At 38.3% G+C, this 288,358-nt stretch overlaps 2 protein-coding genes and 1 long non-coding RNA gene across 4 annotated transcripts; 2 read left to right on the forward strand and 1 right to left on the reverse strand.

The window, feature by feature from the left end:
- The first annotated feature begins 55,880 nt into the window (after positions 1–55,880).
- Positions 55,881–213,613, forward strand: LOC139436723 (ral guanine nucleotide dissociation stimulator-like). The gene is made up of 12 exons (XM_071208681.1): positions 55,881–56,105; positions 56,816–57,031; positions 57,316–57,385; positions 57,681–57,715; positions 58,187–58,265; positions 59,442–59,515; positions 59,958–60,044; positions 60,840–60,961; positions 61,627–61,735; positions 63,603–63,732; positions 205,636–206,093; positions 213,449–213,613. Exons 1-12 carry the CDS (start codon positions 55,881–55,883, stop codon positions 213,611–213,613), a joined length of 1,770 nt encoding a protein of 589 aa, XP_071064782.1.
- A 19,479-nt stretch (positions 213,614–233,092) lies between these two features.
- On the forward strand, positions 233,093–234,031 carry LOC139436724 (olfactory receptor 14C36-like). Its single transcript, XM_071208682.1, has one exon. It carries the CDS (start codon positions 233,093–233,095, stop codon positions 234,029–234,031), a length of 939 nt encoding a protein of 312 aa, XP_071064783.1.
- Positions 234,032–257,934: 23,903 nt separating this feature from the next.
- On the reverse strand, positions 257,935–266,849 carry LOC131273891 (uncharacterized). 2 transcript variants are annotated; one of them, XR_009181052.2, is made up of 3 exons: positions 266,739–266,849; positions 265,215–265,323; positions 257,935–258,273 (listed from the first exon to the last, which is right to left on the reverse strand). It is a non-coding gene; the product is annotated as an uncharacterized lncRNA (long non-coding RNA). The 2 variants fall into 2 exon arrangements; XR_009181053.2 differs by having other exon boundaries at positions 257,935–258,285.
- Positions 266,850–288,358: the final 21,509 nt, after the last annotated feature.

A 288,358-nucleotide genomic window follows, 5' to 3' on the forward strand; every position in this document is an offset into this window, starting at 1 on the left:
TGACCCATCTATATGCTGTCTACAAGAGACATATCTTAGACCCAGAGATTCATGAAGGCTGAAATTGAAAGGTTGGAAAACAATCTTACAAGCAAACAATAACCAAAAAAAGGCAGGAGTAGCTATATTAATATCAGACAAACTAGACTTTAAATGCAAAACAATTGTGAGAGACAAAGAAGGATACTACATATTAGTGAAAGGGACAATATATCAAGAAGAATGAACAATCATAAATATTTATGCTCCTAATAAGGGTGCATCTAAATACGTGAGGCAAACACTTGAAAAACTAAGTGAAAGAATAGATGCATCTACAATTATACTGGGGGATTTTAATACACCACTATCAGCTCTGGACAGAACATCTCAAAAGAGAATCACTAAAGAAACAAAATATTTGAACAGTACATTAGAGGAGCTGGATCTAATGGATATATACAGATCATTACACCCAAACACAGCAGGATATACATTTTTCTCAAGGTCAAATACATCATTCTCCAAGATAGACCATATGCTAGGCCACAAAGAAAGCCTCAATGAATTCAGAAAGATTGAAATTGTACAAAATAATATCTCTGACCACAGTGGAGTGAAGCTGGAAATCTGCAAGGGCCAGAGGTCCAGGTTTCACACCAAGATATGGATATTAAACAGCACACTCTTAGAAAAACAATGGGTCAAAGAAGAAATCTCAAAAGAAATCAATGACTACCTTCAAACAAATGATAATGATAACACAAATACCAAAATTTATGGGATGAAGCAAAAGCAGTACTGAGAGGGAAATTTATAGCCATAAATTCATACATCAAAAAAGAAGAAACAGCAAAAATTGAAGAACTAACTGCATATTTGGGGGAATTAGAAAAAAAAAACAAAATCCCACAGGAAGAAGGAAGGAAATAACAAAAATAAAAGCAGAACTAAATGAAATAGAAAATAAGAAAGCACTTGAAAAGATAAACAAGGACAAGAGCTGGTTTTTTGATAAGATCAATAAAATTGACAAGCCTTTAGCAAGACTACAAAGAAAAAAAGAGAGAAGATGCAAAATACACAAAATAAGAAATGAGAAAGGAGATATCACCACTGACCCCACAGAAATAAAGACTATCATAAGAGGATACTTTGAAAAACTATATTCCAACAAAAACGACAATTCAGAGGAAATGGACAAATTCCTAGAAACACATAAGCAGCTTAATTTATGAAAGAAGAAATTGATGATCTCAACAAACCAATCACAAGTAAAGAGATAGAGTCCGTCATTAAAAACCTCCCAACTAAGAAGAGCCCAGGGCCAGACGGCTTCAGAGGTGAATTCTACAAAACATTCCAGAAAGAACTAACACCAATCCTGCTGAAACTCTTCCAAAAAATTGAAACAGAAGGAAAATGGCCTAACTCCTTCTATGATGCCAACATTACCCTAGTATCAAAGGCAAACAAAGACACCACAAGAAAGGAAAATTACAGACCAAATTCTCTAATGAACCTAGACGCGAAAATACTTAACAAAATACTTGCTAATCGTATTCAACAACACATTAAATGAATTATACACCACGACTGAGTGGGATTCATTCCAGGTATGCAAGGATGGTTCAACATAAGAAAATCAATCAATGTAATACACCATATAAACAGACTGAAGGAAAAAATCACATGATTATATCTATATATGCAGAAAATTCATTTGACAAAATACAGCACCGTTTCTTGATAAAAACACTCCAAAAGATTGGAATACAAGGAAATTTTTTGAACATGATAAAGAGTATATATGAAAAACCTTCAGCCAACATTGTTTACAATGGAGAAATCCTAAAATCCTTCCCTCTAAAGTCAGGAACAAGACAAGGATGCCGATGCTCTCCCCTTCTATTTAACATTGTCTTAGAAATACTTGCTCGAGCACTGAGGCAAGAACCAGATATAAAAGGCATTCAAATTGGAAAGGAAGCAGTCAAAATTTCATTATTTGCAGATCACATGATCCTATACATAGAAAACCATGAGAGGTCTACAACAAAGCTTCTAGAACTCATAAAAGAGTTTAGTAAAGTTGCAGGTTATAAGAACAATGCACAAAATTCAGTAGCATTTCTGAACACCAATAATGAGCAAGATCAGGAGGAAATCAAGAAATAAATACCATTCACAATAGTAAATAAAAAAATCAAATATTTAGGAATAAATTTAACTAAATATGTAAAAAACTTATACACCAAGAACTACCCAAGACTGTTCAAGGACATCAAAGAAGACCTAAATAGGGAAACGGACTTTGGCCCAGTGGTTAGGGCGTCCGTCTACCATATGGGAGGTCCGTGGTTCAAACCCCGGGCCTCCTTGACCCGTGTGGAGCTGGCCATGCGCAGTGCTGATGCGCGCAAGGAGTGCCGTGCCACGCAAGGGTGTCCCCGCGTGGGGGAGCCCCACGCGCAAGGAGTGCGCCCGTGAGGAAAGCCGCCCAGCGTGAAAAGAAAGAGCAGCCTGCCCAGAATGGCGCCGCCCACACTTCCCGTGCCGCTGACGACAACAGAAGCAGACAAAGAAACAAGACGCAGCAAATAGACACCAAGAACAGACAACCAGGGGAGGGGGGGAAAATAAATAAATAAATCTTTAAAAAAAAAAACAAAACAAAAAAGAAGACCTAAATAAATGGAAGGATACTCCCTGTTCATGGATAGGAAGACTAAATATTATTAAGATGTCTATCCTACCAAAACTAATCTACACATTCAATGCAATCCCAATAAAAATCAACACAGCCTTCTTTAAGGAACTAGAAAAACTAACTATGAAATTTATTTGGAAAAGAAAGAGGCCCCGATAGTCAAAGACATATTGAAAAAGAAAAATGAAATTGGAGGAATCACACTACCTGACTTCAAATCATACTACAAAGCTACAGTAGTGAAAACAGCATGGTATTGGCATAAGGAGAGACACACCGACCAATGGAATCAAATTGAAAGTTCTGATATAGAACCTCATATAATAGCCATATAATATTTGATAAAGCCACCAAACCCTCTCAACTGGGAGAGAATGGCCTATTCAACAAATGGTGCCTGGAGAACTGTGTATCCATATGTAGAAGAATGAAAGAGGATTACCATCTCACACCTTATACAAAGATCAACTCAAGATGGATCAAAGACCTAAATAAAAGAGCCAAGACCATGAAGACCCTAGAAAGCAGTGTAGAGAAACATCTACAAGACCTTGTAATAGGAAATGGCTTCATGAACATCACACCAAAAGCATGAGCAGCAAAAGAACAAATAGACAAATGGAACTTCCTCAAAATTAAGGCTTTCTGCACCTCAAAGGAGTTTGTCAATAAAGTAAAAAGGGAACCCACACAATGGGAGAAAATATTTAGCAACCATATATCCAATAAGAGACTTATAACTTGCATATATAAAGAACTCCTATATCTTGAAAATAAAAAGACAAACAACCCATTTAAAAAATGGGAAAAAGATTTAAACAGACACTTCTCCAAAGAAGAAATACAAATGGCTAAAAAGCACATGAGAAAATGCTCCAAATCTTTAGCTATCAGGGAAATGCAAATCAAAACTATAATAAGATACCATCTTACACCCATAAGATTGGCAGCTATGAAAAAAGCAAAGAATACAAATGCTGGAGAGGATGTGAAGAAATGGGAACACTCATCCACTGCTGGTGGGAATGCAGAAGGATCCAACCATTCAGGAGGACAGTTTGGCGGTTTCTCAAAAAACTAACCATAAATTTGCCATATGACCCACCAATTCCACTGCTGGGTATATACCCAGCAGAACTGAAGGCAGGGACACAAACTGATATATGCACACGAATGTTCATAGCAGCATTGTTCATGATCGCCAAAAGTTAGAGTCGACCCAAATGGCCATCAACAGATGAGTGGATCAATAAAATGTGGCATATACATACATTGGAATACTACTCAGCTTTAAGAAAAAATACACTACAAACACACCTGATAACATGGATGAATCTTGAGAACCTTATGTTGAGTGAAGCAACCCAGGCATTGAAGGACAAATAGTACATGACCTCAATGATATGAAATAAGCAAGCTGCCTCAGAGAGCTAGAGACTGGAAGATATGCTTACAGGAAATCGGGGGGTAGAGGAAGGATGTAAGCTAACATCTACATGGGTGAAATCTATGATAAGCTGGAGGTAAGTATTTGTACAAGGAAGGGATAAAATGGCATAGGATTACCTTTGGGTGGGGCTTTGGGGATTTGATGGGGGGCTAGGGATGGGCGGATGGGTAATATTGCCCAAGAAATTGGGGGGAGGGTGGGGCAACATACACACTTAGGAGATTGTCAGGTATAATGAGAGTATAATGCTGAGAAAACCTTTTCAAACTATAGTTAGGAAAGTTACCTGTTTAAGATACTCAAAAAGATAATCTGATGCAGTATAGACTCCTAGGGAATATCTGAATGCTCATTTAGCCAGAGTGGGTTATACCATTGGGTAGAGACCCATATAATGAGAGTGAAGGTAGACCCACAACCTGGGGAGGAATAATGCCATCAAATAGAGGAAACTGTATCTCTCAAGAGAAATGGTGGCTCCCAGGGCATTAGGGCAGTTGAGCAAGTCAAGCCTTCAACACTGTTGCAAGTATCTCTGAACATTGGCTCCTCAAGAAATGTAGATTGACTGTCACTGTGGGTCCCAAGGGGAGGGGGAAATAGATATTGAATAGATGGAACCAAAGTAACTGTCAGGGCAAAAGAAGAGTTTCACAAGAGTACAAATTGATGGATATAAAACATGTAATATTACACCAAAAACATATAGGGGATGACAGACTAATAATGTAAACCATAATGTAAAACATGGGATAACTAAAAAATTTAGAAAACGGTATAGCCTAAAGTATAAACCACAATGTGAGCACAAATGTTTTCTTGTTTGAAAGCTATTGTCTCAATATGTGTACATCAGTTTCATTAAATATGATATGAACAAGTTAAAAGATTATCGCTGTGGAAGGGAAAAGGTTTTATAATGGATATGTGGGAGTACTGTATATTGTATATATGAACTATTGTGATCTATGTCTCTTGTGAAGAGAAGCTCAATATTTAGGAAAAAAGAAAAGTAAAAGATAGGATGTATAATTTTTCCAAATCAATATGTATTCTATATTTAACCTTTAAACTCGTCGCTATATTCCATTTTACTATTAAGGGAGCCTGGCATTATATTGGGCTTCACGTTTCAGGAAGTTTTGGATCACAGAGTGGTTCCATAATGGCAGTGGAGGAATACTGGTATGGGATGTTATTGACAGGGGACCTATGATTGACAGGGAGTTATAAAGCGCATGTGTCCAGGGTGGAAATGTTTGGATATACTCATAGTGAAAAAAATTAAAAACAACAGCTGGGGGGGTACTGGTTTCCTGGCCAGAGGTTCTCTGTCGTGGTCCCTAGGGGAGGAGTGGCAGTCCCCTGGGTGCACCGGCAAGGAACAGGAAGGAATGAGGGTCCAACAGTGAGCCCCTGATTCTAATGACTATGCTTGTGAGCCTATACACCAGAAATAAGAACAAGGCCTAGAGCAGCACTGTGCCTAGGGGTTCCCTCCTGACAGCATCCGTGTTGCTCAAATGTGGCCAGTCTTGAAGTCAAACTCAGTATGTAAATGGAATGCCTTCCCCCCAGCATGGGACATGACACCCGGGGATGAGCCTCCCTGGCACTGAGGGTCACTACCAAGTACCAGCTGATGACGTAACTAGAAAATGACCTTGAATTAAAGGTTCAACACAGACCAGCAGAATATCCCTGTCTACATATAAATAACAGGAGTTAAAAATGCTGTTTGACCTAAAGTAAAGGGGAAATGGAAAGGAAAATGAGTTTATATGGCTATGAGTCTCTAAAAAAGAGTCTGGAGGTTGTCAGAAGGATTGCCCTTATGCACACCTGAGCAGAGTCTCAGAGACAGATAAAGTAGATACAACCCCAGGTATTGGTCTTTTTGAGGGCTAAAGAGACCCACAGGTTCTATGGTCATGACAGATAGGGTTCACTGCCATGCAAGTTGGCCCTTCTTTGGTGCCGGTGTTTCTGCATGATGGAGCTGGACTCAGATGGGATCTCTTTTCACAAGCCTTTCATGCTACTTTACTGGAATCGTAGTTGGTGCTGGGGTTTAAGATATATCTAGGGGATTTGAATCTCTGGACTGACAATATGATAGTCAGGCCCTGAGCCTCAACAGACTTCAGCTCCTACACTCTGATTTATTGGACTTACCCCACTCAGCTAACATGGAGTTGAAGAATGTCAACCACCATGCCATGGAGCCTAGAGTGCCTACAACTGAAGCAAAAGGATTGCATCCTGTATCCATGTGAAATCTAAGCCCCCTCTTGACATAGATGTGGAATGGACACAACCAAACCAAGTTCCACAGGAAGGAGAAATACAGTAAGGATTAGAGTGGACTTAATGATATTCTATTCATGAACTATTGTGGTTAATAATCGAGAAAATGTGGCATTGGTGTGGAAAAAGTGGCCATGGTGGCTGCTGGGTTCAGGGAATGGGAGGAAGAGATGAGATGTGGAGGCATTTTCGGGACTTGGAGTTGTCCTGAGTGGTGCTGCAGGGACAATTTCCAGACATTGTATGTCCTCCCATGGCCCACTGGATGGAACGTGGGAGAGTGTGGGCTATGGTGTGGACCACAGGCCATGGGGTGCAGTGATGCCCAGAGATGTACTCACCAGATTCAATGGATGTGTCATGATGATGGGGGAGAGTGTTACTGTGGGGTGGGGGCGGTGGGGGTGAGTGGGGACCTCATATTTTTTTAATGTAATTTTTTTAAAAAAAAGGAATAAAAAACATAATTAACAATATTATATTTTTTTCTAATATTATGCTAGGACATTGTTAAATTTTCAGGACTCTTATACACCTTTTAAGTATTCATATGAAACTTTTATTCACACAACTTTAATTAACAGAGGGTTAAAGAATTCCTTTTAATTTTATAATTTTTTAAAACACTTTTCATTTAGCTTATAACATATTAAATGAATTCAACTATTTCATTACTTCATTTTTTAAGGTGAAAGAACAAATTTTTTGAAATTATTTGGAATATTTTCAGGATTTGATTTTGAGAAATCAGTTTTGAACATTATGAACTTTTAAGGGTGATAAGACTTGTTTTTCTTAAATAGTCAAGGAAACGATAAGGTTAAAGTACAAAAAGTTATTTTGGTTAAAGAGACTTTTTGTACACTGATTAGTCAGGAAAAAACTCTGTAATTTTTGCCAAAACAGACCAATGATTTAAGAAACTTTGTTACTGTAACAGAGAAAGAACAAAATTTAACTTTACATTTGAATATTACTGATACTAATAGCTTTTAAAATTTTATAGATAAACCCATTAATCTTATTCAACTTTAACCACAAAAATCCCTTTTCTGTGCACCTTCTGCACTTTCTGTATTCATTCAGGCTTTGTCATGCATTATATTCTTACTTAATAACCAATCATTTTATCTTAGGACAAAATTACTTTTGTTTTCTTTAATACAAAGAAAATAACACATTCTAGATAATTTCCACACTTAAGTTATCAAAACAACTTTGGAAACTGTCTCAAAGCAAACCTCTGGTAGCATACAATTACTACTAAAATTAAATAAACTTGTCAGACTAATAATTTCAGTAGACCTACCAACAGATACCCAAAGCCCACCAATTTGACTTACAATTCCCACTCCCATAGCATGGCTGTCTCCAAGCTTTCCATTATTTTACACTTCTGATTTTACTGCTCCCAAGATTCCTCTGGAATCAGTGTTGTCTGTAGTATACAAGCTTGTCAGAAATATTTTTATTAGTAATCAGCAACCAGTAAGTAATATCTGAACAGTATAAATGCATATAAGTTAAGCAGTATAAATGAGGAGTATAAATGCATAAAAGTATAAGTTAAGCTTTAACTTAGCAGTTTATATAGACAGATATTTAACATATATATTTTGGATTATTAATTTTAAGGAGTACACTTAGACAGACTTAAATTTCAGGAATAAACAAAAAGCTTAATTGTAAGAAGCACATAATTGTAGGTTTCATATTTTACAGGTATCAAGAGCTAAAGGATATTGGCGTTTGAATGGGATGTAGGTAGGATTTTTGAGTTGAACTGTGACTGATATTTGATGGACAGCAATGATAGGAATTTTAGCATTTCAGATATCAATATTGACAGAATTTGGCAGAGAAAAGGGGAGCAGAGGAGGGAGTGAACAGGTGTCTTCTTAGTGGGTACAGTAAAAGAACAGTGATGAAACAATTCTATTGACCTCCACTATTAGATTGAGGAGTGAGTTAAGTGTTTAAGGACTTTGGGAAAGGCAGAGTAAGTGATTTTCATATTAATAAGAAATGAAATAGACTTACCTGCCACCATCAGAGTTATCTCAGGTTCTGCTTTGGAGATGGGTGTTGGGTCTGTGTAGTTCCTGGGTAGTCATCTGTTGCCAGTTTCAGAAGGTCTGAGAGGTTGAATCCAGGAGTTGGGTCTGGCTGCATAACTGATTCCTTTTTGCCTTGAGAGGCTTGGGTTCAATTGGACTTCCAGTGGATTCCTTTCTTGCATAGCAGCCAGGGCTCCAGAGGACATTGTGGGTTTGAACACTGTTTGGTCCAGTGCCCAATCTTTTTGCATTTGAAGCATGGCCTTGGTGGTTTTATTTTACTTCCCTGGAGTGAGGTGTCTGTTGGGAATTCTGGAGGGTGGAGGATATATAGCTAGGTTTTGTCTTGTGTTTTTCTGGGGGACTTCCATGGCTCTGACAGGGCTGTTGGCAGCATTTTATTTGTTTAGGGTATGTGCAATGATTTGGGCTGCAAGACAAATATGTTCTTCTGGGGATAAACAGGTGGAAAGAATGAAGTAGAGGTTTTCAGAGAAAGATCCAAGTTGGTCCTCTACCTGGCTTGAATTTCAGAGTGAGAAAGGAACTCTAACTATTCCTTCCTTCTAACTATTCCTTCAGCTCCTGCTACTTCCCGGAGGGCAACAGAAGAGTTAGGAGCCTGTGTGCTGATGGAAGTGGAGGAATGTGGCACAGAAGATGGCAGAGATAGTCCCTGCACACATGAGGAGGGGAGAAGGGAAGGGTAGAAGGAAATGGTAAAGGGGGGAGAAAGTAGAGGTGGAGTGGGAGTTTGGAGATAATGCCAGAGTATTATATGGAGGAGTGTATTAGTCAGCCAAAAGGATGCTGATACAAAATACCAGAAATTGGTTGGTTTTTATAAAGGGTATTTATTTGGGATAGGAGGTTGCAGATCCTGGGCCATAAAGCATAAGATATTTCCCTCACCAAAGTCTATTTTTACATGTTGGAGCAAGATGGTTGCTGATGTCTGTAAGGGCTCAGGCTTCCTGGGTTCCTCTGGGCTCAGTTTTCTCCAGAAGGTCAGCTGTAGACTATGAGGCTCTCTAGGCTTTGCCTCTCTCCACAAGGTCAGCTGTAGACTACCAGGCGAAGGTTCTGTTTCTCTCCCTGGGGCTTCAACTTCAACATCAAACTCCAACATTAAAGGCCCCTAACCCACCAAAGGGCAGGGAGTCAATGCCCTACTGGCACAATTACTTAATCAAGTAAACCTCTGAGTCCAGTATAATCTCATATGCCCAGAGGAAAAGATCAGTTTACAAATATAATCCAATATTTCTTCTTGGAATTCATCAATAATATCAAACTGCTACAAGGAGGTACAGGGGGAGCATGATATCAGGGATCAAAGTTAGAGTTTTTAGAAGTTTTAGGAGGTTGAACAGATGAGGGAGAAGGTTGTTGAGGAGATTTTTGGTGTAAGAGAATAATTTGGTAGGAAGAACAAGATTGGCAGAGGGAGGGGATGAAGGAAAAGGAATGCCTAAATGTAAGGAATTTCAGGCCACTTGCCCTAGATGAAATTCTCTAAGTATCTAAGAACTTAGAAATCAAAAGTGCTATTTTCTGGCCATTGACTTTCATTGTTCAATTTGTACTGTGACCACACAAAGATTGAATAGAAAATGAGTTTTTAGGTCTGATGTCTCCTTCTTGGTACAGTTTTAAGGTTATGATAGAGACAGCCCAGAGTTGTGGTTTTGGGGGAGCCAAAATTGAATCCCCCATTTTAGATGGTGTGATTGAGACTAAGGATCTCTAGAGAAGGGAGATTCTGAATGAGACAGGCATCCCTGAATCAGTCAAAAACATTCAAGGAAACATAAAATCATCCTTGGAGCAAGACATCTTTGGTGCCAAGGTGTTTGTTCCCTCAGGGACACAGGCCTTCCACCCACCGTGTTCCTCAGAGACAGTGAGGATCACTGAACTAGTGCTAGGATTTTTTCAGTGGGTTGTCCTGGACAACAGAAAAAGAGAGAGAGAGAGATAGCAGTATCCTTCGACACAGAAATCCTTAACTCAGTCAAGATTCCATGTCCAGTGTTGGAAGGTCAATTCACCATGGCGGGGGGTGGGGGGAAGATTCCTCAACAACCAATCAGTCTCAATGCAAATCCAGTCCTGGGCTTTTGGCAGCAAATGTTAGAGAAAAGGAGGTATTCACAGAGATACAGAGACTGATGATTGCAGGCAGAAAGTTTATTGGGAAACTCTCCCAATGGAGGAGGTCTGAAGAATAGACTTCAATCCACCTCTGGAAGGGAGAATATGAATTTATACTGTACCTTCCTAGGCAGGGAAATGACAGTGTGAGGGGTTCAAGGGTCTGAGTGAGGCACAGGGGCCAACAGGAAGTCCTAGAGATGAATATTTTCCCTTGTATGGCTAGAGGGTAGTGGATTAAGGGGTTATGTTTTCTTGAAATGCTGGAGGAGCAGGTGGCATTTTGATCTGGAGGGAGTGAATGTCTCTCACTTTACTCCTGTTTCTATGTGGTTTATTTGCTCCACCTTTGGGGAAGTGCTGTGCTTTCAGGCATGTAGGTTTAAGGGGTGGCGTGTCTTTCCTCAGTGAATGTCAAGGGGAACTGAGTCAAAGCTTGTTAATACAGCAGAAGGAGTGAGGGGAACCTCTAAAAATACCCAAACAAATATACAGATTCAATGCAATCTCAATAAAAATCCCAACAGTCTTTTTTTTCAGAAATTGAAAAACCAATAATCAAATTTATTTGGAAGGCTTTAGGGCCTCAAAAAGCCAAAAATATCTTAAAAAGAAAAAAATTGGAGAAGTTTCACCTCCTGATGTTAAACCATATTATTAATACTCAGCTACATTAGCAAATAAAACAACAACCTTAAAAAAACAGCATGATACTGGCAAAAGGACAGATTGACCAAAGGAACCAAAGCAGGAACTCAGAAATTCACCCTCACATCTACAGTCAAGTGATTTTTGACAAGGTTGTTAAGCTCACCCAGCTGGGACAGAATAGTCTATTCAACAAGTGGTGCTGGGAGAATTGGATAGTCATATCCAAAAGAAAGAGAAAAGATCCATATCTCATACCTTATACAAAAGTTAACTCAAAATGGATCAAAGACCTAAATATAAGAACAACTATAAAACTCCTAGAAAAATGTAGGAAAATATCTTCAAGATCTTGTGGTGGTGGTAGTTTTTTAAACCTTACAGCCAAAGCAAAAGCAACAAAAGAAATAATAGATAAATGGGACCTCCTCAAAATTCAACACTTTTGCACCTCAAAGGACATGTCAAGAGGGTAAAAAGGCAGCTGATATAATGGAAGAAAATATTTGGCAATCACACATCTGATAAGGGTTTAATATTCATGATATATAAGGAGATCATATAATTCAACTATAAAAATTTAAAAATGGGCAAAAGACTTGAGGAGAAAACTGTCCAAAGAAGAAAGATAAGGAATTCATACTACTCAACAATAAAAAGACAAACTATCTGATTAAAAAATGGGTAAAGAACTTGAGAAGACAACTGCCCAAAGAAATACAAATGGTGAAAAAACACCTGAAAAAATGTTCAACATCACTAGTGATTAGGGAAATTCAAATCAAAACTACAATGAAATATCATTTCACACCAATTAGGGTGGATGCTATTAAAAAAACAACAAACTGTAAATGGTGGAGATTATGTTGAGAGATAAGAATGCTTGTTCACTGTTGGTGAATGTAGAATGGTACAGTCACTGTGGAAGAGCATTTGGCAGTTTCTAAGGAAGTTGAATATAGACTAACCATGAGTTCCAGCAATGCCATTGCTATGTATACACACAGAAGAACCAAGAGTGGTGACACGAACATTGTTCTCCACACCAATGTTCATAGCAGTGTTATTCACAATAGCCAAAAGTTGTAGAAAAACGAGGTGTCTGTCAACTGATGAATGGATAAACAAATTATGGAGTATATATACAATGGAATATTGTACAGCAGTAAGAAGAAATGAATTCTTGAAACATATGACAACATAGATGAACCTGGAGGATATTATGTTGACAAGACACAAAAGGACAAATATTGTGTGATTACCCTATTATGAACTAAATATAATATGTGAAATACAAATATATGATGTGAAAAATGAATATGGGTAAAATTTCATATATGACTGTTTTTCTTTGAAGCTTAACAAATGCAGGTTAATACTTCAAAATATAAATTCAGAAGAAACAAACAAACAAACATTATCCTAAGTGAAGGAGACCAGACCCAGATTACTATATATTCTATAATTCCATTTATATAAAATATAAATATAAATCAATTTCTAAAGATGAAGTTAGATTAGTGGTTATGTAGGACAAAGTAAAGAATGCTAAGGGATGTGGAATCTCTCTTTTTGGAATAATGAAATTGTTCTAAAATTTTTGAGATGAATGTACAACATTGTGATTATACTGAAAGCCATTGATTATATATACCCTTTGGATTGATTGTCTGGTATGTGACTATATCTCAACAAAACTTCTTAATAATTAAATAATTGTGCAAGAATAGTTAGAAATAGCAGCTGTGTATAGCAGGGGAAATGGAGAGATTGAGAGGTGAGGAATTTTCTTGTTTCTCTGTTTTTGTCATCATCATCATCATTATTATTACTATTGAAATAATGAAAATGCTTTAATAATTATTGAAGTGATGAATGTGTAACTATGTGATTATAGCAAATACTATTGATTGTACACTTTGGATAAATTGTATAATTTAGTAATATTTATCAATATAATTGATTTTATTTAAATAAAACAAATGCAATAAGAGGAGTAGACATGGCTCAAGTGTTTGAGCACACATTTCCCACATGAGAGGTCCCAAGTTTGGTTCTTGGTGCCTCCTAAAAACAAATTTTAAAACAACATGCAAAATGAACAGAAAAAATCAACTCAGGGGAGCCAATATGGCTCACCCAGCGTGGTATCTAAAAACAAACAAACAAACAAATGAACAAACAAAAAACACAATAATTTCACAGTATTAAAAAGAAAAGAAAGTGGTGGAGAGGAAATGGAGAAATAGGAACAGTCAAATTTTGCAGATAGAAATGTAAAATGCTGCAGCCACTAAGGAAGAAAAGATAGTTCCTTAACTAGCTAGATATTACATTTCTTTATGATCTGGTAACTGGTAATCCTGCTAATAGGAATATACCCAGAAGAACTGAAATCAAATATTCAAACAGATATATACACACCAATGTTCATAGAGACATCACACACAATAGCCAAAGCATTGTAGCAACCCAAGTGTCCATCAACCAATGAGTGGGTAAAAAAATATGTTGTAATTGTAGAATGGAATATTATTCAGCTGTAAAATGATTGAAGTTCTGATTCACTTGACAACCTGGATGAACCTTGGAGACATGATTTTGGGTGCGCAATAAAGCAGACTGTACAGGGCAAATATTGTATGACTTCACTATTATGAACTAATCATAATTAGCAAACTCATAGAGTTAGGATCTAGAATATGGATTAGCAGGAGATAGACTGGGGTTATAGAATGGGGAGTCTAGGTTTAACCTTTAAATAATTCTTATTTAGGCTGACATTATTGTCTTGGAAATCAATGATGATGGTAGTGCATTAGTGTAATCAGTAGCACTGAACTATATAGTTGAATGTGGTTTAGGATGTATATATCACTAGAATAAAAATTAAAAGATAAAGCATAAGACAGTACAACACAGTGAACCCTATTGTAAATGATGGACTACAGTTAATAGTACAAGACAAGAATATTCTTTCATGAATTATATCAAATATGCCATACTAATACTAGGTGGTAATAATAGGGTGGTTTATGGGGGGAAAAACCTAGTGTAAATAATGGGATAATAGAAATATTTTAAAACTCTTTCAGAGTTTGCAACAAAGGTTACTATTGTTAAAACATAGTAAAATTATTTTCTAAAAGTACTACAATCATTTGTAACAAATGTTCTGCATCAATGCAAGGTGTTGGTGGTGGGGTGGTGCACAGGAATCCTTTATTTTATGAATGATTGATTTGTGAACTCACTATTCTTTTATAAATATATACGTGTACACATTTTATTGTATTTTGACATGTGAACCCACATATTTTCTACCTGTTAAGGAATGTAAGTACATAAAAAGCAATGATAAATCTGAGTGTGGATATACAATATCTAAAGACACAAGTATCATGTGTAATCAAAGGGTGGGTGACAGAGGGGTACAAGAAACATTTGTGAATATGGACAACAGTTAACATTTCAATTATAATATTTTTCAATTGTACAAAGACATGAAATTAATGCAAACATTTAATAATGGGAATAATGTCTTTGTGTGTGGGGGGGTGATATCAGAACACTGTTCTTTTTGTTTGATTCTTCTGTAAATTATACTGCTCTAACTTTTAAAATGTAATAGAGGACAAAAAACACTATATCCTGTGAAAGTGGTTATTTCAAAGACATATACTCTTAACCTCCACAAAGTACATGAAGCTAATATTGTCAGACTTAAAAGGATAAGTAGATAGTTCTAAATAATAGATTTCAATATACCACTTTCAATAATAGATGGAACCTCAAGACCAAAAATCAATAAATAAACAGAAGCTTTAAATAATACACAAATATAAAATGTACATAAGAGGGAACACTTCAAGTGAGGGTACATGGAAATGCTGTACTTTCTGCATCAATTTTCTGTAAGTTGCCAGATGATCTAATTTTTTAAAAATACCATAACTAGTTGCTGATAATAAAATTTGAGTTTCATATGAAAAACAGATTTTAGAAAATCTTGTATCCTACACATAAATTTGAGAACTTTCCAATACTTGAAAACATGTCTGTGAGGGTTGCTGGTGATTTTAATAAATGGATTATCTTGGTATTGTAAACTGAAATAGGTAGTATCTGTAAGATCTGCATCCCTAAGAGGGCAGCGGACTTGGCCCAGTGGTTAGGGCATCCATCTACCTCATGGGAGGTCTGTGGTTCAAACCCCAGGCCTCCTTGACCAGTGTGGAGCTAGCCCATGCACAGTGCTGATGTGCAAGGAGTGCCCTGCTACACAGGGGTGTCCCCCACATAGGGGAGCCCCATGCGCAAAGGAGTGCACCCCATAAGGAGAGCCGCCCAGTGCGGAAGAAAGTGCAGCCTGCCCAGGAATGGCGCCGCCCACACGGAGAACTGACCCAAAAAGATGACACAATGAAAAGAAACACAGATTCCTGTGCCACTGATGACAACAGAAACAGACAAAGAAGATGCAGCAAATAGACACGAGAACAGACAACCAGGGTGGGAGGGAAGGGGAAAGATATAAATAAATCTTAAAAAAAAAAAGATCTGCATCACTGTGAGCCAATATTTTTCAGATGAGCATCACTTGATGTTATAGAATCATGCATGGGTAAAACCCAATGAAATGCCTAAACATATAATGGATTTAACTCTCGTAGAGTATGAAGCTTATTAATTTGGTTTCAGCTTCCAAACTTCTTTTAGAAACAACCATGTGTTGATATTTGTTGTAAAAATTTATTATTAAAAAAGAATATACATGATTACCTTAAAGCATACTCTTCTTTTCTAACCATATTATCTGTGGAAGGCAATATTTTCTTCATATTCTTCAAACAAACTAATATATTAGATTTAAATGAGTGAAAGAGCATATAGGAAAATTCAGCTATCTTCCAGTAAGCTGGGATTAAAGAGCTTTTCAAAATGATTACTCCATTTCTCTCATCTAATTTTATTTTGGTTTTGGGAAATAATATATTTTGAAATATGTTAGGAAAGGTCATTGACAGTGGATTGATATGCTATGAAAAATTAAGATCTTATTAAAACAACAAATTTTTATTTTAATAATTACATAATGATTTAAATGTGTCACTTTTCATTCTTAATGTGTTAATTTTCCAGGGATACAAGTTACCAAGGATTTTCAATAGTTCTTTAGAATATAAAAGGGCCCTGGAATTAAAAAACAAAACAAAACATGAGAACATATCAATGATATAAATTTGATTAAAAGTTTGCACTGCAGTATTTTAAATAGCTTTAGATTGTGTAAGTTTGTATGTATTTTGCCTAATACTATCCTCTTTGGAGTGTTATATTTCTATGAATATAAAGGTATGGCTCTATTAAATGCCTGGACATCATGCCCCCTCAAACTGTTCTCCAGGTATCAAATATGCCCAGTTCCCTATGTACTTTGATTCAACTTATATCATTTTTGTCATATCATGGAATTATGGTAGCCTCTCTAAAATGGAGAAATCCTTCAGAGTTTTACTTTTTTTGTCTAAAATACTCAGACTGATATCATGAAGTTATTATGAAAGTAGGTGAAGATCTGAGGAGGCATAGTTAAACCCTTGCTGAGCATTCCCACTCTTTTGAAGCCAAAAATTTCCTCTCTTAAGTAAAGAGGGATTTCTGCTTTCATTGATTTAACTTTTCTATTCACCAAATATTCCCGACCAACTTTCATTCATAACTGTGTTGATTTCCTGTAGTGGTATGTGGAGACTTTGATTTTTCAGCCTTCGTTTCCAAGACTTTCCTTAGAGCTCCTTAGCCTCTCCCATGTTCTGAAACTCTCCTGATTGGCAGCTATTAATAAGCATTTTCAGAAAAATGATAAATGGGCACTTTCCTCTGACATGCCTGTGGGGTAGTAACTCACAATCTGAGGTTACCTAACATTATTGTCAAATCCCATGTATAAGGATCTCTTCAAAGCACTTCTGGTAGTAGTACCACTCTGTGATTCAATCTCTTTTACTTGCTTTCACTGTAAAATCCATCCTAAAATATATGCCATTTTCTTTAATGTAATAACTACTGGTCAATATTTGCCTGTTTTATGTGATGTTGATAATCTTAAATACTATGTCATTTGCCTTCTCATTGAAATGTTAACTCAAACCCTTATAAAATACAATTTTATTGAGGTTACATGATTTATTGAAAAATTGTAATGTAAATAATTAACTTGTCCTAAGCTCTATTATGAAAATCTCGAGGGAACAGCAAAGAATCCTTAACAATCAGAGGTTAAGAAAACTTGCCTCTCTGCAGGTTGAAGTCACTAGTTCCCCAGGGCTCCTGAGACTTATGATACATAAGTGTCCTTCCTAAAGAATACTCATGTTTATAAAGAATCTAGAAGCACAATTGTTCCATGATTAGAGGTAAACATGAATTTCCCTGAGAAGTCACTCCTTGAATTTTAGTCTGGGGAGAATGAGGTAGATTCACAATTTTTGTAAAGTCTATTTACCTGAACAAAAGTATTATTCACCTTATAGAAGATAGACTTGTTCCCTTATTTCTTTGGAATATTTCTATGCTTTAGCTCATGTATTTCATTAAAATGGCTAATGAAAAACTCATTTAGATGCATCTCAAGGTCATTAGCATACTTAATTATTTTTCCTTCATGTATAAATTGATGTTCATAGAGAGTTTGAATATATTTGATTCTGTTTTTATAGGTGATTAGTTTGAAAAATATTACCTGATATTTTACAAATACTGAAAGTAAATGATACATAAGTTGCCAAGATATTGAACTAGAACAACCACTATGAATTAAATATTATTTGTACTGGAATGTAATATTTAGCCAAGAAATTCAGAGGCAGAAGAGAGTCACTAAAGCTTTTCATGGAAATCAACTCTTGTAGTAAAAAACAGTCCTGCATATAGCAATGGATACTTTGAGATATCCAGTGAGGTTTTTATTTATGAACAACTTCTAATATTTATTTGTAAGAAATTGGGAACAAAATATACTCTATTAGATTTTTATTATATATATTTATTTCATGTGTTTAACAATTGATGAGGGATAAATGTTTAAGGATTTCCACTACTTCAAATTGTGAAGAAAATAATTTCTAAATTTCCTTTATAAAATAAGGAGCAGAGATAACCCTGAAATATCTCTTCCTCTTATGCCCAAAGCTATGCATTTAACTATCATGATGCACTCTGACCTACAAGATATAATAAGTGTAGCCCAGGGATAGTTGAAAATTTGTACAGAACAAGTAGAAAAATGTAATCTAAAGACATGTAGGATAGGAATGAAACCTATAAGTATAAATAACAATTCTTGGTTTTGATAAAGGAAGTTTAAAAATCATATGAAATTTTTGTTACGTTTAATAAATAACTTCAGTTAAATGTTGTCAATGTTAACACTGAGTATTACTTTAATATTTAATAAAATCTCTGCTTAAAAGAATTCTCTTCTTCATCTTCATATATTGAGGAAGATAGAAAAAATATTTATAATAAAAAAATTATTATAGAAAAAAAGTTTGCCAAAATATATTGCAAAAGTGCTAGAAATTAATATGAATATTATTAATGAAAGTAAAACATAATTATTATCCACATAAAATTCTAACCATTGTATATATTATAATTACAAATGGATTATATATATAAAGAATAGTTTCTAACATTTTTATTCATACTACCCCTCTTTTCTTTGTTTTCCACATATAAAATTAATAATTCTTAAATGAGATATCTCAAGGTAATTAGTTTTATAATTGAAAGGACAATTAAGATTGAAATAATATTTATTTATTTATGCTTTGGTATGTTTCAAGACAAGCAGAAATAAAATGGTTGTGGCCACAATTGTTACTGTGAGGGAGATTTCAGTAAAATCTAGAAAACATGTAGACAAGATGCTTGGACAGAAATTTGAGTTTTCAAAAAATATTGGAATTCATGACTGACAAAAGGAATCCTCTGTGGAGGAGTTATTTCAGGAGGAATTATTTTCTTAGGTACTGTGCATGGATTATAAGTTAAATTACAATGAAAGGAAGGGAACTGTGGTAAACACTGCAACAGGAACCAAGAGAATTAAGTATTTAATTGATGTTGCTGTTTAGGAGGAATGTGCTCACACTGTCTTATAGAACAACTGAAATGAAAGAGTGATGATGTCCATCTGGTCACCACCATTAAAACCATTCTGAGAAGACCCTCAGAAGCATTCACTAACTATGTTACAGAAACTGATTTTAAATCAGTTGGCCTAAGATTGGGAGATACAAGCAAATACTCAAGTCACCTGGTGCATGAAGGCAAGGTGCATGAAGGCAATCACAAAACCATGTTCAAACAAATGGGCTTATGTAGAGGATCTGCTACAAAGCATATCTGAGATGGCCATTTGCTAATGAAGGAAATGAGAAAACAATCCTTGCATATGCCCAGGCTGACTTTGAAAAGATATTTTACTGAAATAGCAGAAATGACTCAATAACTTAAAGGTTTTTGAGACTCATTTTAGATCACTCAATGTATAGATTACATGATTCTATGAATGTTTAAATTAACAGAGAAGAGTTAAGAAAAAGTAAAAAAGGTAATATGTGAATTCATTGGTTTCTAAACACTTGTGTCCATTTCTCTATGCTAAATTCTTTGTGAGAAATCACATATTGATACCAAGGGTGACATTTTATTTGGGAGCAATAAGGATTATCTGCACTGATATTTAATATATTCTTATCATCTCATACTTTGACTACAGGGAGATGGAAACATACTAGGGAACATGGACAACCTCACTATTTTCACAGAATTCCTCCTCATGGATATCTCAGCAACCCGAGGGCTCCAAGTTCTGCAAGGTCTGATGTTCCTAATGATATATCTGGGAGCCCTTACTGGGAATCTTCTAACTGTTATTGCCATGGTAGGCGATCCACACTTACATCATCCAATGTACTTTTTTATAGGCAATTTATCCTTCATAGACCTCTGTTGCATTTCAGTTACTGTGCCCAAAATGATTGTGAATTCTCTGGCAGGCACTAAGTCAATTTCTCTTCCAGGATGTGCCACCCAGATTTTCCTAGTACTCTTCCTTGTACATGCAGAGTTAGCCTTCCTGATGGCAATGTCCTATGATCGCTATGTTGCCATTTGCCACCCACTGCACTATGGGCTCACCATGACCCCACATCTGTGCCTACAGGCAGCTGGTGGCTCATGGGCAAGTGCGTTGGTCCATTCTGCTATCCACACAGGTGTCATGTTCAGGCTTCCATTCACAGAGTCTAACATGATCCATCAATATTTCTGTGACATATCTCAAATTTTGAGGATCTCATCTCCAGATGTTCAGTTTTCTGAGTCAGTGGCCTTAGTTCTAAGTGTTTGTATTGCATTAATATGTTCTGTTTTTATGATTAAGACATATATTGATATATTTTCAATGGTGCTCAGGATGCATTCTCTGGAAGCCCGTAACAAAGCCTTATCTACGTGTACCCCACAGTTGGCAATTCTCACTTTGTTTGTAATTTCTGCGGTTAATGCTGCCTTTGGTCCCAATGCAAATAAAGCTTCTCTTAAAAATCTTCTCACAGCCATGTTCTACACGATGGTGCCCCCATTCATAAACCCCATCATCTATAGTCTGCGGAACAAAGAGATTAACACTGCTCTACGCAGAATGTTCAACAGATGTTTAGCATTCCAAGCAGGGATTCTCTTGATTAAACAATTCTAAAAACTGTTTGAATGAAGTTTAATTTATACATTATATATGTTCTAAATTTGAATCTAACCATAATAGCTGTCTGGGGTTTTGTACTCTGCATATATTTTGTTGTCTTATATGTTCAATTTGTTGTCTCATATGCCAGCTATATATCTGCTTCTAAATTTTTCAACTCCATACAATTGTGTAATTTACACATTCTCATGGAAAAAACATTCCACATTGTTAAAAGTGTTTTGAATAATATTTTGGATATCATTGAGTGATGTCAAAGAATAATAACTTTTGGGAAAAACCATGGGTGAGTGCCATAATATGTGCCTGCACATTTGACAGAACTTCAAGTTATAAAATACTGTTACTCTAGAAGGGAATATTGAAAGTTTTGAATAAGAAAATTCAATTAAAATTGCCCTCTTTGCATTCACCTTTCCACAATGTCTTCACAAAATAATAAGGTGGTTAATATTCAGGCACAAATGCAGAATTAAGGATACAACAATGATATAGCACTGATATGTGTGTTAAGTCTGCATCCCTCATTTAAAGTGGACTATAAAAACCAAGACTGCAAACAGAGTATTACTTGTAATCTTTTTCTCTCTCCTTGTGATCTTGCTGAATAGGTGCATACCTAGCTTGATGCAGTCAATATTTCTGTATGATGAACAGTAAGTAGCTACCAAGTGAAATGAAAAGTAGTTATTAGTGGTATAGCACTTGAAGAATGTCTGATATTACTTATGCAATACCTTTAACCACCAAAAAAGATAAAACATCACCTCTCAATATGGGAATAGCTTTATTTTTATGCATTTCAGAGGATGAACAAGCATTCTGATGGTAAAATAACCTTTTAAAATCTCAAAATTGAACCTGTGAAAGCTATTTTTCACTTAGAATTCATATCTAGCAAACTTTCAGCCTTAAAGAATTAGTGGTCATTTAATTTCTGTCTTCTTCCTACAACTGGTAAAATGCAGGGGGTTTATGGTTCAGTATTTTTATTCAAATACAAACAAACAATGAATAAATATCAAAATATATTGTCATAAAATATAATACTGGCTTTGAACCACATGGTGGAGTGAGATGTTTCAGCTCTCTATAACCCCATAGAAATTTGGAACAATAAGCAAAAAATGGGAGAAATATCTTTATCAAACTCCAGAAAACAGTTAAAGCATTGCAACAGGATGATTGAGGAACCAATTAAAAGCCATCTAAAAACTGGTAGGATGTCATGGAACCTTGGCTGGTCCCTTGCCCACTCTTAACTAACTAGACATGGGGCCAGCCTGAACTCCTAGTTTGGTCCCTGTTTCTGATTTTGGAGGGAGCAGAGTAACCAGTGTGCAAATACAGGGAGTGCATATGTCTGGACTAATTTGTCTAAAGGTAGCCTGAGAACTCTACATCTCATAACTGTTTCCTGCATTTGGAGGCAAAACAGAATGCTATTCTCTACAGGATGTTTTGGAAAAGCAGTCCAATTATGCTGCCTGGGGAAAGGGCCTGCTGGTTGTTCTGCCTGAGATTGTGAGGAAACTGTTTCCTATGGAAAAGGGGCAATTATATCCTTGCAAATGGGGAAATGCCTAAGTATCCATGTTCATGCTCAAGGTAAGATGCATGCCCAGGAAGCACCAGGGCAGTCCTATTCTTTGGGCTCGAGTTATTCTTTATAGACATTACATGGATAAGTTCTAAAGAAGAATGCTTGTATAGGTCAATATGCATAGACCAAGAAAGATGTTTATTTTTTTCATTTTTTTGGTTTTGATAATTACTGACATTCAAGGAATGTCACAATACTATGTGTGTGTGTGTATATATATATATATATATATATATATAAAATCTTAGGGAACAGATGTCTCAGAGTCTCAATTCCCACAACAGCACACATATTTCAAAGTGTCTAGGTTTCAGTCAAAATTACCACAGACACAGGGAAATGGAAATTGATGGCTCAAGTAAAGGAAATTAAAACATAAGCAACCATCAAGGAGTAAGAATTTAACATCCCTTGTTTAAGTAGCCAAAAATAGAATAATCTTGTCTTTTGCTCACAAGGCATGCCCATTGTATTTTGGTTATATAAACCTTTAATTTTAATAAAGTATGACTGAGGTAGATTGAATTATACTTCACCTTTTAGTACTCTCCCTTATATTATGATATTGGCCCCAATTTCCCATAGATATAAAGCTAGACCATGTATCAGGCTTTTTCACACTAAGTCACAAAGGAAGGAATAGTGTGGATTGAAGACAGCATTATACTTTGCCATAATGTGTTTTCTGTTTGACATTTGGTTGGATGAATCTCCACTACTCTCATTTCCAGACTAAAGGGCAAGTCCAACAAACAATGGACAGGAATATTAAATAAGTAATTGTGTACCAAATATTGGGGGTTCACCCAAGAAAAACATAGTCTAAGGTATTTGATAAAATACCACACTATAATTTAAACTGGTTGTATCAATTAATGCACTCATCATTAGGGTTTGAGATTTCTCCTTTTTCAACATCTTCATTACATTTTATATTTTCAGATCTTTCAAATGTTTTTATTGCACTTAGTATTTGTATGTGTATTTGTCTATTTTTATGTATATGTGTGTATATACCTATATATGGAATTGTGTTAAGCTTGAAAGTTTTAAAGTATTTTAATATTATTTTAAAATTCTTTTCTCTGAAATTCCTGTCTATATTTTTGTGACAGATACATTTTCCTGATTTGTTCTATAATCCATGATTATCTCTATATCCTTTTAGGAAAATAAATTATCAAAATTCTTCTAATAAATAATAAAAATTCTACATTGCGGTTTGCATTTTGTTTCCTGTATGAATAGTACAATAAATACATGAGAGTCTGAAATCACGGAGACATTATCCATTAATAATCTCTAAACCTTTTGTAGTTTTGATTACAGTGACCTTTAATATACAAAATTTGTGTATAGTGAGAAAGAGAAGTGAAATTTTTTATCCTATATGAATATCCAACTGTCCAAGCACCATTAACTGAAACATTAAAGAAACAACCCCTTCCTTTCTCTGCCATATATCATGGTGTTTCTAATGGTTGACATCTGAAGCTGTGCTCTTTAATCTGTAACATTGTATCCTGGAAATTTACATTGTATGCTGAGTATTTTTTTTTTATTTTATTTATTCATTTTTTTTAAAAAATATTACATTCAAAAAATATGAGGTCCCAATTCACCCCCACCATCCCCACCCCACCACTCCCCCCACAGTAACACTCTCCCCCATCATCATGACACATCCACTGCATCTGGTGAGTACATCTCTCGGCATCGCTGCACCCCATGGCCTGTGGTCCACACCATAGCCCACACTCTCCCACGTTTCATCCAGTGAGCCATGGGAGGACATACAATGTCTGGCAATTGTCCCTGCAGCACCACCCAGGACAACTCCAAGTCCCAATAATGCCTCCACATCTCATTTCTTCCTCACATTCCCCACACCCAGCAGCCACCATGGCCACTTTTTCCACACCAATGCCACATTTTCTCGATTATTAACCACAATAGTTCATGAACAGAATATCATTAAGTCCACTCTAATCCTTACTGTATTCCTCCTTCCTGTGGACCTTGGCTTGGTTGTGTCCATTCCACATCTATGTCAAGAGGGGCCTTAGATTCCACATGGATACTGGATGCAATCCTCTTGCTTTCAGTGGTAGGCACTCTAGGCTCCGTGGTACGGTGGTTGACATTCTTCAACTCCATGTTAGCTGAGTGGGGTAAGTCCAATAAATCAGAGTGTAGGAGCTGAAGTCTGTTGAGGTTCAGGGCCTGGCCATCATATTGTCAGTCCAGAGATTCAAATCCCCTAGATATATCTTAAACCCCAGCACCAACTACAATTCCAGTAAAATAGCATGAAATGTTTGTGAAAAGAGATCACATCTGAGTCCAGCTCCATCACAAAAACACCAACTCCAAAGAAGAGCCAACTGACATGGCATTGAACTCCATCTGCCATGACCATAGAACCTGTGCGTCTCTTTAGCCCTCAAAAGAAGCAATACCTGGGGTTGTATCTACTTTATCTGTCTCTGAGACTCTGCTCAGGTGTGCATAAGGGCAATCCTTCTGACAACCTCCAGACTCTTTTTTAGAGACTCATAGCCATATAAACTCATTTTCCTTTCCATTTCCCCTTTACTTTAGGTCAAACAGCATTTTTAACTCCTGTTATTATATGTAGACAGGGATATTCTGCTGGTCCATGTTGAACCTTTAATTCAAGGTCATTTTCTAGTTACGTCATCAACTGGTACTTGGTAGTGCTCCCTTGGTGCCAGGGAGGCTCATCCCCAGGTGTCATGTCCCACTCTGGGGGAAAGGCATTGCATTTACATGCTGTGTTTGGCTTTGAGACTGGCCACATTTGAGTAACATGGAGGCTGTCAGGAGGGAACTCCTAGGCACAGTGCTGCTCTAGGCTTTGTTCTTATTTCAGGTGTATAGGCTCACAAGCATAGACATTAGTATCAGGGGCTCACTGTTGGACCCTCATTCCTTCCTGGTCCTTGCTGTTGCACCCGGGGGACTGCCACTGCTCCCCTAGGGACCACTACAGAGCCCCCCCAGCCAGGAACCCAGTACCCCCACAGCTGTTGTTTTTAATTGTTTCCACTATGAGTATATCCAAACATTTCCATGCATCCTGGACACATGCCCTGTATAACTCCCTGTCAACCATATGTCCCCTGTCAATAACATCCCATATCAGTATTCCTCCGCTGCCATTGTTGAACCACTCTGTGATCCAAAACTTCGTGAAAGGTGAAGCCCAATATAATGCCAGGTTCCCTTAATAGTAAAATGGAATATAGCAATGAGTTTAAAGATTAGATATAGAATACATATTGATTTGGAAAAATTTTGCATCCTATCTTTTTCTTTTCTTTTTTCCCTAATTATTGAGCTTCTCTTCACAAGAGCCATAGATCACAGTAATTCATATATACAATATACAGTACTCCCACATATCCATTATAAAACCTTTTCCCTTCCACAGCGATAATCTTTTAATTTATTCATATCATATTTACTGAAATTGATGTACAGATATTGAGACAATAGCTTTCAAACAAGATAACATTTGTGTTTACATTGTGGTTTATACTTTAGGCTATACAGTTTTCTAAATTTTTTAGTTATCCTACGTTTTATATTATGGTTTACATTATTAGTCTGTCGTCCCCTATATGTTTTTGGTGTAATATTACATGTTTTATATCCATCCTTGTGTACTCTTGTGAAACACTTCTTTTGCCCTCACAGTTACTTTGGCTCCATCTATTTAGTGTCTATTTCCCCCTCCCCTTGGGGCCCACAGTGACAGTCAATCTTCATTTCTTGAGGAGCCATGTTCAGAGATACTTGCAACAGTGTTGAGGGCTTGACTTGCTCAACTACCCTAATGCCCTGGCAGCCACCATTTTTCTTGAGAGATACAGTTCCCTCTATTTGATGGCCTTAGTCCTCCCCAGGATGTGGGTCTATCTTCACTTTCATTATATGGGTCTCTACCCAATGGTATAACCCATTCTGGCAAAATGAGCATTCAGATATTCCCTAGGAGTCTGTCCTGCATCAGATTATCCCCTTTGAGTATCTTAAACAGGTAACATTCCTAATTATATTTTGAAAGGTTTTTCTCAGGATTATACTCTCAACCAACACCTGAAAATCTCCTATGTTCATATGTTTCCCCACCCTCCCCCCAATTTCTTGGGCAATATTACCCATCTGCCCATCCCTAGACCCCCTTAAACCCACAAAGCCCCACCCAAAGGTAACCCTATGCCCCCATTTTATCCCTTCCTTGTACACATACTTACCTCCAGCTTTTCATAGATTTCACCCATGTAGATGTAAACTTATATCCTTCCTCTACCCCCCGATTTCCTGTAAGCCTATCTTCCAGTCTCTAGCTCTCTGAGGCAGCTTGCTTATGTCATATCATTGAGGTCATGTAGTATTTGTCCTTCAATGCCTGGGTTGCATCACTCAACATAAGGTTCTCAAGATTCATCCATGTTATCACGTGTGTTTGTAGTGTATTTGTTCTTAAAGCCAAGTAGTGTTCCATTGTATGTATATAGCACATTTTATTGATCCACTCATCTGTTGATGGGCATTTGGGTTGATTCCAACTTTTGGCGATCGTGAACAATGCTGTTATGAACATTGGTGTGCATATATCGGTTTGTGTCCTTGTTTTCAGTTCTGCTGGGTATATACCCAGCAGTGGAATTGCTAGGTCATATGGCAAATCTATGGTTAGTTTTTTGAGAAACCGCCAAACTATCCTCCAGAATGGTTGGATCCTTCTGCATTCCCACCAGCAGTGGATGAGTGTTCCCCTTTATTCACATCCTCTCCAGCATTTGTATTCTACTGTTTTTTTCATAACTGCCAATCTTATTGGAGTATGGTAATTTTGATTTGCATTTCCCTGATAGCTAAAGATTTGGAGCATTTTTTCATGTGCTTTTTAGACATTTGTATTTCTTCTTTGGAGAAGTGTCTGTTTAAATCTTTTTCCCATATTTTAAATGGGTTGTTGATCTTTTTATTTTCAAGATATAGGAGTTCTTTATATACGCAAGTTATAAGTCTCTTATCAGATATATGGTTGCCAAATATTTTCTCCCATTGTGTAGGCTCCCTTTTTACTTTCTTGACAAACTCCTTTGAGGTGCAGAAGGCTTTAATTTTGAGGAAGTCCCATTTATCTATTTGTTCTTTTGCTGCTCATGCTTTTGGTATGATGTTCATGAAGCCATTTTCTATTACAAGGTCCTGTAGATGTTTCCCTACACTGCTTTCCAAGGTCTTTATGGTCTTGGCTCTTATATTTAGGTCTTTGATCCTTCTTGAGTTGGTCTTTGTATAAGGTGTGAGATGGTAATCCTCTTTCATTCCTTTACATATGGATATCCAGTTCGCCAGGCACCATTTGTTGAATAGTCCATTCTCTCCCAGTTTAGAGGGCTTGGTGGCTTTATCGAATATTATATGGCTATATATATATGAGATTCTATATCAGAACTTTCAATTCGATTCCATAGGTCTGTGTGTCTCTCCTTATGCCAATCCATGCTGTTATCGCTACTGTAGCTTTGTAGTATGTTTTGAAGTCAGATAGTGTGATTCCTCCAATTTCATTTTTCTTTTTCAATATGTCTTTGTCTATTCCAGGCCTCTTTCCTTTCCAAATAAATTTCATAGTTAGTTTTTCTGGTTCCTTAAAGAAGGCTGTGTTGATTTTTATTGAGATTGCATTGAATGTGTAGATCAATTTTGGTAGAATCAACATCTTAATAATATTTAGTTTTCCTATTCATGAACAGGGAATATTCTTCCATTTAATTAGGTCTTCTTTGATTTCCTTGAACAGTCTTGTATAGTTCTCGGTGTATTAGTTTTTTACATCTTCAGTTAAACTTATTGCTAAATATTTGATTTTTTTATTTACTATTGTGAATTGTATTTGTTACTTGATTTCCTCCTGATCTTGCTCATTATTGGTGTACAGAAATGCTACTGATTTTTGCGCATTGATCTTATAACCTGCGACTTTGCTAAACTCATTTATGAGTTCTAGAAGCTTTGCTGTAGACCTCTCAGGGTTTTCAATGTATAGGATCATGTCATCTGCAAATAATGATATTTTCACTTCTTCCTTTCCAATTTGAATGCCTTTTATATCTGGTGTTTGCCTCAGTGCTGGACCAAGTACTGCTAAGACAATGTTAAATAGAAGGGGAGAGAGTGGGCATCCTTGTCTTGTTCCTGGATTTAGAGGGAAGGATTTTAGGATTTCTCCATTGTAAACGATATTGGCTGTGGGTTTTTCATAATACTCTTTATCATGTTCAAAAAATTTCCTTGTATTCCGATGTTTTGGAGTGTTTTTATCAAGAAAGGGTGTTGTATTTTGTCAAATGATTTTTCTGCATCTATAAATATAATCATGTGATTTTTTTTCTTCAATCTGTTTCTATGGTGTATTACATTGATTGATTTTCTTATGTTGAACCAATCTTGCATACCTAGAATGAATCCCACTTGGTCATGGCGTATAATTCATTTAATGTGTTGTTGATGATTAGCAAGTATTTTGTTAAGTATTTTTGCGTCTAGGTTCATTAGAGAAATTGGTCTGTAATTTTCCTTTCTTGTGGTGTCTTTGTTTGGTTTTGGTACTAGGGTAATGTTGGCATCACAGAAGGAGTTAGGCAATATTCCTTCTGTTTCGATTTGTTGAAAGAGTTTCAGCAGGATTGGTGTTAGTTCTTTCCCAAATGTTTTGTAGAATTCACCTGTGAAGCCGTCTGGCACTTGGCTCTTCTTAGTTGGGATGATTTTAGTGACTGATTCTATCTCTTTACTTGTGATTGGTTTGTTGAGATGATCAATTTCTTCTTTCATCAGTATAGGTTGCTTATGTGTTTCTAGGAATTTGCCCATTTCCTCTGAATTGTCATTTTTGTTGGAATATAATTTTTCAAAGTATCTTCTTATGATAGTCTTTATATCTGTGGTGTCAGTGGTGATATCTCCTTTCTCATTTCTTATTTTGTGTACTTGCATCTTCTCTCTTTTTTTCTTTGTTAGTCTCACGAAGAGTTTGTCAATTTTATTGATCTTCTCAAAAAACCAGCTCTTTGTCTTGGTTATCTTTTCAAGTGCGTTATTATTTTCTATTTCATTTAGTTCTTCTCTTATCTTTGTTCTTTCTTTCTTCTTCCTGTGTGATTACTTCGTTGTTTTCTTACTAATTCCTCCAAATGTGCAGTTAGTTCTTCAATTTTTGCTCTTTCTTCTTTTTTGATGTATCAATTTATGGCTATAAATTTCCCTCTCAGTACTACTTTTGCTGCATCCCATAAATTTTGGTATGTTGTGTTATCATTATCATTTGTTTCAAGGTAGTTATTGATTTCTTTTGAGATTTCCTCTTTGACCCACTGTTTTTCTAAGAGTTTGCTGTTTAATTTCCATATCTTGGTGTGAAATCTGGGCGTCTGGCCCTTGCATATTTCCAGCTTCACTCCACTGTGGTCAGAGATATTATTTTGTATAATTTTGATCTTTCTGAATTAAGCCTTTCTTTGTGGCCTAGCATATGGTTTATCTTGGAGAATGATCCATGTGCACTTGAGAAAAATGTATATCCTGCTGTGTTTGGGTGTAATGATCTGTTTATGTCTATTAGATCCAGCTCCTCTAATATACTGTTCAAATATTTTGTTTCTTCAGTGATTCTCTTTTGAGATGTTCTGTCCAGAGTTGATAGTGGTGTATTAAAATCTATACTATACTATAGATATCTGTACTATAATTGTAGATGCCTCTATTCTTTCACATAGTTTTTCCAGTGTTTGCCTCACTTATTTAAAGACACCCTTGTTAGGAGCATAAATATTTATGATTGTTCATTCCTCTTGAGAGATTTTCCCTTTCACTAATAAGTAGTATCCTTCTTTGTCTCTCACAATTGTTTCACATTTAATGTCTACTTTGTCTAATATTAATATAGCTACTCCTGCCTTTTTTGGTTATTGTTTGCTTGTAAGATTGTTTCCCAACCATTCACTTTCAGCCTCCATTAATCTCTGGGTCTAAGTAGTGTCTCTTGTAGATGGCATATAGATGGGTCATATTTCCTTATCCAGTGTCCCAGTCTGAATCTTTTGATAGGTGAGCTTAATCCATTGACATTCAGTGTTGTTACTTTCAAGGAATTATTTATATTACCCATATTGTGATTGGACTTGTGTTTGCCATGTTTTGTTTGTTTTTTTCTTCTCATTTTGCCTTTTTTGTTGCTCTTACACTCTCCTCCAACTCTGCCTATCCTGTTTTTTCCTTTCTTCCCGCAGAACTCCCTTTAGTATTTCTTGAAGGCCAGAGTTCTTGTTGGCATACTCTTTCAATTTCTGTTTATCTGTGAATATTTTGAACTCTCCATCATTTTTGAATGCTAATTTAGCTGTGTAGAGTATTCTTGGTTGGAAAATTTTTTCTTTTAGTACCTTGACTATATCATACCACTGCCTTCTTGCTTCCATGGTTTCAGTTGAGAAATCAGCACTTAATCTTATGGAGCCTCCCTTGTATGTGATGGTTTTCTTTTCTCTCGCTGCTTTGGGAATTTTCTCTTTGTCTTGAGCATTGGATAATTTGAGAAGTATATGTCTTGAGGTGGACCTGTTGGGGTTTATGGTGTTTGGGGTGTGTTGTTCTTCTTGGATATGTACACCTGTCTCTCTCAGTAGATTTGGGAAGTTTTCAGCCATTATTTCCTGCAACACCCCTTCTGAACCCTTTCTCTTCTCTTCACCTTCTGGGATGCCTATAATAGGTATATTTTTGCGTTTTGCATTCTCATTCAGGTCCCTAAGTCCTAGCTGGATTTTTTCTATCTTTTTATCAATCAATTTTACTATCTGTTTGATTTCCGATGTACTGTCTTCCACATCGTTAATTCTCTCCTCTGCCCCTTCTAATCTGCTGCTATTTGCTCCGAGAGTATTTTTGATTTCTTGAACTGTGGTGTTCATTCCCATCATATCTGTTATCTTTTTGCATATGTCTCCAATTTCCTCTCCAAGTGTTTTCTTCATATTGTTTAACTCTTCCTTTACTTCACTAAGTTTGTCTCTGATATATGTTCTGAGATCTTTAATTACTTGTCCAAAGTTCTGCTCCCCTTCCTGGTTTTTAGTTTGTTTATTGGATTCAGCCATGTTTTCCTGATTACTGGTTTGGTTTGTAGTTTTTTGTTGCTGTCTGGTTATCATTTTATCTTGATGGGTTTAATCAGTTCCTTAGCTTCTTTGTCTAGTTTTGGGGATTAATTAGCTGTTGTTCTTGCATAAGTGTTATATCTTCTCTTTGTCACTTTGTTCTTCTTATTATAATTTCTTGTTGCTGGCTGAGTTCACTTTGAAGGAAAATATTAGGGCCAGGGAAAGGCAATTGTGTAAAAAAGGAAAATGTGTAAAGTAGTATTGGTAATAAATGTTAACAGAGCTACAATATGAGATCTGGGAAGATGGGTATTAGATTCGTGTAAGTTGTGTAGAGTTGTAGCAGTAAGTAGAGTACCTATGATGAGGTAGTCGACTGAATATGGGAGCAATATAGTATGAATTAAAAAGCCAGTGTTTTCATGAAAGAGGGAAAGAGAAAAGAAAGACAATAGTATCAAGAGTGGATAAAAGACAGAAAACAAAACAAAGTTATTAGAAATTAAAAGTTAGACAATTTGGGGACCAAAGAAAGGGAGGTGATATATAGGAGAGACAGCAGATGATGGAGGCTATCAACATGTGGGTGAAAAGGGATAGTGTAGGTGGCCAAAAACAACTCACACAGAAACAAGACAATGGAGGATGAGGAAACCCAGCAAACATGAGGTGTTCACTGCAGCACCTATTGTATGATTAAGATAAAATAAAATAAGAATAAAAAGAGGGAAAAGAAGAAAAAAAAGGGGGTGGGCAAAGAAAAGAGAGGGAAACAAGCAAGAAAAAGAAAAGAAGAAAGAGAAAGAAAGAAAAAAACACCCTAAATAAATGAAAAAAGACCTTGGGGGATACAATGGGAGAAAAGACTAGGAGATAATGCAATATTAGCAACCAGTACAATAAAAAAGAAAAGAAAAAAAAGAAAAAAGAGAAAAAGGAAAGAGAAAACAAAACAACAAAAACAAACAAACCGCAAATGTTGAGGGCTAGGACAATCAAGGACCTCAGATAGACCTCACAGCGTTGTGGATTTAGGGATGGGAAGTCTGTGATATTGCAGACTCAAGAGGTGTGAATTTCTGGGGTGTGGGCCAGCAGAGTTTAGGGGACACAGACCTGGCAACCTCAAATCTGGTTAACAGGGAGCCTGGGAGCACTGCAGTTCAACACAACCTTCAGGGATCCCCACAGCTGGGTGCCAGTCTTATGGGGGGAGGTCACATCCACAAACTCTGACCTCTGTGTCAGAAACCCAAAATTCCCCCTCTCACAAGAGTCTCTTCTGTCGCTGTGTCACCAATTCGACTTCAGGACACCTACCACCCTGCAAGCCCCCGAAACAGCCTGCTGGGGGCGCCTCTTTATTGCGACCGATTTAAGGACCTCTGGAAATTGGCAGCTAGGCCTAGGGGTTGGGGCTCTAGCCAGAAGCTCTGAACTCCATGTCAGAAATCCAAAATTCCATGCCTTGCAAAAGACTCCTCTGTCTGTTTCACCTAATCGACTTCCAGACACCTCCCTCCCTGCAAGCCCCTGAAACAGCCTGCTGGTGATGCCTCTTTGTTGCAACCAATTTAAGGACCACTGCAGATCGGCAGCCAGGCCTAGGGGGTGAGGTTCTAGCCAGAAGTGCTGATATCCATGTCAGAATCCCAGAACTCCACACCTCACAAAAACTCCATCTCTGTCTCACCAAATCGGTTTCCAAAGACCTCCTGCCCTGCAAGCCCCTGAATAGCCCGCTCAGGGCTTATGAATTCCCCAGCACCGCAGAGCCTCCAGGAATCACCACTGTCATGCCACCCACCCCAGGGGGGAGCATCCTGTGCACAGCCCCTATCTCTGTGTAAAAGAGCTTCAATTCTACCTTTTACATGAATCTTCTCTGTCACCGTCCCACCAAATCAATGTCCAGACAACTCCTGCCCTGCAAAATCCTGAAACAGTCTGGTTCAGAATAATTTCCAATGCTGCCCAGCTGCTTCTTTGCAGGAGAGACTATAAGGTGCACTCACTCAGACACCATCTTGCCCTGCCTCTAATGTGTTGTTGAATACAGTTAGGAAGTATGATGTTGAGGATTTTTGCATCTAGGTTCATTAGAGAAATTAGTCTGTAATTTTCCTTTCTTGTGGTGTCTTTGTTTGGCTTTGGTACTAGGGTAATGTTGACATCATAGAATGAGTTAGGTAATGTTCCTTATGTTTAGATTTTTTGGAAGATTTTCACAAAATTGGCATTAGTTCTTTCTGGAATGTTTTGTAGAATTCACCCGTGAAGCCATCTGGTCCTCAGCTCTTCTTAGTTGGGAGGTTTTTAACAACTGATTCTACCTCTTTACTTTTGATTGGTTTGTTGAGATCATCAATTTCTTCTTTCATCAATATAGGCTGCTTATGTATTTCTAGAAATTAGTCCATTTCCTCTGAATTGTCATTTTTGTTGAAATATAGTTTTTCAAAATATCTTCTTATGATAGTCTTTGTATCTGTGGGGTCAGTGGTGATATCTCCTTTCTCATTTCTTATTTTGTGTATTTGCATCTTCTCTCTTTTTTTCTTTGTTAGTCTAGCTAAGGGTTTGTCAAATAATTGATATTCTCAAAGAACCAGCTCTTGGTTTTTTTTTTATCTTTTCAAGTGCTTTCTTATTTTCTATTTCATTTAGTTCTTCTCTTATCTTTGTTCTGTCTTTCTTCTTCCTGTGGGGTTACTTCGTTTTAGTTGTTTTTTTTTTTTTCTAATTCCTCCAAATGTGCAGCTAGTTCTTCAATTTTTGCTCTTTTTTCTTTTTTCATGTATGAATTTATGGCCATAAATTTCCCTCTCAGTACTCCTTTTTCTGCATCCCATAATTTTGGTATGTTGTGTTATCATTTTCATTAGTTTCAAAGTAGTTATTAATTTCTTTTGAGATTTCCTTTGTGACCCACTGGTTTTCTAAGAGTGTGCTGTTTAATATCCGTATCTTAGTGTGAAATCTGGGCCTCTGGCCCTTGCAGATTTCCAGCTTCACTGCACTGTGGTCAGAGATATTAATTTGTATGATTTTGATCTTTCTGAATTCATTGAGGCTTTCTTTGTGGCCTAGCATATGGTCTATCTTGGAGAATGATCCATGTGCACTTGAGAAAAATGTATATCCTTCTATATTAGGGTGTAACCATCTGTATATGTCCAGCTCCTCTAACATACTGTTCAAAGTTTTTGTTTCTTTATTGAATCTCTTTTGAGATGTTCTCTCCAAAGTTGATAGTGGTGTATTAAAGTCTCCCGCTATAATTGTAGAGGCATCTATTCTTTCACTTAATTTTTCCAGTGTTTGCCTCATGTATTTGGAGGCACCCTTGTTAGGAGGGTAAATATTTATGATTGTTCATTCTTTTTGAGAGATTATCCCTTTCACTAATATGTAATATCCATCTTTGTCTCTCACAGTAGTTTCACATTTAAAGTCTATTTTGTCTTATATTAATATAGCTACTCCTGCCTTTTTTTGGTTATTGTTTGCTTGTAAGATTGTTTTCTGGCCATTCATTTTCAACCTCCTTGAATCCCTGGGTCTAAGATGTACTTCTTGTAGACAGCATGTAGATGGGCCATATTTCCTTATCCAATCTTCCCATTTGAATCTTTTGATAGGTGAGTTTAATCCATTGACATTCAGTGTTATTACTTTCAAGGAATTATTTATGCTAGCTATATTTTGTTTGGACTTGTGTTTGTCATATTTTCTTTGTTTTTTTTCCCACTCTCCTCCATCTCTGCCTCTTCTTTTTTTTTTCTTTTTTTCCTTTCTTCCTGCAGAACTCCTTTTAGTATTTCTTGAAGAGCAGGGTTCTTGTTGGCATACTCCTTTAATTTCTGTTTATCTGTGAATATTTTGAACTCTCCAACATTTTTTAATGCTAGTTTAGCTGGATAGAGTATTCTTGGTTGGAAATTTTTTTCTTTTAGTACCTTAACTATATTATACCCCTGCCTTCCTTCCTCCATGGTTTCAGATGAGAAATCAGCACTTAATCTTATGGACCCTCCCTTGTATGTGATGGTTCTCTTTTCTCTTGCTGCTTTTCGAATTTTCTCTTTGTCTTGACCATTGGATAATTTGACAAGTATATATCTTGGGGTGGGCCTTTTGGCATTTATGGTGTTTGGGGTGTGCTGTGCTTCCTGGACATGTACATCCATCTCTCTCAGTAGATTTCAGAAGTTTTCAGCCATTATTTTCTCCAACACCCCTTCTGTCCCCTTTCCCTTCTCTTCTCCTTCTGAGATGCCTATAATATGTATGTTTGTGCATTTTGCCTTGTCATTCTTGTTCCTAAGTCCCAGCTAGATTTTTTCTATCTTTTTATCTATCAGTTCTACTATCTGTTTGATTTCAGATGTACTGTCTTCCACATTGTTAATTCTCTCCTCTGCCTTTTTTAATCTGCTGCTATTTGCTGAGAGTGTATTTTTGATTTCTTGAACTGTGATATTCTTCACCATCATATCTGTTATCTTTTTGTGTATGTCTGCAATTTCCTTTCCAAGTGTTGTCTTCGTATTATTAATCCCTTCCTTTACTTCATTATGTTGGTCTCTAATATATGTTTTGAGAGCTTTAATTACTTCTCCAATGTTCTGCTTCTCTTCCTGGTTTTTAGTTTGTTCATTGGATTCAGCCATGTTTTCCTGATTATTGGTCAGTTTGTAGTTTTTGGTTGCTGTCTGGTCATCATTTATATTGACAGGTTTAATCAGTTCCTTAGCTTCCTTGTCTAGTCTTGGGGATTAATTAGTTGTTCTTCATGTGTAAGTGTTGTCTTCTTTTTGTCACTTTGTTCTTCTTACTCTATTTTTTTGTTGCTTGCTAAGTTCACTCTGAAGGAAAATATTAGTGCCAGGGAAAGTGAAATGAGTAAGAAAAGAAAATGTATAAAGTAGTGTTGGTAATAAATGTTTAACAGAGCAATAATATGAGGTCTAGGAGAATGTATATTAGATTCATGTAAGTTTTGTAGAGTTATAGCAGTAAGTAGAGTACCTATAATGAGACAGTCAAATGAATATGGGGAGGAATATAGTATGAATTAAAAGGCCAGTGTTTTCATGAGAGAGGGAAAGAGAAAAGAAAGACAATAATATCAAGAGTGGATAAAAGACAGAAAACAGAACAAAGATATTATAAATAAAAAGTCAGACAATTTGGGGGTCAAAGGAAGGGAAGTGGAATGTGAGAGAAACAGTAGATGATGGAGGATAGAAAGATGCAGGGGAAAGGGGATAGTATCTGTGGCCAAAATCAATACATACAGAAAAGAGGAGATGGAGGATGAGGAAATTTGAAGCACTCCCTGCAACACCATTATATAAATAAAATAAAATAAAAATAACAGAAAGAGAGGAAAAGCAAAAAATAGAGAAGAGGAAAGGGGGGGCAAATAAAAGGGGGGGGGGAAATAAGCAAGAAAAAGAAAAAGAGAAAAGAAACTAAATAAATGAAAAAGGACCTTGAAGGATAAAATGGGAGAAAAGACCAGGAGACAATGCAATATTAGGAACCACAACCAAAAAAAAAAAAGAACCAATGTTTCAAGCTAGGAATCCTCTTTGCAGTTAAATAATATGCTTAGGGATCTGACCTTCCCCCTTTCTCCCTTCCTCACTTCTCTCTCTCAGGGCAGCAGGAAAGCTGCCTGAGAGGTCTGGTAGCAGATTCAAGTAGGTCCTTGTTGAACCAACTCTACACAGAAGACTATGACTCTTTATTTCCAGTGTGAGAGCACCTAGACCCACCAGAAACCCCAAATATGCTATTGGAAGCTTAAATGTGCTAGGGGAGTTCTAATTGATTTTCTGACTCCACCTTCTCCCAGACCAAGTTTCCTATCCCAGGACATTTAGGTGAATTGGGTTTTCTCAGCAGATTTGCCTCTCCTTTCTTCCCAAGTCAACTGGTACACTCTTCCAAGCTCAAGGAGAGAGAGAAAAACAACAACAACAAAAAAAAATGCAGAGGGCTAGGGTACCCAAGGACCTCAGATGGACCTCAGGGTATGGTGGATTCAGGGATGGGAAGTCCGTGATATTGCAGACTCAAGGTGTGTGAGTCTCCAGAGCATGGGCCACCAGGGTTTAGGGGACACAGACCTGGGGTCCATGCATCCAGTTAACACGGGGCCTGGGAACATTGCAGTATGACAAAGCCTTCAAGGATCACAGAGGCTGGGCCGCCAGTCCTAGGGGGAGGAGTACCACCCATCACTTCTGACCTCTGTGTCAGAAACCCAAAATTCCACCTATCACAAGAATCTCCTCCATCACTGTCTCACCAAATTGACATCCAAGCACCTCCTGCCCTGCAAGCCCCTTAATCAGCCCGCTCAGGGCTTGGGAACATCCCAGCACAACAAAGTCTTCAGGAATCACTGCAGAAGGCTGCCAGCCCCAGTGGAAAGGGTCCCACCCACAACCTACAACTTCCATGCAAGAGACCCAAAATTCTACCTCTTGCAAGAATCTCCTCTGTCACCATCCCACCAAATTGACATCCAGACACCTCTTGCCCTGCAAACACCTGAAACAGCCCAGTCCAGCAGGACTCCGACCCTACTCAGCCACTTCTTTATAGGAGAGATAAGGTGCACTCACTCAGATGCCATCTTGCCCCATCTCCTGGTCTTGTAAGCTTTTAACCCAAATAAAACCCCTAATAAGAACCTGACCATTTCTGATACTTTACATTGGCCGGCCTTTGGCAATGTCAGACACATGGCCTGTGGAGCCTGATCCAGTACACCTATGCACACACTGTCCACCAGTCAGGCTGCTCTTCCCAACACCCTTGTCCCACTACCTGCACAATTCCCAGTGACTCACTGTGCTGTCAACTCCTCCAGAAAGCTTGCCTTGATGGGTCCCCTCTGGAGTGGATCTTTCTGTGTACCCATAACATCTTCTCCTGGTCTCTATGTCAGCATTTACCATATTATTATGCCTAACTCTACCCCTCCCCAGCTATCAGCTCTAACAGAGCATGGATAGTGCTTGACATCCTGTCCCATGGTGCTGGACACCCAGAAGGCATTCAATAATGGTTTGTTAAGTGACTGAAGGACAGACTATGAGACAAGGAAGCAAATTTAGAAGGCATTCCCAGCACCACCTTTGAGCTGTAGAGCATCATGCTGGTCACTGCATGCCTTTGAACCCCTCATGAAGATTAAATAACATTAAGGCCATAAGCCCTCTCTGGGCACTGACCTTCCTGCTGTTTGACATTGAATCTGAATTGGTCAAATCAAGGAGGGCACCATAGGACTCAACAGTGTTCAAAGCAGGATTCTGAGGCAGACCTCCTCATCCATGGCAGGTGCTCAGTGACCTAGGCTTGGGGGTGGGGGGAGGGCTTGTGCCCCCTCAACTCCTGCCAGCTCTCACCATTCTGTGTGCTGTGGCCAAGGAGCCCTCCCCAGTGTGCTCCCCCACCCTGTGTTCCAGCTTCATGAGCCTCATTCAGCCTTAACCATGCCAAGGCCATGCTCACCTCAGAGCCCTATTACCTGTAACCCAACCACCTCCTCAGGCTCTTCTGTAAAGCACAGATTTGGGGGTCAGAGTAACCAAGGCTGAAACCCACAGCTGGAGCACATCACAGTCCTGTGTCAGGATCGCAGCCCCTCAGTTTACTTGAATGCAAAAGGAAGCCAGTGATTCCAACCTAAGGAGCATATGTTGGGGGATAAAAATGTAGATCTGAAGGTTTCTAATGAGCTTCCAGTAGGGAGGTCTACCTTACCCAGAGAGCAGACCAAGGGACAAGTCACTGCTCAGGAAGAAGAATGGACCAGAGCTCCATGTCAGAGGCTGGGCTTGTTCATTTAGAGCCATAGGACTTGATGCTGGTGCTGCCTGATCACCTATAAAGGTGGGGTAATGTCAGGGAGTGCCAGGAGCAGCTCCTTAGCAGCAGTGAGTACCCCCAACTCTCAGCCCTGGCAGTCTGGCCTGCCTCCACCCTGGGCTCCCTCCTGCCCCTCTCACATCCCCTGGCCTCTGCTGGAGATGGGTGGAGTTCAGGTGCCCTGGGTCCTCTCAGGGAGGACAGGAGGAGGCAGAGGGGAGAAGGAGCTACAAGGTTCACCAGCTTTCTTCCCTGCTCAAACTCACAAGGCTATGCCCACCTCCAATTCTGCCCCCTGAGGGGACCTGTCTGAGACACCTCCACATGCAACCAGTCATTGCCAGGTAGAAACTTAGGCCCACAGATGCAGAGGAATGGCCCAGGTCCTCTGAGGTAAGCAGAGCACAAGGGCTAACTCAGGGTGACACTTCTAGGCCAGGGTGCCAACCTGCCCCTGCACTTGTTTTCAGAATGAGGACCCTTTCAAGCCTGGATCTGCTGCTCAGACTTTTCCCATATGAGACAATTTTCCTATTGGCCTCCCTGCATGGGTCCAGCACACACATGACATCCCAGGTGTGGACTATGGGTCGGGGATCAGAGGAGGACAGGACACCAGGAGGGGTGAGCAGGTGGAACTGAGGAAGATGCTGGAGGCAGCTCTGCTGCTGTGCAGTGGTACCCACTCTTACCACCTGTCCATGAACATATACAAGGGCACAAGAAAAGATGATAAGCTCATGGCCAAGGGGATCCCCAAGGTTTCAGGGCCTGCATAGATGGTGAAGGCCCCAGACAACCTTGAAATGTCAAGTCTGGGGTCAGACAGTCTCTGAGCACCTGGAACTGGGATGAACTCCTCCCTAGATTGGAGGGGGCATAAGGAAAGAGGCCTCAGTCTTCTCTGCCTATAGGGGTATTTAGAATGGGTGACCCACAATGGTTCCACAGACTCAGGGAAGTGTCCATTCAGCCTGGTCCTTCTATGATGATCCACTGCTCTTCCAGGGTCCAAGGAGAGCCACTACCTTGAGGAGAATCAAGCAAAGTGTGTGATCACTTTTGTGGATATCCTGCCAGGAGCTGCAGTGCTAACACTGGCCAGCAGAGGGCAGGCAGCCGCATCACCAGCTGTGCCTACTGAGCCTGCTGAGACACTGGAGACTGAGAGAGGCATCCAGAGGTCTTTCTGGACATCCATCTGCCTCAGACACAACATGCACCTCCTATCATTAACATTCATCTCCAAATATTGAGCTGGGCAGAGGCTGGCAAAAAGCCTCAGAAAATATCTCTGGTATTTGCTCAGCAACTGTCCACCAAGCACCCACCCTGCACCAAGCTCCGTGCCTGGTCAGGTTATGGAGTGAAAAGAACCCCTTTGGCCCCTGCCCATCAAGAAGTGGACAAAAGCATTTAAGCAAACCCAAGTGCAAAAAAAGAGCAAGTGCTATAGAGAAGGCTAAGCAGGGTGCTGTGAGAAGGGCTATGGGACCACCAGGTGGGAATGCCCAAAAGGACACACTGAGATGACATGTACACTATGATCAGAATGCCAAGAGGTAGCCAGGCCTGCACATGTGTGGGAAGAGGGTACCTTGGAGAAAGCACAGCAGGGGAGGAGTGGGAGGGAGAGGGAGTTTGGACAGAGAGGAGGCTAGGAAGGTAGCTGCTGGGGGCAGAGCCTCTACTGAGTTTCAGCTGGGGGATGAACTGCTTCCCAGCCCTGTTGTGTTGTTCAGCAGGATTCATGTTAAATGGGAGATGTTGGGGACGCTTAAGACAGCACTTGCCTTCAGCAATATCAAAGAGCACATAATGGCTGCCAGAGCTGATACAGTAACAGTCTACAGTATACTCAGCCTCCTTCACAGTAGAAGGTTCACCCCCTTTCTCGCAGTTACCACCCAGTCAACACCTCAGGCAGTCAGTGCGACCACCAATCAGTAATTGCCTCCTAACCTTACTTCTGCCATTTCCCTCAGTAACAGCCAGAACCAATCACCTTACCTCTGCCACTTCCCCCAGCAACAGCAGCTGCCAATCCCAGACCACCACCTATCCTTACCCACCACTCCCCCTCCTCCCTAGAGTATATATGCCCAGCCTCTTCAATAAAATTTTGCGGCAGTGGCGGCAGCAGCAGCTTGCAGCTTGCAGCTTGCAGCTTGCAGCTTGCAGCTTGCAGCTTGCAGCTTGCAGCTTGATCTGAACTCTGTCTGGCTGTTGTCCTTCGTGTCTCTTGTCCTATAACATTCCTCCCTGACCGGTACTTGAGCCCCCGTCAGTGTTCCGCAGGCCGGGACGACCTTCACAGCTGGCACCCAACATGGGGCTCGACGGCCACGCCAGGACAGGAACGCCGCTTCACCACGGAGGGAGAGCGCTCTCCAGACACTCGGCCGAGGAAAAGGCCAATCTTCAGTGGCAGAAAGAAAGACTACAGTTTGCAGTTCCGTAGCAATGGAAAGAAAGGCAGTTCTGTAGCAGCGGAAAGAAAGACTAGCGGAAACTCCACAGAAGACTTCAAAACAGGTAAACCTCCCCACCCCCCTTCATTATGGGACAAGGATCCTCCACTCACCTGTTGTTTATTAGCCAAGTAAAAGAAGCCCTCAAGACACGAGGAGTTAAAGTTAAGAAAAAAGATCTTATTCGTTTCTTTGATTTCATACTCAGAACCTGCCCTTGGTTTCCCCAGGAGGGTACTATCGATCAAAAGTGTTGGGGAAGGGTAGGAGATTGTTTAAATGACTATTATAGAACATTTGGTCCAGAAAAGATTCCAGTAATAGTCTTTAACTATTGGCAGTTGATTTATGATATGTTGAAAGTCAACCCTCTTGCCCCAGATATTAAAAACATTATCAAAGAAGGAGAAAATACCTTAAAACTACATTCCCGCCCTGCTTCAGTCTGCAGTGCCCCAGATAGAAACATTATCAAAGAAGGAGAAAATATCTTAAAACTACATTCCCGTCCCGCCTCAGTCTGTAGCTCCATTACCATCGACATGCCTGAAGAGCCACCAATTAGCCCTACCGCCCCCCACTCACTCCTTGAGCGCCCCAGAAACTTCCCATAATGCCTTAGAAGGCGCAGATTCTAAAAACGGTGGCGTTCCACCACCCCCCCCCCCCTTATGCGGTCACCCTGCAGCCAACTTTACACCAGCCCTGGAATTTACACCCGCCCCTCCTCTACCCGGCGGCCATTAAATCGCCACCGCCCTTGCACGAAGCCATTGCCACCTTTAAAGAGTCCCTTTCCTGGCAACTTGAGCAAGCCACTGAACTGCTCGCCGGTGTTCAGTTAGCCACCCAAAGCATTTTATCTCTTACATGTCCCAAAACTGCAACACTCGCCTTCCCGGTCACCAGAAGCTAGGCCTGACAACTGCCCGCCTCCTCTAGCAAAGCCCACCAACCTCTGGTGCCCAGGATGGCGACCAAGAACAACCTGATTCAAACGCACAAAATGGCAACGCGCCAGCAGACCATGAAGCTCAAAATGGTGACCATGACAAAAATGGTAGTGAAGCCAACTCCCATTCTGATTCTGGTTCAGAGGATGAAAACGCCTCAAATGCCCCCGGGAGTGCCCCCCCCCAAACCCACCGCTAAATACAAGCCCCTTAGTCTAAAATATCTAGAAAAACTAAAAAAAGCAGTGCATTCCTATGGCACTACCGCCCCTTTCACGCTTGCTCTACTCGAAAGCTTGAGTGATCAAGAGCTCGCGCCCAATGACTGGTTCCAACTAGCCAGAGCAGCCTTAACTGGTGGCGATTTTCTGTTATGGAAATCTGAATATGAAGAGAATAGTAAAAATTTCACCACCCGTAATATCCATAAGGCTGACTCTAAAGATTGGACACTAAAAAAGTTTTTAGGTCTAAAACCCTACCAAACTAATCAGAAGCAGGCTCAATTTAGTTCTGGCCTCCTTGCCCAAGTACAAACGGCTGCGCTTAAAGCCTGGAAAAAACTTCCTCAAAAAGGCGCTACTACTTCCTCACTTGCCAAAGTGCGGCAGGGTGCCAAGGAACCATACATTGAGTTCCTTAGCTGCTTACAAAGCACTGCAGAGCGCCTGTTTGGAGATAGTGAAAGCAAAAGTGACTTTATTAAACATCTGGCTTTCGAAAACGCTAACGCTGCATGTCAGGCTGCCATTCGTCCTTTCCGCAATACTGACCTCAGCAATTACATAAAACTTTGTGCCAATATTGGACCTACCCAAACCCTTGGGCTAGCCATTGACGCAGCCTTTCAAGATCTAAAAAAGAGTCTCGATAGTCCCCCTGTGTGCTTTACCTGTAAGCAACCTGGTCATTTTGCTAAACACTGCTCCAATAAAACCGCTTCCCGCCCCCTCGCCACTCCTTTAAGCAATAACAACGTCAAGCACCTGTCCTCTGCCCACGATGTAGAAAGGGCTTCCACTGGGTGTCTGAGTGTCGATCCCAAACAGACATTAATAATCAACGCCTCAAACCTCGGTGGCAGGGAAACTACCAGCGGGGCCAGCCCCAGGCCCCAGCCAAAACAAAGCCAGGGGCAACGCAGTTTGTTCAACCATCCCCACCCACAATATCTGCACTCCCAACTATCCACCATGCTGCAGCAGTATCTCCGGCTTATGGAAAGCAAGAGCAGGGAGCGCAGGAATGGACCTCTGTGCCACCTCCGAGGCAATACTAACTCCAGATTCCAGTCCCCTCCTCATATCAGCAGGAGTCTATGGTCCATTACCCCCAAATACTTTTGGCCTCATTCTAGGGAAGGCCAGCGCCTCCCTACAAGGAATTCAGGTCTTTCCAGGCATGCTAAACAGTGATTTCAGAGGCAAAGTAAAAATAATTGCAGCCACTTCAAATAACATAATCCCCGTTCCCACCGGCACCTGGATAGCACAGCTTATCATTCTCCCTATTCAACATGTTAACTCAAATTTCAAAAAGCTTCAGCACTCCACTGAAGGCCTTGGCTCCTCTGATATTTACTGGGCACAGGCTATAACCCATAACTGGCCCACCCTAAAATTAAAGTTGAATGGTACATCTTTTGAAGGCATACTGGACACAGGAGCTGATGCCACAATTGTTTCTTCAAATCACTGGCCCAAATCCTGGCCCCTCACTGCCGCTGTCATTCATCTGCAGGGAATAGGCAAGGCCACCAACCCCCTTCAAAGTTCACAAACCCTAACCTGGGAAGATAATGAAGGGAATAAGGGCACGATTGTTCCATATGTCCTTCCCAATCTCCCTGTTAATCTGTGGGGTAGAGATATCCTTACCCAAATGAAAGTCTTTATGTGCAGTCCCAATAATACCATCGCTGCTCAAATGCTTAAAATGGATTTCCTCCCTGGCAAAGGCTTGGGCAAAAATAACCAAGGGATTAAACAACCCATTTCTTTAAAACCTAATACAAACAAAACAGGACTTGGGTTCCCACAGGATTTAACATAAGGGCCGTTGACATCCCTGTACCCCATGCTGAAAAAATCTCTTGGAAAATTACACAGCCAGTATGGGTTGATCAATGGCCTTTAACCCTAGAAAAAACCCTAGCAGCTATAGAGTTAGTACAGGAACAACTTGCTGCCAGACATGTTAAGCCTACCCAGTCCCCTTGGAATACCCCTATTTTTGTTATAAAAAAGAAATCAGGCAAGTGGAGATTATTACAAGACTTGCGGGCCGTAAATAAAGCTATGGTCCCCATGGGAGCCTTACAACCTGGTCTCCCTTCACCAGTGGCTATCCCTTCAAACTTTCACAAAATAGTTATAGATTTAAAAGATTGTTTTTTCTCCATACCCCTCCATCCTGAGGACAGGCAACATTTTGCCTTTAGTGTTCCTCAAATCAATTTTCAAGGCCCAATGCCCCACTTTCAATGGAAAATCTTGCCACAAGGCATGGCCAACAGCCCCACCTTGTGTCAAAAATTTGTTGCTACAGCCATTAACCCAATCAGACAGTCATGGCCACAAATTTACATTCTTCATTACATGGATGACATCTTGTTAGCAAGTCCAGACTTGTCCAAGTTACATTCCTGCTATCGAAGCCTTCTTAAACACCTAACTGCAAAAAGTCTTCTAATAGCCCATGACAAAGTACAAACCTCAAATCCTTTCTCTTATCTCGGATTTGAACTTTGGGACCAGCGAGTTTTAACGCCCCGCATTAAACTGCGAACCTCCCATTTACTAACGTTACACGATTTTCAAAAACTTTTAGGAGATATTCAATGGCTCCGCCCCTACCTCAAGTTGCCCACTGAAACACCAACCCCGCTCAATAACATTTTGAGGGGAGACACTAGCCCTTCCTCTTGCAGAACCCTAACCCCAGAAGCAATGCAAGCGCTTGATGCTGTCAATCAGGCTATACAAAATCAAACTTGCTATCAAATAGACTTCTGCCGCCCTTTAACATTTGTAGTCCTGGCCACCACCCACACGCCTACGGGCATTTTCTGGCAATCCTATCAGAATCAGCAAAATGGGCAAGGCCGCCCATTACTCTGGATTCACCTCCCAGCTGCTCCTCCATGAGTATTGTCACCATACATTTTTCTTATAGCTACCCTTATAACTAATGGCAGGCAAACCAGCCGCCAGCTTTTTGGTAAAGACCCAGATTCCCTCATCGTTCCATACACTCAAGATCAAATTAATTGGCTTTTCCAAACTAATGATGATTGGGCTATCGCATGTTCCTCCTTCGCAGGTGACATCCACAATCATTATCCAGCTAACCCGTTAATCCAGTTTGCCAAAATCCACCCATTTATCTTCCCAAGAGTCACTAAGACAAGGCCCATTAATTCAGCCCCTTTAGTTTTTACTGACGGCTCAGCAAATGGGACTGCCTTCTACGTCATCCAAAACCAAGTGTTTTCCATACCCTCCCCCTATACTTCAGCTCAGCTCGTTGAACTCTATGCAGTCCTACAAGTCTTTTCCCGCCTCCAGGATCAACCCTTTAACTTGTACACTGATAGCGCGTATATAGCTCATTCAGTTCCCCTATTAGAAACAACCCCCTTTATTAAACCATCCCCTAAAGCAGTTCCCCTATTCTCAAAACTCCAAAGAACAATCCTTAAATGACAGCACCCTTTCTTTATAGGACACCTCCGTGCCCACCAAAACTTACCAGGCCCCCCAGCAGAAGGTAACGTGCTAGCAGATGCAGCCACTCAACAAGCAGGCTTCACACTCTCTCCACCCCCCCTAACTTTAGCCTCCCAAGCCCATGCTCAACATCACTTAAATGCAAACACTCTCCGCCAAAAATTTGGCATTACCAGGGAGCAAGAAAGAGAAATTGTCAAAGCTTGTAAGAATTGTGTAACTCAATTACCAGCTCCCCATGTAGGAGTAATCCCAGGGGCATTATTCCAAATGAACTCTGGCAGATGGACGTTACCCACGTTACTAGCTTTGGGCAAAAAAATACGTTCATGTCTGCATCGACACTTATAGTGGCTTCATCACAGCTAGCTTACAGTCGGGAGAAGCCTCTAAACATGTTATATCCCATTTATTGCAGTGCTTCACCATCTTAGGTCAGCCTAAAACCATTAAAACAGATAATGGACCTGGGTATACTGGAAAAATTTTTCAAACATTCTGTCAACAATTGCAAATTAACCACATCACAGGAATACCTTATAACCCCCAAGGCCAGGGAATAATAGAGCGAGCGCATCGCATGTTAAAAAACACCCTAAGCCGTTTAACTGAAAGTACTCTCGGTCTCTCCAAACAACGACGGCGAGACCTTCTACACCATGCCCTTTTCGTTCTTAACTTCCTAACCCTGGATATTAATGGGCAATCTGCAGCCGATAGGCATTGGCATCCTACCACACAGATGCAGCAAGCCACCGTTATGTGGTGCAACCCTTTAACATCACAATGGCATGGGCCCAACCCTGTAATCATTTGGGGATGAGGCTCTGCCTTTATATATGATCTAAAAGAGGATGGCCCTCGTTGGCTTCCTGAACGATTAATAAGGCAGGTTAATCCTCCTCTTCAAAATCAAACTCATACTAACCCTTCCAGGGAGGAAGCCTCCCCCTGAGAAAAAAATTTTTTCCTTTTCCTTCCCAGCCTTCTCAGCAACCCAAGAAGAATGCCTGTTCCCGCGGCAATCCATCCTCAACTGACGACCAGGCAGTTTCCAAAAACCAGAGCGCCTCCACCTTGAGTATACACTTTCCAACCCCATCTTCTGGATGATTCTCTATTTCCTCCTTATATCTTTTGCCTTATTGACAATATTTTCTGCTATCTGTCTAGGCACTGTTGCCCCGAAGGATTGGAACCTCGGCCAGTGACTTTTACTCGTCATTGCTTTCCTATCTGTCGTTTCCATATATACCTCATTCATTGTTTTTCTCTCACAATGATCCCGCCAAGCCTCTCCCTGTTCAGTCATCACCCTCTTTTTCCTTTTCTTCCCCATTACTTTCACCAATCCCAGCCATCAGCCTTTTAATTGGACATTAAGCCTCTGGCAACAGGAAATAATCCTTCATTACAATGTCACCTCAGGTCCCCCATCTTTCACTGTATCCAGGTGTTCTCGCTAATCATCAGGGCTGCTGGGGGTCTAATCAAATTTATGGCCACTTCAACCATCTTATATCAGGCTACTACATCTGCCCTTCCTCGTCAGGTTCCTCCTTGTGTTCCTGCCACGATCCCACACACTATTACTGTCCCTATTACATATGTGCGAATCCATAGCATTTGGATGGTCCGGGACCCCTAACCGAGACCCTCACCTTTCCGTGGTCGATTCCCAATGGCCTAACATCACCCTACTGGTAAAAAATCCCGATGACACTCAATGGCTTAGTGGCTGCACATGGAGAATACGGCTCTATATGTCCAGTTATGACTATGGCTCCTTTTTCATTATAAAGAAAAACCAAGCCTCCTCCTCGCCGTCCTCAGTTCCAGTCGGCCCCAACCGGGTTCTCAATCCCCTCCCAACCACCCTCATGCCCCCGTCACCAAATATCTCTCATTCCAGCGTTTCCTCCATCAACGGCTCCCTCCTCAACACTAATGCACTTCTCCTGCATAACCCACTGTTAGCCCTCCTTAACGCCACGTTCCTCTCTTTAAACTCCTCTAACCCCAACCGTACCCAACACTGCTGGCTGTGCTTCTCCTCTACATCTCCCTACTATGAAGCTGTAGCCACCAATGCCTCTTACAACACCTCTATAGACAACAATCCCGCTTCCTGTAATTGGAACCAAACGAAAATCGGACTCACAGTCCAGCTCGTCTCCCAGAGCGGGCTTTGTGTCACTAAGATCGGAGGCTCTATTGCCCCATACATGCATTCCCTTTGCAATATTACTGCCAATCCTCAGCCAAATGCAACATTTCTAATACCCCCCAATAATACAAAATAGCTGTGTTTCTCCACCGGACTCACCCCCTGTCTTAGCGTCCAAACCCTTAACGCCACCACGAAACCTGTGTGCTTGCTAACATATTCCCCCGTATTCTCTTTCATGAAAATGACCAATTCTTTGACTCCTGGCAGCGTCACCTTCTACCAGTCTATGTACAAAAATGAGAAGTCATCACTGCCATCACAGTTGCTTCACTTCTAGGTCTCGCTGGAGCCGGCACTGGAATTGCAGCCCTCACCGCGCAACAGACATCTCTCTCCTCTATTAGGCAAGCCATGGATGAAGATATAGCCCACATCAAAACCTCCATCTCCCCTCTAGAAAAATCCCTGAATTCATTGTCCGAGGTTGTCCTCCAGAACCACAGAGGTCTAGACCTCCTCTTCCTTAAGGAAGGGGGGATTTGTGCCGCGTTAGAAGAATGCTGTTTTTATGCCAATCATTCCGGCCTTATCAGAGACAATATGGCCCAGCTTAGAGAGGGACTAGCAAGGTGCAAAAGAGAAAGGGAGGCCCAAGGAAACCTCTCCTGGGGATTTAATGGAGTCCTTCCTTACATTCTCCCCATACTAGGCCCCTTAGTAACCATACTCCTGATAATATCTTTTGCACCTTGGGCCATAAAAAGAATTATACAACTAGTAAAAGACCAAATTGACTCTGCTCTGGGCAAGCCTATTCAAGTGCACTACCATTGACTCCATCTTGCTGACCAAGGCATATCCTCAAAATATCTGAACACTGTCCAGCCCCCTCCTATGGGAGCAGCATGACACTGGAAAATATGCTCCTCGCCAGGCAAGAACAACGCCTGAGCTGAGGTTGGTACCGCTGGGTGTGAGGCAAAGCACTGCAAAGGAGGGCCAAAACAAAAGGCTGTTTTCCAGCTCCTTGAGAAGCATGCCTCATTAGCATAGGGGTTCGCTCTGCGCAAATAAGAGATTCGCTCAGCACGAATCCTACTCCAAAATCCCCTCCCCAGAAAAACAGAGCCACAAACGGCATGGGGAATGAGGCCTCTACTTCCTCCAGCAGGTTAAAGCCAAAAGAATGCTCAACGAGCACTCTTCCTCCAAACCCTTTTAAAGAAAAAGGGAGGAGATGTTGGGGACGCTTAAGACAGCACTTGGCTTCAGCAATATCAAAGAGCACATAATGGCTGCCAGAGCTGATACAGTAACGGTCTACAGTATACTCAGCCTCCTTCATGGAAGAAGGTTCGCCCCCTGTCTCGCAGTTACCGCCCAGCCAATGCCTCAGGCAGTCAGTGCGACCACCAATCAGTAATTGCCTCCTAACCTTACTTCTGCCATTTCCCTCAGTAACAGCCAGAACCAATCACCTTACCTCTGCCACTTCCCCCAGCAACAGCAGCTGCCAATCCCAGACTGCCACCTATCCTTACCTGCCAGCCCCCCTCCTCCCTAGAGTATATATGCTCAGCCTCTTCAATAAAATTTTGTGGTAGCGGCAGCAGCAGCAGCAGCTTGATCTGAACTCTGTCTGGCTGTCGTCCTTCGTGTCTCTCGTCCCATAACATTCCTCCCTGACCAGTACTCAAGCCCCCGTCAGTGTCCCATGGGCCGGGACAACCTTCACAGGGAGATAGGCCAAGAGAGGGAGAGTTCACTCACAAGGGAATGTGGTGAAGACAGGAAACATTTTGTATTGGTTTTAGGAGGGGTGTCCTGATATTCAGCCATTTTATTTTCTTTAATAGTGAGTCACTAGGCCAGGACTCAGTTCAAGGGGGATATACAAGGATGCTTGTACCTGGAAGGAGAGATGGGTGGGGACCAAGGGCACAGGAAGCTCACCACAGGGGTTGAGATGAGGCACTTGCATCTGAATCTAATTACAATGGGGAGCCTCTGGAAGGATTCTGGCACAGTAGCAGTGACTGAATTTCATCTCATTTCAACCTCATCATGGTACAGACTGAGACAGCAATCCAGGAGGGAAAGTAAGTTTCCTATGATCACACAGCCCTCCCAGCCCTATTTTGAGTTGTATTCTTGTTATATCCATCCCCTTCCTGTTTGTTCCATGTCTGCCTGTGTATTATCTACATGTGAAGCAAGACTATGCGGTTTGCAGTATTCTCCCCACAGACTTGATGATGTCCCCAGGAATCAGATGCTAGAATGATTCCCACTGTGTCAGCAAGGAGACTGGGGAGGCCTCAGTGATTAGTCCAGGGTCAGAAAACAAAAGGAGTAGTCAGGTCTATACCAGGCTGTGTTTCCTTATAACTGAGGCTGGAGCTGCACACAGGCCTTCCCAGGTAGCTGTGGGAAGGGACATGTTGGCAGAACACATTACAAGGTGATCTAGGTGAGGATAGACAGACAGACATGCAAAGGGACTTTTGTGGAGTTCTTACAGTTGAGGAGGCCCATGTAAGGGCACCTAAGGAGGTGACCTCACTTCCTTGGTGAGAGGCCCCAACAGAACTTGGAACTCTGGTAACCAGGCACCCAGATTCCAAAGGCAACCCCCTCCCAGCTCACTTGGCAGGAGACACTCAAGAGGGACCCATGTTCTCCTGCTGTGTTCCTAGTTCATGAGGCTCCAGCCTCAACCAAACAAGGAATGAGTCCTTTAGCCATCACTTTTAACATTGGCTCAGGCCCCAGCCACAAGGCTCCTGGTCACCAGCCAGGAGGTACCCAAAGGTAACACAGGGTGACCCAGGGCCAGCCAATTCAGCACATGCACCTACTGTGCTCCTGCCTGGGCAACCCCACTTCCCATTCAAATCCCAGTGAGCATCAGTATCACCCTGGGAAGGAGCAGGCCATCAGGGATGGGACCCCAGTAGGTCCTTCCCTATCATCTGCCAGGTCATGGCTGGAAGAGTGGGAAGGCTCATCTTGGGGTGGCACCCATGTTTACCTGTGTTAATCTTGAGCTCTCAGCTATCATCTCCTCTCTAATGGGGTTGGAGGGGAGGCACACACCCATCTGGGCCTGATCACGGTCCCAGCCCAAATAGGGTACAGCTTCGCTTGTGGAGTAGGGCAGGCCACTCACTCACCTCCTTGGCCTGGCTGCTGGGCAATGTCATCCCAGAGCTCCACACAGGTGGTCAGCGAGGAGCTGGGGGATGGCCTCATCTACACCATCTCTCTGCAGAAGGTGCAGGTCCCTCATGGCCCCAGCCAGAGCCAGTGCTGGTTCCAGGTAGGAGCAGGTGCCAATTGGGGTCCTGAAACAGCGGGGGAACATGGCAGGACCTGTATCCTACCCTGGCTATTCCCTTGCTCTCTCTCCCAGGGCTTTCACCCCAGAGTGGCCCAATATCCCACTTCCTGAGGAACCTGGGCCCTCACCAATCACCCACCACACTGCCATTCCATAGACCAGGGGGCAGGTCACTTCAAATGGATAAAGGAATAGTAGAGAGGAGTCTTTTCCATGGGTTTCTCTTCAGGGTAGGCTGAAGGGTGGGCTCACTTCACATACATGAGCTTTATGGTGCTGTATTTCTGTTTCCATTCCCTGGCCCCATGTCCCTGGGCAGCAGTCCATGACTACCTTAAAAACCTGCTCCAAACTATACTACTACTCTCACTTAGGATGGTTCTTTCTGTCTCTCATAACTGTCCCCTTCACTTTCCCAGATCAGGAGCTGAGGTCTGACTCAGATGCCCGATATACCAGAAGGGAGGCAGCTTAGAGCAGCGATTTGGCCTTTGGTACTGCTGGACCTAAATGATCCTTCCCTGTGGCCCTGTCAACACTGCTGCCCTGAACACCTTCCACATGCCCCTGGTATAGGCTTCCAGGAAAGGGATGACTGAACAGAGGACATGCAGACATCACTTTCAAGCAGGAGGACCAGATAATTTCCTTAAGGCTAGAGGAGTTCAGTTACAACCTGCTGTCTGTGTGAGCAGGATCATCCCTGTGCGCACCCCACTGGAAACTGGGTCTTTTCATTTTCCTTCATTTTCCTGATCTGGGGTCAGGGTGGCAAATGGCATAGCCATGTGACTCTGGCCCCATAAGCAGTGGAGTCCTGAAATTCAATTACTGACCAGGTGGGTCTGCTGATCTCTCAGGTGTCTGTTCAGATCCTCAGGACTGCAGGGATCTTTCTCCTTCTAGAGACACTCCAGGCATCTGCCCTTTGCTGTGTCTAGGATCTCATCTTTTAATTATTTCCTCACCTTAAATTCAATTTAAGGCTAAGGATCTTTCTCTGCTAGAGGCACACATGACACCCTCAGCCTCAAGTTGCTGAGGACTTGGGTGCAGCAGGTCTGCCCACAGCCCCAGCCCCACCTAAGGGTCCACAGTTCTCCTTCTGACCCCATTTGCCTCCTCTGACCCACCCTAGAGGGAAAACAACTCGAGGCTCACAAAGGAGGAGAACCATATGGTATGGACTGTCAAGGCATGCAATTAGGAGAAGCTGGTGGAGCACCTGGTGCCCACCTTCCAGGAAGGCAAAGTCATGTATATCAACATCTTCTTTGAAACATACCATGTCTTCACCACGACTGAGCAGATCCTGGACTGGTTGCTCCACAGGTGAGAGCCAGCCCCAAATCTGGCCACATGACTGCTCTGCCACCAACTTGCTTGTGTCTCAGAAATGTCATTTCACCCATTGGCCTCAGTTTCCTCCTTGGAAAGGGGAGCACTTAAAGGAAAAGACTTCAAGGTTGCTTACAAGGTCTAACTGGAAGAATCCATAGAAAGTGCTTCTCCAAGCCTGGCTCAGTGGACAGGGTGGCTGGAGGGGCAGGCTTGTTCCTAGGCAGGACATTCCTCTTCCCAGTGAAGAAACTTTTAGCCTCACCCCTTTACTGAACCCAGTTTCCTTATTTCTAAAGGAGGTTTGAGATCCTTTTCAGTGACTCCAACCTTGGAGGGCTCAGATCAGAAATCTCTGTAGGTCTCCAGAGGGGACCAGACTCATGCTAACTCTGAGAAGGTGCTGCTTAGGACTCATTCTTTTACCAAGTATTCATCAAGTGTCTACTAGGTGCAGACACTTTCTGAAGCATGTAGCTTCATGCAGTGAACAAAGCAGACAAATTTCCTTGCTCTTCCAGGTTCCATTTTATGGGGTTGCAGGCAGTAACAAGAGTCATCTTAAACAGGGGGTACACTCAATAAGTTAGCTGTGACATGCTCATGGCCTTTCCTAGATATGGACATAAATGCCATGGCAATGATGAGCATGACATTTGTCTTGAAATGAAAAAGTGAGTGCACTTTGAGAGATGGGGAGGGGCTCTCCTCACCTGAGACCAGTGTGGGGAGTTGGGTGGTTTGTGGCAGGGAAGGGCTGAGCAGAACACTGTGTCCCACTCATTTTATGACCCCCTTGTAGGGCTGAGTCCAAAGGGCTTTCCTCCCCAGTTGGAAAGGAGTCAAAGGAAGCTATGGGTGGGGGGCTAGGGCACTGCCTGCAGAAGACCCTGGGGGATCATTGTTGGTCCCTGTTAGGGCCCTTTCCCACCACAGCCCCAATACCCTAAAACACCATTTCATGCAGACCCACGACAGGAGGTGGTGAGCAGCCTGCTCCAAATCTGCCATTGACCTCAGTCCTGTCTGCCTCCTGCAGGGATGGCTGGGCCAGCTGTGCTCCTGTCATTTGGAAGGGCAGTGTTTGTGGAAAGAATAGGCACATGACACATGACACATGACAGGAGATGAGGCAGTTCCTCAGACCAGAATTTACTGGGTAAGGGCCAGGAGGACCCACCACAAGACAGATTCTGTCCCCACCTCACTCACATATTGATGAAGATCCTACTGTGTGTCAGTGCCAGATATGAACAGACCAGTCAAAACCCTTCCCTGTCCTTATGGGCCTTATGTTCCAGGGGGAGGGTCCCTGAGGGACAGTGTGAAAGAAAGGCCATTTTCTGACTCTGCTGCCCACCCACCTGCCATGAGCACCCTCTCCTTGCTGGGTACCTGGCTGGACCCGTACCCTGAAGATGTCCTACAACCAGCAGACTCTCCTTACCTCAAGTTGCTAGTGGACTATGCGCAGGTGAATTTACCTGGTTCTGCCCTTGAGTACCATGCCAAGGTTCTACTTTCACAGATGAGTCATCCTGAACCCATTGAGGAAGACCCAAAGGGCGAGGAAGCTTGGGGTAGTAGTATGTGAGCTTGTGGGGTGGGGCCAGGACTGGATCACATAGGCAGGACCTACCAGAGATGGCCCTTGGGCCAGGAGCAAGGAGGAGCCTCAGTCTAGTCACCTGGGAGACTGCAGTCTGGGCACACTCTTTGGGGCTGGATATTCCCCTAGAGGTTGTGGGAACTTCTCTGTATTTGAAAAACACTTGGAGCCATTCTCTAACTCATTTGTGAGCTACAGAGCTCCAAATGCCCCCAGTTCAACCTGTGGCACCAATTCCACCACCTGCGGCAGACACGGGGGTAATTCCAAAGGCTGATTTGGCTCCATCACCACCTCCACTGCTACCTATGGAGGTAGCACAAATAACCACTCTGAAGGGAGAGCCAGCTCCATTCCCAGATGGAGCACATACTGCCAGACTGGAGGAAGTCACATCACCATCTGCTTTACAAGTTCCTGAGCTGGAGGCAATCCCATCACGACCTCCAGTGCCACCTACACGGTCTGCACCAGTGTCCATTCTGGAGCTACACCATGTTTACTCACCTTTACCAGCACCACCTCTCTGAGGGGAAGGCATGTCTAGCAGCACCACCAGAGCCACTGCCAGAGCTAAAGTCAGCAGGAGGGCAGGCTACACCATCAGAGCCTTCCTGCCCCTGGACTGAGACCTCAGAGAACCTGCTGAGGGAGGAGAAGGCTAACTTCCTGGTTTTCCCTCCTGAACTGGTGGCAGAGCAGTTGACACAGGTGGATGCAGTGAGCAGGTGGGATCAGCAGGGTGGATCTAGGTGGATCTTCCTCCCAGGATCTGCTGCCCCAGTCTTAGCATCCACTGATCCAGAATCTTATCATCTGGTTCCACTCCCAACATTGTAACCTGAGCAAGTTTATTAATCCCAAACCCACACTTCCTCCCTCTAGAAAGTAGATATAGGACACTAAACATACATGCCATACACAAAGACTGTGAAGATTACATGAGAGCAAAGAAATAGAAAGTTTGAGGGGGCTTGGCCATTGGGGGTTGAATGGAGCTCACTGAGGTGCAACCAGCTCCATGGGTGGCCTTCTCTGTGCTGGGGGTCTCCACAGCATTGACACTAATGAGACCCTGGTGCTTTTGACAGATACCCAGAATCTATGGCCCCCCAGGGACTGTGAACCTGACTGTTAGCTGACTCAGGAGACATTACCAGGATGGGCCATGGTACCACTTGGGTCTATGGAAGTATGAGGCACCTCCCACGCTGGAGTTTGTGAGAGGGACTTTAAAGTGAAGCTCTCTCTCCCCCTTTAGGCTTGGGCCCTGGGTCACTTGAGTGCTAGGTCCTCTCAGGAACAGAGAACACACCGTGCCCTCAGCCTTCTGAGATCTGGATGAGACCACTGGACCCTGGTCTGGGTCTTGAGGGCCTGCAGGATACAAGGTGTCTGCATTCAGGACTGGCTGATATCTCCTCTCCCAGAAGCTGTTCAAGAAGGTGGTGCCCTATCACTGTCTGGGGGCCATCTGGTCCCAGTGTAACAAAAAAGGCCAGGAACATGTTGTGCTCACTGTCTGTGCCATCATCACCCAGTTCAACTGTGTTACCAACTGTGTCATCATAACCTGCCTTGGGAACCAGAGCATGAAGGCTCAAGTCAGGGCCAGGGTGGTGAAGCACTGGATTGAGGTGGCCAGGGTATGCTCAGGGGGCCCTCTCTGGAATCCTGGAGCCCCTCTGTGCTCTTACTGGCTCTCAGTCCTTCAGGCCCTCCCTGGCCTATAGTACAGTCCTACACTATCCTCACCTCCCACCCAACTACTCCCTCAGGTTGAGTGTGTGTGTCCCTCTCTGGGTCCACAGCATGCTCTAAAGGTCTCTCTGAGTGTTTGTCTCATTCAAGAGGGAAGATGTAAGCTGAGGGGCTGATGCTGGAGCAGCGGGGTGGTCAGACTTACTGTTCATTCTTTCTCCCTTCCAAGGAGTGCCAAATCCTCAAGGACTTCTCATTCTATGCCATCCTCTCTGCTCTTGAAAGCCAATCAGTTCATTATAGGGACAGTTACCGGACATTGTATGTCCTCCCATGGCCCACTGGGTGGAATATGGGACAATGTGGACTATGATGTGGACCATTGACCATGAGGTACAGCAGTGCTCTGAGATGTATTCACCAAATGCAATGAATGTCTCATGATGATGGAGATTGTTGTTATGGGGGGACGAGTGGGGTGAGGAGGGTGGGGGGTATATGGGAACCTCATATTTTTTTTAATGTAATATTTAAAAAATAAAGACAAAAAATAAATAAATACATACATACATACATACATACATACATACATACATAAAAAGAAGACATGGGAGAAAGTTTCCAGGGGGATAGGTCGCTCCTGGGACACCAGGTTGGACCAGGGACCTTGTGGGGGCTGAACATTGCCTTTCAGGGGGCCTGCAAGGCAGTGGCTCCTGGGCAATGGTCATATGTGGTAGGGCTCTAGGTTGATGAGATCAACTTTCTATTTCAGCACTGGTTGCTTCCTCTGTCATTTACTGAGTTGAACCAAATGGGAGCTTGTTAAGTGTTTGCTTCTCAGCACCACTCTCCATCCATTGAAATTTACACATATCAGAACCAGCTGCTAATGAAATGGGAATGGAGGACCCTATTGTGCCCACTTCAGAGCCCAGGTCCCAAGTCCCATGATGTCCTATAGCACTCAGAGTTGCCCTGTTTCAGCACCACCCACCCAAGCAGTCTGAGTTTCAGGTGGCTAAAATAAAATGGATTAGCCTTTATACCCTCCCACCCACTCCCACATTTCTCCTTCCTACTTACTCTCCCCCAGGGACAGCTTACACCTCTTTCAGATGCTATCTGAGATTGTCTCAAATGAGAACAACTACTCACAGAGCTGTGAGTTGATCATCAAGATGAAGAGGAAGCTGGAGGGTCAGGGCTCAGGTAGTGAGTATGTTAGTTTTTCACTGAAAGTTTCTTTGAACAAATCAAGTCTGACCTATTCTGGTTGAAGATGTAAAGGAATATGCTTGGTTCATGGGCAGGTGAGGGGCCACTGTAAGGCAGTAGGCTGTTGTTTTTGGGTTTGGTGGCGGTAGCTGGGATGTCCCAGGAGGAGGTGATGACCTGGCAGGATGAGAAGATGCCATCTGAGTAGGCGGGTTTCATCACTTCCTTGTTACTAATGACATGTGTGCCCAAGAGCTATGAGAAACATTTGGGAGACAGGAAACCATGGCCATCCTTCATGACCCTAACTAGAAGTTTCCACATTAAAGAGGAAGCAAAATTTCAATGCTCACTATTCCCGGCAGCCCCCACCCTACCTGGGTAATCAGATCTGGAAGCATGGAGACCCATTCCTGAGTGAATGCTGGGACTTGTCTGCACACAGAATATCCTGAGTGGACCCCTGGAGAGGGATTTCCTTTGGTATGGCTTCAGACAGATTTTGGGGTCTCCAGTTCTCTTGGCTGGGGGTGGTAGGAGCTTCTCAACTCAGCCTCTAGAGACACCCCATTCTCAAGCTCCATGGCTGGGATGACACCAGGCCCCAACCCATAATCAGAGGCCGGGAGAACCAGACTCCAGTTAGTGATGGTAGTTGGTTGGATAAGGTCAGCTCAGACATGGCCTCTGTCTGAAGGGAACAGATTGTGTCCTGTGATGCCGTGAGTGAATCAGTCCATTCGATACCCTCTTGGGTCTCTGTGTCCTCATGTGGAAAGGAGGCATGACCATTAAGTGTTGCCACCCTCACAGTGAGGTGGCGAGGCTCAAGGGAGGAAAGGAACATAGTTGAGCATTCTCGTGACTCTGAGGGGTAGAGCATGATGGTGAGAGCATCGTTGCTGCTAACATGCAACACTAGGGCCTCTGGCCTCCCGATGAGGGGGTTCAAGTCTTTGTCCTTACAACAGAGATAGAGACTCTGAGAGGCCAGTCTTCTTGCACAAGGTCATGCAGGGGACATCAGGCATATAATGGGAGCTGATTTCCACCTTCCCACTTGATCCAGGCGTCCAAGATCCCAGGGACAATAGTTGAGGGATGGAAAGCCTCACTAACCTAGTCCTCAACCCTAGCAGGAGGAGATCTCCAAGTTTGCAACCCTGGAGATGAAACCCGAAAGATTCCAGAAGGAGCAGCAGCAGGAAATGGTGAGTGTGCATGAGGCTGGGAGGGTCAGGGAGGGGTGACCTCAAAGTCAGCATGGGGCTGTGCTCAAGCCCATCCCTCTGGACCCCTACACCTGGAAAATGTCCCTTCAATATCTCTGGAACCTTTAGGACCATGAGCTGTTGGAATCCTGGGGGACTAGTTGCAGCCAGTCAGAGTAAAAGTCTGGAAGAGCTGACAATGAGTGGATTGGGTGGGGTAGGGATTAAATTTGGTGACTTAAGAAAAGCCAGTGGTGGGAGGTGACTGCAAGGGATTTGGGGTCCTTGGAGTCTAGAAGAGGAACTTAGAGGGTGAGAGTTAAGTGTCCAACACTGCCCAGAGAAGGCTGTGTGGTCCTAGGAGTGTGAGACTGAGGAGTTTTCAGGGCATGGTCTGGGGGGCACCTCAGAGCCTGTGCTAATCCCCACCCCAATGCCACAGGGTGTCATCGAGGGCATTGTCCCTTGCCTGGGGACATTTCTCACTCAATTTTTAATGGTGGACAATGCAATGCAGGAGCATCTAGAAGTAAGTGAGCCTTGGGGCAGAGGCAGGAGCAGGGGCAGAGTAGGAAAGGGACCCTGATGTTTGTGAGGAGAGGCCACTCCCTGAGCCCTGAGCTCTCACCAGTGGGCAAACAGGGTCTCCTGAAACCTCACAGCCTCCCTGGAAGCTGGGGCACCAGCTCCTGCAGATGAGTAAAGGAGGCTGGCTCATCCTTCCGTTGTCTTCAGAGGCTGGGACTAGAAGTTCTCTGTCTCCACTCCTGGTCCCCATTGATGGAGACCAGAATTGGCCTGGTTCCATTCCTGGCCTCGACTTCCCTGTTCATGTTGAACCCTACATTAATGCAGTGTGACAAGGGCTCAAGGGTAAAGGACATGGCAATGGATGGGGGCCCCTTCATGATGGATGCAAACTCTGTCTTCCAGGGGACGAGGGTCAATTTAGACAAAAGGAAAAATGTGAGCAGCAGTGGCCATCACTGCTGGGGTGGGGCTGGGGTAGGGCATGGGATGGAAAACAGGGACCCTCCTGGGCAGGACACCCTCAGGCTGCATGCAGCTTCCTCTTAATTTGATGGGGAGATTTTGAGGAGAAAAGACAGGGCCAAAGTCTCCTTCTGGAGGTTGAGGATATACTTGGATGAAGGACAACTTCATGGGGGATCAGTTGTGTGAACTCAGCTCGGAGGGAAGGTAGAAACTGGAAGGGAGTGGAGGTGTTGGAGGACCCACAGGAGCAAAACAGCCACTGGCTCCCATCCCACCCAGCAAGCCCATCCAGGTCTCAGCAGTGACTATTCCTTCACTTTGGCCGTAGGAATACCAGATGATTGCTGAGTTCCAGCAGCTCCAGGTGGGTTGCAGCTATGACTCCCTTATGCCCAGTGAGCATTTTGGGACCTGGTTTGGAGACGTGGAGCAGCTCAGCAAGAATGACAGGTAAGTTCAGGAGAGCATCAGGCAACGGAAGTTGTGGGATCACCATTGAGGATCCTGGGTCAGCATAGAAACTGTTGCCTAAAGACAGATGGGGAACCCAAAGTCAACTGCTGTGCAGGCACTGGGAAGGAGATCTGAGGTGTGGCTCCTGGGACCCTATACTTGCCACTCTGCCCTGCAGCTACCACCTGTCTTGCGAGCTGGAGCCCCCATCCCAGCCAGCCAGTAAGAACTTTAGGGACACAGACCACCTGGAAGACTTCAAGCCTTGGAGTAAAGAGTACCCAGGGTGGGCAAGTGTGGGCTGACTCAGGGCTCCTGGAAACTAGGCTCTATGGAATTGGGGAGACTGACAGTTTAGCCCAGGGGTCCCAGATCCACTCCCAATCAAGCCCGTGAGTTGGGCGAGTTGCCCTATCCCTGGGCCTGTTTCCACTTCTGTGAAATGGTGTGACACAGCATGATCGCTAAGTGAGTCAGAGTCCCTGTCTACTATTAATGGAATGACCACTTAGCAGGGTACAGTGGTAGCAGGGGAGAAGTTTGATTGCATTCCAGGGGAGGCCCCCAAGGTAAACCAACCTATCCATCCAGCTGCCTGGCCCCTGACACTAAGTCCAGTGGTAGCAGCAACCCCTACTCCAGTGTGGCCCTGACTTCTGCAGTGGGGATGCAGCTGAATCACCTCACACACATGAGGCTGACTCCTCAAGCTCTAAGGTGAAAATCCACCTGGACCATGTCCAAGAGTCTCATGATGGCAATGAAATGAAGGTGAGTGCCCACCTCTTCCCATGTCAGTCCTTGCCCTCACCCTTTCCTGTGCCTGCTTGGCCCTCTCCAGGTCCACAAAGAAGTCAAAAATTGTTGATTCCCACAGAATTTCTTGGCCCTTCTAGAGATTCTAGAGCAGCCCTAGGGTACCCCAAGGCTCCAGGTCTTCTGCTGATCTTGCTATCATCCACCATTGGGGTAGTCGACATCTGCATCTACTCAGAACTCCTCTATTGTCATATCAGCATCCAGAAGAACATCCTCTTCCTCCTCCTCTATCAAACCCTGGGACAGCTTGTTCATTCCCAGGCACCACAACTCACGGCCATGCTATAAGTGGCATGTGATTGACTACAGCATTCTCTGTTTCAGCCTGGAGTAGGACATTGCCAGCCAAACAAGAGCATTATGGTGAGCTGCATGTGTAGCTGCCCCATGGAACCCATCACTGGTTCAGGCAGTAGACACATAAGGAATGACATGTTACCTCCTTGCCATCCTGGAGTTGGTGGGGATGGACAGACAGCCACCTCCAGAGGCAATAAGAGCATGAGTTTGATGGCAGGACAGTGGACATAGGGGCTGAGGCTGGCATGCTGAGTCAGGATGTCTCTATGAGGCAGCCTCAAAGAGGAGGAGGGAAAGGACAGCCTGCCAGGCCTAAGGGGGTCATGTGCTTGGCCAGTCTGAGGAACAACCTGGGGGCCAGGTTGATGGAACAGGGGTCAAGGGGAAGAGTTCAGGTCAGATTGGTGCTGGGAGCTGGGTCACATCAGGCCCTGTAAGCTGCTGGATGGAGCTTGACTTTCTCATAGGAGGAGATGGGAGTCACTGGAGGGTCAGAGCAGAACAGGGACAGCAGGTTACCTTTGGCTTCAAAACAGAGGTTGGGAAGGTGTGTGGAGACACAGGCTGGTGAGAGTCTGCTGTCATGACCCAGAAGGGAGCATGGGGTCTGCCCCAGGATGGTGGTCATCAAGGTGTGAGCAGGAGCCAGATCCAGGATGGGATGTGCAGATGGAGCCACCCCAGCCCCACTGCACAGAGGCTGCCCGAGCTGCCATGTTACACATCCACCCTGGGCTGCACTTCTCTTTTTTCTTGTCTTTTTTTTTTTTTAAGATAAATAGATCACAAAAAATGTTACACTCCTCCCACATCAACAATCTCTTTCATCACTGTGGCACATTCAGTGCATTTGGTGACTACGTTTGGAGCACTGCTACACTGCATGGATTATAGTTTACATTGTAGTTTACACTCTCTTCCAGTTTATTCAGTAGGTTATGGCAGGATATATAATGTCCAGCATCTGGTGTGCCATAGATTGTCATCCAGACCCTCCTCCTCTCTGACTTGGATGAAAGGACTAGTCTGGGCTTGAACTAGATGTTGTGGGCTCTGTCCTGGTGGTGTCCAAGAGGGTCAGGGTCAGGGCATGGGCACTCCTTGAGGGCAAGCCATCTCCTGTGATTGTTAGGCAGGAGTCAATAGAGTGAGGCCCAGATTTCACTCCTCAGTCCCCACCCTCTGTTGCATGGTCACCCTTTGGCCCTGGGAGTTCATAGCAGTTGTGAAGGCCAAGAAACAGGAGACAGATTTCAGCCTATAGGGCAGTTGTTTGAAACAACACTGGGAAACATCCTTAAGACAAAGATGAAAGTTCTTATGGAAGTTGGGGTTAGGAATGACTGGAAAGAATGCCTTCATTCCATGGAGGTCTTCCCAGAAGAGCAAGAGAAGACAGTGAGGCTCCTATAGACCCAGCCCTGAAAAGAATTGGCTCCATAGGGTCTTTGGCAGCTGCATTTGGGGGAGCTGGTCCCAGGACCCATACCCTGAGAGCCTGTCCCTTGACTCACCATAGGTGACCAACCAGGAAATGGCTCCAGCTGTGATCCTCAAGGCCATGGAAGAACACAACCTGGATGAGGACAAGCCAGAGGACTATAAGCTGGTGCAAATCATTTCAAAGGTCAAAGTTAGTCAGGGGATGAGTTGGAGAGGACAATGGTGGAAGAGGTGGACCTGCACACCATGTCCCCAGTCTGAAATCTGAGGCCCTTTGGCCCCAGTGTACCTGACTGCAGGGTGGGTAGGCACCTTGTCCACAAACTAGGCTTCCAAGAGCAGCCCTCAGTGCCCACAGCCTCTTCTCCCTACCTTCTCTTTCTCACTTGTGTACACTTCCCTGGACATGACCCAGGCATTTGGACACCAAGTTCAAAGCTAACCACATTGAGGTACTCAGAGAAAGGACTTTTCACCTTGGATCATGAGAAAGTTGGCCAAGCAGAGGAACTCAACTTGAAAGGCATCATCTGGACAGAAGGTGTGACTGCATCATGACTGATGGACACAAGCACCAAACATGCTACAGGCCATGTCTTTATGATAGGGAAAACTGGACCAAATCTCTTTGATCCCCTTTGGAGGCTCTAGGGAGCTGACTCATTATTCTATAGAGTGGAAAAAAGAAAGATCCAGAACAGAACAGACCCAGAGCCAGGCATCCTGGGCACTGAACCCTTAGATAGGATTCTTAAGCACCTGGGCTGGCTTCTCGTTCCTGAAAGGAAGAGAAAATTTACCAATCTATGCACACATGGTATGTCTGTGAACAATAAAGTTAACTGGATTCTTGTCAGTGAGCTGATCCCCTCTCCCAGCCAATAGACCAGTCAAATTAAAATAACTCCCACCATTCCTAGAATTTGGTTTTAAATCCTCTCTTGTCTTTTGAATGGGAAATGGGAGCTGTGAGGTGTGAAATAGGGGATAAGGATCCGTCCTACAGAACAGGAAGACAGAGACGTCTGGAGAGCTGTAAAAAGGAGATGAGTCGCCACACCACTGAGGCTGGAGCAGAAATTTAGCCCAGTGTTTCTTTCAAGCTGGCCCTAGGCCTGGAAGACAGAAGGAAGATGGGATCAGTGTAAATACTTGCTAGGTGTCAGGCACTGCATGGTCATGGAGACCTTCAGGAACCCTGCTTAGGAAGCCTGGACTAGGGTTGACCCTTTGCTGGGCCCCAGTGGTCTTGTGTTGGGTAGTACCTTATTTAGGGGCCTTGCATTGAGTTCTAGAATTCCAATTTCAACTCTGAGATCCTGAGTAGTGTAGGCATCAGGGAGTGGGATGGGGAATAGATGACTTGTTATCAGCTCCATTCTGAGGTTGGCAGGGAAGAGTCAGAGTCACTTTATAAACAAGTATTCCTCATTTTCATGCAGAGTCTTTTCTGCAGGCAGGTGTCATTCAGAGGTTCCTTTTTGGTCCTGGAGTTGGGTTGGGGGATTCAGGTCCCTGGCAGAGGCCTGCTTTCATGGGGGCATAAAGGGATGGGTTGTCCTGTGATCCCTTGGAGTACAATAGACCACCTTTCTGCAGCACTATCCAGTGCTGCAGATCCCAGACACTGCAAAAGTGTATTACATGATGTGTCCCTCACCCAAGAATCATTTAATGCTTATGAAGCAGACCTCACCCATGGATGCCAAGCTCAAGAAGACATCTCAGCCTTTCTGGAGAAGAAGCTGAAGGGACCCAAGTTCCAAAAGGGGAAAATCTAACTGACCCCTGGTGACTGCCAGCCTCAGGGCCCCCCTGCCCAGGTTTGCCTGGCCAAGCAGTTTTGCTGACCCCCACCACAGTGGGACAGGCCAGACAGGCACCTCCCTCCCCACCAGTCCAGGCTATTTACTATTGTAAATATTAAATTTAGATGTGAATATTTTATTATTAAAATCTTGTTTCAACTACAGCCTTGGAGTTGATGACTGGTTTTTTCCTTTACAATGTTAATTGAAATGAGGTGCAGCCTCTTACATTGCTCATTCAAATAAGAAATCATGCAGAGACATCAGTTTATTTTAGAAAGGAGAAGTGGAGAGCCAGCCCCCCTTCCTTGGCTTCCTGAAGCAAACACAGCAATCCTCTTTCACAGAGCAAATGTGCATTTCAATATCAATACACCTAGAAGGAGCATGGGGACTATTGGATTTAGAAGTTGAAGGTACTTCCCTTTGCCAGGACCATTTCCTGACCCTGTACAAGGCAGTGGCTGCCTTTCTACCACTTTGGAGGAAGGACATTTTCTGCTTCTTAGCTGCGGCTTTGTTTGAGCACCAAATAGGAACCTGTAGTTTTCAAGGGCACACTCTAGATTTACATGCACATGAGGCACAGAAAAAAATTAGAACAATTCTAACAATATGGAAAGAAAAAGGACATAGGGAGATTACTAACACATGGTCCAGGGCAGGCAGAGCTTTGCATCCTAAATTCCCCTCTATGCCCAATGGTCAAATATTTACCTTACATTTCATGCTTTGGGATCCTTATCCCTGATATCAGAATTCTTTCCTTTTGAGGGGGATGGGGGGATTGAGATGCAGCTTGTCAGGCTCCAGCTGGGCCTAGTTTTATAAACACTACCACTCCCTATGAACTGGTGGTTCCCACTGCCTGCCATTCCTTGTGTAATTTCTTAACCCAGAAAAGCCCTGGCAGGCTCTGGCCTCTGTGATGGGTACCTGGTGGCCTCTCTCACCTGGCTGGGGCCTGAGACATTACCCATAGGCTCTGAATCCCAAGAGAAGGACACTTATTCCTTGTAAGCTAGAGAAGCCACATAGGCTTTTCCATGGCTCAAGGTGAAATCTTGGATGGTGTGGTTTGAGAGCCACCATCTCAGGGATCTCTAGTTTACACTCTCAATTTTGTTGCTACTGACTGTCCTCAAGGGGAGTTTGGCTCTGAGCCCTTAGAGCTTAAAGCCCCCTGGGATGACTGCACCATTGTCTGGAATTTGTGCTTTGCTTTAGTCATTGGGGTGTGGACAGTTCATAGAGGGAGTGGTTGCAGGGGCCTGAGGGGAAAAGGAATGCTACCAGGACTGAGGACCACAGTCCTGCACAAACATACCTGCCCACAATTAAATTACTGAGTGACTTCCTGTCTGAGTGGTGACAGGCCCTGCCCTGAGCTACCTCTGTGCCCTCCCCTGGCTTTCCCAGTGTTCATGAACTAAAGATTTAGCCCCTGGCACAACACACAGCCCCAGGACCCTGCACCATCCTCCTGCCTGCCCTAGCTGTGAGCTGTGGGGCCACTTCCAAAGGCTTGTCAGGGAAGTGAAAACACTATGATATTACATTTTAATTAGCAAATGTATGTCTGAACTTGTCCATTTTCTCTGTAAATATTTATTTACAGAGAATAGGTCCAGCTCTTTTTATTGAGAAGACCTATAAGTAAGGAAAATCTGGTAACAACATCCACCACTGATGCCCAGATTGTGGTCTCAAAATACTATTTTCCATGAAAAGAGAAGAGGGCACCTAGGAGGTATGTGTGAGTCCAGGTCTTAGCCAGGAAGTGTGTGAGAGGAACCTGACAATCATGGCATACTGGAGAGCATGGAAGGCATCAAAGCCCTCAGGGGTGGTTGGGGGAAGTGATAGCTACTGGGTCCAGGATTTCATTTGGAATTGATGAAAATATTCTGTGATTAGATAGTGGTTATTGTTTTACAGCCTTATGAATATACTGAGAAGCACTGGGTATGGTGCTTTCACAAGCTGAAGTTATACAATGTTAATTATAGCTCAATAAAAAATATGTTAAGTTTGATACTGGAAGCCCATAGTATTGTTTGCCTTGATAGGGTCCTAGACAGCTTGTGACATAGAGAAACACCTGCACAATCACTGATGATCTTAAGAAAGCCTCAGGGGCTTTCAGAAACAAGAGGAATTGGGGGCAGGTCAAGTGAGTTGCTTGTGTCCCTGGTTCTGGCCTTTCCTCTTGACCAAATCCCCCACCCCATCCTGGCTGCCTCCTGGGAATGGCATCTCTCCTCATGTATTTTGGGGGGAACTCAGAGAGAGTCTTCCCATTACCCTGAGATTCTACACATGTCACATGTAAGTAAAAGTATTTGTGGGAACTTGTAAACCAGGGTAGTAACACTGCTCAAGCACTGCTGTACTGACTTGTAAACTGCCATGGCCTTGAGTACCCCAAGCACTACCCTAGACTCCCTGGCCCTTTCTTTAGGGCCCCAGGACCTCCCCATGATCTGGCACCTAAAGTGTTCATGCTTTATGCAGGGGGCTTCAGGATCCCAGGAAGGCTAGTTTTCTCTCTTGACCAAACTGCCAGCCTAGCTCCTTGGATGCCCCTTCCCCTCCCCCATCCTGACTCAAAACTAATCTTGTAGCTGTGGACTGCAGAGAAAACTACTCAGAATGCAGGAAAACAAAGAGTAAAAAACTCTCAGACTGTAAGAACTCTAAATCTCACATTCATCCCCAATCTCCCCCTCTCATCTTCCACTTACTCAACACTTTAGGCTGCCCTGGGGTGGGGAGGCCCCTCACCAGGCAGTTCCCTCTGCCTCTTACTCTCCTCCAGCCTTCCAGAACTCCAGGTGACCTCATCACAGGCCCTTGGTTGTCAGGGAAAAAGCACAACCACATGCCCTAGAGCTCCCTCTGCTGGCCAAAGCAGATCAGCTTTTTCCTGCTCATTGTCTAGGAGCCACCAAGTCCTGCTGGGATTGATGGGTGGCTTTTTGCTGAATGGTCCCCAGAAAGGAGCCCTGTGTGGCCAAGAAAGAAGGGAAAACAACCTAGGAGAGGAGCTTTCCATGAGCAGGTGGAAGAAAAAACAGCTGCTATGTGTTGGAGGTGGATTCAGTGGTCTGTGGAGTGGGGTCAGTGACAGATGTCCTGAGACTTTTCAAGGGGTGTGGGAAGAAACAATATCCACTTCCACGGTAAAAATGTTTAAATGTAACATGTACAAGTTCATAAAGGAAGAGCATGTTGAATGCACACGGCCTGTAAGCTGAAGTGATGAAGGAGCAGATCCTAGGAGTAAATTGAAAAAGTCAAACACAGAGCAGAGCTGAGACACAGAGAGAAAAGGCACAGAGAGAGGGAGGGAGGAGAAGGCTGGGTCTGGGAGTGGGAAGAGAGGAGGTGAACTGGGGTCCATGGCAGACAGAGAAAGAGAGCAGCCAAGCACCAGTCCCCTTGTCCTGCTGTCATCTGCTCTAATCTTACCCCTTGGCTAAGGGAACTAGTCTACCTGTGCCCCTGCTTCTTGCCACCCAATTACTGAACAACACAGACTTGGCCAAGAGCAGGTGCCCAGGGACTGTTAGAACCCAGGCTCTTAGGTATATGGGCTTTCCAGGTGATCTTATCTGTGAGTGTCCAGAAAGCCATTGTTGACAATAAGACCACAGTGGCTTCTGAGATTCAGGAGTAGTGATCCGAGGGATGCCTGCATCCTGGAGGTACCCAGGGTCCCTACAATAGCCCTAGTGCTGTGTCTGAACCTGGATGCAAAAGGCATGAATTTGGGGCAGCTAAAATCCAAGAGTTAACACAAATGTTAGCAATTAAATGGAAGCTTCACACAGCATATAGGCCCTGGAGCTCAGGGAAAGTGGAACACATGAATCAAACCCTCAAAATCATCCTAGCCAAGTTTTGTCAGAAAACTGGCCTCCCATGGGTAGATCTGCTCCCATTAGCCCTTCTTAGAGTCAGATGCACCCCCAGGCCCTCAGGCTATTCACATTTTGAAATTCTGTTTGGACAACCACCCCCAGTTATTCAAACCTTCAAGGGAAATCTCAAGCTCCTAGGAAAAACTGGCCAGGATTCTACCCCCTAGCAGTTAGGAAAAACCCTAGCCCAAATACACAAAGCTGTCCTGTCTCAGGATCCCATCCCATTGGGCCACTGAGTCCACCCACACTTACCTGGAGACCTAGTTTGGGTAAAAAACTGGGGGAAAACAAAACCCTCCAGCCCACCTGGATGGGCCAACATACTGTTATCTTTGTAACCCCTAATGCTCTCAAACTTTCAGGTTATTTCCCCTTGGATTCATAGTACCAGTGTTAAAAGAGCATATTCCAAATGAAAAACAAGATAACTGTACAACTCACCCTGTACCTGACTGTCCCTTGAAAATCTAAATTACCCAGAGCCACCAAAAATCACCATCACCTGATTAAATGTACTCCTGTTACTTGTGGTTCCTGCCCCTCTTCAAACTGCTTGGATTACTGTTTGAGACTGAACTAACAACTACAGCTCCCAGAGACTGGATTGTAATTAAAAAAATACTAATCTTAAAAACATACTTGTGTTTTGTAAAATGCTTTATTACCTTAAGTTGTTTTTCCACTTAGCTCCAGTAATGCCCTATAAAAATTACAAGGGCATTAAAGGGGGAACTGTTGAGAAACAAAAAGCATAACCTTGCAGAAAAAAAAATTTAATGAGCCACTCCTGCCCCTGCTTCTGTAAATCAGCCTGTGAGAACATAGCCTTTGCAGGAGAATATTAAATGAATGACTCCTACCCCCGTTCTGTAAACTAACAAAACACTCCTGTCCCCTGCTTCTGTAAATTAGCCACAAAAGCATGACAGTACACTTGCCTTCTGCTTCTGTAACCCCACTTACGAAATTTTGCCTAGCAATGCATTAGTGAATGAGCAAAAGTCATACTGATCCCACATAAAATCCTATATAACATTCAATGCAATCCCAATAAAAATCAGCACAGCATTCTTTAATGAACTAGAAAACTAGCTGTGAAATTTATTTGGAAAGGAAAGAGGCCCCGAATAGACAAAGACGTATTGAAAAAGAAAAATGAATTTGGAGGAATCACATTACCTGACTTCAAAACATACTACAAAGCTACAGTAGTGATAACAGCATGGAATTGGCACAAAGAGAGACAAACAGACCAATAGAACTGAATTGAGAGTTCCAATATAGATCCTCATATATATAGTCATATAATATTTGATAAAGCCACCAAACCCTCTTAACTGAGAGAGAATGGCCTCTTCAATAAATGGTGCCTAGAGAACTGGATATCCATATGTAAAGGAATGAAAGAGGATTACCAACTCACACCTTATACAAAAATCAACTCAAGATGGATCAAAGACCTAAATGTAAGAGCCAAGACCACGAAGACTTTGGAAAGCAGTGTAGGGAAACAGCTACAGGATCTTCCAATAGGTAAGAGCTTCATGAACTTCACACCAAAAGCACGAGCAGCAAAAGAACAAATAGATAAATGAGACTTCCTCAAAATTAAAGTCTTCTGCACCTCAAAGGATTTTGTCAATAAAGTGAAAAGAGAGCCTACACAATGGGAGAAAATATTTGGTAACCATATATCTGATAGGAGACTTATAACTTGCATATATAAAGAACTCCTATATCTTGAAAATAAAAAGAAAAACAACCCACTTAAAAATGGGAAAAATAATTAAACAGACACTTCTCCAAAGAAGAAATACAAATGCCTAAAAAGCACATGAGAAAATGCTCCAAATCTCTAGCTATAAGGGAAATGCAAATCAAAACTACAATGAGATACCACCTTACTCCCATAAGATTGGCAGCTATGAGAAAAACAGAAGACTACAAATACTGGAGAGGATGTGGAGGAATGGGAACACTCATCCACTGCTGGTGGGAATGTAGAAGGATCCAACCATTCTGGAGGACAGTTTGGCACTTTCTCAAAAAACTAGCTATAGATTTGCCGTATGACCCAGCAATTCCACTGCTGGGTATATACCCAGTAGAACTGAAAACAAGGACACAAACTGATATATGCACACCAATGTTCATAGCAGCATTGTTCACGATTGCCAAAAGTTGGAATCAACCCAAATGCCCATCAACAGATGAATGGATAATAAAATGTGGTATATACATACAATGGAATACTACTCAGCTTAAAGAACGAATACACTACAAACACATGTGATAACATGGATGAATCTTGAGAACTTTATGTTGAGTGAAGCAACCCAGGCATTGAAGGACAAATACTACATGACCTCAATGATATGAAATAAGTAAACCAAGCTCCTTAAAGAGCTAGAGACTGGATGATAGGCTTAAAGGAAATTGGGTGATAGAGGAAGGATGTAAGCTGACACCTACATGGGTGAAATCTATGATAAGCTGGAGGTAAGTATTTGTACAAGGAAGGGATAAAATGGGGGAATAGGGTTACCTTTGGGTGGGGCTTTGTAGGCTTCAGGGGTTAGGGATGGGAGGATGGGTAATATTGCCCAGGAAATTGGGGGAGTGTGGGGGAACATATGAACATAGGAGATTGTAAGGTATTTGGTTGAAAGTATAATGCTGAGAAAACTTTTTCAAAAATATAATAATGAGAAAGATTACCTGTTTAAGATGCTTAAAGAGGATAACCTAATGCAGGACAGGCTTCTAGGGAGTGTGTGAGTGCTCATTTTACCACAGTGGGTTATATCATTGGATAGAGACCCATATAATGAGAGTGAAGGTATACCCACTTCCTGGGGAGGACTGATGTTCTCAAATAGAAGGAATTATATCTCTCAAGAGAAATGGTGGCTCCCAATGCATTAGAGCAGTTGAGCATGTCAAGCCCTCAACACTGTTGCAAGTATCTCTGAACATGGCCCTTCAAACAATGAAGACTGACTGTCACTGTGCACCCTAAGGGGAGGGGGAGAGAGGTATTGAATACATGGAATTAATGTAACTGTGTGGGCAATAGAAGGTTCCACAAGATTATGCAAGGATGGATATAAGACATGTTAAATTACACCAAAAATGTAAAGGGGCTGATAGGATAAAATGTAAATCATAATGTAAAACATAAGATAACACAATTTAGAAAATTGTATAGTCTAAAATATAAACCACAATGAAAACCCAAATGTTACCTTGTTTGAAAGCTATTGTCTCAATATTGGTACGTCAGTTTCAGTAAATATAGTATGAATATGTAAAAAGATTATTGCTGTGGTAGGGAAAAGGATTTTGTGTTGGATATGTGGGAGTACTGTATATTGTATATATGAATTACTGTCATCTAAAACTTTTGTGAAGATAAGCTTAATAATTAGGAAAGAAAAGAAAAGAAAAGGAAAGGACGAAGACACTGAGGAAAAGACAGAAGAAGTTGCCTTGCCAATTTGCATACAGGGCAACACATTGCAGTGATGGAAGGCAAAACATTAAAAACAAAGCTTTTGCATTTTTCAATTTTTTGATGCCCAATTTATTTTTAATTTTTCTAAATTTATATATATTCTGTATCTAACCTTTAAACTCATCACCATATTCCATCTTACTATTAATGGGTCCTGGCAATATATTGAGCTTCAGTTTTGAAGAATTTTTGTATCACAGAGAGGTTCAACAATGGCAGGGGAGGAATACTGGTGTGGGATGTTATTGACAGGGGGCAAATTGTTGACAGGGAGTTCTCCAGGGCATATATCCAGGGTACATAAAAATGGTTGGATATTTTCATAGTGGTTATAATTAAAAACAACAACTGAGGGAGTGCTGTGTTCCTAGCCAGGGGAGCTCCACCACATTCCCTAAAAAAAAGCAACAATCCCCCAAGCGCAATGACAAAGATGAAAAAAGAAGGAAAGTCCAACAATGAGCCCTTGATACTAATGACTATGCTTGTAAGCCTGTGCACCTGAAATAAGAAAAAGGCCTAGAGCTGCAGGGTGCCTAAGAGTTACTTCCTGAGAGCCTCTGTGTTGTTCAAATGTAGCCAGTCTTGAAGCCAAACTCAGTATGTAAATGCGTTGCCTTCCCCCCAGCATGGGACATGACTCCCAGGGATGAGCCTCCCTGATGCCAAGGGATTACTACCAAGTACCAGCTGATGATGTACTAGAAAATGACCTTGAATAAAAGGGTCTACTCGGACTAGCAGAATATTTCAGTCTACATATAATACCAGGAGTTAAAAATGCTTTTTGACCTGAATAAAAGGGAGAAATGGAAAGGACAAATGAGTTTATATGGCTATGAGTCTCCAAAAATGAGCCAGGAGACTATCAGAGGGGTCACCCTTATGCACACCTGAGCAGAATCCCAGAGACAGCTAAAGTAGATACAACCCCAGGTATTGGTTCTTCTGAGGGCTACAGAGACCCACAGGTTCTATGGTCATGGCAGATGGAGTTCAGTGCCATGTCTGTTGGCCCTACTCTGGAGTTTGTGTTTCTGTGTGATGGAGCTGGACTCAGATGTTATCTTTGTCCACAAACCTCTCCTGTTACTTTTCCTGGAACTGTAATTGGTGCTGGGGTTTAATGTACACCTGGGGGATCTGAATCTCTGGACTGACCATGACCATGTGATAGCCAGGCCCTGAGCCTCAACAGACTTGCAACTCCTACACTCTGGTTTATTGGACTTACCCCACTCAGCTATCATGGAGGTGAAGAATGTCAACCACCACACCAGGAGCCAAGAGTGCCTCCAACTGAAAGCAGGAGGATTGCATCCAGCATCCATGTGGAATCTAAGCCCCCTCTTGATATAGATGTGGAGTGGACACAACCATTCTAGGGTCCACAGGATGGAGGAATAGAGTATGGATTAGAGTAGACTTATTGATATTGTATTCATGGACTATTGTGATTGGGAATTGAAGAAAATGGGGCAGTGGACTTGGCCCAGTGGTTAGGGTGTCCATCTACCACATGGGAGGTCCGCGGTTCAAACCCTGGGCCTCCTTGACCCATGTGGAGCTGGCCCATGTGCAGTGCTGATGCACACATGGAGTGCCATGCCATGCAGGAGTGTTCCCCGCATAGGGGAGCCCCACACGCAAGGAGTGCACCCCATAAGGAGAGCAATCCAGCATGAAAGTGCAGCCTGCCTAAGAATGGCGTCACCCACACAGAGAGCTGACACAACAAGAAAAGAGACACAGATTCCCGTGCCACTGACAGCAACAGAAGAGGACAAAGAAACAAGATGCAGCAAATAGACACAGAGAACAGACAACCGGGGTGGGGGGAGAGGAGAGAAATAAATAAATAAATCTTAAAAAAAAAAAAGGAATCGAAGAAAATGTGACATTGGTGTGGAGAAAGTGGCCATGGCGGCTGCTGGGGGTAGGGAGTGGGAGGAAGAGATGAGATGTGGGGGTGTTTTCGGGACTTGCAGTTGTTCTGGGTGGTGCCACAGGGACAGTTATTGGACATTGTATGTCCTCCCATAGCCCTCTGTGTGGACTGTGGGAGAGTGTGGGCTATGGTGTTTACCACTGACCATGAGGTGCAGTGGTGCTCAGAGATGTATTCACCAAATGCAATAAATGTCCCATGGTGATGGAGGAGGTTGTTGTTATGGGGGGAGGAGGGGGATGAGGGGGTAGGGGGTATATTGAGACCTCGTATTTTTTTAATGTAACATTAAAAAACTTTTTAAAAATCCTATATGAACTTATGAAAACTGAATAGTGGGGCTCAGAATTTGGAGACTGACTCTTCTCTGGGCCTGCAAGTAATAAATCTGTTTCTCTGCTTTTCTGAGTGCCACTCAGAACTCCCAGACTAGGATGGATTCTGAAATTCCATGGACAATCTTCTTTCAGATCTGTGAGGTGATCAGCCATACAAAACCTCGATCTGAACTATTCAGTTTCAAAATATAGCTGAGAAACAAAACCTTTTTGTGGTTAGGATATTCCTTTTCAAGAAGGAATGCAGAACATTCACATGGGTAACAAAAACTTATTAGAAGAAGAGATGATTTTTATCCAGATGTCTCACCCTGTAGTGGGGGGAGCTTATTTTATATGCCTGTCCAAATCTTGCCAGTGGCCAGAAAATATGGCCAAGCCTGCAAATCAGTGAACTTCACAGTTATTTGTATGCCCTACCAGAAGGGCCCTAACTATGGCAATTCCCTTCAGTTTGGGGGTGAAGGCTTTCAAGGATACATGAAGAATATATCAATACCAATAATGCAGTCTTTAATTGGGGTCATACAATGGAGGTTTGTATGGGCCATAAAAGACCCACCATAATTGGATTTGGCAAGTGTCTCAGTGGTTGTGTCCTCAGATAAAAATCAGAGACCACTATCAGATTTCCTCTTGGTGTCAGGAGTTATAGGGTTCACTGTATACCTGTATCTAAAAGGCCAAGGAATGGAATTTATTTCCCTCACTCTCCCATTGACCTGTAACCTTACAGTAGGGTCTTTGTATCCCTGGAGATATAGGGATCTCTGTGGAAAGGTGAGCCCTCTAACCTGTCCCAGAGCTCCTAGGAGGGGTTGGAAGGAACAGCCCCTTGTCTATCACAGGGTCCACCATAGTAGGACCACAGAGGTTTCTTTGGTCAGGAGGACAGAGGGAGTTGAAAGCCCTGCAAATCAGCTGTTGTCAGGCTAAGACTCCCAATATGGCACAAGGTGGATTATCCAAGTTTGCACAACTTTCATGCTTACCTTGAAACAGAGGCAGCTCCTGCAAAGCCATTCAGGGAAGAGCTTCCTAGTTGGAGATTTTTATTAGGTAGTTCATCTCTCCTGCCCTTTAACCTTGAAGCCAGGTCATGCTGGTTACCCCAGGGTGCACACATGTAACAGGCTTCACTACCCCATTACTCAGGTCATGAACCTGTATGGACCCTGCCCTGACAAAACCCAGAAAGGGCCACTTCTGCTGTAGCAGCTGCTCAAATGTGTCCACTGAATACTCCTTCCTTGCCAAACAAATCTGGGATGGACAGCCCCTCCAACCCTACTGCTGCCTTTATTGCTCTGTTCATGGTGGCTGCTGTCAGGGAACTCTGAGGGGACAGAGGATAGAACCAGCTCTCTTCAGACTGCATTCCCCCTTACCAGCATTAACAACATGACCTCTATATCTGTATAGGGGAACTTGTTGTCTAAGTTCTCTTTAGGGCTGCTGGCCAAAGTGATACTGAAGTGTTCTGCATTTTTTTCTTTTTTTTTTAAATGGCCCATAGCTTATATTTGATGTATTTTTCTATATACCCCCTATTATTAACACCATGTATTAGTATTGGACATTTGTTATAGTTCATAGGGAATAATCTCATATTTGTACTGTGAACCACAGTGCATCTGCCAACACAAAAAGGCAAATTTGAGATGAAATATTTAAAGTATTGACAGAAAATGATTCACTTCTAATAATATTATCTCTGGTGAGTCAGACTTTCAAAAGTGAGGGGAAAATTAATGTGACATCCCCATATCAAAATAAACAAAAATTCCTGAAGAAGTTCATCACCACCTATGCTGATTTACAAACAATGTTAAGCAAGTTCTTCAGACAGAAATGAAAGGACACTCAACAGTGGGTCAAATTACTTAAAAATTTAAGATCTCTGATAATGGTAACCTTTTTTGTAATTATAAAAGGCAGCAATAATATATTGGGTTTTTGGAGTATAACTCTGCATTTTACAAGTCCTAAAATTCAAGGGCATAGAAGTTAAAGATACATCTATGATATGGGATATGCAGTGTGTGAAGATATATTATATAATAATTACAACAAAAAGATGGGTGACAGAAGGAAATAGGAACAATATATGTATTTATGGACTACAGCTAACCCTATAATAATAATAATAATAATAATAATATTCGTTTATCAATTATAACAAAGCTACCACACTAATGTAAAATATTAATGATAAGGAACACACTGTGTGTGTGTGGAGGGGGGTGTGATTTGAGAACTCTCTTCTTCCTGCATGATTTTTCTGTAAACCCTAAGAGCTATAATTAAAAATAAAACTGCTGCCTAGGGCAAAGAAAAACACTATATTGTGAGAAAGCGGTCAATTAAAGACAAAGAAAACAATTATATATATATATATATATATATATATACACACATACACACTGCAAAATACAAAATATATGAAGCAAATATTGACAAATTTGAAGGGAGAAATATGTAGTAGTATATTATTAAAGGAGAACTTAATATAATTTAATACAGCACATTCCATAATGGCTTGACCATCTAGACAGGAGATCAACAAGGAAATATTAAATATAAATGATATATAAAATATTAATGATGGAAAATGACCTTATACGGAAGGTTCAATGCGGATCAGCAGAATATCCATGTCTACATAAAATACCATGACTTTAAAATGCTGTTTGACCTAAAGTAAGGGGGAAATGGAAAGGAGAAATGAGTTTATATGGCTACGAGTTTCTAAAAAAGAGTCTGGAGGCTGGCAGAAGGTTTGCCCTCATGCACAACTGAGCAGAGTCAGAGAGACAGATAAAGCAGATACAACCCCCAGATATTGGTTCCTTTGAGGGCTAAAGAGACCCATGGGAGTTATGGTCATGGCCGATGGGGTTAACTACCAGGGCAGATGGCCCCTCTTTGGAAATGGTGTTTATGTGTGATGAATCTGGACTCAGATGGGATCTCCCTTCATAAGACTTTCATGCTAATGTACTGGAGGTGCAGTTAATGTTGGGGTTTAAGATATATTTAGGGGATTTGAATCTCTGGACTGACAATGTGATAGCCAGATCCTGAGCCTCAACAGACTCCAGCACCTACAATCTGATTTATTGGACTTACCACACTCAGCTAAGATGGAGTTGAAGAAGGACAACCACCACACCATGGAGCCTAGAGTGATTACAACTGAAAATGGGAGGATTGCATCCAGCATCCAGGTGGAATCTGAGCCTCCTCTTGACATAAAGGTGCAATGGACACAACCAATCCAGTGTCCACATAGAAGAGGTGGCATTGGATTGGGAAAAGTGGACATAATGGACAAAGGGTATGGGGAAAGGCAGGAAGAGATGAGAGGTGGAGGCGTCTTCGGGACATGGAGCTGCCCTGGATGGTGCTTCAGAGGTAATCACCGGACATTGTAAATCCTCACAGGGCCTACTTGATGGAATAGAGGAGAGTATGGGCCATGATGTGAACCAATGTATATGAGGTGCAGAGGTGCCCAAAGATGTACTTACCAAATCCAATGGATGTGTCATGATGATGGGAACGAGTGTTGTTGGGGGGGGGGGGAGAGGGGGGATGGGGGGGTGGGGTTGAATGGGACCTCACATATATATTTTTAATGTAATATTATTACAAAGTCAATAAAAAATAAAAAAATTAAAAAAAAATATTAATGATAAGGAAAACAAGAAAGGGATATACAGAAATTGTCTATTTTCTGCAAGAATTTTTCAGTAAACCAACCATTCTAATAGTAGCATGAATATAACTAATAAAATCATGGTGAAATTTGTTTCAAGAGAAAAATAAATTTTAGAAAAATTGCCTCCTACACTTGAGCTTGACAAATTCCAAAACCTAAAGAACTAAGAGGATTGGTGATAATAATAAATGGGGTTTATCTTAAATTATACATTACTCTGTGAACAAATATTTTCCAGGTGAACACTCTTGATGTTATAAATTTAATGAAATAAAAATTATTTCCAAATTGGAACTATTCATTAAGAAATTGCCACTTGTTGGTTTTTGGTATGGAGTATTATTATTATAATGGAAGAATATTAAAAATCATCTTAAAGCTCTATACAAATATTTCTTACCTTTTCTAACCACATGTTTGTGTAACAATCTTTTCTTTAGACTCTTCAACCAAACCAATATAATACAAAAAATTGAATGAAGAAGCAGATATGATAATTCAGCTATTTCCAATAAGCCAGAAATAAACCAAATTTCAACAGGAAAAAACCTTTTCTCTTTCCTCAAAACATATTTTAGTTTTGGAAAATACCATTTAAAAAAATACAAGTATTAAAATATACTGATTTATTATTTCCAATAAATTAAATGTTATACATATATCAATTTTAATTTCTAATATAATAATTTCCCCAGAGAAATTAGCAATAGAAATATGTTATTTAGGATTTTCAATCATTTCTATAGTGCAAAGAGTCCCTGAAAAAAAAAAACATGAGAACCGGTGATTTATGTAAATTATATTAAATCATGTTCTGCTATATTTCTAGGAACCTCAGGTAATACATTTTTGCATGTATTTTTCCTACCATTACCCTCTTCTGAATACTAAATTTCATGAAAATATTGGTATGGCTTAATTAGATATCTGGGCATCATTTTCACTCATAGTCATCTTCAGGTGCCAAACCTGTCCAATTCTTCAATGTATTTTGTTTCTTCCTGAATAACCTTGCCACATAAAGGAATTTTTCCCCCTCTAAGAGGTTAAGCAATCTTTCATATATTTTCATATTTCTGCTCTGAATAGAAATATAAAGACTACCTGTCTCTGGTTAAGCAAAAAATGTCCTACACTAAGTGAAGGAGACTTCTGTTTTCATGGATTGACTTCTTATCTCTACTCACCACACACTACCTGCCAACTTTTATAACTGTGTTGAGAACCTGTAAGGGTATTTGGAGGGTTTTATTTTTGAACCTTCATTTCCAAGACTCCTTAGAGCTTCTAGCCCTTCCCATGTTCTGATACTCTCCTGAATGGCAACAACCAAGAAGCAATTTTTAGAATGATGACAAATGGGCTGCTTTCCTACAACCTGCTTTTGGGAACACTAACTCTTGATCTCATTTTTTTCTAACATTATTGTCATTGATTATATTCCTTGCAGCTTTCCAATTGCAAGAAGGCACTTTTGGTAAGAGTCTTACTGTATGTCAGATTTTTTTATTTGATTTTTTTGATAATTCATTCTAATGTGAATCCCAATTTTCTTTAATTTAGTAGCTTCTGTGCAATTTTTGTTTCTTTTTCTTGTTGATCATTTTTTAAAATTTTATTGAAGTATATCATGCATACATGAACATACATGAATAAATGTATAGTAAGAGTTGTGAACTTACAAGGCAGATATGCATAATAGTAAACAACTTTCCTTCATGCAATAGTATTTTTCTAAACCCTTAAAATATAATTTTATCATAGTTGCTTGATTTTATGTTTATAAATTATATTTATGATTTTATATACAATTGAAAATATACTGAACCACAAATGACTATGAAACATTTTGGAATATTTCTTGTGTGTTAAGTTTAACAAAAAACAAAAACTTTGCTAATTCTTGCTAGTAAGCATGATTACAAGTTTAAGTAATCACAAGAGTATAGCAAAAAATTTCTTATCAATAAGGAATTGAAAGAAAATTGGCTCTTTTAGATGGGGGAAATAACCAGTTCTCTAGGGCTCCTGAGAGATATGACCTGCATGTGCTCATCCTAAGGAATACCCATGTTTATAAAGTATCTAGAATCACAATTGTTCCTATGATTATGGCAAATGTGAATTTCTTGAAGAAGTGACTAGCTGGATTTTAATGAGGGAAGAATGAAGCATGATCACAATTTTAAAGTCTCCACAACTGTGCAAAAGAAATATTCCTATTACAGAAGATAAAAATGTTTCCTCATTACTCAGGTATATTTGTATGTTTTAATTCATATGATTTTTAAAATGGCTAATAAAAATGCCATTTTCTTGAAGATAAGCTAAAAAGATGAGGAAACCTTGAGAAACACTGAAACAGGAATAGGAAACAATTAGAATATCAAGAGAATCTAATTTTTATTTGACATTATTGCAAAGGATAACAAAAAGGACTCAAAGGAGGAAATAAAGAGTAATGAGGCATAATTCATCTGTTGTTCTTTGGATTAAAATCATTCTGAGAAATACCTGAGACCAATTCCTTAATTGTGTTGCTGAAACCAATTGCTATTCGTCTGGGCAAATGTGGGCAATATTAGTAATCATCCTAGTCACCTGGTACGTGAGAACAGTTGTTCAATGTCATTCTATTTCTTAGTTGTTCTATTTCTTAGAAGAAATCAAAGACCTCAACAAACCATTCACAAGTAAAGAGATTGAGACAGTAATCAAAAACCTCCCAAAGATGAAAAGTCTGGGGCCAGATGACTTCACAGGTGAATTCTGCCAGTCATTCAAAGATGAACTCATACCAATCTTGCTCAAGCTTTTCCATAAAAATTGAAAGAAAAGAACACTATGAACCTCATTTCATGGAGCCAATATCCCCCTAATAACAACAACAACAACAAAACAGATAAGGATACTATCAAAAAAGAAAATTACAGATCTATATTTCTAATGAATATAAATGCAAAAATCCTAAACAAAATACTTGCAAACAGAATCCAAAGCACATTTTAAAAATTACACAACAATAAAGTGGGTTTATCCCAAATGTGTAAGGGTGGTTCAACACACACAAAAAATTAGTATAATAAACCACACTGATAAATTGAAGAAGAGAAATCATGTGATCCTCTTGATTGATACAGAAAAAGTATTTGACAAAATACAGCACCTTTTCTTGATAAAAACTCACCAAAATGTAGGAATAGAAGGATGCTTTCTCAATATGGTAAAGTCATATATGAAAAACCTACAGCTAGCATTGTACTCAAAGGTGAAAGATTAAAATTTTCCCCTCTATGTTCAGAGACAGGACAAGGATGCCCACTGTCAACATTGTTCAATATTTGTTACAGGTCTAGCTAGAACAATTAGGCTAAATAAAGAAATAAAAGGCACCCAAATAGTAAAGGAAAAAATAAAACTTTCACTATTCACTGATGAGTTGATCCTATACCTATAATCTCCTGAAAAAAAATCCACAACAAAGATGCAAGAACTAAAAGAGTTCAGCAAAGTGGCAGGACACAAGATTAATGTGCATACATCAATGGCATGTCTATACACTACTGATGTGCAATCTGAGGAGGAAATCAGGGGAAAAAATCCATTTGTAATACAAACTAAAACAATAAAATACTTAGGAATAAACTTAAACAAGGGTATAAAAGACCTGTATTTAGAAAACTACAAAACATTGTTAAAAGAAACAGGAGGAGACTTGAATAAATGGATGGAAATTTTTTGTTCATGAATTGGAAGACTAAATACCATTAAAATTTCAATTCTACCCAAACTGATTAAGAGATTCATTGCATTCCCTATAATAATCACAATAGCTTTTTTTTTTACAGAAATGGAAACGACAATTATTAAATTTATTTGGAAGCTGAGGGACTTCAAATAGCCAAAAAATATTAAAATAGAAGAATGAAGTTAGTGGACTCTCACTTCTTCACATTAAAGCATATTACTTAACTTCATGGTATAAACAACATGGTACTGGCATAAATACAGACAAAATGACAAATGAAACCAACTTGAGAACTCAGAATAGTCCATCACATCTATGGTCAAGTGATTTTTGACAAGGCAGTCAAGCCCTCCCATTTGGGCCAAAAAGGTCTACTCAACAAATGGTGCTCAGAGAACTGGATATCCATACCCAAAAGATAGAAAGAGGACCCCCTATCTCACACCTTATGCAAGAATTAACTCAAAGTAGATCAAGACCAAAATATAAAAGCAAGAACCAGAAAATATTTGGAAATTTCATTTCTGATAATGGTTTAATATCCATGACAAATAAGAAGATCATACAATTCAACAATAAAAAAGCAACTATCAGATTTTTAAAATGGACTAAAGACTTGAAAAGACAATTGCCCAAAGAAGAAATACAAATGGCAAAGAAACATATAAAAAAATGTTCAACATCTCTAGTGATTAGGGAAATGCAAATCAAAACTACAATGAGATATCATTTCATACCTGTTAGACTGAGTGTTATTAAAAAGTAGGAAAACTGTAAATGTTGGAGAGGAAGTGGAGAGATAGGAATGCTTATTCACTGTTGGTGGGAATGTAGAATGTTACAGCAACTGTGGAGGGCTGTTTGGCAGTTCCTAAGAAAGTTGAATATTTATTTTCCATGGGACCTGGCAATACCATTACTAGGTACATACCCAGAAGACTGAGAACAGAGCCAAGAACAGATGTCTACTCACTAATGTTCATAGTGGCATTATTCATGATTGCCAAAAGTTGGGAAAAAAACAGATATCCATCAACTGAGGAAAGGATTTAAAAAAATTGTCATGTATACATATGATGGAACATTATGCAGCAGTAAGAAGAGATGAAGTTGTGAAGCATATGACAACATGGATGAATCCAGAAGATATTATGCTGAGTGAAGCAAGATAGACACAAAAGGACAAATACTTTATGATTGTACTGTTATGAACTAAATATATTATCATCTCATGGAGTTAATAATTAGAATTTACCAGAAAATAGCATGAGTATAGAGAATGGAAAGCTGAGCATTAATCTGTGCAGGATTGGAAAATAAGTTTGCAAATCTTGGGAAGTGAATAAGAATGTTGAAAGCATATCATGGTGTTTGTAACTAGCAGAGCTATTATAATATATGGGCATGAACATAGTTGAAAGGGAAATTGTAAGGTTATATATATATCACTAAGAGGAAAGCTAAAATCTGTACATGGGACTGTTTGAAATAGTAAAAGCTTGTGTAAAACATGAATATAGGTGTTATTGGTTCACAGAATAATCAAGGTTTTATAAATATGACATTTTATAGAAAACACCAAAATAAACTAAACTCATTACTGTCACCAACATTCCTACCAAACATGCCTTAAATATTTGAAAGAACTTAAGTTTATGTGGAGTACAGGGTTTTTCTAAAATTCTGATTTTCACTTGAAACAGAAATTTTATCACTATCAATGAGTTTTGATTGTCTATTTTTTGCATTAATGTATTGTTCATGTCTTCTATTTCTTTATTAACTATTCATCTTTTTAAAAAAGATTTTTAAAGTTTGTTTCTCTCCCCTTCTCGGCCCCCCAAATTATCTGCTCTCTCTGTGAATTTGCTGTGTGTTCTTCTGTGTCTGCTTGCATTCTTGCCAGACAGCACCAGAAATCTGTCTCTTTTTGTTGTATCATCTTGCTGTGTCAGCTCTCCATGTGTGCAGAGCCACTCCTGGGCAGGCTGCACTTTTTCTACATGGGGCAGCTCTCCTTGAGGGGTGTACTCCTTGCATGTGAGGCTCCCCTACACAGGGGACATCCCTGCATTGCATGGCACTCCTTGTGCATGGCAGTGCTGTGTGTAGGCCAGCTCACCACAGGTGCCAAGAGGCCCTGGGTACTGAACCATGGACCTCCTATATGGTAGATGAATGGTCTATCAGTTGAGCTACATCTGCTTCCCTGTTAACTATTCTTCTTGGTGACCTGTCCCTGACTTACCTGTTCCTTCAGTTTATATCCAGGTAGAGACATTAAAAAGCACCTCCCACAGTATAGGCTAGAGCTCTCTTTCAGGGTTTAGCTCTCCCACCATGAATGTTGAAAAATGTTAGGCTTCTTCCAGGCTTTTCTGACCCTGTGTCTTGCCCTTGGCATGGGATGCTGGCTTTAGGAATTGCTTCATTCACAGGATTCTGAATGCTCCCTCTACTTCTGATTGAATAAAGTTCTTCCCACTACTTCATATTCTAATTTGAGTTTTTGAAATGGTTGTTTTTTGTCTCAGGCCATGTCATACATTGATTTCTCTGGGTGTGAGCTACTTCTGCCTTCAAGGTAAGTTCAGAGATGGTAGTTAAGAGATAAGTGTCCTGGTCCAGACCTTTAAGATGCCAGAAAATAGACTGGCAGCACCATACAAGCAACTCATTATGCACATAAGGGTTACTTTGTTCAGTATTGGACAGGACCACGACCCAAATGAGAGCACAGGCCAGCTCCACACCACAAAAGGATGGGGAAAATTGAGGCCAGAAATTGTGATAGAACCTCCTCCTATGCTTTTCCTTTTTTCTTAAATGGAGAATTTTTAAGTATACAGAAAAATCATGCATAAAATGCAGATATCTAATATACCACCTATTATCACCAACATGCATTAATGAGGTACATTTCTTACAATTGATGAATAAACAATTTTAAGATAGTACTATTAACAATAGTCCATTGTCCACAATAGGAGACACTGTGCTGTACCATCATATATTTTACTTTTTAAAAATTTTTTTCTAGTAGCAACTCAGTGCTGTTAATTGCATTCACAATGTTGTGCTGCTGTCACCACCATGTATTAACAAAACATAATCAACCAAAATAGAAACTAATTACATTTTAAGCATTTATCCCCCATTACATAACTCCATCTGAGGCCCTGATAAATTAAATTCTAGTTTCTGAGTCAATGTATTTTCTTCTTGTAAATTATCTCATATCAGTGAGATCATACAATACCATTCTTTTATGTTGGTCTTGTTTCACACAATATAATTTCTTCAAGGTTCATTCATGTTGTTGCATATATCAGAACTCCATTCCATTATATAGAAGAAAATATTCCATTTTGTGTTTATATAACATTGTATTTGTCCATTCATTTGTTGATGTGTTGCCTCCATCTTTTGGCATTTGTGAATAATGTTGCCATGAACATTGGTGTGAAATTAACAGTTTGAGACTTTGCATTTTAGTTTACCAAGGGCTACCATTCCAAAATTACCAGAAATATCTTGGCTCTTATAGAGAGAATTTATTAGGGGAAAACCTTACAGTTCCCAGGCCATGAAATGTTCAAATCAAGGCATCAGAGATGCTTTCTCACCAAAGTTGGCTATTGATGACCCAGGCATCCTGTCATTTGGCAAGAGAGGATGGTGGCCAATCTCTGTCAGAATCCCTGCCTTCCCTTCCAGCCTCATCATCTCCCAGAGCTCAGCTGTGGGCAATTAGACATAGGCTTATCACTTCCAGGACCTGACTTTTTCAGCTTCTCTGCTGATTCCAGTCTCTGTCCTCTCTCTCTCTCTCAGTCTCTCCAGACTTCTCCATTTCTTTTACAGGGTCAAAATGATGACTTTCTTTCTCTGTGTCTCTTCTTTTTCTCTGCATTCTCTGTTTATATAAGGCCCAGTAAGAGGGTGTATACCCAACTTTGGTCATGCCTCAGTCCAATAAAAACCCTAAAACAATCTGTTAAATTGATCTAATCAAGAACTTTAATGGAATTTACTGCAATCAAAAGGCCCCATACCCACAAGTATGGATTAGTGCAACATAATCTGTCATGGAATTCACAAAATTGAAGCCTTTACACTGTGCTTTCAACTCTTTTGGGTATATACCTAGGAGTGGCACTGCCAGGTCATATGGTCAATCTATCCTTAAACTTCTGAGGAAGTGCCAAAGGTCTTCTACAACAATTGAACCATTTTACATTCCCAGCAGGAAAGGAATGAGTGTCCCAATTTGTGTACATCTTATACAACCCTTGTAATTTCCAGTTGCTTATTTTTTTAATAGTTACCATTCTAGTGGGTGCTAAATGGTACCTCATGGTGTTTTTTTCTATGCATTTTCCAAATAGCTAATAATGTTGATCACCATTTCACATGCATTTTGGCCATTTTTAATTCTTCTTTGGAGACATGTCTATCAAGTTTTTGTCCACTTTTTAAATTGGTTGTCTTTTTATTATTGAGATGAAGGATTTCTTTGTATATTGTGGATATTAAACTCATATTGGATGTGTGACTTCCAAATGTTTCTTCCATTGAGTAGATTGTCTTTTCACTGTCATGATAAAGTCCTTTGATGCACAAAAGTTTTTAATTTTGATTAAGTCTGACAACTAATTTTTCTTTTGTTGCTTTTGCTTTGAGCACAAAGTTTAAGAAACCATTGCCTAACACAAGGTCTTAAAAATGTTTCCCTATGTTTTCTTCAAGGAGTCTGATAATTCCAGCCCTTCTCTTTAGGTCTTTGATCCATTTTAAGTTGATTTTTGTATATGGTATGAGATAGGGGTCCCCATTCATGTTATGCATGTGGAGATCCAGTTTTCACAGATCTGTTTGTTGAAGAGGCTATTATTTTCCAAATGAGTCACTCAGCACCATTTTCAAACATCTGCTGGCCCATAAACATGAGGGTTGATCTTTAAATTTTTAATTTTATTTCAGTGGTATATGTGGTAGTTTAAGAATATATGTATGCCAGAGAATCATATTCTCAAAGCTAGACCATTCCTGAAGGTGTGAACTTGTTGTGGGTGGCACATTTTGATTAGGTTACTTCAATGAAAGCATAGCCCAGGGAGGGTCTCAATCCTATTACTGAGTTCTTTATTAATGGGATGAATACAAAGACAGCGACAGAGAGAAATATACTTAAGCCAAAAACTGAAAGCAAGAAAACCCAGAAGAGAAGAGAAAGACCAGTAGACACTACCATGTACTTTGTCATGTACCTTGACATAACAAAAGAGCCCAGGATCACTGTCAGCCAGTATTCAGGGACAATTCCTCACCTGATGATGCCATAATTTGGTTATTTTCATGGCCTCAGAACTGTAAGCTTGTGAGTTAATAAATCATCATTGTTAAGGCCTGCCCATTTCTGAAATATTGCTTTTGGCAGCCCAGCAGACTAAAACAGCCTATATGCCTGTCCTTATATCACTACCATGCTTTTTTGGTTATTATGAATTTGTAATAAAGTTTTAGATTGGAAAGTATGTTTCCTCTAACTTCATTCTTCCTTTTCAAGATGCTTTGACTAGTAGGAGTGCCTTATCATTGCATATAATTTGATGATTGGTTTTCCATTTCTGCAAATAAGGTTGTTGGAACTTTGATTGGGATTGTGTTTCATTGGTAAGTCTCCCTGGGTAACATTGCCATATTAAGAATATTTAGCTTCCCAATCCATGAACATGTAAGGTCTTCCATTCTTTTAGGTCTTCTTTGATTACTTTTATCAATATATTGTATTTTTCTGTATACTAATCCGTCACATCATTTGTTAGACTTATTTCTAGGCATTTGATTATTTGAGTTATTGTAAATTGAATTTTTTCTTGATTTCTTCTTCAGATTGTTAATTACTAGTGCACAGCAAACTACTATTCATGTTCCTTTTGTACCATGCCACTTTGCTGAATTCATGTATAAACTCTAAGAGCTATGTTGTGGAATTTTCATGATTTTCTATGTTTAGGATTGTATGATCTGCAAAAACCAAAATTTTATTTTTTTATTTTCCAATTTGGATGCCTTTTATTTCTTTCACTTGCCTAATTGCTGTGGCTAGAATTTCCAGTACAATGGTAAATGAGTTTGGACAGTGAACAACCTTAAGTTTGGTATGTTCTGGTATGGGATGTTATTGACAGGTGATATATGGTTGACAGGGAGTTATACAGGGCATGTGTCCAGGGCGCATGGAAATGTTTGGATATACTCATAGTGGAAATAATTAAAAACAACAGCTGGGGGGGGTACTGGGTTCCTGGCCAGGGGTGGCTCTGTCATGGTCCCTAGGAGAGCAGTGGCAGTTCCCCAGGTGCAACGGTAAGGACCAGGAAGGAATGAGGGTCCAACAGTGAGCCCCTGATAATAATGACTATGCTTGTGAGCCTATATGCTTGAAATAAGAACGAGGCCTAGAGCAGCACTGTGCTTAAGAGTTCCCTCCTGACAGCCTCTGTGTTACTCAAATGTGGCCAGTCTCGAAGCCAAACTCAGCATGTAAATGCAATGCCTTCCCCCCAGCGTGGGACATGACACCCGGGGATGAGCCTCCCTGGCAACGAGGGACCACTATCAACTACCAACTGATGATGCAACTGGAAAATGACCTTATACGGAAGGTTCAATGCGGATCAGCAGAATATCCATGTCTACATAAAATACCATGACTTTAAAATGCTGTTTGACCTAAAGTAAGGGGGAAATGGAAAGGAGAAATGAGTTTATATGGCTACGAGTTTCTAAAAAAGAGTCTGGAGGCTGGCAGAAGGTTTGCCCTCATGCACAACTGAGCAGAGTCAGAGAGACAGATAAAGCAGATACAACCCCCAGATATTGGTTCCTTTGAGGGCTAAAGAGACCCATGGGAGTTATGGTCATGGCCGATGGGGTTAACTACCAGAGCAGATGGCCCCTCTTTGGAAATGGTGTTTATGTGTGATGAATCTGGACTCAGATGGGATCTCCCTTCATAAGACTTTCATGCTAATGTGCTGGAGGTGCAGTTAATGTTGGGGTTTAAGATATATTTAGGGGATTTGAATCTCTGGACTGACAATGTGATAGCCAGATCCTGAGCCTCAACAGACTCCAGCACCTACAATCTGATTTATTGGACTTACCACACTCAGCTAAGATGGAGGTGAAGAAGGACAACCACCACACCATGGAGCCTAGAGTGATTACAACTGAAAATGGGAGGATTGCATCCAGCATCCAGGTGGAATCTGAGCCTCCTCTTGACATAAAGGTGCAATGGACACAACCAATCCAGTGTCCACATAGAAGAGGTGGCATTGGATTGGGAAAAGTGGACATAATGGACAAAGGGTATGGGGAAAGGCAGGAAGAGATGAGAGGTGGAGGCGTCTTCGGGACATGGAGCTGCCCTGGATGGTGCTTCAGAGGTAATCACCGGACATTGTAAATCCTCACAGGGCCTACTTGATGGAATAGAGGAGAGTATGGGCCATGATGTGAACCAATGTATATGAGGTGCAGAGGTGCCCAAAGATGTACTTACCAAATCCAATGGATGTGTCATGATGATGGGAACGAGTGTTGTTGGGGGGGGGGGGGAGAGGGGGGGTGGGGGGGTGGGGTTGAATGGGACCTCACATATATATTTTTAATGTAATATTATTACAAAGTCAATAAAAAATAAAAAAATAAAAAAAAAAAGTTAAACTACAGGAAAATAAAGGGAAAAAGTCCTGTCAGATTTAGATAATATCCCTAAATTAAAGATGTATATCTGTTTTAAAAAAAAAAAAAAAAAGAAAAGGCATTTGACAAAATCGAGCACACTTTTTTTTTAAGTTAGGCCAGCAAAAAGAACTTATTTGGGAACTGTGGAAAAGAGCAGAGCTTGCTAAGAAATGGGAGTTAAAGACATAAATAAATACACACCAAGATTTGTTGCTGGCCCCTCTAGGCAGAGAAAATGAGCTCTGCCTCATGTGGTTACCTTATATGTTTTATTTTTTTCATTTTGAAAAATTTTACTGAAGTATATCATGCATAGATAAATATACATACACAATTATGAATATAGTAATAGTTGTCAATTTACAAAACAAGCATATATAACATACAGGAACATAATATCTTACCCTAAAAACAATACCTTGCATTGTTGTGAAACATTTTTAACTAATGATTAAAGAGCACCCTCTAAATATCACTACAGAGAGGCGGGGCAAGATGGTGTCTGAGTGAGTGCACCTTATAATCTCTCCTGCAAAGAAGCGGCTGAGCAGGGTTGGAATTTTTCTGGACCAGGCTGTTTCAGGGTTTTGCAGGGCAGGGGTTTTGTCTGGACATTGATTTAGTGGGACAGTGACAGAGAAGATTTGTGTAAAAGGTAGAATTTTGGGTCCCTTTCAGGGAGATCAGGGCTGCACGTGGGACACTTCCCCCTGGGGTGGGGAGCATGGCAGTGGCAATTTCTGGAGCCTCTGTTGTGCTGGGGAATTCCTAAGCCCTGAGTGGGCTATTTGGGGGCTTGCAGGGTTGGAGGTGTCTGGAAGTCAATTTGGTGAGATAGAGATGGAGGCATTCTTGTGAGACATGGAATTTTGAGTTTCTGACATGGAGGTCAGAGCTTCTGGCTAGAGCCCCACTCCCTAGGGCAGATGGCCCATCTGCAGAGTCCCTGAATTGCTTGTAGTACACTGGTGCCCTCAGAAGGCTGTTTCAGGGGCTTGCAGGGTAGGAGGTGTCTGGAAGCTGATTTGGTGAGACAGAGACGGAGGAGATTTTTGAGAGATGTGGAATTTTGGGTTTCTGACATGGAGATCAGAGTGTCAGGCTAGAGCCCCTCCTCCTAGGGCTGGTGGCTGATCTGCCATGGTCCTTGAATTGTGTGTAATACAGAGGCACCCCTAGCAGACTGTTTCAGGGGCTTGCAGGGCTGGGGGTGTCTGGAAGCTGATTTGGTGAGACAGAGATGGAGGAGATTTTTGCCAGACATGGAATTTTGGGATTCTGACACAGAAATCAGAGCTTCCAGCTAGAGCCCACTCCCCATAGGGCTGGCGATCCATATGCTGCAGTCCTCGAATTTTCTGTAGTACAGCAGCACCCCCAGCAGGCGGCTTCAGGGGCTTGCAGGGTGGGAGGTGTCCTGAAGTCAACTTGGTGAGACAGTGACAGGAGACTCTTGTGAGAGGGGGAATTTAGGGTTTCTGACACAGAGGTCAGAGTTTGTGGGTGTGACCCTCCCTATAGGGCTGGTGCCCTGCTGCAGGGATCCCTGAAGGCTGTGTTGCACTGCGGTGCTCCCAGGCTCCGAGTTAACTGGATTCATGGTTCCCAGGTCTGTGTCCCCTAAACCCTGGTGGCCCACACCTCAGAGACTCACACCTCTTGAGTCTGCAATATCACAGACTTCCCATCCCTGAATCCACCACACCCTGAGGGCCATCTGAGGTCCTTGATTGTCCTAGCCCTTGGTGTCTGTGTTGTTGGTTTTTTCCCCTTCCCCCCCCCCTTTTTTTTTTGTCTTGGTTGCTAATATTGCATTATCTCCTGGTCTTTTCCCCCATTGTATCCCCCCAGGTCCTTTTTCATTTATTTAGGTTTTTTTCCCTTTCTTTCCTCTTTTCTTTATCTTGCTTGTTTCCCTACCTTTTCTTTCCCCAACCCGCCCCCCTTTTTTCTTCTCATTATTTTTAACTCTTTTTCTTCTTATTTTATCTTATTTATACAATAGGTGCTACATGGAATGCCTCACATTTGCTGGGTTTCCTCATCCTCCATTTCCTCGTTTCTGTGTGAATTAATTTTGGCCACCTACACTATCCCCTTTCCCCCACATCTTGCTATCCTCCCTCATTTACTCTCTCCTACATTCCACCCCCCTTTCTTTGGTCCCCAAATTGTCTAACTTTTAATTTCTAATACCTTTGTTTTGTTTTCTGTCTTTTATCCACTCTTAATACTGTTGTCTTTCTTTTCTCTTTAGTTCTCTCATTAAAACACTGGCTTTTTAATTCATACTATAATCCTCCCCATATTCAGTTGACTACCACATTATAGGTACTCTACTTACTGCTATAGCTCTACACAGCTTACATGAATCTAATATCCATTCTCCCAGATCTCATATTATTGCTCTGTTAACATTTATTACCAATACTACTTTACACATTTTTCTTTTTTACACAATTTCCTTTCCCTGGCACTAATATTTTCCTTCAAAGTGAACTCAGCCAGCAACAAGAAATTAGAATAAGAAGAACAAAGTGACAAAGAGAAGATATAATATTTATGCAAGAACAACAGCTAATTCATTCCCAAGACTAGACAAAGAAACTAAGGAACTGATTAAACATGTCAAGATAAAATGATGACAAGACAGCAACAAAAAACTACAAATCAAACCAATAATCAGAAAAACATGGCTGAATCCAATGAACAGAATAAAAACCAGGAAGGGAAGCAGAACATCGGACAAGTAACAATCTCAGAACATATATTAGAGACCAACTTAATGAAGTAAAGGAAGACTTTAACAATATGAAGAAAACACTTGGAGAGGAAATTGTAGACATATGCAAAAAGATAACAGATATGATAGTAATGAACACCACAGTTAAAGAAATAAAAAATACACTTGCAACAAATAGCAGCAGATTAGAAGAGGCAGAGGAGAAAATTAGTGATGTGGAAGACAGTATATCAGAAATCAAACAGATAGTAGAACTGATTGATAAAAACACAGAAAAAATCCAGCTAGGACTTCAGGACCTGAATGACAATGCAAAACACACAAACATATGTATTATAGGCATCACAGAAGGAGAAGAGAAGGGAAAGGGGACAGAAGGGATGTTGCAGGAAATAATGGCTGAAAATTTCCCAAATCTAATGAGAGATGGATGTACATATTCAGGAAGCACAATGCACCCCAAATATCATAAACCCCTAAAGGCCCACCCCAAGACATATACTTGTCAAATTATCCAATGCTCAAGACAAAGAGAAAATTCTAAAAGCAGCAAGAGAAAAGAAAATCATCACATACAGGGGAGGCTCCATAAGATAAAGTGCTGATTTCACATCTGAAACCATGGAGGCAAGAAGGCAGTGGTATGATATAGTCAAGGTACTAAAAGAAAAAAATCTACAACCAAGAATACTCTACCCAGGTAAAAGAGCATTCAAAAATGATGGAGAGTTCAAAATATTCACAGATAAACAGAAATTGAAAGACTATGCCAACAAGAACCCTCCCCTTCAAGAAATACTAAAGGGAGTTCTGCAGGAAGAAAGGGAAAAACAGGAGAGGCAGAGTTGGAGGAGAGTGTAAGAGCAACAAAAAAGACAAAAAGAGAAGAAAAAACAAACATTTTATGACAAACACAAGTCCAATCAAAATATGGCTAACATAAATAATTCCTTGAAAGTAATAACACTGAATGTCAATGGATTAAATTCACCTATCAAAAGATTCAGACTGGCACATTGGATAAGGAAATATGACCCATCTATATGCTGTCTACAAGAAACACATCTTAGATCCAGGGATTCATGGAGGCTGAAAGTGAATGGTTGGAAAACAATCTTATAAGCAAACAATAACCAAGAAAAGGCAGGAGTAGCTATATTAATATCATACAAAATGGACTGTAAATGCGAAACAATTGTGAGAGACAAAGAAGGATACTACATATTAGTGAAAGGGTCAATTTGTCAAGAAGAACGAACAATCATAAATATTTATGCTCCTAACAAGGGTGCCTCCAAATATGTGAGGCAAACAGTGGAAAAACTAAGTGAAAGAATAGATGCCTCTACAATTATAGTGGGAGATTTTAATACACAACTATCAACTTTGGACAGAACATCTCAAAAGAGAATCACTAAAGAAACAAAACATTTGTACAGTATATTAGAGGAGCTAGATCTAATACACATAGACAGATCAATACACCCAAATACAGCAGGATATACATTTTTCTCAAGTGCACATGGATCATTCTCCAAAATAGACCATAGGCTAGGCCACAAAGAAAGGCTTAATGAATTCAGAAAGATTGAAATCATACAAAATAATGTCTCTGACCACAGTGCAGTGAAGCTGGAAATCTGCAAAGGCCAGAGGCCCAGATTTCACACCAAGATATGGAAATTAAACAGCACACTCTTAGAAAAATGTGGGTCAAAGAGGAAATGAAGGAATCAATAATAACTACCTTCAAATTAATGATAATAATAACACGACATACCAAAACTTATGGGATGAAGCTAAAGCAGTACTGGAGGGAAATTTATAGCCATAAATTCATACATCAAAAAAGAAGAAAGAGAAAAAATTGAAGAACTACTACACACTTGGATGAATTAGTAAAAAACAAAAACAAAAACAAAGTAACCCCACAGGAAGAAAGAAAGAAAGAAATAATAAAGATAAGAGCAGAACTAAATGAAATAGAAAATAAGAAAGCACTTGAAAAGATAAGACCAAGAGCTGGTTCTTTGAGAAGATCAAAAATTTGACAAACCCTTAGTGAGACAAACAAGGAAAAAAAAGAGAGAAGATGCAAATATACAATATAAGAAATGAGAAAGGAGATATCACCATTGACCCCACAGAAATAAAGACAATCATAAGAGGATACTTTAAAAAACTATATTCCAACAAAAATGACCATTCAGAGGAAATGGACCAATTCCTAGAAACACATAAGCAGCCTATATTGATGAAAGAAGAAATTGATGATCTCAACAAACCAATCACAAGTAAAGAGATAGAATCAGTCATTAAAAACCTCCCAACTAAGAAGAGCCCAGGGCCAGATGGCTTCACAGGTGAATTCTACAAAACATTCCAGAAAGAACTAACACCAATCCTGCTGAAACTCTTCCAACAAATCAAAACAGAAGGAACATTACCGAACTCACTCTATGATGCCAACATTACCCTAGTACCAAAGCCAAACAAAGACACCACAAGAAAGGAAAATTACAGACCAATTTCTCTAATGAACCTAGACACAAAAATACTCAAGAAAATACTTGCTAACCGTATTCAACAACACATTAAACAAATTATACACCATGATCAAGTGGGATTCATTCCAGGTATGCAAGGATGGTTCAACATAAGAAAATCAATAAATGTAATACACCATATAAACAGATTGAAGGAAAAAAACATGATTATATCTATAGATGCAGAAAACATTTGACAAACTATAGCACACTTTCTTGATAAAAACACTCAAAAAGATTGGAATACAAGGAAATTTTTTGAACATGATAAAGAGTATATATGAAAAACCCACAGCCAACATCATTTACAATGTAGAAATCCCAAAATCCTTCCCTCTAAGATCAGGAACAAGACAAGGAAGCCCACTCTCTCCCCTATTTAACATTGTCTTAGAAGTACTTGCTCGAGCACTGAGGCAAGAACCAGATATAAAGGCATTCAAATTGGAAAGGAAAAAGTCAAAATTTCATTATTTGCAGATGACATGATCCTATACATAGAAAACCCTGAGAGATCTACAACAAAGCTTCTAGAACACATAAATGATTTTAGTAAAGTTGCATGTTATAAGATCAATATGCAAAAATCAGTAGCATTTCTGTACATCAATAATAAGCAAGCTCAGGAGGAAATCAAGAAACAAATACCATTTAAAATAGTCAATAAAAAAACCAAATACCTAGGAATAAATTTAACTAAAGAGGTAAAAAAAACTTATACACAGAGAACTACACAAGACTGTTCAAGGAAATCAAAGAAGACCTAAACAAATGGAAGATTATTCCCTATTCATGGATAGGAAGACTAAATATTATTAAGGTGCCTATTCTTTCAAAACTGATCTACACATTCAATGCAATCCCAATAAAAATCAACACAGCCTTCTTTAAGGAACTAGAAAAACTAACTATGAAATTTATTTGGAAAGGAAAGAGGCCCCGAATAGACAAAGACATATTGAAAAGGAAAAACAAAATTGGAGGAATCACACTACCTGACTTCAAAACATACTACAAAGCTACAGTAGTGAAAACAGCATGGTATTGGCATAAGGAGAGAGACATACAGACCAATCGAATTGAATTGAAAGTTTTGATATACATCCTCATATATATAGTGATATAATATTCAATAAAGCCACCAAACCCTCTCAACTGGGAGAGAATGCCCTATTCAACAAATGGTGCTGGGAGAACTGGATATCCATATGTAAAAGAATAAAAGAGTATTATCATCTCACACCTTATACAAAAATCAACTCAAGATGGATCAAAGACCTAAATATAAGAACCAAGGCCACAAAGACTTTGGAAAGCAGTGTAGGGAAGCATCTACAAGAACTTTTAATAGGAAATGGCTTCATGAACTTCACACCAAACCACAAGCAGCAAAAGAACAAATAGATGAATGGGACTTCCTCAAAATTAAAGCCTTCTGCACTTCAAAGGAGTTTGTCAAGAAAGTAAAAAGGGAGCCTACACAATGGTAGAAAATATTTGGTAACCATATATCAGATAGGAGACTTATAACTTGCATATATAAAGAACTCCTATATATTGAAAAAAAAAACCCAAAACATAACCCATTTAAAAAATGGGAAAAAGATTTAAACAGACACTTCTCTAAAGAAGAAATACAAATGGCTAAAAATCACATGATAAAATGCTCCAAATCTTTAGCTATCAGGGAAATGCAAATAAAAGCTACAATGAGATACCATCTTACTCCCATAAGATTGGCAGCTAAGAAAGAAATGGAAGACTACAAATGCTGGTGATGATGTGGAGGAATGGGAACACTCATCCACTGCTGGTGGGAATGCAGAAGGATCCAACCATTCTGGAGGATGGTTTGGTGGTTTGTCAAAAAACTAACCATAGACTTGCCATATACCCAGCAATTCTATGGCTGGGTATATACCCAGCAGAACTGAAAACAAGGACACAAACCGATATATGCACACCAATGTTCATAGCAGCATTGTTCACTATCGCCAACACTTGGAATCAACCCAAATGCCCATCAACAGATGAATGGATAAATAAAATGTGGTATATACATACAATGGAATACTACTCTGCTTTAAGAACATAAACACTACAAACACACATGATAACATGAATGAATTTTCAGAACCTTATGTTGAGTGAAGCAACCCAGGCAATGAAGGACAAATATTACATGACCTCAATGACATGAAACAAGTAAACCAAGCTGCCTCAGAGAGCTAGAGACTGGATGATAGGCTTACAGGAAATCGGGGGGTAGAGGATGGATGTAAGCTGACATCTACATGGGTGAAATCTATGATAACCTGGAGGTAAGTATGTGTACAAGGAAGGGATAAAATAGGGACATAGGGTTACCTTTGTTTGGGGCTTTGCGTGCTTGAGGGGGCTAGGGATGGGCCGATGGGTAATATTGCCCAAGAAATTGGGGGGAGGGTGGGGCAACATACAAACATAGGAGATTGTCAGGCGTTCATTGAGAGTATACTGCTGAGAAAAACTTTTCAAAAATATAATAAGGAAAGTTAGCTGTTAAAGATACTTAAAGGGGATTATCTGATGCAGGACAGACTCCTAGGTAATATGTGAATGCTCATTTTGCCAGAGTGGGTTATATCATTGGGTAGAGACCCATATAATGAGAGTGAAGGTACACCCACATCCTGGGGAAAACTGATGCCATCAAATAGAGGGAACTGTATCTCTGAAGAGAAATGGCGGCTCCCAGGGCATTAGGGCAGTTGAGCATGTCAAGCCCTCAACACTGTTGCAAGTATCTCTGAACATGGCTCTTCAAGAAATGTAGATTGACTGTCACTCTGGGCCCTAAGGGGAGGGGGAAATAGGTATTGAACAGATGGAACCAACGTAACTGTGAGAGCAATAGAAGTGTTTCACAAGAGTACTCAAGGATGGATATAAAACATGTAAAATTACACCAAAAACATATAGGCGCTGATAGGCTAAAATGTAAATCATAATGTAAAACATAGGAAAACTAAAAATTTAAAAAATTGTATAGCCTAAATTATAAACCACAATGTGAACACAAATGTTACCTTGTTTGAAAGCTATTGTCTCAATATCTGTACATCAGTTTCAGTAAATATGATATGACTATGTTAAAAGATTATTGCTGTGAAGGGAAAAGGTTTTATGTTGGATATGTGGGAGTACTGTATATTGTATATATGAATTACTGTGATCTAAAACTCTTGTGAAGATAAGCTTAATAATTAGAAAAAAGAAAAGAAAAAGATAGGATGTAGAATTTTTACAAATTAATATGTATTCCATATCTAACCTTTAAACTCATCACTATATTCCATTTTACTATTAAGGGGACTTGGCATTATATTGGGCTTCACTTTTCAGGAAGTTTTGGATCACAGAGTGGTTCAACAATGGCAGTGGAGGAATACTGGTGTGGGATGTTATTGACAGGGGACATATGGTTGACAGGGAGTTCTACAGCAGGGTATATATCCAGGGTACATAAAAATGTTTGGATATTTTCATAGTGGAAACAATTAAAAACAACAACTGAGGGAGTGCTGAGTTCCTAGCCAGGGGAGCTCTATCACAGTCCCTAAAGGAACAACAACAATCTCCCAAGAGCAACAGCAAAGACCAAAAAGGAATGAAGGTCCAACAATGAGCCCCTGATACTGACTATGCTTGTGAGACTGTGAAAGGCCTAGAGCAGCAGTGTGCCTATGAGTTCCCTCCTGAGAGCCTCCGTGTTGCTCAAATGTGGCCAGTCTCAAAGCCAAACTCAGCATGTAAATTCATTGCATTCCTCCCAGCATGGGACATGACTCCCAGGGATGAGCCTCCCTGGCACCGAGGAATCACTACCAAGTACCAGCTGATGATGTAACTAGAAAATGACCTTGAATAAAAGGTTCAACTCGGACCAGCAGAATATCCCTGTCTACATATAATAACAGGAGTTAAAAATGCTTTTTGACCTAAATCAAGGGGGAAATGGAAAGGACAAATGAGTTAATATGGCTATGAGTCTCTAAAAAAGAGCCTGGAAGTTATCAGAGGGGTTGCCCTTATGCACACTTGAGCAGAGTCTCAGAGACAGATAAAGTAGATAGAACCCCAGGTATTGGTTCTTCTGAGGGCTACAGAGACCCACAGGTTTTATGGTCATGGCAGATGGAGTTCAGTGCCATGTCAGTTGACCCTTCTTTGGAGTTGGTGTTTCTGTGTGATGGAGCTGGACTCAGATGTGATCTCTTTTCACAAGCCTTTCCTGTTACTTTACCGGAATTGTAGTTGGTGCTGGGGTTTAAGATATATCTAGGGGATCTGAATCTCTGGAATGTGATAGCCAGGTCCTGAGCCTCAACAGACTTCAGCTCCTACAGTCTGGTTTATTGGACTCACCCCACTCAGCTAAAATGGAGTTGAAAAATGTCAACCACCACACCATGGAGCTAAGAGTGCCTACAACTGAAAGCAGGAGGATTGCATCCAGCATCCATGTGGAATCTAAGCCCCCTCTTGACATAGATGTGGAATGAACACAACCAATCCAAGTCTACAGGATGGAGGAATAGAGTAAGGATTAGAGTGGACTTACTGGTACTCTATTCATGAACTATTGTGGTTAGTAATCAAAGAAAATGTGGCATTGGTGTGGAAAAAGTGGCCATGGTGGCTGCTGGGTGTGAGGAATGGGAGGAAGAGATGAGATGTGGAGGCTTTTTCAGGACTTGGTGTTGGCCTCGGCGGTGCTGCAGGGACAATTACTGGACATTGTAGATCCTCCCATGGCCCACTGGATGGAACGTGGGAGAGTGTGTCCTATGATGTGGACCATTGACCATGAGGTGCAGTGATGCTCAGAGATGTATTCACCAAATGCAATGAATATGTCATGATGATGGAGGAGAATGTTGCTATGGGGGGAGTAGTGGGGTGAGGGGGGTGGGGGTACATGAGGACCTCATATTTCTTGAATGTAATATTTTTAAATATGAATTAAAAACAAACAAACCAAAAAATAAAAATAAAATAAATAAATATCACTACAAACCAAATATTACTACTGGCTTTTGGATTCTGTTAGGCAGTATTTTGTTTAGGATTTTGCACATATATTCATTAAGGATGTCATTCTCTAATTTTCATTTTTTTCACAGTAACTTTATCTGGTTTTAGTATTAGGGTGATTTTTGCCTCATCGAAAGAGTTTGATAGGATTATTTCCTGTTCAATTTTTTGGAAGAGATTGATACCAAAGTATCTTACATTTGGTGTATTTACCCCTCAACCTATCCTATTATTATTTTTATGTCATTTATATATGAGGGTACACAAAAAATAAGTGCATACTAAAAGTTGTGAACTTACAAAGCAAACATGCATAACATCATACAGCAGTCCCATACATCAAACCACTACCAATGCCATGCATTGTTGTGATGCATTTGTTACAAATGATGGAAGAATATCATCAAACTCTTACTACTAACTATAGTCCTTATCTTACATTTGGTGTATTTTCCCCCAAAACACCCTATTTTTATTTTTTAAATATATTTTTATGACAGGCGTTGTAAACTTAAAAAACAATCATACAAATGCAGGATTTCCATACAATACCCCTCAATCAACACACCACACTGTGGGGGAACATTTGCTACATATTGTGAGATAACATTATCAGACTATTACCAGGTACATAGCATACATTTGGCAAACTTTTTCCATGCGCTGCCATTATCAAGATCGTACACCTTTGATTTGGATGCTTGAATATTACATTACTACTGTTAATCACAGTCCATATGTCACTCCAGGACTATTTTTACATTGCTTCTCCACATTTACACCACACTGTAATACTGATGTACATCTGCTCTAGCCTGTAAAGGACATTCTCACATCTGTACCATCAACAACAATTCTCATCCACCTCTGAATTTACTGTGTTATTCAGAACCTATATTCTTCTTTCTTTCAATTGGCATTTATATCCCTAGACTTCATTTTCAGTCACCTTCCAACTTATAAACCAGATTTTACTTGCTGTAATGTTTTACCATCAACTCTATATATTTCCACACTTTTACAATGAAGTTAATTAAAACTTCTACAAACACTAAATATCAGTATTTCATCTCAGTCCTCATCTTACCTCCTTTAAGAATCCATCACCTACTACCAGATTTTGAAGTTATTTTCCTACATTTTCTTCTATAACCTTTATGGCTCTTGTTTTTATATTTAGTTTTTTATCCATTTTGAGTTAATTTTTGTATAAGGTCTGAGATAGACATCCTCTTTCCTTCTTTTGGCTATGGATATCAAGTTATCCCAACACCATGTGTTGAATTGACTGTTCTGTTCAAGCTGAGTGTGTTTGACAGGCTTGTCAAATATCACTTGACAATAGATATGAGGGTCTGTTTCTTAACTGTGAATTCAGTTCCATTGGTCTATGTTTCTGTCTTTATGCCATACCATGCTGTTTTCACAGATGTACTAAGGTAATATGATTTAAAATCCAGAACTGAGAGTCCCCCAACTTCATAATTCCTTTTTAAGATTTTTTCTGACTATTCAAGACACCTTGGCTTTCTAAATAAATTTGATAATCATGTTTTCCCTTTATTTAAAAAATGATGGTAGAATTTTTATTGGGATTGCATTGTATATCAATTTGGGTAGAATTGATATCTTAATGATATTTAGTCTTCCAATTGTGAGTATGGAATGTTCTTTCAATTATTTGGGTCTTCTTTATTTCTTTTAACAATGAGTTGTAGCTTTCTGAATTAAAGTGCTTTACATCATTGGTTAAGTTTATTCTTAAACATTTGATTATTTTAGTGGCTATTGTACATGGAGTGTTTTTTTTCACCTCAGATTGCACGTTATTAGTGTCTTAAATTCTATTTCATGTAATATAAGTATAGGTACTCTGTTTTGTTTTGTTTTTTTCTTAATTTTTCAGTTACTGAATACATGGAATATCTTTTTCCAACCTTTCACTTTTGATATATTGGTATGCTTAGGTCTAACATAAGTATCTTGCAGACAGCATATAAGTGGCTCATATTTTCTTATCAATTCTGCCAGCCTGTGTCTTCTCATTGGGGAGTTTATTCCATTAACATTTAAGGTTATTAATGTAAAGGCAGTTTTTTTTGTTTGTTTGTTTTTTGCTTTTTTTAAAATTGATTTTGTAAAAATATTACATTAAAAAAAATATGGTCCCATTCAACCCCACCACCCCCACCCCACCATGCCCCCCCCCCCAGCAACACTCACTCCCATCATCATGACACATCCATTGCACCTGGTAAGTACATCTCTGGGTATCTCTGCACCCCATGGTCAACGGTCCACATCAAGTCCCACACTCTCCCCCACTCCATCCAGTGGGCCCTGGGAGGACTCACAACGTCCGGTGATTGCCCCTGAAGCACCATCCAGGGCAACCCCAAGTCCCAAAGGCGCCCCCACATCTCATCTCCTCCTGCCACTCCCCACACCCCTCAGCCACCATGTCCACTTTTACCACTCCAAAGCCACCTTTTCTCTGTGGACCTTGGATTGGCTGTGTCCATTGCACCTCTCTGTCAAGAGGAGGCTCAGATTCTACATGGATACTGGACGCAATCCCCCTGCTCTCAGTTGTAGGCACTCTAGACTCCATGGTGTGGCAGCCGACCTTCTTCAACTCCATCTTAGCTGAGTGAGGTGAGTCCAATAAATCAGATTGTAGGAGCTGGAGTCTGCTGAGGCTCAGGGCCCAGCCATCACACTGTCAGTCCAGAGATTCAAATTCCCTAAATATATCTTAAACCCCAACACCAACTGCAATTCCAGTAAAGTAGCATGAAAGTCTTATGAAAAGAGATCCCATCTGACAACAGTTCTATCACGCAGAAACACCAGCTCCAAAGAAGGGCCATCTGACATGGCAGTGAATCCTGTCTGCCATGACCATAGAACCCGTGGGTCTCTTTAGCCCTCCAAGGAAGCAATACCTGGAGATTGTATCTACTTTATCTGTCTCTTAGACTCTGCTCAGTTGTACATAAGGGCAATCCTTCTGACAGCTTCCAGACTCTTTTTTAGAGACTCGTAGCCATATAAACTCATTTCTCCTTTCCATTTCCCCCTTACATTAGGTCAAACAGCATTTTAAAGTCATGTTATTATATGTAGACAGGGATATTCTGCTGCTCCGCATCGAACCTTCAATTCAAGGTCATTTTCCAGTTGCATCATCAGTTGGTAGTTGATAGTGATCCCTCAGTGCCAGGGAGGCTCATCCCCGGGTGTCATGTCCCACGCTGGGGGGAAGGCATTGCATTTACATGCTGAATTTGGCTTCAAGACTAGTCACATTTGAGTAACATGAAGGCTGTCAGGAGGAAATTCCCAGGCACAGTGCTGCTCTAGGCCTTGTTCTTATTTCAGGCATATAGGCTCACAAGCATAGTCATTAGTATCAGGGGCTCACTGTTGGACCCTCATTCCTTCCCGGTCCTTGCCGCTGCACCTGGGGAACTGCTGCTGCTCCCCTAGGGACCATGACAGAGTACCCCCAGCCAGGCACCCAGTACCCCCCCAGCTGTAGTTTTTAATTGTTGCCACTATGAGTATATCCAAAGATTACCATGCGCCCTGGACATATGCCCTGATTAGCTCCCTGTCAGCCATATATCACCTGTCAATAGTATCCTATGCCAGTATTCCTCCGCTGCCATTGTTGAACCACTCTGTGATCCAGAACTTCCTGAAAATTGAAGCCCAATATAATGTCAGGATCCCTTACTAGCAAAATGGCATATAGCAATGGGTTTAAAGGTTAGATATAGAATACATGTTGACTTGGAAAAATTTCTACATCCTATCCTTTTCTTTTTTTTTTTTCCCTTAATTATTGAACTTCTCTTCACAAGAGCCCTAGACCACAGCAATTCTTATATACAATATACAGCACTCCCACACATCCACCACAAATCCTTTTCCCTTCCACAGCGATACTCTTACAAACTATTCACATAATATTTACTTAAAGTGATGTACAGAGTCTGAGACAATAGCTTTCAAACAAGGTGACATCTGTGCTTATATTGTGGTGCATACTTTAGGACACACAGTTTTCTAAATTTTTAGTTATCCTATGTTTTACATTATGGTTTACATTATCAGTCTGTCGTCCTCTATCTGTTTATGGTGTAATATTACATGTTTTATATTCATCCTCGTGTACTCTCGCGAAACTCCTCTCTTACCCCACATTTACCTTGGTTCCACACATTTAACATCCATTTTCCCCTCGCCTTGGTGCCCACAGTGACAGCCAACCTCCGTTTACCAAGGAGCCACGTCCAGAGATACTTGCAACAGTGTTCAGGGCCTAACTTACTCAACTGCCCCAATGCCCTGGGAGCCACCCTTTCTCTCGAGAGATACAGTTCCCTCTATTTGATGGCATTAGTCCTCCCCAGGATTTAGGTCCACCCCCACTCTCACTACTTGGGTCTCTACCCAATGGTACCACCCACTCTGGCAAAATGAGCATTCAGACATTCCCCAGGAGCCCGTCCTGCATCAGACCATCCCCTCCGAGCATCCTAAACTGATAACCCTCTTAATTATATTTTGATACGATTTTCTCAGCATTTTACTCTCAACCAACACCTGACACTCTCCTATGTTCATATGCTACCCTTCCCTCCCCCCACTATTTGGGCAATATTACCCATCCGCCCATCCCCATCCCCCCTCAAACCCGCAAAGCCTAACCCAAAGACAACTCCTTGCCCCCATTTTATCTCTTCTTCGTGTTCATACCTACCGCCAGCTCATCATAAACTCCACCCCTGCAGACATCGGCTCACATCCTTCCTCCACCCCCCGATTTCCTGTAAGCCTATTGGTCAGTCTCTAGCTCTCTGAGGCAGCTTGCTTATTTCATATCATTGAGGTCATGTAGTATTTGTCCTTCAATGCCTGGGTTGCTTCACTCAACATAAGGTTCTCAAGATTCATCCATGTTATCACGTGTGTTTATAGTGTATTTGTTCTTACAGCCGAGTAGTATTCCATTGTGTGTATATACCACATCTTATTGATCCACTCATCTGTTGATGGGCATTTGGGTTGATTCCAACTTTTGGCGATAGTGAACAATGCTGCTATGAACATTGGTGTACATATATCGGTTTGTGTCCTTGTTTTCAGTTCTGCTGGGTATATACCCAGCAGTGGTATTGCTGGGTCATATGGCAAATCTATGGTTAGTTTTTTGAGAAACTGCCAAACTGTCCTCCAGAATGGTTGGATCCTTCTGCATTCCCACCAGCAGTGGATGAGTGTTCCCCTTTCCTCACATCCTCTCCAGCATTTGTATTCTTCTGTTTTTTTCATAGCTGCCAATCTTATGGGAGTAAGATGGTATCTCATTGTAGTTTTGATTTGCATTTCCCTGATAGCTAGAGATTTGGAGCATTTTTTCATGTGCTTTTTAGCCATTTGTATTTCTTCTTTGGAGAAGTGTCTGTTTAAATCTTTTTCCCATATTTTAAATGGGTTGTTGATCTTTTTATTTTCAAGATTTATGAGTTCTTTATATATGCAAGTTATAAGTTTCTTATCAGATATATGGTTGCCAAATATTTTTCCCACTGTGTGGGGTCCCTTTTTATTTTCTTGACAAACTCCTTTGAGGTGCAGAAGGCTTTAATTTTGAGGAAGTCCCATTTATCTATTAGTTCTTTTGCTGCTTGTGCTTTTGGTGTGATATTCATGAATCGATTTCCTATTACGAGGTCCTGTAGATGTTTCCCTACACTGCTTTCCAAGGTTTTATGGTCTTGGCTCTTATATTTAGGTCTTTGATCCATCTTGAGTTGATCTTTGTATAAGGTGTGAGATGGTAATCCTCTTTCATTCTTCTACATATGGATATCCAGTTCTCCAGGCACCATTTGTTGAATAGGCCACTCTCTCCCTGTTGAGAGGGTTTGGTAGCTTTATCGAATATTATATAGCTATATATGGGAGGTTCTATATCAGAGCTTTCAATTCGATTCCATTGGTCTGTGTGTCTCTCCTTATGCCAATACCATGCTGTTTTCACTACTGTAGCTTTGTAGTATGTTTTGAAGTCAGGTAGTGTGATTCCTCCAATTTCATTTTTCTTTTTCAATATGTCTTTGTCTATTCGGGGCCTCTTTCCTTTCCAAAAAATTTCATAGTTAGTTTTTCTAGTTCCTTAAAGAAGGCTGTGTTAATTTTTATTGGGATTGCATTGAATGTGTAGATCAGTTTTGGTAGGATAGACATCTTAATAATATTCAGTCTTCCTATCCATGAACAAGGAATATTCTTCCATTTATTTAGGTCTTCTTTGATTTCCTTGAACAGTCTTGTATAGTTTTCAGTGTATAAGTTTTTTACCTCTTTAGCTAAATTTATTCCTAAATATTTGATTTTTTTATTTACTATTGTGAATGGTATTTGTTTCTTGATTTCCTCCTGGTCTTGCTCATTATTGGTGTACAGAAATGCTACTGATTTTTGCGCATTGATCTTATAACCTGCATCTTTACTAAACTCATTTATGAGTTCTAGAAGCTTTGTTGTAGATCTCTCAGTGTTTTCTATGTATAGGATCATGTCATCTGCAAATAATGAAATTTTGACTTCTTCCTTTCCAATTTGAATGCCTTTTATATCTAGTTCTTGCCTCAGTGCTCGAGCAAGTACTTCTAAGACAATGTTAAATAGGAGCGGAGACAATGGGCATCCTTGTCTTGTTCCTGAGTTTAGAGGGAAGGATTTTAGGATTTCTCCATTGTAAACAATGTTGGCTGTGGGTTTTTCATATATACTCTTTATCATGTTCAAAAAATTTCCTTGTATTCCTATCTTTTGGAGTGTTTTTATCAAGAGAGTGTGCTGTATTTTGTCAAATGCTTTTTCTGCATCTATAGATATAATCATGTGATTTTTTTCCTTCAATCTGTTTATATGGTGTATTACGTTGATTGATTTTCTTATGTTGAACCATCCTTGCATACCTGGAATAAATCCCACTTGGTAGTGGTGTATAATATGTTTAATGTGTTGTTGAATACGGTTAGCAAGTATTTTCTTGAGTATTTTTGTGTCTAGGTTCATTAGAGAAATTGGTCTGTAATTTTCCTTTCTTGTGGCGTCTTTGTTTGGCTTTGGTACTAGGGTAATGTTGGCATCATAGAAGGAGTTTGGCAATGTTCCTTCTAATTCGATTTTTTGGAATAGTTTCAGCAGGACTGGTGTTATTTCTTTCCGGAATGTTTTGTAGAATTCACCTGTGAAACCGTCTGGCCCTGGACTCTTCTTAGTTGGGAGATTTTTAATGACTGATTCTATCTCTCTGCTCGTGATTGGTTTGTTAAGATCATCAATTTCTTCTTTGGTCAATATGGGTTGCTTATGTCTTTCTAGGAATTTTTCCATTTCCTCTAAATTGTTATTTTTGTTGGAATATAGTTTTTCATAGTATCCTCTTATGATAGTCTTTATTTCTGTGGGGTCACTGGTGATATTGCCTTTCTCATTTCTTATTTTGTGTATTTGCATCTTCTCTCTTTTTTTCTTTGTTAGTCTCGCTAAAGGTTTGTCAATTTTGTTGATCTTCTAAAAAAACCAGCTCTTGGTCTTGTTTATCTTTTCAAGTGCTTTCTTATTTTCTATTTCATTTAGTTCTGCTCTTATCTTTGTTATTTCCTTCCTCTTCTTTCTGTTGGGTTACTTTGTTGTTGTTTTTCTAATTCCTTCAAATGTGCAGTTAGTTCTTCAATTTTTGCTCTTTCTTCTTTTTTGATATATGAATTTATGGCTATAAATTTCCCTCTCAGTACTGCTTTTGCTGCATCCCATAAATTTTGGTATGCTGTGTTATCATTATCATTTGTTTCAAGGTAGTCATTGATTTCTTTTGAGATTTCCTCTTTGACCCACTGTTTTTCTAAGAGTGTGCTGTTTAATTTCCAAATTGTGGTGTGAAACCTGGGCCTCTGTCCCTTCCAAATTTCCAGCTTGACTCCACTGTGGTCAGAGATATTGTTTTGTATGATTTCAATCTTTCTGAATTCATTCAGCCTTTCTTTGAGCCTAGCACATGGTCTATCTTGGAGAATGATCCATGTGCGCTTGAGAAAAATGTATATCCTGCTGTGTTTGGGTGTAATGATCTATATATGTCTATTAGATCCAGCTCCTCTAATATACAGTTCAAATGTTTTGTTTCTTTAGTGATTCTCTTTTGAGATGTTCTGTCCAAGGTAGATAGTGGTGTATTAAAATCCCCCACTATAATTGTAGATGCATCTATTGTTTCACTTAGTTTTTCCAGCATTTGCCTCACGTATTTAGAGGCACCCTTGTTAGGAGCATAAATATTTATGATTGTTCGATCTTCTTGACAGATTTTCCCTTTCACTAAAATGTAGTATCCTTCTTTGTCTCTCACAATTGTTTCACATTTAAAGTCTATTTTGTCTGATATTAATATAGTTACTCCTCCCTTTTTTTTGTCATTGTTTGCTTGTATGATTGTTTTCCAGCCATTCACTTTCAATCTCCATGCTTCTCTGGGTCTAAGATGTGTCTCTTGTAGACAGCATACAGATGGATCATATTTCCTTATCCAATGTCCCAGTCTGAATCTTTTGATAGGTGAGTTTAATCCATTGACATTCAGTGTTATTACTTTCAAGGAATTATTTGTGTTAGCCATATTTTGATTGGATTTGTGTTTGTCATATTTTGTTTGTATTTTTCCCTTCTATTTTTGTCTTTTGTTGTTGTTGTTCTTATACTCTCCTCCAATTCTGCCTGTCCTGTTTTTTCCTTTCTTTCTGCAGAACTCCCTTTAGAATTTCTTGAAGGGGAGGTTTCTTGTTGGTATTCTCTTTCAGTTTCTGTTTGTCTGCAAATATTTTGTCCTCTCCATCATGCTTGAATGCTAGTTTAGCTGGATAGAGTATTCTTGGTTGGAAATTTTTTTCCTTTAGTACCTTGACTATATCATACACTGCCTTCTTGCCTCCATGGTTTCAGATGAGAAATCAGCACTTAATCTTATGGAGCTTCCGTTGTATGTGATGGTTTTCTTTTCTCTTGCTTTTAGAATTTTCTCTTTGTCTTGAGCATTGGATAATTTGACAAGTATATGTCTTGGGGTGGGCCTGTTGGGGTTTATGATTAGTGGAGTGTGCTGTGCTTCTTGGATATGTACATCTGTCTCTTTCAGTAGATTTGGGAAGTTTTCAGCCATTATTTCCTGCAACACTCCTTCTGACCCCTTTCCCTTCTCTTCGCCTTCTGGAATGCCTATAATATATATGTTTGAGCATTTTGCATTGTCATTCAGGTCCCTAAGTCCTAGCTGGATTTTTTCTATCTTTTTATTGACCCCTTCTACTATCTGTTTGATTTCTGATGTACTGTCTTCCACATCACTAATTCTCTGCTCTGCCTCTTCTAGTCTGCTGATATTTGCTGCAAGTGTATTTTTTATTTCTTGAACTGTGGTGTTCATTCCCATCATATCTGTTATCTTTTTGTGCATGTCTGCAATTTCCCCTCCAAGTGTTGTCTTCATGTTGTTAACCTCTTTCATTACTTCATCAAATTTATCGGTGATAAATGTTCTGAGATCTTTCATTGCTTGTGCAAAGTTCTGCTCCTCTTCCTGATTTTTGGTTTGTTGATTGGATTCAGCCATGTTTTCCTGATTACTGGTTTGGCTCATAGATTTCTGTTGCTGTCTGGTCATCATATTTTCTTGATGGGTTTAATCAGTTCCTTAGCTTCTTTGTCTACTCTTGGAGATTAATTAGCTGTTGTTTTTGCGTAAGTGTTATATCTTCTCTTTGTCACTTTGTTCTTTTTATTCTAATTTCTTGTTGCTGATTAAGTTCACTTTAAAGGAAAGTATTAGTGGTGGGGAAGGGCAATTGTGTAAGCAAGGAAAAAGTGTAAAGTAGTATTGGAGATATATGTTAACAAAGCAACAATATGAGTTCTGGGAGGATGGAGGTTAGATTCATGTAAATTGTGTAGAGTTATAGCAGTAGGTAGAGTACCTATAATGAGGTAGATGACTGAATATGGGAGGAATATGGTATGATCTAAAAAGCTATTGTTTTCATGAGAGAGGGAAAGAGAAAAGAAAGGTAATAGTTTCAAGAGTGGATACCAGACAGAAAACAAAACAAAGGTATTAGAAATTATGAGTTAGACACTTTGTGGATCAAAGAAAGGGAGGTGGAATATAGGAGAGATAGTAGATGATGGAGGATATCAAGATGTAGGGGAAAGGGGATAGTGTAGATAGCCAAACTCTATTCACACAGAAATGAGGCAGTGGAGGATGAGGAAACCCAGCAAATGTGAGGTGTTTTCTGCAGCACCTATTGTATTGTGAAGATAAAATAGAATAAGAAGAAGATGGGGAACAAGAGAGAGAGAGGAAAAAAAAAAAGACTTTGGGGGATATGCTGGGAGAAAAGACTAGGGGATAATGCAATGCCAGGAATCAGAACATTAAAAAAGTAGAATAAAAATAAAAATAGAATAAAAATAAAAACAAAACAAAACAAAGAAGAAAAACCGCAAACATTAAGGGTTAGGACATTCAAGGACCTCAGATGGGCCTCAGGGTGTGATGGATTTAGGGATGGAAAGTCTGAGATATTGAGGACTCAAGAGGTGTGAGTCTCTGGGGTGTGGACCACCAGAGTCCAGGGGACTCAGACCTGGCAACCTCAAGTCCGGTTAACAGGAAGCCTGGGAGCACCACAGTGCATCACAGCCCTCAGGGATCCCCGCAGCTGCATGCTAGCCTTATGGGTGAGGTCACATCCACAAGCTCTATCCTGTGTTCTGTACCCTACAATTCACTCACTCACTAGGGTCTATTGTGTGGATATATCACCAATTGACTTCAGGAACCCTCCCACCCTGTGGTCCCCAGAAACGGCCACCTGGGGGCACCTCTAGGCTGCAGCCAATTTAATGACTCAGATCAATAGCCAGGTCCGGGGGAGGGGCCCCAGCCCAAAATGCTAATTACATAGTCCAAACCCGAAATTCTCACGCTTCGCAAAATATTCCCCTAATCAGCTTCCAAATGTCTCCCACCCAGGAGACCCTGGTAGCGTCTCTTTGTTGCTATCACTTTAAGACCACTATAGATCAGCAGCTGGGCTTGGGGGGGGCGTGGCTCTAGGCAGAAATGCTATTGTTATGTCTGCAATAAAAAATTCCCCCACTTTGCCTTAAAACTCCCATCTGTCTGCCCAAATCGGTCTGCAAGCGCCTCCTGTCCCACCAACCCCCCAATAGGCCACCCAGGACCCCCGAACTCCCCAGCACTGCAGAGTCTCCAAAAAAAGAAAAAAAAAAAACCCTGTGCTGTGCCAGTGGCTCCCCACGCTGTGCTGCGCCAGCATCCGATGCCGCGGCTCTGCCCACCCAAGGAGGGAATCTTCCCCGTGCAGTTGGGAGCTCCGTGTATATTTCACAGATGCATCCTCTCTGTCACCTTCCCTCCAAATTGATGTCCAGACACCTCCCCACCAGCAAAAATCCTGGAACAGCCCGGTCCCAAAGAGCCTCCAACACCACCCAGCCGACTCCCTGCAGGAGACACTATCAGGGAAGTTCACTCAACCGCCATCTTGCCCCCTCCCTCAGTTTTTTTTTTTTCACCCATTTTAACCTTTGGGTTTTAACTCTCATTTTATATTCCCACTCTTTTCAGAGTTTTAGTTCCTTTTACTGATATAATCTTCATTTTTAGACTGTCTTCCAAGCTTCTCTCTCCTGTCTTTTCTTTTCATACTGTAGCACACCCTGTAGTGTTTCCTGCAAAGCTTGTCTCTTGGTTGCATACTCTCTCAGTGCCTGTTTATTGGTGAATATTCTAAACTCAACCTCATTTTTGAAAGACAATCTTGTTTGATATAAGCTTCTTGGCTGGAAGTTTTTCTCTTTCAGTATCTTAAATATATCATACCACTGTCTTCTTGCCTCTGTGGTTTATGATGAGAAATTGGCACTTAATCTTATTGGGTATCCCTTATAACTAATGCATTGCTTTTCTCTTACTGCATTCAGAATTCTCTCTTTGTCTTTAGGTTTGAACTGTGATTACTATGTGTCTCAGAGTTGTTCAGATTTATTTGGATGAGATTATATTGTGCTTCATGGCCATGGACATCCATGTCCTTCAATAGGGTTGGGAAATTTTCTACCAGTATTTCTTCAAATATTCCTTCTGCCCTTTTTCCCTTCTCTTCTCCTTCTGGGGCACCCATGACAGGTATATTTGCTCAACTCTTGCTGTCATTTAGTTCCATTTGACCTTGTTCAATTCTTCCAATTCTTTTCGTTAGTTTTGTATGTTCACTTTGGGAGGCAATTTCTTCAAGCTTATCAATCTTTTCTTCTGCTTCCTCAATTCTGCCATTATATGATTCCAGTGTATTTTTAATGTCATTTATTGCACCTTTCATTCCCATAAGATCTGCTATTTTTCAATGTATGCTTTCGTATTCTTCTTCGTGCTTGTCCAAAATCTTAATATCCTTAATCTTTATAGCCATTTAATTGAATGTATTAAGGAGATTTGTTTGAACATCTATGATTAATTGTCTCAATTCCTTCATGTCATCTGGAGGCTTATCTTGTTCTTTTAACTGGGCAGTATCTTCCTGTTTCTTGGCGTGGAATGCAATTCCTCTTTCTCCCTTCCTGGCTGTGTGGTAGGAACCAATGATGTAGTTGGTGCTGCAAGCTGTGGAGCCTCAAGCTGCATGCATGCCCAAGGGGCAGATGAATCTTCTCCAAACTTTCTCCTTTGCCAGGATAGGGACAGATCCACAGCCATGTATAATAACCCAAATCATGACGACATAAACTCTAGTTGCTCAGAGAAACTGATAAAAGTTCATGTCCCTTCCTCCCCTGCCTGGGGCAGGAATACAGCTGCAGGTATGTGCAGCAATCTATGCTGCATAGGTCCAAAATTACCACAGTTACCCAAGTGGATTTCCAACTATTCAGTCTGCCTGCTGAATATACTTGCAGTTACCAGGAGGGGTTGATGCAAGGTCTGCTAGCTTTCTCCCTCCTAGAGGTGGGACTGAAACCTAGGCTAGGTCTACAGTCCAATCTGGGTGAAAGAAGCTGGTCCTTACTGTCACAGGGATATTTTGTCAGCCAGGCTTCCCCTCATGCCAGGGGTGGAGTCAAAATGGTGGTTACCAGCCTTTTTCTGACCCAGACAGATTGAAACTTTTGCTGCTCTTAGGGTTATACTTCGCTCAGCTGGATTTATTAATCAGTAGCTGAAGTTGATGGCCAACCATCTCTCCCTCCTCTGTTTTAGGGAAATGGAGCGCCTAATTCCAGTTACAGAATAACTCCTGAGTCCCTTTGTGCTGACAGAATAGGAAGATCACCAGCCTCAGTAGTGTGGCCTGTATTTTCCTGGAGAGGCCGGTGCAAGTCCCCCCAGCTTCCTCCCTCTCAGGGGTGGAGCTGGGGCTTAGACTAAAGCTGCAATCTGATCTGCATGGAAAGAATCCAGCCCCTACCAGCACTGTGACTTTCAGTCTGTCCTGCTTCTTCTGATGCCAGGGTCAGAGTTAAAATGATGGCTACTGACCTCTTTCTGACTTGGACAGATTCAAACTTTAGCTGTTCCTACATTATACTTTAGCCAGCTGAGTTTACTAATTAGTAGCTGGAGTTGGTGCCCAACCATCTTTTCCTCCCCCATTTTTGGGAAGTGGAGCTTCCAATTTCAATAGCAGAGCAGCTCCTGAGGTGGCTTGTCCTGTCAGTGGAGGATGGGCACTGGCCTCTGGTGCGTGGACTGCTCTACTTATGAATCTTCTCTGCAGACGTGCAGCCTCCTACTTCCATTCTTTCAAGGATGTTTCAAGATGCTCTTCTGGTCTCCTGGAGCACCCAAACAGGTGTTTATTAATTAATGATTAATAATGGCCCTGTAGCACAAGTTGACTCTAGGAGCTCATTACTCTGGGGCCATCTTGCTGGTTGTCCTCTGTGGTTACCTTTTAAGCTGTTAATTACTTCTTCCCATTCCTAATGCTAAAGTGATGGGCCCCAGGTTCTGTTGGATACCCTACCAATGGTGACAAATGGTTAGGACTGTTTGAAATCTCTGGGGCCAAGGGGAGATCCCAGAAAGAGAAACCAGGACTTCAAGTTTGCACTCAAGTTTCCAACAAGGTCCTGCAGACATGTTGTCTGCTAGCCAAGTGGTCTGCCAGCCATGTTTCAGCTGGTCATGTGCAGCACCCTTTCTAGATTAAAAAAAAAACTCCAATAATAAGAATAGAAGTAAGATTTCTCAATATGGTAAAGTGCACATATGAAAAACATGCAGCTAGCATTGTACACAATAGTAAAAGTCTGAAATCTTTCTCACTGTGATCTGGAACAAGAAAAGAATTACCACTGTCACAATTATTACTCAGTATTACACTAGAAGTTTTAGCTAAAGCAACTAGGCTAGACAAAGAAATAAAATAGGAAATGAAGAAGGAAAATTTTCACTATTCACAGACGATAAATTTCTATATCTGAAAAATCCTGAAAAACCCACAACAAAGTTGTTAGAATTAATAGATGAGTTCAGCAAAGTGGTGGGAAACAAGATTAATACACAAAAATCAATAGTGTTTTGATGCACTACAGATGTACACTCGAAGCAGGCAAACAGAAAAAAAATTCCATTTATAATAGTGACTAAAACAAACAAATATTTAGGAATAAACTTAACTTAGGACATAAAGGACCTGTATTCAGAAAACTACAAAACATTACTAAAAGAAACCAAAGATGATTAAACAAATAGAAGAACATTCTGCATTCATGGATTGAAAGACTAAATATTGTTAAGATGTCAATTCTACCCAAACTGATTTACAGATTAAACATAACCCAAAAAAATATCCTGTCGGCATTTTTTGAAGAAATTGAAATGCCAATAATCACATTTATTTGGAAAGTAAGGGGTCCAAAAGCCAAAAATACCTTAAGAAAGAACAAAGCTGGAAAGTTTCATTTCATGACTTTAAAGCATATTACTTAGCTACAGCGGTAAAAACAGAATGGCATTAGGACAGACAATTTCACCAATGAAACTGAATGGAGAACTCAGAAATCAACCCCCACATCTACAGTCAAGTGATTTCTAACAAAAGTCTGTTAAGCCCACCCAGCTGTGCCAGAAAATTATTTTCAACAAATGGTGCTGGGAGTTGTATAGCCATACCAAAAATAAAGAAAGAGAACACCTATCTCACACTTCATACAAAAGTTAACTCAAAATGGACAGAGGACCTAAATATAAAGAAAATTTATGAAAAAAAGTCAAGATATTTTGGTAGGCAGTAATTATTAAAACTTATACCCAAAGCATGAGCAAATAAAGAAAAAAATAAATGGGACCTCCTCAAAATTAAATACCTTTGCACCTCACAGGACTTTGATAAAAGGGTGAGAACAATTAAAAGATAAACTATCTGTTTACAAAATTGACAAAATCCTTGAAAATACAACTGTCCAAAGAAGAAATACAAATGATGAAGGAACACATGAAAAATGTTCAAAATCATTACCAATTAGGGAAATGCAAATCAAAACTACAATGAGGTATCTTTTCACACCTATTCAACTGGCCACTATTAAAAAATTAGAAAACTGTAAATGTTGGAGAGGATGTGAAGAAATAGGAATGCTTATGCACTTTCTTTGGGAATGTAGGATGGTGCACCTACAGTGGAGGACTTTTAGGAGTTCGTAAGGCAGATGAATATTGACTTGCCATGGATCAGGCAATAACACTGTTAGATATACGCCTAGAATAGCTGAGAGTATTGAAACAAATAGATAGCTGCACACCAATGTTCAGAACAGTATTATTCACTATTGTCAAATGTTGGAAACAACACAGGTGCCTATCAACTTATGAATGGATGAAAAAATTGTGGAGTATACACAGATGAAATATTCTGTAGTGGTAAGATGAAACAAAGTCATGAGACATATGACAACATGCAGGAACCTGAAGGACATCATGTTGAGTGAATCAAGCCAGACACAAAGGATAAATACTGCATGATTGTGCTTTCATGAATTAAATATATTATGTGAAGTAGAAATATATTATGTGAAATATATTATGGGTAAATTTGCATATATGATTGCTTTTCTTTGAAGTTGAACAAATGTAGGTTAATACTACAAAATGTTAATATCAGACAAAACAAAAACATTATACTAAGTGAAGGAGACAGACACAAAGTATTATACATTGTATGATTTCATTTATATAAAATATGAATATAAATAAATTTATAAAGATGAAATTAGACTAGTGGTTATGTAGGACTGGAGAAGGGATGCTAAGTTGTGTTGAGTCTTTCTTTTAGGAATAATGAAAATTTTCTACATGTTTTGAGATGATGAATATACAATGTTGTGATTATACAAAAAGCCATTGATTACACACTTTGGAAAGATCATATGGTATGTGAACATATCTCAATAAAACTGCTTATTAAGCAACTAAATAATTGTGTAAGAATAGTCAGAAACAGCATCTATGTACAACAGGGAAAACAGAGAGAGACTTAGACGTGAGGAATTTTTTTTTATCATTTTTTTTGTTTACTGTTATTATTGAAGTAATGAAAATGCTCTAATAATGATTGGAGTGATGAATGCATAACTATGTGATTATGTAAAAAACCATTGATTAGGGGAAACGGACTTTGGCCCAGTGGTTAGGGCGTCCGTCTACCATATGGGAGGTCCACGGTTCAAACCCTGGGCCTCCTTGACCCGTGTGGAGCTGGCCATGCGCAGCGCTGATGCGCGCAAGGAGTGCCGTGCCACGCAAGGGTGTCCCCCGCGTGGGGGAGCCCCACGCACAAGGAGTGCACCCGTAAGGAGAGCCGCCCAGCGTGAAAAGAGAGAGCAGCCTGCCCAGGAATGGCGCCGCCCACACTTCCCGTGCCGCTGACGACAACAGAAGCGGACAAAGAAACAAGACGCAGCAAACAGACACCAAGAACAGACAACCAGGGGAGGGGGGGGGGAAGTTAAATAAATAAATCTTTAAAAAAAAAAAAAAAAACCATTGATTATACACTTTGAGTAAATTGTATGCTTTATTAATATGTATAAATAAAATTGATTTGTTAAAAAATGATATGGGTTATAGTCAGTAGTAATATTGGGTGATATGCTTTCATAGTTTGTAACATATGTTTCACAACAATGCAAGTTGTTGGTGCAGAGATGAAGAGACACTTTTATGAAGATATGCATGTTTATTTTGTAAATACACAACTTCTACTATACAATTATTGTTTATATATATTTTGTATAAATGATATTCTTCAATAAAATTTTATTTAAGAAAATCTGTCAGAAAGTTAGAAATACAAGGGACCATGATAAATCTGATTAATTGCATGTACAAAGATACTATAATTATGCTTTAATCTTGAGAACGTAAATGATTTCCTCCTACAATATGTAACAAGGCATGGATAGCTACTCCAAGACAACATCTAAAAATTTAGGCATTGCAACAAAGCAAGATAAAGAAAAAGAAAGGTATAATAATTGGAAAGTAAAAATAAAACTACATTTTCAGATGACATGACTGAAAGTCCCATAAAATCTGTTTTAAATGTTACTGGACATAATAAGTCAGTTAAACAAATGTCACAAGAATCAGAATCAATATACAAAAATCAATCATGTGTCTTCATACAGACAATGAACAACTGGAAACTGAAATTTGAAAGCCATTATTATTTACAGTCACACTAAAATACAAAATACATCCCTAGCACATAGCTCAGGGAGTAGTGTAGTGTATGTCCAAAAAATGTTTGCTGACTGAATGAGACCAAAAGACAGAAAAGAGGACCAGATCAAAGTCATTCTTGTATATGGTGATGAGATTAGGCTTCACCCTGAAAGTAAGGGGAAGTGAGTGAATGTTTTTAAACTTAGTAAAATGGTCTTCCTTGCCACAATATTAAACATTTTTCTAAGTATTACAAGCACTGGCATATGGGATAAATAAGAGCAAGATTTTTCAGTATTATTTTATTTAACATACATACATACAGAATTTATTATGAGCCACACTTCACTATAAAATATTGACAAATATTGTTTTCAGAGCACCTCTAGAGATTCTCTCTATTCTTATCTTCGCTTTATAAATAGGAAGCAGAGGCTAAGAGAGGTTATGTTGAGCAGGTCTGTCAGTAAGAAGGTATTGAGGGAAAGGAGGAAGTGGCTTGATTCAGAGATTCAAAGACTTTTACTGAACTTCAAGAGAGAAACCCTGAGATGTCTCATCATCAACTATAAATGGTTTAGGAGCTGATGAATTTTGAAACGGATTTCATGGCAAGGCAGACAGAAGGGTGCCTTACACACAATAGGTATACAAATGAATACTCTTGAAGAAAATCGAATGTGTAGTAACCTCTGTATCAACAAAGGAGGTCTTTTCAACAGAAAAATAGATCATAAGTTACATATATAAAATTCATCTATTTTAAGTGTTCTGATTTAACTTATATGCAGTTATACAACAGTCACACAGTCAGGTGTTACCCAATATCTTTCAAAGCTCTTTTTTATGAATATATTATTTATTTATTTTTAGAAGATATTTAGATTACATAAAATGTACATAGAAAAGTATAAGGAAGTCCCATATGCCCCACTCCCCACACCTCCCACCCTCCTCCGCATTAACAAATTCTTTCATTAGTGTGGTACATTCATTGCAATTAATGAACACATTATGGAGCCTAAAGCCTTTTCCAGAATTTGTTTTTTCTAGAATTTCATATAAATGGGAAATCATGATAGAATGTAATGTTTTCTGTCTGACTAATCTTAGTTTGTACTATATTTTTAAGATTCATCCATATTGTTACTGGTGTTGTGGTTAACTCCATTTTACTGAAAAGTAGTAGTCCTTTTTATGTTTATATCACTTTTTTATCATCATGGGACATTCATTGCATTTGGTGAATACATTTTTTAGCACTGCTGCATCACATGGATAATGGTTTACATTATAGTTAACGCTTTCCCCCAGTCCATCCAGTGGGCCATGGCAGGACATACACAATGTACAGCAACTGTCCCAGCAGTACCACCCAGGACAACTCCACGTTCTGAAAATGCTCCCACATCATATCTCTTCTTCCCTCTCCCTACCCTCAGCTACTACCGTGACCACTTTCTCCACATCAATGCTACACTTTCTTCCATTACTAATCACAATTGTTCCAGAATAGAATATCAGTAAATCCACTCTAAGCCATACTCTATTCCTCCATCCTGTGGACCCTGGGATGGTTATGTCCACTCCATCTCTATATTGAGAGGGGGCTTAGATTCCACATGGATGATGGATGCGATTCTCCTGCTTGCAGTTGTAGGCACTCTTGTGATAAAAGGCAAAACATCAAAAACAAAGCTTTTTCATTTTTTAGTTCTTTGATACCCAAATTTATTTTTACTTTAATTTTTCTAAATTAGTATGTATTCTATATCTAACCTTTAAACCCATCACTATATTCCATTTTACTATTAATGGAACCTGGCAATATATTAGGCTTCATTTTCAAAGAAGTTTTGGAAGACAGAGAGATTCAACTGTGGAAGGAGAGGAACACTGGTGTGGGGTGTTATTGATAGGGGGCACATGGTTGGAAGGGAGTTCCCCAGGGCATGTTTACAGGGTACATAAAAATGTTTGGATATTACCATAGTGGTTATAGTTAAAAAACAACAAGTGAGGGAGTGCTGAGTTCCTAGGCAGGGGAGCTCTATCACATTCCCCAATGGAACAGCAACAATCCCCCAAGTGCAATGGCTAAAAGCAGTAAAGAAGGATGGTCCAACAATGAGCCCTTGATACTAATGACTATGTTTATATCACTTTTTATTTTCTATGTACAAATTGATGGACGTTTAGGTTTTCTTTTCACTTTGGGGTTATTTTGAGAAGTATGGCTATGAAATTAATGGACAAATCTTCATATGTAAATATGCTTTTATATCTTCTGGGTAAAAAAAAGTGAGAATGGAATTGCTGGTTTACAGAGCAAATGTATATTTAAAGTTTGAAGTAACTAAATCTCTTTTCAAAACTCTCTGAAGAGTACCTGTAGTCTTTCAGGCTGAAATAAAGGGACATTAGACAAGAATTCAAAGTCATATGAAGAAATTAAAATCTCAGGTAATAATGCCCACATTGGTATATAATGATGTCAAATATTTTTATTAAATTGCTTTTGCTCTAACTTGAAATGTTATCAACAGAAATAGCAGCTTTCACTTAGAATAATATGGTAATATTTTATCCATATTAAGAAAAAAATTCTCAAGATAAAATATTCTCCTTTGCCTAATCTCTCTAATTCATGAATAAAACACTCATTTGTATAAAATTAAATCAAAATCTGATTGAATTAAATAGGAGGGGGAATATAAATGAGGTAGGGGGAGGAGCTCTCTATATTAAAGTCCCTGGTCAGGACATCTCACTCCAGAACTGAGCTGTGAGTGGATGCAGCTGGACACTAGAGAAGACACTAGTGGAGGAGACATGAGTCCAAATTTGTCTTAATTTTTTTTAGTTATCAGATATGTACAAATTGAAGAAATGATAGAGCAAGTTCCAAATATTAAAGAAATATATAATTCAGCAAGTACTGTCTGAGGCCACCTCAATGATATTATACACACAGTGTGTGCACTTACGATCGCTTGAGTCCTCTGCTTCAGGAGCAGTTGGTGGATCCTAGACTTTCCATATCCAGGCTGAAGAAATGACATGATCCTTAACAATACTCAAAACATAGTTTGGCCAACTCTACAAGATATGAACTGAAGTTTTCCCATTCACTTATTCAACTTCTAAGTTCTGCCAAGGGATTTTGTTATACTTAAGTTGAACTATCTAGGAAAATTGAGAGGTTTCTTAGATTAGACAAGCAAAGCCCAAGAGAAATATAAGACTCACATATAATTCTATATATTTTTTATAATAGCCACATTAAGGAAAGTAAAAAGAAACAGTCAAATAATTTAAAAAAAAATAGGAGATGCCAGGTATTGAACTCAAGACCTTATACACGGGAAGCAGGTATTCAATCGCTGCATTACATACACTCCCCAATGAGTTTATTTTTTCATTTACTTGTTTTTTGTTTTTAGAAGGTATCAGGAATGTAATCTGGGCCTTGTACATGGGAAGCATGCACTCAACCACTTGAGCTACATCCACTCCACAAAATTAATTTCAGTAAGCAAAATATTACTAAAACATGTAATCAAAATCATGAAGTCCTTAATGAAACAGCTTATATTCTCTTTCTCATTATATCTTAAAATCAGTGTCCATTTTTCACTCTGAACATATCTCAATTCATATATGCCCTTTTCATTTGCTCAATAGCCATGTGATTCTGGTAACTATCATAATAGACAAGCCAGGTATAGACTTTTCACTACTAAGATTTTTTTAAAATTATTTTAGTTTTTTCATGTTTTTTTCTTCACTAACTAAGTGTAAAACTGAATAATGATGCATGTGTTCATTCAAACTACAATTTAAAATCTCAGAAGTCAGGACCATGAGTCTTTGTACAAGTATTTATCGATATATATTATCTTCATAACCAAACCAGGGACTGTACCTAAAATTTACACAGCTTCTGTAAGGGTATAAGATGATAGATACCCAAAAGATATTGTCATTTAATTCTTTGAAGCTCCAGTATCATGCACATTCCTCCCCAGATATTGGACAGGACTGAAAACTTTAAAGAAACGTGTAGAAGTCTTACATGTCTGGCTTATCTTGAAAATCTCATGCACCTAAAATATGCATATGTCTGCTGCCTTCATGTATGAATTCACTTAAGAAGGAGAGCAAATGGGAGGATTTATTATACTTCTTTTATTTTGTGGTCTTTTAGAAGAACAACATCAGGCCTTCCTTAGTTGCCACTGAGGGAGCTGGTTTCCTAGGTAAAGAATGAGAGCTCCATCTGAGAAATATTCTACAGATGAACCTGAGGATTCTGAAGTTCCAAGGTAAGGAATCTGTACAGCCTGCCCCAACCCATAAAGGGCTCTTTAAAAGAAAAATCTTCAAAGATTTCTCTATTAAATATGGTAGGAGCTGAATTCTGGCATCTCAAAATTTTATGAGGGAGCCAATGAAGTAAGGGGTCATGGTGTAAAGGGTTCCATACTGAGTCTCAAAAGGCTCTATCCACACTGTTGCATTAGGACTAGCAGTTCTGCATCCAGATCTTATTAATTTGGGCTTATTGATGATACTAGAAATCCGCAAAGCCACACCTTTCCAAGTTTACCTGCCCCTTTGCAAGTTCTGGGTGTAAGTTGTTGCCTAGAAACAAAGACATCCCTGGCCATACCCAAGGAATCCCATTCTTTGTCTTGACTACTACACTAATAATGTATCATTTCTCTTTTTTTTATTATTATTCATTTTTTAAAAATATTACATTCAAAAAATATGAGTTCCCATTCAACCCCACCGCTCCCACCCCCCCACTCCCCCCACAGCAACACTCTCTCTCATCATCATGACACATCCATTGCATTTGGTAAGTACAACTCTGGGCATCGCTGCACCTCATGGTCAATGGTCCACATCATAGCCCATGTATCATTTCTCTTAACTCTTAGCTTTGACTCTTCATTTTGCTTATAATTCTAGGAAAATAAAACCTGGAAAGGAATTGCCTGATCAATGAAACAAAATATGGAAGGTGATTTCAAAGAAAACCATTTTTAATGTTTAAACAGCACTCTAAAATTTTTCAAATAATTTTTCCATTATTCAATTACCTATGATATTAGATATATATATTTTCTCAGAATAAACGAAAATTCCTATAAATATTTTTGGAGCAGACAACCACATTCTCTGCTTTCTTATATCTCTTGCATTACAGAAAGAAAAATGTTGACATAAGTAATCAAATAATGTAAAAGGAATCCCTGTTATGACTAAGAGGACTGGTTTCAAGTATATCCATCCTTTCTAATATGTAAATTTTGACTTAAGGAGGCCAGGAAGATTTGTAGAAAATTCTGATTTAGTAATATGAAGTACAGTTAAGTGGAAGTGAAGTAGCTATTTGGGTTTTGGCCCTAGGAATGAAAAGAGAGGATGTCTGTGTATTTGTTGAGCTACCTACACTTTTAGTTTCGTGGATATGACATTGGACATTGACACAGCCACCAAGCACCTCATAATTTCATGACCTGAGGGGTGTACGATATGGGACTATCAAACAGAAATGGAAAAGACAAGTTGAGAGATTAAAGTTTGTGAAATTTTATTTTGTTTTCATATCACTTCACCTCAGCAATTACTGTGAGGTGGACGTTTTAAAAAGCAAAAATGGGAGCTGGGTCTTTGCAAACATTCTGTTATTGAATAGGGAACATCCGGTTGTCTTTAGAACTTGGATCCTGGACTGTAGGTTTGAGAAATGCAGCATTCTACCCAGCCAGCTCTACTTCTTTGACAATCCTGAAGGTGAACCCTTGGTTACAGTGTGTAGGGATTTTCCTAAATATGAATATGGGCAGCAATTCTTTGTGATGCTCATGATGGAGTCTGTATCTTTATATTCACAAAAATGTCTGCTCTGTAGCCAGTACACCAATTTTTGCTCCTTCAGATCCAATTCTTGGTTATCTGTTTGTGACAAGTCTGAGCACTGCCAATCTCTAATTTATCCTGAGAAAGGCAAATACACTTTTCCCCTCTTAAAAAAATACTTGTAGAAAATTATTTCATGTTAAGAGCTGAAATCTTCTTGATTTACACATGATATAAAATTACAGAAGAAAAAGGTAGACTATTTCATGAACTATGAACATAAATTAAGTAAATGACTTTAAAATTATCTTGTAAAAATTGTCTCAGGTTTTATACTTATAATTGGTATAAACATGTCCTGAATTTCAGATCAACTTCCAAATGTGTTTCTTTTTATTTTCTGTTAGACCTACTTTGTTATGGAGGTTTTAATCTATATAAATATTTGAGTATGACCAAACAGATTATATGATTTCTAAATTATAATGAAACAATAACTAATATCAGCAATAAAAATTAACATATGTGTGTTTCTAGTTGAGAAATGGATCAATGATTGTATAGTATCCAGAATTGAAAAGACAGGTTTTCACCATCACAGCAAAGCACATCTAAGACTTAGGATTTTTTATCTACTTAATAGGTGTCCACAGAATTTACAGTAGGCGATGCTATTGAACCATTGTGTAAGTGGAACTCTAACAGCTTTGAAAATCCATGACATAATGAACACCACCAATTGTATACTTGGAAGTGGTCAAAATGAGAAATTTTATGTTGTATATATGAAATCATAATAAATTTTTAAAAATTCCTGTCCAGAATTTTTCTAAAGGTAGGACAGGACTTAGGTGTGGGGGGATTTGTGGAATAGGGCACACCAGTGGCATGCTTCTATGTTATTTGAAAGTGTTTGTCTTGTGATATTGTGTTCTCAGTGGATGGAGACACACAATGAAATAGACAATGTTAAATTCCCATCATGGGGGGTCCTACTATATTCTCAATTATAGGGAATAAGAATCTCTCAAAAACATAGGTAGTGCTTAATAAAGGAAGACCAATATGAAAAGCCCTTAATATTTTTGCATGTAACTATGAATCTTACTCTTCAAAAATTGAAACTTAATGGTTAATTCGATGTCTGATTCTTCTACATCTGAATCTTGCCTTGGTTATGTAGCACAATTTATGAGACTGCTCTCTTTGTGTAATTGATTCATCCCCAGGAGAAAACTTCCATTCTGTTTATTTTTGTTTTACATCTTTGGTATTTTTTTTAATCTTCTTGAATTGCCTAGGCCAGCTTTTACCTCATTATGTTCCAGAATGAGTATGTAAATATAAATTTGTATACATATTATTTATTGTAAAGTTATATATTTGTATTATAGGTGCATTCACTTACTGTGCAGAGTTTTACATATAAAGCTATGCTTATGCACTTGATGGGCAATTTTAAGTTTTTTTCAGGAATCTTAGGTAAATCTTCTGTTTTCTTCTATTTTTATAATATTTAACATTTCTCCTCAGACAATGCAATGCATTGCTTGTGCAACAAGCCTGTGTGAGGAAGGCATCATTCCTTCTATGTGGCCAACTAGTGAAGTGTTTGTAATTGCCTATGGTCGGGACTGAAAACCAGACCTAAGTTATTGATCAGGTGCCAGACCTATTCACCTTGATTTTTCAGGACCCAGGTGAGAAATATAGGCAAACCATTAAAGCCCTCAAATAAGCCATAGTTTGAGAGCTGTTTAAAATATCACATAATTAGTGTGAGACAATAGTGGACAAAGTTTATGACCAAAATTGCTCCAAGCAGGTCGATTGTGATTGGAGAATTGAACATGTCCGTGAGCTACAACCACTGCCAAACCTGGAAAAGATGTTATAACATAATAGGTCTGTTTTAGAGAGCCAGGAGGCTTCTTCCTTGAGACTTTGTATGAATCTTCTCACTTGTAACAAGGCATTAATTTAGGTACAGTACAACTCTGACCATTAAGATGAAGCTGACTTGAATGCCTTCCAGAGCAGAGACAGTATCAGGATAGAGTACACACAGAAGCACAGTCGCAAAGGCACTTGTAGTCCCCTTTGATCTGTAATGTTAGGACTCCACAATCATGATATACAGTAATTTAACAAGGTTCACATTCCCAATATGACCCATTGTTGGGCCTTCTGCCCAAGTATTTCTAGTACATTCCCAATCATTTATTAAAGTTCATGGAGGGTAATATGGAACCTAGAGAGTCTATCGGTTATCCTATGACTTGGCCAATGACGCGTAGCTTAGGTCACAAATGTGGAGTTATAATAAGATGCAATATTTCCATGAAAGCTAAACAGAAAACAAATATGTTTTGTAGGGCACGGATAGTGTGGCACAAGACTCCAGCACCTACAATCTGACTTATTGGGCTCACCACACTCAGCTAAGATGGAGTTGAAGAAGGACAACCACCACACCATGGAGCCTAGAGTGCTTACAACTGAAAGTGGGAGGATTGCATCCAGCATCCATGTGGAATCTGAGCCTCCTCTTGACATAGAGGTGCAATGGACACAACCAATCCAATATCCACATAGAAGAGGTGGCATTGGATTGGGAAAAGTGGCTGATGGGTATGGGGAAAGGCAGGAAGAGATGAGAGGTGAAGGCGTCTTTGGGACATGGAGCTGCCCTGGATGGTGCTTCAGGGGCAATCATCGGACATTGTAAATCCTCACAGGGCCCACTGGATGGAATGGAGGAGAGTATGGGCCATGATGTGGACCATTGACCATGAGGTGCAGAGGTGCCCAAAGATGTACTTACCAAATGCAATGGATGTGTCATGATGATGGGAACGAGTGTTGCTGGGGGGGGTGGGGTTGAATGAGACCTCATATATATATATATATATATATATTTTTTTTTTAAAGATTTATTTATTTATTTAATTCCCCCCCTCCCCTGGTTGTCTGTTCTTGGTGTCTATTTGCTGCGTCTTGTTTCTTTGTCCGCTTCTGTTGTCGTCAGCGGCACCCGCTTCTGTTGTCGTCAGCGGCACGGGAAGTGTGGGCGGCGCCATTCCTGGGCAGGCTGCTCTTTCTTTTCACGCTGGGCGGCTTTCCTCACGGGCGCACTCCTTGCGCGTGGGGCTCCCCCACGCGGGGGACACCCTTGCGTGGCACGGCACTCCTTGCGCGCATCAGCACTGCGCATGGCCAGCTCCACACGAGTCAAGGAGGCCCGGGGTTTGAACCGCGGACCTCCCATATGGTAGACGGACGCCCTAACCACTGGGCCAAAGTCCGTTTCCCCATATATATATTTTTAATGTAATATTATTACAAAGTCAATAAAAAAAAATATCTGTACATCAAAAAAAAAAAAAATGGCTAGACCAAACATGGAGAAAGTATAATCTGTGGCCAGGATTCAGGCAGAATTGGATGGGATGAGAATCACAATGATTTACCTGCTCAGAACTTCTTGGCACATTGGTTTTGAAAAGTCCTAGGCAGTATTTTCATCCTTGACAAAGATCTGGCAGGTGTGACTTGTTTTGCATTCTGTTCCATGTTCTTCTGGTGGTCTATGCATGCAGGCTTAATCTAGGATGGTGCCTGAATTTCCATGGACCATGTTCTTGTGGATCCAGCAGGTGATCAGCTGTACATCTTCTTTCTCTAAACTACTCAGTTTCCACATATATATGAGAAGCAGTGTCTGCTTGAGGTTATGATATCCCTGCATAAAGAAAGTCTTGCAGCCTCTGTTAACATCTTCCAAAAGTGTCCAATGGGATCTGCAGACCTTCTGCTTTTTAAGAATATCATTGTGCTTAATTGGCTACCTTAATCTGTAAGCCAGTTTGGTTAAGTAAGAGTTAAGCTGCTAGGTGTTAATGGTAGTCAATTAAAATGTCAAAGCCAAACACCATAACATGTGTGTTCTAATTTAAAAAATAAAGTCCAGATGAACTAATATTCAAAATATCTGATGCACCCTCTGAGATAGTTAAATCTGTGATGCCCCTCTTAATTGGTGGTGGACTTGGCCCAGTGGTTAGTGCATCTGTCTACCAAATGGGAGGTCTGTGGTTCAAATCCCGGGTCTCCTTGACCCGTGTGGAGCTGGCCCATGTGCAGTGCTAATGCACACAAGGAGTGCCCTGCCATGAAGGGATGTCCCCGCATGGGGGAGCCCCCTGCCACACAGGGTGGTCCCCGCATGGGGGAGCCTCACGTGCAGGGAGTGCACCCCGTGGGGAGAGCCGCCCAGCATGAAAGAAAGTGCAGCCTGTCCAGGAATGGTGCCGCACACACGGAGAGCTGACACAACAAGATGACGCAACAAAAAGAAACACAGATTCCTGTGCCACTGACAACAACAGAAGCAGACAAAGAAGATGCAGCAAATAGACACAGAGAACAGACAACTGGGGTGGGGGGGAAGGGGAGAGAAATAAATAAATAAATAAATAAATAAATCTTTTAAAAAAAGAGAGAGAGGATTATAATATCCCAATTATAATTGTGAAAGACTTGGTCTCTTGACTTCTTTATTAAGGAGTTCCAAACAAAAATAGGAATTTTGCCAATAAGACCCAACATATTGGTACATTTTTAAATCTATTTTCTTTTTCCACAAGTACCTAAGCATCTCATATTGAAGCTAATCCAATAGCCTGTGCATAGAATATGGATGCTGTTTAGCAAATTCATGGTCAACACAAAAGGACCTGTGTCACAAGGTGAAAATAATCTTTGCTGCTCTCAGCACCAACACTTAAGATTTATTGGTTATTGCAACATAATTTGTTTCAGTTTTCTGATACCATATCAAAAGGGATTACAAAGCAGTCATACCAATCTGTACACATAAACTGGTTTTATATGAGGATTTCCTTTGCTCCAAATCCTGACCACCAGTTAGAGCTTCCAGATCATTTTTTTCAAGTCTTTTGAAATTTTCACAGTACTTTCCTCTGTAAGCTACTACTCTATTCATTTATTCATTTACTTTTCCATAGGTTTACTATTCTTATTCTTTCAATTTTTTTTGTTGAAACTTTTTCAAACTGGGGATGTTTTTGAGATTCGTGTGAATTTTTGGGGATACTAGTAGTTTCTTCATTTTAAATAGTTTATCATATTATATTTTATAAACATCTCACAATCTGCTTATCAATTTTCCTTTGATGAACCCTTGTGACACATCCATGTTTTAGACTTCAGTAAAGGGATGTTATCTTGGGCACTGGCCCCACCTGTGGATTGGTATTGTCACTTCCCTGATGATCAAGCACAGCACCACTGCCATTCTCTCCTAGGCCCCTAAGGAAAGAGAGGTGATATTTTTAGTGTACCCTAGGGTTCTGGAGAGGAAAACATGATATCAGGATTCTATTGATTTATTAGCCCTACTAACAAGTTCTACAGCTGGGGAAGGGATGAGGGCAGAATGAGAGATAGGATTTTAGGGTGCAGCTACACTAACCAGGTACCAGAACAAAAATAAGAACAAAGACCATCAGCTAAGTAAAAGAAGATAATGAAGAACAAAGCAACAATGACACAGAAAACAGGGAAAAAAAATAAAAACATCATAGAACTTTTCTTAGAGAAAATAAAATTAACTCCTACCTAGTTTTATAAGTAACAAAAGAGAATTCAAATTACAAATATAAATAAGGTTTTTTTTACTGTCACATAGAATACAGCTACTCAAAATTTGGTGCCTGTTAGACATCAGATGGTCAGTCAAATATTAAGATTTTGAGGGTTTCTAGTCATTGATGGAGGTGATGTAAGATTCTACATCTTAGAATGTTAGCTCACAGAATCTTTGAACACCAAACAAATCTGGAAGAACCATCTTCTTCATAGTCCTAGAAAACAGTTAAAGGTATACAGTAACTGCATAAGCATGGAATCAAGAAAATATGCCTAAAAAAAGTAGGGGGGAGCAGCTGTAACTCAGTGGTTTGAGCATCAAATTGCCATGTACAAGGTCCCATGTTCATTCTCTGGTACCTCTAAAAAATAAAATGGTAGGCTATCTCCTGGTAGTTTTTACTGACCCCTTCACTACTCCTCCTTACTGTGGTTTGAAGTCAACCTTCACTCTTATTCTGGATCACTGGTGCTAGACAGGAGGCAACAGAAAGATCCTTACAAACATTCTGATTTACTTGTGTGATGGTGACAATCTACAGGTGGCAGCCTGAAGGGCTGTACCAGGATACTCTTCTCTGCTCACCCTCCCAGAAATTGCCCTGCAGGAAGAAGCAGCTTGTACACAAGTAAAGCATGTTAAGAAATGGCCTGGAGCAAAGGCTTACCTAGTTCAAGATGTGAAACAGAGCACCCAGAAGGGTGATGTCTTTTTCATCAGGGGCAGAGGAGGCGTTCCGATTCCTGTAAACAGGGAAATTCCTGAGGCCATCAGTTTATGCTAAGGACAAGACACAGGCTCAGAAAAGACAGAGAAGAACCCATGCTTTTGTACAAGGCTTATCTCTTTAGGAAGGTTGGATGCTGAAAGAGAACACACCAGAGATAACAAAATAAAATATGAAAATGTACAGTGTGCAACAATAGAGTAAGGACAAATGTATGAAATGGTGTCCCCTGCCAAAGAAGAATATGAAACATCAGAAACAATCGAGAAAGAAGATAATACTTTGGACATACCAAAAAAAGATTTTTAAAAATGATCCTCAAGGGAAGACGCTATGGCTCAATCAATTGGGCTCTTGTCTACCATATGGGAGGCCGAGTTAGTGTCCAGGGGCCTCCTTGTGAAGGCAGGCTGGCCTGCACCTTCAGAGAGCTGATGGCCCACACCCATGGAGAGCTGGCACAGCAAGATGATGCAACAAAGGGAGACAAGCAGATACAGAGGAATACACAATAAAGAGACGGAGAGAGCGGAGAGTAAGCAAGTCGCAAGGGGGGAGGGGGATAAATAAAATAAAAATAAATCTTAAAAATATCATTGAAAAGAAAGAGGTCCTCAGAATGCACAACTGGCAGAAAAAACTGCAGGGTATCAGGAAATCAATTAATAAAAGGAGAAGGAACCAAACAGAAATACTGGATCTGAACACCACAATAGTAAAATAATAGTAATAATAATAATAATAATGCAAGAGGATGAAACAAAATGACTTCTAATAATACAGTATCTTGTGAAACAGTCTTTCAAAAATCAGAGAGAGATTGACATTCTCATATTAAAACAAACAAACTCAAAAATAAAAATCTGAGGGAGTTTGACACCACTAGTTTGTAGCTGCCTTACAATGTTAAGTGAGTTCTTCAGATAGTAGTGAAAGGACTCTTAACATTGGGTCAAATTACATTAAAAAATTAAAATCTCTGTTAAACTAACCTTTTTATAATTATAAACACCAGGAATAATGTATTATATTTTTGGTATGTATCACCACTTTTTACTTCATACAAGTTCTAAAGTTCAAGTGCATAAAAGAAATGATGGATCTGTGGTTTGGTACATGTAATGTATGAAGATAAATATAACAATTACAGGCAAAATAGGGGTTATAGAAAGGTAAAGTGACATTATTTGTGTAGCAGGACTAAATGGTTAACATATGATGATAATATTCATTTATCAATTGTAACAAAGCTACCACACACATGTAAAATATTAATGATAGGGAAAATTTCATTTGATTTTGTAGGTAGGTATTTAGGAACTCTGTTCTTTCTGCATGAGTTTTCTGTAAACCATAACTGCTCTAATTAAAAATAAAGCTGCTTCCTGGGACACAGAATAATATTATATATATAAAAGGATCAATTAAAGAAAAACACAGCATTTATAATTAAATGTTCGCTTTACAGTACAGCCACCAAATATATGAAACAAATATGGACAGATAGGAAAAGAGAAATAGATGGTTGTACAGTGATAGTAGAATTCAATACACCATATTCAATAATGCAGTGACCATCTAGACAGCAAATCAATAAGGAAATAGGGAAATGTATGATATTAATAATAGTAAACACTGCAGGTGGGTCATAGATAAGAATTCTCTCTTTCCTTCATAATTTTTCTGTAAATCTACAACTGCTCGATGAATACCACAAATATGATGAAAACAACTATTAAATTTGGTGATAATGATAAAATTTGAATTTCAAGTCAAAAATAAATTTTAGAAAACTGTCCTACACATGAGCTTCAGAACTTCCCCATACTTAAAGTTCTAACTGTGAAGATTGTTGGTGATTTAATAAAGGTGGTTTATTTTGGAATTGTAAAATGAAATGACATATTTGTAATATCTGAATCTTTCTGTGAACAAATATTTTCCAGATGAACACTACTTGATGTTAAAAAATTATGGCATAAAAATACAAGAAAAATTGTTCAACATCACAAACAATTACGGAAATATAAATTTTAAACTACAATGAGTTATCATTTCACATCTATTATAACTACTATTAAAAAGTCAGAAAACTGTAAATGTGGCAGAGGATGTGGAGAGATAAGAATGTAGAATGGTATAGTCACAGTGGACGACCATTTGGCATTTCCTAAGGAAGTTGAATAAAGACTCGCCACGGAACCTGGTAATACCATTGTTAACACATATACCGAGAAGAACTGAGAGCAGTGACATGAATAGACATCTGCACACCAATATTTATAGCAGCATTACTTATCACAGCCAAAAGCTGGAAACAACCCATGTGTGCATCAACTGATAAATGCATAAACAAATTGAGGAGTATGCACACAATAGAATATTATGTACCATAAGAAGAAATGAAGTCATGAAACATATGACAACATGGATGATCTGGAGGACATTATGAGTGAAACTCTAGATACAAAAAGACCAATACTGTATGATTGTACTTTTATAAACTAAATATATTATGTAAAATATATATATTACATGAAATATGAATATGGGTAGAATTGTATAGATAAAATCATTTTTTTGAAGCTGAACAAATGTAAGTTAATACTGAAAAGTGTTACTATCAGACAAAAAAGACAAAAACATTATACTAAGGGAAGGAGATGAGAAAAAGAATACTAAATATTGTAAGATTCAATTTATGCAAATTGTAAATGTAAATCAATTTATAATAATGAAATGAGATTAGTGGTTAGGTAGGTCTGAGGAAGGAATGCTAAGGTATGTGGTCTTTAGTTTTGGAGTAATGAAATTATAACATTTTTGTGATCATGAATGTTCACAATTGTGATTATACTAAGATCCATTGATTGTCCACTTTTGATTGAAAAACCAGAAGCAGCAGCTATATAGAGTGGGGGAGGGATAGAGAGATTGAAGGGTAAGGAATTTTCTTATTTGCTTGTATGGTTTTGTTTGTTATTATTATTATTATTGAAATAATGAAGATGCTCTAATAATGATTGAAGTGATGAAAACACAACTATGTAATTCTACCATATACATTGATTATATGGTATGGAAAAATTGTGTGTTTTATTAATATGTATCAATAAAATGGATTTGTCTAAAATATATATAATGATTTATTATTTTGAAAATTTAAATAATTTTATACATATATCAGTTTTAATTTCTAATATGGTAGTTTTCTACAGACACAAACAACAGAATTATACATTATTTAGGAATTTCAATCATTTCTAGAGCACAAAGCATCCCTGAAACAAGGAAACATGAGAGCAGATGATTTATGAAAATTAAATTATGTTCTACCATATTTCAAGGAACTTCATGTAAAATATTTATTGCCTGTATTTTTCCTACCATTATCTTCTTCTGAGAGGTAAACTTCATTGAAATATTAGTATGGGTGTTTTAGATGTCTGCCCATCATTTTCCTTCATATTCATTTCCAGATGCAAACCTGCAAAGTCCTATGTATTTTGCTTCACTCTGAATATCTTTGCCATATCAGAGATTTTTTGCAACCTCTAAGAAACTGAGCAATTTTTCAAATATTTGCTTTTTTTCCAAAAATACACATATAAAGACTGAGAGCATGGAATAATTATGAAAATTGCTAAAGAACTGCTTGGGCTTTGTGAAACTTTCTGAGGCTTCCTGGCTCTGATTAAACCAAAAGTGTCTTGTACTAATCAAAACTAACTTCTCCTTTTATAGATTTGACTTAGCTTTACTCACCACAAACTTCTTCCAGAAATTCATACCTGTGGTGATAATTTGTGAGGTATATGGAGACTTCTATTTTTGAGCCTTCTTTTCTAAGACTTTCCATTGTGCTTCTAGCCTTGCCCATACCCTGATACTCTCCTGATTGACAGCAATAAACAAGCATTTTCAGAATAAGGACACATGGGCTACTTTACTGCAATCTACTTGTGAGGGTAGGAACTCAAACTCTGAAAGTACCTAACATTATCATTATATACGATGTCCAAAAACCTCTACCAAGAGCATTTGATATAACTCTCACTATATGCCACAAAATGTTTCTTTTGATTTCTTTTAATAATTCATATTAAAATGAAATCTAATTTTCTTTACTTAATATCTACTTGTCAATTTTTTTCTGGTTATTGATTATTTAAACGGTATATGACTTCTTCATTGCTATAATGCTATTCTAAACACTTAAAATGTAATTTTATTGGAGGTTCATGATTTTATGCATGTATTGAAATATTAATAAAATTTATTTATGATCTGAAAAAAAATGGAAATGTATTTAATTGCCAAGCACTATGAAATTTTTGGAATACTTTTGTTAATATTAACAACAACAAAGTAACTTTGCTAATAAGCACTATTATAACTTCAACTAAACTCAAGAGTACAGTGAAAAATTCCTCCTCAGAAAGAAAATTGGCTCCTTTAGATGATGAAATCACCAGTTCCCCTGGAATCCTAAGAGATCTGACCCATAAGTGTTCATCCTACATAATAAGCATGTCTATAAAGAATCTAGAAGCACAATTATTCCAATGATTATGGGTAAAAGTGAATTTCTCAGAGAAATAACACCATGAGATTTATTCAGTGAAAAATGAAGCAAGATCACAGATTTTCAAGTCTCTGTAATTGTGCAAAAGAAATATTCATATTACAGAAGACAAAAATGTTTCCTCATTTCTCAGGTATATCTATATGTTTAATTGATGAGTTTCTTTAAAATGGCTAATGAAAAAGCAATGACATAGCTGTAATATGAACAGGATTGTTAGCATATTTAATTATTTCTGTCCCATATTATAAATTGATACTCCTTGAGAATATGAAAGTTCCTATTTCTGGTTTAAAATGGTACCTGATAACATGTTTGTGAGATGTAGGTTGCATTCCAAATACTGAAGCGTAATGATACAGAAATTGCCAAGAAATTGAACTACTGCAAACACTATGTATTAAATATTACTTGAACTAAGTTGTGAAGGCTAGCTAAGAAATTCCGAGGCAACTATTTTATAGCATTTCACAGAAATCAGTCCTCATAAGCAAAATAGTCTTTCAAACATGAATGAATTTGGATAGATAGCCAGTGAAATTTTTACTAAGAAAAATTTCTTATATTTATTTAAAACATATTAATAACTAGATATGCATTAAATAGATTTTTCTTATTCTCATAGTTCATGTGTTTAATAATTGATGAGGAATATATATCCCACTCATTTCCCCCACATTTATAAATTGTGAAGTAAATATTTTCTAAATATCCTTGAGGTCATAAGAAGAAGGGATAAACCATGCATTTTCTCTCTCCCTCTTATACCTAAGGCTATCATAATACATTCTGAAATATAAAATATATGGTAAATTTAGCATAGGGAAACTTGGAGAATTTTATAGAGCAAATGGAAAGATGCCATCTGAAGAAAGGGAATGAATGAGACTTCTTAGGATCAATAAGCATGTGCGGTTTGAGAAAGAAAATTAAAAGATAATCCGGTTTTGGGTTATAGCCAATAACCATCCATTAAGTAAATAATGTCAAATTAATTATGGAGAATTGTTTTGCTTTTTAATAAAATCTCTGCTGAAGACATTTATCTTCCATATAAAATTTAGGAAGGAAGAAACATGCATAATGAAATTATTATAGTAAATAATTTATATATTTTTCAAAAATCCAGGAATTTTATAAGAATATAATCAATAACAGTAAATCAACACCATTAATATTATTATCCATATAATATTCTTATTAAATTGCAAGCTATTCAGTAATTACAAATGAATGAATTATAATAATAAAAATAAAATATATGAATATACATAATATAAATATATAAAATTATGTATTATATATTAAAATATATTTCTAAAATTTTATGTTTATTTGCCTCCATTTAATTTTTCCCAATGTAAAATTGAATAGTTCTCAATTGGCATCCCTTAAGATAATTAATTTTAGAATTCAAAGTATAATTAAGACAGAAATAGTATTTATTTATGGTTAGATATTCTACAAGAAAATTCAAGTAAAATAGTTGAGAGTACAATAGTTACTTAGAATAAGCATATTTCTGTAAAATCTAGAAAATCATATAGGCAATCTATCTGGACAGAAAGATAGTACTTCCTTAAATATTGGAATTCATGCCTCATGGAAGAAAGGATGTTTTGAGGAAGACTAATATCAAGTGGGATGTTTTTGTGAGGTACTGAGTGAAGGTAAGAAGATAAACCAGGGAGACAGCAAGGGAACACTGGTACACACTGCAAAGTAAAATTGGAATCAATTAGATCTCAAAAGAATCTATTTTCTGGGGTCACTGCTGCAAAGGATGACAGAAAGTACTCAGGCTCAAAGGAAGAAAAAAAGAGTGATAAGGCATATTCCTCTGGTATCCTTTGAATTTTTCCTTTCTGAGAAGAACATTGGAACCATCCATTAACTGTATTACAGAAACCATTGCTTGTTCAGCTGAAAAAAGACTGAGAGATATCACCAATTAACATAGTCACCTGGTACATGGAGAGAATAGCTGTGCAGTGTTCAAAAAAAAAAAAAAAACAGGGTTGATGCAGAGACTCGTTTACAGTGAGTATCTGAAATTAGAACTTGTTAATGAATAAGATGGGAAACTAATTATTGGATGTCTCCTGGCAGAGACTGAAAAGATAGTTTACTAAAATACTGTAAGTAGAGCTCATAACTGAAAGGTCTTTGTGTCTTGTTTCCATTTTTAATAATATGAAATCTTAAATTATGTGATCCTATAAATGTTGAAATTAACATATAAGAATAGAGTTGGAAAAGTGAAAAGGAAATTATGTGAATAAATTGATTTCAAAATACTGAATTTTTTCTATTTCTAAGCTGAATTTCTCAGGAGAAGCCATGTATATGGATACAAATGGTTTTTATTTGTTATTGATGTGGATTATCTCCATTTTCTTTTAGTATATTCTTATTTTATATTTTGAATACAGGAGAATGGCAACAAATTATGAGAAATGGACAATCTCACTATTTTCACTGAATTCCTCCTCATGGATATCTCAACCTCACGAGAGCTCCAAATCCTGCAAGGTCTGCTGTTCTTAGTCCTTTATATGGGAACTTTGACTGGGAATCTACTAAGCATTACTGTCATTGTGACAGAACCAAAACTACACTCTCCAATGTACTTCTTTCTAGGCAATTTGTCTTTCATTGATCTTTGCTACATTTCAGTTACTGTTCCCAAAATAATTGTGAATTCTCTGACAGGTAGCAAACTGATTTCTCTCCCAGCATGTGCTGTTCAGATTTTCATGTCTATCTTGCTTTTATTCACAGAGCTGACCTTGCTTGTGGTGATGTCCTATGATCGCTATGTGGCCATTTGCCACCCTTTGCACTATGGACTCACCATCACCCCACGTCTGTGCACACAGGCAGCCGGTGGCTCATGGGCAAGTGGATTGGTCTATTCTGCCATCCACACAGGTGTCATGTTCAGGCTTCCATTCACAGAGTCCAATGTGATCCATCAATATTTCTGTGACATACCTCAAATTTTGAGGATCTCTTCTAAAGACATTCAGTTTTCTGAGTTTATGGTCTTAGCACTAAGTACTTGTATTCTTGTAGTATTTTCTGCTTTTTTGATTAAGTCCTATTTTGAAATATTTTCAATGGTGCTTAGGATGCATTCTGTGGAAGCCAGAAACAAAGCCCTATCCACTTGTACCCCACATTTGGTAATTCTCATTTTCTTATTTATTTCTGCATTAATTGCTGTTTTTGGCACTGTTGAAAATAAAGCATCTTTCAGTAGTCTTCTCACAGCCATGTTCTATTGCATGGTGCCCCCATTCATAAATCCCATCATCTACAGCCTGAGGAACAGGGAAATGAAAACTGCTCTATGCAGAATGTTCCACAGGTATTTTAACCTTCTAAGCAAGTTTTTCTTTATTAAAAAATTCTGAAAAATAGTGAAATGAAGTCTAATTCATACTTGATATATGTTCTTAAATTTCATCATATCACAATTAAATATCCAGACTGGTTTTTGTATAACCTTTTGTTTTTACATAGTAATGAGCTATGCACCTGTGTCCTAATTTTCAAATCTATGCATTTGTGTAATTCACACATCTTCCAGGGAAATATTTTCCACATTTTAAAATTATTTTGAATGATTTTAGGATGATTTTTTGCTAAAAACAAATAATGATATCATACGGAGAAGATGACCATGGAGGAGTACCTTAACAGGTGCATTGGTATATGAGAGAACTTCAAGGCTCAAGATCCTGATGTCCTGGAAGAGTATACATAGATTAATTTGAATTTGATAATACAATTGCTTTCATTATATTCAACTGCTTACAAATGTCTGCACTAAGTAATAAAGTGTTTAGCATTTAGACTCAATTGCAGAATTACAGACACAAAATAGAGCCAACACTGAGGTCCCCAATAAACTAACTTCCCTCATTGAAATGTGGAAATAAAAACCTATGCCTCAATAGAGCATACAATGTGTGAGCTTTTTTCTCTGCCTGTCAGTTGGCTGAATAGACACATACCATGCTTAGTTCACTTAGTCTTTATGCATGATGGTACACATGTAGTTACACAGTGGCGTGAGAAGTAGTCACAAGTAGAACTGGATTTTGCTTGCAGGAAATTAGATATTGCTTATACTATATGGTACCCATTTTGCACCAAAGAAAGATATGAAGTCATATTCTGTCTACATGGAAAGTTTTATTCATTTGCACTTATTGCAACCACTTTATCATTAAAACCCTATTTTGTTCTTGATATTTTTAAACTATTTTATTCTCTTTATTCCTGATAAATCTAGGTAGAAATATTTGAATTTGGATTTCTTTTCAAGTAAATATTTTTGCTTTAGTTACAATTCCCTTTTGTTACTCTATTTTCAATTTCCTTGATTTCTACTTTTTATTATTTTCATCCTTCTACCTAATTTTGGGTCAGTTTGCTCTTCTGTTCTTGTGTTCTTGAATAAAAACTGTAGGGCATTTTTAGATGATTTTAGATGTTTCTTTTTCTAGTATAAGAAAAAAAACTGAGTTTAAAACTTACCATTTTATCTTCTTTTTATGCCCTGTTTCATACATATGCCAACTTTTTTGTTTTTTATTTATCATTAAATTTAAAGTATTTCTTAAAATTCTGCTTGTGTTTTCTTTTACTCACAGATTCTTTAAATATGTGCTGTTTAATTTCCAAAATTTTAGTTGCTGCTGATATTTAACTTAATCCATTATAGAAGAGAATATAGTTTGTATAATTAAGGTCTCTAAGTTCATGGAGTCTTGTTTAATGGCTCAGTATCATTCATTTTGTTATATTCTTAAGAGAAATGATAATTAAAACCATTGTAATATTATACTACACAATTTCACAATTTCAGATGCTGTCTCCACATTTCAATTCTGCAAGTTCAGGGTTATATAACATTGCTTCTGACTTGGATATTTTTATAATAATGCAAACAACAACAACAAAACACAATTACACGTTAGTCAAATAAAGGGAATATTTAGCATAGTTATATTTATGAATAGGCACACACAAAATAAAACCATTTACACAACTGCATACACAAATGAAAAATGCTTCTTTTTCAGAGAAGTAAGAGGGTATTATAGAATACTCCATTTCAATAAATTCAGAAGGATATTTGAAGGTCATATATATATGACCATATAAATCTATATGTACCTTTCACACACATAAACACAAATATATATATATATGAAGGGATATGGATGCAATTAACAAAGAATAATGAGAACAATAAATCCTTCATACTTTACATATATTATGGCTGAAATAAATCAAAGAGAGAAGAGGAAATTATTTTCTATAAAAGATAAACTAAAACATACAAACACACAATTTAGAAAGGAGAAGAAAATAGATAAATGCCAAAGAGGACAGCTTTCATAGTACCAAGACATAGAAAAACTGAGAAAACAGGGAAAGGGAGGGAAACATTACAAAATAACTATTACTAAGGAAATATGGGAATCATTCTTCTCAACTGAGATACAAAGTATTAAAAATGTACATACTTAATCATGATATTTAAAAGCAGAAAAATAAAGTGAATTCCTAAAGAGAAGATCTTAATCTGGCGAAAGGAATGAGATTAGGAAGACCCAAAAAAAGGCATAAATGTCTATTTGATGCTCACTTGAATTTTTTTAGAATACTAAATAAATTAGGCAACTACTTTAGATCCACATCAAAAGAACACTGAAGGGTGGAATTAGCATGAGTGTTGTATGTGGGGCATATAATGTCCACCTTACAAATTACCAAAGGAGGAGAGGAAGCTGTTAAAAAGATTGTTGGATAAAGAATTTTGATAGATGATGACATGTTCAATAAATTAGGTATTTCAAATAAGTTAGCATGTAAATAAAAATTCTAGAAAAGATTGTTGCTATAAAAGAGATATAATATATTGACCAAGTTATATTTATTTTAGAAATATATGTGGTTTAAAATTAGAAAATTAAATATAGTATTACATGACAGAACTTAAAGGAGAGATATTATAGGGTCACTGACAGGGAAGCCCAAAATCTTTGTTGCAATAAAAAATTCATTCATATTGAAAAATTGTAGCAAATTCCTATTTAATAATGACTTCCTGTAATTAACCTATTTACAAACTTCAGTTTAGACAATGCTTTAACAAACTTCCTATAACCAACTATAACCATATAAACTAGGTAAAACACCTTTAAATAAGCTTATTAAATTACCATTAGAAAACAAAGAAATTTACTTTATCCTTTTAAGTTTTGTCTTACATTTCTTATTTTGTTCTGTGAAAATGAGTCATTTCACTTTAGGATAGATATACATTTCCTTTTTAACTTAAGATCATTAAGCACAAACAATTTTTTCTTAGTGATTTAATATGTATAATGTTAATTTATTTTATTAATGTCTTGTATTAGGGAGATTACACCCAAGCAAAATAAAAATGAAAGCATTATTTTTTGTACAAAATATGTTCCTTTTGCATCCTTCACAGGAGCGTAAAACATCTTTTCTTTAATAAAATTCTAAAACTGTGGATAACACCAAAAGCATACTGGCTGTGGGGTTCTGGAACAACTATAATTGATTGTTTTAATAATATAGAAAAGATCCTTTCATATCTTTCAAGGACTTCTACTTTACTTACTGAAATGGTAATTGGATTATTTATTGCATAATTTTAAGGCTTTTAAAAAGTTTAAATTGGGGAATTATAGGGCAAACTACAATTCTTAATTCCCTGGCCTAGAAGAGAGAGATTTAAATTAAGCTTCCGTTTTACTACCTTGTTACACCTATACCTTGCTTACAAAAAAAACTTTACTCTGAAAAAAGCAATACTAAAAATAAAATATCTTATTTCAAACTCCAGAGAATCTAATATAAGCCTGATATAAACATATTTTGTAAGGAATCAAACAAAAAACTCAGCTGTTACTGACTCTCAAAATCAACAGTGTGAGGAAAGGAAAAGAAAGTGAAATATAGAGAGTTAAAAAAATAAGTAAGAAATAAGAAAATATATTGGAATAAAGTTTGAGGAGGCAATTCATTGGATCAAATCAATAGGAAAAAACAAACACATATAAGCTAGGAACAAGAGATAGAAAGTGAAAATTTAAAGAAAACAATTGTTAAAAGCATGAAATTATATGCATACTGTATCTATATCTACATACAGATATGTAACATAAATATTCCAGACTTTGTGGGAAAAAATAAAAATTTCATTAAGAGATTTAAAAACTCTAAAATCATGGACAGCATTCCAATCCATAAATACGATATTATAAAGATGTCAGCTATAATTATTTATTAAAATCACAGCAGCTTTTCTCTGGAGAAATAAAAAAATTGGCACTAAAATTTATGTGATTCCCAACTAGCATTCCACAACTTAGGAGGACAAGGAAGGATTTCTTTAAGAGACAATTCTTGCTGTAAAAAATTGGTAAGTAATCATTATAGTATGAGATAAAAACAGAAGTAAACAATGCAACAGAATAAAGAATGCATGGGAATAATCAAAACTGGCATATACAGGAAGGATTGGAGAATAGCATATAATATCAATAAAATTATCAGAACTATTTGATTATATAATTACAGAAATTAGGAAATATGAAATGTAATCCCTCTCTAACAGCCAACACAAAATATAATATGGGGAAAATAAAATATAATATGGGGGAAATACAATAGTAATTTGTAGGTCATCTTCAACACTAAATTGGGTAAGAATTATTTGGAATGAAGTGGAGAAGAAGGAGGACAAGGAAAAGGAGGAACAGGAAAAAGAGGAAAAGATATAAAATCATATGTACAATGTTTGTCATTGAAAACCCATATTTCATTCCTGATATTGGAAATGTGTTTACATTCTCTTCTATTTCTGAAAAATATAGGTCGAAGGTAATTAATACATTTGATTTTTCAAAGGAATCTTTTTTCTTTTGTCACTTCCCTGCGTCTTTTCATTTCCCTATCCTAATTTTCTCCTCTTTTCTTTTACCATTTTCTTCTTTCTGAGTGGAGTATCACTGCTCTTCTTTATGTGGTTACTGGAAATGTTGGTCATTGTCTTTAAATCTTTCTCCATTTCTGTATTTAACATTTGCAATTTCAAACCTTTCTCCAAGCCCTGCTTTAATTTTATTCCACCAAATTTTATATATTATAATTTCATTACATTTCAATTGAAAATAAATTTAAAATTGCCTCCTTATATTTTTGAATTACATACTGTACAAATGTGTCTTTTAAAATATCCAAATTTAGTGTTGATATATGATTTAATTCCACTGTGGTAAGAGAACATACTCTGGGTAATCAAGTCCTAAATTCATGGAGACTTGCTTAATGATTCAGTATGTCATTCATCTAGGTATATTCTCAAGGGAAGTGATAAGTAGAGCGCAATGCTATTTCATTAAACACCTCTAGAATTTCTAAATTATCATCTGGCAATAAAAATGGATGATTATAAGTCCACTCAACCTAATCCATCATGAATTTTATGGTAACATGAGTTATTAACTTTTTGCAATGCCAACCAGTTTCCTATGGTACTAATTATAGTCAAACTTATTAACCTGAAAGCTTACAGTTCAGTATTTACCTAATACGAAGGAAAACATATCCAAAGAAACTTCTGCAAGAATGTCACACACCTTTATTCACAATAACTAAAAATTAGATATGACACAAGACTTGACCAAAGGAAAATTGATAAACAATATGTGACTTTATCAAATTTAACATTACTCCAATTTTAAAGGAACAGAATGCTGGTACACCAAGTACATGCATGAATCTCAAAAACATTTGTGTTTTCAAAAAGATCCTTGAATAACTTATTTACAATTGCATGATATATATCAAGGTTTGGAATAGTAAATATGAAGATATGATTAAATAAATGTTTAAATATATAGAATAGGAGTTGCTTTTTGAAAGTAGGTAACAAAATACAAATATACTGAGACAAGGAAAATCTCTGGGTTGATGATGGTGATGGTATGCCCTAATTTTTTTGCTTTTTCGTTTTTAAATGTTATATCGTTCATACATGAAAATACATAAACAATAAATGTATAGTAAAAGTTACGAACTTACAAAACAAACACGCATCACATCCTACAGGGGTCCCATATATCACCCCACCACAAACACCTTGCATCTTGTGAAACACCTCTTAAAAATTATGAAATCATATTGTCAAATATTACTGCTAACTATAGTCTATATCATACATTTTGTGTATTTTTCCCAACTAACCCTAATGTTATTTTTAACATACTTTTATTACAGAAGAAGTAAACTTACAAAGCAGTTATGCATATGTGCCAAATTCCCAGACAACACCCCTTCATGAACACACCAAACCATGGTGGAATATTTATTATGTTTATGAGATAATATCATCAGACTATTGCCAGTAAACATGGCCCATCGCATACATTTACATACTTTTTCCATACTCCCCCAGTATGAACACGGTACATATTTCACATAGATACAAGAATATTACAGTATTACTGTTTACCACAGTCCATAAGTTACATCACTGTATTTTTCCCATGCTTCCCTACATTCCCACTGCCCTGCCGTAGTGATGAACATCTCTTTTAACTCACCACCGGACACTCTTGCATCAGTTCCGTCACCAACAATTCTCATCCGCTTCTGGGTTCATTGTGTTATTTAGTCTCTAGGTTATTCTCTAGCTTTCCCTCAACGGAAATTTACATTGTAATTCAAAGGACTTTGTCAAGAAGGTGAAAGGGCAACCCACTTAATGGGAGGAAATATTTGGAAACTGCAAATCCAATAAGGGTTTGATTTCCATTCTATATAAAGAGAACATACTACTCAACAATTAAACAGCAAGCAATCCAATTAAAAAATGAGAAAAAGATTTAAGTAGACAATTCTCCAAAGAGGAAATACAAATGACCAAAAAGCAAAAAAAATGTTCCATATCACTAGCTATTAGGGAAATACAAATGAGATATCATCTCACACTGCATAGGATGGACATAATTTTAAAAATAAAAATACAGAATACAATAAGTGCTGGAGAAAATATGGACAAATAGGAATACTCCAATTTTGGTGGGATTGTAAAATAGTGTAGCTTCTGTGGAAGGCAGTTTGGTGATTCTTCAGGAAGCTAAATATAGAACTGGCATATGAACCAGCAAATCCTCTTCTAGGATTATATTCAGAAGAACTGAAATCCATGACACAAACAGACATTTGTACACTGATGTTCCTAGTGGCATGGGTCACAATTTCCAAAAGATGGAAACAACCTAAGTGTCCATTTCCAATGAATGAATAGACAAAATGTGGTATATACATACAATAGAATATTATGTTGCAATAAGAAAAAATGAAATTAAATACATGTGATAAAAAGGCTGAATCTTGAAGACACTATGCCATAATGTTTTACTTCCTTTGTGTTACAGTGGTTTTATATGTTTTTTAATTCCACTGAATTATATGAGTTTAATTATCATGCTTTCAACAGTTTGTAAATTATGTCAAATGCAGGGTACCCTACTTTAAAAAAATTAGCTTCATTTTATTATATATGTCCTGAAGTGATTCTAGGTAAAGATTACTCATGTGTGCAGCTAACTTTGATATGCAAAGAACTTAAAAAGTAAAAGTATTGTCTTGAAGGAAAGCATAATGGATAGATGAAATGATATGATATATAATAAAATAATTATAGCAAAATGCTCATGTACAATATTTATCTTTACTGTATGTGCAATTGTTTATTAAAATGAGATTTACAATTCATAGAAATAACATTATAAAGAAATATGTGATGTCCAAGGCATATGTACAAAATAATTTCTATGGTTTTCAAATGGATAAACAGCAAATTCCTTTTGATACCATTTTAAAGTCAAAATGTGAGAATTCATTGCATTTTTAAAATATATTTGGAGCACTGCTCTACTGCATGGATTATAGTTTACATTATAGTTTGCACTCTCCCCCAGTCCATTCAGTGGGTTATGGCAGGATATATAATATCCAGCATCTGTCCCTGCAATATCATTTAGGACAGCTTCAAGTCTTGAAAATGAAAGACGTTGATGATGTGGGAGGAGTGGGGAGTTGGGATGTGGGGTATATGGGAAACTCATATTTTTTAATGTAACATTTTTGTGATCTACGTGTCTTTAAAAAAAAGACAATTCAAAAAAATGTAAGATTTCTATTTAAGAAAACATGCAGAATGAATCCAAATTTCTCCTCAGAAAAATGTAACAATTAAATTTTCCTCAGTTATCTTAACCCAAGGGAATAATAAAGTTTTGAAAGAAAAATGTATTTTAAAGAAAAATAAACATAAATTTAAATGAATGCATTGTACAATGTCTCAATCATAAAAGACATTAAATTAATTTTCTTTGAAAATGATATACTTATCAAAATAGTCACTTGAAAAGTTCATTTGAAAATGCATTTACCCAATAAATATATGATATAGGTATATAAGAAAATTAGAAAACAATTCTTTTTTCAGAATTTTGACATGAAAATAGAACATTTAAAAATCTTTTTGACAGGAGAGATGGCCATCAGTTCAAATTAATCTTATCCACAACTATTTATGCACTTATTGCTTAGTAAAATTCATGACAATATTTCTGAAGTAAAGGAGACTATGAAATGAGTGAATAAACAATAAACAACAGATCTAAGTATGAATATTTTAATTTAAATATGTTTAATTATCACAAATGTTATTTACATAATTAACTGAACCTATTTATTATATGTCTTTCTAATTTTATTTAAACTTGTAATTAGATTGGAAAAGACAAGTAAAGTGAGGGACTAGCATGATATACAAACAGAAGCCATGTCATGCAACAGTCTGTGGCAATTTGAGATTATTTTATGAATCCCAAAAAAGAGAAAGATTGCATTTGTAAACAGGCCTATTCTTATGGGTATGATACCATTAGATTGCATAAAATTTGATTGAGGGACTTTAATTAGATTACTTGATAAGATCACTTTAGAGGGGTTATTAAATATTTATTTATTTATTTATTTTTAATGTTACTTTCAAAAAATATGAGGTCCCCATATACTCTCCCACCCCCCTCACCCCACTCCTCCCATAACCACAACCTCCTCCATCATCATGGGACACTAATTGTATTTGGTGAATACATCTCTGAGCACCAGCAACTGTCCCTGCAGTACAACCCAGGACAACTCCAAGTCCTGAAAATGCCCATATAGCATATCTCTTCTTCCCTCTGCCTACCTTCAGCAGCTACGATGGTCACTTTCTTCACATCAATGCTACATTTTCTTCCATTACCAATCACAATAGTTCCAGAATAGAAAATCAGTAAGTCCACTCTGATCCATACTCTATTCCTCCATCCTGTGGACCCTGGGATGGTTATGACCACTCCACCTCTGTATCGAAAGGGGGCTTAGATTCCATTTGAATGATGGATGCAATTCTCCTGTTTGCAGTTGTAGGCACTCTTGGGTCCCTCACTTTAGAGGTTTTGATTGTGCTGTCAGTGGTCAGTGGGGCATGCCTCAGGTTGAGTTACTTCCCTCTTGCTGGGTCTGATACAAAAGGATACACAGAGTGGGGAATGGATGTAGCCAGTGCTTGAGAGCCTGCTTCGCATGTAAGTGGTCATGGGTTCAATCCCCAGTGCCTCATAAAAAAAGATACAGAGAGAGAGACAGACAGAAGGAAAGGAAGCTGCCATATTTGATCTTTCCCTGTGAGAGGGAACTAGAGAATCACTGAAGCATGAAACCCAAGAGGCTGGGCCCATGGAGGAGCTTAAGAGGAGAAGAGCCCCGCTATCTGCCTGATAGCTTACAGCTGTACTAGGAAAGGAATTGAAACAACCAATACTGATACAGGAGGCCCAAAAAGAGACATGTCCTATGCCTTTGTTGCCCTCAGCTGAACTCAAACTTTGGCAGAGATCAGTGGTCATCTTGCTTCAATACATGGCAGGTGACTTTGGTGAGAAAGTTTCTCTAATGGTGTCTCAGTGTGAACTTTTCAAGGCCTTGGAAGAGCAAGATTTTTATACCAAAGAAATCCCCTTTCTAAATGCCATCTATTTCTGGTACTTTTCATTGGCAACATTTTGGCAAACTAACACACAGTCCAAATTAGAAAAACTGTATATGAAGCTCTATGTAGAGGATTTCTGGAAAAGTATATATCATCTATACCTATATTTATATCTATATCATTACCAAGTTATATTTATCTACAAAAACATGTGGTTTAGAAAATTTAAAATAGTAATTAATGATAATATCAGAGTTTATGGGAGAATCATCATAGGAGCATGCCTTTTTTTTTTCCAGAAATCATTTCTGTTCCTAAAATACTAATTCATGATAAAAAAAAAAAACCTGCTTTAGAATACTTTGAAAGGAATATCCTGACACTGAGGGAAAGTAACTATTAAAAAGATACCTGCTTATGTCAAACATATAACTTAAAATATGTTTGATAGAAACCTCCCTTCATAGGGAACCAGACAAAAGACCACTCTCACCAAATTCATTAGATAGCATAGTGTAGTAAGAAAAAGAAAATAAAACATATATGAATGGAAATTAAGAAACAACACCTTCATTAACAAGACATGTAATTTTGATTGGGAAAATTAATAAAAAGCAAGCTATACAAATATAGCAATAAATCTTATTTGAATCATGTTTGAAAAGGGAATTGGATTCAACACACCAAAAAGAAATATGAAACTCTTTCAAAATAGAAATAATTTATAGAAAAATGAATATTTAAAAGAAAAAAATCCCATTTTCCACAAACCCATGCTTCCTGAGTCTGCATTCCCTGAGGTCAGGGTTCCCTGAGCCCTGAGCCTCTGCATTCCCTGAGCCCTGCCCAATATCAGATGGACTCTGGGGATGGGAGGGTTCTGGAGAGGGGTGCAGAGGGGTCTAGTAAGTGTGGGTTCAAATGTTTGTATCCCCCTTTTTGAGCTTTAAGGAGCATGCCGGCTGGCTTGAGGAGAGACTAGGAAGAGGTGAGAGGTGAATCTGCTGAGGCAGCCTGATTTACCCAAACTACCTGGGATAAGGGAGAGTTGGTCTGGGAGCAGGTGGAGTCCAGCAATTGACTAGTCCTGTGCAACACATACAAGGGAGGGGGACATTGGGAAGTGCTTGGTAGGCTTCTGGGAACATATTTGGGGTTCCTGGTAGGGTGTGGGTGCTCTCTCTCAAAGAGACTGAGAATCATTGATTTCCATGGTGAGTTGGTTCACCAGGGTCCCATCTGAGCCTCAGAGGGAACTCTCACATGGGCTTCCTGCTGCCCTGGGAGGGAGGGAAGTGAGGAAGGGAGAAAAGGTGAAGGACAGAATCCTAGTCAGTTTTTTCAGTTGCAGAGTTGATTCTGCCCCGGGAAGGGGACTCTTTTTGAGAAGCAGGTTGACCCAGAAGGAGGGTTTGGCTCAGTGGAGGAGTTTCAGCCTTGAATGTGCAAGGTCTCTGGTTCAGTTCCCAGCTCCTCTTGGAGTAGTGACCCGCTGGGAAATTAAACACCTAGCTGATATTCTGAGACAGGGAAAACAAAGACATTATCTCTGCATTAGCTTGCCTTGGGTCCCTTATTTTTCTTACAAAAAAAAGAGATTACTTTTGTTACACAATTTAGTTTACTCACTAAAATCCACCTCAAAATCTGCAGGGAGAAAGCTGAAGGGTAATTGATTGATAAACACTAGCAACCTGACAAGTTCCACAGGGGCATAACAGGGAAGTCTAGTTTTTTGTAAGGTTTGGTTGACTCCTTGCTTGAGGGCTTGTCTGGGTTTTTTCTTTTCTTTTCTTTTCTTTTCTTTTCTTCCTCTTTATATCCCACCATTTTTTTAATTAAAAAAAATTTTTTTTTCTATTAGATGCTGCTGGCTTGTTTCTTGTTTGCTGTGCTTCTTTGTCCTCAATTTCCTCTTTTCTGTGTGTACTGATTTGGCTACCAATGCTATCTCTTTTCCTTCCTACATCTTTCTATCTTCCACCTTCTGGTGGAAGCTCATATAGAGCTTCCCATTTCATTGTAGGTACTCCACTTTTTTTAGACCTATAACTCTACACTGCTTACATGAGTTTAATATTCATTCTCCTAGGACTTACATGGTTCTTCTACTAACATTTACTATCATACTACTATTATCCTTTTTTTCTTTTCTTACCTTTTTTTGCTTTCCTGAGCACTAATCTTTTTCCTTAAAGTGAATTTAGACAATAAGAAGGAAATAGAACAAGAAAAACAGTTTCCAAGGAAAACAACACAAACACACAAAAACAGCATGTAAATAAAACCCAAGACTAGACAGAGAAGCTAATCAACTGAACAAACCCATCAAGATAAAATGACCAGACAGCAACAAAAAATTACAATACATACCAATAATCAGGAAAACATAGCCCAATCCAATGAACAAACTAAAAACCAGAAAGAGAAGCAGAACATTGAACAACTAACCAAAGGTCTCCAAAAAGTATCATTGACCAACTTAATGAAGTGAAGGAAGAGATTAAGGATATAAAGAAAAAAAATTGGAGAGCATACAGAAGAAATTGTAAACATACACAAAAAGATAATGGATATTATGGTCATGAATGGCAAAAATGAAGAAATCAGAAATACACTCTCAGCAAATAACAGCAGATTTGAAGAGGCAGAGGAAAAAAAATAGCAATGTGGAAGACAATACATCTGAAATCAAACACATAGTAGGATTGAAAGATAAAAAGTTAGAAAAAATCCAGCAGGGATGCTGGGATTTGAATGACAACTCAAAATGTAGAGAATAGACATCCCAGAAGGAGAAGAGAAGGGAAAGGGAACAGAAGGGGTGTTGGAAGAAAGAATGGCTGAAAACTTCCTAAACCTATTGAGAGAGATGGACACATATGTTCAGGAAATGCAATGCACACCAAACATTATAGATCCCAACAGGCCTACTGTATGACATGTACTTGTCAAATTAACCAATGCTCAAGACAAAGAAAAAATACAGAAAGCAGCAAGAGCAAAGAGAGCCATCACATACAAGGGAAGCTCAATAAGATTAAGTGCTGATTTCTCATCTAAAACCATGAAGGCAAGAAGGCAGTGGTATGACAAAGTACTAAAAGAAAGAAAATTTCCAGCCAAGAATACTCTATCCAGCAAAGATGGAACTCAAAAATGATGGTGAGTGTGAAATAGTCACAGATAAACAGAAACTAAGAGAGTATGCCAATAAGAAACCTGCCCTGCAGGAAATAACTACAGGGAGTTCTGCAGGAGGAAGGAAGAATACAGGAGAGACAAAGTTGGAGGAGAGTGTAAGAACAACTAGAAAGATAAAAAGAGAAATAAAACGATATATGACATACACAAATCCAAAGAAAATAAGGCTAATGTAAGTAATTCCTTGAGAATAATAATAGTGAATGTTAGTGAATTAAACTCATCTGTCAAGAGGCACGGATTGGCAAAATGGATAAGGAAATATGGCCCATCTGTATGCTGTCTACAAGAAATCCACCTTAGACTCAGGGATTCAAGGACGTTGAAAGTGAACAACTGGAAAATAATCTTACAAGCAAACAATGACCAAAAAAGGGCAGGAGGAGGGATACTAATATTACACAAAACAGAGTTTAAATGCAAAATTATTGTTACAGACAAAGATGGACACTACATATTTGTAAAATAGGTAATCTTTAAAGAAGAAAGAGCAATCATAAACATTTATACACCTAACCAGTGTGCCTCCAACTGTTTGAGGCAAACACTGGAAAAACTAAATAGAAGATTAGAAGCCTCTACAATTAGAGTGGGGGACTTTAATACACTCTTATCATCATTAGAAAGAACATCTCAACAGAGAATCAATAAAGAAAATAAGATGTGAATAATATACTAGAGGATCTGGACCTCAAAGACATACAGAACACTAAACCCAAATATGGCAGGATATACATTCTTCTCAAGTGCACATGGATCATTATCCAAGATAGATCACATGCTAGGCCACATAGAAAGTCTCAGTGAATTCAGAAAGATTGAAATCATGCAAAATAATTTCTCTGACCACAGTGAAATGAAGCTGGAAATCCTCAAGGGCCAGAGAACCAGATTAGGCACCAATATATGAAAGTTAAGCAACACAATCTTAGACAAACAATGGTTCAAGAAGGAAATATCAAAGGAAATCAGCAACTATCTTGAAACTAATGAAAATGACAACACAACATATCAAAACAAACAGGTGGGAAGCAGACTTGAACCAGTGGATAGGGTATCTGTCTACCACATGGGAGTCCGTGGTCCAAACCTTGGGCTTCTTTGATCCATGTAGAGCTGGCCCATGCGCAGTGCTGATGTGCTCAAAGAGGGCCATGCTATGCAGGGTTGCCCCCGCATAGGGGAGCCCCATGCATAAGGAGTATACCCTGTAAGGAGAGCCACCCTGCATGAAAAAAAGTTCAGCGTGCCCAGGAATGGTGCCACACACACGGAGAGCTGACACAGCAAGATGATGCAACAAAAAGAGACACAGATTCCCATGCCACTGACAACAACAGAAGTGGACAAAAGAAGAACACATAGCAAATGAACACAGAGAACAGACAACTGGGGTGGGGGAGGAAGTGGACATAAATAAATAAAAAGTAAAAAAAAAATAAACAAATGGGATACAGCAATAGCTGTCCTGAGAGAGAAATTCATAGCCATAAATTCAAACATCAAAAAAGAAGAAAGAGCTAAAATTGAAGACATAACTGTACACTTGGAGGAATTAGAAAACAACAACAACAAACTAACCCCAAAGGAAGAAGAAAGAACAAAGAATAGAGCAGAACTAAATGAAAGAGAAAATAAGAAAGCTCTAGAAAAAATAAACAATGTTGGAGATTTAGAAGACTCACTAACTTCTTCAGGCCCCATGTTGGGGTGCCAGATGTTGGAGATTTGGACCTGAAGGGTATCAGGAATGAAAGAAAGAGTAAAGGGGGAAGGAACGCACAAGAGAGCTGGGATCAGGGGGTCTGCAAGTAATAACTCCTCAGACAAACTTATTGTTTACAAGGGGCTCTTTATATACACCAGTGTATGTGCCAAGAAGCAGGCATACGTAGCCTACATGCCAATAAACATAAACACACAGCCTACGTGTCATCAAACAGCAACACATATTAACTATCAGCATTACCCATAGTCTAAGGAATTTCAAAAAATCTTATCTAAATGTACAAAGTCTAAGTGTTCTATTCACTACAAAATGTATGTGCTCATCTTTTCTTTCAGCCTTCAACAACTTCATCCCATTTGCTGGGAACTCTTAATTACTGCATTCCTTAGGGTGCAAGCATAGCCATGGAGACAGCACTAGCATGGAGACAGCACATCTCTCCTTGAGAGGCCACTGTGCCTAGTTTCCAACAAAACAAAACAAAGGGCTGGCTCTTTGAGAAGAACAATAAAATTGACAAACCTTTAGCTAGGAAAAAAGTGAGAAGAGACAAATACACAAAATAAGAAATGAGAATGGGGATACCACCACTGACCCCACAGAAATAAAGACTATCATAAGAGGATACTTTGAAAAATTATATGCCAACAAGAAGGACAATTTAGAGGAAATGGACAAATTCCTAGAAACACATAAGCAGTCTACATTGATAAAAGAAGAAATTAATGATCTCAACAAATCAATCACAAGTAGAGACAGATTCAGTCATTAAAAACTTCCCAACTAAGAAGAGCTCTGGACCAGATGGATTCAAAGGTGAATTTTACCATACATTCCAGAAATAACACCAATCTTGCTTAAACTCTCCCAAAAAATCAAGATAAAGAAATATTGCCTAACTCATCCTATGTTGCCAACTTTACCCCAATACCAAGTTCCAACAAAAACAACACAAGAATGGAAAATTATAGACTAGTCTCTCTAATGAACCTAATGCTAAAATCCTCAAAAAGATATTTGCTAAACATATTCAACAATACATTAAATGAATTATACACCATGACCAAGTGGGTTACATTCCTTGTATACAAGGATGGTTTAACATAAGAAAATCAATCAAAGTAATACACCACATGAACAGATCAAAAGGAAAAATCACATGATCATATCTATATATGCAGAAAAAGGATTCAATGAAATACAGCACCCATTCCTGATAAAAACACTGCAAATGATAGAAATAGAAGGAAACTCTCTGAACATGATAAAGGGTATACATGAAAAACACACAACTGACATCATTTACAATGGTGAAATCCTAAAATATTTCTCTCTAAGATCAGGAAAGACAAGGGTACCCATTATCACTCCTCCTATTTAACATTGTGTTAGAAGTACATGCTCAAACAATGAGGCAAGAAAGAGATATAAAAGGCATTCAAATTGGAAAGAAAAGTGTCAAAATTTCACTATTTGTAGATGACATGATCCTATACATAGTAAGTCCTGAAAAAAATCTACAAGGCTTCTAGAGCTTTTACATGAGTTCAGAAAAACCACAGGTTATAAGAAACAATATGCAAAAATCAGTAGCATTTCTGTACACCAGTAATGAGCAATCTGATGAAATCAAGAAAAAAAAATACCATTTAAAATAGTAAATAAAAAATCAAATACCTAGGAATAAATTTAACTAAAGATGAAAAATAGTTATATGCAGAAAACTACACAATATCTTTAAAGGAAATCAAAGACGACTTAAATAAATGGAAGAATGTTCCCTGTCCATGGATAGGAAGAATAAATATCATTAAAATGTCTATGCTACCCAAACTGATTTACAGTTTTAATGCAATCTCAATAAAAATCAAGACAGATTTTTTTAATGATTTGGAAAAACTAAGTATGAAATTTATTTAAAATGGAAAGAGGCCCCAAATAGCCAAAGACATATTTAAAATTAAAAACTAAATTGGAGAAATCACACTACCTGACTTTAAAATATATTGCAAATCTACAGTGGTCAAAACAGCAAGATATTGGCACAAGGATAGACATACTAGCCAATGGAACCAAATTCAGATTTTGGATCTAGATCCTCACATATAGAGTCACCTGGTATTCAACAAGGCCACCAAACCCGCTCAACTGAGAGAAAATGGTATCTTCAACAAATAGTACTTGGAGAACTGGATATCCATATGCAAAAGAATGAAAGAGGAATTACCATCTCACACATCATACAAAAATCAATTCAAGATGGCTCAAATACCTAAATATAAGAGCCAAGATCATAAAGACCTTGGGAGACAATGTAGGGAAGCATCTACAGGACATTGTAATAGGACATGGCTTCATGAACTTCACACCCATAGCATGAAAAATGAAAGAAAAATAAATAAATGAGACCTCCTTGAAATTAAAGCTTTTTGCACCTCAAAAGAGTTTATCAAGAAAGTGAAAGATAGCTACACAATGGGAAAAAAAAAAAACTTGGTAACTATACATCTGATAGGGGCCTGATACCCAGCATATATAAAGAAATCATATATCTCAAAAGTAAAAGGGCAAATAGCCTATTGAGAAAATGGGCAAGAGATTTGAAAAGATACTTCTTCAAAGAAGAAATACAGATTGCTAAAAAGCATATGAACAGATGATGAACATCACTAGCTATTAGGGAAATGCAAATCAAAACTACTATGTGATACCATCTTACACCCATTAGATTGGTGACTATTGAACAGAGAACTATAAGTGTTGGAGAAGATGTGGAGGAATGGGGACCCTATCCACTGCTGGTGGGAATGTAGAAGGATCCAGCCATTCTGGAGGACAGTTCAGCAGTTCCTCAAAAAACTAGTTATAGATTTGCCATATGACCCAGCAATTCCACTGCTGGGTATATACCCAGAAGGATTGAAAACAAGAACATGAACTGATATATTCACACCAATGTCCATAGAAGCATTAACCACTATTGCCAAGAGTTGGAATCAACCCAAATGCCCATCAACAGATGAATGAATAAACAAAATATGGTATTTACATACAATGAAATACTACTCAGTTGTTAGAAGGCATACAGTACTAACACGTAGGATAAAATGGATAAATTTTGAGGACCTAAGGTTGAGTGAAACAAGGCAGGCTACTGGAGATTTGAACCTGAAGGGTATTGGAATAAAAGAAAGAGAGAAAGAGAGAGTGAAACAAAGAGAGAACGAAAGAGAGAGAAAGAAAGAGAGAGCTGAGATCAGGGGGTCTGTGAGTAATGACTCCTCAGACAACTTTATTTTCTACATGTGGCATTATATATACTCAAACTATCGAGATAACAAGCAGTGTAACTACACATTAACAAGACTCATAAATTAAAGAACTTATCTCAAAGTACAAAGATTCAGTATTCCTTTCAAACTACAAAGTGTGTTTGCTCGTATTTCTCCCTGCCCCAGACAGCTCTATCCTGTGGACTTGAAAGGCTTAATTGCTGCATTCCTATGTTAAAAGCACAGCCATGGAAACAGCATGTCTCCCTTTGCAAGACCACCATGCCCCAGTTTCCAACAGCAGGCATTGGAGGACAAATACTACATGATTTCTCTCATATGAATTAAGCAAATCAAGCTGTCTCAGAGAGCTAGAGACTGGAAGATAGGCTTACAGGAAATAGAGGAGCAAGGAAGGTTGTGAGCCAACCCCGACATGGGTGAAATCTTTGATAAAGTGGAGGTAAGAAGTTGTGCAGTAAAGGATAAGATGGGGGCTTAGGGATACTATTGGGTTGGGCTTTGCAGGCTGGAGGGGGGATAGGGTTGGTAGGATGGGTCAGATGGACCAAGGAATTGGGGGGAGGATTGGCAGGGAACAAGTGAATACAGAAGATTGTCAGGTATGTGGGTGAAGCTATAATGTTGACAAAACTCTTTAGAAAATATAATAAGGAAGGAAGTTTGATGCGGGACATCTGGTTCAGGGTGTACCTGGGTTGGGTTTCTAGGGAGGGTGTGAGTGCTGATCATGTCATAATGTGTTATGTCAGTTGGTGCAGACTTATACTATGAGCAGGAAGATTTTATTTCCGAATCCTGGTGAGGCCTGACATTCTCAAACAGAGGGGAGAGTATCTATCCCTTGAGAGCATAGGAGGCTCCCAAAGGGGAGTTCAGACTAGTTTGTCAATCCCTCAGTATTGTTGCAAGTATCTTTGAACCTTGTCACTTCAAACAAGAAAGCTTGGTTGTCACTGTGGTCCCTGAAGGGAGGGGGAGAGGGTAATAGAATAGTTGGAAGAGGGGTTAACTGGGAGACAATGGAAGTGCTCTGCATGATCCTCCAAAGATGGATACAGGCCATGTTAAATATCACCCAAAATTTATAAAGGTGTATAGTCTAAAATGTAAGCCATAATGTAAACCACAATGGAACCACGATTAGTACCTATGTTTCAATATCTGTACATCAGTTGCAGCAAATATAACATCCACATGTGAAAAGATTATTGCTGGGGAAGGAGGAAAAGAGTTTGATGTTGAGTATATGGGAATTCCCTACATTCTTTATGTGATTTTACTGTGACCTAAAACTTTTTTGAAGATATAACCAAAAAAGGATGTACACACTGAGGAAGAAATGGAAGCAAGCGCCTTGCCACTGTACACACAGGGTAACACCTACTACAGTGATGAAAGGCAAATGTCAAAAAAAATTAATGATATTTTTCATTTTCAAATATCCCAATTTATTTTTACTGTATTTTAGCTTTTCAAAATTATTATGTATTCTTTTTCTAATCTTTAAACCTATCATTAACTCTTCATTTTCCTATTAATTAAATTTGGCAATATATTAGACTTCATTTCTTAAGAAGTTTTGGTTCAGAGAGGGGTTCAACTATGGCAGAGGAGAAGCACTGATGTGGGGTGTCATTGTTGGGGGGTGCATGGGTGGAAAGGAATTCTCCTAGGCAAGCAAATAGGCTATATAGATATGTTTGGATGTTCATTGGGTATTGACATAGGGGATTGTGTTTCACATGACAACTGAGGAATTGCTAAGTTCCCATTCTGGGAAATTCTGTTGCACTCCCCAATAGATAGCAAAAATTCCCCAAGTACAAGGCAAAGACCAGTGAAGTAGGAAGGCCCAAAATGGGCCCTTGATACTGATGACTGTGCTTTTGAGTCTGTGTTCTTGAAATTTCAAGTAGCCCCAGAGTTGCAGGGTTCCTAAGATTTACCCTCTGAAAGCCTCCATGTTGCTCAAATGTGGCTACTCTCTAAGCCAAACTCAGCATGTAAATGCATTTACTTCCCTCCAGTGCAGGACGTGACTCCTGGCACTGAAGGATTGCTGTCAAGCACCAGCTGGTGATGCAACTAGAAAAAGACCTTGAATAAAAGGGGGAAATGGTAAAGACAAATGAGTTTATATGGCTTACAGACTTCAAAATGAGTCAGGAGGTCGTCAGATGGGTTGTTCTTATGTGTATCTCACCAGGGTCTCAGAGATAGTCAAAATAGATACAACCTCAGGTAGTGGTACTCCTGAGGGCTACAGAGACACCCAGGCCAAATGGTCATGAAAGAAAGCTCTGGAGTTCAGTGTCTTGCTAGAGTACCCTACTTTGGAATTTGTGCTCCTGAGTGTGATGGAGTGGGATGCAGTTGTGACCTCTCTATGAATGCCTCTTCTGTCATTTTTACTGAACCTGTGGTTGGTGCTGGAATTGGTGTATGCTCAGGAGACTTGATTCTTTGGAATGTCTGTGTGCCAACTGGGCCCTGAGCCTCAGCACAGTTGCAACACCTACACTTTAGTTCATTGGACTTACCCAGGTCATCTAACAGGGAGGTGAGGATGGTCAACCACCACACCTGGGAACCGAGAGAGTCTATAGCTGCAAGCAGGAGAATTGCATGGATCAGCCATATGGGATTTAAGCCTCCTCTCAGTTTAGAGGAGGACTGGACATCACCATCCCCATGTCTCCAGTATGGAAGAATATAATATGGATTAGAGTGGATTTACCATTATTCTACTATAGAAATATTGTGACTCTAGCAATGGAAGAATTTATATTATTGATGTGGAGACAGTGGCCACAGGAGTTGCTGAAGGCAGGGAGAGGGAAAAGGAGGTGTGATATTAGGGCATTTTTGGAACTTGGAGTTGTACTCAATAATATTGCAGGCACCAAAGCAGGACAATATATGTCATGCCATAACACACTGATTGGACTGGGAGAGAGTATAAATTACAACATAAGCTATAAACCATGCTGTGTAGCAGTGCTCCAAAATGTACTTATCAAATGCAATGAATGTACCACACTAATGAAAGAAGTTGTTGATGTGGGAAGTGTGGAAGGGTAGGAAGTGGGGTATATGGGAATCTCTTATATTTTTTAATGTAACATTTTGAGTGATCCATGTATCTTTTTTAAAAAGATATTAATAAGGATTTCAAAATTTAAAAAAAAATAAAAGAAACAATTTATAATAGAGGGAAATAAAAAGTCAAAGAGATTTTCCAGATCTTGTGTAAAAAATAAAGCTTTCATTGAGAGCTCTGGAATAACTGAATTAATGGTGAAATAGACCATATTTGTGATTTGGAAGACTCAATATTATAACAATGTTAATCATATTCTTTGGTTGCATGACACCTGTAGAAATATCCCTGCAGCTTTTCTAATGTTGAAATTGATAAGTTGATGCTAGAACTCATGTTAAATCAAAGAACATAAACACTCTTAGGGACTTAAAACTTAAAAGAATTTCCTTTAAAAAATCAAGTCTTTTTATAAAATAACAGTAAGTAAACATAGTGGGAATGTTTACCTACTAATGCTTCATCAGTTCCAGGTGAAGCAAGGAATTGCAGTGGGAATATCATTCATCTCACTCAGCTGTAGCAGTTTGATATTATTTATGAATTCCAAAGATATTGGATTATGTTTATAAAGTGATCTGTTCCTCTGGATTTATTAGATTGTATTAATTTCAGAGGTTTCACTTTTATTTGGTCAAATTATAATTAGGGTTTAATTAGATCAGGTCAGTAGGGACTCAAAGAGCAAACTAAAGAACAGAGGAGAGAGTTGGAATTTTGATGCTGGAGACCCAGGAAGTAAATACACAGAGAAGCAGATATGTGAGGAAAGAAAACTCCATTAGAAATGGCATATGACCCAGGAAGAGAGAAGAGCTTTTCAACTGATAGTTTATAGCTGGCCTTGTGGAGAGAGCAGAGCAGCTGAGCCCAGACAGAAACAAACCCTGGGAGAGAGACAAGATTTCTCTCAGGCTACAGTTGAGATTGGAAGAAACTGGGGGCACAGAACCTTAAGAGGAAGAAGGCTGAACCCTTGCAGACATCACCTGCCATTTGATCAACATGTGGAAAATAATTTTCAGTAAGAAAATACCTCTTACGGTACCTTGAGTTGGACCATTTAGGGCCTGGTAGCTGTAAGATTCTACCACAAATAAATATCCTTTATAAAATCCAAAAGATTTCTGGTACTTTGCATCAGCACCTCTTTGCCTGACTAATACAGAATTTGGTAACAATTACCAAAATGCTGGAATGGTTTTATAAATGGGTAAGGGGTGTTGTTTGGAAGAATTGTGAGACACTTGATAGAAAAGGCCTAGATTGCTTTGAAGAGACTGTTGGTAGGAATGTGGATGCACAAGAGACTTTTTATTCATCCTCAGAAGTAAATGATGAAATTATTACTGGAAACTAGAGGAAAGGTGATCCATTTTTAAAGTTGCAGAGAGCTTAGCAAAATAAACTACTGATGTATTCTGGAAGACTAAAATTGAAAATGTGAGCCTTGGCATTTAGCTGAAGAACTTTACAAAGCAAACTTGGAGAATGCAGCTTGGCTTCTCCTTGCAGCCTATAGTAAAATACTAGATGATAGAGGTAAGCTGAGAACTGAATTGTTGGGCACGATGAAAACAGAAACTGATTCTGGAAATACCACGTCTCTGGAAATCAAAACCCCAGCTGATAGTGCCCCATTAGAGGACCTAACTAAATTTGGAACTAGTAAATCAGGATTGAAAGTGCAGCTATTCAGGAAGTAACTGTGGAAAGTCATACTGTCTGATATTTTGGACCCCTGCTTCTCACATGTTAAATCAACAAGCTTTTTGAGAACTGTATGAACAAACCACTGTCAGCTTGGACTAAAAGGGACATGGAGGGGAAGGATGGTAGGGGAAACAGATTTAAGAGGAAAACGATGGAAGCTAAGACCTGGAATTAAGACATTGCCTTGGGTCAAGAGAGGAACCCCACCTATGTTAACAGAGAGTGAGTTTGTCCCTGGCAGTTGAAGAGGATGGATATTCCTGCACATTTTTCAGGGAGAGTTTTGTCACCCCAGTTTACAGAGAGGGTGGAGCACATTCCCCAAGGATTAGGGAGGGTGAGATAAACACTCCAAGGTCTGATAGGGGTGGGCCTGTCCCACATAGATCAGGGAAGGCCAGTTTGCCAACTCATTTCTTCTTTGAGAGGGTTGGATCTGTATGCCAAAGTTGAGGGAGGAGGTTGTCTTCACTTCACGCTAGTAGGTGGGATTACGACTATCAGCCAAATATTTGGTAGAGTATGGTCATCACTCCAGTGCTCTTGGAGAGTGAAGTCTGGAGCTCAATTACCACCCAGACACTTGATAAGGGTGGAACCAAGAAAATGGGCATTGGGCAAGTCTGTCAAAAGGGTGGATCCCCATGAGGCTCCAGAGAGAAGAAACCATCATCTTGAGAATTATCGGACTTTGAAATCTAATGAAGTATTCCCTGCAGGATTAGAGAACTGTGGAGGACCTGTGACTCATGTTTTCCTCCCAATATTGGTTATAAAAATTGTCTTTATGTATATACTTTATGTATACACTTGAGGATGCTTGAGTTTACCCTGTTTATCTCTTGGGTTGTGGGTTTAATAGGCAACATATGAGAACTTCTTTATAACATCTTTTCATTCTGCCATGAGAATGAATAACACCCCATGTGCAGGCTCCTCCAATATTTGTTTCTTCTTCTTAAAAATTATTTTCCAGACCTGAAAGATGACACATGTTTTTCAGTGGCTTATTATGTCTGATTCTGTGGTGTTTTGGTCATACTAGAGAAAGCATGTCTTTTTTTACACATGACAGTATATTCTTCATCAATAGTAATAAGGAAAATAAAAGTATGTGCTCATGATACTACCACATATACAGCAGATTGCACAAATACATCTGGATTTACCAATTTGGGGTGATGATATGGAACAAAAAACACGTGAAAATATTGTGTGTATTCATAACTTTCTACAGATTCTCTGGAAAATCATTTGAAATTGTATTAGCAAACTAAAACTATATTACAGTAAAAAAATAAATTTGTCTTAAGAGCAACAAAGATTTACTACTTATGCTACATGTCCATTTTGTGTTGGCTATGTTTTTTATCCACAGTCTATGCCCATATTCTTTGCCCAAATATTATCCACATTCTCTGCCTGGGATATTGGAGCAGCCTGCCCACGGGGTGTTATACATTCTCATGACAGAATGAAAAGATGTTATGTTATAGATTAGCGATATTGACCAGACTCAGACTTTGAATATAGTTCCAATTGAGAGCTTTATTAGCCAAGCAGCAACTGTCTTATCCTACACAGGAGAGAGAGCAGCCCCAAGTCTCAGGGAAGAGGTGTTTTTATAGCCTTTTAGGAGGGGGAGGGGGTTTACGAGCAAGCAAGCAGGCACAGAACCGGAACACTATGGTTAGCTGAAGATAGCGTATCTATTTTTTTCTAAAAGCCCCATGTTATTTATTGGCACTTTTCTTGTGGGCAGTCCTGAGTTATTTATTGGCACTCTCCTTGGAGGCTGCCTTAAATTATTTACTGGCACTCTCCTTGGAGGCTGCCTTAAGTCATTTATCTATCTGAAGGCACTTACAATTCCCACCTCCCAATGTAGTTCTATTCCTATTTTCCCAATGTGGCCTTACCCTCACAGTTATAAAGAAGTTCTCATATGTTGGTTATTAAACCCACATTCCAAGAGATAAACAGGGTAAACTCAAGTATCCTCAAGTGTATACATAAAGACAATTTTTATAATCACTCAATGAATTCTCAGTGTGATTTGGACTATAGTAGTTTCTATGATATCCAATTAAAAATATACAGTTAAAGTATCCTTGGTGACTATGATTAAATTTAGAATGTTAAAGCTTTCTTCAGCAAAGTAGCCTAATATCCATTAATATTTATTCATTTCCTTGAGGTTACTGTTAAAAAGTAGAATTGCAATTGGCCATGACTGCTGAAATTTGTTGATTCTAGTTAAATCAGTATTGGTTGCCTGAAAGGTGCACATATCCATCAGATCAAATAATTATACAAAACACTTATAACTTGTTTTCACTCCTTTATTTGAAAATCAACATTTAAGAGAAATAAAGCACTTGATAATTATTCCTCCCAAAATCATAATTTTATAAATTAATGTAATGCTATCCAACATTTAATGAATATATCATATCCTTCCAAGAATCATTTTTCTACAGCATTGTCCATTCATTTTTATTTTTATAAAACATATTGTCCAATTTCAAAAAATCCATAATAAAAATTCAACTACTTCCTTGTGCTTTCCTTGGAGCATATGAAGCCAAGAACAACATATATTTTTTCCAATATTATTTCCCCAAATATAATTGATATTAAATTCACTTGCATATATGTGGTATGGGTACAGAAAATAAGTACACAGCTTCAGAAAAGTTCATTTAGAAAAACAATATATGATAAAGGTACTATATGCTAGTATATATACTTTCAGTTAATGGTGATTGGGCAATTGGATATTCATTGACAATAAAAAAGAAATTTCACACCTGTCTTTAATCTTGCTCAAGTGATGTAGTATAAGGATAACACACAGAAGTCAAAACTATGGTGGCTAAGTAACAAACATTGAATAATATCTTCAGGATAGCAGCCTAGGAAAATATCTCTCATGTAAGAAGTAAAACACAAACTACAATGAAAAAATTGCTAATATTTGAATTGAGAATGTTCTTCAAAGAATTTAAAAATGCTCAAAATTTATGTAACAAGCTGAGGAAACGTACATTTCACAACAAATGTAGACAGGAATATCATAGTAGATAAATCCAGATTTACTTTCAAGTATGCTAAAACTTAAAAACAAACATATATATTCAAACTAAGCTCATTAGAAGCATTTGAAATATCTGATAATATAAATTATTAATGAGGATTTTGAGCAACTAACTCTTAACACTAATGATGTGTGCAATGTTTGGTACAAGCAGTTTAGAATATAGTGTGGCATATCAGTTGTGTTAAACTGTACTATATTTGAACTTATAGGGACACCCTTTGCCCAGTAGCAGTGGTAGAGTTCTTCCACAGGAATTCACTGCATTTTACTCTGTTTATATCCTGTTGTATTAGCCAAACCTGAATAAGCCCTGCCCCTCCTTTGCCTTTCCCTTCTTGCTCATTGTGTTCCCTTATCACCCTTCAACTGGTGAGCTTCCCAGTGCTCAGCTCCTGGGTCCTCTCTCCCTGACCTGCCTCAGTGAAGACAGCTGGCGCCTCCCTGTTATATCCACCCTAAAGCTCGATGTTATATGGTGAAGCTTTCTTACCCCTAACCCAACCATCATTACTGGGGACAGCAAATGGGAAGGGGGGTCTTCAATTGGCAAAGGCCTTCTTTCATGAACACTTTCAACGCTGTCCTAGCCAGGATAAGCTAATCCATATCCTGGCCCTGTGCCATGCCTTATAGCCAAGTGTCTACTGCCTTTATGTTTAGGGCGACTATAGACTTATGCATAGTTTTACATAAGATTTTACTGCTTGGGAAATCTGCAGTTGGAAAAATAACTATGAAGCTTTCTGCAGCCCAAACTAAAAGCAGCATGGACTTGTCTATATCTCTATCCTGTCAGTTTTCCTGTTCAAAGTGGGCAAAAATATATTGTACCAGAGGGTCTGTAGTTAATTTTTCCAAACTGCATCTCTCCACCTTAGACATTGACTTTTCAATGCCCTCTCTTAAAACAGATGTTCCAAACAAGCTTCATGACCTTTTCCTGACTTTTGCCACTATCTGTCTTTTATTATCAGTTTGTTTCTCTCAGAAAAAGATCTTCTTATCTCATTATCACAGTATGGTTTGTAACAATGCCATCAGTAATTATGAATTGAATGAGAACAGGCTTAACCTGGGGCATGCCTCTAAGGCATATGAACATGTTCAAGTGTTTATGGGGCATTTTCTCAAAGATCCACACAATGACCAAAAGAATATCAAATCCCCACCATAGGGAGTCCTGCTATATTCTCTAATGGAGCATCAAAAATCCCCCAGGTACAGGGGCAGTGCCTAGTGAAGGTGCACAGGCTAAGGCTCTTAATATTGATGACTGTACTTAAGAATCTCTTCTTGTGAAATTGAAACTTAACCTAGTACTATCTAATGCCTGAGATTTATCTCCTGAAAGCCTCTTTGTTGCTGAAATGTGGCCTTACTCCAAGCCAAAGTCAGCATATAAACATACTACGTTTTCCAAGCACTGACTAGAGATGCATCTGGGAAAAAACACCTTGGCCCAAAGGGGAAATACCAAAGACAAATCAGTTTTTATGGTTAAGGGATTTCAAAGTGAGTTGAGAGGTCATTTGAAATAGAAAGTCTAAGGACATTTTTATTACTAGTAGGAAAGCTAAAAAATGTAATGTGGGACTGTATAACAATGAATTATTTTTCTAAAGGAGGCCAGATTATGCCTCACTATTCTTTCATTTTAGTTGTACTGTAAGACATCCATGTGAGTACTTTCTTTCCTCATTTGCAAAAGATTTGATTCAATTCAGATATAATTGCTTCCATCTTTTTGTTGCTCTGTGTATCAGAATTCCCTTGCTCACTCTCTAGTTTACCGCGTTACCTGAATATAGTATCCAAGAAAAGCATTCCCCATATTACTCTTCCTCACCTAACCCTTCCTACAATCATGCATGAATTCCAATAATAGATGAAAGAGAAGGACTAATTTATATCCAGATGTCCTGGCCACTAGTGTTTCTAGATTTTACTAAAACCTCCTTATTCAAAATAATTATGTAACCACAAATATTTTACTTGTGCTTTCTTTGAAACATTCTGAATCACAAATCCTGTTTCAGTCTAAACTATACTTTCAATTCTAAACCTAATTAACTTGAGTATTATCACTTCATAACCTTTTAATTTTATATTAGAAAAACTATGAAGAGAGGATAATAACTATAAAATGTTAGAATTCATATTCTTATTAATATTTTATTTGTATTTAATCTTTTTATAATTACAAAATGGAGTATGCAATTTGTCTAGGTCCAAAAAATAGTAATATTGTCATTTATTTACTTAATTATACCTATGTGAATTTCAAGTATACTTGCATGCAAATTACTTGTTCTGAAATAAACCTTCACAAGCATGCTTCTTTTATCAATCTCATTTTTATCAAGACAAATATTCCTTTTAGCATAGAATTTTATTAAATATCAAATGTAATATTCAGTGATTAAATTGATACTATCGACCTAACAGCAGGTTGTTGGACATTTATATAATTTAGATTTTTTTAAAATTTCCTTTATCAAAATCATACGTTATGTTTTTTAATTTTTATTGTTTTTTTTGAAGATAAATAGATCACAAAAAAATGTTACATTAAAAATATGAGGCGGCGGACTTGGCCCAGTGGTTAGGGCATCTGTCTTCCACATGGGAGGTCTGCAGTTCAAACCCCGGGGCTCCTTGACCCGTGTGGAGCTGACCCATGTGCAGTGCTGATGCACACAAGGAGTGCCCTGCCACGCAGGGGTGTCCCCGCACAGAAGAGCCGCAAGTGTAAGGAGTGCACCCCATAAGGAGAGCCACCCAGTGTGAAAGAAAGTGCAGCCTGCCCAGGAATGGTGCCGCACACACAGAGAACTGACACACAAGATGACACAACAAAAAGAAACACAGATTCCCGTGCTGCTGACAACAACAGAAGCGGACTAAGAAGACACAGCAAATAGAGACAGAGAACAGACAATGGGGGAGGGGGGAGGAAGGGGAGAGAAATAAATAAATCTTTAAAAAAATATATGAGGTTCTCATATACCCCAAACCCTACCCCCACACAAACTCCTCTCACATCAACAACTTCTTTCATCATTGTGGTACATTCATTGCATTTTCTGAATACATTTTGGAGCACTGCTACACTGCATGCATTATAGTTTACATTGTAGTTTATACTCTCCCCTGCTACTTTCAGTGGGTTATGGCAGGATATATAATATCCGGCATCTGACCCTATAATATCATTTAAGACAACTCCAAGTCCCAAAAATGCCCCCACATCACACCCCTTCTTCCCTCTACCTGCCCTCAGCAACTACCGTGGCCATTTTCTCCACATCAATGCTACCGTTCCTTTCATTACTTGTCACAATAGTTCTATAGTAGAATAAGTCCACTCTAATCCATATTTTATTCCTCCATCCTGTGGACCCTGGGTTGGTGATGCCACTTCACATCTATATTGAGAGGGGGTTAGATCCCACATGGTTGTGGATGCGATTCTCCTGCTTGCAGTTGTAGGTACTCTTAGTTCCCTGGTGTGTTGATTGACCACCTTCACCTCCTTGTTAGCTGACCTGGGCAAGCCCAACAAACCAGAGAGTAGGAGTTGCAACTCTGCTGAGGCTCAGGGCCCAGCTGACACATGGCCAGTCCAGAGATTGAAGTCTCCTGGGTATACACTAACCCCAGCACCAACCACAGATTCAGTAAAAATGACAGAAGAGGCATGTGTGGAAAGGTCACATCTGGGTCCAACCCCATCACACTCAGGAACACAAATTCCAAAGTAGAGCCCACTGACAAGGAGCTGAACTCCAGAGCCATCTGCCATGACCATAGAACCTGTGTGTCTCCACTGCATTATTATTGACCCTAGAAATAGTCCTCCATTTCTTCAGATTGCATCTTTCTCTTTGGTCTGTGCAAATTCTCATGTTTCCTTATGCTAAAGTTACCATTTATCTTCTACTTCAGAGTGCATTGCAATAGTTAACTGCAAAGCCTAGGGTGTAAGAGAGAGACAGATTGCTCCTTATTACCTTGCTCCTTATTACCTCAGGGATATTTAGAAATTGTTTACTACACAATTTTAAAATATAGGAAAAAGTAATAAAAGTGAGTGGGAAATTTTAACATGTAAAATATACTATATTTAAAATCTAACTAGCACATATCTAGTTCCTAATATCCAAGAAATTATATTTATATGAAATTGTTCATAGTAAATACCTCACTTGGTATCTTAACAAATGTATATATATTTGAAAAATTATATTTGCTTACATGGTGATACTATGGTAACTCACTATTGTTCTGAATGCATAGCTATCATTCCTTTCCAAACTAGGTAAAGAAATATTTCATTATTAGTGTTTTTGCTAGCTTAATTTCTTATTAATATCTATAACATTATATTTTCCATATTGAGATATATCACAGTTATTTCAGTGAATATTGCATTATCCCATTTTAAACACTATCGACTATACAATACAATGGTTTTAATGAAATTCACAATGTTGTGATACCACTATCATCATACACTACAGAAATTTCCCATCTCCCCACATTGAAACTTTGTACCAGTTATTCATTAACTCCTCTTGGTGCTGAGAGCAAAACAAATTTTTTTTTTCCACAAAGGACACATATCCTTTGTGTGTTGACTGTGGCTTTGCTGCCCACCATCTACATTCTATGCCCAGGCTATTGGAACAGCTTCTATGTGGGATGTTGCAGGTTGAATTGAAGAAGAAATAGATGCTCTAAAGTCATACAGATATCTTAGTTCTTCTCTCTTTATTTCTGCTGTATTAGTCAAAGACCTCTAGGAAAATAGGAGCAACAGGAGATATCTGTAAACATTATGATATTTTATAAAACTTGTCTCACACAACTATGGAGATGTACAAGTCCAAATTCCATAGGGTAAGCTACAAGCTGGGAACTCTGATGAAGGTTTTCTATGAATTCCCAAGAAGTAACTGGCTGACTTAGACATGAAAATTCCATCATCTGATTGCTGAATTCATTACTTCTCTTTTTGTAAGCTTTTAACTGATTGAACGTGAAGTTTATAATTGTTCAAAGATATCTCCTAAGTTGATTCTAGATATAGTCAGCCATAGATGAAATCAACTTACTAATGATTTAAGTCCATGAATTGCCCTCATGGTAACAATCAGGACCAGTGCTTGCTTAACAAAACAACTGGACACAATCACTTGGCCAAGATGATCTGTGAAACTAACCATCAAATCATGCAAAGGGGGATTTTAAGTGATCAGGTTTTCTATGACTATTTTATTAATTGAAGGAATTTTGCAATTTTTTGAACCAATATTGGTAAAAATAGATTCAATTCACTTCATACCTAAAGTCCAACTATAATTCAAGATTTTGACAATAATCTCAGAAAATGAATATAAATTAATAGATATTTGATTGTTTTGTTAAACCAAGTTTAAACCTCTAAATTTATACCATATACAGCTGGGTGGCAAGACCAAATATACTGTTAATAGGTGTATTAACACCACCAAAGTGGTTCTGATGGAAAATATCAGAATCTGTTGACTTTCATTTGGGGTGGAAACTTACAGTTACCAGGACATAAAGCATAAGTTAGTTCCCTCATCGAGTCTATTGTAACATGTTGGGGCAAGATGACTGCCAATATCTTCCAAGAATTCAGGTTTCTTGGGTTCCTGTCATTCCAGGGCTGCATTTCTCTCCAGGCTCAGCTGCTGTGCTCATTCCACAGGGCCAGCTGTAGACTATCAGGCAAATGGCTCTGTCTCTCTCTCCAGGGCTTCTGCCATGTGTTTTTCTCCTGTGTGTTCACTTCCTGGGCTCTAGCTCAAAACTCCCACTCTGTCCATTTCCATGCCTTTTATCTGTGAGTCCACACCCACCATGGTGCAAGACTCAACACCCTACTAATGTGGCCCAATCAAAGCCCTAATCATAATTTAATCATGTCTAGGTACAGACAAGTTTACAAACATAATCCAAAATCTTTTTTTGGAATTCATAACTATATCAAACTGCTACAAATAGGAAAGAAATAATTTATTATATTTCAAATCTAAGTTTAGAAACTAATCCATAATTATAAAAATAGTCCTTATATAAAATAATAATTACAAAGAACAGAGTCCTAAAGATTCGTTTTCCTTTCTCACTCCATAAATCTTTTTTTCCAGCTTACAAGTAATTGCCATCTAGAAGTTTAATACATGAAGCCTAAATTTCACTATGATTCAAAATATTGCAGTGCCTTCTGAAATGGCTTTCTCTGCAGTGTCCCTTTTAAGAGAGAATTAATAACACCTGAATTTCTTTGGCCAATGAAATGAGAGCAGAAATTTTCTGCTCCTATTTTCTAGAGACCTTTGACTAATACAGCTTTGGTACTATAGTGATTCTTGAGAAACAGAATTTTAAGGATGAGATTTCCAAATTGTTTCTGGGGTTTATGGAATTGGTTCTGTACATTGATTAGATTCAAAGATACTAATGACTAATTCTTCTAATCAAGATGGCACTGATAGTCCATTGTGAGTGTTGGCAATTAAGATATTCAAATATCACCACTGGACACAGTTTCTCAAATGCTTATAAGAGGTGAAGCTCTGGATGAGAGTGTTTTTGACACATCAACAGTTTTATGGATTTAAAAGTCAATGTGTATTAATAAAATGAAAAATATTATAAAGCTTTGTTTCTAACATTTTGCCTTTCATCACTGTAATTGGTGTTGCCCTGTATGTACAGTGACAAGGCACTTTCATGTCTACATCCTTTTTTTTTTTTCTAATTTTTAATTTTGTCTTCAAAAAAGTTTTAGATCACATTAATTCACATACACAATATAGGGGACTCCCAGATATCCAACACCAAACCCTTTCCCCCTTCCCCAGCAATGATCACTTTACATGTTCATGTTATATTCGTTGCAGCTGATGCACAAATTTTGAAACATAACTATCAAACATGGTTCCATTTGGGTTTGCATTATTGTTTAGATTTTAGACTGTACAAGTTTCTAAATTTTTAGTTTCCTTATGTTTTACATTATAGCTTACATTTTAGTTTATAGACTTTTATACACTTTAGATGTAAGTTGACATGTCCATCATTGCATGATCTTGTGGAGCACTTCCATTGCCCCCCAGTTGTCCTGCTTCTCTCCATGCTTTACCTCTCTCCTCCTCCCCTCAGGGCACACCATGACACTCAATCTTCACTACTTGAGGAACCAGATTTACAGATACTGCAACAATGCTGAGAGCTTGACATACTTTATTTTAGTATTTATAAATTAATATGTATTATATTTCTAAACTTTAAACCCATCACTGTATTTCAATTTCCTATTAATTGAATTTGGCAATATATTAGGATTCATTGTTGAAGAAGTTTTGCACCATAGAGAGGTTCAACTATGGCAGGGGAGGAACTCTGCTGTGGGGTGTTATTGATGGGAGGCTCATGGGTGGGAGGAAGTTCTCCAGGGTGTGTATATAGGGAACATAAATATGTTAGGATATATCTTGGATAATTTTATAGTAGTTACAGTTATGAACATCAAGTGAGGGAGTGCTGAGTTCCCACCCAGGGGAGCTCTGTCACATTCCCCAATGGAACAACAATAATACCCCAAGTGCAATGGCAAAGATCAACAAGGAAGGATGGCCCAATAATGAGCCTTTGATACTGATGACTATGCTTAGGAGCCTGTGTGAGTGAAATATGAACTAGGTCCAGAGCTGTAGGGTGCCTAAGAGTTACCACCTGAGAGAGTCCATGTTGCTCAAATGTGGCCACTCTCTAAACCAAACTCAGTATGTAAATGCACTACCTTCCCCCCAAAGATGGACGTGACTCCTGGGGATGAGCTTCCTGGCCCTGAGGGATTACTACCAATCACTAATTGGAGAAGCAACTGGAAAGAGACCTCGAATAAAAGGGTCAACTCAGACCAGTAGAATATCTCAGCCTCCTTGTTGGATCAAGTGTTAAAAAAGAAATCCTACAACTCAACAACAAAGACATCAACGTTTCTTCAGAGAAGATATATAAATAGCCAATAAGCACAAGAAAAGACAGTCAACATCTTTAGCCATTTGGAAAATACAACTCAAAACCAACATGAGATGTGACTTCATACCAACTAGAATGGCTACTATTTAGAAAATGAAAAATTTATGTTGGCAAGCATGTAGAAAAATTGGTGTCCTGCGTTATTGTTGTTGGTATTGTAAAATGGTGCAGCCATTGTGAAAAAGAGTTTGACATTTCCTCAGAGAGGTAGGTATAGAATTACCATATGACCCAGCAACACCGCTCCTAGGTATATATCCAAATGATTTGAAAACAAGGAATTGAACTGATACTTGCACAGCAGTATTTATAGCAGCTTTATTCACAATTGCCAAATTGTGGAAATAACTCAAATATCCATCAATGTAAGATTGGATAAACAAATTCTGGCATATACATACAGTGGAATATTATTCAGCTGCAAAAATAAATGTAGTTCTTCTATATTCTACAACACTGATGAATCTTCAAGATATTATGTTGAATGAAATAAGTCAAACACAACTCACAAATATTTTGATCTCACATATGCAAATTCAAAGAGGAATTAGCAATTAGAACACAGTTTACCAGGGGTATGTTTGGGGTGGGGAAATGAGAGCTGATATGATGGATATGTTTTGGTAATGCTGTGTTTGGAACACAACATTCTGAATGTATTCATCACCACCAAACTGTGCACTTGAAAGTTATTGAAAGGGTTAATTTGGGTATAAAAATATTTGTGTACATATATATATAAACCTAAATTTAAAGGAAATTAGACTGTTCAATACAAACAGTAAATCATAATTTAATTTTTGGACTACAGTTTATTATATAATTGTAATAATGTCAGTTTATGAATTGTTAAAAACATATCACACTAATGTAAATTATTAGTTACAGGAAAAGCTGTTTATGTATATTTATGGCGGTATGGGAGTGCTATTTTTCTCTATGATTTTTCTGTAAATATAGAACTGTTCTAATAAAAAAAAATGTAAACACCCAAGTAGTGAGCTCATAGTAATGTATGAAGATTCCATATAAGGAGTCCAAGGAGACTGAATTAAGAATGTTAATACCTGGAAATGTAAAAAAGAATCTGTGCAAATATTGTGAGACTATTAATTAGTTTCAAAAAACAAATTGGATGCCGAAAGCCATCAAAAAATATCAAATACCTAGAAACAATTAACAAAAAATATATAATTTAAGTGAAACAATTGAAAATAGTATGAAATATATACATAGGAAAATAATATGAAATATATACAAGTCCTCATGTATGAAATTATAAATTTCATTTGAATGATTAAAGAAGAATTAAATTAACAAAGAGATTGACCATATTTATGGATTGGAAAACTCAGTATTATAAAGATATAAATGATATTACTTTAAAAATGATAAAAGAATAATAATCTCAGTATATCATTTAATATTTGACAATTAGATCCTAAAAATTCATACAAAAGCAAATAATCTAAACAATTATAAGGAAGAGTTACATGATTTTAATTAACACGTATGAAATCTTGTTATCAAATAAGAGTAATTAAACATTGTGCCATAGAGACAAAAGTAGACTAGTAAACAATGCAACAGAATAGAGGGTACATATAAGAAAACTCAAGTAATTAAAGATGCAGTGCTGTTAAGTGTAGGAATAATATGTGTATTTTAGTAAATGGTGCCAGGACAATTGGCTAAAAAATATTGAAAATTCAAATTATATTCATATTTCCCACCTGTCCAAATCAACTCTAAGTAGATTGAAAAATAAAGTGTAAAAAACAATATTATAATATTTTGGAAGAAATCTTCAGAACCTTAAAGTGGGAAAGAATTATATAGATGGAGGAAGAGTAGGAATAGGAAATTGAGGAAAAAGATATAAAAACACAACTGGAAACCTTTTGTGAATTTGAATGCATTAAGATGAAGAATATTTTTTTCTAGATACAAAACAAGAGCACAGAAACTTATACCATTAATTAAGTGAAAATAAATTTCACTTACAAGGCCTTGAAAAGGATTTCAAAGAAACACAAATATCTCATTTACACCTAACGACATTCATACCAAAGGAAAATAAAAAGTATAACTACATTGAGGTAATACAGCAAACTCAATAGATTGAAAGAAAAATCTAGAAACACCAGTTGTTGCTGAGGACGTGGAGCAAAGGAACTGCTTATAGATTATTGATGTGTGTGTATAAGTTAGAACAGAAGCTTTGGAAAACTATTTATTTCTCTTTCAGTCAGCTATGTCCTTGTTAGGTTGCAGACTCCAATTAGTCTTAATTCATGATGCTGAAAGCAACAAAGATTACTTTTGATTTATGACACACACCCCATGTGTGTTGGCTCTACTTTGCTACACACCATTCACATTCTTTGTCCAGGCTGTCGGAGCAGCTTGTATATGGGGTGTTACTGGTTCTTGTGGCAGAACGAGAAGTTATTGTTAAGATGCACACATGCAGCCTAAACTAGCAGTAATGAATTGGGACATTATAATTCACACTTAAAAGGGCACTGCAGAGAGGGGCATCTCAAAATACATTGATATTTTGAATAATGATCCAAACTAGCCTTTATATATTACATTTCAGAAACACATGCTATGACATTGCATTTCCAGTAAGGAGAGTGAGTGGTTACCTTTATGGTGGAATAAATGTGAGAAAAAGGAGCTAAACGCAGAAATTCTCTAGGATTCTAAGGTGACTACATTAGGATTATTTTCAAAATTATGGGCTCAACTCTGAGTGTGATTTGAAATATAATGCATTCTTACTTTCTGATTAACAATGTAGAGCCCAAATCACCTGCAAAATATGGATTAAATTTAGTGTTAATTTTTAGTGACTTTGTCAAGTCACCACATATTCATTAATATTTATTCATTTATTTGAGGTTACTGTGGATAGCTTGAATTACACTTGTTGCTGATTTCTGAATCAATCAGAATTGATTTCATCAGTATTTGTTCCCTCTAAGGAGTCCAACTCCTGATTAAAATATATGAGTGTGTTTTTCATTCCTGACCATGGACAATTACAAAAGCTTTACCTGGTGGTCCACAGATGCGAAGGTGCCTTCTCCACAACAGACTTCACCCAGCCAGCACGTCCCAGTCCCTGAAGGAAGTTGTGGTCAAGGACTCAGGACCCCTCACCAGGCTTGCTCTTGAGCACAGCTGCCTTCCCATCCCAGGTGCCTCCACTAGGAGCCTCTGACCAGGGGCCCCAAACCCAGGCCTTCCTCAGGTGCCTCAGCTGAGAGCTCCTTATTGGAGGCAGGTGGGGGAGACCTTGAGGCCACTCTCTCTCTCCTTCTCAGTCCTCAGAATATTAAACTCCTAGTTCCTGGGCCCCTACAACTGCAGGAGCCTTTTGTCAGGTGCTCCCTCAGCAGTGAGTTGATCCCCATGTCTGTGCTGACCCATCTGTCCCTCCCCTAGTAGCAGCTTTTCAGAGCATAATGAGACAGGGTTAAATCTGCCTTTCCTCTTTACCCTTCTGCTTAAATTAAGTGACTAAAGCGACTAAAGTCCCCACTTGTTACTACTATCTTGGCTTTGAGTATTTAAATCAGCTACTTTTGACACCTGGCAGCTGAACTCAACTCTTAATAAAATTTGCACAGGAGGCATCATAACCAATTAAGCATGATGTTGTTCTGGAAAACCAGAAGCTGCTGTGGGACACCTATGGCAGGATGTGGCAGAATCTGTGGATCCCTCTGAAGAGATGTTAGTGGATCCTGGAGCATTTCTCCAGCCATGCCAATGGTCTGTGGAAATGCTACCAGGGACAAGTGACGTTCTTGGAGAACGCTTAGGGAGTGGGAATATCAGTTTTGGATTCCAAGGGGGGAACTAGTCATGACTCCCTGGCAGTATGTGAGGATGGGTCAGTTTATTTACTTAAAAGAGGGATTTGAGAAAGGCTGTTGAAGGAGTTCCCCCTCACTACTTAAGGGCCCCTAACAGTGGAACCACAGAAAGTTGGGTGAATCCCTGAGCTGAGCAACTGTAAGCAGATCCCTGGCCCTGGTAGATTTATTGCACAAAAAGTTTTTAAAATATCAATTGTTAAAATCTTGCTAAAATTAGTAAGGGAGTGTTTTACTTTGTGGGCTAAGTTACAGCCTCTCCCCCCATGAGAGTGCTCTGAGGGTGACAACCACCAAGACAGCAATGGTGGCTGCTACAGAGGAGGAAGGAGTGGTCCAATCCCACATGGCCCCACTGGGAAGAGGCCTCATTCTGCACACACTTGAGTCACAGCCATATCAGAGCTGACTGCAGTGGCAGAAGCGTCCCTGTCATGGTGTTGCCAGGTGGCCAGAAGCACATTTGCCCCATGTCATAAGCACACAGCTCCCTGGTGGGGCAATGGTGTGGTCTGTGTGTGTGACCAGGGCTTTCCAAGATAAAACTGCAGAGAGAGAGCAAACTAAAGTGACAACATCCCCTCACAGTCACCACCTTTGCTAAGCTGCTTCCAGCTCAGGAGCAATGTCATTGCCAGCAGGACAGATGTCCCAGCTGCCTGGCTGCAGATTTCCAGTTACTGTCTCTCCTTCCAGGGAAGTCTGAGCTCTGGGGCCCCTGGCCCAGTGCCACCTCTGGGGTTATGCTGGGAAAAAGCTGCTCAGTTGGTCTCCATCCTCCCTCTGTCCCCGTCCCCTAAAACTCATTGTCCACTGGGTTCTGCACATGGTGTCCTCTGTGACTGACACAGGGACTATTCCCTTCACTTCTACTAGGAGCCTTGGGATGGGAAGGGGCTCCCACAGGCTTTCTATAGGAACCTCTCCACTGAGGACCATATTGAGCCTAAGAAAAACCATATGAAGCACAGTCTATTAAAATGAAAGATATGTACAGGCAACACATAATGGATGTTCATTATGAACAAGAAACAAGTTTTATATTTAATGGCCACTGAAACTAGGGATCCCAGGATAAAGCAGCTTTTAAAGCCAGAAAGAGAGTTACAGATGCAAATCTTTACTACTAAATTTCCTAGTTAATTCTTTTAAAATTGGCTCACTCCATTAATTCACATTTCCAGGAACTATGGAATTATTTTCGCTGATGTAATAGATAAATGTGCATGGACCTAATCTTGTGAAACAAGTTTGCACCTTGTTAACTGCTCAATGTTTGAGAATCTTCCCGTGAGCTGATGGCCTTACTGAATATTTAGCATACAACCATGTGACAGGTGAATATAGGACCAGAAGTAGCATCATGACCTGGGTTTTACTAATTCATTACTTCACCAGTGGATTATGTGTTTCTTGTTTGGACATATTTCAACTTTGAATTTCCTAATCTCTAGAATGATGGGAGAGGGACACACAGATCAACTAGACCTGAAAGCCAGGATTCTAACATGTTATAGCAAGAATTAAAAAATATGGACTTAAGGAGACATAAATAAATGCTCTAGAGAGGAAACAGTAGTTCCCAAGTTCCTGTGACAAACAATTAAAATATAATCAGTTTCTAAACATCAGATTATCTATTTGAGATTCAGAAATCATTTCTTCATTTTTTAATGAAATGCACACTTCTACATGTTATATGTCCCCTTAAAATCTTCCATAGATATTTAGTCTAAGCTGAATGTAATATTTCTTATTGTGATGTATACACCATCAAAATAATAGTAAGGAAAAATGAATTTATGCATATCACTGGTAAACATAATAGTAAGATACTCATGAGTGGACTTGATAAATTTGAAATCAGCAAAAGAAAACTGGTGTCCAATGAATGGACAAGGAAGCCTTAGGTGTTAGGTATGGAAGCAGGCTGAGGGACAGATGGTTTTGGACACCTTAAAAATCAGAAACGTATAGCCTATGAGAAAGGGTAAGAACATTGTGACTTTGCACGGAGAAAATCAAATCCTCTAATTTACAATTGTGAACCAAGTTCTCAATAAAGCACACCATTGGCAGAAATTACGATTTTGGATGAGAATAAACATAAAGAAATCATTTTTAAGGGACCAAAAGTATGCTGAGACACTACTTGGGAAAGTATGAGATTTTAAGATTTCTAATTAATATATTCAAAGAGATAAAGGATAAATTTGCATCTATATTGTGCCATGAGAAATATATATTACAGACTAAAGAGAGAAAAAGTATTGGAGGATATTATATATGTGTACTGAATTTCTTTAATCAGATGTTCATTTCATATGTTTGAAGAAACAGTTAAAAATGTTTTTCATGATATATATTTATAATAAAATTATGTTGAAAGTTGAAAAGATGGCCAAATTAAATGATCATACTATTCCTGAAATAAAAAGTGAAATTGGTGATTAAATATTACATAAATAAAATCCATAGAAAAAATATTCAGGAATAGAAAACCTAAGTTTCCTGATTAAGATAGCATACTACATGCCAGACACTTGATTAAAACACATGCTTAGAAATACTGAATATTAAGGATGCATAAAATAAAATAATACATAATATCAAGAAAATAAAAGAACTAGAATCTGAGGACAATTAGATTTTTATCAGGAACCACTGAGAAAATAGACTTCAATAGATCTAGATAGTCAAATATCTGGAGAGAATTACTTTGACAGAAAATATACATGTGAACATAAACATAAATATAAATAATACATGATGAGATATAAAGACATAGTCACACATGCACTGATTCAGAAAGGGTGTAGCTAATCTTTGTAAGGTTGTTACTTGACTATGAAATCAGTCAGGGATGCCTTAACCCATGAAATAGCTAGGAAAAACCTCAGGCAGTTTTTACAAAGAAATATGATGCTTCCCTCAGTTGTCAAGACATTGACAATATAAGTACATATTTCAGACATTAGATGAATATGAAGAAAGTTCAGATTTTTCATAGGATTATTACTTTTCACGAAAGGAGAGCTGAGTTCATCATCAACATCTTGCTTCTATGTCAAATAATCCATATTGAGCCAAAATGAGACTTGGTAAATTGTACAACTTGTAGCTGAATATAACTGAGCTTAAGTTTCTACAAAGTACACATTTTCTATCTAGGATCCTGGAGTTAAAAAGGAAGTCATCAAAGAATTAAATTCTTAGACATAAAGGGTCTAGTGTATTCTTAGGCTATCAGAATGCTGGCTAAGCATTTTGGAATCAGAAAAATAAAACTCATTCAAGCTTGAGAGTATAACTTTTATTTCTTACTTATGGGAAAAGTGAATCACATAGTATTAGCAAGACTGGTATTCTGCAGGCAAATCCAATAGCATTCATTGTTCTATCTACTCTTTTTATAACTAATGAATCCTGTTTTTCTTCATGCAAAAGCTTGGATGAAATAAGTGTAGCATCGATCTTTCACACAGAGATAAATAAAACCTAAAATTTGCAAATTATATTGTTAAAGGGCAGGGCTTTCATATGCCCCCATTTGAAAGAGGGAAACAAATCTCCAGTATTCCAACAATAATACACGTCTCTGTGCTATACCCATGTCGAGTCTTCAATCCCATAGTTGTCTCTTAGTTCTAATCACTTTATTACTTTGAGCAGACACATGCATAGGAGTGAATCAAGGAGAGCAATTTGCACAGAATGTTTCTCTAAATTGAAACACGCAACGTTTTCTTCCAAGGTGGCAATATCCAGTGCCATGGAAATACATAAAAAGCACAGTCTTTTCCCTATGGTGCCATACATTGTTTTTTATTGTAAACTATCATAAAAATTTTCCAAAACATTTTTAGAATTTGAAAACCTATTCAAGAAGAATCCATGAATTATGTACAAATATAGAATTGAGAATGAAAAATTATGACAGAGTTTTCTACATTACAACTACATGTTAATAACAAGATATGCACAGACCAGAAAGGCTTAGAATTTTATAGGGAGAGAAACAAATTTAAAAACATACAAAATATGAATTAAAATTCTTTGAAATTGTAGTTTTATTTTTATTTTTTACCCAAAGAGAGCCCTATTTTGGAACTCAAAATACCTGTGGAACATTCTTCTTATAGCCATGTTAATCTGTTCTGGAGACTGTAGATGAGGGGATTTATAACTGGGGGCATCATGGAGAAGGACATGCCTGTGAGCAGACTGCTAAGAGATGCTTTGTCTGCAATGGGACCTAAGGTAGCAATAATTCCAAAAATCATAAATGTAACTAGAACAGCCAACTGTGGAGTACAGGTGGATAAGGCTTTATTATGGGCTTCCATGGAATCCATGCTAAGCATCATTGAAAATATGTTACTACATGGCATGAACAATAAGGCAGAACATAAGAACATATGAAGCCCAGACCTACACTTATAGCTAGGATAATGAACTCAGAAAAGTGAACATCTGAAGATGAGATCCTCAAAATTTGAAGTACATCAGAGGAATATTGATGGATCACATTGGACCTTGTGAAGGGAAGCCTGAACATTGTGCCTGTGTGGATAGAAGAATACAGCAACCCACTTACCCATGAGCCACCAGCTGCCTGTGTGCACAGACATGGGGTGATGGTGAGCCCATAGTGCAGAGGGTGGCAAATGGCAACATAGCGATCATAGGACATCACCACCAGGAAGGCAAAGTCTGTCCCAGCAAAGAAGATATACAGGAAAATCTGAACAACACATGCTGGGAGAGAAATTAATGTACTGTCTGTCAGAGAATTGACAATGAATTTGGGAATAGTAATTAAAATGCAACAAAGATCTATGAGGGATAAATTTCCTATAAAGAAATACATTTAAGAGTGTAGATAAGGGTCAGTCACAATAACAGTAACAGTTACAAGATCCCCAGTCAATGTTCTCAGATAAATTACTAAAAATAGCAGACCTTGCTGCTGTAGCTGCAGGGAGCTTGAAATATCCATGAGGACAAATTCTGTGAAGATGGTAAGATTGCCCAATGGACTTATATGCTGAAATCAACCTGGGAGACAAAGTATAAAATTATAAGATAATACTAAAGAGCTATTTCCTATGAGATTTAAAGTTGAACAACCTTTCAATCATGGATTCTTATTTACAGTATTTCTTAAAATATACCTAAAACCAAGCCTGAACACATTCAGTGGTTTTATTCTTATTTTCTACAATATCAAATATTAAAGCAGACATGCCCTGTGAGAAAGTTTATATATAGACCAGAGAATTCTGCCACTACATATCTCTTACTGAATCTCTTCATGTACCAGAGAACAAGGAATTCTTTACCTCCCATCTACGGCAAAATAACATAGAAATTGTTTGTCTAGCAAAGTTAATGAATAGTTTTGAGGATCAGCAGAGATTTTATTCCAAATGAGACAAATGATTATTCCTCAACATTCTTTAATTTTAGATGCTTTATAGGAAACATAGATGAATTATTTCATTCCTTCTTTGTGACGCTGTTCATAAAATTATATTTGATTTAAATGTGAGTGTATATCTTGAGTTCCCTTGTTTTCACTCCAACTTTCTCACCTGCACACAGCATCTAAGAAAAGCATTCCAGTTGACAATCCTCCTATACACACCATCCTTTCACCATTTTGCATGAATTCCAATATTTAAGAAGGTTCACTTCTGGCCAAGTCTCTTTCCAATATGCTTTTCTAGTCTGTAGAAATCTCCTCATTCATAAATAATTATGCTAACTATAATGTACTAAATTGGGCTTGTCTTGAAGCAGTTCAATGCATAAAGAAATATTATTTCAAAGTTATATTTTTTTCTAAAACTAGTTCTATTGAAGTAGAATTTTAATACTATTTAATTTTCATTTGTCAGAAACCTAGAATTAAGGAATTATAATTATACATGTTTAGAATTTGTATTTTACTGATATTTTCTTTATAGAAAATGCCTTGTCTTTACAAATACATTTTTTCAATTTTTGTACCCTTTTTTACATACAGTAATAAAAATATTGTTTTGCTTGCATTGGTTTCATCCAGATGAATTTCTAGTTTATTGCAAAATATTTTGTGCAAATTCTTTCCTATATCATCCTTTCAATTATATGTAGTTTTTTCTAATATTCTCAATTTCTAAACTAAAGAAATTGTGTTAAACAGATACCTTATTAGCTATGAAAACATTACTCAGTGGTTAAGGTGAATACAAATGAATGTTACTGAATTAACCCAGATGTACATTTTGGTCTGCGTTTTTCCTCTATGCCTTAATACCTCAGGGGCCTTCAGGAAGCATATACTTCACAATTTTAAATTGTGGACAATAGAATAATGAGTTGGATTGCTAATGCCTTGTCTATTTTTTAAAAGCTGATATATAATAATGTACTGAAATGATCAGCATAAAGCATGCCTGCTTCATAATATCCAACAAACAAATATCAGAAATTGCTCAACTCCACTGGAAATCTACATTTCCATTGATTTTTTAATATTGATTTTTATTTACTTTGATAAATTTCCATGACATGCCACCATCACTCTTTTTTGCCTGTAAATTTCTTAGCTCTACTTTTAAATCTGGGTCAATAAATATCTCATACTTGTTGCATCCACTCTTTCAATATCAAGGAAATTTTGGTATCACTATATTTCACTATTTTGAGTCAAACTGTATTCACAGACAAATCTTCAGTTACCATATTAAAAAATAACATGAAGTTAACAATTGAATCAGAAAAATCCAGCCTATCTTATGAGCAAAAATATGTCAGAGGGGGAATAAACAATTAAGTGTGCAAACGATCTTGAGGCATAACAGTGTTGTGTCAGAGAATTATTCATTAGCAATATTAAAGAAATAAATCAAATACAATATACAAATATACTTGAAAAGTAAGAGATTATCTTCCATTACATGAATGTATCTTTGAAATATATAAAATATGGATAATATCCATGATCCTGCCTCTTACTTCATTGAATAAAATTCATGAAATCCCTTATCATTTACTTACACTTTTAACAACCATTCTGATTCTGGATTCTTTATATACTTGTTTTTTCCTTTTGTAAGGACATTTACGGGTCATACCTCTCATGAGACCTGGTTTACTGTCAATCTCAATCTCAGGAGAACCACCTTCCTTCAACTCCTGCTTGGTAAGAATTCCTTCTCTATACCCTTGAGGTAAATTAAATTTGTAGTGGTGTTCCTTTGAAATAAAATTAGTAAATTTTTTTTGTTGAATTTAACAAACTATTCCTTCTAGTTTCCAAATTCACAGACAAATCAGTATATTTTTAATATTATATCGGAATATAAATGTCATTTTTATATAGAAAATACATAAACTCTTGTTAACTATAAAAAATTCATTTTCTAACAATTGAGTACTAACATTATGGCATTAAGAAAAATCATATGCATATCAAAAATTACTGAAAAAATAAAAATCAATTTGGACAAGCTACTAAATTTAAGAAAATGAAATACTCTAGAATTGATTTTAAAAGGAAAATATGTTAAAAAAAAAAAAGTGGTTGAGGTGCAGAGTGGGACTCGCTCACCAAAAGTTTTTTGAACAGGTCTTCACACATAGGTTGTGATCACTAAATTTAAGCTTCCTTCAAAATGTAAATCATTACCCCCAAGAAGACTTTCTTAAGGAAGGAGTCAATAGTCATTGTTCCAAATTTTTTTATTAATGTCTGGGGATCTGGAGAGAAGTATAATGTGTGAGAGGTTAAGAAACTGTGGAAAATCTTGGAAATGAAGGCTCAAAACTAGATGTCTTTCTATACCTTTACAGTTTATCACAAGAATTATAAAAGTCAGGCTGAAGTTTTGTGAATAGTGATTAGAAATCAAATCTATAGAAGCAGAAATCCCCCTTTACATTTTTACACCTTCTTTAATTTCTGGATTAGTAGAATTGAACTGGATTCTCATATTGGCTTTTTCATTTAAGCTATTGCAACATTTCTTGGTTGAAAAATATGAAGAAAATATGGTCTCACACAAAAAATGGTTACAAAATTAAAGGAGTATAGTCATAGCACTTTCAGAAAATTGTCATATTCTTCTAATGCTACTCCAAAAGTCAGCAAACAGCAGTTTCTTAAAGAAGGCTTGAAATTTTTAATCTGACATCATATTAACACCGTTTCATGCTCTGTAAGATTTAAATTCATTGCTCTATTAAGGCATTTTGAGTATATCTTTTACTCATGCATTATTTCATAATATCATGAAGTTTTAACTGTAAAATATTGGTTCACAGAGTGTTGCAGGTATTCCAAATACCATATATTTCACTATATATTACAAAAATAAGTCACATTTATTAAAATTGAAAAGAACAAAAACATTCATATGATATAGGTTACACTGGAGCTTTAATTTTTTTAGATTGAGCTAACAACTGATATTTTAATTTTAACTATATAATCTCACTCCTGTAAATTCTTGCATGGAGCTGTGCATCATTACTTATTCATGAAAAGTGTCTTTAAACACAAAGTAGGTTCCTGTTTTCCACTCCCTCGCAATTTCCTGTTTCTTGCTCCCTAACAAGCTCCTGTTTTTCTTCTGCCCCTAATTAAACATACACTGGATGGAGAAGCCTGAGACCGAGGGCACTTTAGTGAGCAGAGCCAAGGTGGGCAGAAACAGTCCCTATGAGCTCACCTCCTCCCCTCCTCTGATGCCCACGTTGCAGACCCCAGTTTGCAGGTGGACTCAGCCAGTAGCCCCTGTCCCCACCTCTCTTAGTCTACTTCAAACAAACACCATTGCCTCTTTTGTTCAGGTAGGCAGATTTGAGACTTGCTCTGATTTCCGCCGGCTTCTTGATAAACTTCTTCCCTTGTGTGATCATGTGTTGGAAGGACTGCAATTCTTTACACTGGCCAAGGACCCAGAGCAGCCACATGGATCGCCTTCAATATCAACATCAGTCTTATCATTTAATTCCTTAAGTTTGGGGAAACTTGCATGCCCATGTGGAGGACACAAGTTCTCTAAAATTCTAAATTCCTTTCCACTCAAATTTTATCATTAGCAATTATTTTTGTCAATTGTTTCTATAACATTCCTTTTCTAGAAAAGGCCTGCCAACCAACAAAATACATTTTCCTATAGATTGTCTTTTACTAATAACCCACATTTAATTAGTGACATAATTTGTTCCATTCTCTTTTATTCTTGATAGATCAAGGAAGGAGGTAATCTACCTGATTGATCATTTCAAAGAAAATCTTTTGCTTTTGTCACTTTTTCTTTGCTTTTTTTCTCCTTTATATAACATAGATTTGGATTCTTTCCTTTATTATTATTATTTATTATTTTCTTCTTTTTTATACTCTATTGAGTTTCACTTTGTTCTTCTCTTCCTGGATTTATGAGAGGTAATTGTAGGCCATTATTTTTAGTCATTCTCCTTTTTAAGAATAAGCGCTAACAGATGTAAACTTCTCTCTAGGGATTGCCTTATTTTTATTTCACATCTTTTGATATATTTTATTTTACTATCATTCCATGAAAATATATATACAAAAATTTCAATTTTCCTTCTGATTTATTTTTGACCCACAAATTTGGTAAAAATGTTATTAAAATTCCAATTATTTTGTTGTTTTTGTTCTCTAATTTAATTCCATTGTGGTTAGAGAACATATTATGTAAAATTAAGTCTCTTTAAATCATGGATACTTGTTTAATGGCTCAGTATGTGTTCCATCTTTGGTATATTTTCAAGGGAAATGCTGATGAAAGCCATAATGGTATGCTAATACATAACTCCAGAATTTATAAAATTAATAATCATGCCAACACCGAGTGATTGTGATGATATTGCTCAACATAACATCTCATGCATTTTGTTGGTAGTCAAGATCTTACAATAATTCACTAAAATTGGAAAGTTTCTCATAAAATTATATACTCAAGATTACTGGATGAATACATCCAAAGGAAAATTGTACAATAATTTTTATAGTTATTTGGTTCATATTAACTAAAATGTGCAAGTGATGTAGGTGTGCATCTGAGAAAAACTGAAAAATAATGCTGGTTTATTTGTGAACAAAATAATACAAAAATTTAAAAAGTAATCGGCAACTAACACAACCAAAACTATGAATGCACTTCAAAAATATTTTGAGTTTTCAAAAAAGCACCTTGCACCAAAGTGACTATACCATGATTTAATTTATGTAAAGTTTTATGGTGGGAAAAATTAAGCAGAGCCCACAGGTCGAGACCCAAAAAGACTGTGTTTGCAGATGAGCTCTCCTGGGTGCCAAGAAGCCTATTGGAGCCATCCCTGGGGGCATATAATATACCCAGCCCACACTGGTGCCTGGCTATGAGCTTAAGCACAAACCAGTGAGCAGGGAGAGGGAGCAGAGCCGCTCTGCGGTGTGTTCCAGGACCAGTGCTCGGAGTCCTTGGGGCCCCAGCAGGAGGTGGGCACCGCCCAGGCAAAGCTCTGGCAGCTGGAGGCCCTGCTGAGCTCACTGCCCCCACCCCGGAGCCAGAAGCCGCCCAGGTCACCGCCCGTGTCTGGAGGGAGTTTGAGAAGAAGTGGATGGACCCCGGCTTCTTGGACAAGCAGACTCTCTGCCACTACCTGAAGGGTAAACTGAGGCACCTCAAGAGGCAAATCCAGAAATCTGATGACTGTGGGGACAGCGAGTCTCTATGTACTTCTGAGCTCCCTGGCAGCCAGGTGGAGGAACATGTTAGGGTGGGGGGAACCGCCTGGTCCTGCTTCCCCCAGCGCCTACAGTTTCCTAGCTCTGGCCTTGGCTCTTCCGGTTCCTTCTGCCTGGATTGGCTTCCCCAAATTGCAGATGCCTCATCCTTACCGCCTCAGCGCTGATGGCCCTTCCTCCAGGAAGCCTTCTAGAACCTCCTCTAGGATCCCCAGTCTTGACACTGTGGGCACCCGGGACCTCAGCCCATCTCCTAGAAACAGGTTCTGTTGTTGTTGCACTGGAATAAACATCTGGTAGGCAAATAAATAAATAATGAATAAAATATAAAATAAATAAATTAAAATAAAATAAATAAATCACGGACTAGTAGTTGTCCCTGAGTAATAGGGAATTTTTTTGAGGATTAACTAAGGAGAGAGGGAACACACTGGAATGTTGATTAAAAATGCTCTATTTGATAGGGTCTTAGGTTATAGTGGTGATGTTTTATCAAGTTTAAATGAAACATAAGAATTTACAATGCATGCATTTGGTTGTAGAATTTGCCTAAAAAGAACCATGCTCAAATAATTAAATTAAATTACTGATATACACTCCAATGTGTTTAGGAGTGAAAATGATGTTTGCAGCTTAATACTAAATGCAAAGAAAAATTTAAAAAATACACAAAGAAACAATGATGGTTTAATAGATGGAAAGAAGAGGGATAAAAAACGTTTAAAAGTTGCATAGCAAATCTTCATTTTACAATTTAAACAAAAATGAAGAATTACAGATATTCAGGATAAATTTTTAAAATCTTTATCTCATTTCCATTTGACAATAAACTTGCACCATTCATAGTGAAGGAAAATAAAAAGCATAACCCCAATGAGGTACTGCCACAAACTGAGTAGGCTGCCAAAAAAAAAAAGACATTAAAGTAAAAGCACATTTTCTGGGTTTTATTGTATAGTTGGAGATAAATAAAAGCCACAACTGGAAGGTGCAGAAAATAGGATTTGGTTCATTTGTAGACTCAGCTTTATTTTTGTCTTTGTTCAGCTTTTTATAAAGCAAGATTCCTGAAGCAGATTGGGGTATTCTGTTAACCACTGATAGTGTTCCATTCTGCTCACTCTGTTGTATCACAAGGGATTCACCCAGGGACCATAGCCTGCTGGTAGGTGTGTATATTTACAAAAACAAAACAAACCACCCACCCATTGGGACATAAGGTAGCAATCTCAAACTCAAGGTAGTGGCTTCTTGTTTAGATGCAGTATCCTGATTCCCAAAGTTAGTTACAGTGGGTCTTACTGTTTTTATGGCAGAAGGATTTATTCAGACTGCTGTACTCTTCATCTGATGTAGTAAAATGTTATCACTCTAGGGGGACTGGATGTGGCTCAAGCAGTTGGGTGCCTATCTCCCACATGGAAGGTCTTGAATTTAGTTCCCAGTGCCTCCTAAAGGAATTTGAGCAGACACAAAGAGCACAAAATGAACAGGCACAGTGAGTGCAAACAACAATGAGGGGGTAGAAATAAATAAATGAATCATTTAAAATGCTATTAATCTGAATACTTGTAAACAAAGTACCTATATATAGATTGAATTTTTAAAAATCAATAGGTTGCAAAAAAATCTGGAAACACCAATTGTTAGTGGGTAGGTAAAGCAAAGGAACTATGTATATATTATTGGTGTGTGTATAAGTTAGTACAGGAGGTGTGGAGTACCATTTGATACTATTTCCATCAGTTATGACCATGTTAGGTTGCAGTTGCCAGTAACTCTTAATTCTTGATGCTGAGAGCAAGAAAGATTATTTCCTACTTATTACACATGTTCCATTGTGTGTTGGCTGTGAATTTACTACACATCATCCACATTCTTTGTCCAGGCAATTGGAACAGCTTGTATATGGAACATCACTGATTCTTGTGGCCAAATGAAAAGACATTGTGAAGACATACACATAAGTTAGCTTTGAAATCCATGTTCCTTGCTTTTGCTCATTTTTCACTGGCAAAGTACATCAAGTGGCTCATTCTTTGAGTAATGAATTGGGACACAGCAATTCTCTCCTACAAGTGAGGCAGGATAGTTTAGGGAAAAGGAAGTTGGGCCACAGCTGAGACCTGGCAGAGAACGTGGCTGTGAAACCCAGCACGGACCCCTGCGATGAAGTCCCATTTGGGTCGAGGGGAAGCCCTGGATGCCTCCAAAAGGCCTCAGCATTGGCCCCCTGAGAACTGACAGGTGGAGTAACCAATCAGAACAGCAAACAGCTGGGACCCTTCCCCCAACATTAGGAAGGGGAGGCTTGAATAACAGCTTAATAAGGGCAGCCCCACAAGCCCAAACACTCGCTCTCTGCCTAGAGGAGCCCATACCTCCATCTGGGGGTGCGTAATTCTGTACTTTTCTCCCATTTCTCAATAAACTCCTTTTACTCGCCTACCCTATGACATGTTCTTAAATTCTTTTATGTAACATAGCCAAGATTCTGGGGGAATCCATCATCTCCCAACGTCCCCCAACTTCACAAGGGCTCTATAGAAAGGGGTGTTATAGAAGGGGCATCTGATTATTAAATTTCAGGTACACATGCCATGACCCTGCGTTCCCAGTCAAGAGAGCAGTTACCTGCATAATGGGAGAAACAGTCATGAAAAAGGAGATAAACAGGGTAAATCTCTAGGATTCTGAATTGATTGTATTTGGACTATTTTGAAATTATAGATTTAACTTTAAATGTGACTTGGAATAAAATATATTCTTCCTTTCCAAATCTCCTCCTAAATATGGATTAAATTTAATGTTAAATTTTATTCAACAGTCATCACATATCCATTAATATTTATTCATTTCTTCGAGGTTAATGTAAAATCAAATGAATAATATTTGTCTGATTCCTGAAATATATTCATTCCAGTTTCATCAGTATTTGATACCTCGAGGAGTCCAGCTCCTGGTTAAACCTGTGAGCGTTCTGTTCTGGACTGACCATGGGTAACTACAAAGGCTTTACCTGACAGTCCACCTCAGCGAAGCTGCCCCACCTCACCAGACGTGGTGCCCAGCCAGTGCGTGGCAGTGTCTGAAGGGGGTTGCAGTCAAGGACTCAGGCCCGCCTGGCCCCTTGCTCTTGAGCACAGCTGCGTTCCAGTTCCTGGTGCCTGCATTAGGAGCCTCTGATCCCGGGCCCAAAACCCAGGTCTTCCTCAGGTGCCTCAACTGAGAACTCCTTATATGAGGGAGCAAGAGACACTGAGGGCACTTTTTCTCTCCTCACTACCCAGTATTTTAAATCCCTAGCCCAGGGGACCAAAAAAATTCAGGAGTAGTTAAGTAAAATATCCTGTCTAGAGATACTAATTGCCCTGTAAGTAATGAAATGACTGGAAGTAAATGCACACTTAAAGTATAAAGACACATTATAGGGAAGTGGACTTGGCCCAATGGATAGGGCATCAGCCTACCACATGGGAGGTCCACGATTCAAACCCCAGCCCTCCTTGACCCGTGTGGAGCTGGCCCATGCACAGTGCTGATGCGCATAAGGAGTGCCCTGCAGCACAGGGGTGTCCCCTGTGTAGGGGAGCCCCACGCGCAAGGAGTGCACCCCGTAAGGAGAGCTGCCCAGCATGAAAGAAAGTGCAACCTGCCCAGGAATGGCACCACAGGCATGGAGAGCTGACACAACAAGATAATGCAACAGAAAGAAACACAGATTCCCAGTGCTGCTGACAGCAACAGAAGCGGACAAAAGAACAAGCAGCAAATGAACACAGAGAACAGACAACTTGGGCGGGGGTCGGGGAAGGGAAGAGAAATAAATAAAAATAAATCTTAAAAAAAAAAAAGACACATTATAAATGCTCTTTTCCAGATATTTCTGTAATGGCTAGAAACATGAGGTAGTCTGATATTCACTATTTTGCTTTTATTATCATTAAGTAATTAATTTCACTTATTCTCTGTCAAAATATTTCCTCCCAATGATATCTATGAGTTCCTAGCAATTGCATTGTAAATGAAGTTAAGGATTTTCATAATTATAACTAAGTATTGTTGGCTTTTCTCTGCAATAAATGTGTTTATATTTAAAAATAAAAAACTGCAGGTGCTTGCTCAGCGAAGAGCTGATCCCCATGACTGTGCTGATCCATCTGCCCCTCGCCCAGGGGCACCCTTCCATAGCATATTGTAACAGCATCAAATCTGAGTCCGTCCTTGGATTGCCCTCTAGTTTGTACTATTACAGGAAGAGACTAAAGGTACTACTGCTTACTTTCATTTTGGCTTTGTTTAAATTGTATACCTTTGAAACCTGATATCTCCACTCAGCTCTTGATAAAATTGGCTCATTGAGCAAGGTAGCCAATTGAGCACAATGCGGAAAAGCAGAAAGATTGGAGACCTTATAGGTACCTATGGGAGGAGCTGGTGGAGCTCTCTGGAGGGATACTTGTGGATCCCAGGACATTTCTCCAGCCATGTGAGTGTGTCTGAGGAAATGCTAGCAGAAGCTGAGGGACATCCTTGGGAATCCTGGTGGAGTGTGGATATAAGTTTGAGGTTATCCGGGGAAATATTGACCCAGATCTTTAGCCCTGACATCCTGGCAGAACATGGCGATTGGTCTGAATATCCACCCAAAATAAGGGTTTGAGAAAACTGTTGAAGGAGTTCTCTCCTCACTCCTGAAAGCCCCCAAACAGTGAAATCAGCTGAGCAGTCAGTGATTTTGGTAGACACCATGATGCCAGGAAGTTGTTGAAACATCATAAGAAAGAATGTAGGGCCCTTCTGGATCACTTCCACATGGCCCAAAGAGAACTTATAGACTTAGTTTTCCTCCACAATAAAAAATGTAATCCTGTTAAAATTAGTAAAGAAGAGTTTCACTTTGGGGGAGTAAGTTATATCCTCTACCCCCATGAGAGTGTCCTGAGAGTGGCTAGTTCCAACAACAATGGTGGTTGCTACAGGGGTACCAGGGGTTGTCCACCCACACATTGCCCCACATCCAGGCAGCCCCTTTCTGCACACACTTGAGTAGCAGCTACATCAGAGGTGGCTGCAGTGGTGACATTGTCAGGCTGTTGTCTGGTAGCCACAGTGCCATGTGGCCCATGCCTTAAATGCTTGGCTTCATGGTGGGCAATGGTGTGACCTCTTTTGTGTGTGTGTGTTCAAGTGCCATATTGAAGCCTTCCAAGATAAAACAGCAGAGATAGAGCAGCCAAAAACGGCAACAAGCTCCCATGACCAGGTCTATCATCACTACCATGTGAAAGCTGCTTCCACCTCAAAAGCAATGTCATCACCAACAGGAGAGATGTCCATGCTGCCTGCCATAGATTTCCAGGTGTTTTCTCTCATATGAAAGTATCAAGTCTGGTGTGCCTGGCCCTGTGCCACCTTGGGAGCTCTGGCTGGAAAATAATAGCTCAGCCATACTCTCTGCTCCCTCAGATTCCATCCCCTCGAAAAAAAAAGATTATGTCACTGAGGTCTCCACTATGGTGTCTTCTGTGACTGGCTATTCCCTCCACCTCTCCCTTTGAAACTTGGGCTAGACAGAGGGTCCTACAGGTATTTTTTAAGATTTCTCCACTGCAGACCTATTGTCTCCAGACTGTGTGCAAAGGTTAGAGTTCAACTGGGAAGTGGGGGAGAGGTGATTGCCTTTCTTAGGCCTTTTAGATACAAGTTCACAGTTGATGGTGATACCTACCACTCCTAAGCAGCAGGATGGAGAAAGAACAAATGGTACTCTCTTGTTTTGGGCCTAAGGCCACCATCAATGGGACTCATGCTCAAGTTCAACTATGGGAGCATTCCTTCAGGACCCCACAAACCTAAGTTGTATGGCCTCCACTACTAAATATACTGTTGATATTGATGTATTGTCTATGGGCACCCTGCCAGCCTTCACCTCTAAGCACTAATGGGAATTACTGTGATCAGGGCAATTGTAAAGGGGTATATGAAAGAGTGTAAACTTATTCAGCTATGTTTTTACTGACTTGTGGGCTGTATCTTTCCCTGGCCATTTATTCAGGCCAATGGCAAGCCTCTGAATGGCAGTCCCCACCACATGATGACGTGATAAGTGGATAAAAATAAGTTTTACTCCTAAACAAGCATTTTGTTACCCAGGTGGATGCTCACCATAAAGGCCCCTCTGCTGATGATTGGGAACAAAACTTCCATCAGACCATACTTCTCGGCTAAATGGAGAGACTGAACAGCCCTCTGCCACAGATTAAAGAAATGTATGACCTATTGCCATGTGGTACAGTGATATGATGATCCATTGGATTCAGACACCATCCTGACTGGGCTGGCATGCATGGAACACCACAGTCATCAGAAGATGCTGGTACAACAGGAAAAAGCTGTCCCACCTCTCAGAATCTGGCCAAGGCTAAAAATACTTCCCATAGACATATTTCCAACCCATTACGCTGGGAAGTTTGAACCAGGTACGTCATATTGGTCTTCTCCTGACTTCAAGCAGGACTTGCTGGATCCTTATTGCAGTTGACACTTTCTCCAGGTTTGGTCTGGCCATTCAGATGTGTTCCACTGATAAAGGCCATACTATCCAGGTCCTACAAGACCATACTTGTTTCCTGTTTGGGTTGATTGAATATATAGTGTATGATAATTGCCTGAAATCTGAGACCCAAAGATGTATCATTGACCCAAAATGGGACATATGTTGAACTCCCCATGCTCCATATCACTTTGAAGCCACAGGGATGATAAAGCATTTTAATGAACCACTGAAGGACAAGGCTAAGTGGCTGATGGATGGAGACAAGAGGATGAAAATCTAGATTACAACACTCAGGTGGTCAGTGTGGGGTCTCAATGCAGCATCTACCTGGTAGGATATTATCTGACTGGTCTTTATTATTTGACAAGGTTCTCTGTCTTCTTCCTTCAATTTTATAACCTTCTTGATAGTTATAGACAACTTGGTTTCTGTGGAGACTTGAAACACCATCTCTATATCCTCCAATACCTCAAAGACTCAGAGAGTTGGGAGATTAAGATAATCAAGTGAGGGAAGTCAGGGAAAACTATTATAAAGTATTTTATAAAACTCAAGATTTTGTGCTGAACTATTCTTAAACATGATTTGATTTTCTGGTAAACTTATTTTTAATTTAATTTTTATTTTTAAAGATTTAGATTACACAAGTGTTACATCAAAAATATAAGAGATTCCCTTACACCTCACCCCCTCCACCTCCCAAACTTTCCCACATTGACAACATCTTTCATTAGTGTGGTACATTTGTTAAAATTGATGAACACATATTGAAGCATTGTACTAGTTAAGGACTGTAGTTTACATTATAGTTTACACTTTGCCCCTCACAATTTTATAGTTTTTGACAAAATATGTAATGTCCTGTATCCATGACTGCAATGTCATTTTTCTATTAATTGAATTTGGCAATATATTAGACTTCTTTTGGGAAGAAGTTTTGGATCACAGAGGGGTTCAACTATGGCAGAGGATGAGCACTGATGTGGGGTGTCATTGATGAGAGATGCATGGGTGGGAGGGAGTCTTCCAGCACATGCATATAGAGTATATAGATATGTTTGGATGTTTACTAGGTATTGACATAGGGAGTAGAATTTCACACAACTGAGGAAGTGCTGAGGTCCCATTCTTGGGGACTCTGTTGCACTCCCCAATGGAGCAGCAACAATTTTCCAAGTATGAGGACAAAGACCAGTGAAGAAGAAAGGTCCAATGATGGGCCATTGATACTGATGACTATGCTTATGCGCCTGTGTGCTTGAATTTTCAACTAGGCCTAGAGCTGCAGGGTGCCTAAGAGTTAGCTCCTGAGAGCCTCCATGTTGCTCAAATGTGGCCACTCTCTAAGCCAAACTCAGCATGTAAATGCATTTCCTTCCCCCCAGCATGGGACTTGACTCCCTGGTGCCAAGGAATTACTACCAAACACCAGCTGGTGATGCAACTAGGAAAAGACCTTGAGTAAAAGGGGGAAATGGTAAAGACAAATAAGTTTATATGGCTAAGAGATTTAAAAATGAGTCAGGAGGTCATCCAAGGGGTTGTGCTTCCACACTACTCAGCAGGGTCTCAGAGACAGTCAAAGTAGATACAATCCCAGGTAGTGGTGCCGCAGAGGGCTATGGAGACACCCAGGCCCTATTGTCATGACAGATGGCTCTGGCCTTCAGTGCCTCATCAGTAGACCTTACTTTGGAATTTGTACTTCTAGGTGTGATGAAGTGGGATGCAGTTGTGACCTCTCTATGAATGCCTCTTCTGTCACTTTTACTGAACTTATGGTTGATGCTGGGGTTGGTGTAAGCTCAGGAGACTTGAATCTTTGGACTGTCTATGTGCCAGCTGGGTCCTGAGCCTCAGCAGAGTCGCAAAGTCTACTTTCCAGTTCATTGGACTTACCCAGATCAGCTAATAAGAAAGTTACGATGGTCAACCACCACACCAGGGAACCAAAAGAGTCTACAGCTGTAAGCAGGAGAATTTCATCCATCAGCCACATGGGATCTAAGCCCCCTCTCATCTTGGAGGTGGAGTGGACATCACCAGACCAGTGACTTCAAGATGGAGGAATAAATTATGGATTAGAGTGGACTTACTGTTATTCTACTATAGAAATATTGTGACTCTAGCAATGGAAAAAATTATATCATTGTTGTGGAGACACTGGCCACAGAAGTTGCTGAAAGCAGGGAGAGGGGAAAAGAGGTGTGATATTGGGGCATTTTTGGGACTTGGAGTTGTCATCAATGATATTGCAGGGACAGATGCAGGACACTATATAACCTGCCATAACCAACTGAATGGACTGGGAGAGAGTGTAAACTAATATATAAACTATAATACATGCTGTGTAGCAATGCCCCAAAATGTACTCATTAAAAGCATTGAATGTACCACACTAATGAAATAAGTTATTGATGTGGGAGGAGTGGGGCATGTGGGAAGTGCAGTATCAGTATATGGGAACCTCTTATATTTTTTTTTTTTTTTTTTTTTTATTATTGACTTTGTAATAATATTACATTAAAAATATATATGTGAGGTCCCATTCATCCCCACCCCCCCTCCCTCTCCCCCCCCAACAACACTCGTTCCCATCATCATGACATATCCATCGGATTTGGTAAGTACATCTTTGGGCACCTCTGCACCTCATAGACAATGGTCCACATCATGGTCCATACTCGCCTCCATTCCATCCAGTGGACCCTGTGAGGATTTACAATGTCCGGTGATTACCTCTGAGGCACCATCCAGGGCAGCTCCATGACCCAAAGACGCCTCCACCTCTCATCTCTTCCTGCCTTTCCCCACACCCATCTTCCACTATGTCCACTTTTCCCAATCCAATGCCACCTCTTCTTTGTGGACATTGGATTGGTAGTGTCCATTGCACCTCTATGTCAAGAGGAGGCTCAGATTCCACATGGATGCTGGATGCAATCCTCCCATTTTCGGTTGTAATCACTTTAGGCTCCATGGTGTGGTGATTGTCCTTCTTCAACTCCATCTTAGCTGAGTGTGATAAGTCCAATAAATCAGATTGTAGGTGCTGGAGTCTGTTGAGGCTCAGGACCTGGTTGTCACATTGTCGGTCCAGAGATTCAAATCCCCTAAATCTATCTTAAACCCCAACGTTAACTGCACCTCTATCACATTAGCATGAAAGCCTTATGAAGGGAGATCCCATCTGAGTCCAGATTCATCACACATAAACACCGTTTCCAAAGAGGGGCCATCTGCCCTGTTAGTCAACCCCATCGGCCATGACCATAACTCTCATGGGTCTCTTTAGCCTTCATAGGAGCCAATATCTGGGGGTTGTATCTGCTTTATCTGTCTCTCTGACTCTGCTCAGTTGTGCATGAGGGCAATCCTTCTGCCAGCCTCCAGACTCTTTTTTAGAAACTCGTAGCCATATAAACTCATTTCTCCTTTCCATTTCCCCCTTACTTTAGGTCAAACAGCATTTTAAAGACATGTTATTTTATGTAGACATGGATATTCTGCTGATCCGCATTGAATCTTCCATATAAGGTCCTTTTCCAGTTGCATCATCAGTTGGTATTTGATAGTGGTCCCTCGTTGCCAGGGAGGCTCATCCCCGGGTGTCATGTCCCACGCTGGAGGGAAGGCATTGCATTTACATGCTGAGTTTGGCTTCGAGACTGGCCACATTTGAGTAACATGAAGGCTGACAGGAGGAAATTCCCAGGCACAATGTTGCTCTATGCCTTGTTCTTATTTTAGGTTTATCAGCTCACAAACATAGTCATTAGCATCAGGGGCTCACTGTTGAACCCTCATTTCCTCCCGGTCCCCTCCGCTGTACCTGGGAGACTGTCGCTGTTCCCCTGGGGACCACGACAGAGCACCACTGGCCAGAAACCCAGTACTCCCCCTGCTGTGGTTTTTAATTGTTGCCGCTATGAGTATATCCAATCATTGCCATGCACCCTGGACATATGTTCTGTACAGCTCCCTGTCAGCCATATATCACTTGTCATTGGTATCCCATACCAGTATCTCTCCATTGCCATTGTTGAAACACTCTGTGATCCAGAACTCCCCGAAATTTGAGGCCCAATATAATGTCGTGGTCCCTTACTAGGGAATGGCATATAGCGATGGGTTTAACGGATAAAGAACTTGGATAAAGTTAGATATAGAACTTAAGGAATGTTGACTTGAAAAAATTCCACATCTTATCCTTTCCCCCCCCCCCAATTATTCAGCATTTCTTCATAGGAGTCCTAGACCACAGCAATGCATATATATAATATACAGCATTCCCATACATCCACCATATAACCTTTTTCCTTCCACATCGATACTCTTACACCCTATTCATATCATATTTACTTAAGGTGATGTACAGAGTCTGAGATATTAGATTTCTAACAAGGTAATATCTGTGCTTACATTATGGTGGATACTTTAGGATACACAATTCTTTACATTTTTAGTTATCCTATGTTTTACAATATGGTTTACATTATCAGTCTGTCATCTCCTATATGTTATGGTGTAATATTACATGTTTTATATCCGTCCTTGTGTACTCTCAAGAAACTCCTCTCTTTCCCCCCATTTACTTTGGTTCCACACATTTAACGTCCATTTTCCCTTCCACCTTGGTGCCCACAGTGACAGCCAAGCTCCGTTTCCTGAGGAGCCACTTCCAGAGATAGATGGAATAGTGTTCAGGGCCTAATTTGCTCAACTGCCCCAACGCCCCGGGAGCCACCCTTTCTCTCTAGGGATAGAGTTCCCTCTATTTGGTGGCATTATTCCTCCCCAGGATGTGGGTCCACCCCCACTCTCACTACTTGGGATTCTACCCCTTGGTGTCACCCACTCTGGCAGAGTGAGCATTTAGACATTCTCCAGGAGCTCGTCTTGCATCAGACCCTCCTCTCCGCGCATTCTAAACAGGTAACCCTCTTTATTACATTTTGTTATGATTTCTCGGCATTTTACTCTCCACCACCTCCAGTCCCTCTCCTATGTTGGTATGCTACCCCTCCCTCCCCCCATTTTGGGCAACGTTACCCAACCGTCCCACCCCAGCCACCCTCAAACCCGTAAAGCCCCAACCATAGGCAACCCCTTGCCCCCATTTTATCTCTTCTTTGTGTTCATACTTACCACCATCTCATCTTAAATTCTACCCCTGCAGACAACGTTTCATATCCTTCCTCCATTCTCTGATTTCCTGTAAGCCTATCGTTCAGTCTCTTGCTATCTAGGGCAGCTTGTTTATTTCATATCATTGAGGTCATGTAGTATTTGTCCTTCAATGTCTGGGTTGCTTCACTCAACATAAGGTTCTCAAGATTCATCCATGTTATCACATGTGATTGTAGTGTGTTTGTTCTTACAGACGAGTAGTATTCCATTGTGTGTATATACCACATTTTATTGATCCACTCATCTGTTGATGGGCATTTGGGTTGATTCCAACTTTTGGCGATAGTGAACAATGCTGCTATGAACATTGGTGTACATATATTGGTTTGTGTCCTTGTTTTCATTTCTGCTGGGTATATACCCAACAGTGGTATTGCTGGGTCATATGGCAAATCTATGGCTAGATTTTTGAGAAACCTCCATACTGTCCTCCAGAATGGTTGGATCCTTCTGCATTCCCACCAGCAGTGGATGAGTGTTCCCCTTCCTTCACATCCTCTCCAGCATTTGTATTCTTCTGTTTTTTTCATAGCTGCCAATCTTATGGGTGTAAGATGGTATCTCATTGTAGTTTTGATTTGCATTTCCCTGATAGCTAGAGATTTAGAACATTTTTTCATGTGCTTTCTTGCCATTTGTATTTCTTCTTCGGAGAAGTGTCTGTTTAAGTCTTTTTCCCATTTTTTAAATGGGTTGTTTATCTTTTTATTTTCGAGATACAGAAGTTCTTTATATATGCAAGTTATAAGTTTCTTATCAGATATATGATTGCCAAATATTTTCTCCCACTGTGTGGGTTCCCTTTTTACTTTCTTGACAAACTCCTTTGAGGTGCAGAAGGCTTTAATTTTGAGGAAGTCCCATTTATCTATTAGTTCTTTTGCTGCTTGTGCTTTTGGTGAGATGTTCATAAATCCATTTCCTATTACAAGGTCCTGTAGATGTTTCCCTACACTGCTTTCTAAGGTTTTTATGGTCTTGGCTCTTATATTTAGGTCTTTGATCCATCTTGAGTTGATCTTTGTATAAGGTGTGAGATGGCAATCCTCTTTCATTCTTCTACATATGGCTATCCAGTTCTCCAGACACCATTTGTTGAATAGGCCACTCTCTCCCAGTTGAGAGGGTTTAGTGGCTTTATCAAATATTATGTGACTGTATATGTGAGGTTCTATATCAGAGCTTTCAATTCGATTCCATTGGTCTATGTGTCTCTCCTTATGCCAATACCATGCTGTTTTCACCACCGTAGCTTTGTAGTATGTTTTGAAGTCAGGTAGTGTGATTCCTCCTATTTCGTTTTTCTTTTTCAGTATGTCTTTGGCTATTCGGGGTCTCTTTCCTTTCCAAATAAATTTCATAGTTAGTTTTTCTAGTTCCTTAAAGAAGGCTGTGTTGATTTTTATTGGGATTGCATTGAATGTGTAGATCAGTTTTGGTAGGATAGACATCTTAATAATGTTCAGTCTTCCTATCCATGAACAAGGAATAGTCTTCCATTTATTTAGGTCTTCTTTGATTTCCTTGAACAATCTTGTATAGTTCTCGTTGTATAAGTTCTTTACCTCTTTAGTTAAATTTATTCCTAAGTATTTGATTTTTTTATTTACTATTGTGAATGGTATTTGTTTCTTGATTTCCTCCTGATCTTGCTCATTATTGGTGTACAGAAATGCTACTGATTTTTGCGCATTGATCTTATAACCTGCGACTTTACTAAACTCATTTATGAGTTCTAGAATCTTCGTTGTAGATCTCTCAGGGTTTTCTATGTATAGGATCATGTCATCTGCAAATAATGAAATTTTGACTTCTTCCTTTCCAATTTGAATGCCTTTTATTTCTGGTTCTTGCCTCAGTGCTTGAGCAAGTACTTCTAAGACAATGTTAAATAGGAGCGGAGACAGTGGGCATCCTTGTCTTGTTCCTGAGTTTAGAGGGAAGGAGTCTAGGATTTCTCCATTGTAGACAATATTGGCTTTAGGTTTTTCATATATACTCTTTATCATGTTCAAAAAATTCCCTTGTATTCCAATCTTTTGGAGTGTTTTTATTAAGAAAGGGTGCTGTATTTTGTCAAATGCTTTTTCTGCATCAATAGATATAATCATGTGATTTTTTTCCTTCAATCTGTTTATATGGTGTATTACGTTGATTGATTTTCTTATGTTGAACCATCCTTGCATACCTGGGATGAATCCCACTTGGTCGTGGTGTATAATACGTTTAATGTGTTGTTGAATACGATTAGCAAGTATTTTGTTAAGTATTTTTGCGTCTAGGTTCATTAGAGAAATTGGTCTGTAATTTTCCTTTCTTGTGATGTCTTTGTTTGGCTTTGGTACTAGGGTAATGTTGGCATCATAGAAGGAGTTGGGTAATGTTCTTTCCGTTTCGATGTTTTGGAATAGTTTCAGCAGGATTGGTGTCAGTTCTTTCCGGAATGTTTTGTAGAATTCACCTGTGAAGCCATCTGGCCCTGGGCTCTTCTTAGTTGGGAGATTTTTGATAACTGATTCTATCTCTGTGCTTGTGATTGGTTTGTTAAGATCATCAATTTCTTCTTTCGTCAATATGGGCTGCTTATGTGTTTCTAGGAATTTGTCCATTTCCTCTAGATTGTCATTTTTGTTGGAATATAGTTTTTCAAAATATCCTCTTATGATAGTCTTTATTTCTGTGGGGTCAGTGGTGATATTGCCTTCCTCATTTCTTATTTTGTGTATTTGCATCTTCTCTCTTTTTTTCTTTGTTAGTGTTGCTAAAGGTTTGTCAATTTTGTTAATCTTCTCAAAAAACCAGCTCTTGGTCTTGTTTATCTGTTCAAGTGCTTTCTTATTTTCTATTTCATTTAGTTCTGCTCTTATCTTTGTTATTTCCTTCCTTCTTCTTCCTGTTGGGTTACTTTGTTGTTGTTTTTCTAATTCCTTCAAATGTGTAGTTAGTTCTTCAATTTTTGCTCTTTCTTCTTTTTTGATATATGAATTTATGGCTATAAACTTCCCTCTCAGTACTGCTTTTGCTGCATCCCATAAATTTTGGTATGTTGTGTTATCATTATCATTTGTTTCAAGGTAGTCATTGATTTCTTTTGAGATTTCCTCTTTGACCCACTGTTTTTCTAGGAGTGTGCTGTTTAATTTCCAAATCGTGGTGTGAAATCTGGGCTTCTGTCCCTTGCAAATCTCCAGCTTGACTCCACTGTGGTCAGAGATAATGTTTTGTATGATTTCAATCTTTCTGAATTCGTTCAGCCTTTCTTTGTGGCCTAGCATATGATCTATCTTGGAGAATGATCCATGTGCGCTTGAGAAAAATGTATAACCTGCTGTGTTTGGGTGTAGCGATCTATATATGTCTATTAGATCCAGCTCCTCTAATATACTATTCAGATGTTTTGTCTCTTTGGTGATTCTCTTTTGAGATGTTCTGTCCAGAGTTGATAGTGGTGTATTAAAATCCCCCACTATAATTGTAGATGTATCTATTCTTTCACTTAGTTTTTCCAGCGTTTGCCTGACGTATTTAGAGGCACCCTTGTTAGGGGCATAGATATTTATGATTGTTCTATCTTCTTGACAGATTTTCCCTTTCACTAAAATGTAGTATCCTTCTTTGTCTCTCACAATTGTTTCACATTTAAAGTCTATTTTGTCTGATATTAATATAGCTACTCCTGCCTTTTTTTGGTTATTGTTAGCTTGTATGATTGTTTTCCAGCCATTCACTTTCAGTCTCCATGCGTCTCTGGGTCTAAGATGTGTCTCTTGTAGACAGCATATGGATGGGTCATATTTCCTTATCCAATGTCCCAGTCTGAATCTTTTGATAGGTGAGTTTAATCCATTGACATTCAGTGTTATTACTATCAAGGAATTATTTGTGTTAGCCATATTTTGATTAGATTTGTGTTTGTCATATTTTGTTTGTATATATTTTTTTGTCTTTTTTGTTGTTGTTGTTGGTCTTATACTCTCCTCCAACTTTGCCTTTCCTGTTTTTTTCTTTCTTCCTGCAAAACTCCCTTTAGAATTTCTTGAAGGGGAGGTTTCTTGTTGGTATACTCTTTCAGTTTCTGTTTGTCTGTGAATATTTTGAACTCTCCCTCATGTTTGAATGCTAGTTTAGCTGGATAAAGTATTCTTGGTTGGAAGTTCTTTTCCTTTAGTACCTTGACTATATCATACCACTGTCTTCTTGCCTCCATGGTTTCAGAAGAGAAATCAGCACTTAATCTAATTGAGCTTCCCTTGTATGTGATGGTTTTCTTTTCTCTTGCTGCTTTTAGGATTTTCTCTTTGTCTTGAGCATTGGATAATTTGATAAGTATATGTCTTGGGGTGGGCCTGTTGGGGTTTATGACTTGTGGAGTGCGCTGTGCTTCTTGGATATGTACATCTGTCTCTTTCAGTAGATTTGGGAAGTTTTCAGCCATTATTTCCTGCAACACTCCTTCTGACCCCTTTCCCTTCTCTTCACCTTCTGGAATGCCTATAATACGTATGTTTGAACGTTTTGCATTGTCATTCAAGTCCCTAAATCCTGATTGGATTTTTTCTATCTTCTTATTGACCCCTTCTACTATCTGTTTGATTTCTGAGGTACTGTCTTCTACATCACTAATTCTCTGCTCTGTCTCTTCTAGTCTGCTGATATTTGCTGCAAGTGTATTTTTGATTTCTTGAACTGTGGTGTTCATTCCCATCATATCTGTTATGTTTTTGCGTATGTCTGCAATTTCCCCTCCAAGTGATGTCTTCATGTTGTTAACCTCTTTCATTACTGCATCAAATTTGTCGGTGATAAATGTTCTGAGTTCTTTCATTGCTTGTGCCAAGTTTTGCTCCCCTTCGTGATTATTGGTTTGTTGATTGGATTCAGCCATGTTTTCCTGATTATTGGTTTGGTTTGTAGATTTTTGTTGCTTTCTGGTCATCTCTTTATTTTGACGGATTTAATCAGTTCCTTAGCTTCTTTGTCTGCTTTTGGAGGTTAATTAGTTGTTATTTTTGCATAGTAGTTATATCTTCTCTTTGTCACTTTTTTCTTCTTATTCAAGTTACTTGTTGTTGGTTAGGTTCACTTTAGAAGAAAGTATTAGTGTTGGGGAAAGGCAATTGTGTCAGCAAGGGAAAAGTGTAGAGTAGTATTAGTAATGTATGTTAACAAAGCAAGAATATGAGATCTGGGAGGATGGAGGTTAGATTCATGTAGATTGTATAGAGTTATAGCTGTAGGTAGAGTACCTTTTATGGATTAGATGGCTGAATATAGGCAGAATATGGTATGAACTACAAAGCTATTGTTTTCATGAGAGAGGGAAAAAGAAAAGAAAGGTAATAGTTTCAAGAGTGGATAACAGACAGAAAACAGAACAAAGGTATTAGAAATTAAGAGTTAGACAGTTTGTGGATCAAAGAATGGGAAGTGGGGGGGTGGAATATAGGAGATACAGTAGATGATAGTGGATATCAAGATGCAGGGGACGGGGGATAGTGTAGGTAGCCTAAATCAGTTCACACAGAAATGAGGCAGTTTAGGAAGGGATAACCCAGCAAATATGAGGAGTTCCCTGTAGCACCTATTGCGTACTTGAATTAAAATAAAATAAGTGGAAAATGAGGGACAAGAGGGAAAGAGAAAACCGAGGAGAAAAAAAAAACTAATTATAATAAAGGAAAAAAGAAAGACAAGAAGAAAGGAAGAAAGAAAAAGAGGATAGGCAAATGGTGGGGTACAGATAGGGGGAAGAGAGATATAGGTATACACGTGTCACAATTGCAACACTATCTAAAACAACCAGCAAAAAAAAAAAACAAAAAAAAAAACAAAAAAACAAAAAAACAAAAAAAAAACCCCTAAATAACTGTATTTAAAAAAAAAAAAAAAGGGACTTTGGGGGACACGCTAGGAGAAAAGACTAGGGGATAATGCAATATTAGCAATCAGGACGTCAAAAAGAGTAAAAAGTAAGATAAAGTGAAAATCAAACCAAAACAATATGAACCAATAAAGATAAAATGCAAACGTTAAGGTCCAGGGCACTCAAGGACCCCAGGTAGACCCCAGGGCGTGATGGATTCAGGGGTGGAAAGTCTGAGACACTGAAGACTCAAGAGGTGTGAGTCTGGGGTGTGGACCCCCAGAGTCCAGGGGACCCAGACCTGGCAACCTCAAATCTGGTCCACAGAAAGCTGAGGAGCCCCGCAGTGCAACACAACCCTCCGGGATCCCCGTAGCTGGGTGCCAGCCCAGTGGGGGAAGCCCGATTCGTGAATTCTATTTTGAATATCTAATCCCTGAAATTCACCTAACTCCTCAGGGTATCAGCCTTGGGACAACTCCCTCCCTGTGCTCCCACGCAACTGCCACTTGAGGGCGCCTCTACACCCCGGCCAGTTCAATGACCCAGATCCCAAGCCCCGCCGGGTGGGGTGGGCTTCAGCTGGAAACGCCGAAAACAGACTCTAAGATCCGAAATCCCAAACTTCGCAAAATATTCCCCAATCAGCTTTCAGATGTGTCCTCCTCCCTCACTGCACCCTACAACAGTCTCTCAATTGTGTCCCCTTATTGTCCAAAATCCAATTCCGTTGCAGATCGGCAGCCGGACCTGTGGGGATGGAGCTCCAGGCGGAAGCTCTATCCCCCCTGTCCGACGGCTAACCCTTCCCCCGCTTCAGCACAATACACCGTCTGTCTCCCCAAATCAATCTGCAAAGGAGTCTTGTCCCAACAATCCCTCACCAGCCAGCCCAGTATCCGCGAATTTCTCAGCACTGCAAAACCTCCAGAGAAAGGAAAAAAAAAACAAAAACCCTGGCCGCCGTGGCTCCGGAGCCGCAGGAGCGCCTGCTACCGCGTCTCCGCCCACCCCCGGAGGGAACTTCCCACGCCCAGCTGGGACCTCCGTTTATATGTTATAGACGTATCCTCTCTGTTACCTTCCCACCGAATTGACGTCCAGACACCTTCCAACCAGCAAAAATCCCCGAAACAGCGCGGTCCCAAAGAGCCTTCAACGCTGCCCAACCGTCCCCTGCTGAGACACTACCAGGTAAGCTCACGCAGCCACCATCTTCCCAGCATCCCCTCTTATATTTTTTAATGTAACATTTTGTGTGATCCATGTATCTTTTAAAAAAAGATAATTTAAAAAATTAAAAATTAAAAAATATACTTTAGATTCCCTTCATTAAGTATGTATTTTTATCTGATATTAACATTTTGTAATATTAACCTATTTTGTTCAGCTTCAAAGAAAAATGTTCTTATATGTGCAATTTTACCTATATTCATATTTTACATAATATATTTATATTTCAAATAATATATTTAGTTCATAATAGCACAGTCATACAGTGTGTGTCCTTTTGTGTTGTCTTGCTTCTCTCAACATAATGCCCTCCAGGTTCCTCCATGTTGCCAAAAAGTACTGAATATTGTACTTTGTAAACTGATTTATGGATATAAATGGATTTATATAACCTATAAACATAAATCAGTTTATAAAGATGAAATTAAATTAGTGGGTATGTAGTGCTAGGGAAGGAATGCTAAGGGGTGTGGAGTCTATTTTTGGGGAAATGAAATTGGTCAACAATTTTTTAGATAATGAATGTGCAACAGTGTTATTATACTAAAATCCATTGGTTATACACTTTGGATAGATCATATTGTATGTGAATATATCTCAATAAAACTGATTAATAAACAAATAAATAATTGAGTAAGAATAGCCAGAAATAGGTGTGTACAGCAAGGGAAACAGAGAGAGATTGAGAGATGAGGAATTTTCTTGGTTGTTTCTTTGTTTTGCTTGAACTCCCCATCAAAAGACATAGATTAATAGAATGGATTAAAAAAAGTAGTCATCTCTGTGTTGTCTATGAGGGGACCCACTTCAGTTGTAAATACACGACCAGACAAAAAAGGAAAGGTTGGAAAAAGTTATCCCTTATAGATAGTTACCAAAAAAGAGCTAAAGAAGTGAAATCTATATTGGACAAAATAGATTTCAAATGCATAAATGTTATAAGGAATGAAGGTCATTATATATTAATAAAAGTCATAATTAACCAACAAGAAATAACTATATTAAATATTTAGACACCTAACCTTAGTGGCCAAGATACATGAGGTAATCACCAGAAAAGTTGAAGGGAGAAATAATATCTCTACAATAATAGTTAGAGACTTCAATATACCACTTTCACTATTGAATAGAAAATCTGGACAGAAGATATATAAAGAAACAGAGAGCTTGAATAATGTGGTAGATGCACTAGGCCTAAGAGATATCTATAGATAATTGCACACCAAAGCAGCAGAATATATAAGATTTTCAAGTGCTTATGGATCCTTCTTCAAGATAGACCATATGTTGAGTCACAAGACAAGTCTCAACACATTTTTTTAAATGAAATTTTACAAAACACCTTCTCTGATCATAACAAAGTGAAGCTGGAAGTAAAAAAATGGATGGAAAAATGTAAATGCATACATATATAGAGATTAAACAATACACTTTTAAACAATCAGTGGGTTAAAGAAGAAATTACAAGAGAATTAAGCAAATCTCTTGAGAATGGAAATGAGAACACAACATATCAAAACCTATGGGACAGTTCAAAAGCAGTGCTGAGAGTGAAATTTATAGCCCTCCATTCTTACATAAAAAAGAAAAAAGTGCTAAAATTGAAGATCTAACTGGAGTATCTAGAAAAATAACAGCAAACTAAGCAAAAACCAAGCTGAAGGGGAAAAAAAAGGTAAGGTAAGAACAGAAATAAATGAAATTGAGAACAAAAATCAATAGAATCAACAAAACCACAAGTTGATTCTTTGAGAAGATCAAGAAAGTTGACAAACCCTTAGCTAGACTGACAAAGAAAAAAGAGAAAAGATGCAAATAAATAAAATCAGAAATGAGAGAGAGAACATCACCCCGACTGCAGAAATAAGATAGATTATAAGAGGATACAATGAAAAATGGCATGCCAAAAAACTACACAATGTAGATGAGATGGACAAATTCCTAGAAACACATGAATCACCTACATGACCTTAAAGAAATAGAAGAAATTAACAAGCAATCACAAGGAAGAGATAGAAACACTCATAGAAAACCTCCCAAAGATGAAAGGAACAGGACAGATGGCTTTACAGGTGAATTCTACCAATCAGTCAAAGATGATCTAATACCAATCTTGGTCAAGCTCTCCCAAAAAAATTGAACAGAAATGAATGCTACCAAACTCATTCTATGAAGCCCAAATCACCCTAATACCACAACCAGATTAAGATACTACAAAAAAAAAAGAAAATTACAGACCAATATCTCTAATGAATATTGGCGCAAAATTCCTCAAAAATATTTGCAAACAGAATTAAAAAGAAGATTAAATAATTATACACCATGGTTAAGTGGCTTTTATCCCAGATATAAAAGGGCTTTTTAACACAAAACAAAATCATTTAGTGTAATAAACCATATTGATAAATTGAAAAAGAAAAATCACAGGATCCTCTCAATTGATGCAGAATAGGCATCAATTGATGTATCACTATTTCTTGATAAAAAATACCCCAAAAGATGGGAATAGAAGGAAGATTTCTTAATCTGCTGAAGTGTATATGTGAAAATCCTACTGCTAGCATTATATTTAACTGTGAAAGACTGAAAGCTCTCCTGTTGAGATCAGAAATAAGACATGAGTGCCCACTGTCATCACTGTTATTCAATATGTGCTAGAGGTTCTAGCTAGAGCAATTAGACTAGTTGAAGAAAGTAAAGATGCCCATGTAAGAAAGCAAGAAGTAAAACTTTCCCTATTTGCTAATGATATGCTCCTATATCTAGAATCTCCTGGAAAATCCACAACAAAACTACTAGAACAAATAGATGAGTTCAGCCAAGTAGCAGGCTATAAGATTAAAACACAAAAATCAATACAGTTTCTATACACTAGTGATGTGCAATATGAGGAGAAATCAGAAAATTTCCATTTTAATAGTGGCTAAAATGATGAAATATTTAGGAACAAACTTAATCAAGGATATAAAGGATCTGTATTCAGTAAACTATAAGACATTGCTAAAAGAAACCAAAGAAGACTTAAATAAATGGATGGATATTCCATATTCATGGATTGGAAGACTAAATATTGTCAAGACATCAATTCTACCCAAACTGATTTACAGATTCAACACAATCCCAATAAACACAGTAACCTTTTTTTGCAGAAATGGAAAAACCAGTTATCAAATTTATTTGTAAGGGTTAGGGTACCTGAATAGCTAAAAATGTCTTTAAAAATAAGAATGAAGTTGGAGGATTCTCACTTTTGGACTTTAAAGCATTTTACTTAGCTACTGTGGTAAAAACAGCATGGTACTGGTAAAGAAAGAGAGATTGACCAATGGAGCTGAATCAAGAACTCAGAAATAGACCCTCACATCTACAGTCAAGTGATTTTTGACAAAGTTGTTAAGCCCATCCAGCTGGGCCAGAACAGTGTATTCAACAAATGGTGCTGGGAGAACTGGATATCCATATCCAAAAGAAAGAAAAGGGACCTCTATCTAACACCTTATGTAAAAATTAACTTAAAGTGGATCAAGAACCTAAGTATAAAAGCAACTATAAAAACCCTAGAAGAAAATATAGGAAAACATTTTGAAGATCTTGTGTTAGGTGGTAGTTTCTTAAACCTTACACTCAAAGCATGAGCAACAACAACAACAAAAAAAAAGATAAATGGGACCTCCTCAAATTTAGACACTTTTGCACCTCAAAGGACTTTGTGAAAAGGATGAAAAGACAGCAGAAAGAATGGGAGAAAATATTTGGCAATCACATATCTGATAAGGGGTTAATATCTATGATGTATAAAGAGATCATACAACTCAGCAATAAAAAGACAAACTACCCAATTAAAAAATGGGCAGAAGACTTGGAAGGTCAATTGGCAAAAGAAGAAATACAATTGGCAAAAACCACATTAAAAATGTTCAACATCACTAAGAATTAGGGAAAAGAAGAACACAAACAGACATCTGCACACTGATGTTTAGCAGTGTTATTCATGATTCCCAAAACTTGGGACCAACCCAGATGTTCATCAACTGATGAATGGATAAACAAATTATGGTGTGTACATATGATGAAATATTATGCAGAGGTAAGAAATGAGGTCATGAAACATATGACAACATGAGTGAAACTGGAGGACATTATGTTGAGTGAAGCAAGCCAGACACAAAAGTAGAAATACTGTATGATTGTGCTATTATGAACAAAATATATTGAGTAAACTCATGGAGTTAATAATTAGAATATAGGTGACCAGAAAATAGAAAGTGGGTAGATGTGTGGAGCTGGCCCATGCACAGTGCTGATGTGTGAAAAGAGTGCTCTGCTATGCAGGGGTGTCCCCCGCATAGGGGAGCCCCATGTGCAAGGAGTGCACCCCATAAGGAGAGCCACCCAGTGCGAAAGAAAGTTCAGACTGCCTAAGAATGGCATCACCCACACGGAGAGCTGACACATCAAGATGGTGCAATGAAAAGAAACACAGATTCCCATGCCGCTGACAACAGAAGCAGATAAAGAAGATGCAGCATAATAGACACAGAGAACAGACAACTGGGGTGGGGGGGGGAAGGGGAGAGAAATAAATAAATCTTAAAAAAAAAGAAAGTAGGTAGAGAATGGAAAGCTGAGCATTAATCTGTACAGAATTTCTAAAAGAATATAAATCTTTGGAAATGAGTAGAAATAGTGAAAGCATATCATGGTGTTGGTAACCAGCAGAGCTATTATATAGGCATGACAGTGTTTGAAAGGGAAAGTCTAAGGTCATGTATGTTACTAGGAGGAAAGCTAAAAACTGTAACATGGGACTGTATAAGATAGTAAAACCTCATACACAACAAGAATATCAATATCGCATATATAAGACTGTGTTTTACAAAATATAAATACAAATATCCTAGAGAGAGAAGGAAACAGAATAACAACTATACATAGCAGGAGAAGCATAGAGAGATTGAGAGTGATGAGTTTTGTTTGTTGCTTATTATTATTATTGGAATAATAAAAATTCTCTAAGAGTGATTGAAGTGATAAATGCACAAATATGTTGATTACAGCAAATACCATTGATTGTATACTTTGGATGAATATGCTTTATTAATATATATCAATGAAAATTGATTTGTAAAAGTCTTCCTGTTTTAATGTTTTTGTTCCATTTGTGCATACTGGACAGAAGATGTAGATAAGAGCAGGGTATGAGATGTGTATGTATATGTGTGTGTGTATATATATATATATATAATTAATAAATGGACACATTAATAAGAGGAACAACAAACCAGCACCTGGGGAGGTGCATAGGAGGAAGGGTACATTAATGACCTTTATTTGTCACAACTTCCCCTGAAACTTTTCACTCCTCCTGAGGAAATACTCCCAGGCTGTCTTGCCAAAATGCTGTGTGTTGTTTGCATTCAATTAACTGCTGCTAAGAACAAACCTGAAAGTGCTCATTATGAAACAAAGGATTCATAAAGGATTCATAATGAGCAACGTGCAAGCAGAACACCTCCAGATGTCCACACTCATGGACATCATGGACAAACAAAACTTCTTGAATTTGAATGCCATACACTATCATTTTAAACCAAGAGCTAAACTAAATTATTAACCCTAGACTAGGAACTCCAATACAGAAGAACCCATAATGAGAGGTCATATTGGGAGCCTTGTGAACTTAAATACCTAATTAACATCTGTACGTTCTGAATGAGGTACCTTAATACTGTAAGCTCTGTTTCAAGGGAACCCAGTGTGTCCTCTAAAGTTTACCTCTATATGTGTACTCTATCATGAGATTGCTTCAGCACAGGAAGGCATTCAAGTAAGCTTCTACTTACAGGTCAGAGCTGTGCAATAAATAAATTAGTTCCTCAGCTCAGGTAAAGATTTATATGAAAACTTAAGAAAGAAATTTTCTTGCTCTCTAAAACAGATCCAATATATTATAAGACATATTTTCCTAGTCTGGCAATGTTTGAAGTTCATGACTACATTTAATCCTCCTAGCAGGCATGGTCAATGTGCTTGAAAGGATTTTGCTCATTCAATTGATCTTCTATCACCTCAGAATAAAAACCTGTTTACTTAGCACCTCAAAATACAACCCCTTGGGATCAGTGTTGGGGGGAAGCCTCTATTTCTCACTGGTATCCTAAAAAATCAAGAGGTGAGCATGAAAAAATGTGTACCTGATAAAAACAAAACAAAACAAAAAACACTTACCTGTGATTTTTCAGCCCTGACTAGAGGCAATTACAAAGGCTTCACAGGCAGCCACAGAGAAGGAAAGCTGCCCTCCACACAGACTTGGTGCCCAGCCAATGCCTTGCTGCCTCTGAAGGGAGTTGCAGTCAAGGGCTCACGCCCCCTTATCTAATCATGCTTTGTTGATTTTATGCATTTTCAGGGGAAGCCTCCCTCCCAGGGTTTCAAAACCAAGGCCTTTCTCAGGTACCCCAGCTAAAATTCCTTCCCTCCTCCCATCCTCAGAATCTGGGTCCACAAAACTGTAAGAGCCTTTTGTGTGGGGTACCCTCAAAAGTGAGAGGTACCCATGTCAGTGCTGATCCGTCTGACCCTCTCCTGCTGGCATATCCCATGGGGAAATGAACAGGTGGGAGCTGCCATCTTTCCTTCCTTTATGCTCTTGTTTATACTATCACAGTAAGGGATTGAAGGCTTCACTGCTTACTTCCATATTGGCTTTTACTTTTTTTATTTGCTACCTCTGACAACTGGCATTTCAGGTCAGTTCTGGTGTGGCTCATTTCAAGGATCTCTCAGTTCAGCTCTTGAAACCTCAAAAGTGCAAATTTCTTGCAGTTAAAAAAAAACATACAAAACACCTATCAATAATTTATCTCAACCATGGAAACCTACAGTCTAAAGTAAATATTTCTCTTGTTATCTTGTCCTCCTTAAATTATAATTTTATTAAATACAGTTATACTATCATATGTCTAATGAGTAAATACCACTCTGCTCAGAAATATTTCCTCAAAGCATTTTCTACTCATTTTTGAAGAAAAATATACATTATAAAACTCCATATCTGAAATTCAAGTATTTCCATGGGTTTTTCTGGAAGCATTTCAAGGTATAATTTAAAAATATATTTTTTTCAATTTTAACTCTCATTTTTCAAATATAATTTATGTTAACACATTTGAATTTATGTGGTGCGGGTGAAAAGGAGACTGTCTTCAGGATACAGGGTAGATAAGGAATTCTTAAACAAGAATTAAAACACACATCGCAATAAAATAGTCATACATTTAATTATATTATAGTTGATAATTTCTCCTTCTCAGAGGAAAAAGACAAGCACAAAATTCTTTGTAATGGTCTCAATGAACTTAGTAGCTGAAACCCAGCTAGTAGCAAAGTGGCTTGGTATTTTGATCCCAGTGGCAACTGTGGAAGATAGAGGCAGCGTCAAGAAAGGGCAGGAGGTTGAGACCTCCATCAACTATTAATATTACAGGTTGGAAGAGATGGTGAAGCACAACTCTTCCAAGAAATTATGGCTGGTGATGCGTGGTCGACTCTACGATGTCTCCAGGCTCCTCAACAAGCATGCCGGTGGAGAGGATGTTCTGCTGGAGTAAGCTGGTATAGATGCAAGTGAAAGCTCTGAAGATGTAGGGCACTCCTCTGATGCCAGAGAAGTGCTGAAACAGTACTAGATTGGTGATATACTGCACGGTCAGAAAGCAGATCCTCCTGAGGAGACCCAATTAAAGACTGGAAAGCACATCCAATTCAGAAAGAAATCTAGAGACTTGTTTTGGGGGTCACATTTTTGCCCTCTCCTTGCATCCTGCCAATTTGATGTTCCCCCTTCTAGTCAAGATGTCTGCCAGCCATCCACTTCATACCTGGGTCCAGTGTCCTTCTTCTCTCAGAGTCTCACTCCCACAGTACCTGTTCACTGTTCTGAGTCTGTTCCAATGTTTCCTCACTTCACTGGGTTTCACAAGTACCTTTACATTTCAAAATGCTCTGTTAATAATTACAGTTCATATATTCTAGTTACATTGCCCTTTGTCAAAATGCCTCCTCTCCCTTTGTCAAAATGTCTCCTCTCCAATAATTTGAATTTGAATTCACATTAAACACTTTTAACAGGGTAGCATATTCTGGTTTTGAAGGTTTTCTGTTCCATTTTTCCCTAAAGTAATTTTTAAAATTATGAATTCAGTTATTTGACTTACTTATCTAAGGGGTTTAAATGATGACATTAAGGTGTACACCTACCACTTAAAACACACATGCCAACCAATATTGTTCTTTCTGTATATTTGTTAAAACCAGAAAGAAAAGACTATGTGTTCATCTCCTATTTTGTGCTTCCTCCCTAGCTAGTCTAGTGAGCATCTCTTCCACCCCCTAAGCCCAGCTCCTTTTTTTCCCAAGTGGTGCTGGATAAAATTATGCTTAGCTTTTATTTGTTAAGGGTAGGGAGAGATAGGGAAAAGGAGGGAATGAGTTAGGGTGATAGGGTCCAGGAAAATGTTGAAAAGCACTTCTTAGGATGGAAGTTAAGAAAAAGTACCAAAGACGTCAGCCTTATTTTGGTTTGGCACAAATTTCTAGCCATCTTTTCTTAATTCCTAGTTATCTTTTATTAAGGAAATATAAATGCATACTTATGTCCATAGAGCTTTATGGGGGATTTTTGCTGTTTTTTTGTTTGCTTATTGATTATGAAATTTTAGGTTACCCATATTACAAAAGTAAGGTGTTCCAAATTGATCAAAGTTACAGTATTTGATTTGTTCCCCCAGTGCAATATTTTTCACAGTAAAATGGCATTGGAAAGGAGGAGATCATATAAGAAAATGTTTCCTATTTTGTCTGTATTTTACCTCTATGACTCCAACTTTTGGTTTTGTTCTGTTTTCCATTGAGAATAAAGGTCTGATCATTTTTCAAAAATTCTATGTAACAACCTGTATGAATTTATCTGCCACAAATCATGTAGATAGGAATTAATGTATATTTACATATAATATACATTTATATAAAAGTATATTAAAATTTAGAATTGCCACTGGGTTTTTATGTGCATGTATACCTATATATACAAACATGCAACACACTAAGAAAATTTTGAATAAATGACAACATAAAGGATTTTTAATTAGTAGAGCAAAGAGAACTTTCAAGTTTTGCTAATGTATTTGGTGCAACCAGTTTAGAAATTAGTGTGTTGTTGTATCAATATACTTAGGCTATGTTATACTTGAGTAAACCCTCAATTTTCAATGTAGAATTAGTGCTAATTCTAGTTAATATCATTTTTGTGTTAGCTCCTCATTCTAGAAAAAAGCCAACTGTACCAAGTGTCAAGACAAAACAGTTTATGGTAAAGATAACCAAGCTCTTATAAACTTCCTTTGTCTTTTATTGGACCTAAGCTTGTTACACACTCAAGCTTTATGTCAGTGGGGTACTGGTGCACAATCCTCTTATTGGGACAAATTGCTAAAATATTAAGACTAAAAATAATGACTTCAAGCATACTTTATTAAAATGAAAGATTTGTACAGGCAACACACATGGATGTACATTATGAAAAACAACCAAATTTTGTATTGCTACTGAGACTAGGGTCCTGAGATAATGCAGGATATAAGGCCATAAATGTGGTTAAGTATGAAAGAGTGCAATATTACTACCAAAATTTCTAATTAATTCTTTTAAAATTGACTTGCTCAACCTATTCACATTTTGAAGAATTATAGATTTATTTTCTCCTGTGTAATAGATACATTTTAATGGCCCTATGCTTCTGGAACAAGTTTGTACCTCGTTAACTGCTCTGTATTTGAGAATCATCATCTGGGAGCTATTGGCCCTACTGAAAACTTAGCACACAATCATGTGACAAGTGAATAAAAAACTGGAATTGACCTCATGAGCGAGGTTTTACCAATATACTAGTTCACAAGTGGAATTTCAGCTTCTTTCTCAGACATATTTAAATTCTAAATTTCTTAACCTCTGGAATGGTGGAAGGAGGCAGGCATTTCTAACCAAGGACATACAGACCTGAATCCAGAATTGTAGCATGTTAATATAGCAAGGAATTGAAAAATTAGAGTTTAGGTGGGAGTATAAATGCTCTGGAGATGAAACTGTAGTACCTGCATTCCTGTGAGAATCAAATAATTGAAATCTAATTAGTTTACAGCCATCTGTTTATCTCCTTAAAATTTAGAAATCATTTAGTTTTGAATTGCACACATATTCTTGTCATAACTTGCCTTAAAATCTTCCATAGACAAATTTCTCTCAGCCTGATGAAGTGATCATCAAAATAAAAGTACAGAAGAATTATGATTATCAGTGATGAAGACAATAGGAAGGTAGATATGAATTGATCTTAATAAATTTTGAAATTAACATAAAACAGTAGTTTCCAGGAGACTTCTGAGAAGTTGGCATTGAAGTAGCTAGATACTGCTCAACTCTCTCACAGAAACAACAGAAAAAGGGCAAAAAGCTATCTGAGGGAGCTGTTTAGAGATCTGCTGATCAGGAGAGGGCTGTGCATCATCCAGTAGGGAGAGGGACAGAGAGAAAAAGCAGCAAAGAAAAACAGTGATTTACTTGCCCTTGCAGCTGGGAAATACACATATCCTTCGTCCAAAAGGCAAATTGTTAAAATCCCTGGCTCACTTCAGCCAAATGAGAGAAGGAAAATGGCCCTCCTCCCTGGGAGGATAGAGGTCTGGAGGAGGGAAGAATGTGGTTTCTCTTCTGTGTGTTTGGCCAGATGAGTTCACTTTGAATCAAGGATGTAACCACCCCAGCAAATGGAGGTGTGGCAACTGACCCATCTGTGTGAGAGCTGATGGGCAAATAATTATAGACAGACACCAAGAGGTGTAAGGGAGAAGGAAAATAAGGCTGGGCAGAATATAGGGGAAAAGAGACCCCAGCCATCACTGAAATGGCCCTGGGAGAGAGGTGGGGGATCAGATAGGCAGGCTGTCACAGTCACTGACCTGGGAGAGAGAGGAACTACTTCAGTGAGGGGGCAATATAACAGGGGACTAACAGCCCTGGACAGAAGGAAGCAAGGAGAGATAGCCAACAAACTGTTAGAAGCCCAACTCACCAGAGGAAATGCAGGGAAGGGAGAGATAGATAAACTTTCAGAAGCCTGCCAGTCTTGTGGAGTGGGTATGGCTCAGTGGACTGACACTTGCCTCACATCAACTAGGTTCCTGTTTCAATACCAAGTACTGCTTAAGAGAAGTGTTCCAGAGAGTGATCCAGCAGATTGTTAAGCATCCAGCTGGCACCTTGTGACAGGAAACTTATTGATCAAGATTTTTAAAGATTTTAAAATCTATTTTATATTCTTATTTTTTAATTTTTAAAATTTTAAAATTTTTATTCTTTATTTTATTCTCTAAAACCAAGTATAATACCTTACCTGTGAAGGGTAGACTACAAGGTGATTGATTGATGAGCTCTGGCATTCTGAGATGTTTCCTAGTGGCCTAAGAGAGAAGCCTGTTATTCCTGGGTTTTTTTATTTCTTTGTATTTTCTTTGTTTCCTTTTTTTTCTTTTCCTTGTTTTTGCTCTTACTTTCTTTATTCCTTTTCTTTCTTTATTCCCTCTTTTATTGTTTTCTCTCATTCTGCATTTTCTTGGGTGGTCTGCATATTTTTCTCTTCTTATTTTATCTATCTTTTATATTATTCTATCATTTATCCAGTTTCATTTTTCTTCTTGTTTCATTTCATTATTCCATGATATTTTAGTTTTAAGTGTTCATACTTTTTATGAATTTTCACTTATTACTTTTTTCCCTGACTCCATTATAGTTCCTTTTCTATCTAATTTTTTATTATTACTATTTTTCTTTTTCTCTTCTACCTTTCCTTTCTATGCTCTTAAAATTTCTTCAAGGAAACACAGATAACTAAAGGATATAGAATAAGTGGAAACTAGTGTCAAAGAGGAAACTTAACACAGAACAAAACAAAGTAAACTTCTAGAGTAGAAAGAAAAGCTAACCATCTGAATAAAACCCCCATCAAGATAAATGGATGCCTGGACACTAGCAAAAAATTACAAGCCATATTAAGATACAGAAAGAAATGCCCCATTCTAATAAAAAAAAAAACTTAAAAAACCGGAGGATGTGCAGAATGTTGAACAACTAATCAAGGATATCCAAAAATATCATGAATCAACTTAATGAAGTGAAGGAAGAGCTAAAGGATGCTAAAAAGACACTTGGGGAACATACTGAAGAAATTGTAAACAAACATAAAGAGATTACAGATATGATGGTGATGAATGACAGTGCAAAAAATAGAAATATGCTACAAGAACATAACAGCAGATTTGAACAGGCAGAGGAAAGAATTAGTGTTTTCAAAGATAATACATCTGAAATCACACAGAACATGTAGATAAAAAAACATAGAAAACAATTCACAGGAATTCAGGGAACTGAATGACAACACAAAACACATGCACATATGCATTATAGGCATAACAGAGGGAGAAGAGAAATGATGGGGGCAGAAGGAGTGTTGGAGGAAATAATGGCTGCTGGAAACTTTCCAACATTTTGTAAGACATGGATGTACATGTCCAGGAAGCACACCACACCCCAAACAGTATAAATTCCAACAGGTCTACTGGAAGACATATACTTCTCAAATTATCCAATGCTCAAGACAAAGAGAAAATACTAAAAGCAGCAAGAGAAAAGAGAACCATCACATACAAAGGAGCTCCATAAGCTTAAGTACTGATTTCTCATCTGAAACCATGGAGGCAAGAAGGCAGTGTTATGATATAGTCAAGGTACTAAAAGAAAAAAATGTCCAACCCAGAATACTCTACCCAGCTAAACTAGCATTCAAAAATGATGGAGAGTTCAAAATATTCACAAATAAACAGAAACTAAGAGAGTATGCCAACAAGAATCATGCCCATCAAGAAATACTAAAGGGAGCTCTGCTGGAAGAAAGAAAAAAACAGGAGAGACAGTTGGAGAAGAGTTAAGAGCAACTAAAATAAGAAAAAGAGAAAAAATCAAACAAACTGTGACAAACACAAAACTTAAAGAAAATATGGTTAATGTAAGGAATTCCTTGAAAGTAATAACACTGAATGTCAATGGATTAAACTCATCTGTCAAGAGAGTCAGACTGGAAGATTGGATAAGGAAATAAGACCCATCTATATGCTGTCTACAAGAAATGCATCTTAGTTGCAGGGATTCAAGGAGGTTGAAAGTGAATGGCTGGAGAACAATCTTACAAGCAAACAATAAACAAAAAAGGGCAGGAGTAACTATATTAATATCAGACAAAATAGACTTTAAATGCAAAACAATTGTGAAAGACAAAGATAGACACTATGTATTAATGAAAGGGATAATCTTTCAAGAAGAAAGAACAGTCATAAACACTTATGCTCCTAACAAGGGTGCATCCAAATTTGTGAGGCAAACACTGAAAAACTAAGTGAAGGAATAGATGCCTCTACAATTGTAGTGGTGGACTTTAATAAACCACTATCATCTTTGGACAGAACATCTCAAAAGAGAGTCAAGAAAGAAACAAAAATTTTGAACAATATATTAGAGAAACTGGGCCTAATAGATATATACAGAACATTACACCTAAATACAGCAGGATATACATTCCTCTCAAGTGCACATGAATCATTCTCCAAGATAGACCACATGCTAGGCTGCAGAAAATGTCTGAATTAATTCAGAAAAATTAAAATCATACAAAATAGTTTCTCTGATCACAATGAAATGAAGCTCGAAATCTGCAAGGGTCAGAGACACAGATTTGGCACCAAGATATGGAAGTTAAACAACACAAACTTAGAAATTAACAGTGGGTCAAGAAGGAAATATTAAAAGAAATCAATAAGTAACTTGAAACTAATGAAAATGATAACACAAAATATCAAAACTTATGGGATGCAGCAGAAGCAGTACTGAGAGGGAAATTTATAGCCATAAACTCAAACATCAAAAAAGAAAAAAGAGCTAAAATTGAAGAACTACCTGCACACTTGGAGGAATTAGTAAAACAAACAAACAAACAAAAAAAAAAAAACCAACAAACTAAACCCAAAGGAAGAATTAAGAAAGCAATAACAAAGATCAGAATGGAACTAAATGAAACAGAAACTAAGAAAGCACTTGAAAAAATAAAACTAAGAGCTGTTTCTTTGAGATCAATAAAACTGACAAACCCTTAGCTAGACTAACAAAGAAAAAAAGACAGAAGATGCAAATACACAAAATAAGAAATGAGAAAGGAGATATCATCACTGATCCCACTGAAATAAAGACTATCATTAAAGAATACTTTAAAAAACTATATGTCAACAAGAAGAACAATTTAGAGTAAATGGACAAATTCCTAGAAACACATAAGCAGCCTACACTGATGAAAGAAGAAATTGATGATCTCAACAAACCAATCACAAGAAAAGAGATGGAATTGGTCATTAAAAACCTCCCAAAAAGAAGAGCCCTGGGCCAGACAGCTTCACAGGTGAATTCTACCAAACATTCCAGAAAGAACAAACACTAATCTTGCTTAAACTCTTCCAAAAAATCAAAACAGGAGGAACATTGCCTAACTTATTCTATGATGCCAACATTTCCCTAGTACCAAAGCCAAAGATACCACAAGAGAGGGAAATTACAGACCAACCTCGCTAATGAACCTAGATGCAAAAATCCTCAACAAGGGGGAAATGGACTTGGCCCAGTGGTTAGGGCATCTGTCTACCACATGGGAGGTCCGCGGTTCAAACCCCGGGCCTCCTTGACCCATGGGGAACTGGCCCATGTGCAGTGCTGATGTGTGCAAGGAGTGCCGTGCCATGCAGGGGTGTCCCCCGCATAGGGGAGCCCCACACACAAGGACTGCGCCCATAAGGAGAGCCACCCAGCATGAAAGAAAGTGCAGCCTGCCCAGGAATGGTGCCGCCACACTTCCCGTGCTGCTGATGACAACAGAAGCAGACAAAGAAACAAGATGCAGCAAATAGACACAGAGAATACACAACTGGGGGGGGGGGGGCGGAATTAAATAAATAAATAAATCTTTAAAAAAATTATCCTCAAGCGAATACTTGCTATTTGTATTCAACAACACATTAAATGAATTATACACCATGACCAAGTGGGATTGATTTTGGGTATGCAACATAAGAAAATCAATTAATGTAATACACCATGTAAACAGATTGAAGGAAAAAATCACACAATCAGGGAAACAGACTTTGGCCCAGTGGTTAGGGCGTCCGTCTACCATATGGGAGGTCCGCGGTTCAAACCCCGGGCCTCCTTGACCCGTGTGGAGCTGGCCATGTGCAGCGCTGATGTGCGCAAGGAGTGCCTTGCCATGCAAGGGTATCCCCCGCGTGGGGTAGCCCCACGCGCAAGGAGTGCGCCAGTAAGGAAAGCCGCCCAGCGTGAAAAGAAAGAGCAGCCTGCCCAGGAATGGCGCCACCCACACTTCCCGTGCCTCTGACGACAACAGAAGCGGACAAAGAAACAAGACGCAGCAAATAGACACCAAGAACAGACAACCAGGGGAGGGGGGGAAATTAAATAAATAAATAAGTCTTTAAAAAAAAAAATCACACAATCATATCTAGATGCAGAAAAAGCATTTGACAAAATACAGCATCCTTTCTTGATAAAAACACTGCAAAAGATCAAAATAAAAGGAAATTTTCTGAACATGATAAAGGATATATATGAAAAACCCACAGGTAACATTATTTAAAATGGTGAAATCCTAAAATATTTCCCTCTAAGATCAGGAAGTAGACTAGGATGCCCACTATCACCCCTTTTATTTAATATTTTCTTAGAAGTACTTACTTGAGCATTGATACAAGAACCCAATATAAAAGGCATCCAAATTGGAAAAGATGTCAAAATTTCACTATTTGCAGATGACATGATCCTATACATAGAAAAACCTGAGAAGTCTACAACAAAGCTTCTAGAACTTACAGATGAGTTAAGTAAAGTCACAGGTTATAAGATCAATGCACAAAAATCAGTAGCATTTCTGTACACCAATAGTGAGCAATCTCAGTAGGAAATCAAGAAACAAATACTATTTACAATAGTGAAAAAAAGTCAAATACCTAGAAATAAATTTAACTAAAGATGTAAAAGACTTATACACAGAAAACTACTTAACACTGTTCAAGGAAATCAAGGAAGACCTAAATAAATGGAAGAATATTCCCTGTTCAATGATAGGAACACTAAATATTATTAAGATGTCTATCCTACCAAATCTGATCTACAGACTCAATACAATCCCAATAAAAATCAACACAGCATTCTTTACTGAACTAGAAAAACTAACTATGAAATTTATTTGAAAGGAATATGGTCCCGAACAGCCAAAGACATATAGAAAAAAAAAAATGAAATTGGAGTATTCACACTACCTGACTTCAAAACATGTTGCGCAGCTATAGTAGTGAAAACAGCATGGTATTGGCACAAGGATAGACACACTGACCAATGGAACTGAATTGAGAGTTCTAATAAAGACCCTCACATATACAGTCATATGATATTCAACAAGGCCACCAAATTCACTGTTCAACAAATGGTGCCTAGAGAACTGGATATCCATATGTAAAAGGATGAAAGAGGATTACCAACTCACACCTTATACAAAAATCAACTCAAAATTGGTCAAAGACCTAAATATAAGAGCCAAGACCATAAAGACCTTGGAAAGCAATGTAGGGAAGTATCTACAGGACTTTGTAATGGGAAATGGTTCCATGTACTTCACACGAAAAGCACTAGCAGGAAAAGAACAAATAGATAAATGGGACTTCCTCAAAATTAAAGCCTTGTGCACTTCAAAGGAGTTTATCAAGAAAGTGAAAAGAGAGTCTGCACAATGGGAGAAAATATTTGGTAAACATATATCTGATAGGAGACTTATATCCTGCATATATAAAGAACTCCTGTATCTTGAAAATAAAAAGACAAACAGCCCATTTAAAAAATGGGAAAAAGATTTGAAGAGACACTTCTCTAAAGAAGAAATAGGAATGGCTAAAAAGTACATGAAAAAAATGCTCAAAATCACTAGCTTTAGGGAAATGCAAATCAAAACTACAATGAAATACCATCTTACTCCTGTAAGACTGGTAGCTATCAAAAAGCCAGAAGACTTCAAGTGCTGGAGAGGTTGTGGAGGAATGGGAACACTCATCCACTGCTGGTGGGCATGCAGAAGGATCCAGCCATTCTGGAGGACAGTTTGGTGGTTTCTCAAAAAACTAGCTATAGATTTGCCATATGACCCAGGAATTACACTGCTGAGTATATACCCAGAAGAACTGAAAACACAAACCAATATATGCACACCAATGTTCATAGCAGCACCATTCACTATTGCCAAAAGTTGGAATCAACCCAAATGCCTATCAACAGATGAATGGATAAATAAAATGTGATATATACATACAATGGAATACTACTCAGGTATAAGAACAAATGCAGTACAAATACATGGGATAACATGGATGAATTTTGAGGACCTTATGTTAAGTAACCCAGGCATTGAAGGACAAATACTACATGATCTCTCTAATATGAAATAAGTAAACCAAGCTGTCTCAGAGAGCTAGAGATTGGATGATAGGCTTAAAGGAAGGTGGGGGGGGGGGGTTGAGGAATGTTGTGAGCTGACACGTACATGGATGAAATCTATGATAAGTTGGAGGTAAGTATTTGTACGGGAAAGGGATGAAATTTGTACAGGGAAGGGATAGGCTTAAAGGAAGTTGGGGGGTAGAGGAAGTTGTGAGCTGACACCTACATGGGTGAAATCTTTGATAAGCTGGAGGTAAGTATTTGTACAGGGAATGGATAATATCAGGGCATAGGTTTATCTTAGGTTAGGGATTTGGGGGCTTGAGAGTGACTAGGGATGGGAGGAAGGGTCAGATGGCCCAAGAAATTGGGAAGGGGGAGGAGGGAACATTTGAACATAGGAGATTTTCAGGTATATGGTTGAAATTATTATGTAGAGAGAACTCTTTAGAAAATATAATAAGGAAGGTTACCTGTTTAAGATGATTACAGGGGGCATCTGACACAGGGCAGACTTCTAGAGAGTGTGTGAGTGCTCATTTTGTCATAGTGGGTTATATCACTGGGTTGAGACCCATACAATGAGAGTGAAGGTACACCCACACCTGGGGAGGACCGATGTTCTCAAATAGAGGGAATTGTGTCTCTCAAGAGAATTGGTGGCTCCCAATGGGTTAGGCCAGTCGAATATGTCAAGCCTTCAACATTGTTGCAAGTATCTCTGAATATGGTCCTTCAAGTATTGAAGATTGATTGTCATTGTGGGCCCTGAGGGGAGGGGGAAAGAGGTATTGAATAGATGCAATCAGTGTAAGTGTGGGGCAATGGAAGTGTTTCACAAGATCATGCAATGATGGATATAGGACATGTTAAATAACACCAAAAATGTATAAAAGTCTATAGGCTAAAATGTAAACCATAATGTAAAACATAAGGTAAATAAAAATTTAGAAAATTGTATAGTCTAAAATATAAACCATAAAGTACACCCAAATGGAACCATGTTTGAAAGCTATTGTTTCAAAATCTGTACATCAGCTGCAGCAAATATAATATAAACATGTAAAATGATCATCACTGGGGAAGGGACAAAGTGTTTGATATTGGATATGTGGGAGTACTGTATATTGTATTTGTGAATTACTGTGATCTAAAACTTTTGTGAAGACAAACTTAATAATTAGAAAAAAAAGAAAAGAAAAAGAAAGGATGTAGACACTGAAGAAGAAATGGAAGAAATTGCCCTGCGACTGTACATACAGGTCAAAACATACTACAGTGATGAGAGGCAAGACATCAAAAGCAAAGCTTTTTCATTTTTTTCATATTTTGATACCCCAATTTATTTTTACTTTATTAATTTTTCTAAATTAGTATGTATTCTATATCTAACCTTTAAACCCATCACTATATTCCATTGCACTATTATTGGAACCTGGCAATATATTAGGCTCCATTTTTAAAGAAGTTTTGGACCACAGACAGATTCATATATGGCAGGGGAGGACCACTGTATGGGGTATTACTGATAGGGGGCACATGGTTGGGAGAGAGTTCTCCAGGGCATGTATACAGGGTACATAAAAATGTTCGGATATCTGCATAGTGGTAACAGTTAAAAAGGACAACTGAGGGAGTGCTGAGTTCCTAGACGTGGAGGGTTCTATCACATTCCCCAATGGAACAGCAACAATCCCCCAAGTGCAATGGCTAAGACCAATAAAGAAATGGTCCAACAATGAGCCCTTGGTACTGATGACTATGCTTATGAGTCTGTGTGGCTGAAATATGAACTAGGCCTAGAGCTGCAGGGTGCATGAGTTACCTCCTGAGAGCCTTCGTGTTGCTCAAATGAGGCCACTCTCTAAGCAAAACTCAGCATGTAAATGCATTACCTCCTCCCCAGCATGGGACATGAATCCTGGAGATGAGCCTCCCTGGCACTGAGGGATAACTACCAAGCACCAGCTGATGAGGTAACTAGAAAAAGACTTTGAATAAAAGGATCAACTCAGGCCAGTAGAATATCTCAGCCTACATGTAATATCAGATGTTATAAAGTGCTTCTTGACCTTGAATAAAAGGGGGAAATGGAAATGACAAATGAGTTTATATGGCTATGAGTCTCCAAAAAAATAGTCTGGAGGTCATTGGAGTGGTCACTCTTACACAAGCCTCAGCAGGGCCCAGGGACAGCCAAAGTAGATACAACCCGAGGTACTGGTTCTCCTGAGGGCTACAGAGACCCACAGTTTCTGTGGTCATGGCAGATGGCTCTGGAGTTCAGTGCCATGTCAGTTAGTCCTTGTTGGAGCTTGTGTTCCTGAGTGTGATGGAGTTGGATTCAGATGTGACCTTTCTACACATGCCTCTCCTGTTACTTTTACCAGACCCCTGGTTGGTGCTGGGGCTGGTGTATTCTCAGGAGACCTGAATCTCTGTACGGTCCATGTGACAGCCAGTCCCTGAGCCTCAGCAGACTTGTAACTCCTACCCTCTGGTTTATTGGGCTTACCCCAGCCAGCTAACAGAGAGGTGAAGAAGGTCAACCACCACAGCAGGGAGCCAAGAGTGCCTACAAATGCAAGCAGGAGAATTGCATCCATCATCCATGTGTAATTTAAGCCCCCTCTAAATATAGAGTTGGAGTGGACATACGCATTCCAAGGTCCACAGGATGGAGGAATAGAGGATGGATTAGAGTGGACTTACTGATATTCTACTATCGGACTATTGTGAATAGTAGTGGAAGAAATTGTAGCATTGATGTGGAGAAAGTGGCCATGGTAGCTGCTGAGGGTAGGGAGAGGGAAGAAGACATATAATGTGGGGACATTTTCAGGACTTTGAGTTATCCTGGGTGATACTGCAGGGACAGATGCTGGACATTGTATGTCCTGCCATGGCCCACTGGGTAGACTGGGGGAGAGTATAAACTACCAGGTAAACTATTATTCATGTGGTGCAGCGGTGCTGCAAAATATATTCACCAAATGCAATGAATGCCCCACAGTGATGAAAGAGGTTGTTGATGTGGGAGGAGGGGGCTGAGGGAGTGGGGGTTATATGGGGACCTCATATTTTTTTAATGTAACATTTAAAAAAATACAGAGAAAAAAATTAATGTGCATTCCTAAACATTTTATAACACATATCAGCAATGTGCAGCAAGTAATAGTGAATATTATAAAAACACTTGGCTACCCAATATCTTCTTGTATAAATGCTAACAATTTAAATACTTTCTAAGATTTTTAATGGTCTTAGTAAGTGGGAGGTCTTATTGGGTATGTAATACCAAAGACTGTTTCTCTTACTGATTATCAAAGATAATTTAAAAAGTAGAATTCAATTCACAATACACAAACATATTTCAATATTATTTTTGACATCCAATACATACAATATTGAGAATATTAAAACAAATATGAAATATCTCAAATCTGTAGAAATTTTGGTAATATAATTAAATTCTTTTATAACTATTGTTACATTTTATCACTTATTTTCACACACTCTGTTAGTTGCCTGGTACACATGATAATAAATAAATATTTTTTTCTCTGTGCAAAAAACAAATTGTCTATTTTATGAAATTTACTTTCTGATCCCATATTTGATTTGGTTGCAGGTTTCTGAAAGAATCCAGGAGGTAATAAAACACAAATTTTCAGAGTAGTTTATGGACTGCTCTACCTTTACCAACTTATGTTTTAAGTGAACTCCCAGGAAGCACACTGTCTTTCTATCTACCCCTCTCACTTTGCCGGGTCCTCTTCTTCCTAGTGCTACAAAGTCTTCACATAACTTCAAGTGTTTGGATAAGCAACTTCACATTTATCGTGCTATGCCGGAGATTTATTCATACAGATTTCCTTGGTTTTTTGTTTTTGTTTAATTAAACTAGGCCACGTGGGACAGAGCTGCTGAGCAGCCCCGGCACCTTGTCCCTGGCTTAAGCGCAGTGCGGGCCGCGGCCAGGGGCGGCGATAGTGAGCGCCGCGCTGCGCACCAGCCCTTTTCCCGCCAAGGTTTCTCTCCGCTCCAGGGTAACCTGGATCTCCGGCTCTACCCGCCCACCCGCCGCCACCCGGGCTCCCCAGGCCGGCGCCCCAGCTGATTTTGGCAAACTAAGACAGTGACCCTCCCAGCAATGTCCAAAGTATCGGGCCATTTTATTTTACTTATTATGATTCCAATTTGGGCTTTGTTCCGATGATCCGTTGACCAAAACGCTCCCATCACTGCCACTGAGTTCTCTTTTTAACAGTTGATTAGGCCTTGTCGGTTATTTTGATCTTTTTTTTCCCTTTTCTTTTTCCTTTTTTTCTTTTTCTTGGAGGGGTGGGGCGGGACGGGGTTCCTTTCTTGATTTAAGTGAGATTCTGCAGGTGGCTGTTATATCTCATTTAAGACCCTTGGAGTGAGGTTACAATAGAATAAATAAAGGAGAAAACTTATTTAATATTCACAGTGATTGTAAGGAAACAATAAATATGAAACCTTATTTAGGCTAAAAACTGTCATACCCTGGCCAGCTAACAGGAAGGTGCAGAAGGTCAACCACCACACCAGGGAGCCAAGAGTGCCTACAACTGCAAGCAGGAGAATTGCATCCAGCATCCATGTGGAATCTCAGGCCCCTCTAGATATAGAGGTGGAGTGGACATAACCATCCCAGGGTCCACAGGATGGAGGAAGAGAGGATGGATTAGAGTGGACTTACTGATATTCTACTATGGAACTACTGTGACTAGTAATGGAAGAAACTGTAGCATTGATGTGGAGAAAGTGGCTACGGTAGCTGCTGAGGGTAGAGAGTGGGAAGAAGAGATATATGATGTGGAGGCATTTTCAGGACTAGGAGTTGTCCTGGGTGGTACTGAAGGGACAGATGCTGGACATTGTATATCCTGCAGGGGTCCACTGGGTGGACTGGAGGAGAGTGTAAACTATAGTGTAAACCACTATCCATGTGGTGCAGCAGTGCTCTAAAAGGTATTCACCAAATACAAGAAATGTCCCATGATGATAAAAGAGATTGTTGATATGGGAGGAGTGGGGTGAGGGAGGTGGGGGTTATATGGGGACCACACTTTTTTTTAATATAACATTTTTTTAAAAAAGAGAAAAAAACAAAATGAATTAAATCTAAGGAAAAAAAGTGAATGGATGGAGCAGATGTGGCTCAAGCAGTTGGGCCCTGGCCTCCCACATGAGAGGTCCCATTTCCATTCCTCCTGCTTCCAAAAAATGAAGACAAGTGGACACAATGAACAGACAGACAAGGGAGATATCTCAGGGGTCAAAAATAAGTGAGTGGAATATCTTAACTCTGATAGGAAATATGTACGAAAACAAAACAAAAACAACCATTCTATTTCTGGAAGCCGAGTATGCTACTATAGGACCAACTCTCATACATATGATCGTTATAAACTCCAGAAAATATGACTGCCTAATTGAAGACACTGTAGAGCTATGATCAAATAAATAGATTATTGAGGGAATTGATGCTTGGAGGGATGGGATGCCAATGACTGATTTTCCCAATTTTAAATCTTGCATGAAAGAGGTTGTTGATGTGGGGGGAGTGGGGGGAGGGGGCTGGGGACAGAGTTGAACCTACGCCATGTGAAGAAACTGCACTTAGGGTATTAATATCATCTTCACATTATTATTTACCTATATAAGACCTAAAATATGTATGAGACCTTTCTGTGGATAAGAAACACTATTTGAAATATATTCAAATTTTATACATTGATAATAAATTTAAAACAACAGGGATATATATACTATAGATTAGAGAGAGAGATAACACAAAGCAAAAGCTGCTATGGCTATTTGCTAAATTTCAGTTTGATAAGCTGCTCAGGCAGACACCATAAAATGGGTGGCCATTAATAATGGAAATTTATTAGTTCACAAGCTTGCAGTTTTGAGGCTGAGAAAAATGTTCAAATCAAGGCATCATCAAAAGATACTTTCTCCAGGAAGCCAGGCTGCCACCATCCTGGACACCGTCATGTGAAAAGGCACGTGTCAGTGTCTGCCTGTCTCCCCCTTCTTTTCCAGGTTTAATTCCTTCCAGTTTCTTGATTCTGTGGGTTTCTTTCCTTTTGCTCCATATTCATCCTGTTTGTAAGGAACTCCAGTAAAGGGATTAAGACTCAAATCAGACCATGCAAGAAATGAAGCAACATAATCAAAATATCCAGTTTATAATAGGTTTACATACAGAATAATGGATTCGTTTTAAGAACATGATTTTCTGGGGTGCATACAATTTGAAAGCATCAAAGGCTACATATTTATCAAACAGTGTACACCTGAAGGCAAGATGTATAGTTAAATATTAAGGTTATTTTGCATCATGATAGACAAAACAATGTTAAATTTATATTCACCTATTACAACAGCTTCCAAATATATAATGCCTAACATCTGTATCACAAAGGACAGCTTAAAATATCCAAAATTATACATGGATATGTAAAAACAATTCAGCCAGTGTAATCATCATGAGACAGCCATCAGGAAAGGTATAAAAGTTTTGAACGGTATTGCTGACTAACTCCTAGCGGTGTAGAAAGTACATTCAAATGTATGTTGAGTAGTTTAAAATTAAAAAGTGAGTGTCATCTAATTACAGTTAAACTGGAATTCTAATTAAATGGGAAATCAATGACAGAAGGGTCCATAGCACCTCTTAGAAGCATATTGAGACTTTCTACTTCCCTAACATGATAAAAATGACTCTCCAATACCGTGACTGTGAAGACTGAACAGTTATTCTAGTGCTTCCTAAAGTGTATGCACTTTGTGCTGGGGACTAGTCTAAATGGTTACACGTTCCATTTAGTCCTACCCTCAGATGGCACATGAGGGTGGACACTGTTGTTAATGAGCTAACATGTGAGCTCCTGAGGTATCAGAGATGAGGCAACATGATGAGGATCATCCAGCTCACAGGCCACTGTGCTGGGCTTTTGCCCCAGGCTCATAGCTTTGGACATTTCAGAAAGACTGTTTTGTCATCCCTAACAATACCATGTATTGTTTGACTAGTGAAAATCACTCCATTCCTGAGAGGAAATCCCTCAGGATGAGCAGGAAACCTCGGTGTCCTGGGACTGGGCTGCACCAGGCTCTGGGTCTCCTCTGCTCCTTGGTCCTAAGACCCACAGGCATTTCCCCTAAGAGCACTGAGAGTATTAGGGGAACTGTGATTTTCTTTCTGATTATCCATTTAATCTACACTGTTTTCTATGTTCAAATACACCAATATATCTTATAGACAAGTGCTGTTCATGGGCAGATTTTACTTGGGCCCTGTTCCCTAACCATCTAGAAGCAATTACCTCTTGGAAATTACCTGTGGGCACTGGCTACTATTGGTGCCAAAGCCTGTGCTCCCAGGGGTTTCTGTGATGCCACTGGAGACCCATGTTTGTATATAAAACCTAACATGGAAGCTCTTGTTACAACAGAAAGCTTCCAGACAGGATGTCAGTCATCTCTCCCAAATATGCACACTCATCCTCACCTCCATATAAAACATCAGTGGAACCTTATCATAAATCTTGATGTGTCTATCCAGAGTAAGTAATAAATAAAATTAACTTTTGAGACTTTGTTGTTATTAACTTTCTTCTCCCTTCCCTTCCCTCCAAGAAGAATCACCTGCATTTCTTTCCTACAATGCCTAGCTGACTTTTTGAGGAATATATATATATATATAGTATTCACCCAATGAGACAAACCTCTTCTTTTGCATTCGATGAAATAAACTCAGTTCAAGCAGTGTTAGCAGAATTCATAGCTGTTCATGGAAGCAAAGAGTGAGCTGGTTGCAGCACCAGGTGGAGCAAGGGCAGGAGCCGCTCTGCACATTGACCAGAGCTTTAGTAGCCAGAACGCCTACTTAAACAGATCTAACTCTGATGGGATGTGTTTTACCTAAAAAGAATATAAACAATGATTTATGTATACTAATGCAAATCAATTAATTTCAAAAATTATTTCATATTATTTTTTCTTTACCCAGCACACTACTATATGCAGTCAGTAGTACGTAGTGAATAAGGGTCATAAAAATAAATTGTGCAAATGACCCCTTAAACTTTAGGTGTAATTCTAGGACTTTGTTATAACATACCACGAAAACCATGTAAGCATTGCTCATACTTGAGTTCCACAGCTTCCAGACAACTGCCTGTACATAATTTACCCTTAAATATCTTTAAAAGTATATATTATAAATAAATATTACAAGGATGTCTCAATCAATAGATAAGCAAATTAATATATTAATTATCAAAATATGGCTTCTAAATCTTTAAGTCTTTGCAGAAAAGGCAAAATATCATTTGTTTTTACAATTTGATGTATATGAACACCTGTGCAATCAGTTATCCTAGAAGAACATTACTGTGAGAGCTATCCTCCTGCAACCTGTGTCCTATTTAAGAATAGTCATAATTAATAAACTGTATTTACATATGCATAACATTTTATGATGTCATACTTCTTTTAAAAGAAAATTGCATTCTCGAATTCAGAGTGCTGCCTTTCCTATACTTCTTTGTTTGCTTCTGAAAAAAATAAGAGTAAGATGAATTTGAGATGGAAGATATGTAGTACCTAAGTACCTATGTACATGCAAGAAGTGCTTGGAGAAGCAAATGGGAACCTCCTATGTTTTTTATTGTAATATTTTGTGTGATCTATTAACTTTAAAAAAAGATAATTAAAAAATAAAATAAATGATAATATAAAAAAAAGAAATGATGGCATTTAATGGGAACAATTTAGTCACCGTAGACTGTATTATAATTGATTTTAATATTTTGATAAGCTCTAAATAAACAGTATCCTTTGATATAAACTCAGATTCTATAAGGTCATCATTTTATAAATATTAACATTCATGGAACATGACTAATGGCATAGTGATGCATAGAAATTACCTATATTAAATCTTTTAATCTTCCAGGCAAACCTTTAACTTCAAATAGATCAATTTTGTGACTAGAAAGTGATAGAAATATATGTAAACATAGGCACAAATTCATAAATATTATATTTTGCTCATACCCCTATTCTGGAAACAAGGACTAAAGCAGGGGGACCAAAAGGTGCAAGAGGAAACATTATGTTACATCCTATTAACCAAAATTAGAGAAATGTTTTAATGTGAGGCAATATATTGAGTTTAGTCTAATTTCTTCTGCATGTGGATCCTTCATGTATCTTAAGGATTATTTGTCTGACTCTTCATGGGTAAGAGAAACTTTCCTAACATGCACAACCTCACCACAGTAACTGAATTCCTGCTTACAAGATTTTCTGATGTGTGGGAGTTCAGAGTCTTACATGCCATGCTGTTTCTACTGATGTACTTGGCAACCTTGATGGGGAATCTTCTCATTGTCACAGTAATCACCTTCAATTGGAAACTTCATACCCCCATGTATTTCTTCATTAGGAATCTGTCTGTCTTAGACATGTGCTACATTTCTGTCACAGTCCCTAAGGCATGTGTCATCTTCCTGCTCGACAACAGGGCAATCTCCATGGCTGGATGTGCAGCTCAGATCTTCCTCGTTGTTGCATTTGCTACAGTGGAGCTGCTGTTCCTCACCATCATGGCTCATGACTGCTATGTGGCCATCTGCCAGCCCCTCCACTACTCTGTGATCATGAACCCTCAAGTCTGTGTCCAGATGACTCTGGCCTCTGTACTTAGTGGTCTGGCCTTCTCAGGATTCCACACTGGCAGCACATTCTGGCTGCCCTTCTGTCAGTCCAACATGGTCCATCAGTTCTTCTGTGATATCCCCTCTCTTCTGAAGCTCTCCTGCTCTGACACCTTAAACAATGAAATTTTAATTTTCATCTCTTCAGTGGTGATTGATGGTGGCTGCCTTGCCTTCATCATCATGTCTTATACTCACATATTTTCTACTGTGCTCAAGTTTCCAACCAGGGGTGAGCAAGGAAAGGCCTTTTCCACCTGTGTCCCTCACATCCTTGTGATGACCATCTTTCTCAGCTCGGCTGCTGCTGTGTATATGAAGCCAACCTCCAGCTCACCCACAATCCAGGACATGATCAATGCTGTGTTCTATTCTATAGTCCCTCCTTTCTTGAATCCTATAATCTATAGTCTTAGAAACAAGCAGATAAAGGAATCTGTAAAGAGAATTATAAGGAGAAATCTTTATTCTGGGAAAAGATAGCATAATTGTTTGAAGCTGAATTATGCAATCACAAAAAAAAATCGATTTTCAGACTAGTGTTTCAGGGAATTCCTGTTAACCTGTGATTCACTAGTGCTTCCCTTGATACCAAAACAGAATTTACTTACAATTGTTTTGGGCTTAATTAGCATTTATACTTACTATGTTTTAACTTTGCAAAAGATCTAGGCACTAACCAGCACAGCAAGTTGCAGTTTCCAAGTACACTCCCAGCTGCCTCCAGAGTGGTGTCCCTTGACCTTTTCAGCAAGTTTCCTACCTGTGGTACGTGTTTCCAAATTGGCAGTGCTGTTTGGGCAAGGTAATGTTTAGTGGCTGTGTACAAAAACAAGATGATTTTAAGAAACTTATGTTTCAGGGAAGAGGGGAAATCTGTTTTGGCAACCTCTTCTGGTGGATTTACATGAATGTATTGCGTATTGGAGAGTGTCATGATACAAAGAACAATGTGTGTCCTTTAATGCCACCCTGTTTTAATTTCATTTTAAAATCTCCAGAGCATCGGGTCTTGGACTGATTTTTTGTTGTTGTTCCAGCCAAATTAAGCATATATAGAAAAAGAGCAAAATTTCTTGTGGCCTAATACTTTGTGAATCTTGAAGCTGTATGATTTGTAGTAGAAAGACAAGAGGAAGCCAGATGTTTGCTTTTTAAAATAATATTTATATAATTTTATCAAGGAGTTGTGAGCTTACAAAACAATCATGCACAATGCCAAGATTACCTGCGTTTTGTGGGCAGTAATTCCTGCAGCAGTGACAGTGGTTTGTACCTCAGGTACATGTGGCAGTAGGAGACAGATGTGGAAACACTGAAGCAGAGGGGAATAGTCCTAATGACAACAGCAGACTTAATGTTTGGATTCTGTTTATGTTTGTTTCTCTACCCAAGTTCCCAGTGATAAAATTGTCAGAGTGTAAAATTATGCCAGAAAGCAAGCAGCTTTCTGTTTGTGGACATGCCTTAAACTTTTCTAGTTTGTACAATTTTCACCAGTTGTATGAAGAAGCAATCTATAACAAATTCTAAAGGTCTTTCTCTGTGTTCACCTCCTATGCTAAGAAGAGTAGGTCTTTCTCTCCCAGTCTTTATGCTTTCCTGTTTATCTTTGACCTTTTTCAGAACACTTAAAAATTAATCTGAATTTTAACCTAATCATGGCTTATACCACTGTTGACAGAATATCACAAAGGGACCTAATAGATAATGTCAGTAGTCAAGTGAAGAAAACTGTGTGATGTCTTGAAATGGAATCAGTCACTGAAGAACTGTGAGAGCTGTGTGACAACCAGAGGAACAGACATGAAGATGGTGAGCTCAGAAACACTTATCTCCAGACATCACCTTGCATATACATTTGCACATCTGTTGTCTGGGTCAGATGTGCTTCGGGCTTCAGTGTGAGATTTTTAATATGTATCATTAGTCAAAAATATTATCAATGAAATTGAATCATGTGAGAATTGGCAAGTATGTGCAAGTCAAGTTTGCTTGAAATTCAACCTCTTATTTCAATGTAACATTTATATGAATTAGAATAACCAGTAGACAGTTCTCAAGAATTTTCTTCTTAAGTTTCAAGAATATTTTGAATACTCTTATTGTACCAGGATTTTTGTACACATATGAAAATATATTTCAAAAATAAATTATTTCATAGAAATTGATAAGGTAAATTGTGCATGTTTGTAAATACCAATAATTAGCTTTACCTTTATGATGGCAAATGTGTACTTCTGCCAATAGCATTCTATTCATGTACCTACTTGCCTGTATATAATGTGGTTATTTATAATTCTTATTAAACTTATGGGCAAAACATCTCATTGTTGATGCAATTTGTAGCTTTATTAATCCTAGTGATGTGAAGAATTAGTTCATAATACATAGAATTGAAATATATTTGACAATATCAGGAGGTAAGAAAAAAGCTTTATTATAACTAAAAAATGATAATGAATGGAAACACAAATTCACAGGAACCAATGAAGCTAATGTTAACAGAAATGTTAAATAAATGTTAAATTAATAAAATGTTAAATATTTCTTAACTAAAAAGAAACACCACAAACATATATTTCCATCTTTTGAAGTAATGAAAACATTGAAAGGATGATAGCACACATCTTTGATGAAAATGAGAGCCACTGAATATGCATTTTTGATGGATTGTACAAGGCTTGGAACTGTTTAACACAGTGAACCCTGTGGTCAGTGATAGACCATGGTTAACAGTAAAAATATGAGAGAATGCTCTCCTGAACTATAGCAAATGTACAATACTAATACGTGGTGCTGATAATAGGGAAGCTTATGGGAAAAAATACACCAAATGTAAACTGTGGACCATAGTTAGAAGTAATATTTAGATGATGTTCTTTCATAATCTGTAACAAAATTTCCACAACAATGCAAGGTGGAGGTGGAGGAGTGATGTATGGGAGTTCTGCATATTATGCATGCTTGTTTTGTAAGCTCACTTCTTTAATTAAAAAAAAATTCCTACAATTCAACAATAAGACAAAGTATGAAATTAACATATGGGCAAAGGACTTTACCGGACATTTCTCTAAAGAACATACAATGGTCAATAAACACATGAGAATATGTTCAATATGATTAGCCATTTAAGAACTGAAAATCAATTCACAGTGAGATTTCCCTTATCACTGACTCAGATGACTATTATTTAAAAATGACAAGTTTTGATGACGATGTTGAGAAATTGGAATACTTGCACATGGTTGGTCAGGATGCAAAATTAAGTACTGAGGAAAACACCTCAGCATTTTCTCAACAAGCTAAACAAAGAATTACCATATGACATGGCACTTCCACTTCTAGATACAAACCCAAAAAATTGAAAACAGGTATAATGTAATTGTATTTAATATATCAAATTTTATATAAACATTATTTGCAAAAACCAAAAGTTAAAAATAACTCTTTTCCATCAATAGAAAATAGAAATAGATAAAATATGCTGTAGACATAAAGTAAAATGAAATTTAATAAATGGTCAACAGGAAGGGATCCTGAAAACATTGTACTAAGCAAAGTATTTGAAACAAAAAGCACAATTTATTGAATGATTCCATTTATATGACATATATAGAATAAGATGATTTATAGAGACAGAAAGTAGATTTGAGGTTACCAGGTGGGCAGGAGGGGAGGCAATGGGAATTACTGCTTAATGAGGACAGAGGTCTATTTAGAATGACGGAAAAATATTGGTAATATGTACCGGTTATGGTAGCACACATTGTATGCACAGTTAATGTCCTTAACTTTAATACTTAAAAATGAATAAATGGTAAATTAAAAAATAAGTTAAAATAATGAAATTGAGGATAAAGTTCCACTTATATTAGCATTAAAATGAATTGATGGATGCAATTCTCCTGCTTGCAGTTGTAGGCACTCAATCTAAGCCCCCTCTTGATGTAGAGGGGGGCTGCACATAACCATCCCAGGGTCCACAGGATGGAGGAATAGAGTATGGATTAGAGTGGATTTACTTATATTCTATTCTGGAACTATTGTAATTAGTAATGGAAGAAATTGTAATATTGATGTGGAGAAAGTGGCCACGGTAGTTGCTGATGGTAGGGAGAGTGAAGAAGAGATATGATGTGGGGGCATTTTCAGGATTTGGAGTTGTCCTGGGTGGTGCTGCAGGGACAGATGCTGGACATTATGTGTCCTGCCATGGCCCACTGGGTGGAATGGGGGAGAGTGTAAACTACAATATAGACCACTGTCCATGTGGTGCAGCAGTGCTCCAAAATGTATTCACCAGGTGCACTGAATGTGCCATGATGATGGAAGAGGTTGTTGATGTAGGAGGAGTGGGGTAGAGGGGATGGGGGGGTATATGGGGACCTCATGTTTTTTTAATGTAACATTTAAAAGAAAATAAAGAAGAAAAAAATGAATTGATAGTTCAGAATTAATCATTTATATTTATGAACAATTATTATCAACAAGGGACCCAAGATAAATCAATTAGTAAAATAACAGTCTTTCAACAAATGGTGCTGGAACAATTAAAGGCAAGCAAAACAGTTTTGTCTCTGCTATCACATCACACCAAAAAATTAACTAAAAATGGATTATAACCATATATATATATATGGGATACAACTATAAAAATCCTAGAAAAATTTGTAAGGGCAATACCTCATGACCATATATTAAGCAAGATATTCTTAATTGTAATACCATAAGCAGAAGAAACAAAACAAAATTAGAAATTTTAGAGTGCAATGAAAATAAAACTTTCATGTTCAAATGACATTGCCAGGAATATGACAAAGCACCTTATCAAATGGTAGAACATATTGCAAGTCATATCTCGAATACAGTTCAATCTAAATACATGGAATTTACAGATATAATATAAAAATCTCTTGCAGCTCAAAGATAATTTTTTTAACTTGGCTGCTTGTAGATGTTTGATATTATTTATGAATTCCAAAAATAGATATTGATTATGTGTGTGAACTGGTCTTGTCCTCTGGGCATTTTAGATTTCATTAGATTCAGAGGTTTCACTTTTATTTGATTAGATAATGATTAAGGCTTTGATTAGGCCACATCAGTAGGACATTGAGTTTCCACCTCCTTGGTAGGCAGGGACTCACAGAAAAACTACACCACAGAGAAGGGAGGTTGGAGTTCTGGGCTGGACTCCATGAAGTAAACACACAGAGTATCAGATATAAAAGAGACTCTGGGAAGAGAGACAAACCATTCACCTGATAATCTATAGCTGGCCTTGTGGAGAGAGCAGAGCAGCTGAGCCCAGAGAGAAATGAGCCCCAGGAAGAGAGGAACCTTAGGAAGCCTGAACCCTTGCAGATATTGGCAGCCATCTTGTTCCAACACATGGCAACAGACCTTGATAAGGGAAGTAACTTATGCTTTATGGCTTGGTAACTGTAAGTTTCTACCCCAAGTAAATACCCTTTATAAAACTCATCAAAATTTCTGGTATTTTGCATCAGCACCCCTTTGGCTGACAAATACACTGCTATTCTATTACATATCCCTAGTTTACTTGTTTTTGTATTTTGTAAAAACAGCTTTATATATGGAATATCACCAGCATTCACATTTTCCATGAGATTTCACTATGTTATGCAGTCCCAAGTTACATTTTTTAGCCTGTCTTCTAGAAATATACCTGTACTTAGATTTTGCCTTTCGAACACTATCATACCCATAGAATGGTTCTGCTAGCCAAAAACAATATGATGTGCTCTCAACATTTCCATTAATTTCCAAAGATTTACAATCTTTGAACCAATTCTGCACAGAATAACCCTGAGTTTTCCATCCTCTAACCACCCTCTATTTTCTGTTGACCTACATTCTAATTATTAATTCCATGAGTTTACATAATACATTTAGTTCATAATAGTGCAGTCATACAGTATTTGTCCTTTTGTGTCTGGCTTGCTTCATTCAACATAATGTCCTCCAGGCTCATCCATGTTTTCATATGCTTCACAATTTCATTTCTGCTTATTGCTGCATAATATTCCATCATATGTATATATCACAATTTGCTTATCCACTCATCAGTTGTTGGACACCTGGGTTGTTTCCAACTTTTGGCTATAGTAAATAACACTGCTGTGATCAGTGTGCAGATGTGTATTTGTGTCACTGTTCTCAGTTCTCGTGGTTATATTCCTAGTAATGGTATTTCTGAGTCACATGGCAAGTCTATATTCAACTTGCTTAGCAATACCAAACAGTCCTCTGTCCTCCACACTGGTGGTAAGGTTCTACCTTCCCATCACAGAGAATAAGCATTTCTATTTCTCCACATCGTCTCCAACATTTACAGCTTCCTACTTTTTAATAGTGGCCAGTGTAATAGATGGAAATGATATCTCTTTGTAATTTTGATTTGCATTTTCCTAATCACTAGTGATGTTGGGCCTTTTCTCATGTTTCTTCACCATTTATTTTTCCTCCTTGGACAACCATCTTTTCAAGTCTTTTGCCCATTTTTTTAATCAGGTGGTTTGTCTTTTCATTATTGAGCTGTTTAATCTGCTTATATATCATGGACTTTAAACAGTTATAGTATATAAGTTTCCAAAATATTTTCTCCCATTGAGTCAGCTACCTTTTCCCCCTTTTGGCAGAGTCCTTGGAGGTAAAAAAAAAAAAAAAAAAAAAAAAAAACTTTAATTTTGAAGAGGTCCCATTTATCTCTTTTTTTCTTTTTTTGTTTGTGATTTGTGTGTAAGTTTTAAGAAACTGCTGCCTACCACAAAATTTAAAGATGTTTTCCTATATTTTCTTCTAGGAGCTTTATTGTTGTTGCTTTTATATTTAGGTCCATGATCAACTTTGAGTTAATTTTTGTATAAGGCATAAGATAGGATTCCTCTTTTTGTGGATTCAGCTATCCATTTCTCTCAGCACCATTTGTTGAATAGACTGTTCCAGTCCACCTCGGAGGACTTGAGAGCCTTGTCAAAAATCACTTGTAGATGTGAGGGTCTATTTCTGAGTTCTCAATTATGTTGCTTTGGTGAATATGTCTGTCTTTATTCCAGTACTATGATGTTTTTACCACTCTAACTAAGTAATATGGTTTTTTTCAATCTTTTTTAAAGATACATACATCACACAAAATGTTACATTAAAAAATATAAGAGGTTCCCATATACCCCATTCCCACAATCCCCTCCCACATAAAAAACTTCTTTCATTAGTGTGGTACACTCATTGCATTCGGTGAATACATTTTGGACCACTGCTAAACCACATGGATTATAGTTTACATTGTAGTTTACACATTCTCTCAGTCCATTCAATGGGTTATGGCAGGATATATAATGTCCAGCATCTGTCCCTGCAATATCATTCAGGACAACACCAAGTCCCAAAAAATGCCCCCATATTACACCTCTTCTTCCCTCTCCCTTCCTGAGCAACTCCAGTGCTCACTGTCTCCACAATAATTCCAGGATATACTTTCTTCTATTGCTAGAGTCACAATAATTCTATAGTAGAATACCAGTAAGTACATTCTGACCCATATTTTATTCCTCCATCCTGAGGATCCTGAGATAGTGACGGTCACTCTACCTCTAAATCAAGTAGGGGCTTAGATCCCATATGGCTGATGGATGGGATTCTCCTGCTTGCAGTTGTGGATTCTCTCCATCCTCATCTCCCCGTTAGCTGACCTGGGAAGTCCAATGAAGTGGAGAGTAAATGTTGCAACTTTGGTGAGGCTCAGGTCCCAGCTGGCACATGGACAGTCCAGACATTCAAGTCTCCTGAGCATACACCAACCCTAGCACCAGCCACAGGTTCAGTAAAAGTGACAGAAGAGACATGTGTAGAAAAGTCACATCTGAGTCCAACTCCATCACACTCAGGAGCACAAATTCCAAAGTAGGGCTCACTGGGAAAGCGTGAACTCCAGAACTATCTGCCATGACTATAGGAACTAGGTGTCTCCGTGGCCCTCAGGAGCACCACTATCTGGGGTTTTATCTGCTTTGACTGTCTGAGTTCCTGCTGATATGTGCATAAGTGTGACCCCTCTAATGACTTCCCAACTCATTTTGAAGTCTCTTAGCCATATAAACTCGTTTGTCTTTACCATTGCCCCCTTTTATTCAAGAACTTTTTCTAGTTGCATCACCAGCCTGTGCTTGGTTGTAATCGTAATCCCTTGGCACCAGAGAGGCTCATCCCTGGGAATCATAAGTCAGAAATTGGGAATCTTCCAACTTTTCTTTTCTAAGGACTTTTTGGCTATTCAGGACCCCTTGCCTGATCTTTCAAATGAATTTGGTAATTTGTTTTTACATTTTTGCAAAAAACGGCTGTTGGGATTTTTACTGGGATTGTGTTAATCTATAAATCAGTTTGGGTAGAATTGACATCTTAAAGATATTTAGTCTTCCAAACCATGAACACAGAATGTCCTTCCATTTATTTAAATCTTCTTTGGTTTCTTTTAGCAATGGTTTGTAGTTTTCTAATACAGTTCCTTTATGTCCTTGGTTATTTTTATTCAAAAATAATTGATTTTTTAAGTAGTTATTATAAATAAATTTTTTTCTGATTTCCTCCTCAGATTGCACAACAGTATTATATGATATGCTATTGAATATTGGGTATTAATCTTGTATCCCACCACTTTGCTGAACTTCTCTACTAGTTCTAGTAGCTTTGTTTTGTATTTCTCAGGATTTTCTAGATAGAGGATGGCATCATCAGTGAATAGCGCAAGGGTTTCTTCTTCATTTCCTATTTGGGTGGCTTTCATTTCTTAATCTAGACTAATTGCCCTAGCTAGAACTTCTTGCACAATATTGAAGAACAGTGGTGAAAGTGGGCATCATTTTCTTGTTCCTGATCTTAGTGAGAATGCTTTCAGTCTTTGATGATTGAGTACAATTCTAGCTGTAGTTTTCTCATGTAGACCCTTTACCTTATTGAGAAAATTTCCTTTTACTCCTATCTTTTGGAAAGTTTTTAATATTAAAGGATGCTTTATTTTGTCGAATGTCTTTACTGCATCAGTCGAAAGCATCATTTTATTTTTATCCTTCAATTTATCAATGTGGTTAATTATACTTTTTGATTTTTTGTTTTGACCCACCCTTGCAAACCTGGGATAAAAAAACACTCAAACCTGGTGTACAATTTTTTAAAAAGATTTATTTATTTATTTTCCCCCTTCTTCTTCCCCTCCCCCACCCTGCTGTTTTTTTGCTGTGTACATTCGCTGTGTGATCCTCTGTATATATTTTTCTTTTTGTCTTTTCTTCTCATTTTTTCTCCTCAAGGATTCACTGGGATTCGATCCTGGGGACCTTTAATGTGGAAAGGGATTCCCTGTCAGCTGCACAGTTCCTTGTTTCTGCTGCACCTTGACTCTCCCCTAGCTTGCTCTCTCTCTTTTTTTAAAGAGATTCACTTTATTATTTTTTTTTACAGGATCTTTTATTTTTTTTTATTTTTCTTTCTATTTTTTTTAAATACTACATTAAAAAAATATGAGGTCCCCATATACCCATTCCCCTCACCCCACTTCTCCCACATCAGCAACCTCTTTCATCATCATGGGACATTCATTGCGTTTTGTGAATACATTTTAAAGCACTGCTGTACCACATAGATAATGGTTTCCATTGTAGTTTACACTCTCCCCCAGTCCACCCAGTGGGCCATGGCAGGACATACAATGTCCAGTGTCTGTCCCTGCAATACCACCCAGGATAACTCCAAGTCCTGAAAATGCCCCCATATCATATTTCTTGTTCCCTCTTTTGTTGTGTCATCATCTTGTTGCGTGATTCACTTGCACAGGCACTGGCTCACCACACAGGCACTTGGCTCATCATGTGGTCACTCGACTCACTGCATGGGCACTCAGCAGGACCTTGGTTCACCATGTGGGTACTCAGCTCACCACACAGGCAGAAGCTTTCCATGTGGTCACTCACATGGGCACTTGGCTCACTGTGTGGGCACTCAGCTCACCAAGCAGACACTCATGTGGGCATTTGGCTTACCACATAGGCACTCAGCTCACCACATGGGCACTTGGCCCACCATGCAGGCACTGTCTCAACATACAGGCATGCTTTCTCTTCTTCTTTTTCACCAGAAAACCCAGAAGGTGACAGGGATTAACCCTGGTCCTCCCATATGGAAGGCAGAAGCCCTATCACCTAAGCCACATCTGCTTCCATGTATAGTTCTTTTTTTTTTTTTAGTTTTTTTGTCTTTGTTTTTTTAATGATACATTCAAAAATATGAGGTCCCCATATACCCCCACCCCCCTCACCCCACTCCTCCCCCCATAACAACAATCTCCTCCATCATCATGAGACATTCATTGCATTTGGTGAATACATCTCTGAGCACTGCTGCACCCCATGGTCAATGGCCCACACCTTAGCCCACATTTTCCCACAGTCCACCTAGTGGGTCATGGGAGGACATACAATGTCTGGTAACTGTCCCTGCAGCACAACCCAGGACAACTCCAAGTCCCGAAAATGCCCCCACATCACATCCCTTCCTCCCACTCCCTACCCCCAGCAGCCACCATGGCCACTTTCTCCACACCAATGCCATATTTTCTTCGATTACTAATCACAATAGTTCATGAATAGAATATCAGTAAGTCCACTCTAATCCATACTCTATTCCTCCATCCTATGGACCTTAGAATGGTTGTGTCTACTCCACATGTATATCAAGAGGGGACTTAGATTCCACATGGTTCTTTTACTGTACTTTTGGATTTGGTTTGCTAGTGTTTTGTTGAGGACTCTTGCTTTTATATTCATTAAGGATATTTCTCTGCAATTTTCTTTCTTCATAGTATTTTTATCTGGTTTTGGTATTAGGGTGATATCGGCTTCATAGAATGAGTTTGTTAGCCTTTATTTCTGTTCAGTTTTTCTAAAGAGCTTGAGCATGACTGGTATGAGATCATCTTTGAATGTTTGATAGAATTGAAATATGATGCCATCTGGTCTGGGACTTTTCCTCTTTGGGAAGATTTGATGACTGTTTCATTTTCTTCACTTCTGATATGTTTGTTGAATTCTTCAGTTTCTTCCAGGGTCAGTGTAGGTGGTTCATACATTTCCAAAAATTTGTTCATCTCTTCTACATTTCTAGTTTTTGGCATACAGGAGTTCATAGTACCCTTTTATGATTTTTTTTTTTTAATTTCTGCAGGATCAGTGGTAATGTCCCCTTTCTTTTTTTCTGATTTTATTTATTAGCATCTTCTCTCTTTTTTTTCCTTGTCTCGCTAAGTGCTTATCAGTTTTGTTGATTTCAAAGAATCAACTTTTGGTTATGTTGATCTTTCTGTTGTTTGTTCTCAATTTCATTTATTCAACTCTGATCTTTACTATTTCTTTCATTCAGCTGGTTTTTGATTACTTTGATGTCCTTTTTCTAGTGTTTCTAGGTGTACAGTTAGATATTCAACTTTTGTTCTTTCTTCTTTTTAAATGTATGCAATGAGAGCTATAAATTACCCTTTCAGCACTGACTTTGCGGTGCTCCATAGGATTTGATATGTTCTGTATTCATCTTCATTCATCTCAAGATGTTGGCTGAATTCACTTGAAATTTCTCTTTGACCCCCTGATTATTTTGAAGTGGGTTGTTTAATCTCCAAATATTTAGAAATTTTCCCATTTTCCATTCATTATTACCATCCAGATACATTACACTATGATCAGAGAAAGTGTTTTGTATGAGTTCACTCTTTATAAATTTATTTAGACCATGCAGCATAAGGTCTATCTTGGAAAAATATCCATGAACACTTAAAAGAATGTACATACTGCTGCTTTGGAGTGCAATGCTCTATAAACATCTGTTAGGTCTAGTTCTTTTACCATATTATCAAGCTCTCTGTTTCTTTATGCTCTGACTATATATTCTATTCCAATACTGAGAGTGTGCATTGAAGTCTTCACTATTATTGCAGACATATCTATTTATCCCTTCAGCTTTGCCAGTGTGTGTCTCGCGTATCTTGTGCACTCAGGTTAAGTGCATAAATATTTAGTATAGTTATTTCTTGGTGAATTGTCCCTTCAGTTAATATATAATGACCTTCTTCATCCCTTACTATAGTTTCACATTTAAAATCTTTTTTGTCTGATACTAGTATCACTATCCCCAACTCTACTTTGGTTACTATTTGCATGAAATGTCTTTTTCCATCCTTTGACTTTTAAACTGTTTGTGTCATTAACTCTGAGGTGAATCTCTGGTAGACAATATATACATGGTTCATATTTTTTATCCATCCTTTTCATCTATGTCTTCTCACTGGGGAACTCAAGCCATAATAGTCAATGTTACTACTGTCAAGACATTACATACTTCATCCATTTTGTCCTTTGGCCTCTGTTGTTTTATCATACTATTGTCTGGTTTTTTACCCTTAATTTACCCTTCCTAATAATCTTCATTTCTACACTCTTCTCCAAGTCTCTTGTCCTTTTTCTTTTCAGGCAGCTGCACTCCCTTTAGTATTTCTTGTAATTCTGGTCTTTTAGTGATATATTCTATCAGTTTTTGCTCATATGAGAAGAATTTGAACTCTCCCCCTTTTTTGAAGTACAGCTTTGTTAGATATAGGGTTCTTGGCTGACATTTTTTCTTTTTCAGGGCCTTAATACATCATACCACTTACTCTCTCCTCCATGATTTCTTTTGAGAGGTCAACAGTTAATCTTATTGAGATTCCCTTGTGTGTGATTATATCATTGAAGAGACATGTGTAGAGAGATCACATCTGAGTCCAACTCCCTCACACTCAGGAGCACAAATCCAAAGTAAGGCCCAATGGCAAGGCACTGAACTTCAGAGCTATTTGCCATGACTATAGGACCTGGGTGTCTCTGGGGCCCTCAAGAGCACCACTACCTATGGTTGTACCTACCTTGGCTGTCTTTGGGATCCTGCTGAGATGTGTGTAAGCACAACCCCTATGATGAACTCCCAACTCATTTTAAAGTCTCTTAGCCTTATAAATCATTTGTCTTTAACATTTTATCCTTTTTTTTAAGGTCTTTTTCTGGTTGCATCACCAGCTGATGCTTGGTAGTAATCCCTCAGCTTCAGGGTGTCTCATCCTTGGGAATCAAGTCCCACACTGGGGTGAAAGTAATTCATTTATATGTTGAGTTTGGCTTAGAAAATGGCCACATTTGAGCAACATGGAGGCTCTCAGGAGGTAACTCCTAGGCACCCTGCTGCTCTAGGCCTAGTTGAAATTTCAAGCACACAGGCTCATAAGCATAGTCATCAGTATCAAGGGTCCGTCATTGGACCATTCTTCTTCACAGGTCTTTGCCCTTGCACTTGGGAGGTTTTTGTTGTTCCACTGGGAAATGCAACATAGCTTTCTAGAATGGGAACTCAGCACTCCCTCAGTAGTCCTGTGAAACTCTACCCACTATGACAATACCCAATGAACATCCAAACATATCTACATACCTTACATGCATGCCCTGGGAAACTCCCTCCCACCTATACATTCTGCCATCAATAATACCCCACACCAGTGTTCTTTCTCTGCCACAGTTGAACCCCTCTGTGATCCAAAACTTCTTCAAAAATAAAGTCTAATATATCGACAAATTCAATTAGTAGGAAAATGAAATAGTAATGATAGATTTTAAGGTTAGAAATAGAATACATAATAATTTAGAAAAACTAAAATAAAGAAAACAATAAACTCATGTATTAAAAATGAAAAACATAAAACCATTTTTTTGACATTTTGCCTTTCATCACTGTAATAGGTGTTGGCCTGTATGTACAGTGCAAGGCAATCTCTTCCATTTCTTCCTCAGTGCTACAGAGAAAGTCTCAGTGAATTCAGAAATATTGAAATCATATAAAGTAATTTCCCCAACCACAGTGGAATGAAATTGGAAATCTACAAGTGCCAGAGAACCAGATTAGGAACAAAGATATTGAAGTTAAACAACACACTCTTGAATAGCAGTGAGTCAAGGAGGAAATCTCAAAAGAAATCAATAACTACCTTGAAACTAATGAAAATGACAACACAACATATCAAAATTCATGGGATGTAACAAAAGCTGTACTGAGAGGGAAATTCACAGCCATAAATTCATATATCAGAAAGGAAGAAAGAGCTAAAATCAAAGACCCAACTGCACACTTGGAGGAATTAGTAAAAAAAAAAAAACTAACCACAAAGGTAGAAGAAAAAAAGAAGTAACAAAAATCAGACCAGAAATAAATGAAATAGAAAATAAGAAAGCACTAGGAAAAAACAAACAAAGACCTGATTCTTTGAGATGATCAGTAAAATCGATAAACCCTTAGCTAGAGTAACAAAGAAAAAAGACATAAGATGCAAATACACAAAAGAAAGGGGATATCACCACCGACCCCACAGAAATAAAGAGTGTCATCAGAGGATACATTGAAAAATGATATGCCAGGCAGAAAGACAATTTAGAGAAAATGGACTAATTCCTAGAAACACATAATCAGCCTACATTGAAGAAAGAAGAAGTTGATCATCTCAACAAACTAATCACAAGTAAAGAGATAGAAATAGTCATGAAATACCTCCCAACTAAGAAGAACCCTGGACCAGATGGCTTCACAGGTGAATTCCACCAAACATTCCAGAAAGAACTGACACTAATCTTGCTTAAGCTCTTCCAAGAAATTGAAATAGAAGGAACACTGCCTAACTCTTTCTATGATGCCAACAAAGCCAAACAAAGACACCACAAGAAAAGAAAATTATAGACCAATCTCTCTAATGAACCTAGATGCTAAAATCTTCCACAAAAACTTGCTAATTGTAGTCAACAACACATCAAATAAATTATACACAATGATCAAATGGGTTTCATCCCTGATATGCAAGGATGGTTCAACATAAGAAAATCAATGTAATGCACCACATAGTTAGGTCAACAGAAAAAAAATCACATGATCATTTCTATAGGTGCAGTAAAAGCATTTAACAAAATACAGCACACTTTCCTGATAAAAACACTGCAAAAGATAGGAATAGAAGGAAACTTTCTGAACATGATAAAGGGTATATATGAAAACCCCACAGCTAACATCATTTACAATGGTGAAATCCTAAAATCTTTCTGGGATCAGGAATAAGACAAGAATGCCCACTATCATCCCTCCTATTTAACATTTTGTTAAAAGTACTTGCTCAAGCATTTATATATTTTTAATCCCATCCAACATGTCTTGTGTTCTAATAAGGCCTGTTACTTAACTTTGCACACTTTCTAATTGTTCTTATGGTCACCCAATGTCTTCTTAATATCCTTCATCTCTCTAATCATATTTTCTTTTAATTCTTTAAATTGTCTTAGGAGAGTTGTGTGGTTTTCAGTGATTAATTTTCTTAAATCCTCTATCTCCTCAGGATATTTGGTTTCTTCTTTTGCCTAGGCCATCTCTTCTTGTTTCTTAGAATTGCTTGTTATTTTTTGTGGATGTCTAGATATCTGAATATGTTGGTGAATTTACTCCCATGTCCAGTTTCTCTCTCTTGCCTATTATTTTTTTCACAGCACTTCTTTGATATTTGTTTCAACTTATTCTGTCTTTAAAATTGCTCAGATTAAATTATCAAAATCATACCAGGGACTTACCAATGTGGTGCAGATTTTCTCGCAAGCCGTAGAGTACAGAGTACGAACAGCTGTTTATGTCCATGCAATTTCCAGAATGGCCAGCCGATGGTGCTCACTGGTGTACCTTTCCACTGAGATGTATCTCCCTCTGTTTTCCTGTGTCTGGTTTGACCAGAGCTGAAATTCAAAGTGGGCACTACTAGCTGAATTCACGGGAGAAAATCTCATAGATTCACCCTCCTTTTTCCTTTGTCACACCTGACAGGGAAGAAGATGTCTGTTCCCCTCTCAACCAGCTTCAGTGAGCCAGGGGTGTTACCCCAGCTTAATATATTGTGGTTGGGGAAGGGGAACCTTTCTAGGCTACTTCAGGGGGTTGGGCACTCATATTTGTTTTTTGGGTTCTTTGTCCCTTTTTCCCTCACCTTCTGGGAATTGTTAAACATCGTTCTTGTCTGCTGATCCCCAAAGCAGGGCCCTTAGCTAGCTTTTGGTTCTTTCTCCATTGTTTTTGACAGAGCTGAGCCCTACCTATCTAACCCACTGGCATCTTCCCACAATTCCTGATAAAACGTTTGTAACCCAAAAGTAATTGGACAAACAATTGAAAATGGAATATCAAAAGAAGAAATTACCAAGAACATCAAAAATTCTCAATATCATTAATCTTCCAAGAAATGCAAATCAAACAGACAGGAAGGTATCACATCACATTTGCTATAGTGGCTTTAATAAAAAGAATATCAAGTGTCAGGAAGAATGTGGAAAAATTAGATCCTCATTCACAGATGGTATAGATGTAACATGAGAGCAACTTCTTAAAATAATTTTGCATTAACTCCATATGGTAACATAAAGTTCTAATATGATGCAGCAATTCATTTCTAGGTACACACCAAAAGCAATAAAGATGTAAGTCCACCCAGCAAAAGGTACATGAATATTCAAAGTAATTTTCATAATAAATAAAATTTGGCAAGTACTCATGTGTGTATTGCCTTAAGAATGGTGAATATAATTTGAAATATATATACAATGGAGTATCATTTGGCAATAAAAAGAAACAAAATCCTAACACATAGTACAACATGTTGAACCTTGAAAACATTATGCTGAGTGAAAGAAACCAGTCTCAGAAAAAATGCAATATTCAATTTTCTTGAAATATCCTAAATGAGCAAGGGATAGAAATTTGGTTACTGGTAGTTAAGAATGGAGGTGGAGCAGTTTCAGTTGGGGGCAGTATGAAGTGACTGCTAACAGTAATGGAGTTTCCTTCTGGAATAAGGAGGAAGTTCTCAATTTAAATACTGATGATGGTTGCAAAAATCTGTGGAAAAATAAACATTGTTAAACAGTATGTTTGAAATGGATGAATTCTATGGTGTGGATTTGATAACTTAACAAATATGATAAGAAAAAGCAAAGGAAAAAATTGAAGGACATAGAAAACATACAGAATAACAAGGAAACTGCTGCAATTATCTTTTCTGCAAATAGCCATTTGTTCATATTGTTTATAACACTCTCCTTGATGCCTCCATTTGTTCACACACAAACAGGCATCAATTGCTGGGAAGAAACTTTATTAGTAGAACAATACAAGCCCTCATAATGAAGGTGTCAATCTTTAGTGGTGCTTTCTGTGTAGGATTGTTACAACTTCCTCTTAACTTTTTCATGCTGCGTGATAATAATGGGAGGTGCTTCAGAGGATCTCCTGACTCCAATACCTACCAATACTTCTATTTTCACTTTATTACTGGAATCAACCTTTAAAAACAGCATATGTTAACACATTATTTTGGGTAAGAAGTATAGCACTCAGACTGAGAAAATTGCAGTCCTAATATACACTTTAATTGCACTTTAAACATTCTCTTTTTGAAAGAATTCCTGTAGGTATGAAATCTCTATTAAAGCAATATCAAAGGTTAAAAATTTGAGAGGCAAAATATACATTTCTGAATTTGCCAAAATGAAAATCATAATCAATTACCTACATAAACATGAATTAATGTAATTAAATACAATGGCTAGATGAAAAATAAAGAGGTATATACTTTAAGTCACATGCATTGATTTTTCATTGATTAGTGTGGACTACAAACACCGGAAAACATAAAATAAGGTAAATATAACTTAAAAATGCATAATATGATTGACTACATTGTGGAAATATTAAGAGAAAAAAGACTGACAAAAATATTTTGGAAAACAATAATTGCTTTTAACTATAATGCAAAAATCAACAATTTCATGTTTATAAAATAACCAGATTATTACATACTTCAACTTAACATTAATCTCATTTGACCTTTTTAAAGAAATAAAAGATAAATCCCATAAATGAACTCATGATTTTTAATAGAAAACACCATGCTTTTCAACTAAAATTAACTCAATACTAATAGAGTAATAAAAATAAATTGAGGTCTTGATATGCCTGACTGTCACATGCAGTTTTTCAAGAGGTTTGTCCCATTTATCTTATTATTCTAATAAGAGTCTAATAAGTCTCTTATTGTCCACTGTTGCCACATAATTTTAAGAATTATCTCTTGCTAACATCCCTGAAATATCCTTCTAAAGTTGTTTTTAGGAACTTTTGTGTCACTCTCCAATCAATATTTGAAAAATTTTTGAGAGTTGATGTTTTATAATGAAACAATAAATTATCTCTAAAAAAAGAAAACATGTGAAATTATTATTTTACTTTGGGCATTAAAGAACAGGCAATTCTGGACTGTGATCACTCAAAATAACAAATAAGCTCAACCATCATTTTCACTTCTGTCTGCATGAGCTTTCTGAACTTCAGCACAGAGAGCAGGAGACGACAAAAGCATGAAATTTTCAGGGATCTGTGGAGGCAAAAATCAGAATTTGGGGCCATTGACATGGCTGAAATTTGGAGCGCAGGGTCCTGGATAAATAAGAATAAAAAGGAAAGGAAGACAGAGTTATAAAGATAAAGAAATATTATTTTTTAAAGGAAAGTTTGGGACCTTAAAGGATAGGTAGGATGATGCAAAGTGAAAAATGAGATCTCCATGAACATGGTAGATATATAAGAGTTATAAGGGGAGATAATTCTAAAACTTAAAGACTTAAGGGAAAAGTTAGAGGAGAAAACTCACTGGATTATATGTGTTGATTAGGTAAACATATCTAAAGTGAAGAGTCAATATTGCAAAGTATCAACTGTCTCAACTTCCCCATTAGTAGAAGTTTGCAGGAGGGAGTTGAGAAGCACCTGCTAAGTAGAGCCTGATGGGAACCTCTCTAGAGACTGCAACTGGAAAGGCGATAGAAAAAAAGGTAGGAAAGCATCTTCAAGGCCTTGTGCTGGGCAGTGGTTTCTTAGACTATACATCCAATGCACGAGTAACAAAAGACAAAAATAAACATGACCTCATAAAATTAAAAAAAAAAAAAAGAAACCAGGCAGTTTTGATTCAGTGAACAACTGTAGTAATTTCAAGTTGAAGTAGAAATTGTAGTTTGAAAAAGTATCACCTGAATGCCAAGAACACAAACCTAAACTGAATGGATTAAAATGTTTTATGAAAAGAACAGAAAAGAAAACACAGAAAAGGTTAAAAAAGAAAAGGCAAATAGGCTCAGTACAGATGTTAGATTAATAGGAGAAAACTTCCAAGTGGAGAATATCTAAATTGGGTGGGAAAATTGGGCCAAGATTGTTTGAAGAGTGCCTGCTAAGAACCACAGTTCATACACATTCTAACTCTGGGAAGGGAAATCCCATAGGTCAGAATCTGTAAGTTTAAAAAAGAAGCCTCTGGGCCAGAGAAGAATGCAAAGCATACAGTACTCTTTAGCCTGCCACTTAGCAGAGGAAAGGGAATCAAACTGAGTAAATCTAATGAGGCTTTCTGAAAGAAGTGGCACAGTAAGAAATGAATCAAACAAGGAGAATTCAGAAGTTTATGATAAAACTTCTTGCAAGACTGGAAACACAAGTCTAGAAAGGAAAGTGAGATTAAAGAGGCTATGAATATGCAGAAAGGTAAAATAAAGCACCAGAAATAAAATCTGATTATAAGATTGACTTCCTGCAAATTTCCCAAACCAGTAACAAGGAAGGAAAATCAATGTCCTTCTCTAGAAATTATAGATGTTATATAGTGGCCATTCTTTTTCACCAGAATCAGCAAACATTTTTCATAAACATTTGTTGGGCAAATTCTCCCAACTAACTTTGGGTTCCCAGGTCACAACCTGTAGAAACATATCATGGTAAAGCAATAATTTAGAAGAATTTCTCTTTATTTTCCCTCCCTTAGGTACAGTCTTTAGTAACTTTATTATTATTATACATAAAGCATATAAATTTCCCTTTGTCCAAAGTAAGTTATGTGTTCTACACTTGGTGTGTAGGAGACTATGCTGTGGCTATTTGTGTGACTGGAAGTTTTTGTGGCTAATGAGCGATTTAGCAGTACATGTATTTTAGAATCCCTGAAAGAATTGTTCCTATTCCATACAAGAAGTCTTCCAGGCAGTAGAAACTGGCAAAATGCAACAACTTCAAAAGCACAAATAGAATCTGTTATATCAACCAAGATAAGGATTAGATTTCTTTGATTATTACCTGTAGGAGGATTTCATTCTTTTAATTTCCCTTCTGAGTAATTGATAAGGGAAACTGACAATGAATCACATCTCTTCTGTGAGTTTCATTAGAACTTTTTCAAGGCATGTAATCTCATAGAAATACAGCATAGTTCATCAGGTTTATGCTGCTAGACAACTTTATGGAATTCAATGCAATATTGAGTGAATTTTCACCTTTTCATGCACTGAGGTATTGAAGCTAATATAAGTGGAAAAATCTGTTTCATTTTGAGTATTCTTTCATTTAAATTGACAAGACTCATTTGTTCTTCTAGAATGGCACTCAGAAGAGCAATAGTGAAAGAAAGGATCAGTCACCTGATGGAAGTGTGGGAAAGGGGCATTGGTCCAGTTTCTTCTATTTCAATGGGGAGGAAATACCTCTTAATAATAACTTTGGCAATTTGCTTCATGCTGTATTCATTCTGCCCTAAAAAGAAGAGTGCCATACTCTATAAGTGCTTTAGTTTTATGCATCTGAAGCAAAAGAGAAGCTGTGTGGAATAAAGGAGTGTTATGGGTTTATTTGTAGGCCCTCAAAAGATACATTGACCTCCTAAACCCAGCATATGTAAGGTGTAGTGTTATTTGGAAATAAGGTCTTTATAGATGTAATCAAGTTAAGGGGTTTTTCTTTGTTTGGAGGGTTTTAATACTGATTAACTCTATTTAATTGTTACTGATGTGTTGAGATCTATTTCTTCTTGAGTCAATGAATGTAGTTTGGTGTTCATGCAAATTGTCCATTTCACCTAGGTTATCTAATTTTTTGGTATACAATTGTTCATAGTATTTCATGAAACTTTAATTTCTTTGAAGTCAGTACTGCCACCCCTTCATTTCTTATCTTAGTTATTTGTTCCCTCTCTCTCTTTTTTTCTTTGTCAGCCTAGTGAAAATTTTACCAATTTTTTCAATGTTTCAAAGAATTATCTTTTGAGTTTTTATTTTCTATTTCATTTATTTCCATAATTATAATTATTATTTCCATCTTTTTGGGCATTTTGGGCTTGGTTTAAACTTCTTATTTTAATTTATTTAGCTTGAGTCTTCAATTTGGGCTCTTCTCTGTAAATATTTTTAGAGCTATTTTTTTCCCTCTTTGCACTGACTTTGCTGCATCACATTTTTTGCTATGTCTTTTGTCATTTTTATTCACCTCAAAGTATTTCCCAATATGCCCTATGTATTAGTCAGCCAAAGGGGTGCTGATGGGAAGTACCAGAACTCTGTCGGCTTTTACAAAGGGTATTCATTTGGGATAGAAGCTTACCATCACAAGACCATAAACCCTAAGCTACTTCCTTCTCTGAAGACTGTTGCCACATGTTGGAGCAAGATGGCTGCTGGTCTCTGTGAGGGTTCAGTGGTCCTCTTCCTCCAGCTAAGGCTCCATGGTCCCAGCTCCTTCTGTTCTCAGCTGTAGATGAGCATAAGGTTTGTCTTTACCCCTGGGGCTTGTTTCTTTCTGTGTCTTCTCAGCTGTTCTTGGCTCTGGTTTCTTCAGGCAAAGAGCCTGGCTCTCTCCCAGGGCTTCTGCATCCAAAACTCTAACACTCTAACACTCTCCTCTGCTGTGTCATTTTCTCTGTGAGTTCCTGCCCACCATCGGTGGAGGGACTCAACATCCTACTGATGAGGCTGAATCAAAGCGTTAATCAGAATTTAATAAAGTAAAAGTGAAACCCCTGAATTTACTACCATTTAATATGCCCCGAGGAACAGACCAGTTTACAAACACAATCCAATATCTATTTTTGGAATTCATAAACAATAGCAAACTGCCATACCCTATGATTTCCTTTTGGCATATTGTTTCTTTAAGAGAATTCTGTTTAATTTCCACATGCTTTGGATTTTTCAGTTCTCACTGTTTTGCTTTCAAGCCTAAATATATTGTGATATTGTATAAGTACTTTTAAATTTATTGAGATATTTTGTAAACAAATATATAATCTATCCTATATAATGACCCATGTTCACCATAGAATTATATTCTTCTTTCACTGGGTAATGTGTTCTGTATATGTCATTTATTTATTTATTTATTTATTTATTTATTTATTCATTCATTTATTTATTTATGGAAGGTTCTTTTTTAAATATATTTTTATTTATTTTTAAAAGATACTTAAATTACATAGAATGTTATATTAAAAATGTAAGGGATTTCCATATGTCCCATATGCCCCACTCCCCACACCTTCCACCTTAACCACATTAACAACTTCTTTCGTTAGTGTGGTACATTCATAACAATTGATGAACACATTTTGGAGCATTGCCATTAAGCATGGATTATAGTTTACATTGTAGTTTACACTCTCTCCCACTCAATTCTGTAGGTATGGCAGGATATATAATGGCCAATATCTGTCACCACAGTGTCATTCAGGACAATTCCAAGTCTTGAAAATACTCCCACATTACACCTCTTTTTTCATCTCCCTGACTTCAGCACCTCCAGTGACCACTGTCCCCATATCAATGATATAATTTCTTCCATTGCTAGAATCACAATAAGTCTATAGTAAAATACCACTGAGTCCACTCTAATCCATGTTTTGTTCCCCAGTTCTGAGGATTCTGGGATGGTGATACCCACTCCTCTTCTAACTGAGAGGAGGCCTCCATCTCATATGGCTGTATAGGTCTTTTAGATCCATTTGGTTTATACTACCAAGCAAATCTTCTAATTCTTTATCGAACTTCTGTCAATATATTCTATTATTAAAAATGGGACTGTGAAGAATCCTTCCATTAATGAAAAACTGTCTATTTCTCCCTTCATCTCTGTCAACTTTACAGCACATATTTTGGGACTATGACATTATATATATATATATATATATGTATGTATGTATGTATGTATACTGTTTTTTTCTTATTGATTAATTGATCCCTTTATCAGTATATCTTACTTCTTTGTATCTTATGACAATTTTTACTTAGAGTCTATTTCATTTCATATTATATTAATATGAAACATTATTATATACATTATATATATTAATATATATATTAGTGACACAAACTATACCATTGAATGAAAAGATTACTAATTGAAATGAACATTTTTTCCATCCTTTCACTTTTGACTTTCTCATATCATTGACTTTAATGTGAGTATCTTGAATAGTTGGCTAATTCTGTTTTACTCATTCTGCCATTCTATGACTTTTGACTGGGAGTTTAATCCTTTTACATTTACATTAATTATTGATCAGGCATACCTTTTTCTGCCATTTTGCTATATGATCTTTGTCCCTTTTACCTTCTCTGTCCCATAATTCTTTTGATGATGCCTACTTTCATATCTATTTAAATTTATTTTTTATTATATAATTTTGAATCTCTTTCTCTTTCCTTATGTATATAGTTTTCCTATCTTTTCTTTGGGATTACCATGGGCTTGAATTTGACATCATAAATCTACAAAAGTCGGGAAACGGACTTTGGCCCAGTGGTTAGGGCGTCCGTCTACCATATGGGAGGTCCGCGGTTCAAACCCCGGGCCTCCTTGACCCGTGTGGAGCTGGCCATGCGCAGCGCTGATGCGCGCAAGGAGTGCCGTGCCACGCAAGGGTGTCCCCCGCGTGGGGGAGCCCCACGCGCAAGGAGTGCGCCCGTAAGGAAAGCCGCCCAGCGTGAAAAGAAAGAGCAGCCTGCCCAGGAATGGCGCCGCCCACACTTCCCGTGCCGCTGACGACAACAGAAGCGGACAAAGAAACAAGACGCAGCAAATAGACACCAAGAACAGACAACCAGGGGAGGGGGGGAAATTAAATAAATAAATAAATCTTTAAAAAAAAAATAAATAAATCTACAAAAGTGTCATTTGATTTGATGTCAAATTAACATCAATAGTGTACTCAAATATAGTTCCTATAACACACTATTCATGTATTACTCTAATCATGGACATTTCCAAAAGAAGAGCCCACCCAATACAGTACTACAAGGGGAAATACTCTCTCAGTGAGAAGGTGATTGACTGCAAGTCCACAAGCAAGGAACTAGGGTAATCTTCCAAAAACCAGTTCAAAGTGTGCATGTGAGCTAAGATTTTTATAGGTAAAAGATAGTGAAGAAAAACAGATACAAAAACAACCCACAAAAATGTGATCATGTTAGATCTTCCAGGGGTCTTGTGAGGAGCATACATGTAATTCCTTAGTCCTGCTTTGTTTCAAGCATGTCAAACTTGTCCTTGGTTTCAGCAGCAAATTAACCACAGTTTAGATATTGTTGTGCAGGTCTAAGATCTTCATAACTCCCTTTTAGTGGAATGCTTCAGGAATGTCAGCATTTGGTCTTTCTTGGGGAAGGAGTCACTGATTTACTGAGGCGTATGTTTCTTCTGATGCCATTCTGCTGCTTTTTCTCTGAGTTATTATCTTATTCCTGTAAGAAGAACTGAGAAGGTCTAGTTAAAGTCCTTCAAGTCACTAAGTACAAAGAGTCAATTTCCAAGATTACATTAATAGAAAAACAGCTCAATTAGTTTTGGGGAAGGGTATTAAAAGATCCATAGCTGCTGCAATGAAAAAATTTTAATAAGTATATTTTCTAGCTATCGCCTCCAACTTTTCATTGTCCTTTTAATGAATTATATCTTTTAAAATTGTATGTCCCAAGCCATAGCTTTATCATTACTTTGTATGCATTAGCATTTTATAACCACAGAGAAGTAAAAAGTGAAGTTACATATCAAAAATAGAATACAGTATTACTGGCTCTACTTATATGTATATCATTATCAGAAGTCTTTATTTCTTTATGGCACTTTGGTCCACCATTTAGTGTCCTTTCCTTTCACTCTGAAAAAAACCCTTTAGCTTTGCTTGTTGGGCACATGTAGTGGAGATGAACTCCCTTAGCTTTTGTTAATTTGGGAATGTTTTAAAAACTCCCACATTTTTTAAAAGGCAATAACACCAGATATAAAATTCTTGATTGGTGGGATGTGCCAATTTAGCCAGTTAATGTTATACAGTTGTTTGATCAAGCAAGCACTGGTTTAATTGTATGGTAAGGATACATCATAGACAAATTATCCATTGTTTAATTGCATCTATGGCTGATTATTACATCTAAAATCAACTGAGGGGATTGCTTTCATCAATGAAAGGTATTTCATCTAATCAACTGAAGTCCTTCAAAGAAGTGATTTCAGTAGTCAGGGAAAGAATTTCTATCTATACTTCAGACAGCTAGCTTCTCCTGGGGAACTCATTGTAAGACCATCAGAGTTCCTGCTTGCAGCCTGCTCTTGGGAATTCAGACTCATGCATCATTATAGTCATATGTGAAAACTTTAAATAATCTCAATATATACAGATATCTCCTGTCAGATCTGTTTCCCTATAGAACATTGATTAATTCAGCTTGATACTGGGAGTGGTTCTTAGGAAACAATCTTAAAAATGGATTTTCTATTTTTGCAATTGGATCTCTATTCTGATTAGAGTCAAGTCACTAATTATTCTGTTTCCAATAATCCAGAGAACAGAGTGTCAATGAGTGTCAACAGAGTGAGTTGGCAATAGAGAGGCAAAATATGACTTCTGGATAAAGCTACTTCCATGTTTATAAGAGGCAAGGCTCTTGAAGAGAATGCTTTTGACACCTTAACGGAATTTTGTGGAATTCAAAATTACAATGACATTTGCTGTTTCTTCCTAAATATGCAAACATAGGTGAGTAGCTTCACAACCTTTCATATATGCCTTTAAATTTGCCCTGCCCACAGCAATTCTAATCATTGCTTGGAGGCAAAGACTACCAGGGGAACACACAGACTATACATCAGTATTAGTAGTACATCTAGTAGAGGAGGCCATACAAGCAAGGTTTGTGGGGCCTGAAGGGATGCTCCCATAGCTGAGCCTGAGCAAGAGTCCCATTGATGGCAACCTTGGACCCAAAACAAGTGAGCATCATCTGCTCTCTCTCCATCCTCCTGCTTAGGAGTGTTAGGTATCACCATCAACTGTAAACCTGTATCAAAAAGGCCTAAGAAATGAAAGTGTCTCTCCCCCACTTTCCAGCTGAACACTAACCTTTGCACAGAGCCTTCATTCTGCTGGAGAAAATAGGTCTGCAGTGAAGAAATCCCAACCAAAAGTCTGTGAGTCCCTCTGTTCCAGCCAAATATTCAAAGGGAGAAGAGGAGGGAACAGCTTATGAGCCAGTCACAGAGGGCACCATAGTGGGGATGCCAGTGGCACAATCTGTTTGTTTTGTTTTTTTTCCCGAAGGGATGTGGTCAGAGGGAGCAAAGATTATGGCTGAGATACTATTTTCCAGGCAGAACTCCCAGGGTGGCACAGGGCCAGGCACACCAGGGTTCACACCTTCCTATAAAAGACAACACTCACAAAGCTATGGCAGGCAGCATAGACATCTGTCCTGCTGGCGATGACATTGCTTTTGAGCTGGAAGCAGCTTGGTGATGGTGGCGATGATGGACCTGATCATGATGGTGTTGGTGGGGCCTGGTTGCCACTTTTGGCTTCTCTATACCTGCAGTTTTATCTTGGGAAGCCCCCTTGTGGCAACAAAGCAACACACAAAAGAGGCCCCACCATTCCCCTCCATGATGTCAAGCATATACAGCATGGGCCACGTGGCCCTGTGGACACCAGACAACAGCCTGGCAGGGACACCTCCACCACTGTAGCCACCTCTGATGTAGCTGCTGCTCAAATGTGTGCAGAAAGGGCTTCCTGGGTGTGGGACAACATGTGTGTGGACAACCCCTGCCACCTTTGTAGCAACCACCATTGCTATTGATGCTAATCACTCTCAGGACACTCTGATGGGGGTAGAGGATGTAACTTCCCTCCTCAAAGTGAAACTCTCCTTTACTAATTTTAACAGGATTACATTTTTATTGTGGAGGAAAACTAAGTCTCTAAGTTCTCTTTGGGCCATGTGTAAATGCTCTACATTCTTTTTTTTTAATGATGTTTCAACAACTTCCTGGCAATATGATATCTACCACAACCACGGACTTCTTAGCATTGCTCAGCTAATGGGTTCCCCTGACTTTCTGTGATTCTACTGTTTGGGGGGCCTTACGGAGTTAGAGGAAAACTCCTTCAACAGCCTTTCTCAAACCTTTCCATTGGATGGATAATTGGACCCATCCCCATGTTCTGCCAGAATGTCAGGGCTAAAGATCTGGGTCAGTATTCCACCTGACAACATCAGACTTAATCCCTACACCACCAACTTTTCCAAGAATGTCCCTCAACGTCATTAGTATTTGCCCAGACCCACTGGCATGGCTGAAGAAATGTCTCAGGATCCATTAGCATTCCTCCAGAGAATTCCAGGAAGGATTCAGCTAGCTCCTTCCATAGGTGCTCTACAGAATCTCCAGTACTTCTGCTTTTCCAAAACTGCATCATGCTCAATGTCTACCCTGCTCAATGAGTCAGTTTGTCAACAGTCGAGTGGAGATGCCAGGCATCAAAGGTAGACAATTTAAACAAGGCAAAGTTGAAATGGAAGTAAGCAGTAGAGCCTTTAGTCACTTACTGTGATAGTATAAGCAAGAAGGTAATCTGAGGAAAGATTTGGACTCGACGTTGTTCCATTACTTTTTTTGGGGGGGGGGGTGGGGTTTGAATTGTCTGGCTTTATTTAGCATACAGGTAGTTAATTATGGTAATAAATTAATATGTACAGTTACCCAGAAATGTTGGGCACTTTCCAAGGAAAATGTCTCTGAGGTGTACACTCAAGGGTGTGTAGAACTCCAATCCAACAGTGTGGGAACATCAAGTATTTGAACAGTCTCTTCCTCGGGAATTCATGATTTAAGTGGTATGAGTTTCCAAGATTTCATATGCTACTTCAGTTCCTACAAGCTGCCCAGTCTGACATTTCAGAACTGAGTTCAGAAAGCGTCTGATCCAGTCACCTCAGGAATCCAGACACTGTCAAAGATCACAAGTTACCAAGAGGCAGCGCCTTGGCTACAAGCAGGTTCTCAGAATTCTCCAGAAATGTTTGTTGGTTTCAATAAGGCACATACATCATGCAGAACTCAAGTTCTATCTGAAACGACCTTGCTTTTACTTTCTGTCTAATACAGGAGTGAATCCTGATGTGTTTTTTTTGTGGTTGACAAATTCAGCGAGTCAGCAGCTTTGGCAACAGTCATTCCCACCACTGCAGGTTATTGCAGATCGCCAGGGTGGTTTTCTCGAAATTCTCCTGGACTGTGCCGATGTCGGGAGCTTTCCCTTCCGTCCTTCTGTGCTGCAACAGCCCCACGTCAAGGGTGTCTGTTCTTGTCTGAAATTCAGCAGCAGTGGGGTGGGAGCGCACATGACATCAATATCTACAACCCATCAACACGTGAATTTGGGGCCGTTCCCTCCAGGAGATTATCATGTATCCCAGTCACTGGTTCTGAGACCAGCTTTTGCAAAGTAGTTGTGGATTACTTCAGGGGTGTCAGCATCCCACAACTGCAGTGAGATTTCTCAGCACATGAAGAACATGCCACGTGATGCTCCACGATGTACCACGGTGAATTATTGTCTCAGCCTAATCGCCGCACATAGCCAGGCTGCAGCAGGCAGAAGGCTACCTACTTGTTTTAACTTAAAGCCCCAGCAAATATGGGTAGCACATTTATTAATAAGTAATTGAAAGTTCAAATTCTAGCAAGCCACTTTTCTCTTTAATTGCAGGAGTCATTTCCCAAACAACCTGCCAGACAATGGTTCATTTTTTCAACTTTTATCTATACACAGGCAAGTTGGATATATAAAGGGGACTTTTGAATTTCCATGTAAGTGATTCTAATTTTGTGCTACTTCTGAGCACTGGAGCAAAAAACAACTAATGGCCTATCTGTACATATTCATTTTTCTCCAGGGCAGCGTTTCTCTGTAAGAGCACATGTCTGCTTTGGCTGCAGGTTATGGAACATGAGATAGGTCCCCCTGGGCAAACTCTGCAGAGGCTCCACTGTTTAGGAGGAGCGACACAATGCACTAATCAAGCTGAAAGCATCACCTCCAGCCATGAAGACTATTAACCCCACCTGGGGTTCAACTTCATTAGCTTTTTCTAAAAAGCAACAAACAAAACCCAGATACAGAAATGCTATTTGCTCTGATCTGGCAAAATCATGCAACATCTCATTTACTAAGTTGCATGTTTGGCTCCTCTCATTTCTGTTATTAATTTTGCTTCCCTTGGCTTCTTGTCTTTTGATCTTGCCCTGATTTTCAAGGAACATAGAACGTTGAAAAGGAACTCGATATTCTTTGACCATTTCACTTTATTACTTTATTTTCTTACTCACTAACTGTTTAGCTCTGGAGATACTGTGACCTCACTGCATCTTCTCTTTAATTCCAGAGCCAGCACTCGAGGCACAACGCACAAGAAGAGAGGCCTGCTTAACAGAACATGCACAGCTCTACATCGAGGAGATGGCCCGGTGCGGGAACTGCAAACGCGGTGCTGCCAAGGCAACCAATGTTCTTAGGTTTAGAATAGCAAAGGTGAGGTCAAATTTCAAAGGCAGAGCTAATCTTAATAATCATAATAACCCAGTAAAAACACAATCCCTTTTTTGTCAAGGAATACTAATGACTTTGAGGTAGATGATTCTGTTATCAGACACTGAAGTAATTAAGTTTAAGACACAAAAAGGATACAACGGAGGGGAAAGAAGTACTGATTTGAAATTATCTTTTCAAAAAATTTGGATGGAAAATTGAGAACACTTGGAATTCAAAGTTCTTTGCATAGGAAGTCTGGTATGTCACGCTGTGGACTGCTGCTTGAACTAAAGGTGAACGTGGCAGCTGATGCAAGAATCCACTCTGTGACAGGATGAAAAACCACAAAAAGGGTGTCCTCGTGGGGAGATCCGTCACTGTGTGCTTGATTTTTCCATCTCAGCTCATTCCCAGCTGTTCGACTGGATTCTTAAGCCTTCTTCAGCAGTTAACCAATTCTTTGTTGGTGGAAGGTGCTGGGATTGTTTCTCCACACATAAACCGATCTTTGTCATAAAGCACTTTTATAATGAGAGAGCAGCTAGGACATGGTGCCACGCCTTCCCCGTTCTCCAGATCTTCCTCGGTGATGGAGAAGTTATCTCCACACGGGCAGGGGAAGAAGGACGTCTTGGAGTCCTCGTCATATTGGAAGTCTTCGATCTCCACCTCGTCGTGAAACACCGCCATTGCCTCTGGCGCCAGCCACAGGGCGGGCGCCGCCCTCGGTCCAACTTGGCGGCCCCGTTGCTCCATTATGATGCTGAAGGTGCCCCTGGAGGAGGGGCAGATGGATCAGCACAGTCATGGGGATCAACTCCGCGCTGAGGGAGCACCTGACAAAAGGCTCCTGCAGTTTTGATTTTTAAATATAAACATACATTTATTGCAGACAAAAACCAGAAAAAAATCATTATGATAGTGAAAGTCGTTACCTTCATTTACAGTGCAATTGCTAGGAACTTACAGATATCATTGGAAGAAAGTATTTCCACAGCAAATAAGAGAAATGAACCAGTTAATAATGGCAAAAGAAAAATAATGGATATCAGACTACTTCATGATTCTAATCATTACAAAAATATTTGGTAAAGAGCATACAGGTCTGTAAATTTGTATTCACTTCCAGTTATATAGTTACTTATAGGGCAATTAGTAACCCTAGATAAGATATTTTACTTAACTACTCCTGCAGTTTTATGGTCCCTGGTGTAGGGATTTAAAATACTGAGTAATGAGGAGAGGAGAAATTGCCCTCAAGGTCTCCTGCTCCCACCATTAAGGAGTTCTCATCTTAGGCACCTGAGTAAGACCTAGTTTTGGGGTCCCTGAAAAGAGGTTCCTAGTGGAGGCACCTGGAATTGGAATGCAGAAATGCTCAAGAGAAAAACTGGCCATGGGGCCTGAGACCTTGACTGAATCCCATTCAGACACTGCAGTGCACTGGCTTGGCACCAAGTCTGGTGAGGTGAGGGCAGCTTTGCTATGTGGACTGTCAGGTAAAGCCTTTGTAATTACCCATGGTCAGGCCAGAACAGAACACTCACAGGTTTAACCAGGAGCTGGACTCCTCAGAGGTATCAAATATTGATGAAACTGGATTGCATATATCAGAAATCAGGGACACATATAATTCAAGTTTGTTTTTACATTAATCTCAAAGAAATTAATAAATATTGTCTTGACTATTGAATAAAATTTAACACTGAATTTAATCCACATTTAGCAGGGGATTTGGAAAGGAAGAATATATTGTATTCCAAGTCATACTTAGAGTTAAACCTATCATTTTAAAAATAGTCCAAAAGCAATCACCTCGGAATCCTAGAGATTTATCATGTTTATCTCCTTTTTCATGACTGTTTCTTCCATCATGCAGGTAACCACTCTCTTGATGGGAAATGCAGGGCCATAGAATGTGTGTCTGCAATTTAATAAATAAAGCTGAGTTTGGACCATTATTCAAAATATCAGATGACCCTTCTATAGAGCCCTTGTGAAGTTGGGAGATGTTGGGGTATGATGGATTCCCCCATGTTCTTGGATGTTACAAAAAAGAAATTAAGAACATGCCATAGGGTAGGCCAGTTAAGAGAAGTTCATTGAGAAATGGGAGAACAGAACAGAAACAGGAGAAAAGTACAGAATTACACACCCCCAGATGTAGGTTTGGGCTCCTCTAGGCAGAGAGGGAGAGCTTTTTGTCTTGTGGGGCTACTTTTATTAAGTCATTATTCACTCCCCCCAGTCCTGGCTGTTTGCTGTTTGCTGTTTGCTTTTCTTATTGGTTACTCCACCTGTCAGTTCTCAGGGGACCAATGGTGAGGCCTTTTGGAGGCATCCAGGTTTCCCATTGACCCAAACAGTACTTCATGACAGGGGCCTGGGCTGGGTTTCACAGCCATGTTCTCTGCCAGGTCTCAGCTGTGGCCCAACTTCCTTTTCCCTAAACTATCCTGCCTCACTTGTAGGAGGGAATTATTGTGCCCCAATTCATTACTCACAGAATGGGTCACATGATGTTCTTTGTCAATGAAATATGAGTAAAAGCAAGGAACATGGATTTCAGAGCTAACCTATGTGTATGTCTTCACAATATCTTTTCATTTGGCAACAAGAACCAGTGATGTTCCATATACAAGCTGTTCCAGTTGCCTGGACAAAGAATGTGGATGGTGTGTAATAAATTCACAGCCAACACATAATGGAACATGTGTAATAAAGTAGAAAATAATCTTTCTTGCTCTCAGCATTGAAAATTAAGAGTTATTGCAACTGCAAACTAACATAATCATAGCTGAGTGATGCAGTATCAAACAATACTCCACAGCTCCTGTACCAACTTATACACACACCAATAATAAATGTGTAGTTCCTTTGCTCCACCTACACATTAACAATTAATGTTTCCAGATATTTCTTGCAACCTACTGATTTTTAAAAATTATTCTAGATATAATTACTTTATTTACAAATATTCAGATTTACAGCATTTTTAAATGATTCATTTATTTATTTCTACCCCTTCATCATTGTTTGCACTCAGTGTCTGTTTGTTGAGGCACCAGGAACTGAACCCAGGACCTCCTATGTGGTAGATGGGCACCCAACTGCTTGAGCCATATCCACTGCCCCAAGATTAATAGCATTTTGTTACATCAAATGGAGAGTACAGCAGCCTGAATAATTCCTTCTGTCATAAAAACAATAAGACCCATTGTAACTAAATTTAGGAATCAGTGCACCTAAACAAGAAGCCCCGGTCTTGAGTCTGTGACTGCTACCTTATATCCCAATGAGTGGGTGGTTTGTTTTGTTTTTGTAAATATATACACCTACCAGCAGGCCACGGTCCCTGGGCAAGTCCCTTGTGATGCAACAGTGTAAGCAGAGTGGATCACTATCAGTCTTTAACAGAATATGGGAATCTTCTTCAGGAATCTTGTTTTACAAAAAGCTGAAAAAAAAAAAAAAAGATGAGTCTACAAATGAACCAAATCCTATTTTCTGTGCCTTCCAGTTGTGGCTTTTATTTATCTCCAACTGTACAATAAAACCCAGAAAGACGTGCTTTTACTTTGTCTTTCATTTTTTGCAACCTACTGAATTTGTGGCAGTACCTCATTGTAATTATGCTTTTTATTTTCCTTCAGTATGAATGGTGCAGGACTTATTGTCATGTGGAAATGAGATAAGGATTTTAAAATTTTTGCTGAATATCTGTAATCCATCATTTTAGCTTACATTGTAAAATCAAGATTTACCACACAACTTTTAAACATTTATTTATACTGCCTTTCCATCTATTAAACCATCATTTTATCTTTGTGTATTTTTAAAACCTTTCTTTGTTTTTAGTATTAAGCTGTAAACATCATTATTTTTCACTCCTAAACATATCAGAGTGTTTATCATTAATTGAAGTTAATTATTTAGTATGGTTCTTATTATTTTAGGCAAATTCTACAACAAATGCATGCATTGTAAATTCTTTCATTTAAACCTGACCCAAAAATCTCCACTATAAACCAAACCCCTATAAAATAGAGCATTTTTACCAGCATTGCAGTGAGTTTCCTCTCTCCTTTCTGGTTAATCCTCAAAAAATTTCCCCTTATTCAGGGGCAACAACTGGTCCACAATTTATTTATTTTATATTTGTTTAATTTTTCCTGCCATAAAACTATATAAATTACATCATGCTATCACCACTTTTTGGTGCAATGTGCTTTTTTTGAAAACTCAAAATAATACTTTTCAAATACATCGATAGTGTTGGTTTGTTAGTTGTCTATTACTTTAAAATTTTTTGTATTATTCTGTTGCATAAGTAAACCATTATTTTTCTGTTTTTCTCTGATGCACATCTGCACAACTTGCACATTTTAGTTAATATGAACCTAATAACTATAAAAATCTTGTATAATTTTCTTTTGGATGTATTCATCCAGTAATTTTGAGTACATAATTTTATGAGAAATTTCTCAACTTTTTTTGAATTATTGTAGGATCTTAAATACCAAAAAAATGCATAAGATGTTATATTAAGCAATATCACAATCATGTGATATTGGTCTGATTATTAATTTATAAATTCTGGAGTTGTGTATTACCATACAATTATGGTTTTCCTTAGCATTTCCCTTGAAAATATACCAAGGTGGAACACATACTGAGCCATTAAACAAGTATCCATGAATTAAAGACTTAATTTTGCATTATATTCTCTAACCACAATGGCATTAAATTAGACATCAAAAACAACAAAATAATTGGAAATTTAATAACATAAATTTACCAAATTTTGGGTCAAAAATAGAAGAAAAATGTGAAATATTTATATTTTTTTTCATGGAATGATAGTAAAATAAAATATACCAAAGATGTGAAATAAAATTAAGGAAATCCCTACAGAGAAATTTATATATGTTAGTGCTTATTCTTAAATAAGAGAATGTCTGAAAGCAATGACCTACAATTACCTCTCATAAATCCAGGAAGAGAAAAACAAAGTGAAGCTCCATAAAGTAAAAAAGAAGAAAATAATTTTAAAAATTAAGAGTGTCCAAATTGATGTTATATAAGGAGAAAAGACAAAGAAAAGGTGACAAAAGCAAAGGATTTTCTTTGAAATAATCAACTAAGTAGATTACCTCCTTCCTTGATGTATCAAGAATAAAAAAGAATGGAACAAATTACAAATGTCACTAATTAAATATGGGTTATTAGTAAAAGACAGCCTACAGCAAAATATGCTTCCTGCTTAGAAGGCCTATTAGGAAAAGAATGTTATAGAAACAATTAACAAAAATACTGCCAATAAAATTTGAGTTTCAAAGGAATTTAGACTTTTAGAGAACTTGTGTCCTCCACATGGGCATGCAAGTTTCCCCAAATGTAATGAACTTAATGATAAGATTGATGTTGATATTGAAGGGATTCCTGTGGCTTCTCTGAGTCCTTGCCCAGTGCAGAGAACTGAAATCCACCCTTCACTTGACACATAAGTGAAAATGTTTAGGAAGTCAGCAGAGGTCAGGAGAGCAAGTCTCAAATCTGCCTCCCTGAACAAAAGAGGCAATGGTGTTTGTAAGAATTAGACAAAGAGAGGTGGGGACAGGGGCTACTGGCTGAGTCCACTTGCAAACTGGGGTCTGCAATGTGGGCATCAGAGGAGGGAAAAGTGAATTCATAGCCACTTTTTTTGCCCACTGTGGTTCTGTTCATTAAAGTGCCCTTGGTCTCAGGCTTCTCCATCCAGTGTATATTTTCTTAGGGGGAGAAGAAAAACAGGAGCTTGTTAGGGAGTGAGAAACAGGAAATTGCTAGGGAGTGGAAAACAGGAAGCTACTTTGTGACTAAATACACTTTTCATGAATAAGTAATGATGCACAGCTCCATGCAAGAATTTACAGGAATGAGATTATATAGTTAAAACTAAAGTATCCTTTGTTAGCTCAATCTAAAAATTAAAGCTCTCATGGGACATATATCATATGACTGCTTTCGTTCCTTTCAATTTTAATAACTGTGAATTATTTTGGTAATATATAGCAAAATACATGGTATTTGGAATTCTGTATCACTATGTGATATTTTACAACTGAAACGTCATGATGTTATGAAATCCTGCATGAGTAGAAGATATACTCAAAATGCCTTAACAGAGCAATGAATTTAAGTATTACAGAGTATGAAAAATTGTTAATATCACAGATTAAAAATTGCAAGCATCTTTAAGAAACCACCATATGCTGACTTTTGGTGTAGCATCAGAAGAATATGACAATTTTCTGAAAGTGTATGAATATACTCCTTCAATTTTGTAACCATATATTTGTGTGAGCCCTTATTTTCTCCATCTTTTTCAACAAAGAAAATATTGCAATGGTTTAAATGAAAAAGCCAATATGAGAATCCAGTTCAGTTCTATTAATTCAGAAATTAAAGAAAGTGTAAAAACGTAAAGAGGGATTTCTTCTTCTATAGATTTGGTTTCTAATTACTACTCACCAAACTTCAACCTGGCTTTTATAACTCTGGTGATAAACTATAGAGATAGAGAGAGACATCTGTTTTGAGTCTTCATTTCCAAGATTTTCCACAGAGTTACTTAGCCTCTCACATATTATACTTCTCTCCAGATTGCCAATTATTAATAAAAAAAATTCAGAGCAATAATTATTGACTCCATCCTTAAGAAAGTCTTCTTAGGGGTAATAATTTGCATTCTGAAGGAAACCTAACTTTAGCGATCACAGCCTATGTGTGAAGACTGCAAGAAACATTTGGTGAGTGAGTCCCACTCTGCACCTCAACCACTTTATTATTTTTTTATACATATTTTCCTTTTAAAATCAATTTTAGAGTATTTCATTTCTTAAGTTTAGTAGCTGGTCAAAATTTATTTTTATTTTTTCAGTTATTTTCCACATAGGATATTCCTTAATGCCATAATGTTAGTATTCAGTTGTTAGAAAATGATTTTTTTATGGCTAACAAGATTTTATGTATTTTCTATATGAGAAAAAATGACATTTATATTCTGATACAAAATTGAAAACATATTGATTTGCCTGTGAATTTGGAAACAAATGAATAGATTGTTAAATTTAACCAAAAAAAATATTTACTAATTTTATTTCAAAGAAACACCACTACAGGTTTAATTTATCTCAAGGGTATAGAGAAAGAATTCTTACCAAGCAGAAGTTGAAGGAAAGCTGGTTCTCCTGACATTGAGGTTATTAGTTAAGTAGGCCTCATGGGAGGTATGACCCATAAGTGTCCTTACAAAAGAAAAAGCTTGTATATAAAGAAACAGAATGGTTGTTAAATGGGTATCTACCTGCTAAGGGATTCCATAATTTTATTCAGTGAAAGAAGAGGCAGGATCATGGATATTGGCCATCTTTTAAATATTGCAAAGATATATTCATGTAAAAGATGAAAATCTCTCACTTTTCAGATATATTTGTATATTATATTTGATTTATTTCTTTGATATCACCAATTAATAATTCTCTGATACAAACTGTCATGCATCAAGATAACTGGCACACTTAATTATTTCTCCCCCTCTGACACACTTTTGCTCATAAGGTAGATTGGATTTTTCTGATTCATTGTTAACTTTGTTATTTTTTAATATGGTTTCTGAAAACCTGTCTGTGAATATACAGTCTGACTCAATATATTGGAAATACATGGATACCAAAATTCCCTTGATATTGAAATAGCAGAAGCAACAAATATGAGATATTTCTTGAGCCAGATTTAAAAGTAGAGCTAAGAAATTTACAGGCAAAAAAGAGTTATGGTAGCATTTCATGGAAATCTATAAAAATAAATAAAAATCAATATTAAAACATCAATGGAAATGTAGATTTCCAGTGTAGTTTTACAATGAGCAATTTCTGATATTTATTTGCTGTATATTATAAAGTGGTCATACTGTATGCTGATCATTTTAATATGTAACTATATATCATCTTTTTGAAAATAGACAAGAAATTAGCAATCCCACTCATGCTATTGTCCACATTTTAAAATTGAGATGTAAATGCTTCCTAAAGATCCCTGAGGTATTAAGGTATAGAGGATAAACCCTGAACTCTCTGTGTGGCTGTAACTATTCATTTGACCATCTGGCACATTTTGAAGGAGAAGGTGTGTATAATTAAACACGATAATTCCTATAGACCGAGGAGAAAGATGCAGTCTAAAGAGATGGAAGATAGGAGGGAGACTTTAATGATCAAGGCCTAATGCATGATTCTGATAAACCAAACACTTAAAAATATTAAAAAAACAAGGTGTGCATCTGGGTTAATTCAGTAACATGCACCATAGGTCATTTGTATTCACCTTAACAAGTGAGTAATGTTTTCGTAGCTAATAGGTTATCTGCTTAACATAAATTCTTTAGTTTAGAAATTTAGAATATTAGAAGGAAATACATAAAATAAAGGACATTATAGAAAACAATTTGCACAAAATATTTTGCAATAAACTAGAAATTCATCTGGATAAAACTAATGTAAATAAAGCAACAATTTTATTACTATATGTAAAAAAGGTCACAAAAACTGAAAAATGTATCTGAAAAGACAAGGCATTTTATATAAGGAAAATATCAATAAAAGAAACTCTTGAGGTGGCGGACTTGGCCCAGTGGTTAGGGCGTCCACCTACCATATGGGAGGTCCACAGGTCAAACCCCCGGCCTCCTTGACCCGTGTGGAGCTGGCCCATGCGCAGTACTGATGTGCGCAAGGAGTGCCCTGCCACGCAGAGGTGTCCCCCGCATAGGGGAGCCCCACGTGCAAGGAGTGCACCCCGTAAGGAGAGCCACCCAGCGCAAAAGAAAGTGCAGCCTGCCCAGGAATGGCGCTGCCCACACGGAGGGCTGACACAAAAAGATGACACAACAAAAAGAAACACGGATTCCCGGTGCCACTGATAACAACAGAAGCAGACAAAGAAAATGCAGCAAATGGACACAGAGAACAGACAACTGGGGTGGGGGGGAAGGGGAGAGAAATAAATAAATAAATAAATCTTAAAAAGACTGACAATGTGATAGCCAGGTCCTGAGCCTCAACAGACTCCAGCACCTACAATCTGATTTATTGGACTTACCACACTCAGCTAAGATGGAGTTGAAGAAGGACAACCACCACACCATGGAGCCTAGAGTGATTACAACTGAAAGTGGGAGGATTGCATCCAGCATCCATGTGGAATCTGAGCCTCCTCTTGACATAGAGGTGCAATGGACACAACCAATCCAATATCCACATAGAAGAGGTGGCATTGGATTGGGAAAAGTGGACATGGTGGCTGATGGGTATGGGGAAAGGCAGGAAGAGATGAGAGGTGGAGGCGTCTTTGGGACATGGAGCTGCCCTGGATGGTGCTTCAGAGGCAATCACCGGACATTGTAAATCCTCACAGGGCCCACTGGATGGAATGGAGGAGAGTATGGGCCATGATGTGGACCATTGACTATGAGGTGCAGAGGTGCCCAAAGATGTACTTACCAAATCCAATGGATGTGTCATGATGATGGGAATGAGTGTTGCTGGGGGGGTGGGTTGAATGGGACCTCACATATATATTTTTAATGTAATATTATTACAAAGTCAATAAAAAAATAAATAAATTTTTAAAAAAAGAAATTCTTAATATGTATAATTATAATTCCATAAATCTAGGATTCTGACAAGTGAAAATCAAATAGTACTAAAATTCTACTTCAACATAACTAGTTTTAGCAATAAAATATAATGCAGAAATAAGATTTCTTTATGCTTTGAACTGCTTCAAGACAAGCACAATTTAATACATTATAGTTAGCATAATTATTTATGAATGAGAAGATTTCTGCAACCTAGAAAATCATATAGGAAAGAGACTTGGACAGAATGTGAACCCTTCACTAAATATTGGAATTCGTGCTAGATGTTGAAAGGATGCTATGTTTAGAAGGATTGTTAGCTGGAATGCTTAGATTCTCTGTGCAGGTGAGGAAGTTAACTAGAGTGATGACAAGGTAACTCAAGATTTACACTCCCATCTAAATCAAATACAATTTTATGGACACTGTCACAAAGAAGGAATGAAAGAATTCATCTACATTTCCTATAAAGCATCTAAAATTAAAGAATGTTGACGAATAATAATTTGTCTCAATTGGAATAAAATCTCAGCTGATCCTCAGAACTATTCATTCATTTTGTTACAGAAAAAATTTCTATGTCATATTGCCATAGATGGGGAGATAAAGACATCCCTGTTCCCTGGTACACGAAGAAGATTCAGTAACAGCTATGTAGTAACAGTATGTAGAATCCTCCGGTCTATATATAAACTTTGTCACAGGACATGTCTGCTTTAATATTTGATATTGTAGAAAATAAGAATATAATCACAGAATATACTCAAGGTTGGTTTTAGGTATATTTTAAGAAATAGTGTAAATGTGGCTTAATGATTAAAGATTGTTCAACTTTAAATCTCCTAGGAAATATTTAAACCTGCTTAGATTTTATTATATCATGAGTGTTGTTGTTACTATAGTTCAGCAGATTTGGGGTAGAAAATGAAAAAAGAAACTTGTGTATTTGATTTTTAAAGCCTGCCATTTCTTGATTTCCTATATTCTGATTTCTAGGTTAGAAGACTCACCTTGATGACAATGTTTGCTTAATTATTTGCTGACATTGTGGATTGGTTACATTTTGCTCTTCAGTGTTATCTTATAATTTTGTACTTTCCCTCCCAGGTTGACTGCAGCATATAAAGTACACATTAGCAAACTCACCATCTTCACAGAATTTGTCCTCATGGATATCTCAAGCTCCCGGGAGCTGTAAGTTGTGCAAGGTTTGCCATTTTTAGTGATTTATCTGGGAGCATTGACTGGGAATCTTGTAACTATTACTGTTATTGTGACTGATCCACATTTACACTCTCAACTGTATTTCTTTACAGCAAATTCATCCCTCATAGATCTTTGCTGCATTTCAGTTACTGTTCCCAAATTCATTGTGAATTCTCTGGCAGGCAGTGCATTAATTTCTCTCCTAGCATGTGGTGCTCAGATTTCCCTGTTTCTTCTCTTTGGATCCACAGAATTGGCCTTCCTTGTGGTGATGTCCTATGATCGCTATGTGGCCATTTGCCACCCTCTGCACTATGGACTCACCATCACCCCACATCTGTGCCCACAGGCACCTGGTGGCTCGTGGGCAAGTGGTTTGGTGTATTCTTCTATCCACACAGGCTCTATATTCAGATTTCCCTTCACAGGGTCAGATGTGAACTATCAATATTTCTGTCATGTGCCTCAAATTTTGAGGATCTCATCTTCAGATGTTCAGTTTTCTGAGTTCATTATCATAGTTATAAGTGTAGCTATAAGTGTATTATGTTCTGCCTTATTGTTTATATGATACATTAATATATTTTCAATAGTGTTTAGCATGAATTCCATGGAAGCCTGTAATAAAGTCTTATCCACCTGCACTCCACAGTTGGCAGTTCTACTTATATTTACAATTTCTGGAATTATTGCTGCCTTAGGTCCCAATGCAGATAAAGCTTCTTAGCAATCTGTTCACAGGCATGTTCTACCCCATGGTACCCCCAGTTATAAACCCTCTCATCTATGATATCAGGAACAGAGAGATTAACACTGCTATCAGGAGAATGTTCCACAGATATTTTGAGCTTCCAAAGAGGGCTTTCTTTGGTTAAAAAAAATAATAATAAAAAAAAAACTTAAAAATACAATGTCAAAGTAGTTTAATTTATATTTTATATATATATTTAAATTTGAATCTTTCCCTATGAAATTCTAAAGCCATCTGACCTGTACCTATCTTGTCATTAACATGTGACAGTAAGCTAAAAAACCCTGTCATAATTTTTCATTCTCAATTATATATTTGTGTAATTCATACATTCTTCTTGAAAAGACTTCCAAATTCCAAAAATGTTTTGGAAAGTTATGATGGTTTAGAGCAAAAATCAATGTATAGTATCATAAGAAAAAGACCATGCCTTCCATATCAATGCCTAAACAGGTGCTGATGGTTTTTATGTATTTCCATGGCACTGGATATGGCACCCTGGAAGAAAACATTGAGTGTTTTTGTTTAGAGAAACATCCTTTGTAAATTGCTCTCCTTGATTCATTCATATGCATCTGTCTGCTCAAAGTATACAGTGATTGGAACTAAGAAACAACTATGGATTAGAGGACTCGACATAGGTATAGGACAGAGACTTGTTAATTTTTTGAATACTTGAGATTTGTTTGCTTCATTCAAAAGGAATCATATAAAAACTCTGCCCTTTAACACAGTAATTTGCAAGTAATAGGTTTTATTTATCTCTGTGTAAAAGATGTATGTTACTCTTGTTTCATTCAAGCTTCTGCATGAAGTAAAACAGGATTCACTAGTTATAAAATGGAATAGATATAGCAATAAATGGTACCATAGTTGCCTGCAGAACACCAGTCTTGCTAGTATTATGTGATTCACTTCCCAAAAGTAAGATATAAAAGTCATACTCTCAAGATGGAAAGAGTTTCATTTTTCTGATTCCTAAAGGCTTAGCCAGGATTCTGACAGCCTAAAAATATATTATACTATATATATCTTAAAATTTAATTCTTTGATGGCTTCCTTTTTTATTAAAAAAATTTTTAATTAAATTGTCTTTTTATAAGTACACAGATCACAAAAATGTTACATTAAAATATAAGAGGTTCTCTTAACCCCACCCCCAACCCCCCACTCTTCCCACTTTAACAACCTCTTTCATCATTGTGGCACATTCGTTGCATTTAGTGAATACCTTTTGGAACACTGCTGCACTGCATGGATTGTAGTTTACATTGTAGTTTACACTCTCCCCCAGTCCACTCAGTGGGTTATGGCAGGGTATGTAATGTCCAGCATCTGTCCCTGCAATATCACTTAGGACAACTCGAAGTCCCAAAAATGCCCCCACATCTCATCGCTTCCCTCTCCCTGCCCTCAGCAACTACCATGGCCACATTCTCTGGATCAATGCTACAGTTTCTTCCATTACTAGTCACAATAGTTCTATAGTAGAATACAACTAAGTTCACCCTGATCCATATTTTATTCCTACATCCTGTGGACCCTGGGTTGGTGAAGTCCACTCCACTTCTACATTGAGAGGGGGCTTAGATCCCACTTGGTTGATGGATGTGATTCTCCTACTTGAAGTTGTAGGCACTCTTGGTTCCCAGGTGTGTTGGTTGACCAATCTTCACCTCCCTGTTATGATGGCTTCCTTTTTAACTCCCAAGAGCCTATGTAGAAAATTTGTACTTTGTAGAAACTTAGGCTCATTTATTTTTCAACTACAAGTTGTACAATTTACAAAGTCTCATTATGGCTCAGTATGGATTATTTGATATAGAAGCAAGAAGTAATAATCCTAGGAAAATTCTGAACTTTGCTCATATTCATCCAGTGTCTGAAATATATAGTTATATTTTCAATATTTTGACAATTGAGGGAACCATAATTTTCCTTCCTAAAATTTAGTTGTTCCTACCTGCATTTCTTCTTTCTGGTTGTTTTCTGGGTAAAGGCATCACTGACTGATTTTATATTCAAGTAAGAACCTTACAAAGATTAGCTATGCCCTTTTAAATCATTACATGTGTGAATATGTCTTTATATCTCAGCAGTCTTATTTATATTTGTTTATATTCACATGTATAATTTCCCCCAAAATTAATTCCCTCCAGATATTTGACTTTTTAGATCCATTGAATTCTATTTCTCAGTGGTTCCTGGTAAAAATCTAAGTCTTCAGATTCTTCTTCTTTCATTCTTGATATTATATGTTATTTTATTTTATGAGTTTCTTGATATTCAATATTTCTAAATGTGCATTTTAATTGATGTGCCTGGCATGTAGTATGCTATCTTAATCAGAACACTTAAGTATTCTATTCCTGAAAATTTTTCTATGGGTTTTATTTATATAATATTTAATCACCAATTTCATTTTTATCTCAGGAATTGTATGATCATTTATTCTGTCCATACTTTCAACATATTTTATTATAAATATATATTATGAGTAATATTCTTCAAGGTTTCTTCAAATATATGAAATGAACTTATTAAAGAAATTCTATACATGTCTTATATATAATATCCCTTAGTTCTTTTTCTCTCTTTAGTCTGTAGTATATATTTATCATAGAACAATGCAGATGCATTAATCTCTTTGAATGTATTAATTAGACATCTTAAAATATCACACTTTCTCATTTAATGTCTCAGCATACTTGTGAACACTTAAAAGTGATTTATTTATGTTTATTCTCATTCAAAATCCCAATTTCTGTCACTGCTTTCTACTAAGCATTCCTTGAGAGGGCTTCATGGAGTCCACCACCTCCTCCCATACGTGCCCCACAGAAACTTCTGGTTTTCCAGAACAGAAACCATGCTTAATTGTTTACCCAGCCACCTATGCTATTTTTATTAAGAGCTGAGGTCAGCTGACAGGTATCAAATGTAACTGATTTGAATACTCAAAGCCAAAATGGTAGTAACAAGAGTGGCCTTTAGTTATTTACTGTGATAGTATAAGCAGGAGGGAAACAGGAAAGACGTGGACTGAACCCTGTCTCATTGTGCTGTGGAAAGGTGTCCCTGCGGGAGGGACAGATGGATCAGCACAGACATGGGGATCAACTCACTGCTGAGGGAGCATCTGACAAAAGGCTTCTGTGGTTGTATGGATCCAGGAACTAGGAGTTTAATATACTGAGTACTGAGAAGAAGAGGGTGCCCTCAAGGTCTCCCCCACCTCCCTCCAATTAGGATTTCTCAGTGAGGCACCTGAGGAAAGCCTGGGTTTGGAGCCCCTGGTCAGAGGCTCCTAGTGGAGGCACCTGGGATGGGAAGGCAGCTGTGCTCAAGAGCAAGGATGGTGAGGGGCCCTGAGTCCTTGACCACAACTTCCTTCAGAGACTATAACACACTGCCTGGGTGACTTCTGCTACGGTGAGGGCAGCTTCACTTCTGTGGACTGTCAGGTAAAGCTTTTGTAATTGTCTATGGTCAGGCATGAAAAAAACACTTATTTTAACTGGGGGTTGGACGACTCAGAATGAACAAATATTGATGAAATTAGAATCAATATATTTCAGAAATCAGAGACAAATGTAATTCAAGCTTTTTATAGTTACCTCAAATAAATGAATAAATATTATTGTAAACTTGGTGACTTTGTTAGACAAAGATTAATACTAAATTTTTAATCCATATTTTACAGGCGATTTGGGCTTTACACTGCTAATCAGAAAATAAGAATGTATTCTATTCCAAATCACACTTAAGAGTTGAACCCATAATTTTGAAAATAATCCTAATGTAACCACTTCAAAATCCTAGAGATTTTCTGTGTTTATCTCCTTTATCTCACATTTTATTCCACTGTGAAGGTAGCCACTCTCCTTACTGGAAGTGCAGTGTCATATCATGTGTATCTGAAATTTAAAATTATAAGCCTAGTTTGGATCATTATTCAAAATATCAGTGTCCTTTGAGATGCCCCTCTCTGCAGTGCCCTTGTAAGAGTGGATTATTATATAATGTCCTAATTCATTACTGCCAGACTAGGCTGCATGTGTACATTTTTACAATAACTTCTCATTCTGCCACAAGAACCAGTACCATCCCATATACAAGCTGCTCTGTCAGCCTGGACAAAGAATGTGAATGGTGCATAGAAAGTCAGAGTCAACACACATGGGACATGTCATAAGTCAAAAGTTAACTTTGTTCCTTTCAGCATCAGGAATTAAGACTTATTGGTGACTGCAACCTAACAAGGTCATAGCTGACTAAAAGATAATAAACAGTTTTGCAAAACTTCTGTTCCACCTTATACACACTCACCAATAATCTAAGAGCAGTTCCTTTGCTCCACATCCTCAACAATTGGTGTTTCCAGATTTTTTTTTGCAATCTATTGAATTTGTTGTATTACCTCATTGTAGTTATACTTTGTATTTTCCTTCATTATAAATGTTGTTAGGTGTAAATGAGATATTTGTGCTTCTTTTTTGAGATCATTTTTTAGGTCTTGTAAGTGATATTTATTTTCACTCAATTTATGGAGTAGGTTTCTGTGCTCTTGTTTTGCATCTACAACAAAAATTCTTCATCTTAATGCAACCAAATTCACAAAAAATTTCCAGTTGTGTTTCTATATATTTTTCCTCCTTCTCCTCCTTCTCCTCCTCTTCTTCCTTCTGTAATTCTTTCCCACTTTAATGTTCTGAAGATTTCTTCCAAAATGTTATAATATTGTTTTTCACACTTTATTCATCAATCTACTTAGAGTTGATTTGGGACAGGTGGGAAATATGAATATGATTTGAATTTTCAAATATTTTTTATCCAATTTTCCTGGCATCATTTACTAAAATATATATAATATTCCTATTCTTAAGAGAGCTGCATCTTTAATTACTTGAGTCTTCTTATATGTACCTTTTATTCTATTGCACTGTTTACTAGTCTACTTTTGTCCCTGTGGAACAATGTTTAATTAGTATTACTTGATAGCAAGATTTCATGTGTTAATTAAAATCATGTAACATTTTCTTCCTATAATTACTTAGATTATTTGCTTTCATATGGATTTTTGGATCTACATGTCAAATATTAAATTGATTTGCTGAGATTATTATTCTTGTATCATTTTTAAAGTAATATAATTTATATCTTTATAATATTGAGTCTTCCAATCCATAAATATGGTCAATTTCTTTGTTAATTTAATTCTTCTCTAATAACTCTCAATTAAAGTTATAGTTTTATACACGAGGTCTTGTATAGATTTAGTATAATATATATATTGCATATATTTCATATTATTTTCCTATGTATGTATTTCATAATATTTTCAATTGTTTCATTTAAAATTACATTTAATATTTTTGTTAGTTGTTTCTAGGTATTTGATATTTCTTTGAATGCTTTGAGCATCCTTTCAAATCTATTCAATTAATATTCTAACAATATTTGCACAGATTCTTTTTTTCTTTCACATTTCCAGGCATTAACATTCTTAATTCAGTCTCTTTGGACTCCTTATATAGATTCTTCATACATTTCTCTGAGTTCACTAATTAGGTGTTTACAAACTTTTTATTAGAACAGTTGTGGATTTACAGAAAAATCATAGTGAAAGAACAGAGCTCACATACCACCCTAAATTTACATAAACAGCTTTTCCTGTTACTAATAATTTGCATTAATGTGGTACATTTTTAACAATTGTTAAACTGATATTATTGCAATTATATAATAAACTATAGCCCAAAAATTAAGATTTACTGCTTCTGTTGAACATTCTAATTTTCTTTAAATTTTGTTTATATATCTATTACCAAATTAATCATTTCAATAAATTTTAAGTGTACAGTTTGGTGGTGATGAACACATTCATAATGTACTCCATCACCACCGACAATTTCCAAAGCATATCCATCATCTCGGCTCTCAATTCCCCTCCCCAACCATACCCCTGGTAAACTGTGTTCTAATTGCTAATTTCTGACTTTTTGAATTTGCATATGTGGGATCATAAAATATTTGTCAATTGTGGTTGGTTTATTTCTTCCAAAATAATATCTTCAATGTCGATCTGTGTTGTAGAATATAGAAGAACTTCATTTATTTTTACAGTTAAATAAAATCTCATTGTATGTATATGCTACAGTTTGTATAATCAGGCTTATTGATGGGTATTTGGGTTGTTTCCACAATTTGGGAATTGTGAATAATGCTGCTATAAAGATTGCTGTGCAAATATCAGTTCAATTCCTTGTTTTCAATTCTTTTGTGTATATATCTAGGAGTGGTGTTGCTGGGTCATATAGTAATTCTATACTTACCTTTCTGAGGAAACATCAAACTCTTTTCCAGAATGGCTGCACCATTTTACAAGATCAAAAACAATACACCAGGTCTCCAATTTTCCCACATTTTTGACAATATATATTTTTTCATTTGCTATATAGTAGCCATTCTAGTGAGTATGAAATCATATCTCATGTTGGTTTTGAGTTGCATTTTCCAAATGGCTAAAAATGTTGACTGTCTTTTCATGTGCTTATTGACTATTTGTATATATTTTTTGAAGAAACGTTGATGTCATTTGTTGTGGAGTTGTAGGATTTCTTTTATAATGTGGATATGAACAATTATCATACATGTCCTTTCCAAATATTTTCCCCATTCCATAGGTTTTTTCACTTTCCTTTCACAGTCATGATACATAATTTTTAAAAAAAATTTTTGATGATGTTTACATATTTTTCTTTTATTGCCTGAAGTCTCACTTATATACATATGTTTTCTCTTTTGTTCCTCATGCTTTTGTTGTAAAGTCTAAGAAACCATTGCCAAACACAAGATCCTGAAATATTTCCTTACAGTTTTTTCTAGGATTTTTTTTTAAATTTTGGTGCTTATATTTACATCTTTGATCCATTTTGAGTTAATTTTTGTATATGGTGTAAGGAAGGGGTACATTCTTTTTTTGCATATAGTCATTTTTTTCTAGCTCAATTTGTTGAAGAGAATGTTCTCCCCAATTGAGTGGACTTGGCATCCTTGTCAAAACTCAATTGGCTACCCTCCAGAAGTGGAAAGAAGACAGGCAGTCTTCCTGTGCATAAGGGAAGAGGTGGGGCACAAGATGAAAGATATACAGGTGGCTGGTGAATGGGGGACTTACTGGGCATGGGGGAACTGCCATAGCCATGGGGAAAGCAGCACCCTGGTGCAAGGAAGGGGATCTTTTGGGGTACAGGGTTAACCAGTGGGCCCGTGGGGGCAGTGGGGCACAGGAGGCTGACAAGGGGGGGGCAATTGCCAGAAACAGAAGGAAGTGGCAGTGCCTCAGGGTGAGTAGCACTTAAGTGGCCAGTGAGGGGCACCTTTCCAGGTATGTTGGGAAGTGGTGGGCACACAGGGCATGTGGACATGCTAGCCAGGTGGGCTTTGCTGGGAGTAAGGGAAAGAGCCTGGGTAGGTTGTGAGAGATGCATCACTGTCATAGGCAGGGGCAGGCAGACACAGGGAGAAAAGAATCAACTGTGTTCAGATTCTGAAGCCAGGTTACCACAGTACAAGATCCAGGAAGAATCAATGATATGGGGACTAAGAGAGGCCAAATGGCTTTTTTTGTGCCACTTTCAGGGTCCATGGTCTGGTTTTTACCAGTTAAACACAGGCAATACTAAAAATTTAAAGTAATTTCAACAAAGTATCAAAAAATAGAATTCACACAAATCCAAACAATGACAATAAAAAATAGTAGAGAGAAACTAACAGAGTAAACTCATCAAAATAAACACATGCCTACACATCAGCAAAAAATGACAAGCCATGCTAAGAAAAAGGAAGATGTGGCAGAATAAAAAGAACAAAGTAAAAAGACAGAGGAAACATAATTTGGAACAACTTTTTAAGATGTCCATTAAAATCTCCTAAAACAAAAAGGAAACGAAGGAAGAGACAAAGGATATTAAGACACTGGGTGTGCATACAGAAGGAATTGTAAACATACATAGAAAAATAACAGACCTTATGGTAAGGAAGGACAACAAAATAAATAACAATGCAATAGGTGCACACAACTGCAGAATTGAACAGGCAGAGGAAAGTATTAGTGAAGTAGAAGAACATCCAAAATCACACAGAAGAATAGAGAAAAAAATGGAAATAATTGAGCAGGATCTCAGGGAATTTAATAACAGCAAGTAATGCACAAACATACACATTATGGCTGTCCCAGAAGGAAAAGAGAAGGGAAATGAAAAGGGTCAGAAGGAGAGGTTGAGAAAATAATGGCTGAAAACTTTCCCAACTCTTATGAGGTTCAGAGAGGTACATATCCAGGAAATGCACTCCAAACAGAATAAATTCTAGTAAAACTTCTCAGAGACACATATTAACCAGATTGTAAAATATGAAATATAAAGAGAGAATACTAAAAGCAGGAAGTGAAAGGCAACCCATCAAATTCAAGGGATATGCAATAAGATTAAGTGCTTATTTCTCATCTGAAACCATGGAGGAAGAAAGGCAATGGTTTGACATATAAGTACTGAAAGAGAAAAACTGTCAGCTAAGAATTCTATATCCAGTAAAATTGTCCTTCAGTAATGAAGGAGAGATCAAAACACTCAAATATAAACCAAAATTAAGAGAATTTGTCAAAAAAGAGTCCTGCCCTTCATGAAATATTAAAAAGTGTTCAACAGACTGAAAGGAAAAGATAGGAGAGAGTGGTTTGGAGGACAGGGGAGAAACGAAGATTATTAATAAGGGTAACTAAAGGGGTAAAAAGGGTAAAAACCAAAAGATATGACATATAAACCCCTAAAGATAAAATACTTGATGTCAATAATGTTTTTACAATAAAAACATTAATGTTAATGGATTAAGCTCCCCAAGTAAGAGGCACAGACTGGGAGAATGGATAAACAAATATGATCCAATTATATGCTGTCTACAAGAGACTCACCTTAGAACTAAAGACACAAATAGCTTGCAAGTGAAAGGGTGGAAAATGATTTTCCATGCAAATTGTAACAAAAAAGAGCTGAGATAACTATAGTAATATCAAACAAAATAGACTTTGAATTCAAAACTCTTATAAGAGAAAAGAAAATACATTATATATTAATAAAAGGGGCAATCTACCAAGAAGAAAGAAAAATCATAAATAATATGCACCTAACAAGGTGCACCAAATACATGAGGCAAACACTGGCAAAATTCAAGGGAGTAAAAAATGCCTCAACAATCATTGTGGGAACACTTCAGTATACCGTTATCACCCTTAGACAGAACATCTCAAAAAAACCTTAAAAAGAAAGAGACCTTGAATACTACATTAGCAGACCTAGACTTAAGAGACTTTTATAGAATATTGTAATACAAAGGAGCAGGATATACATTCTTCTTGAGTGCTCTAGTATCATTCTCCAAGATAAACCACTTGCTAGGCCACAAAGTCTCAATGAATTTAGAAAAAAGAAATTATATGAAGCACTTTCTCTGACCACAACTGAATGAAGCTACAAATCAATAAAGGAAGGAGAACTGCAATAGGCACAAACAAGTGTAAGTTAAATAGCAAGCTCAAAATGTCAATAGGATGAGGAGGAAATTGTTAGAGAATTCAGTAACTACCTTGAAACAAATGAGAATGCAACATTTCAAAATTTATAAGATGCAGCTATATCAGTACTGAGAGGGAAATGCATAGCCCTAAATTCCCTACATTTAAAAGGCAGAAAGAGCTAAAAACAGGGACCTAATTGCACAACTGGAGGAACAAGAAACATAACAATAGACTAACCCCAAAGCAAGAAGAAAGAAGGAAATAATAAGATTAAAGCTGAATTAAATGAAATTGAGAATAAAAGAAATGCTAGGAGGAATTAACAAAGGCAAAAACAGGTTCAGTAAAGATGAATAAACATGACAAACCCTTAGCTAGACTAACAGAAAAAAAGAGAAGATGCACATAAAATCACAAATGAGAGAAAGGTTATCATCGCTGAACCCACAGAAATAAATAGTATCATAAGAATCACTTTGTCCAACAATATGGGAAATTTAGATGAAATAGACAAATTTCTGGAAACATACAAGCCACGTACATTGATGAAACAAGAAATACAAGAACTCAACAGACCAATCACAGTTAATTAGAGTGAACTAGTAATGAAAAGCCTTCCAACCAAGAAAAGCCCAGGAGCAGATGACTTCACAGGTGAGTCTACCAATCATTTCAGAAAGAACATGTTTCATGCTCAAACTCTTTCAAAAAATAGAAGGGGAGGGAACATTACCTAACTCATTCTACAATGCCAACATCATCCTCATTCCAAGGCCACATAAAAATGCTACAAAAAAATAATAGAACAATTTCTCTAATGAACTTAGAGGCTTAAATCTTCAAGTTACTTGCCAATCAAATCCAACAGCACATCAATTGAATTGCACCCTGTTTCAGTTTGATATTTTTTATGAATTCCAAAAATAGATATTGAATTGTGTTTGTAAATGGGTCTGTTTCTCTGGGCATATTATATTGTATTAGACTCAGAGGTTTCACTTTTACTTTATTAAATCAAGATTAGGGCTTTTAATTGACAATGCCATTAGGGCTACTTTATGCCCTTTTTTGAGTCCCTGCCTACAGCTAGCCTACAGCAGTGGGCCATACACAAGAATGCTGAATCAAGGACAGTGAATTAAATACATGGAGAAGGAGAACACAGAGTTTATTTTGGACACTGGAACCCCAAAGAGAGAGCTGATATTTTGCAGCTGAAGAGAACAGAGCCCTGATCAGCTGGGAGAGCCTTGAAATAAAATGATCCACAGGGAGAGAGAAAAGAATTCTGCTAGCCTACAGCTGAGATTGGGGTGAGCTGAGACCATGGAGACTTAGGAGGAAAAGGAAATCTGAACCCTCATGGAGACCAGCAGGCATCTTGCTCCAACACATAGCAACAGGCTTTTGTGAGGAAACCACCTTGTGAATATAAGTTTTACCCCCCAAAAATACCCTTTATAAAAGTCAACACATTTCTGGTCCTTTACATCAACAACCCTTTGGCTGAGAAATACATATACCATAATCAAGAGGGTTGGGTTTTGTCATTGGTATGCAAGGATGATTTAATGTAAGAAAATCAATTAATATCATACACATGCCATATAAACAGATTGAAGGGGAAAAATCACATGACAATCTCTATAAATGCAGAAGAGGCATTCAACAAAATACAGAATACTGTTTTGTTTTTTTGATAAAACACTACTAAAGATAGGATTAATAGAAACTTCCTCTACATGATAAAAGGCATATATGAAAAACCTACAGCTGACATCATACCAAATAGTGAAATGATAAGGACTTTCTCTGTAAGGTCTACAAGAAGACAAGGATGCTCACTGTCACCACTTTTAATTGGCATTTTATTAGAAGTGTTTACTTGGACACATAGGCAAGAAAAAGAAAAAGCATCCAAATTGGACAGGAAGAAGTGAAACTTTCACTATTTGCAGATGACTTGATCCTATACCTTAAAATTCCTGAAAAATCTACAACAAAATTTCTGGAGCTGATAAACAAGTTCAGTAAAGTGGTGGGATATAAGCTCAATGTGCAAAAATCAGTAGGGTTTCTGTACACCAGTAATGAGCAATCTGTGGAGGAAATCAGAAACAGATTTCATTTACAATAGCAACTAAAAAATCAAATATCTAGGAATAAACTTAACTAAGTATGTAAAGGACTTGTACACAGAAAATCACACATCATGGTAAAGGAAATCAAAGCAGACCTAAATAAATGGAAGGATGTTCCATGTTCATGGATTGAAAGACTCAGTATCTTTATCTATCCTAGCAAAATTAAAAGAAAAATGGATTTCATGCAATCCCATTGCAAGTTTCAATAGCATTATTTACTGAACTGGAAAAGCCAATTATCAAATTTACTTTTCAGGGCATGTGGCCCAGAATAGCAAAAAACATCTTCAAAAGAAAAAAAAAAAAAGGAGGAATCACACTACCTGACTTTGAAGCATACTATAAAGTCACAGTGGACAAAACCGCATGGTATTGGCACAAGGATAGACATACTGATAAAGGGAACCAAATAGAGAAGTCAGATTTAGATTTATGTATGTATGCCCAACTGATAATGCCACCAAGACCACTCAACAGGGACAGAATAACCTCTTCAACAAAAAATGGTGCTTGGAGGACTTGATATCCATAATATAATAGTTTGATACTGTTTATGAATTCCAAACATCAATATTGTAATGTGCTTGTAAACTGGTCTGTTCCTCTGGACATTTTTGATTGTATTAACTTCAATGGATTCTCTTTTACTCGATTAAATTATGATTAGGGCTTTGATTGGGTCATATGAGTAGGATGTTGAATCCCTGATCCCCTGATGGGTGGGGACTCACATAGAAAACAAGGCAGAAGAGAAAGTTGAGTTTTTATGCTGGAGCCCTCTGAAGTAAATACACAGTGAAGAAGAAAACAGAGAATCAGATACATGAGGAAAGAGACATGGCAGAGGCTTCAGGAAGAGAGATGAGCAATTCACCTGATAGTTAACAGCTGGCCTTGTGAAGTGATCAGAAAAGCTGAGCCTGGAGAGAAATGAGCCATGGGAAGAGAGATGACCTCTCTAAACTACAGCTGAAAATGGAAGGGGCTGGGACCCTGGAGCCTTAGGAGGAAGAAGAAAGCTGAACTCTTATAGAGACTTGTAGTCATCTTGCTCCAACACATGGCAACAGACTTTGGTGAGGGAAGTAACTTTTGCTTTATGGCCTTGTGACTGTAAGCTTCTACCTCAAATAAATGCCCTTTATAAAAGCCAACAAAGTTCTGGTACTTTGCATTAGCACCACTTTGGCTGAGGAAATAATGAAAAGAATATCCAAAAGAATGAAAGGGAATCACTTTCTCATTCCGTATACAAAAATTGACTCAAGATGGATCAAAGACATAAATATAAACCCAAGACATAAAGATCCTGGAAGATAATATGGAAGCATTTACAAGATCTGGTAGTGGGAAATAGTTTCATAAATGTTATACCCAAAGGACTAAGAATGATAGAAAAAAATAGATAAGCGGGACCACCTTAAAACTGAAAAATTTCCTGCTTCTAAGGAGTTTTCAAGAAAGGGAAAAGGCAGCCTACTGATTGGGAGAAAATACTTGGAAATGACCTGTGTAATAGGGCATAATATTCACCACATATAAAGAAATTTTATACCTCAAAAATGTAAGGATAGACCACTTACATAATGGACAGATAACTAC

Source organism: Dasypus novemcinctus, chromosome 17, assembly GCF_030445035.2.
Source record: "Dasypus novemcinctus isolate mDasNov1 chromosome 17, mDasNov1.1.hap2, whole genome shotgun sequence".
Taxonomy (NCBI): domain Eukaryota; kingdom Metazoa; phylum Chordata; class Mammalia; order Cingulata; family Dasypodidae; genus Dasypus; species Dasypus novemcinctus.

Excerpts from the sequence above, each read along its gene's own strand:
- LOC139436723 (XM_071208681.1), top strand. The coding sequence starts at position 55,881 with ATGTTTACTCACCTTTACCAGCACCACCTCTCTGAGGGGAAGGCATGT. Across the intron at positions 58,266-59,441 it reads GAGCTGTGAGTTGATCATCA|AGGAGGAGATCTCCAAGTTT; the intron begins AGATGAAGAGGA and ends CTCAACCCTAGC. Across the intron at positions 60,045-60,839 it reads CAATGCAGGAGCATCTAGAA|GAATACCAGATGATTGCTGA; the intron begins GTAAGTGAGCCT and ends CTTTGGCCGTAG.
- LOC139436724 (XM_071208682.1), top strand. The coding sequence starts at position 233,093 with ATGCACAACCTCACCACAGTAACTGAATTCCTGCTTACAAGATTTTCT.